The 247,163-nt window shown below is 43.5% G+C and overlaps 2 protein-coding genes, 1 long non-coding RNA gene and 1 other non-coding gene across 9 annotated transcripts; 3 read left to right on the top strand and 1 right to left on the bottom strand.

The window, feature by feature from the left end:
- The first annotated feature begins 21,616 nt into the window (after positions 1-21,616).
- ABCC2 (ATP binding cassette subfamily C member 2) lies at positions 21,617-81,570 on the top strand. The gene is made up of 33 exons (XM_055252099.2): positions 21,617-21,623; positions 21,841-21,889; positions 23,934-24,107; positions 31,654-31,779; positions 32,975-33,109; positions 33,315-33,422; positions 33,836-33,891; positions 36,424-36,658; positions 38,526-38,689; positions 39,706-39,883; positions 44,073-44,327; positions 45,436-45,501; positions 47,454-47,591; positions 48,154-48,300; positions 50,195-50,279; positions 51,607-51,673; positions 53,087-53,213; positions 56,637-56,813; positions 58,410-58,577; positions 58,709-58,889; positions 62,750-62,876; positions 63,159-63,294; positions 64,054-64,273; positions 64,420-64,574; positions 66,824-66,979; positions 68,539-68,738; positions 70,901-71,027; positions 72,754-72,855; positions 73,277-73,420; positions 74,578-74,736; positions 75,925-76,091; positions 79,598-79,792; positions 80,498-81,570. Exons 2-33 carry the CDS (start codon positions 21,857-21,859, stop codon positions 80,625-80,627), a joined length of 4,638 nt encoding a protein of 1,545 aa, XP_055108074.2. The 5' UTR covers positions 21,617-21,623; positions 21,841-21,856; the 3' UTR covers positions 80,628-81,570.
- Positions 81,571-104,880: 23,310 nt separating this feature from the next.
- Positions 104,881-236,094, bottom strand: DNMBP (dynamin binding protein). 6 transcript variants are annotated; one of them, XM_063627119.1, is made up of 19 exons: positions 235,915-236,036; positions 235,303-235,532; positions 233,608-233,697; positions 197,157-197,311; positions 194,274-194,396; positions 180,423-182,414; positions 132,699-132,892; positions 131,745-131,844; positions 126,506-126,653; positions 125,735-125,752; positions 125,087-125,286; positions 123,280-123,410; positions 121,967-122,071; positions 118,038-118,166; positions 115,563-115,895; positions 114,992-115,171; positions 113,313-113,511; positions 109,126-109,676; positions 104,881-106,658 (listed from the first exon to the last, which is right to left on the bottom strand). In XM_063627119.1, the coding sequence occupies exons 4-19, from the start codon at positions 197,299-197,301 to the stop codon at positions 106,473-106,475; spliced, it is 4,734 nt and encodes a 1,577-aa protein (XP_063483189.1). In that variant the 5' UTR covers positions 197,302-197,311; positions 233,608-233,697; positions 235,303-235,532; positions 235,915-236,036; the 3' UTR covers positions 104,881-106,472. The 6 variants fall into 6 exon arrangements, with proteins under 6 accessions (XP_063483189.1, XP_063483179.1, XP_055108053.2 ...); XM_063627109.1 differs by having other exon boundaries at positions 235,339-235,532; XM_055252078.2 differs by lacking the exons at positions 233,608-233,697; positions 235,303-235,532 and adding an exon at positions 229,019-229,100 and having other exon boundaries at positions 235,915-236,061.
- Positions 161,773-240,187, top strand: LOC129467698 (uncharacterized). The gene is made up of 4 exons (XR_008652435.2): positions 161,773-162,016; positions 223,396-223,629; positions 225,217-225,364; positions 240,133-240,187. It is a non-coding gene; the product is annotated as an uncharacterized lncRNA (long non-coding RNA).
- A 5,553-nt stretch (positions 240,188-245,740) lies between these two features.
- Positions 245,741-245,846, top strand: LOC129478192 (small nucleolar RNA U13). Its single transcript, XR_008656345.1, has one exon. It is a non-coding gene; the product is annotated as a small nucleolar RNA U13 (small nucleolar RNA).
- Positions 245,847-247,163: the final 1,317 nt, after the last annotated feature.

Raw genomic sequence — 247,163 nt, 5'->3', positions numbered from 1 at the left:
ACTTTGACTTCACGTCCTACAACCTGAACATACTGGTATAAGGAGTGGGCTCCCAAAGCCTTGTGTAGTTCTGTCCCCGCAGCTTTTCTGGGCACGGCTCAAGTGAGCTGCTTTCATGGGTTGGAGTTGAACGCCTGTGACTTTTCCAGGCTGAGTGCATGCTGTTGATGGTTCTACCATCCAAGGTCTGGAGGGCAGTGGCCATGTTCCCACAACTCCATTAGGAAGTTCCCCAGTGGGGACTCTGCAGGGGTTCCAACCCCACATTTCTGCTTTGCATTGCCTTAGTAGAGTCTCAGTGGGGACTGCCCCTGTGGCAGGATTTTACCTGGGCACTCAGGCTTTCGAATACTCCTCTGAAATCTAATGGAAGCTGGCAAGCCATGACTTGCATTCTGTGTGCCTGCAGACTTAACACGGAAGTCACCAAGGCTTATAGCTTACATCCTCCAGACAGGCTGGAGCCAGAGCAGCTGGGATGCAGGGAGCAGCATCCTGAGGCGGGAGCAACACAGCAGCAGCACCTGGGCTTGTCCCCTCAAACTATTCCATCCTCCTAGGCCTCTGGGCCTTTGATAAGAGGGATAGCCTTGAAGATTTCTGAAATGGCTTCATAGCCTTTTTCTCATTGTTCTGACACCTGGCTCCCTTTTATCATTGCTAATCTCTCTCACAAGTGATTGTTCCTCTTGGCCATATTCTTGGATTCCTCTCCTGAAAATGCCCTTTCCTTCTCTACCACATGGTCAGGCTTCAAATTCTCTAAATTTTTATTCTCTGCTTTTAAGTTCTGACTTTAGGTCATTCGTTTGTTCGCATATTTGATTGTAGGTTGTTAGAAGCAGCCACACTTTTTTTTTTTTTTTTTTTTTTTTGAGACAGGATCTTGCTCTGTCACCCCGGCTGGAGCAGTGGCAGGATTATGACTCACTGCAGCCTTGATCTCCTGGGATGAAATGATCCTCCCACCTCAGCCACCCAATAACTGGAACTACAGGCACATACCACCACACCCAGCTAATTAAAGAAAAAAAAAATGTAGAGTTGGAGGTCTCACTGTGTTGCCTAGGCTGGTCTCAAACTACTGGGCTCAAGTGATCCTCCTGCCTCAGCCTCCGAAAGTTCTGGGATTACAGGCATGAGCCACCATGCCTGGCCTCACCACTTATTGAACGCTTTGCTGCTTAGAAAAGCATGGCCTTTACTGTCTGTATTTCTGTCAGCACTTTGGCCACAACCACTCACACAGTCTAATAAATCCCAAACTTTCCCTTATCTTCCTGTTTTCTTCTGAGCCTTCTAAACTCTTCCAACTTTTGCCCATTACCCAGTTCCAAAGCCACTTCCACATTTTCAAGTATCTTTATAGCAACCACCCTCTCCTTGGTACCAGTTGTCTTTCTTAGTTCATTTTTGTTGTTATAAATGCCTGAGGCTTTGTAACTTGAAAAGAAATTTTATTTGGCTCACAGTTCTGCAGCCTGTACAAGAAGCCTGGTGCCAGTATATCCTAACCACAACATCATTGATTGGACCAATCCAGAAAAAGGGTTCTGATTGTTCAGGCCCTCTTGTACAGTCAGAAGACTGGCAGCTGGTGTTTATCTTTTCCTTTCAAGGCTCAGGGGTTAGCTGCTATATAGATAAAGGCTGTCCTGATAATAAACCTGACTGCATTTGCACAAAACAGTAGAGTTAGCTTTTCCCTTTCTGCCTTAAATCTTGATGCTCGATTCTCTTCCTTACTAATGTGTTTTGTGGCATTTTTTCCTTACTAATAAATGTGCTTTGTGGCATTTTTTTGTGGCAAACTGATGCAGACACAGAAAACCAAATACCACATGTTCTCACTTATAAGTGGGAGCGAAACATTGGCTATATATAGACATAAAGACAGGAGCAATAGACACTGAGGACTACTAGAGTGGGGAGAGAAGGAAAGAGGGAAGGGCTGAAAACCTACCTATTGGGTACTATGCTAACTACCTGGATGATGGGTTTAGTCATACTCCAAACCTCAGCATCTTGCAATATATCTTTGTAACAAACTTGTACATGTATCCCCTGATTCTAAAGTACAAGTTGAAAAGAAAAAAAAGCCCTTGTAGGCTGGGCATGGTGGATCATGCCTGCAATCCCAGCACTTTAGGAGGCCAAGGCGGATGGATCACTTGAGATCAGGAGTTCAAGACCAGCCTGGCTAACATGGCAAAACCCTGTCTCTAGTAAAAATAAAATTAAAAAAAATTAGCCAAGTGTGGTGGCGCGCACCTATAATCGCAGCCACTCAGGAGGCTGAGACAGAATAGTTTGAACCTGGGAGGTGGAGGTCGCAGAGAGCTGAGATTGCGCCACTGCACTCCAGCCTGTGTGGCAGAGTGACTGTCTCAAAAAAAAAAAACCTATAATAAACATGTTTATTATATTAAACATGTTTCCCTGAGTTCTGTTAGCTACTCCAACAAATCAATCAAACCTGAGGAGGGGGTTGTGGGAATTCAGATTTATAGTTGGTCGGTGAGAAGCACAGGCAAAATAATCTGGGGCTTGCAATTGATGTTGGAAGTTGGCTGGTGGGGAGTGGGAAGTTGGGGGACAGTCTTGGGGACTGAGCCCTCAACCTGTGGGATCTGATGCTATCTTCAGGTAGATAATGTTGAGACTGAATTAGAGTACACCGAGCTGATGTCTGCTGCAGAAGTGATTGTTTGCTTGGTGTGTGTCATGGAGACCCCTCACTCCCCACATTTGGTCATAAAAGTCCTCTGTGTTGATTGTTGTGAGAATAGAAAAAACACTTTGAGTTTTCCTACTCTCGGAAAGATTAGTATACGAAATAAATTATATTGCTTTACACTAGCAACAAACAATCCTAAAATGCAGTTAATAAAAATTCAGTTTATAATAGCATCAAAAAGAATAAAATGCTTAGGAATAAATGTAATCAAAGAAGTGTAAGACAGGCCAGATGCAGTGGCTCACACCTGTAACCCTAGCACTCTGGGAGGCCGAGGCGGGTGGATCATGTGAGGTCAGGAGTTCCAGACCAGCCTGGCCAACATGGTGAAACTCTGTCTGTATTAAAAATACAAAAATTAGCCAGGTATGGTGGTGGGCACCTGTAATCCCAGCTACTCGGGAGGCTAAGACAAGAGAATCACTTGAACCTGGGAGGCGGAGGTTGCAGTGAGCCAAGATCGCACCACTGCACTCCAGCCCAGGCAACAGAGCAAGGCTCAGTCTCAAAAAAAAAAAAAAAAAAGTGTAAGACAGTATACTGAAAACTACAAAACATTGTTGAAATAAATTTTAAAAGACTTAACAATGAAGAAATAAATGGAAAGACATCCCATGTTCATAGATTGGTAAACTTACTACTTTTAAGATTCCAACACTCTTCAATTGATCTACAGAGTCAATGTAATTGCTAGCAGAATTCCAACTGCCTTTTTGTGTAAAAGTTGACAAATTGATCCTAAAACCCATCTGGAAACACAAATGCCCCAGGATAGCCAAACAATCTTGAAAAAGAAGAACAAAATTTAATGACATACTTCCTGATTTCAAAACTTACTACAAAGCTATGGTAATCAAGGCAATGTGGTACTGGCATAAAGATAATTATATAGCTCAATAGAATACAATTGAGAGTCCAGAAATAAGCACTTACATTATAGTCCATTGATTTTTGACTAGGATTCCAAGACAATTCAGTGGGGGAAAGAATGGTCTTTTTAACAAGTGATGCTAGGACAACTGAATATCCACATTCAAAAGAATAAAGTTGGACCCTTACCTTACACCAAATGCAAAAATTAACTCAAAGGGTCATAACCTAAATTTAAGAACTAAAAAACCTTTTAGAAGAAAACAGGAGTAAATCTTTGTGACCTTTGGGTTAGGCAAAGCCTTCTTAGACATAACATCAAAAGCATGAGTGACAAAAGAAAAAAATTGGATAAATTGGATTTTATCAAAGTTGGAAACTTTTATGCTTCAAAGTGGCATCAATAAAGTGAAAAGACAACCCTCAGAATGGAAGAAAATCTGCAAATCATATATACAATAGGGGTCTTGTATCTAGAATATGTAAAGAACACTTACAACTCAACAATAAACGATAACCATTTCCCATCCTGGCTAACATGGTGAAACCCCGTCTCTACTAAAAATACAAAAAATTAGCCGGGCGTTGTGGCGGGCGCCTGTAGTCCCAGCTACTCCGGAGGCTGAGGCAGGAGAATGGCGTGAACGCGGGAGGCGGACCTTGCAGTGAGCCAAGATCGTGCCACTGCACTCTAGCCCGGGCGACAGAGCGAGACTCCGTCTCAAAAAAAATAAAATAAAAATAACCTTTTCTCCAAAGAAGGTATACAATTGACCAACAAGTACGTGAAAAAATGCACATCATTCGGGAGGCGGAGCTTGCAGTGAGCCGAGATTGCGCCACTGCACTCCAGCCTAGGCGACAGAGCGAGACTCCGTCTCAAAAAAAAAAAAAAAAAAAAAAAAAATATGCACATCATTAGTCATTAGGGAAATGCAAATCAAAACCACAATGAGATACCGCTTCATACCCGCTAGGATTACTGTAACCCAAAAGTCTGACCATATCAAGTGTTGGATAGAATGTGAAGGAACTTTAACCTTCATATGCCACTGATGGGAATGTAAAATGGTGCCACTCCTTGGTAAAACAGTCTGGGAATTACTCAAAATGTTAAACACAGAGTTGCCATATGACCCAGCAATTCCACTCCTAGGTATATACTCCCAAAGAATTGAAAACATATGTCCTCACAAAAACTTGGTACATGAATGTTCATAGCAACATTATTTATGCCTTAGAATTAGAAAACAGTTTTGTAACTAACTCCAAATGAAATAAATCAGTCAAAGATTACCGATGCTAAAACCATTTGGTAAATGTTGAATGGGAGCTGAATATCCACAGTGCCAAAATATCACCCTATAGGTTACTTGCTAGTCATAAAAATAGAAAATGTCATAATTGACTATCTGGATGTTTTCACCTTAACCCAGTAATCAAACTTAACATTACTAGTGGGAAATTATACTGCTGAAGGACAGAATTCAGGTTGGACCACTTGGAAAGCAGCTGAAATATTGAAAACTTTTTTTTTCCAAGACGGAGTCTTGCTCGGTCACCCAGGCTGGAGTGCAGTGGCGTGATCTCAGCTCACTGCAACCTCTGCCTCCCGGGTTTAAATGATTCTCTTGCCTCAGTCTCCAGAGTAGCTGGGATTACAGGCGCACACCACCACGCCCAGCTAATTTTTGTATTTTTAGTAGAGACGGGGTTTCACCGTGTTGGCCAGGCTGGTCTCAAACTCCGGACTTCGTGATCCACCCGCCTCAGCCTCCCAAAGTGCTAGGATTACAGGCATGAGCCACAGCACTTGGCCCGTTGAAAACGTTTATGGTTAGCCTTTGATCAAGCAAGAGTGAATTACAAACAGCACCAGTTCATAAGGTGGCCAGCCATCCTCATTTGCTTGGAACTTTTCCAGTTTTTGCAATGGCAGTCCCACATACTGAAAAATTCATCAGTGGTCCCTGAGCCAGCAAAATTACTTTTGTACCCCTTCTCCAGGTTCTCACCTCCCTGCTCGAATCCTAGAATTAGGGAAGGAGGAATTGAATAACAAGGAAAAATGATAAAAAGGAATGAGACTTTGTTCCCCAGAAGTAACTGGTCCCTGAGCCAATAAAGGAGAGAAGCTTTTTTTTTTTTTTTGAAGGAGGGATATTTTTACTTAATGAAAGCACATGTCATGAAATTTTAAAAGGCAAAAGCATCGCAAGTCATAATGAAAATTCTCATTTCCTCCTTCCAAGCTTATTTATTTTCTAGCAAAATATATTGTTTCAACCCCCAGGCTTAAGGGAAATAATCTTTGATATAAGAAGTTATTGTGGAAAGTCATTAAGCTGTCATGCTCAAACCAAATGTTCATACCCCACTCCTTATCAAAGAGCACCAGAAAATGCACCCACATAAGATCCCCTGCAAGCAGAGACCATATGCTTTGTTGAAATGGTTGAGCTAAGAGCTCAAAGAAGCTTTAATAGAAAACCAAAGCCATGCTCAAACCATCCTGCAGCTAAAACAGAATCTCAGCATGTCAAAGCAGAAAGGAAACATCAGCATGAAAAGATATTTTATTTAACACTCACAGGCTGCTGCCTAGGAACCAGGCACTATTCCAGGCACCGTCCAAGTGTTCACTCATCGAATCCCCGCTGCAAACTGTTAGGTAGGTAGTATTAGCTCAGTCATCCCCATTTCACAGATGGGGAAACTGAGGGACGGAGCAGTTAAGTCCTGTGCACCCAGGTAGCTAGATCCAGAGTCCACGACATGCGTGTGACCACTCTACTACACAGCCATGTGGTTGTGGTCTAGAGGTGTTAACTAACTTGCCAGTGGTTAGCACGGAATGATTGTGTGGATTTCATACGGGACTACAACCCATCTTTTTAAAAAGTTCTTGCTAAGAATTACCACAAAAATAAACATGTGTGTGGCATCTAAAAACTAAAACAGTGCTAGGCATGGTGGCACGAGCCTGCAGTCCCAGTGACTTAGGAGGCTAAGGTGGGAGGATCTCCTGAGCCCAGGACTTCCAGACCAGCCTGAGAAACATAGCCTGGTGCGACTGTTATTCACATAGCTTTAATTCCCCTGCCCATGGGAGGGGAATTGGCTAGCCAGTCAGAATGCCTCATTCCTTTGTCCATATTCATTGGTCCAGAGCTGGGAACACAACACAAATAGGGCTGTTCAGAATCCTACGAAAGACTTTTCCTGGAGCTGTCCAGAAAGAGACACTCTTTTTGCTAGGATTACTGGTCATAAGGACCATGTAAGTCTAGAGCTTTTGTGGCCATTTTTACCACCAAGTGGGAAGAGCCTGCTTGAGAACGAAACCAACACAGTTGCAAACGTCCTGAGGATGTTGTTTGAGACTCTGGACCCATCTGCGCCTAAAGCTAGACCATTCTATTAAATTAGCCAATACATTTTCTTTTTCATTTTTTTGTTTATACCAGTTTGATTTGGATCTCTGTCCCTTGCAACCAAAAGAAGCCTCACTGGTATAGTCTCTGATTAAGTTTCCCTCCTTTCATTGGTAGATAGGAAGGAAGCTCAGAGCCAAAATTGCAGCCCACATGTAGCAAGTGGACAGGATCTTACTGAATGAATTTTGTATAATGGGCTTGTCCCTCGTTTTATCTTCTTTTTTCTATTCTTTTTTTCTTCACTCACATTGTATCTTGTTATATTTTACATGTTTTTCTAAGCCACTACAAATTCTTTTTACAATATGACAATAAATAGTAGAGATTGTTTCCCACGTTGTCCTGAATCTGGACTACAATAAAACTAAAGGTTTAATTCTAACGGACATCATTGGTTTCCTGTCCAGACTTCATCTCTCCCTTCTTTTCCAACCCTGGTTTTGTCCTAGAAATCACTCTTCTTCCATGTAGCCCATGTGCTTTAGGGAAGGCTGACCTTACCACAGCTTCAGGATGGGCCTGATTAATCCAAGAATATCCTCATCCTTGTAAGGAATTGATTCAGGAATATACACCACTGAGATACCAGGAGAAGTTTGCTGGTGGATTCTACTTCTGGGAAACCTACTGAAAATGACCTTTTCTGTCTTTTACTGTATGTTATGGTGTGTGGGCGTGAGTCCTGAATCTGTTGCAGCCATCTCACCCACCTATTTGAGGATTACGCTGATGGCGAAAGAGAACAAAACAAAGAATGAGAGGAAGATGGAGCAGAGCCACTGGGGTAAGTCAAGCCTGAGAACTGGTCTATCTGTGGGTTCTGGTTATTTGAACCAATAAGTATTTTCATTCAAGCCACTTTGAGTTGGTTATATCCTTTTTTTTTTTTATTTTTTATTTTTCGAGACAAAGCCTAGCTCTGCCACCCGGGCTGGAGTACGGTGGCATGACCTCAGCTCACTGCTGTCTTCACCTCCTGGGTTCAAGTGATTCTTCTTCCTCAGTCTCCTGAGTAGCTGGGATTACAGGCACATGCCACCACACCCCGCTAATTTTTTTTTTTTTTTTTTTTTCTTAATTAGAGCCAGAGTTTCACCATGTTGGCCAGGCTGGTCTCAAACTCCTGACCTCTAGTGATCTGCCTGCCTCAGCCTTCCAAAGTGCTGGGATTACAGGTGTGAGCCACCATGCCCAGCCGAAGTTGGGTATACCCTTTAGAAGAATTTTAATATAATTGGAGAATAAGTTCATTTTCCTTCTAGCAGTTGCTAGCAACCTTTGTTAGTAGGGTTAAGAAGCTTCCAAAGCTCTGTTACAGTATGACAGTCATTTGAGAGAGATATCCCATGTTTAGGGAAACTATCTTTTTAGAAAAACTATCTTACTAGTTAAGTCATTTGCGCTGGCTGAGTTCAATGGCTTTTAAACCACCATACAGCTTACATAAGCCACTCAGAGTTCAGTCGACTTCATAAAGTACTTTGTACCTTGAAATTGTTTAGAAGTCAATTATAGTTTCTGTGAAGATAAGGCACCTGTAAATAAGTGATCCTATTTGGAGATCTTTCAACTCATTCACAAGGGTCCACTTACAAGATACCGAAGTAATGGCCCTTACCTTCTTTATGGGTCAAAAGAAACAGAATCTCCTTCTCCTGGATACATGATACAACACAGTTGTCTCTCATGTCAGAAGTCATGATTATGAGAATAGCACACTTTAGCCCATATCCTTGTACCCAGCACTGTACTTGATGCTCTGTGGATGCAACCTCAATGGTAAAATAATTTAAGCTCAAAGTAAGATATCCTTTAAATAAGATGTAGACCTCTTACTGCAAACTCCTTTTGCAAATTACCACTTGGTAATCTCTCTCAAATATGTCCAAAAACAACAAGTTAAAAAAAAAACTAGCTGAAAAGCTAAGTGCTAATAAAAGCACTCTCAAAATTTCTACTTATATGTCTGAACATATATAAACACACAGAGAAATACATATTTTACAGTGCTAATATTTTAAGTGCTAATAAAAGCACTCTGAAAATTTCTACTTGTATGTCTGAACATATATAAACACACAGAGAAACACATATTTTACAGTCTTGGCAGTAGACTTAAAGACATTTGTTCAGCAAATTTTCTTGGGCCCACTAATTGGCCATTCTCATGTTCTCAATTCACAAAACTATCTATAATAATAGTCCAAGTATAAATTATAAGAATGAATTTGTTATTATGCACTTAGACAAGTTCATAGTAAAAAGACCAACGTATGTCAAGGTAGTGTTTTTCCTTACCATGATAAAAATAAACACCGTTTTGTGTTATCAACAGATTGTTTTGATCAACAGATTGTCTTGGTGATGCTTTCAGGGAACTAATATGCTAATACCCCACAACATTCAACATCTTATATTTCTCTTTCTTTCTTTCTTTTGAGAGAGAGAGAGAGAGATCGAGAGACAAGGTGTCTTGTAAGGTCTGGGCTTTCTGAAAAGAAATTAAAAAAAATAGAGACAGGATCTCATTTTGTCACCCAGGCTGCAGTGCAGTGGCACAATCAGCTCACTGCCGTCTTAAACTCCTGGGCTCAAGCAATCCTCTGCCTTTAGCCTACCAAGTAGCTGAGACTACAGGAATGCACCACCACAACCGGCTAATTTTTATTTTTTTATTTTTTTTTGGTAGATTTGGGGTCTTGCTATGTTGCCAAGGCTGGTCTCAAGTGATCCTCCTGCTCTGGCCTTCCAAAGTGTTGAGATTACATAAGCGTGAGACATTGCATCCAGCCCTTATATGTGTGTATTTTTTTTAACTTATTTTTTTCAGCCTTCTAGCTCTTCTGCAATTAACCACTATTAACAGTTTCTTTCAGAAATGTTTGATAATTTACTTGTATTTAATTGCTTGTAAAGCTATATGTTTTTCCATGTGATAATTTACTGTTTATATTGCCCCCCATGTTATTTATATCAGATATATTTTCAGTTTGGCTGCTTTCAATATTAATATTTGTTTTATAACATTCTCTTTAAAAATTATGTATACATATTTCTCCTTTATAATATCCTTTGTTTTCAGTACTCTGAAGAGTATTTTTTTGTCTAGTGCATCTTTTTATGTTAGTTCATTTTTTTCTGGTATTTTATGACCTATCAAGGATATACTGTATGGGATGATATGAAGACCTAAATTAATCTTTCTTTCTTTCTTTCTTTTTCTTTCTTTCTTTTTTTTTTTAATTTGACAGAGTCTCGTTCTGTCACCCAGGCTGGAGTGCAATGGCACAATTTCGGCTCACAGCAAACTCTGTCTCCTAGGTTCAAGCGATTCTCCTGCCTCAGCCTCCTGAGTAGCTGGGATTACAGGAGCTCACCACCACGCCCGGCTAATTTTTGTATTTTTTAGTAGAGACACGGTTTTGCCATGTTGTCCAGGCTGGTCTGGAACTCCTGACCGCAAGTGATCCACCCGCCTCAGCCTCCCAAAGTGCTGCGTTTACAGGTGAGAGCCACCGCGCTCGGCCTAATCATTTATTTTCTATGTTGATATCCTGCTACCCAAAAAATACGGAACAATTCAGCCCATTTGCGGTCGTTTGTCACAAGTTAAAAGTTTATCCTTTGAATATACAAGGAACATTATTCTGTACCGTTGATAACTTTCATTATTTGTAAAAGTATATACTCTTTGTAAAAATTATCTAAAACTTTGAATAGTTAACTCTTTTTTATAGAACCTAAGTCTAATTCAATGAGTTCATTCATTATTTAACATATTCTTTGCAATTTGTTCAAAATAATTTCACTGTATTTCAATTTTTAAAAATTACAGGAAGAATAGTTTTACAATAGAAGAAAGTTTTTTTTAGAATTCATGTTAATTCAATTATTTGTATGTCTTTTTTGGTCCCTGGATATTCTAAAACTATATATATATATATATATTTTTTTTTTTTTTTTTTGAGACAGAGTTTTGCTCTTGTTGCCCAGACTGGAGTGCAATGGCATGATCTCAGCTCACCACAACCTCCATCTCCCAGATTCAAGCCATTGTCCTGCCTCAGCCTCCCGAGTAGCTGGGATTGCAGGCATGTGCCACCACGCCTAGCTAATTTTGTATTTTTAGTAGAAATGGGGTTTCTCCATGTTGGTCAGGCTGGTCTCGAACTCCCAACCTCAGGCGATCCATCTGCCACGGCCTCCCAAAGGACTGGGATTACAGGCATGAGCCACTGCGCCCGGCCTCTAAAAAGATTTTTGTTTGTTTTGGAAGTATAAAAATGTTAATATTATTCTTGGGGGGAGAATTTGGGAGTAATTATTTTATTATTTCCTAGTTACAGTTTTTAATTTTTTATAAGAACATGAATTACTAGGCTCAATTTAAAAAATACGAAGGGAAAACAATGTTTTTACTGTTCCCACTTAAATTTGGATATGTATTCCAAGATACTACACAAGAATGAAAATCCTTATTAAATCTATCTCCAATGATTAACCAAAAGTGTACCACTCTGTGCTTATCTTGAACATTGAACTTTTGTAGATTTTTCAAAGTTATTGAAGTTCAAAACTTAATTAGTTAACATTTGCTTGCTAGATAGAAATGATACAGCATATTTTCTCCTGAATCATGTAGATGAGTCATTCTTTTCTATTGAATTATCTCTGTGTAATCAATGATTTACACTACAGCACACCCACACTGAGTCATTAAGAAGAGATGTTTTGAGACCATTAAGAGATTTGGGATCAATCTTTTTACATAGGACCAGCAGAGCTAAGTTTAGAATTCAGGTTTCCTGACTCCTTTATTTATGTTTTGCAGTGTTTCATTGTACAGCCTTCCTATCCCTATTAAAAACATCAAGGCATTCGTCCCATCTTTTGATGCTTTTATGATTCTCAGTGATTCTAGAAGATTACAGATCATGGTTCTGCAATGCTTCTGTCGGTCCTTTTAGAACACATTTTGGGCTGCAGGAACTTTCATATTCATTGATTTCATTTTTTACATTCATTAATGTAATAAAGAAAGGCTCAGAAGCCCCTGCCTTCCCCCACCCCAAGAATAACCACTATGAACAGTTCATTTGAATCAACATTTATATTGTTTGAATCTGTTAAGTGTAAATACATAATTTTTTAAATCAAAATGGAATCACACTATTCTACCGCTTGCTTTTTTAAAACAGACTTTATTTTTTAGAGCAGTTATAGGTTCACAGCAAAATTGAACAGAAAGTATAGAGACTTCACATAATGCCCTGCCCCCATTTTGTATAGCCTGCCTCATCATCAATTTATCAGCAGCCCCCACCAGAGTGGTACATTTGTGTCAACTGATGAACCTACATTGACATAACACTATCACACAAAGCCCATAGTTTACACTAAGGTTCACTATTGGTTTTCTATATTCTATGAGTTTGGACAAATTTATAATGACATCTATTCACAACTATAGTATCATACAGAATAATTTCACTGCCCTAAAAATGCTCTGTGCTCCACCTATTCATTCCTCCCTCCCTGCTAACCCCTGGCAACCTCTGATCTTTTTACTGTCTCCCTAGTTTTGACTTTTCCAGAATGCTGTCTAGTTGGAATCATACAGTATGTAGCCTTTTCAGGTTGACTTCTTTCACTTAGTAATATGCATGTAAGTTTCCTACACATCTTTTCATGGCTCAATAGTTCATTTCTTTTTAGCACTGAATAATATTCCATTGTCTGGTATATTATGACTATTGATGTTTAATATGATGATTGATACAGTTGGATTATTATCTACCATGTTTGTGGTGACTATTTCTCTTTGTTGTCTTTGTTCTCTGTTCCTATTTTTTCTTCCACTCTTTTTTTCACTTTTGTGGTTTAGTTGACTGTTTTATATGATTACGTTTTCTCTTCTTTCTTAGCATATCAGTTACAGTTCCTCTTTTTCTTTTTTACATTTTTAGCAGTTGCCCTAGAGGTTTTTTGTTTGTTTTTGGTTTTTTTTTTTTTTTTGAGACAGAGTCTAGCTCTGTCGCCAGGCTGGAGTGCAGTGGCACCGTCTCGGCTCACTGCAACCTCCACCTTCTGGGTTCAAGTGATTCCCCTGCCTCAGCCTCCTGAGTAGATGGGATTATAGGCATGTGCCGCCACGCCCAGGTAATTTTTGTATTTTTAGTAGAGACGGGGTTTCACCATGTCGGCCAGGATTGTCCCTAACTCCTGACCTTGTGATTTGCCCACCTCAGCCTCCCAAAATGCCCAGGATCCCAGCCATAGAGTTTTAAATACACATTTACAATGAATCCAAGTCCGCTTTCAAAGAACACTATGCTGCTTTACAGGTAGTGAGAGTACCTTATAGTAACAAAATAATCCTAATTCTCCCTCCCATCCCTTATGTCTTTGCTGTCATTCATTTCTGTTATACATAAGCATTTAAAAATATACACAGAAATATGCATGATTGAATACATTGTTGCTATTATTATTTTGAGTGAACTGCTATTTTTTAGGTCAATTAGAATGAAATAATTTATTTTACCTTATTTCTTCTCCAGTGCTCTTCCTTTCTTTATGTAAATCCAAATTTCTGACCTATATCATTTTCCTTCTCTCTTAAGCAGGGGTCCCCAGCACCTGGGCCGCAAACTGGTACTGGTACTGGTACAAGGCCTGTTAGGGCTGCACAGCAGGTGGTGAGCAGCAGGCTTCTGAGCTCCACCTCCTGTCAGATCAGCAGAGGCATTTGATTCTCACAGGAGTGTGAGCCCTATTGTGAAGTGTGCATGAGAGGGATCTAGGTTGCACACCCTTATGAGATCTAATGCCTGATGATCTGAGGTGGAACAGTTTCATCCTGAAACCATTCCCCACAAAATTGGTCTCTGGTGCCAAAAAGGTTGGGGACCACTCCTCTATAGGAATTCTTTTAACATTTCTTGCAAGGCAGGTCTACTGGCAACAAATTCCCTCAGTCTTTGTTTGTGTGAGAATGTATTTATATATTTATTATTATTTTATATATATATATATATATATATATATATATATAGAGAGAGAGAGAGAGAGAGAGAGAGAGTGTCTCACTATGCTGCCCAGGCTGGACTCAAACTCTTGGCTCAAGCAATCCCTCTACCTCAGCCTCCTGAATAGCTGGGACTTTAGGCATGCACCACTGTGCCTGGCTTCTCTTTACTTTTAAAGTATAATTTTGTGGGTACAGAATGCTGTTGGTGGCTTTTTTCTCTCACCACTGTAAATATTTCATTCCATTCTCTTCTTGCTTGCATGCCTGCTGAGGAAAAGTTGGATATAATTTTCATCTTTTCTCCCCTACAAGTAAGGTCTTTTTCCCCGGGCTTCATTCAGAATTTTTTATCTTTGATTTCCTGCAACTTATATATGCATGCCTGGTTGTAGGGCTTTTGTGTGTTTGTTTGGCATTTGTTCTACTTGGTGTTCTCTCAACTTCTGTGATCTGTGATTTGGTGTCTGAAATTAATATGAGGGAAATTCTCTTTCATTATTGCTTCAAATATTTATTCTGTTCCTTTCTCTGGTTATTCTCTTCCTGCTATTTCCATTACACATATGTTATACCCTTCGTAGTTGTCCCATAGTTCTTGGAGATTCTGTTTATATGGTCTTACTTATTTTTGCAGTTTTGGCAGTTATTTCCAAGCTCAAATATTCTGTTTTCAGCTTTGTTCAGTCTACCAAAAAGCCCATCAAAGGCATTCTTTATTTCTATTACAGTGTTTTTGATCTCTAGTATTTATTTCTTTTTAGTTCTTTCTTAGAATTTAAACTCTCTGCTTACATTGGCCCATTTGTTCTTGTATGCTGTCTACTTTATCCATGAGAGCCCTTGGCATTGTCATCATAGTTGTTTTAAGTTTCTGGTCTGATAATTCCAACATCCCAGTCATATCTGAGTTTGGTTCTGATGCTTGCTCTCTGTCTCTTTAAAGCCTTTTTTTTTTTGCCTTTTAGTATGCCTGGCAATGTTTTCTTCATAGCTGGACAGGATATACGGGGTAAAAGGAAGTGCTGTAACTAGACCTTTAGTAATGTGGTATACAGTGGGGGAGGGGGAGAGGAAGAGTTCTATAGTTCTGTGAAGAGGTCTCAGTCTTTTAGTAAACCTGTGTCTCTAGACTGAATTTCACAGGTGCTTCTCAGTTCCTATCTGCCCCGATCCCTGTTAGGTGGGACGTGATGGCTAGAGTGGGCTGCAGCTGGGTATTTTCAGTTTTCATGTGGAAGGCTAGAGGAGACTGGAGTTCTTACTTCCCTTCTCCTGCATCATTTAGGCTCCTATAAATCACGAGCATTAGGCTCTATTTAAACAGTTTTTCCCAAGGGCAGACTTTGTTTAGAAGAGAAGAATAGGGTGTCCAAGTATATTTCAAATGGTTACTTTTCCTGTCCCCTCTGCCAGGGACATGGAAGCAGGAGGAGATTTTTCTCTAATAAAAGGAGAACAATATTTGAGAACCTCTTTGAATTCCTATAGGTAAACTCATGGAAGTGTGGAGATCATCCCCTCCTTATGGCTGAGTCACTCTGCAATTTTTCTCTCTCAAACTTGTCTACACTGAGCCTCCGGCAATTCAATTACAGTTCAGGTTTTCCTGCCTCCGAACTGGTTCCTGCTGAGATTTCTTTTTTTTTTTTTTTTTGAGACAGAGTCTCTGTCCCCCAGGCTGGAGTGCAGTGGCGCAATCTCGGCTCACTGCAAGCTCCGCCTCCCGGGTTCACGCCATTCTCCTGCCTCAGCCTCTCTGAGTAGCTGGGACTACAGGCGCCCGCCACCACGCCCGGCCAATTTTTTGTATTTTTAGTAGAGACGGTTTCACCGTGGTCTCGATCTCCTGACCTCGTGATCCGCCCGCCTCGGCCTCCCAAAGTGCTGAGGTTACAAGCGTGAGCCACCGCGCCCGGCCCCTGCTGAGATTTCTGCGCCGGTAAATTGTGATTTTTGATATTCACTTGTTTATCTCTTCAGTTTGCCCTGTAACCTTATCTCTCTACAGATCTAAGAAGAGTTACTGATTTTTCTATTTGTTCAGATTTTTACTTATTATTAGGAAAGATTCATGACTTCCTGGCTCCTTACTTGCTTTTCTCATTCAGTATTCCATATGAGTACATATTTTATAATTTAAGCAACTTGTTTTGATGAACATTTAGATTCTCCATACTGTCTTTTATTGATTACTTAGAACCTTTAGGCCAGACACGATGGCTCATGCCTGTAACCCCAGCACTTTGGGAGGCCGAGGCGAATGGATCGCTTGAGCCCAGGAGTTTGAGGCTCTACAAAAAAATTTAAAAAGGAAAATTAGGTGGGCATGGTGGTGTGTGCCTGTAGTCCCAGATACTCAGGAGGCTGAAGTGGGAGGATCCCTTGAGCCCAGGAGGGTGAGGCTGCAGTGAGCCGTGATTGTGCCACTGCACTCCATCAAGCCTGGGCAACAGAGAGAGAGATCTGTCTCAAAATAAATAAATACATAAATAGAAAAATAAAAAGAATGTTTTAAGCACAAAAAGTAAAAATCTTGCTTGGTTTAAAATGATTTCAATTTCTTTTTTATTGTATACATTAAATGATTTAAATTTCTAACACAGATTTTAATTCACTTTATTAACTTCCTCCTGAGATAGATGCTCAGAAAACATTACATATTCACAAAATGAAAAAAAAGTGTTAAAGTAAATAACAATTTTAAAAAAACTTCTCAAACAATAATTTTATATCCAGTGAAAATACCCTTCAAAAATAAAAGTGAAATAAAGATATTCTCATGCAGACAAAACCTAAAAGAATATGTCTCCAGTAGACCCTCACTATAAGAAATTCTCTTTTTTTTTTTTTTTGAGACGGAGTCTCACTCTGTTGCCCAGGCTGGAGTGCAATGGCACGATCTCAGGTCACTGCAACCTCTGCCTCCTGGGTTCAAACAATTTTCCTGCCTCAGCCTCCCGAGTAGCTGGGATTACAGGCGCCCATCAGCACACTCCGCTAATTTTTGTATTTTTAGTAGAGACAGCGTTTCGTCATGTTGGCTAGGCTGGTCTTGAACTCCTGACCTTGTGATCTGCCTGCCTCTGCCTCCCAAAATGCGGGGGTTACAGGTGTGAGCCACTGTGCCCAGCCCCAAGAAATTCTTAAACAAGTTGTTCAGGCCAAAGGCAGGAAGAAATGAAGAGTACCAGAAAGGGTAAATATCTGGCACATATAAAAGACCTATTTTAAGTACTTTTGTTATATATGTATTCTATATTTAATAAATTATGTTTGTGTGCATATATATGTCTTTTAAATATAATTAACCATTGAAAGCAAAAATAATAACAATGTTGTGTAGGATTTATGATATATGCAGAAGTAAAACATAAGAAAACAAAAGTACAAAAGTTAGAAGGAATAAATGAAATTATACTATTGTACTGTTGGTTGAGATTATTATTATATATTGTTACATTGTTCCTGAAATAGTTTAATGTATCTTGCTTGGGATACAATTTGCTTGAGTACATACAATTGTCAAAACTCTTTGAATAGAACACCTAAGATCTATGCATTTGTTTGTATGTTAATTATACCTCCAACATTGTTCTTCAACAGTGTGATTGAGATTGAATTTACAGGGATGTAGGCTGTATCATATTTCAGGAGTCACTGCTGTTTTGAACAGATAATCTCATGGGTTACCTTTCTAAGGAAGTAGTTCCACAAGACTTTCATTGAAAACAGGAGAGCTGGAAAACAGGTATTCAGTATTCCTGGAGTAAATTCTTCAGATTTAGATTCCTACAAAAAGTCTTCAAGAAAGAATATCGGGGATCCTAAGTTTTATTTTATCTGTCTTTCAACAAAGATTATATAAGATCACAATGATTTTTAAAATGTAGTTGAAAAGATTTTTCTACTACACATTACTTTCTTACTATCTGTTGTGATCACCCTGCAGAGGCGGGATGGTCCCTATCATCCAAAATTTGGTTCAGATGTCAAGACTGATGATGCACACACACCAGAAGAGTATGAAAAGACTTATTATCCACAGAATGAAGATTTCGGGTGCGGTGGCTCATGCCTGTAATCCCAGTTCTTTGGGAGGCCGAGGCAGGTGGATCACTTGAGGTTAGGAGTGTGAGACCAGATTGGCCAACGTGGCGAAACCCCATCTCTACTAAAAATACAAAGATTAGCTGGATGTGGTGGCATGTGCCTGTAGTCCCAGCTACTTGGGAGGCTGAGGCAGAAGCATCACTTGAACTAGGGAGGTGGAGGTTGCAGTGAGCTGAGATTGTGCCACCACACTCCAGCCTGGGTGACAGAGCAAGACTCCATCTAAAATAAAAAAGCAAAAAAAAGAAAAGAAGAGAAAAGATTTCTGGAAAGAGCAGGGCAGGCTCCCGAGCAGAGCTTAAAATGACTTGGGGGAACAGGAAGGGTGACAGGCTTCAGTCTTTATGGTGGTTAGGGGTGGGCTGGAGTGCAGCGTCCTCCATGTGCAGGCAGGGTGCATGGTCTGAACTTCCCACTGGTGCTAAAGAAGGGAGCACCCATGCTGTCTCATCAGCTTGTCTGGATGTGGGACAGAGTAAGAAAGAGATGTGGCGAGGCTAGAAGGCTGTCAGTCTTTCCTTTGTCAAAACTTAGGGAACTATACTCTTAGAAAGGATGAATCTATACTCTATGTAAACTATACCTCAGCCAGGTGTGGTGGCTCACGCCTCTTAATTTCAGCACTTTAGGAAGGCTAAGGCAGGCAGATTGCTTGAGCTCAGGAGTTTGAGACCAGTTTATGCAACATGGCAAAACCCCGTCTCTACAAAAAGTACAAAAAAAATTAGCCAAGCATGGCGGCACAAGCCTGTGGTCCCAGCTACTCAGGCAGCTGAAGTGGGAGGATCGCTTGAGCTCAGGAGTTCAAGGCTGCAGTGAGCCATGACCGTGCCACTACACTCTAGCCCTTTTCTTTTGAGCCATATACCCTGTCTCAGAAGAAAAACAATTTTACCTCAGTAAACCCGACTTTAAAAGGAGAGAGAGAGAGATTGATTGTAAAGAGCTTATGATAGTGCCTGGCACATAGTGAGTGCTCAGTGTTTACTGCTGTCATTTTAATTATTATTATTACTACTGCTACCACCTCTACTGCTCCTTCTATGACCTTTGAATTGAGAATAGTACTGTGAAGAGAAATAGGACACATTGTGTCCACCCAGTCTCATGATACAATGTGTGATGTAAACTCCCAGTCTTCTTCATCTTATATATAAGGAAACTGAGGCCCAAAGACTGATCCCATTTCACCCCTTCCCCCTCAGACTTGTGCCTCTTCCCACCCTTCTTACCCCACCCCAACCCTGCCTACACTGATCAAGGTAAATAACGCAGTTCACTAAGGTGGATGGACCAATAGAAAGACGTTGGAGGACATTACACAAAGACAACCTTTCTGCACGCTCTACAGCTCAAACCTCAAGGCTTTTTAGGGTCCAGAAATAACGAAATTTTTCCCCTGATGACCCAACTAGGCTTCAAGGGCAGAGATCTCAGACTGGCTTCTGTGATGGCCTCCAGTTGATCATTCTACCCAGGAGAAGAAATTTAAAACTCACTGTTCCAAGATTGATTTTGTATTTTTCCTTCTCCCTGTCCTCTACAAACCCTCTTTTGATCCTTATTCGTGTAAGTCAATCTGATGATTGTCTTCCTCATATACAAGTAAATTTACTTGCAGATACCTAACTAGAAATTTCAGAGTTAATCCTTGACCTTATATTTCTCAAAGTTTTACCAAGAGTTCCACCTGTACCCCAAATCCTACCACTTATGCCAAGAGAAGTATGCAGCCTAAAGGTGCACTCTGCCCCAACTGAGATCTCTTAGTTCCACAGCTGACCTCTCCTGGCTCTTCTGGCGAGTGGTATGGAAAATGATGGAGAAACTGCCGTATGTTTTCATAATGGTCAGACCAATTTACATTTCCATCAACAGTATACTAGGGTTCCCTTTTCTCCACACCCTTGCCAGCACTTACCTTGTTTTTTTCATAATAGTCATCCTGATAAGTATGAGGTGGTATCTCACTGTGGTTTTGATTTGCGTTTTCCAGATGACTTGTGAAGTTGATTCATTTGTCATATACCAGTTGGCCATTTATATGTCTTCTTTGGAGAAGTGTCTGTTCAAGTCCTTTGCCCATTTTTTAATTTGTTAGTGTATGTTTGCTATTGAGTTGTATGAGTTCCTTATAGTATATCATGGATATTAACTCTTCATCAGTTATATGGTCTGCAAATATTTTCTCCCACTCTGAATGCTGCCTTTTCATTTTTTTTATGTGTATACTTCACTTCTAAAATCAGTAACAAGGTCCATACAATCCACATTTGGCTGATATGCCTCTTGATTCTCTTGTAATTTGTAAGTTCCTTTGACTCCTTTCCTTCTTTTAATTTATTTGTTAAGAAATGGAGTCATTTGCACTATAGAATCTCCCACATTCTCTATTTGACAATTGCATTCCCATGGAGTCCTTTAGCATGTTCCTGTGTTTCTTATAATCTGGTAGTTAGATCTAGAATTTGACCAGATTTAAGGCCAATTTTTTTAGCTAGGATACTGCGTGGGTGGTTATGTGTACTTTTTTCATGATATCATGAAAAAAGCAAGTTCTTAAAGCAATTTAAGTGACAGTACAAAAGGTTGGGTCGGGTGGGGCATGGTAGCTCATGCCTGTAATCCCAGCACTTTGGGAGGCCAAGGCAGGAGTATTGTTGAAGCCCGGAGTTTGAGACCAGCCCGGACAACATAGCGAGACCCCGTCCCTACAGAAAACATTTTTTTTAATTAGCTGGGCGTGTTGGCATGTGCCTGTAGTCCCAGCTACTCAGGAAGCTGAGGCAGGAAGATCGCTTGAACCCATGAGGTCAAGGCTGCAATGAGTCATGATGGCACCACTGCACACTAGCTCAGGCAACAGACCAAGACCCTGTCTCGAAAAACAAAAAACAATAACAAAAAAAGAAAAGGTTGGGTCAATGACAGTTTCTAGCGACTGATGCCACCACTCTGTTTACAGAATCATCTCTCTCCCCTGGCCCTGATGTTTTATTATGACATCATATTTACAATGCCTGGCAAAGGCTTCATTCCCATTTGGCATACTACCTATCAGGCAAATAGACCTTTTGAAAGCCTGTATTATGTATATAACATATGGGCTCACACTGGATAAGCTGTTTTATAACCTGACTTCTTCAAAGAAAGTTTACATCATGTTTAAACCATGTTTTAGGTTCTATATTTTTAATTAAAAATCTAAGGAAGAAGGATATTTCACATTTCTGTAAACTCTAAGATCTTGCAGCAGAAGTGAAACTGCACATTTAGGGGTGCCTGCCCCTCTACTGATGCTGCCCTTTGTGGGGCATATGTCCTTAGGAAAATGAAAGACTGTGCACTGCTGATTTGTTAGCCAGCTCTGGTGACATCTTTCAGTGGTTCCTTTTATGTACGGCCACTCTTACAGAGGCTTCTTGTACTTTGGGAACTGGTGAGTCTCCCTGTCCCTAGGGCTTTTTAGTCACATGTCCATCCACTGTTTCAATGTAACATGCACCTAGGCAAGGTTAACGATTAAATGGTTGGGATGAAAGGTCGTCCTTTACTCAGAACATCAGAATGGTAGATAATTCCTGTTCCACTTTCTTTGACGAAACAAGTAAAGAAGAAACAACACAGTCATATTAATAGAAGAGTCTTCGTTCCAGGCGCAGTCCAGGAATCATGCTGGAGAAGTTCTGCAACTCTACTTTTTGGGTGAGAAATTACATTTATCTTCATATTGACTCTTCTCAGACTCAGAACAAGTGGTAGTTAGTTAACTTAGGGTGGTCACCAACAAGAACCAGAAATGTTAGATGTGCAATTGGTCTAAAGCTCAGGCTTTTTAGAAAGCATAATTCATAATATCTCCAGAGGATATAAGGGATATAAGATCTGGGAAAGGTAATGCAAATTATTCTCTGTCATATTTTTCTTATATCAGACTCTTGTACTAGCTAGTTGCAAAATTGCCTTCTCTAAAGAGAAACAGGTAAAAACCTTCCAATTTAATCAGTGTGAGGAAGGAGAATTGTTATTGCATACTTTGCTAGTAGAAGGAAGAGAAGGTCCGTGACTGAGTCTTGCTGAGACATGTTGATGTTGAAATGATAATGATAAGTTCTAGAAGAACTGGCAACTAATGATATGGACTAGAAGTTGGGTCTAGGGATGCAACTTTGGGCATCATGAGCACTGAAATAATTTTTGAATAACTAGAGTTGGGTAATACTGTTTTTAAGGAAAAGAAGAGACACCACTTAGAGAGTGAACAAGAACAGTGTAACATTATGGAGTCATAGATAGCAAAAAATTTTGAGATAGAGGCCAATCAACAGTATCAAAGGTCTAGTGGAATAGAAAACAAAAAAGGACCTGAGATTTAGTGATTTTAGTAAGGGTTTAGTGAGAAAGTGTCATCTGCAAACTCCTAGCCTCAGCGTCAGAATCACCTGGGGCAATAAATGTAGTTTAAGTATCTTAAGTGATTCTTCTGAATTCTAACATTTGATAACCTTATATAGAGGTGAGAGGGGCAGGGATGAGATAGCAGAGCACCTGGGCAGCACCTCGTGTCTTAGAAAGGATGTGGGTCCCAAGACCCTCAAGGCCAGGGGTGTATACCACGGCAAGGTGGGTCTTCATGGGCTGTAGTATCTAGACAGGCCATCTCTTGAGAATTCTTTCTGAGAACTACCTGACAAACTTTCTTGGTCAGGGTATCACAGCAATTCTTTAAAGAGTCTGTACGAATAACCATATAAAACATTTTTTAACTATAGGAAGAGAAAAATCTACACTCACGTGACTCAGATACAAGAATTGGTACCCACCCCCCACCCCCCAACTTCCACTTCAAAAGACACTTCCATTTATCGCAGAATGCAAGGACTGCACAAAACTTGCTGGTTGGGCTGGGTGTGGTGGCTCACGCCTGTAATCCCAGCACTTTGGGAGGCCGAGGTGGGCAGATCACGAGGTCAGGAGATCGAGACCATCCTGGCTAACACAGTGAAACCCTGTCTCTACTAAAAATACAAAAAATTAGCCGGGCGAGGTGGCGGGCGCCTGTAGTCCCAGCTACTCGGGAGGCTGAGGCAAGAGAATGACGTGAACCCTGGGGGGCGGAGCCTGCAGTGAGCCAAGATCGCGCCACTGCACTCCAGCCTGGGCGACAGCGAGACTCTGTCTCAAAACAAACAAACAAACTTGCTAGTTGGAAGCCTTCTGTCCAACAATGCTGTTGTCACTGCTGTGGTGAAACTGGCCAGGTTTTTAATGTAAGCACTCTGGGCCATCAGAGAGCAAAAGTTACAGTATGACTAAGCATTCTCCCTGCATGGCGCCTGCATGTTTGAATATCTGCCAGTGAGTTCAGTTAGTGCTAGAAACTTGAATAATTTTTTATATCCCAGGGAACTATTCTCTCCTTTAAACCGGGGAACAGTCCTTCTTCATCCTATAATTTGGCAAATGCAGTGGTGAGGTTTACTCAGAATAGCTGGTACAGAAATTCATTTAGACTCACAAGAAGACAGGTTTTTAGAGGGTGGGTTGGCCAGAAAGTAACTACATTTGTCATTAAATGGTAAATTTGTATCAATGTGCACAAATAGGAAAATAGGTATAGTTAAAGGGTAAGGCTGGATATGGATATGGAGTTGAGTTTAAATTGTCTGAAAGCAGTGGGATGTGCTGCAGGGTGGTTTTCTGTCTTCACAATGCATGTATGCAACAATCCTTCCCTTTTGGTCTCCAGAATTCCTCATTCCTGGACAGTCCAGAGGCAGACCTGCCACTTTGTTTTGAGCAAACTGTTCTGGTGTGGATTCCCTTGGGCTTCCTATGGCTCCTGGCCCCCTGGCAGCTTCTCCACGTGTATAAATCCAGGACCAAGAGATCCGCTACCACCAAACTCTACCTTGCTAAGCAGGTAAAATTAACACCACTGTTTCTGGACTCTAATTCCTTGGTGCACGGTACAGACATTTTCTTGGTGGTTGGTGTCCTCTTCCTTGTCTTTAAGCAGCTGTCCCAGGTGCCGTTGTCTCAGGTAGAGCCAGGCTCTAGGTTTCCCTCTCTCCATCTACCCTAATTCTCACGAGTCCCTTGCTGCATTTCTTAAATCAAAGTGGCTTTGATTTTTGCATAAGAATGGTGACTCTTAATTCTTGTGGATATTGGGTTCCCTAAACACAAAGGGCATATAATCAATCAAATTATCTTTATAGCATTTGAGAAATGAACACTGGATCACCTGTCTTTAAACAGCTCTAATAAATCAGTGGACTGTAATTCGGTTGGCATCTACCTCGTGAAAATGAGCTAGATAATGGATCTCCTGCCCCACTGAGGCAATCCAACTATCACTCATCTTCAAAAACTTGGGTCTGAAATAAGGTTTCCATTTTCTCCACGTATTCGATGAGTCAGGATGATCACTCACAGTAGAAGGAGAAAGGGTAAGTGTGCACAGTGACAAGCACGAGTAGGGAAATAATGCAAAGGACAGGTCTGCAGGAGAGGCCCAGGAGGGGCCAGGAGGGGAGGAGCCCTCAGCCAGCTGCACCAACTCACTCAGGGAGGGGTCTTGTGGGAACCCAAGACCCTCATTCGAGATTGTAAAATTATCTCATAAAATCTTCCATCTGCTTCCTTTCACTACTTTTGTTTTTTTTTCTATCTGTCCTTATTATCATTATTACTACCATTTTAAATGGAGTCTCACTGTGTTGCCCAGGCTGGAGTGCAATGGCACGATCTCGGCTCACTGCAACCTCCGCCTCCTGGGTTCAAGCAATTCTTATGCCTCAACCCCTCCCGAGTAGCTGGGATTACAGGAGCACGCCACCATGCCCAGCTAATTTTTGTATTTTTAGTAGGGTCGGGGTTTCGCCATGTTGGCCAGACTGGTCTCGAACTCCTGACTTCAAGTGATCCCTCCTGCCTCAGCCTCTCAAAGTGCTGGTATTACAAGCCTGAGCCACCGCACCCAGCCTCTATCAGTCCTTATCTTTCAACAGGATTTTAAAACTTAAAATGAGGAAAAAAAAAAAAAAAAGAAAGGCAAACTAGATTCCATTGTTCTACTAGCATACCTAACAATGACTCGGGTTACCTGGAACCTTAAAAGGAGGAAACAGCTTGGCCAAAGGAAGTGGATTTCACTTTGACACTTTGAGGTCGGGGTTGGTTGTGGGTGTTATTAGATTCTGATTCAAAAAAGAACAGTCTCAGAGCTTGGGGCGGTGTCACTGTGTCCCTTGTTGACCTGAGTGCCCATCACAGGACCTAGCATGTTTCAAACACTCAGATGGAATTCAACATTTGTTGAATGTTGGTGTTAAATGCATTCTAGGAATAGTGGTTGATTCAAGAGTATGTTAGAGCTGACCTCAGTGATACATACCTGTAATCCCAGTTCCTCTGGAAGCTGGAAGTGGTAGGATCACTAGAGGCCAGCCTGGCAACATAGCGAGTCCCCATCTCTTAAAAAAATAAAATAAAATAAAAATAAAAAGGAAAGAAACATATGTTAGACTTTGAACATTCTGAACATTAAACAACTCTGAACATTTAATTACATTCTCAGTACCCTTGGAATTGAGTCATTGTTCCAGGTGAGAAGCAATCAAGTTGGGAGGCTTCTTCCACTTTCTGGAGCTTCCAAGAAGCAGCTGGTTAATTAGCAAACCAATATCCCATCCTAATAAAAGCTATTAGTTAACTCTTTTACAAAATACTTTATTGAGATATAATTTACATACCATACAGTTCTCTCATTTAATACAATTCAGGCTGGACGCTGTGGCTCACACCTGTAATCTCAACACTTTGGGAGGCCGAGGTAGGTGGATCACTTGAGGTCAGGAGTTTGAGACCAGCTTGGCCAACACAGTGAAACCCCATCTCTACTAAAAATACAAAAAAATTCGGCTGGGCGTGGTGGCTCATACTTGTAATCCCAGCACTTTGGGAAGCCGAGGTGGGTGGATCACGAGGTCAGGAATTCAAGACCAGCCTGGCCAATATGGTGAAACCCCGTCTCTACTAAAAATACAAAAATTATCCGGGCATGATGGCGGATGCCTGTAATCCCAGCTACTCAGGAGACTGAGGCAGAGAATCACTTGAACCTGGGAGGTGGATGTTGCAGTGAACTGAGATCATGCCACTGCACTCCAGTCTGGGTGACAGAGCAAGACTCAGTCTCAAAAAAAAAAAAAAAAAAAAAAAAAATTAGCCTGGTGCAGTGGCACACACCTGTAACCCCAGCTACTCAGGTGGCTGAGGCATGAGGATCACTTGAACCCTGGAGGTGGAGGTTACAGTGAGCCAAGATTGTGCCACTGCGCTCCAGCTTCAGACTCTGTCTCAAAAAAAAAAAAATACAATTCAGTTTTTTTCAGTATCTTAACACATATGTGCAACCATCACCACAGTCAATTTTAGAACATTTCATTCTGTTTAACCCTGTCTCCTCATTCCCCTTATCCTTAGCAACTGCTAAATCTCCTTTCTGTCTTTATAGATTTCCCTGGTCTAGACATTTCATATGAATGGAATTATATATGTGGTCTTTTTTGATTGGCTTCTTTCACTTAGCACAATGTTTTCAAGGTTTATCCATGCTGTACCATTGCTGTACCATGTATCCATGTATCGATATTTTACTCCCCCCCTTTTTTTATTTGAGACGGAGTCTCGTTTTGTCGCCCAGGCAGGCTGCCAACCTAGATTCCTGCCAACAGTGTGTTAAAGTGCATGTCCCTGCACCATTGTCAGCATTGAGTTACTTTCAACTTTTATGTGTAAACATGACATCTCACTGAGTTACTTTGCATTTTTATGAATACTAACGCAATTTTTTAAAATTTGTTAAGTGTATTTCATTTGCGAATTGTCTGTTCATATCACTTCTTTATTTTTTTAATGGGGGTGTGAGTGTATTTAACTTATCTTTTGAACAGATAATTCTCAGAGGATCACAAAATTCAAAAAGTACAAAAGGAGCTGGGCATAGTAGCTCACGCCTGTAATCCCAACACTTCGGGAAGCTGAGGTGGGAGAATTGCTTGAGCCCAGCAGTTCGAGACCAGCCTGGCCAACTTGGTGAGACCTATCTCTACAAAAAATAAAAAAAAATTCACCAGGCATGGTGGCATGTGTCTGTGGTGCCAGCTACTCGGGAGGCTAAGGTGGGAAGATCACTTGACAAGTTCAAGGAGGTCAAGGCTGCAGTGAGCCACGTTCACACCACTGCACTTCAGCCTGGGCGACAGAGCTAGACCCTGTCTCAAAAAAAAAAAAAAAGAAAAAAAAAGGACAAAAGGGTACCCAGTACTCTAGTCACTCATTCTTGTCTTAGTTGGCAACCATTGATAGCAGTTCCTTATATCTCCTTCCAGAAATAGCCTGTGCTTTTACAAACAGCTACGCACATATATTTTTTCACACAAATGCTAGTGTCCCTTATGTGCTTTTCTGTATCTTAGAGCTCCTCCATTTTAGCACATAAAAATCTGCCTGTTTCTCTTTTTTTGTGAATATTTTATTCATTTGTACCTAAGCAGCCAAACTCGTACTGATATCACCATGCAGCCAAGGTTACTGAAACATCTTTGATTAGACTTCAGCCATATCCCACCCCCCAAATCGACCCAATAGGTACAATGAAAACCAGTATATCAAGGCAGAATACAGAGCTGTAAAACAAGAAAAATCCTATGAGGGAGGGAGGGAAAAAGGAAGAATTCCGCCACTACCCAGACTGAAATTGAGTTAATATATTCATCTCCACACATTTTCAGGCTGCATGTTCATGGAGTAATTTAGGAATAAATCTATGATTTGCGAAGCACTGAAATACTTAGTGGTTTGCTGTATTACATCACAGCTTTCCCCAGCAGTTTCCAAGACAGGTTCCAAAAACTGGCAGGAGAATCTCACTGGAGCTGCATGCAGGACTACCAAGATTCCTCCCCACATTTATGAAACTGATTGTTCCGGGACTGGTTGTTCTAGTCTTCTGTGTGCCAGGTCTGACTTTTCTGGGAATGGTTGATCCACACTGGAAGGCTTCCAGATGTGTTCCCCAGGCATCCCTGGCGGTAGGAAGAGTAGAGGCCTGGGTATTCTGTAGATGCTGAGCCCTGAGTCATACTGTTGCTTATTCTTTGGTCAGTTGGCTTTCTACCACCTCTTAGATTTCATTCTCTGTAACTAGCTTGTATGCTGTTTGTAGCTAAGACTCAGGGTATTGGAAAGTTCTTGCAGCTCCTGGAGGCTGCGGTGTTTCTGTCTCTGAAATCTGTCATTAATTACACACAGCTGGGCCGGAGAGAACATGATTCTGGTCTTCTGTTTCTTCTCCTGGATCTTCATTCTTCACTGTGCTCTTCTCTGCAGAAGTGTGTAGTTTTACTTTGGGACTAGTGGAAGAATTAGGGCTTTCCTGAATAAATAGATCCACAGAGGAAGGAAGATGAGAGAGCCTCTGAGTGGGACACCTCCTCATATGTCATTTGCAAGGATGGATAACTTTCATCAGGGCCACGAGTCACAGGCATTGGTGAAAGAGTCCCTAGAATTGGATGCTTTAGAGTAAGGCAGGCTTTGGAGACGAGCTAGACTCACACTCATGTTGTTGAAAAGGAGAGGCGAGGGGCGGGTGCGGTGGCTCACGCCTGTAATCCCAGCACTTTGGGAGGCTGAGGTGGGTGGATCACCTGAGGTCAGAAGTTCAAGATCAGCCTGGGCAACATGGTGAAACCCCGTCTCTACTAAAAATACAAAAATTAGCCAGGCATAGTGATTCACACCTGTAATCCCATCTACTTGGGAGGCTGAGGCAGGAGAATCACTTGAACCTGAGAGGCGGAGGTTGCAGTGAGATAGCACCACTACACTCCAGCCTGGGTGACAGAGTGAAACTCCGTCTCAAGAAAAAAGAAAGAAAAAGAAAAAGAAAAAGAAAAAGAAAAAGAAAAAGAAAGAAAAGAAAAGGTGGAGGAAAATTTAAGAGCTGGACTGTAAAAATGGCTAAGGCTTTAAGATTTAAGTATCTAGGTAGAAGATCTTATAGAAATATGTACAATTTCTCCAAATGTAAAAATATCAAAAAGCCAGGATGAAGTCAGTCCCCTCCACATTACCGGGAGACAACCAGCTCAATCCCACAAAAGGTCTGCTTCTTTCTTGGTAATGATTCCTTGAGATGCTGTTATTGAATGTACCATAATTTATGTGTCCTATATGACATGAATTTCTTGGTTTCTAATATTTTGCATCATGAGCAATGCTGTAATACACAGCTTTGTATATACCTGTGTATACAAGTGTGTCTATAGGATAAATTCCCAAAACTGAAATGACTGAGTTAAGGATATGTGAACTCAGAATTTTTATGCACAGTGCAAACTGCCCTCAAAGAGGCTTTCCTTGGTCTCATCAACTTTGTATCACATTTTTTGATGTTTGCTAATTGGTTAGGCAAAAATGTTATGTTTCAAATTGTATATACTTTCAAATTGTATTCTCATATTAATGAGGTTAAGCATGTGTTCATACGTTTAAAAGTCTTTTGTGTTTTTCTAATCCATTTATATTATATACTCATTTTTTTACATTGAGTTATTAGGGTATTTTAAAAAATTACTTTGTAGAAGTTCTTTATAAAGTTAACTGGTGTTTTTTGATATGAATTGCTCAGTGTATTTCAAATCCATTGTACGAGTTTAATATATATAAGCCTATGGCAAGGCCCCCTCCTTTTCCCTGGCCTGGGGAGTAGGCTGCTGGTTAGTATCCTCTAGTCATCTCCAAGGGCATGTGCCTTAGCTCTAGCTTGCTCTATTTTACCTCCTAATTTACCTAAAGGCAACCGTAGCTTACCGCCTATAAAGCTATTTTTTTTCCCCGAAACCTCATAGTCTCTTGTGAGGAAAACACCCTATAGTGTATTACATACTTGAAAAAATGCATTTCAGTTATTAACATGTCTTTGACTCAACTCCTTACTAAATAATAGCAGTGATCCCATTAGTTAAAGTAAAGGTGGATTCATCTCCTTCCTTGGCTGGTTTTCATTACAAAGGACCCATTATCTCTGCCTGTGCCATTCTGGATAAATGAGACTTAAAAGAATGAATAAGGGTAGATGAATAGGAGCATAAAAGGATGAGGGGAGGGGAGATGGTGCCACATGAATATCTTCGTTTTGATGGCTAAGATGCTGGTATACTCAGTGGAGGCAGTAATTTTTCCCCCCGATAGGTGGGGATGTGGGCCTTTAGAACAGTGTAACGTGTATCATGTCTTCTGAGCTCACAGGACAAATATTGATTGGCATTATCTGGAATCAAGACTGGGGCTGGGTGTGGTGGCTCATGCTTGTAATCCCAGCACTTTGGGAGGCCGAGGCGGGCAGATCACCTGAGATCAGGAGCTTGAGACCAGCCTGGCCAACATGGTAAAATCCCGTCTCTACTAAAAATACAAAAATTAGCCAGGTGTGGTGGCACACGCTTGTAATCCCAGCTACTCGGGAGGATGAGGCAGGAGAATCACTTGAACTCAGGAGGTGGAGGTTGCAGTGAGCCGAGATTGCGCCTCTGCACCACTCCAGCCTGGGCGGTAGAGTGAGACTCCGTCTCAAAACAAAAACAAAAAACCTATGGCCTAAGAAAGGGAATAGTGCCTTTTAAACCTAGGGCTTTCTGTTGCTCTATAACAAAATACCCCAAAACTTAGCAGCTAAAAAAGAATTCTTTAAATCTTAACAGTTTCTATGGATCAAGAATTTGGGAGCAGCTTACCCAGGTTCTGCTTCAAGGTCTCTCAGGAGGTTGAAGTTAATATGTGCTATCTGGGGCTACTGGCATGTGAAGGCTTGAGTGGGGCTAAAAGATCTGCTTCTAAGATGACTGTCACATGGCTGGTGGCAGGAAGCCTCAGTTTCTCACTGGCTGTTGGCAGAAGGTCTCAGTTCCTTACCAAGTGGACTTATCCAAAGAGCTATTGGAGTGTCCTCGTGACTGGACTGGTAGCTTTCTCCAGAATGAGCAATTGGAGACAGAGAACAAGGAGAAAGAATCCACATTGCTTTTTATGCCCTAGCCTTGGAAGTCACACACTGTCACTTCTGCCATTTTCTATTCACCAGAAGTACATCCCTAAGTCCCCAGCCCACACTCAAGGGAGGGGGAATTAAGCTCTGCTCTTTGAAGAGAGGAATATCAAAAAATCTGCGGACGTATTTTAAAACTTAACACTCAGCATTCCTCAAAAACAATGATCATGGCATACTTTGAACATTATTCTATCACTTGAACTGTATGTATCCATTCTTTCCAGAAATATTTATTGTGTTATCTGAATCGCTGCATACCATTTTTCTTATCCATCACTGGAAACCATTCTGTTCTAAGAGCCTTATAAAGAATGATATCCTCCTAACAGTGATCTTTTTCCCTTCTCAGGTATTCGTTGGTTTTCTTCTTATTCTAGCAGCCATAGAGCTGGCCCTTGTACTCACAGAAGACTCTGGACAAGCCACAGTCCCTGCCGTTCGATATACCAATCCAAGCCTCTACCTAGGCACGTGGGTAAGACCTATCACCACTTCTGCCCTGTTTACCTTTTCATTACCCATAGGCATCTAGCTGAAATGTACTCTTTGGGGATGAAATTAATTCCAAGGTCATCTGTCTTTTTCACGGGATCCATAGTGAGGCAAAGTTTGGTTGGAATGGGGTGAAACAAATTTTAGCTTTTCATCTTCATTTGAGCATTAATGTATAGAGCCTTCTCCCTAGGTTAAGTATTAGCTTTCATGACTAAGATGTATATCTTACGTCCACATATCTTGCCATCTAAGGGTCACAGAAGAGAGCTAACTTTCTTGATGTAAAAGAATATTTTAAATGCTGTAAATATTATTTTTAAATTGATTGATGACTCTAAACAATGGATCAGTGAGCTTAGAGTTTATATAAACTTGATATCAAAAAACTAATGTGTCTCTTACAGGCAATTTTTCGGGGGGTGGGGCCTAGACAGTGTTTCAATGACAATTGAATTAGTTGCCATCAATTCAGTGGCAACTAATGACACATAATTATTTGAACTTTCAAACTTTATTGAAAAATCAGAGTGTCTGGCAATCACAAACCTATGTTCAGGCAGAGCAATGTCAGCTAGGCCTCAGTAGCAGTGGCTCCTTTAGACCATGCACTCGGCACAATCCTCCCTGGGCAAATGTTATAAATCATGGATCTTTCCCCACCAGAATGCTGTTTTAGGAGCACAGCACTAGGTCTAGGAAATCAACATTTAATTTATTATATCTAAAGTGAGATGATACAAGGCAAGATTTTTTAAAAAAATTAATTGCTTAATCTTATATTAGAAAATCAAGCTACAGACACCTTGCACCTAATTAATTAGAACCTGCCTTCCACCCTTACTACTGCAATGTCTGAAATTAATTTTCGTGGGTCTTGGAAGGGTTTTTCTAGCTTTCAGAGTAACTCCACTAAAATGCAGACAGTGACCTTCTACATTCTTGGCTAGCATCCCACTCAAGTGTGGTCCATGGAGATGAGGCACTAAAAGAAAAAGCTGGATGGCATGGGGGGGACATGTTCAACCTGGCATCTGTGTGCTCTCTACCTGGCCAGATTAGTCACGACAGTCTCCTCCCTCAGCCCTCCTTTCTTCCCATGTTCTCTGACATCCTTCTCCCCTCAGTCCTCGGTTAGTGGCAGTATTCTTCAGAACATCATGTGAATTTCTCTCCAGCTCCTGGTTTTGCTGATCCAATACAGCAGACAATGGTGTGTACAGAAAAACTCCTGGTTCCTGTCCCTATTCTGGATTCTCTCAATACTCTGTGGCACTTTCCAATTTCAGACTCTGATCCGGACACTCTTACAGGTAAGGAAAAAAGAGTGGATGACACGAGGAGGTACCACGGGGCAACCTCTAACCCAGAGTAAGTGGCATCAAGTTGAGCTCCAGGATTGAATTGTATTAGAGGGATTTGATCATGGGCTTTAATCACAAGCATTGATATATATGGGCCATGTAGACTTCATTTGGACAAAAGGCTCATTTTTTCTCTTTGTTTTTTTCTTCATAGGGTGACAATTCTAATCTAGCCTACTCCTGCCTGTTCTTCATCTCCTACGGATTCCAGATCCTGATCCTGATCTTTTCAGCATTTTCAGAAAATAATGGGTCATCAAATGTGAGATTCTAAATATGCCCATCTCATATATTACTTAATTGGATGATATTTTAACGAATATAACTTTAAGATGTCTGGGTCTCACGGAGGCCCCACAAGCCCAGAATAAGGTAGTACAGACAATTTTATGACAAGGAAACAGATAGTGATGAGAGTATTAAAATACTGACTTACTTTCACCTACCCATTGTTAGCATAGTTAATTCATTCATATATCTATGCCAGAAAATCTGATTATCCTTCTACTAGTGGCTTAGGGTCTCCAAATAAACACATGTTGATAAGCTGACTTTAACATCATATCTAGTTTCTAGCACAACATTATATCATTAAAAAATCAGTTTCTGATTTTAGAGTCCCATGCAGTTCCTGTCTCCAATTGGTTTACTTTTCGATTTTTTTGTGTCTTTCAGAATCCATCATCCACAGCTTCATTTCTGAGTAGCATTACCTACAGCTGGTATGACAGGTAGGAAAGCCTGGAGTATGGGTTGTCTGTACCCTTATTCTCTCACTCCTCTGAAAGTGTCAGAAAGATTTTTTATTTTATTATTATTATTTTTTTTGAGATGGAGTTTCACTCTTATCACTCAGGCTGGAGTGCAATGGTGCAATCTTGGCTCACTGCAACCTCCACCTCCTGGGTTCCAGCGATTATCCTGCCTCAGCCCCCCGAGTAGCTGGGATTACAGGTGTGAGCCACCACGCCCAGCTAATTTTTGTATTTTTAGTAGAGATGGAGTTTCACCATGTTGGCCAAGCTGGTCTCGAACTCAAGCTCGTGATCTGCCTGCCTTGGCCTCTCTAAGTGCTGGGATCACAGGCATGAGCCACCGTGCGCAGCCTAAAGATTAATTTTTAAAAAATGCCTCCTGCGACCTCCATTTCTCTTCTACTTAGAGTCAGAGAGTGTTAAAACTTACAGACCAACTTAATCCAAGCCCTCCATTGGGTAGGTTTGGATGCTGAGGAGAAGATGGAGGGGGATTTGTTTTCGGTAGCCTGCGGGTCCCACAGGAGAAGAGGAAGGAGGCAGTAGGACAGGAAAGGCAAAATTTGGAGGCAGGTTTGGAGGGTAAGGGGTGAAATAGCTGGCCTGGACTACCAGAGGATCTGGAGCAGGCACCCTTGGCCTTTATAGTTGCAGGGACCCATTTGGCAGGCTGGTGAAGTCTATGAATCCCTTCTCAGGAAGTGTTTTAAATGCATAAAATAAAATGAAAGATTGGATTCTAAAGAAAACCAAATATACTGAAATACAGTTACCAAAATATTTAAAAAACAAATGTGTGATTTAGTAATACATGTACTTCTTTATTAATGCATTAAATAACAAGATCTAGTGATGAGTCTAATAATGACCATAATTTTAAAGTAGTGTTGAGCATAAGTGAGCTATGAGAACAGGTGGGATTTCTCAACCTGGTGTGGTGGCTCATGCCTGTAATCCCAGCACTTTGAGAGGCTGAGGCAGGTGGGTCACCTGAGGTCAGAAGTTTGAAACCAGCATGGCCAACATGGTGAAACCCTGTCTCCACTAAAAATACAAAAATTAGCCTGGCATGGTGGCACATGCCTGTAATCCCAGCTCCTCGGGAGGCTGAAACAGAAGAATCGCTGGAACCTGGGAGGCAGAGGTTGCTGTGAGCCAAAATCGCACCATTGCGCTCCAGTCTGGGCGACAAGAGCAAAATTCCATAGGAAGGAAAGGATTTCTAAATGCTAGATTTCAGTTAGATGCTATTACAAATAACAATATAATTTAGGCCGGGTGTGGTGGTTTACAACTGTAATCCTAGCGCTTTGGGAAGCCAAGACAGGCAAATCACTTGAGCCCAGAAGTCTGAGGCTGCAGTCAGCTATGGTTGTGTCACTGCACTCCAGCCTGGGCAGAGAAAGACCATGTCTCTAAACATATATACAATTTATTTTCCATCCATATTCTCAAACTCCTGGCTAAGAGCCCTGATCAAGAGAGATGGCACAGTGGCTGGACATAGTGGCTCACACCTGTAATCCTAGCACCTTGGGAGGCTGAGATATGCGGATCACTTGAGGTCAGGAGTTGGAGAACAGCCTGGCTAACGTGGTGAAACCCCGTCTCTACTAAAAATACAAAAATTAGCTGGGGGCCTGGTGCAGTGGTTCACGCCTGTAATCTCAGCACTTTGGGAGGCAGAGGCAGGTGGATCACCTGAGGTCAGGAGTTTGAGACCAGCCTGGCCAACATGGTGAAACCCTGTCTCTACTACAAATACAAAATTAGCCAGGTGTGGTGGCCTGTGCCTGTAATTCCAGCTACTTGGGAGGCTGAGGCAGGAGAATCGCTTGAACCTGGGAGGCGGATCTTGCAGTAAGCTGAGGTTGCGCCACTGCACTCCAGCCTAGTGACAAGATCGAAACTCTGTCTCAACAGAAACAAAAAAAAAAGAAGAAGAAGCAGCCATGTGCAGTGGTGCACACCTGTAATCCCAGCTACTTGGGAAGCTTAGGCAGGAGAATCACTGTGAAGCCGGAAGACGGAGGTTGCAGTGAGCCAAGATTGCGCTACTGCACTCCAGCCTGGGCAACAGAGTGAGACTCTGTCTCAAAAAAAAAACCACAAAAAACAAACAATAACAACAAAACCACACACACAAAAAAACAAAGATGCCACAGGGGCTGCTTTATTTCTTGAGGGCATCAAGGAGGCCCCCAAGGAGATGCCAGAGTGGCAGAGAGGCAGCCAGTGTTTGAGGAGGAAGGAGCAAGAGCAGGGTAAGGTGATGCTCTTTTAGCTCTCTACCCCTTCTCTTGTCTTCTAACACATTCTTTTGCCCCCACCCATTCCTTTTGCTGCTCTCCCCACTCCTCTGTCAAGTTCAAAGGGCCAGGAGATGGGGATAGTCCCATTCTTCTGTCCCTCTATCCCAGAACCTGGAGGGAGGTTCTGATAGAAGTGGTGGAGATAGCCTCTGACCCAGCCTCGGGGGTCTCAGCCTGTGGTTCGCTCTTATTCCAGCATCATTCTGAAAGGCTACAAGCATCCTCTGACACTCGAAGATGTCTGGGAAGTTGATGAAGAGATGAAAACCAAGACATTAGTGAGCAAATTTGAAACGCACATGAAGAGAGAGCTGCAGAAAGCCAGGCGGGCACTCCAGAGACGGCAGCAGAAGAGCTCCCAGCAGAACTCTGGAGCCAGGCTGCCTGGCTTGAACAAGAATCAGAGTCAAAGCCAAGATGTCCTTGTCCTGGTAACTTTCCCTTGAGTGTCTGTGTGAGCACGCTGCATGTTTCAGGCAAGAGTACATCAGCATCATGGCGATTCTGTCCTTACATTTTTATAGCACTTCATACTTCTCAGTGCACTTCATATTATTAATGGTATTTACAATACTGATACTACCTTAGTGATGGATACATGGGGTGTAATGTACTATTCTCTTTCCTTTGGGGTACTTTTGAAATCTTCCATAATGAAACGTGGTTTTGAAAAAAATAATACCTTAGCATTTCTAGATTTTGCACCTTGTTACAAATTAGCATAAGCAGCCAATTTGTTGATTCATTCACTTGAAAATATTTATTGAGCACAACTGTGTGTCAGTGACCATTCTGGGCACTAAAAGAGTGCTCATCTTTTGAGAGCTAGAAAATATATAGTAAGCCCACACATAGGTTACTCTTTGAAAGTAATAATAGCTATTAAGAAAATAAAACAATAGTGTATTTGGAGTGAAGTGCGACTTGAGACAGGGTGACAGGGGAAGCTTCTCAGAGGAGATGACATCTGAACAGACACTCAAATGATGAGATCAGGCCCTCTGAGGGACAGTCAGAGGGAAGTGTGTTCCAGTCAGAAGGAGCAGGCATGCGAGGCTGAGAGGGGAACACGTTTGGCTTGCTCAGGGAATGGCAAGAAGATCCAGGAGAGGGTGCGCATGGGGTGAGATGGCCTCAAGGAAGTGGACGGGGATTAAGCTATGTGGACCCCCTGTGGGCCACAGTAAGGAATCTGGACTTTGTCTGAAGCGGAAGGTTTTGAGCAGAGGAGTAATGAGATTGGATTCGTGTTGTGAAAAGCTTACTTGGGCAGCTCCCCAGAGGATGGATAATTGGGGGCAAAAGTGGAAGGTGGAAGGGAGGCCAGGGCAGTTGTCCCAGCAAGGGAGACCCATCAGATGGGACCTCGGTGAAAGGCATTGTGAGACAGTAGCACTGGTAGGCTGACAAGCTGGAATCTGGGGCAAGATGAGACTCAGGAGGATGTAATGAGGAGGCCAAAGCATGGACAAAGAGGCTGGTGACTGAATCGTAATGCCCCATGTATTCGTTTCCTAGGGCTGCCATGATAGAGTACCACAACTGGATAGCTTAAAACAGAAATGTACTGTCCCCAGCTTAGGAGGCCAGAAGGCTGAAGTCAAGATATCAGACTCGCTCCCGCTGAAACCTGGAGGGTAGCATCCTCTCTTCCACCTTCTAGTGTTTGCCAGCAATCCTTGGCATTCCTTAACTTCTGGATGCATCACTCTGACCTCTGCCTTGACCATCACACGACCATCTTCTCCCTGTGTCTGTCTCTTCTCTTCTTGTACAGATACCAGTCATACCGCATTAGGGCCCCAGTTACCTCATCTTAATTTGGTTACATCTGCAAAGACCCTATTTCCAAATAAGGGCACATTTTAAGGTATTGGGGCTTAGGGCTTCAACATAGCTTTTAGGGGTGGGGATACAATTCAACCCATAACATCTCACAGCAACCATGAAAAGAACAAGCATGAAAAGAACAGAAAGGGCCTCTCAGCATCAAGCCCAGGCCCTTCACTCTCAGGACTGCCTCTCAGGCGCCCACGCAGATGGGTCTCTGTTTTTACGTGGGACTCTTACCAGCTTAGTTGCCCAGTTTTCTAATCTAAAATAGATTACAAGTATCAGTTAGGAGCAGGACCGTGGAACGGTGAAGGCAGCTAGAAGGGCAGAAGCAACTAAGCCAGGGAGAGACGATCAAAACCTGTACAGAGAAGGCCACAGGGCTCACAGGCTGACCACCCTGGAGCTGCTCAGGCCAGGAACAGACATAACTCTGTGGACACTGTCGTTTGGTTTTGTACCTAGGAAGATGTTAAAAAGAAAAAAAAGAAGTCTGGGACCAAAAAAGATGCTCCAAAATCCTGGTTGATCAAGGCCCTGTTCAAAACTTTCTACATGGTGCTCCTGAAATCGTTCCTACTGAAGCTAGTGAATGACATCTTCACGTTTGTGAGTCCTCAGCTGCTGAAGTGAGTCTCCAGGCCTCAGATGGTCCTTTCAGGGCCTCCTCTGCCACCCTCCTTTTTGCCCCTGTGTATGCAAGCAGGGGCTTTTCTTAAATTCCCATTTTTTAAAAATGCTCATAATTTTCTTCTACCTTAACCTTACAGCATTGTGTTCATGAAGACCGCAGGCAGTTTTCAAGATGTATGATTATATATACTTCAGCCTCTCTCTTTTCCATGTCTGTCTCCTCACAGGGGGCCGGGTAATTGTTAGGGGTTCTTTCTTGTTAAACTGCTAAGGGCTGAGCCAGGTCTAAGTGGTAGGTAGGATACCTCTGGAGAGTAACTGACTTCATCTCTCCATCACAGCCTTCCACGGGAGGTTCAGGTTAATCTTGACAAGACTTCACAATCTGCCATGATCTATGGAGTGAACCACCTGCAGGGAAAGACAGGGCCAAAGCATTGCAGTGGCAGCTAGGTGGAGCATTTCTGTCATTATCCATTCTCACAGCCATGGGTTATCAACCCTAAGCTCTTGCTGCTCATCTCCAAGTAAAAGCAAGAACGCCAGGCTAGGTATGGTGGCTCATGACTGTAATCTCAGCAGTTTGGGAGATTGAGGCAGGAAGATTGTTTGAGGCCAGGAGTTAGAAACCAGGCTGGTCAACATAACGAGACCCCATCTCTACAAGAGAAAATAATTAGCCGGATGCGATGGCATATGCCTGTAGACCCAGCTATTCAGGAGGGTGAGGTGGGAAGATCACCTAAGCCCAGGAGTTCGAGGCTTAATGAACTATGATCCTGCCACTGCACTCCAGCCTGGGCAACAGAGTGAGGCTCTGTATCAAAAACAAAACAAAACAGAAAGGACACTGGTAAAACTGTAGAGATTAGGTCTTTCAAAGTCTTTGGACAATTCTGGTCACTTTTGTTACCTACAGTATAAAGGTAGCATAGTCTAGCTGGCTGTGCATGAGGAGAGAGGCGTCCTTGGAGGCCTTATGGGTATAACTAACTTGGCTTTTCTCTGGCAGATTGCTGATCTCCTTTGCAAGTGACCGTGACACATATTTGTGGATTGGATATTTCTGTGCAATCCTCTTATTCGCTGCGGCTCTCGTTCAGTCTTTCTGCCTTCAGTGTTATTTCCAACTGTGCTTCAAGCTGGGTGTAAAAGTACGGACAGCTATCATGGCTTCTGTATATAAGAAGGTAAGCAGAATATGGCAGGTATCGCCAAAGAAAATCCCCTCAGTAAATATGAGCATTGATTCCAAGGTTGAGGAAAATGTGATAGAAATAACTGATCTCAACACTTAATTTTGACTGGCCATACAGCCTCCTTTAGATGTATCTTTTGAAATTAGATTATGAGAAGTGTGTTCACAGACAATGGGTGGAGAGGCCGGGAGGGAAAAGATACTTCCCAGGGAGAAGCTTGCAAGCTGTTCTGGTGCTCAGGATCCACCTTGCAGCCCTGAAGGCTTGGCTACCCATCCATCTCTTCCTGCCTCTCTTGACAAGGTGAAATGCCTTGGAAAGGAATATAAGGTCAGAAAAGAAGCTAGTGAAGGGTCAAACTCTTAAAACCACCAACATTTAACTCAAATACTTAATGAAACCCAGCTCAGAGACCTGGTGTATCCATCTCAAGTTGCAATCTTACCAGAGCTCCATCTCCCCAGACCAAATTTCACCTAGCAACTTCTTTTTCTAACCTTTAGCACTAACCCAGCCCTCCTCTGTCTGACTTCTTTTTTCAATTTGTAAATACATTTGTGCTGACTACTGAATTCTGCAGACCTGAAAGCTTTTTCATTTCCTTAAGATGATTTTGCTCATCTTCCCTCAGATACATTGTTGCTCTTGTTGTTGTTGTTGTTTTGTTTTGTTTTGTTTTGTTTTGTTTTGTTTTGTTTTGTTTGAGACGGAGTGTCGCTCTATCGCCAAGGCTGGAGTGCAGTGGTGCAATCTTGGCTCACTGCAACCTCCACCTCCTGGGTTCAAGCGATTCTCCTGCCTCAGCCTCCCGAGCAGCTGAGACTACAGGCGCGTGCCACCACGCCCAGCTAATTTTTTGTATTTTTAGTAGAGACGGGGTTTCACCATGTTAGCCAGGATGGTCTCGATCTCCTGACCTCATGATCCGCCCACCTCGGCCTCCCAAAGTGCTGGGATTATAGGCATGAGCCACCGCGTCTGGCCCATACATTGTTTTTAAGGGTTAACTTTCTCAAGGAAACTGTATGTTCCTCACATCCTCCATACCAAGATGAAGTCCCATTTTGTTCCTTAAGAAATGAAAATACTTCGATCATTAAAAAGTCAGGAAACAGCAGGTGCTGGAGAGGATGTGGAGAAATAGGAACTTCTACACTGTTGGTGGGACTGTAAACTAGTTCAACCATTGTGGAAGTCAGTGTGGTGATTCCTCAGGGATCTAGAACTAGAAATACCATTTGACTCAGCCATCCCATTACTGGGTATATACCCAAAGGATTATAAATCATGCCGCTATAAAGACACATGCACACGTATGTTTACTGTGGCACTATTCACAATAGCAAAGACTTGGAACCAACCCAAATGTCCAACAACAATAGACTGGATTAAGAAAATGTGGCACATATACACCATGGAATACTATGCAGCCATAAAAAATGATGAGTTCATGTCCTTTGTAGGGACATGGATGAAACTGGAAACCATCATTCTCAGCAAACTATCACAAGGACAAAAAACCAAACACCGCATGTTCTCACTCATAGGTGGGAATTGAACAATGAAAACACATGGACACAGGAAGGGGAACATCACACGCTGGGGACTGTTGTGGGGTGGGGGGAGGGGGGAGGGATAGCATTAGGAGATATACCTAATGCTAAATGATGAGTTAATGGGTGCAGCACACCAACATGGCACATGTATACATATGTAACAGACCTGCACATTGTGCACACGTACCCTAAAACTTAAAGTATAATAATAATAAAATTTTAAAAGAGAAATGAAAATACAGTAGTTATGATCAGTGACTACATGCTTGCTGAGAAAATTCATCCAGGAGGAGATAGGTTCCAATCTTTTTATAAGTTGGAACACTAGTTGACATTATTCCTTTTTTTTCCAACACTGGAAAGTTCCATCATAGTAACTTCTCTATTACAGTTCCTACTTTTCTCCTTTGCTTTCCTCTCTAGAAACACCACTGTGTCTTTGTCTTCCCTGAGTAGATGTTGGTTCGTTGAGAAACAGTGGCAGATAATCCAAGCGTCTTGAGATCAGAAGTCTGGTCAAGTCCTTTGAACTCCCAGATACCTCCCCACTGGAATTTGCCTTCCTCCAGTTGATTTTTAAAATCTTCTTATTCCTTGTGGAGATACTGAGTTTCTGCTGGTTTACAGGTTATAAGGTCACTAACCAGCCTGTCTCAGCCATTGCTAGTAAAGTACACTTCTACGATTTTTTCATAATTGTGATTATTCATTCACACTATTTTGATTCTTAATATTCCAGGTTTTGCAACTGTTACAATCAATAAAGAGATTTATAAAATAGAACCCTCAATGATACTTTTATTCAAATAAATATCGCTATTAGAAGAGTGGGAAGAAAATTACTAATTTATATGTTTAGACAATGCTTCACTACTTATGAAAAATTTTTTACGTTCACTATCAATTCACAGGGCTATTGCCCTGTGAAATAAGTACATTATACCTATTTTACAAAGAAAAATCAGGCTTGGATAATTTCAATGCCTGCAATCACATAGCCAGGAGTTGTCCCCACAGAAGGGCTACTGGGACTACATTTATTGAAAATAGAAATGTATAGTGATTACCTTGAAGGGCAATTAAATGTTGTTAGTTTTTGTTTTTTTTTTTCCCCTCTTCCATACCAAAGGGAAGGCATAGCAGTGGGCTGATTCCTCTGGAACCTTGGTGGTCTAACATTTTAGAAAACTTTCTTCTTTTTACTGTACAGCCAAGAATCCCGATATGTTCCAAAGAATGTATTGGTGGATTAAGATGACAGTAATGCTTCTAGGAGGAGATGGAAGTAGTATGGGCCACTTGTAGCCTGTATACTATCTTTGTGGGAATTACAATGTGGCTCTCCTTCTTCTAGAAAGATGCAGCCTACTCCAGATGGTGCCTTGGTGGCATAGTGCAAGTTGGTTTCAGTGCTGTGGTACATTTGTGCAAGGCATTATTGTAAGTGACAGACCTGTGGGTATCAGCCTCCTGACCTCTCTAACATGAGAACAGGAAGCCCGTATTACAAGACCAGGCATCTAGATAGTGCCTGAAAAATCCTGACAATACAAAAGTCTTTTATTTTGCTTGATTTTATTTATTTATTTTTCAAGATGGAGTCTCGCTCTGTAGCCCAGGCTGGAGTGCAGTGGCACGATCTCGGCTCACTGCAGCCCCCGCCTTCCAGGTTCCAGCAGTTCTCCTGCCTTAGCCTCCCGAGCAGCTGGGATTATAGGCACCCGCCACCATGCCCATCTAATTTTTGTATTTTAAGTACAGATGGGATTTCGCCATATTAGCCAGGCTGGTCTTGAACTCCTGACCTCAGGTGATCTGCCTGCCTCATTCTCCCAAAGTGCTAGGATTACAGGCGTGAGCCACTGCACCCAGCCTACAAAAGTTATTTTACTTCAAAGTATGAAGTCTGAAGTTTTCCTCTTCATTCTAAATTCTCCGTCCTTCTTGGGAATGATTGCAACCTCTTCATAAGAGTATGACTCCAAATAACATTGCCACATCAAAAGCCTCTGAGGTCAAAATCAATACATGCTGGTTCCCTCCTTCCCTTCTCCCTTTCCTCCTTCCCTTCCTCCCTCTCTCCTTCCATCCATCCATCCCTCCTTTTCTTCCATCCTTCAGTATTTGATTCTCTACTATGAGCCACATAATATAGTAGTGAAATAGACAGGTGTTGCCCTCATCCTCACAGAGTTTACATCTAGTGGAGAAACAGAAAAAAACAAAGTAATTATGGCTCATTGTGATGAATGTAATGACAAAGATAAGCTCAGGATATTATGAGAGTACACAGGATGAGTATCTAACCCCAACTTGGTAGTCAGGGTGGTTTTCTTACAAGAAGTTACATCTCAGCTGACACCAAAGGATAAATAGGAGTTTTCTGGGCGAAGAAGTGTGTGGATGGGTAGAGTTGGAGGAAGGTGGGGATAAGAGGAAAGAGTGGTCAAGAATGAGAGAACACCATGTGTAAGATTTGGAGGCAAGAAGTCACAGTGCCTTGGAGAAGCTGTGTCCATATGGAGCACATCCTTCCATTGTAATCTCACTTCCTGAGCTTCCTCTTCGACTCCCTAGTATCCTTGGCTTTGTCCATGGGTCCCAATTTCAATCTTTATCTTTAGGCATTGACCCTATCCAACTTGGCCAGGAAGGAGTACACCGTTGGAGAAACAGTGAACCTGATGTCTGTGGATGCCCAGAAGCTCATGGATGTGACCAACTTCATGCACATGCTGTGGTCAAGTGTTCTACAGATTGTCTTGTCTATCTTCTTCCTATGGAGAGAGTTGGGACCCTCAGTCTTAGCAGGTGTTGGGGTGATGGTGCTTGTAATCCCAATTAATGCGATCCTGTCCACCAAGAGTAAGACCATTCAGGTAAAGAAAAAGTCACCCAGAAGAATATAAGCTTTCTTTAAAGTGTAAACCCTTTTTCTTACTCTACTCTAATTCTTAATGGGAGTTTGGGCGAGGCAAAGCTGGTGGAAGACTTTCTACCATCTCAAGTGTACTTAGCTGTCTCTGAGTTCCCTTTTCATCTTCTGACGACTCTTAGGGTTTATATAAACTCCTCTGCATTCATGTTAGAGGGAAGAGCCTGACTGGGGAAGGAAGGGCTGCCCCAGAGATGCTGCACATAATTCTTCCATCTTGCTCTGCTGGGCTGCCCTAAGAACAGGGATTTGGGGCCCTGCTTCTCCATTATAGCAATCTAAACCAACCACAGAGAGCAGTCGCATGAGTGATCCAAATTTCAGCCTGAGCCTTGGCAATCACCCCGCTACCACCAGGTGGGAGGGCTCCGTGCAGACAGTGTCCTCAGTCCTGCCAGAAGTCACAGGTTGGGTGGGTGGACTTGACAGTGTATATGATATATTCACTCATTTGTTTTGCATTCAAGTTACAAATAATTGTTTTGAAAATATTTCTTGCATATCTTACTTCTCTGAGAACACAGCAGTGAGTTAGGACTCCTGTTCTCATGGATCTTATATTCTACCTGGTGGGGTGGTAGAGAGACAGGCAATACACAAAGAAGAAAAATATCAGATCATGATAAGTATTATACGGAGAATTCAACAGGGTGATGAGATAGTGAGTGAGTGGGTGGTTATTTTCAATGAGTTCAGGGAAGGCCTCTTGGGGAGTGAACATTTAAGTTAAACTCTGAATGACAGAAGCCTGACTGTAAAGGAGAAAGCCTTGGGAAGGGCAGGGGAAGAACAGCCTGGGAGGTGGGTACCGTCAGGCAAGGGCTATGGAGCAGAAACAAGCTTGGCACAAGCAAGGATCAGAAAGAAGATGGGTGTGACAGAAGCAGAGTGGGCAAAGAGGAGAGTGGAGGGAGGTGAATCCCATCACTGGGCACCTCAAGTTCTTACTAAGCGACAGCCACAAAGTAGCAGTGAAGCCTGATGTCTGCAGCAAACCTGAGCCCTGTCTCACGGAAGCGTATATTGTTTTTCTTTTGCTTTTTTCCTGGCAGGTCAAAAATATGAAGAATAAAGACAAACGTTTAAAGATCATGAATGAGATTCTTAGTGGAATCAAGGTGAGAATCTGAGCGTAGGTGGCTCTCTGTGGGTAAGGACAGAAGCAGCGGCTCTCTTGGCCTTTGCAAACCCTGGTAGAGGCGATGGATTCCTGCTTCTGGGCCAGTTGTGTCACATGACTTTTGTTTCATGTCCTCCTGTCCCTCTCAGGTCCTCCGTTGAACCCCGATTTCTATTTATTCACCCTAAATAGCTTGTTTTGTTTTGACACTTTACTGTAGAAGTTTTTAAACATATAGAAAGGTAAAGACTATCATGAACCCCTATGAACTTTTCACCTAGCTCCAGGAATTATCAGCATGACCTAACTAGTTTCATCTATAAACCCACACCCCTCACACTTGCTGGATTATTTTAAAGCAAATCTCAGAGATCTTGTCATTTCATTCATAAATACTGTGTATGTATCTCTAAAAGAAGGACTTACTTTTAAAATATAGCCACAATACCATTATCATACCTACAAAAAAAATTAACATTCTTTGATACCATCAAAGTTCCCAAGTTGCCTCATATGTGCCTTTTGTTTGTTTTGCTGTTGGTTAGATTGAATAAGGACTCAAAAAATGTCCATGCGTGGTATTTAATTGATAGTGATTTTAATCTACAACAGTCTCTCTCTCTCTCCCTCTCTCTCTCTCTCTGTCTGTCTCTGTGTGTGTGTGTGTGTGTGTGTGTGTCTTGGTCATTCCAAAAAAACTAGGTTATTTGTCCTATTTCCTGTATTTCCTGTAAATTGATAGTTAGATCTAAAAGTTTGATTTATTTAGATTTGATTTGGGGGTGGGAGTACAAGGTTGCTTTCAAGTGGTGCTGTGTGCTTCCAAACTGCAGCGATGGTGACTTGAGTGGGCCCAGGCGGTGTCAGCCTGATCCATCCCTTACAAGGTTTCCTGCTAGTCTTTCACTAGAGCAGTGGTTTGTGATGCTGGCAGTACATTAGAATCACCTGAGAAATTTGAAGTTTGTAAAACCCACTGAGGCTGGGGGCCTACTTCAAACCATTTAAATTGGACTCTGGGAGTGAGGCCCAGACATGTATATTTTTTAAGTTCCCTAGATGATTCTAATATGCCACCAAGGTGAAAAACACTATTGTAAGAATTTTATGATCATTGCCTAGGTCTGTTATTTCATTAGGAATTGCAAAAGAGTGAAATTTTTAAATTCTGTTATTCCCTTGACATTGATTAGCTGGAATTTTATGAAGAAGAATTATCTTTCATCAACTTGTTGGTTACCCTAAAATGAAGTTTGTATGGGATAGACAGAATAAATGCTTGCTTCTTTCCCTCTATTTACCAGCTTTCATGATAATGTATTTCATCCTCCAGAGGTGACCAATAAGTTCTTTTAACTAAATATTGTTTTGAATTAATGCATCTTAACATTATCCTAAACTTTTTAAAAATGAAACAGAGCCCCTTTTTAACTCCTTATTAATTCTCCACACAGAGCTCTGATATGTCCTTCTATGAATGTGGCAAAACTAAAAGAGAGAGCTGGTTTTGAATCTCAGCTCTACCACTGGGTAGCTTAACTTGCCAAAAGTTTGGCAAGGTTCCCTTGCCTCTCTCAACTTGTTTCCTTACAGTTTAAATGAAGATAATAACTCTACAAATGTAAGGTGACTAACTCACCTCAATTTGCCCAGAACTTTTTAAGTCTTAACACTGGAAGGCCTGTGTCCTGGGCAGCCCTTTAGTCCCAGGCAAACTGGAACAGTTAGTCATACTAAGGTTGTTATAAAGTGAGATAATGTATTTAAAATGCTTTGTACATAGTAGGTTGTCAACAAATACAAGCTACCTTTCTGTAATCATACTTTATAATCTGGATTTCTATTCCCCACATTTTGGGGACTATATCTTAAAACATGGGTGGGTCAGGTATACCTGGTGCCCTTTCAGGGGCAATCATGTGAGCTGTATTTTTTTCTTCAACTTATTAGATCCTGAAATATTTTGCCTGGGAACCTTCATTCAGAGACCAAGTCCAAAACCTCCGGAAGAAAGAGCTCAAGAACCTGCTGGCCTTTACTCAACTACAGTGTGTAGTAATATTCGTCTTCCAGTTAACTCCAGTCCTGGTGAGTAGCAGAGGGATCCATGGGCTGGGTATTCACCTGGACCTGCATCAGCTTCCTGAAGAGGAAGTTCACTTTTGATAGACTAGCTGGCACCGCTAGGCCTGACCGCAAGATCCAGGGGACTTGTCCCTCTCACCGCCCCATGCTGCTTTTCCTCCTTTGTACCATACCCCCAGCTCTAGTTTCACCTTTGTGTACTGTACGGTGGTCTGGCAGCCCAGAACAATTTTTCAGGATGCACAGCAAGAATGTGGTATCAGGAAGGATTGGCTTAGGAGGCTTTCTTGTCTTCTTTGGGAGGTGGTGTAGGTCTATAGTGGAAGGAACACTGATATAGGATCCAGGAGACCTGAGCTCTGGTCCTAGTAATCCATTAATTGACTTTGTGACCTTGGGGAAGATATTTCCTCCTCTCCTGGGCTCAGTTTTCTCATCTGTAACATGGGGAGGCTGGATGATCTTTAAGGCGTCTTCAACTCTGATATACGGTGTTCCTGAAACTTAGCACAATGCTGCTTGGTCCCTTTTAGGAATAAATTGCTCATGACCTTGCCCTTTCCAGGTATCTGTGGTCACATTTTCTGTTTATGTCCTGGTGGATAGCAACAATATTTTGGATGCACAAAAGGCCTTCACCTCCATTACCCTCTTCAATATCCTGCGCTTTCCCCTGAGCATGCTTCCCATGATGATCTCCTCCATGCTCCAGGTAGGTCGGCACTCTCACTGCTAACTGCCTATCTCTGGTTAAAAGCCTTGAAGTCCAGAATGACAGGATATCACATCCCATGTCTAACTTTTGCTGGTAAACTTTCAAGAGAGAGATCTGTTTGGTCTCTGGAGACCAATGGTTTGACCTTACTGAAATCATGAGTTTTCTGAGCCCCAGTTTATCTAACTATAAAATGAGGATAATCATACCAATCTCATCTACCTCACAGGGAGACAATCTTGTGAAAGCATTTCATGAGATTATTATGTTTAGTCCTAGTACTGGGAACATTTCCCAGCCCAATTTCTCTCATATTTTTCCAAGGCTCTTGAGGTATTGAGATATCATTAGGCAAATATGGCCTAAAGGGAGAAGAGAGACCCTCCCTTTGCATAAACCCATGTGTTGGTCAAACCAAATGCAAATTGAGAGCCTCAAGCTATCAGAAAATGAGACTGGAGTTCAGGAAACCTTGGATGGACCAGAGGGAATACCTGGGTTCTGAAAACTGAGCATAGTCACTGATATGCGACAAGTACCAGATCTGCAGAGGAAGGTCACCGGACAGGCAGCAGACTGATGAGAAGGCCTGAATGACAGGAGTGTGGTGACTTGCATTTATCCCCGAAGTGGCTGGCTTCAGAGAGCTCAGACCATGGGAAAGAGAAGGCCTCCCTGTCCCGGAGGGTGTAAAGAAAAGCTGGCAGATTTGGCAGGTAAAGAAGCAACAGGATCTTTTTAGATACAATTTATTGCATAAATAGCAAAAGCAAGATCAGCAAAGGTATCAGCTCCCTGCATTCCTGGTCCTCAGGATAACACTAAATCAAAAAGGGTCAGATGGTGGCTGGGCCCACACCTGTAATCCCAACACTTTGGAAGGCTGAGGCAGGCAGATCACCTGAGGTCAGGAGTTTGAGACCAGCCTGGCCAACATGGTGAAACCCCATCTCTACTAAAAAAAACAAAAATTAGCCAGGCGTGGTGGCACGCACCTGTAGTCCCAGCTACTCGAGAGGCTGAGGCACGAGAATCACTTGAACCTGGGAGGTGGAGGTTGCAGTGAGCCAAGATTGCACCCTTGCACTCCAGCCTGGGCAACAGAGTGAGACTCCATCTCAAAACAAAACAAAACGAAAGGGTCAGATGGCCATGCAATGTGAGCAGTGGGGTACTCTGTTTTTGAGGAGCTGATCCATGCAGCAGTTAAGTGGTTCTGTAGCCTGCTTCTGTACCCTAAGGAGGGAACAGGCAGAAAGCCTAAGACCTCATCAGAGCCTAGGTGGCAATGAAAAACCGTCTCATGACAGCCTCCTTGGAAGAGAGGGAAGTAGGTGAGAAGCATCCTTGTAGAAGTGCCTCAAAATTTTCCCAAGTTCTCAAGTTCCAGGGACTGCAGGGTATTCTGCCAACACTTACCTCACCTGCAATTTAAGCTTTGGCTATCTGGCCTATGTGGAAGTGTGCAGGGTCCCCCTGATGCCACAGCCATTTCCTCTTTAGAGGCTCCCAGGAGTGGCTTAGTTAGGATGCTGGATGGGCATCAGGGCATAGACTCAGTTAAATAAGAGAAAGCCAGGGGCCTAGTTACCAGAACCGGACAGAAGTTAAGTTTTTGTCTTAGAAGGCAGGAGGTAGTTTCTGGAATTAGGGCCAAAGACTGGAGAGAGACAGCAGGAGAGTTGAACTCCATGAGTTTGCTCAAGAACTGAAATAGAGCATCCACTTCCGTCTGTCTATGGTGGGATAGCTTCCAGGGCTGAGTTCGGTGGAGATTAGGAGATGCCAGTTGTGGCAAATAGAAAATCATTGGCTAATGACAAAGTCAAAATCTCTCTGCTTGTGCTTGTTACTGACTTTAATTCTTGAGATCCTTTGTGTCCTTCTCTAGGCCAGTGTTTCCACAAAGCGGCTAGAGAAGTACTTGGGAGGGGATGACTTGGACACATCTGCCATTCGACATGACTGCAATTTTGGTAAATAAATTTGGAAGTTGCTTCCCAAACTTATTCGCAGTGCTGGTGCCAGAATTTTGATAATACAAGAGCTTAGTAGCAGCAAACTGAGAGAGAGCGTGGAGATTTGTCTTGAGCCTATGCTTGCATAAGATACATACTGTTCTTATTTGAATTATGTTTACACTTAGAGCAGATTGCTCAACTAGATTGCTAAGTAAAGCTGGGGCAGCTCTTCCAAGGATAAGCAGGGAATCCTGCAAAAGATCCAGAAAGCAGAAGTCAGGATAGAGCCAAGTGTGTGGGATTGGGAAGGTAGCCTAGAGTGAAAGAATACTCAGATTCTGAAGGTTTAAAGATTGGGGGCCAGCCATGGCCAGACTGGGCATAGGACTGGAATCCATAGTGGGGAGGATTTAGATATGGAGGTGGAATTCATACAAGGGGACTGGGCAACAGAGGGCCTGAGAGTATACCCAGAGTATCCATAGGTCAGGAATCTGGGCTACCAGTAGGCTTGGGAGTTCTGAATCAAAAAGGACTTTAGCCAGGTGCAGTGGCTCACATCTGTAATCCCAGCACTTTGGGAGGCCGAGGAGGGTGGATCACCTGAGGTCAGGAGTTCGAGACAAGCCAGACCAACATGGAGAAACCCCGTCTCTACTAAAAATACAAAATTAGCTGAGTATGGTGGTGCATGCCTGTAATCCCAGCTACTCGGGAGGCTGAGGCAGGAGAATCACTTGAACCTGGGAGGCGGAGGTTGCGGTGAGCTGAGATTGCGCCATTGCACTCCAGCCTGGGCAACAAGAGTGAAACTCCATCTCAAAAAAAACAAAAAACAAAAGGGACTTTAGGCTGGACGCAGTGGCTCATACCTATAATCCCGTCCCTTTGGGAGGCTGAGATGGTCAGATTGCTTGAGTTCCAAGAGTTCAAGACTAGCCTGGGTGACATGGTGAAACCCTGTCTGTACTAAAAACACAAAAATTAGTGGGGCATGGTGGTGGATTCCTGTAGTCCCAGCTACCTGGAGGCTGAGGTAGGAGAATCTCTTGAGCCCGGAAGGTCAAGGCGGCAGTCAGCCAAGATTGCACCACTGCACTCCAGCCTAGGTGACAAAGTGAGACCATGACTCAAAAAAAAAAAAAAAAAGGACTTCATATGCAGGCCACTTCTGGTCTCATGGTCTCATTCTAGGAGATTTCATTTGCCTCCTGTTAGCGTAGAAGCCAGCACTTAGCAGAAACAATCCTGGGAGCTGATGGAGAAAGCGGAGAGAGACACGTGAAGGCAGACAGTCACATGAGGACCTACACTGGACTAAAAGAGGGCTTTTTCTCAACAGACAAAGCCGTGCAGTTTTCTGAGGCCTCCTTTACCTGGGAACATGATTCGGAAGCCACAATCCACGAGTGAGTTGCCTTCTTTCCATCCTAACGTTCTTTAGCATTCTCGCTGCCTGGCCTATTCTCAGAAAATTCCATGTAATAGAATACTTGGGGAAATGAGCTATGTGCATGTCTTCAGTTAGACACTAGTGCAGGATAAACCCCTGGAGAGATGAGATAAAAGCAAAGGTTCTCAGCCCTTTCCCCTGATAACTGCATTTGCCATCCTGCTTTCCTACTATGGGACCATGAATATCCAGCTGTGATCCCGTGAGGACATTTGTGTGTGCAGATTGTGGATGGAGGTAGTGCAGCGTTGGCAAGTGGCCGGCATCTCTGGGTATGGTAGAAGACAAACACAAGAACCTGAATTCAGTATAAGTTCATTCATTCAAGAATAGCAATCAGGAACATTGGAATCTGGCTTCTTAGTGTGTATCTTCTGCACATAGTGTGTCTCTTAAGCACCATGTGTAATAGCACACCCAATTCATCCACTGAGCACAGCACACAGAGTACACCAGGAGGCTGAATTGGCCATACCTTTCTTTCTTCACAACTGAGCACATCTTACTGTCTCCTTACTATACTCCTGACTTCCCACTCCTCTATCTTGTTCCTATAGCCTTTAACATGGACTCCAGAGCTAGCCGCAGGATGAGTTGGGGCAGGAGCACCTGCTCTGAACCCTCCTAACCCAGCAGGTTCCATTTCCAGAGAGGAAACTGGGCAGGGCTTCCACTGCACTGTTATAGGTCTGGAAGAAATTCACCTCAATGGGCAGATTCAGAAAGACTGAACAAGTTCCTAATGTTCCTAATGTTCTAAAACTCAAATAACAGGGTTAGCACCCAGAGTTTCCGGGAACCTATCCCATTGTGGGCCCCTACTCAGCCAGATACAGTCAAATATTCAGGAGAAGGGCCAGGCAATCTACTTTCAGCAAATGTTCCAGGTTACACATTTAGTAGCTAAATTTGGGAAATGTTAATCTAGTCCAATCCCATTAGTAAGAAAGGAGGGGTCCTTAGTCCAAAAGAAGTGACCTTCCAAGATAACATAGCCCAGCAGTGTCAGGGTTGGGACTTGAACCAAGCCAGATCTCCAGGCCCCCACTAGGGTCTTGTTCAATGGGTAACCATGTTAGTTCTAGGAGAATTTTATCATTGGCAATGCACAGTTGACACAAACAGCTTATAGATGAGTTGGATAAATTAGGGCTCATCAGGGCTCATTCTCTAGCCTTTTAGAGCTAAGAAAAGAAAAAGGAAAAGTATTAAAGAAGCACTTTGGGGTCTTGTATATCCAAGGCAAATTTTCCAATCTTGAGGGGAAATCTCCTAATACCAGACTTCATGGAAACTCAGAGAAGTGTCTTGAACTACTCTCCAATACCCAACCCCTGCTATCTCCTTCAAAGACATTCCTCTCTTTCAGTGTGAACCTGGACATTATGCCAGGCCAACTTGTGGCTGTGATGGGCCCTGTCGGCTCTGGGAAATCCTCCTTGATATCAGCCATGCTGGGAGAAATGGAAAATGTCCGTGGGCACATCACCATCAAGGTGAGAGGGAACGTCAATGCAAAAGCCTCTGACTCCCGAATGTCAGCAGCTTCGTGCTTTTGCCTCACTGGGGAGAAGGCACTGAGGGCTAGTAGGTGAGGCCTTGGAGACATCAGACTGTGATTCTCTGTCCCATTTCAGCTTTATATAATCAGTTGCTGAGGGTAAGACTTGGGAATCTGCATTTTTAATGAGCTCTAAAGGTGATTCTCATATGCATACTGCAGTGTGAAAACTGCTGATTAGAGATGTCTTCCTTCAAAATATAGGCAGTTCTGGCCAGGCACGGTGGCTCATGCCTGTAATCCCAGCACTTTCAGAGGCCGAGGCAGGCAGATCACCTGAGGTCAGGAGTTCGAGACTAACCTGGTCAACATGGTGAAACCCTGTCTCTACTAAAAATACAAAATTAGCCGGGCATGGTGGCATGTGCCTATAATCCCAGCTACTTGGGAGGCTGAGGCAGGAGAATCACTTGAGCCCAGGAGGGCTGCAGTGAGCCAAGATGATGCCACTGCACTCCAGCATGAGTGACAGAGTGAGACTCTGTCTCAAAAAAATATATATATATATAGGCATTTCTGCTTTAGCTATGTATTTGTTTCTGAAAAATCACACATCCTGCAAAACTGTACAGTAAAAATAACAGGACCTAGGGGAAAATAATTGTAATAGATCACTAAAAACTTATATAACTTTGTAACCAAACTACCAAAAAAAATAATACCAACCATAACAATAACATCAAGAGCAATAAAAACAGTGGCATTGTAAAATCAACACTGGCATTTGCACCCAACATTACAATTACTCTTGGGCCTCTCTCTTCCTCCTTTGGGAGCTAAATCTTTGATGGCATTTGCTACCAAAATAAAAATCTGGTGTACGGTGTTGTCTTCTTCATCAATTATATATATATATATATATAGAGAGAGAGAGAGAGAGAGTCTCGCTCTGTCACTCAGGCTGGAGTGCAATAGCACAATCTCAGCTCACTGCAACCTCCACCTCCTGGGTTCGAGCAGTTCTCCTGCCTCAGCCTCCCAAATAGCTGGGATTACAGGTGTGTGCCACCATGCCCCACTAACTTTTTTTTTTTTGCTTTAAGTTCCAGGAAACATTTGCAGAACGTGTAGGTTTGTTACATAGGTATACGTGTGCTGTGGTGGTTTGCTGCACCTATTGACCTGTCATCTAGGTTCCCTCCCCTCGCCCCTCACTCCCCAACAGGCCCTGGTGTGTGTTGTTCCCTTCCCTGTATCCATGTGTTCTCACTGTTCAACTCCCACTTATGAGTGAGAACATGCAGTGTTTGGTTTTCTGTTCCTGTGTTAGTTTGCTGAGGATGATGCTTTTAGCTTCATCCACGTCCCTACAAAGGACATGATCTCATTCCTTTTTATGGCTGCATAGTATTCCATGGTATATATGTACCACATTTTCTTTATCCAGTCTATCATTGATGATGCCTGGCTAATTTTTGTACTTTTAGTAGAGGCGGGGTTTCGCCATGTTGGCCAGGCTGGTCTCAAACTCCTGGCCTCAAGTGATCCATCTGCCTCAGTCTCCCAAAGTGCTGGGATTATATGGGTAAGCCAGTGGGCCTGGCTAATTATGATTTTTTTTTTAACACAGAGGAAAATGTTTTCATGGCATCTTCATCAGTACTCTGAACTTTTCCAGAGAGCTAAATTTAGGGAAAATTATAGTTATTTTTGAATTGTTACCACTACTTGTACCAAAGAGAGGCATATCTATAGATTTTCAGCTTTTTTTCTTAAGATCCTCATATATTGCTAAGGGTTTCTTTTTAAGTATGAGAATGCTTTCTCCAATTGATTTATATTGACCTGCTTGGAAAAGAAATGTAAGAACCAGCTGTTCTTCTCCAATATACTGACATCATTTCCTGATTTAGTAACCACTAATGAACTAATCTGCAATTTTAAGAACATGCACTGTAGCAGAGCAGACTACAGATTTAAGTCTGTCTTCTAACTCCTTTTGGGAACCTTTTTGTTGCTAACTCATAACTGGGTTCTTCCTCAAACACTGGCCTTTGTTGGTCTCCATTTCTGGTTGGTTTTTTTTTTTTTTTTTTTGAGACCAAGTCTCAGTCTGTCACCCAGGCTGGAGTGCAGTGGCGCGATGTCGGCTCACTGCAACCTCCACCTCCTGGGTTCAAGCAATTCTCTGCCTCAGCCTCCCAAGTAGCTGGGATTACAGGCACGTGCCACCATGCCCAGCTAATTTTTGTATTTTTAGTAGAAACAGGGTTTCGCCATCTTGGCCAGGCTGGTCTTAAACTCTGGGCTTCAAGTGATCCACCTGCCTCAGCCTCCCAAAGTGCTGGAATTACAGGCGTGAGCCACCGCGCCTGGCCTCCATCTCTGTTTTTTGTTTGTTTGTTTGTTTGTTTGAGATGGAGCCTCACTCTGTCTCCCAGGCTGGAGTGCAGTGTCCCGATCTCAGCTCACTGCAGCCTCTGACTCCTGGGTTCAAGCGATTCTCCTGCCTCAGCCTCCCGAGTAGCTGGGATTACAGACTTGTGCCACCACGCCCAGCTACTTTTTGTGTTTTTAGCAGAGATGGGGTTTCACCATGTTGGCCAGGTTGGTCACTCCCGATCTCAGGTGATCCGCCCACTTCAGCCTCCCAAAGGGCTGAGATTACAAACATGAGCCACCACCCCCAGCTTCCATCTCTCTTTGGATAGAATCTTGCTTCCTAAGATGTCATCTATACGGGGGTCCTCAACCCCCTGTGCCTCAGACTGGTACTGTTCTATGGCCTGTTGGGAACTGGGCTACACAGGAGAAGGTGAGCGGTGAGCGAGAATTATCACCTGAGCTCCACCTCCTGTCAGATCAGCAGCAGCATTAGATTCTCATAGGACCACGAACCCTATTATGAACTGCACATGCCAGGGATCTAGGTTGCATCTACTGCCTGATGATCTGAGGTGGAACAGTTTCATCCCGAAACCATCTCCCACTACCACCCCATCCATGGAAAAATTGTCTTCCATAAAATCGGTCCCTGGTGCCAAAAAGGTTGGGGACTGCTGATCTATACCATTCCCTTGTCAGTGTTAGCCCTTTGTTGGTCCTAGTAAACTCAATTGGGTTTGACTAAAACCCTCTTGTAGAAGCAACACACACATTTATCATCTAATTTTCAGGATCATGGCTGGAAAACCATAGTCCAACAAAAGGGGGTGGGGCTTTTAATGGTGAAGAGGATATTGAGTCCTGAGAGTGGAATAACTACAAGCACGTGAATAAATATCAGATCCTCAGTCATCCTGATGCAGTTATCCCCATTTAAGCTCCATTTGTTTCTTCCCCTCACCAGCCACCCCGTCCTTCAACCCTGCGTTTCTGGAGGTGCAGCTGTAACATGATCTGATCCTTTTTCATCTAGGGCACCACTGCCTATGTCCCACAGCAGTCCTGGATTCAGAATGGCACCATAAAGGATAACATCCTTTTTGGAGCAGAGTTTAATGAAAAGAGGTACCAGCAAGTACTGGAGGCCTGTGCTCTCCTCCCAGACTTGGAGATGCTGCCTGGAGGAGATTTGGCTGAGATTGGAGAGAAGGTACTTAGGATAACAAGGGATCTTCAAGGGTGAAGGCATATTGAAGAGAAAAAGTGAGGACGGTGGTGAAGAAATACACGGGGGTAATCTGGTTGATCAATTTAGGTAGTCGTATTTGGAATAAACACCAGAAATCATGTGTTTGTACTAAGTGGCCACATTATTCCATGTAAATAACTCAGAATTTTAAACTTTCTGCTTGGAAGGAGATACAGGAATTATGTAATTTAAATCAAAGATGATGAGGCAAAGGCCATGAGAAGTTAATAGTGACTGGCCCAAGGTTGATCTCACAGGTGGTGGGGCAGAAGTGGGACCAGAGCCTAGGTGTCCTGATTCTACTTCTGTATCAGCGAGGCCAGAGGAAGATTCTACTAATCTGCTTTGAACACTTAGATGTTTATTGTGACTTATCTTCTGATGTTATTAAAGGCCTTTCCTAAAAATAGACTTTTAGGGCTGGGCGCAGTGGCTCACGCCTGTAATCCTAGCACTTTGCGAGGCCGAGGCGGGTGGATGACCTGAGGTCAGGAGTTCAAGACCAGCTGACTAACAAAGTGAAACCCCATCTCTACTAAAAATACAAAAATTAGCCGGGCGTGGTAGCAGGCGCCTGTAGTCCCAGCTATTCAGGAGGCTGAGACAGGAAAATTGCTTGAACCAGGGAGATTGTGCCACTGCACTCCAGCCTAGGAGATGGAGCAAGACTCCATCTCAAAAAAAAAAAATTTTTTTAATGACTGTATAGTATTTATTATATAGATCTAGCATAATTTATTTTGAAACCTCTAAATAAAGACCCTGCATATTTAGGATGTTTTCATCCTCCCTCCTCATTACTAGAAATAAATGTAGCAATCTTGAGGAACAAAAATCTTGAGATGTTAGATTAATGAAGATACAGCTCTAGGTAATTTTGTTCATTAATTAGCATACACTTATTGAGCACCTACTATGTGCCAAACAGTGTTTTAAGTTCTGGAGTTAAATCCATGAACAAAATAGAAAAAACCTCTGCTCCGGCCAGGCGCAGTGGCTCACGCCTGTAATCCCAGCACTTTCGGAGGCCGAGGCAGGTGGATCACGAGGTCAGCAGATCGAGACCATCCTGGCTAGCACGGTGAAACCCCGTCTCTACTAAAAATACAAAAAATTAGCTGGGCACGGTGGCGGGCGCCTGTAGTCCCAGCTACTCGAGAGGCTGCGGCAGGAGAATGGCATGAACCTGGGAGGCGGAGCTTGCAGTGAGCAGAGATGGTGCCACTGCACTCCAGCCTGAGCAACAGAGCGAGACTCTGTCTCAAAAAAAAAAAAAAAAGAAAAAACCTCTGCTCTACATTCTCACAGGGTGACAAGCAACAAAACTATTAAATAAGTAAATTATCTGATAAAAAGTGGTAAGTTGGCCATATCTTTAATTATTAGGGCTAAAGTTATTCATTTGAATCAGTTCTTTATTTGTATAAAGGAACTTGTAAGATTTTTAACCCCTTGACACCTTATTGAGAAAAATTTCTTCCTTTTACCCCTCCCTATTAGATTCTGTGAAGGTGGGTCTAGAGAGTAGTGCTTAATATAAATTATTTTCTTCTTCAGGGTATAAATCTCAGTGGGGGTCAGAAGCAGCGGATCAGCCTGGCCAGAGCTACCTACCAAAATTTAGACATCTATCTTCTAGATGACCCCCTGTCTGCGGTGGATGCTCATGTAGGAAAACATATTTTTAATAAGGTCTTGGGCCCCAATGGCCTGTTGAAAGGCAAGGTGAGAAATCATTGAACATGATGAAGATATAAAGGTGGGTTGGGAGGGAGAGGGGAGGACACATCTGGCAAGTAAGACCGGGAAGATGGTGGACATATGGTAATCAACACAACTTCATACTATTTTTATAGACTCGACTCTTGGTTACACATAGCATGCACTTTCTTCCTCAAGTGGATGAGATTGTAGTTCTGGGGAATGGCACAATTGTAGAGAAAGGATCCTACAGTGCTCTCCTGGCCAAAAAAGGAGAGTTTGCTAAGAATCTGAAGACATTTCTAAGACATACAGGCCCTGAAGAGGAAGCCACAGGTATGTAAGAAGGATTGGGACAAGATAGAACTTGGGCCATGGGGGGAATGGTAAACCAGTATCTACTTCCTGAAATGTTCAGTATCAGAACTAGACTTGGAAGCGAACTACCCAGAGATTCAAACTCTGCTTTCTGCGTTCGGAGTCTCTTTAGGGAAACACAGAAATTGAAACTCTATGCCTGGGCAAAGTGGTGGCTTATCCTGCTCATCTGATGTCTGACATGCAATCAAAGGACAGTCTTTAGAAGGGTACAACTGAAAGTCTGAGTGAGTAACCCTTGTGGAAGAAACACCAGTGGCACAACGGTCCCTCTTTTAGGGATGCCATGTTCCTATTGACTTTAGTCACACATGTCACCCCATCTACCCCAAATCCATTAAAACCACTTCCTCGACAGCTTCATGGGCTGGCACTATTAGTGTACTGCTAAATTCTTGGTAAATCCTAACAAAGGGATTTTGATTAATGTACCAAAACCACTGGGTGTTTGAACCAGAAAAAAATTATGGCAGTTGCATAGTCTCAGAGTATACCATAGCAACAGCCTCTAATATCACCACCATTGGGTTCACCAGTTAGCCCCAGTCAGCAGTGGAGCTCTGTTTACTGTGACCCTTCCCAAGGACCTGCCAACAGCAGTCCTGTGCATTGGTCTGGTTATCACTCTCAGGTGGTTGTCACCAGCAGGAGTTCAGGTCCGAGAAAGCCAGGGCAGAAGGCTGTAGAGGCATTCCAGAAATCAGTCAGATGAGGGAGTAGCTGCACAGCCTACAAGTGACAGCATGTTCTGACCATGAGGTGAGGACAAGTGATGGTTTAAAACCACCCTGGGAGGGCCAGGCACGGTGGCCCACGCCTGTAATCCCAGCACTTTGGGAGGCTGAGGCGGGTGGATCACCTGAGGTCAGGAGTTCGAGACCAGCCTGACCAACATGGAGAAACCCCGTCTCTACTAAAAATACAAAATTAGCTGGGCATGGTGGCACATGCCTGTAATCCCAGCTACTTGGGAGGCTGAGGCAGGAGAATTGCTTAAACCCGGGAGGCACAGGTTGCGGTGAGCTGAGATCGTGCCATTGCACTCCAGCCTGGGCAACAAGAGTGAAACTCCATCTCACACACACACACACACACACAAAACACAACAACAACAAGAAAACCACCCTGAGAAGCCCAAGAGTTTGAAAGAAAAATCTAAGCCAGGGCTGGATGTGGTGGTTCACACCTGTAATCCCAGCCCTTTGGAGGCCAAGGCAGAAGGATCACTCGAGCCCAGGAGTTTGAGACCACGCTGGGCTATATAGTGAAACCCCATCTCTGCTCAAAACAGACAGAAGAAAAATCTAAATCAGGAAGTCTGTAAGCTTTGGAAAGAGAAGGTGGGAACAAATAACAGTATGGTGTAGGTGACAGGAATTGGGAGCCAGGTCAGGAGAGTGGGGCAGGAGTATCAGGGACCAGCAGAAAGGGGCGACTGAAAGCTTTGCATCAGCCTTTATGTGCTCCAGGTAGTAGCGTGGAGAAAGCAAAAAGCATCTGCCTGGAATGGAGAGTGAAGTTGCCAAGGAAAGAACAGTGTCTAATGCCAGAGTTCCCTGAGTTATTGCTCAGTCAACAACATCACCATGGTTACTATAAGAAAATTGGGCAGTTTTCCCATGCTAATGGTAAACATTTTTTTCTGATTAGCCTGGATCTGAGTTTCTGGATTCTGTTATAAACCCCTTCTCCTTTGAAGAATCCTGTCTTTAATGTACAAAGAACAGTTTGCAAAACATCCCCGTAAGCCCTTTTTCTGGTGAACACTGAAAGAACATTTCTGGGCAGTTTTGTAAGCTCCAGAGCCTAGGATGCTGCTGTGTTGGCCCTAGGATCTGGGACTTGGTGGAATGAAGAGAAGGGCAGGAGGGCAAGGTGAGCTGCACTGAGATTGGTTCTGTGTATGAGTTTCCTAATTAGCTGCCTTAACAACACATCACAAACTGAATGGCCACACATTTCTGGAGGCTAGAAGGGTGTCAGCAGGTGTCAGCAGGATTAGTTCTTTCTTAAGGTGTTAGGCAATAATCTGTTCAAGGCCTCTCGCCTAGTTTCCAGTGGTTTGGCGATGTCTGTTGTTGCTGTTTGTTGTGGTTGTTCTTCCTATTTGTTTGTTTCATTTCCTGAACTAATTCTGTTAAGTCTGTATTCTTTGTCATTGTCATGTGTGACCACTGAAGTCTGTTTGGTTGGCTTAGAGGTCAGCTAGTGATTAGACAGACACTTCCTTAAATGCTTGGAAACAATAAGAGTCTCAGCCTTTGCTGAGAGGCTGTGTGTGTGTGTTGTGGGTGGTGAGGAGCATGTCTTCAGCACTCCAGCAATTTACATCTCTGCCTTGGCCTTCACTTCCTGCTTATACAGAGCCACATGGTCAGCCGGAAGTGAAAGATTAGAGCCCTCTTCCATCTTTCCTGGACACGTGCACAGCTCTGCATGTGTACATGGTATTCTAGATTGCTGGGAATAAATATATCAGAGAGATCAAAGCCCCTGTGAGCATCTTATTCCCCAGCTTTTCCTTTTAAGTTTTTGGTCAGCTTCTTATTTGCCCCAAGTGTCATCACCACCTCAGGCAGCTGCCGTGATGTTAAATAATTGCTGCTGGTTTTTTGAGCTAGCTCAGTGTTAGGTCAAATAGGCCCTATAAATGGGGTTTTTCAGAGAATTCCAGATAGGTGAGATAATGTCAGTTCTCCAGGGATGGGGCTTTTGGGAGCATTCTGAACCCACTGTGCCCCCTCCACTGGCTGCTAGGCTGCTGGTTTTCATGGCTACTATGATTGTATGGCTGTTAGTTTTTTAGGCTATAGCAGCCAAGGAGAGGGGGGACAGAAATAGGGTAAGTTAAACTGCCACAAAACTTACTGTTCTTACTAAGTTTCAGCTCTTCAAAAACACAAATGCTTCTGGGATTGTTGCAAGCCTTTGGTTAATTTCAGACCTCTGAAAAAGTTGACTTTGGCCATTTTTTTGGTCATTATTCTCATTGCTTTTATGGAGGAGTAGATATCTGGGGGTTCCTATTCTACCATCCCCACTGATGCCCACACTGTGTCTTATATTTTATTTTATTTTCATGGTATGTCTTTTAAGTGATTTAAATTAATATAAGTTTGTTAAATTATTTGAATTTCAAGATGAGCATTTTTTTTTCTTTTTTGAGAGAGTCTCACTCTGTTGCCCAGGCTGGAGTACATTGGCACAATCATGGCTCACCTTCAACCTCCTGTGTTCAAGTGATCCTCCCACCTCAGCCTCCCAAGTAGCTGGGACCACAGGTGTGCACCACCACACCCTGCTAATTTTTAAATTTTTGTAGACATAGAGTTTGCCTATGTTGCCCAAGGTGGTCTCAAACTCCTGGGCTGAAGTGATCCTCCCACCTTGGCCTCCCAAAGGGCTGGGATTACAGGTGTGAGCCACCACGCCCGGCCAAGATGAGCATTTTCAATTTACAATCACTTCTTTAGTCAATTCTGAGAATGTGACTCTTCTATTTGTCTACCATAATCCTTAAAAGCTCTTTCCTCCTCCAAAGGAACCTGGGCATTTCTAGGAATTTTCTTCTCCATTTTGACCATTTTCTCTTCCAGTGGAATATTAATTCATCTCTTCTTTATCCTGATATTTCTTAATAACAAGATGTACTAATAACTATTTATGGAGTATTTATGGAGTAAAGTATTCCATCCTGTACGTACATCTGGGATCCCTTGCTGAAACCAGCAAGATCAGAGGAGGCTTCTCTCTCCTTGTTCACAGGACTGACAGGGATCTATGCAGCTCTTTCCCTAACCTCTAGTGTGTCTCCCTAGTCCATGATGGCAGTGAAGAAGAAGACGACGACTATGGGCTGATATCCAGTGTGGAAGAGATCCCCGAAGATGCAGCCTCCATAACCATGAGAAGAGAGAACAGCTTTCGTCGAACGCTTAGCCGCAGGTTGGCCATCTGTTCAGCTGGCAGCCCTCGTCAGCTCCATATTTCCACTTGATCTTTTTCTTTTTCTTCCTGGGCTTTTCCTGTGAGGGTTAACACCATGGACACTCCAAGCTCTCCCTTTGTTTCTTTGTTGCGGGGATGGGGAAAGATCTGGGTCGCGTCAGTTTCCCCTGGTCATCTGCCCTGAAATGCGCTTTGATGCCAGCTGAGTGACTGTGACATCTGCTTGCAAGAAGACCCTTGGGAATCGCCTGCATGCTCAGGGAAGCTTCCCTCTCTCAGTTCTAGGTCCAATGGCAGGCATCTGAAGTCCCTGAAAAACTCCTTGAAAACTCGGAATGTGAATAGCCTGAAGGAAGACGAAGAACTAGTGAAAGGACAAAAACTAATTAAGAAGGAATTCATAGAAACTGGAAAGGTGAACACCACATAAAAAAGTAGCATTTGAGGTGTTGTAAGGTTTAGAACTCAAAATTTTTAACGTTCAGTGAAAATTGAACACACACTTACAGAAGCAATATGTCCTCTGTCCTTTGCAAATCTTCAGACTCATTATTAACCTGTTAGCAGAGGCTGTGGGCTTTCTACCAAGTCATATTTCCATAAAGAATGCTATGTTTCCTGTGAATGTCCTCATCCTACAATTCATGAGTGTTTGATTCCATTCTGATGTGTGGAGGAACAGGAAAACTCAGACCTAGAGCACATAATTCAAATTAATGAAATTTAACCACAAATTTCAAGGTCGGTAGTAGAACCCCATCATCAGTTCCACTCTGATTTTTTGTTTGTGTGTTTATTTTAGAGACAGGGCCTCACTATGTTGCCCAGGCTGGACTAAAACCTCAGGGCTCAAGAGATCCTTCCACGCCAGCCTTCTGAGTAGCTGGGACTACAAGGGCATGCTACCATGTCTGGCTTGTTCCGATCTGTTTTCATATCTTCTGCTCTTAAATGCCTTTGGCTTTGATGATTATTTACCCTGCATTGTATTTCAGCATTGTTCTATTATCCTTCCTGGCACAGTGCAGAAATGGTGACCACAGACTACCAAATTTTGCTACCTGCTACCCATGCTCCCAGGGGACTCCACTTCTCCTTGTGGTTGGCATTCTAGGTGATTCTTTATCAAAAGCCATTAGGGAGTTCTACTAATATTGAGGTGGGGACTTTGCAGGTGAAGTTCTCCATCTACCTGGAGTACCTACAAGCAATAGGATTGTTTTCGATATTCTTCATCATCCTTGCGTTTGTGATGAATTCTGTGGCTTTTGTTGGATCCAACCTCTGGCTCAGTGCTTGGACCAGTGACTCTAAAATCTTCAATAGCACCGACTATCCAGCATCTCAGAGGGACATGAGAGTTGGAGTCTATGGAGCTCTGGGATTAGCCCAAGGTATGTCTGATGGCTGTGACATCTCACAGAATCTGTCTGGACCCTGTACATTTCCTGGACTCAGGAATGCATTTGCCATTATGTCCTGGGCACAAGTCTTCAGGGATTCCTGTGCATGGTGCTGACAAAACTGCTTCCATCTCTAGGTATATTTGTGTTCATAGCACATTTCTGGAGTGCCTTTGGTTTCGTCCATGCATCAAATATCTTGCACAAGCAACTGCTGAACAATATCCTTCGAGCACCCATGAGATTTTTTGACACAACACCCACAGGCCGGATTGTGAACAGGTTTGCCGGCGTAAGTATCTCAAGAACTGCCACGTGGTATGTTTATATACTGAGGATCTTTCTGACAGGGAGGAATTATTGTGTCCCCCTAGACAATACTGTTCAGTTCCAGTTCTTTTGTCACTCAACATGCAAGTGTTTCTTGAGTACCTGCTGTGAGCTCCCAAGAATCCTGGAGATTGAGGGATGAACATCTCTGACCCTTCAAGTAGCTCAGCATCTAGTGAAGAAGACAACCAAGGAAGTGAAGGATTATAGTAGAATATAGTAAAACCAGTAAGAGCAGTGTGTAGAAAGGTGGTCTGGGAGTACAAAGGAAAAAAAGGCACTAGCCCAGCCTGAGTGATAAAGGTGGGAAATGTCAGAAAAGGTGAAACTTAAGTCATAGAAGCAAGTCAGGGAGATGGCAAGGGTGGGGGGCAGGGATGGCAGTAGAGCAGGGTGAGAAGGATTATTCTGCAGAGGAAGGAACATAAATAAAAGCACTGTCACTGCCTGGGACAGGAAATACAAGAGATAGTAGGTTAACCCTTTGCTTGGCCTCTGCCTCCATTCCTGAAACTTCTATCTTGAATGCTTTAAGAATGAGTAAATTTGGTCTGGACTATGGAATAGAGCCATCAGTGATTTTAAGAAGTTCTCAAATATTGTTTCCATCTACCACGGATCCTGGAACCCTTGGCATTCATTCACTCATTCATTCAACAACCTTTATTGAGCACTTTCTATGAGCCAACTACTGTACTAGGCACTGGGGCACTCAATGAATGTGAAGATCATAGATGTCTCTCTTCCATGGGCCAGACCCAACTCATTGATTTTTTAGTGTATCTGAGATGGGAATTCAGGAACAGAGGCAGAGATCAGGCAATTCTGAATGACCAGTAACTATCACCAGCACAGTTTTTAGCCCTCTGCTTATGGAGCAGCTCTGGACTCTTGTTTGTTGGTCCTGGGGAAGACATAGAAAGTATAGCTCACAGTCCATAGCCAGGTTCTGGGGACACAGTAACCGCTTCAAAAGTGGGCCGTTAACTGGTCCCCCTGTGTCATCTTCCTCTGGGGCATAAACAGTGGGCATGATGTCACTAGAGACAACTTCAATGGCCTTTCTGCTCTTTACTAGAACCTAAAAGAACATCAATTTTGGATGAGAAATTTCTCATAGTAATTTTGCAAAAATCGCAGTTTTTCCCATGTTGTAATATGTATAATCTTCTGGGAAAGAGAACACAGAGGTTTTCTGTAAGTTACTTAGGCAACAGTCATAGTTTGAAGACTGCTTTTGCATGAAAAAGGAAGCTGTCATTAATTATATAGTATGTTTCGTTGGGGAGGTGGCTCAGACCTATTAAGGGGAGTTTGATCAAGGGGCCTCTGGGGTCAATGGCTGAGTTAAGAGGAGATGGAGTGGAGGAAGGAAAGATGGAGACTGTGCCAGGTAAGGATCAAAAGTAATCTGCATAGAACTGATAATTGGCAGGGATTTCTTTTATCTGCCAACTGTGGGTATAGTTATTTGCATTCTGATAGGACTTTGGGAAAGGTAGGTTAGACTCAGGAGTCATCCATGATTCAGAGCTTTCCTGGAAGACCATTATCCCTGATCCAGTTTGAGAAATTCCAGAGATAACTTAAACTCACTTTGGTACTCACATATTACCAATCACAGAATCAATATAATCCTCAGAAATTTAGGCAAGGGCAACCCAAAATATAAACCAAGCTTCTTGAGTGTTCTCCAAACCATCCATCCATTCATTCATTTTCTCATTTGTTCATTTATTTCACATGACACGAAGGCAACATGGCATTAAGACACATCTGTTCCCACTGGGTTCCTTGGTTAGAACACTGTCCAGGCAGGCTCACGTTCAACCCCAGCTCCCTTCCCCTTGGTCCTCTATGCTTGGCAGAGGAAGCAACTTCCTGAGTATTTTTAGTAGAGACAGGATTTCACCATGTTTTTCAGGCCGGTCTTGAACTCCCAATCTCAGGTGATCCACCCGCCTTGGCCTTGCAAAGTGCTGGGATTACAGGTGTGACCACCGCGCCAGTCCTAAATGAAGAAATTATGGAAATGAAATTGGTTATTGGGGCGAGCAATGCAGCCTGTTGCAAATGAACACAATGAAATGATTACATGAAGGAGTACTGGGAACACACAGAATCCAACAGATTCCTTGCTAGAACTAGGAAGATGTAAACTATCTTAGGAAGACCTCAGTGATGGTGTATCTCTCCTAATCGTTTTCCTAGGATATTTCCACGGTGGATGACACCCTGCCTCAGTCCTTGCGCAGCTGGATTACATGCTTCCTGGGGATAATCAGCACCCTTGTCATGATCTGCATGGCCACCCCTGTCTTCACCGTCATCGTCATTCCTCTTGGCATTATTTATGTATCTGTTCAGGTAGGTTTGGAAATGGCTAAGTCATCCTTCCTTCCTCTCTATCTATAAAAGCCCAGCCTCTTTCCTGAGAATCTTCTCTCTGATTCATTGCTAGTCACTCATTCCTCCCCTCAGCATCTTTGCCATTTAGTTATACGTTGACATACCCAGGAGCCCACAGGCCACTCTCTGAAGCTGAAGTGAGAGCATCAATGGGTGCACCATTCATGGCAAATGTCACCCTAACTGCTGCCCACCCTTCACTCCCTGGAAGCTTAGATGGGACAGATTTACGTTTGGATCCAAGACTGCTTTGAGGTTGGCTCTGGACACAGTCTTGCAGCTCCATAAGAACCCCCATGACGATTAGGTCGGTTCCAGAAGAGCCATGCTATGGTGCTTCCTTGGTTGACTTTGGACAGGCATAGCTGCTCGGAGATGTCGCTCAGCAGCAGCTGGGTCTATCTTTTTACTTCAGCAAAGTTCTAGTTTCACTGGGGTGTCTGTGGGTAGTTTAGGCTCAATTCCAGTGTATTCTTCGAGGGAATGTGCAGCTTGAAAGCAAAACAGGGAAACTGAAACGAGTGGAAGGAACCCTATTCCCACAATAAAATGGATGAGGGAAGGGGAGGCTGTGGAGGAACTCTGGTTCCACCAGCTGCTTTTGTGGTGAATTGTTTGCCTGGGGAAACAATTCTGAAGACACTGTGGTCAGGGGCTCGTGGCCCTTGTGGCCTGTGATTGGCGGCTCGCCCCTGTGTCCGTGTACAGTTCCTCAGGCACATTGCCACCATAGCGGCCTTTTAACTATTAATAACAAACCAACAAACAAGAAGCAGGGTTATTGGAGGGAACACCCGTACGTCCATGAATAACATTTTACATCCCGACTCTCCAACGCCCCACTCTTCCCAGGTTTCAACAAATCCTCACAGAATCTAGTAGCAGCACGGACCCATTCCATTCCCCCTTGCCCTCAGGCCACAGGGTTCTTCCTGAACTGGATTCCACCCTATTCCAGTTCTTACCCCCTCAGCACTCTGCATACCTCCAGAATTCTCTGTACCTTCACACACCACCGAGGCACAGTTTTGGTCACTTAACTGAACAGATTCTTCCATTTTTACCCAAACCTAGGCATGCCTTTTTCTGGCCATTTCCTGCCCATCCCCACTTTACACACCCCACGGGCCCCGCTGCCTTTACAAAATCCTTTTGGGGACCTTTTCTCTAATGAGTACAGAAACTGTCACATGGACGATAGCCGTAGATCTGGGGGATATGGGTTAGTCTGACGAAACTCCTCAGGAGGTTTGGAGACTCAAAGCTCTGAGGCTGTGGTGTGGTCTCCTCACGTTCACCCCACTCTGTTCCCCACCAACCCCAATCTTCTCATTGGTCTCCTCCTCGGAGCCTCTGTCATCATTCTGCTCCCAGACATGGCACTGCAGGCTCTTGTCTTGTTCAGAAGTAAGCTGTGGTCATCAAGGGGAAGAATGGTGGGTTGTGGCCAGAAAGGGGGAAGATGGTGGATGCCTCATGACTGCGGGACTGGCTGATTCTCTACTTTTTGTGTCCAGATGTTTTATGTGGCTACCTCCCGCCAGCTGAGGCGTCTGGACTCTGTCACCAGGTCCCCAATCTACACTCACTTCAGTGAGACCGTATCAGGTTTGCCGGTTATCCGTGCCTTTGAGCACCAGCAGCGATTTCTGAAACACAATGAGGTGAGGATTGACACCAACCAGAAATGTGTCTTTTCCTGGATCACCTCCAACAGGTGAGGCTTCCCCTGGGTATTTACCCATGTGTGTGCTTTGGGGTGCTATATGTTTGACAGTAGCTGTGGGAGGGCAGGCATGGCTAGTGGTGTGAAATTCACTCTGGCCACACACACCATCATGCTATGTAAGTGGAGAGAAGAAAGCATGAGCTTTGGAGTCAGAGACTGGGTCCCCATGCCAGCTCTGCCGTTTACCAAGCTGGGTGAATTGCCTTGACTTCTCTAAGGAAAATCTCCATTTCTTTGTTTTTGTAATGGCCAGAGCACACCCTATCTCACAGGGTTCCACCTGTCTCATGGTGGAAGTCAAATGACATTTGTGAGCATTTTGTAACCCAGTACCAAACAAGTGCTGGGTGAACTGAACATCCTCTGTTTACTTTTCTGAAAATGGATGTGAGATTCTCCATAGTCATGACACTCTTTCTGGGTAGTGAAAGCAGTGGAGGTTGGAGAGAGGAGAGTTGGGAATTTTTAGGTAAGACCATTGATGACAGAAAGGGAAGCTTCCATCCTGTGAACAGAGTGAGCATTATTCTCCAGTGTCTTAAGCCCTGGCAAGCAGTATGTCCTGGAAAGAGGAAGATCTTTTTTAGGGAGAAAAATTCTTGAGCGGCTTCCAAAGTGTCTTGAGGCGCTAAAGATGCTCAGTATTATTTGGAATGTGGACAGGTCAGGAGTTTGATTGTAAAGATATTTCATTTCTTAGAGACTTTCCAAGAAGGAAAAGGCATATAAGTAAATCTTATTAGACCTTCACTGTAAAGGATATATCATATTTATTCATACACATGCTGGAATTATTGGTGCAGACATTTAAATACATTTTCTTTGAGAAAGTCCTTTTTTTTTTTTTGGTGGAGTTTCCCTCTTGTTGCCCAGGCTGGAGTGCAATGGTGCAATCTCAGCTCACCACAACATCTGCCTCCTGGGTTCAAGCAATTCTCCTGCCTCAGCCTCCCAAGTAGTTGGGATTACAGGCATGCACCACCACGCCCAGCTAAATTTTTTTATTTTTAGTAGAGACGGGGTTTCTCCATGTTGGTCAGGCTGGTCTTGAACTCCTGACCTCAGGTGATCTGCCCGCCTTGGCCTGCCAGAGTGCTGGGATTACAGGCGTGAGCCACCACGCCCAGCCTGGGAAAGTCCATTTTTATAAACTGTGTCTATACACATGTACTCTTCAGTTCTCTATGAAACCCCAGTATATCTCCCTGTGGCCAACTCGCACCTAACTTCCTTTCACCCTCAGCTTCTTCTTCCCCTTTTACAAATACTGAAATCAATCGCTTCTCGGCCTTTTGGCTAAGATCAAGTGTACAAATACTGAAATCAAACAGGGCACGTTGACCCTTCCTATGGTGCTTACTTTTTAATCTTACACATGGATTCACTATGGCATTGCTTCCCCAGCCTGATCAAAAGAAGTCATTTGGAGTGTTCATTTAAAATGCAGATTTTTGGCCAGGAGCAATGGCTCATGCCTGTAATTCCAGCACTTTGGGAGACTGAGACAAGCAGAGCATGAGAGCCCAGGAGTTCAAGACCAGCTTGGGCAACATGATGAAATCCTGGCTCTACAAAAAATACCAAAAAAATTAGCTGGGTGTAGTGGTGTGCACCCATATTTCCAGCTACTTGGGAGGGTGAGGTGGGAGGATGGCTTGAGCCCAGGAGGTCGAGGCTGCAGTGAGCCATGATCACGCTACTGCACTCTAGCCTTGGTGACAGAGCAAGACCTTGTCTCATAAAACAAAAACAAAAACAAAATGCAGATTCTTGAATCCCATCCCAGGCCCCCTGAAATCAGAATCTTAAAGGAAAGGGTCCAGGAATTTTCCACATGAATTTGTAACATTGTATATTAACAGTTGCCCTAGGTGATTCTTATGATTTGGCGAGTTTGGTAGACGTTGCACTGTAGGATTCCCTTAGTTCAGCAAAGACCTCTAGGATCTTTAAAATGCAATTTATTTTCTTAAAAAATACATCAATAGGCTTTTAGGAATACATGGTGTTTCTAAGTCAAATTGAGGCATTGCCTAAGAGTGCGGCCCGATCAAGTCAAACCCTCTGAGAATGTTCTGTGAACGCCAAGGTTGCTGTTAAGATGAGGACATGATCAGTGACACCCACTCTCTGGTTCTGTTGCCCCACAGGTGGCTTGCAATTCGCCTGGAGCTGGTTGGGAACCTGATTGTCTTCTTTTCAGCCTTGATGATGGTTATTTACAGAGATACCCTAAGTGGGGACACTGTTGGCTTTGTTCTGTCCAATGCACTCAATGTGAGTTTGAAGGTTGGGAGTTTGGTTTCATTAGTGCGCTTATTCTTAGATTAAGCCTGATGTATACTGTGGAATCTGTGCTCTTGATTCCTTCTTAAACCCAGAGGGACTAAAGGAGACTGAGGTTCAAACCCTGGCTCCATCTTTTACCCATGGACACATTCCTTACTCTTCCTAAGTAGACATGAATGCCATCTAGAAAACTGGACATAAATATTGACCTTAAGGCTTAAGAAGGCAATTTCATATATTTCAATCTAATTATTCCCTGTCTGCCTCTTTGCTTGGTTCCAGTGAGAGAATAAATAACTTTCTTCTCTAGAATGTAGCAGTAATCAGAAAGGCTTTTTGAACAAATAATTCCTCCTGTGTTTATTTTTCTTAGATCGTAGAATAATTGGAGGTAATTCTAATAAAGAACATAGAGTCTGATAAAACTATAGAATATGTCTCACTGCAGCATCCCCAGCATGACTAGAGGATACATGGCAGGCATGATTCTTTTCTAGCACCTAAGACAGTGGCTGGCACTACCGTAATTATTCAATCAATATTTGTTATAAATGAGTCATTTGACCATCTTTTTGAACTAATTTTTTTAGTTCAAAGAGATTTGCATAGTTATATGTGGGCTTTATATAATAGTGCTGTCTTCATTAAAAGTTAATAAGGCCGGTGGAGCACAGTGGCTCACACCTGTAATCCCAGCACTTTGGGAGGCCGAGGCAGGTGGATCACCTGAGGTCAGGAGTTTGAGACCAGCCTGGCCAACATGGTGAAACCCCGTCTCTACTAAAAATACAAAAAATTAGCCAGGCGTGGTGGCGAGTGCCTGTAATCCCAGCTACTGGGGAGGCTGAGGCAGGAGAATCACGTGAACCCAGGAGGCAGAGGCTGTAGTGAGCCAAGATTGCACCATTGCACTCCAGCCTGGGCAACAGAGCAGGATTCCATCTCAAACAAACAAACAAACAAACAAACAAACAAACAAAAAAGGAGTTAATAAGGCCCAATGTGTTCCTGCCAGGGCACCTAAAAGGCCTTTGTTATTCACTAGAGTCACTTAGTTCCTCGTGTCACTGCCCTTTCATCCCCCTATTTCTAGGCTTTTTAGCCCAGGACAGACAAGGCAAATAGTCAGGAAACCATTAGATTGAACCAAAACAAAATGACTCAAATACCAGCAATTACATATGTTTCAGTCTACACAAAGTGGATACTCTGAGTCCCCATGATTCTGTCCTCTGCTCTCTATGGCTCCCTTTCTACAACCACCATTTGCTCAACAAGAACTCTCTGTGCATATATGCAAACTCCTGGGTCTTTTCCTGAGAGAAGTTTGCATCTGAGTAATCTACAGATTCCCTGGCCTAGATCATGCCTTTCCCTGATCCACAAAGAACACTAGGCATACAGGCAGGAGGCCTCAGCTCTGCTCCCACTCCACCCATTGCCAGACTCTCCAATTCCAGCTTTAGTCCCAAACCACTAGACACTCACGTTGCCCTTCGCGTGAGCACCTAATTGTTCTGCAGCCATTCAATGCACTGCTCTTAATTCCTTCCCCAAGGAGGCAAGGATTGTCTTTCTTACACTTTTCCTTACTCCCTTGTAGAGCCCAGCACAGTGCTGGGTTCAAAATTGGCACTGGATTGTCCTCGTGGTTTGAGTGGTTGAGTTGGTTTCTGTGCCTATGACGATTTTCAGTCTTCTGGTTTTTCTATAGATCACACAAACCCTGAACTGGCTGGTGAGGATGACATCAGAAATAGAGACCAACATTGTGGCTGTTGAGCGAATAACTGAGTACACAAAAGTGGAAAATGAGGTAAGGAGGAACTGGAAAAATCCAGGAACAAGGCAAAAACAACATGCAACTCCTTCGAGAGTGCATCTTTATAATTTCTCCATATTTCACATGGGCCCATAATGGGTCCCTAAAGTTTCCTTTCCTCTAACTCAAAGGACCTAATTTCTTCAAATTTGGAATAGGAAATGGTTTAGGGGATGTCAGGTCTTGGAACATACCGAGGAGATCTACAGCACAAGCTCATGGTATATTTTTCTTTAACTGAATAAGGTAGGAACTTTCCAAAAGTGCAAGTCTAGTTCAGTCTATTAAATTCAGAGGCCATTAGGTAGCTGGGACACTGCTACCCTTCTCCTGTTCTATGACATGAGTCCTGGGCAGACTGTTAGGCTGAGTTGCCACCTTATAAAACTTACTTCTCATCTTGTCTCCTTGCCAGGCACCCTGGGTGACTGATAAGAGGCCTCCGCCAGATTGGCCCAGCAAAGGCAAGATCCAATTTAACAACTACCAAGTGCGGTACCGACCTGAGCTGGATCTGGTCCTCAGAGGGATCACTTGTGACATCGGTAGCATGGAGAAGGTAGGTGGAGTGAAGGAAGGCCTGGATGGGAGGCCTTGTGATCAAACAACAATTGGGCAGAGTGGAGAACAGCTGAGCCCTAAGCCTTCATCATTTGGATGGAGGGAGAGGGTCAGGGCACTTCCTCTGCCCTGGGGAGGTGTGGGGACACAGTATCAGAGGGAAGGATAGCAGTCAGGGATCACACAGACTTACTGCAGCTGTCAGGGCCTTCTGCTCAGCTCCTCCCTGCCTCCTAGCCAGCTGACCAGGGCCCCTTTCCTATAAGGTTCACAGTATGCAGAGAGGAAGTCAGGAAGGAAACAAGGGGGCGGCCAGGCCTGGTGAAGGAACTGTTGAGAATAGCAGTGTGGAGGGTTGTTCCTGAAGGAAGAAGGGCCCAGTTCTCCTCCCAGTCTTCAAAGTCAGGCACCCTCCTTAGGTGCCGTTGTTCTCCGAGGACTTGGGGTCTGATGAACAAGGACGCTGAGGTCCAGATCAAAGTCTGGCTCTCAGCTGGTGGCAGACCTAATCTTTCCCTTCTTCACTTCTAAACAAGCATTTTTCTTTTTTCCTTATTTTTATTTATTTATTTATTTTGAGATGGAGTCTCACTCTGTCACCCAGGCTGGAGTGCAGTGGCACAATCTTGGCTCACTGCAACCTCTGCTTCCCAGGTTCAAGTGATTTTTCTGACTCAGACTCCCAAGTAGCTGGGACTACAGGTGCACACCACCATGTCTGGCTAATTTTTTTTTCTTATTTTTAGTAGAGACGGGGCTTTGCCATATTGACCAGGCTGGTCTTGAACTCCTGGCCTCAGGTGATCTGCCTGCCTTGGCCTCCTAAAGTGCTGGGATTACAGGCATGAGCCACCATGCTTGGCCTAAACAAGGATTTTGTTTTTATCTATAATTTCCAATAATAATTATAACAACAGCTGCCAAGAGAGTCCATTTCAAACAGTGACTATAGTTCTCAGCAAACAATTATTTTTGACATCTTTTTCTGACATCTGGGTACTTTTTTCCTCACCAAAACCAAAATCAGTTTAATATCTTAGAGACGGAGTAGCCAGTCACTGCCTCTTACCTCCTGTGACTGTGAATGCCCAGGCTAAATAACTTTTCCCCAAGAATTATTTGTGGAACTAATGTGTAAGGGAACTATATTCACAGATTGGTGTGGTGGGCAGGACAGGAGCTGGAAAGTCATCCCTCACAAACTGCCTCTTCAGAATCTTAGAGGCTGCCGGTGGTCAGATCATCATTGATGGAGTAGATATTGCTTCCATTGGGCTCCACGACCTCCGAGAGAAGCTGACCATCATCCCCCAGGTGAGCTCTAGAACTTACTCGGGCACATGCCGTGGGGAGCAGCTTGTTTTACAGGAAACATATGCAGCTTCTTCTTGATATCTGTTCAGTCAGCACTGTCAATTCCACAGTCTGCTCGGGATACCTGAGCTAGTTCCCTAGGATGGACATGTCGTTTCCAGAACTTAAGTTTTGAAATGTTTGGTAATATGCATTTGTGGCTGCCTGTATCTGACCACTAGGTGGCAGCAACACAACAGAAGTCAAGTACAGCAGATGATTATGTAGCGTTGCTATAGCCCATCACGGTTTGCAAGACTTGCAATCAGCATTAGCAGTTTTGCCGCTGAAGCTTGAAGCCATTAAGGTTTATACTCCCCATTTGCTATGGTTAAAAGATAGAGGAGGGAATTTGCTGCAGGTTTCTGCCAGCAAGCGGAACGCTTCGTGCATCAGCAAGAAAGATTTCCCCTCGGCCTCCCCTCTGGATCCTGCTAGATAAGGATTGCTGCGGGGCCTCTCCGTTCCCCGCAGCGGCTCCTCAGGAGAACCTTTCCTCCTCCGCCCACTGCAGCCCAGTTCCTCAGGGAGTAGTTTTGGTCTGTCTGGTGTTTGCTCAGTTCGATAGTCTTTTCTCCAGCCTCTTCAAAAGCGTGACACCTTCTTCTCATGCAGCTGTACTACTCTTTCCTCTACCCTCCTCTGATCCCTCTACCCTCCTCTGATCCCTCTACCTTGAAACCACGAGTTTGGGTTTGGGAGGCCGAGGCAGGTGAATTACTGGAGCCCAGGAGTTCAAGATCAGCCTAGGCAACATGGCAAGAACCCAACTCTATAAAAAATTTAAAAAATCAGCCAGGCATGGTAGTGCGTGTCTCTGGTCCCAGCTACTCGGGAGGCTGAGGTGGGAGGATCACTTGAGCTACGGACGTCAAGGCTGCAGTGAGCGGTGTTCGTGCCACTGCACTCCAGTCTGGGCAACAGAGTGAAACTCGGTCTCAGAAACAAAAAATAAACCGAGGACTTCTCCTAACCGGGTGCCTAGCCCCTGGCTGGTAGCCACTCCGAGCCTTAGGAGGGAAAACCTTGCGAAAGCTCAACCACAAACCAGCTTCCTGCCTCAGGAATCCACCATCTCCCAGTCCTGAGGAACTCCGAGGTCCTTTTCTGGCATGATGCCCAACATCCCCCTTGTCCTTTCACTTGCAGGACCCCATCCTGTTCTCTGGAAGCCTGAGGATGAATCTCGACCCTTTCAACAACTACTCAGATGAGGAGATTTGGAAGGCCCTGGAGCTGGCTCACCTCAAGTCTTTCGTGGCCAGCCTGCAACTTGGGTTATCCCACGAAGTGACAGAGGCCGGTGGCAACCTGAGGTAATGTTCCATAGCCTGCTGCCCCTGCAGGCAGGCAGTGAGAGGATGTGAGGGGGCCACTCCTCGTGTTTCTCATGTTAGGTGATGCCTGGCATAGAATTTTCATCCAGGTCTGATTCCTAAAGTGTAAAATGAACCTGTTGTAAAGTTCACAAGATAAAATAGATGTGAAAGTGCTTCAAAACTCTCGAAAACTGGTCGAGCACTGTGGCTCACGCCTGTAATCCCAGCACACTGGGAGCGTGAGGCAGGTAGATCACCTGAGGTCAGGAGTTCATGACCAGCCTGGTCAACGTGGTGAAACCCTGTCTCTACTAAAAATACAAAAAGTAGCCGAGCATGGTTGTGGGCACCTGTAGTCCCAAGCTACTCAGGAGGCTGAGGCAGGAGAATCACTTAAACCCAGGAGGCGGAGGTTGCAGTGAGCCGAGATTGCACCACTGCACTCCAGCCTGGGCGACAGAGCAAGACTCCATCTAAAAATAAATAAATAAATAACAACTCTTGAAAACCTTTGTTACTGGCCGGGCGCAGTTGGCTCATGCCTGTAATCCCAGCACTTTGGGAGGCTGAGGCCAGTGGATCACGAGGTCAGGAGTTCAAGACCAGCCTGGCCAAGATGGTGAAACCCCGTCTCTACTAAAAATACAAAAAATTAACGGTGTGGTTGCAGGCGTCTGTAATCTCAGCTACTCAGGAGGCTGAGGCAGAGAATTGCTTGAACCTGGGACGCAGAGGTTGTAGTGAGCCGAGATCGCACCACTGCCCTCCAGCCTGGGAGACAGAGCGAGACTCCATCTCAAAAAAAAAAAAAAGAAAAGAAAAAAAAACCTTTGTAATTAAATGTACCCCTCATATGACATTACACAGTGTGAGCTTACACATCCCACAGAAAGCAGAGGCTCCCAGCTGTGCACAATCAGGATGAAAATAGTCTGGCTGCCTGGTCCAATCCTAGAGTCTGATTTAATTGTATGAGGCTAGACTGGACATGGGGAGTTTTAAAGGATCCCCACGAGGCTGTTAAGGGCATCCCAGTTTAAGAACCACTGATCTAAAGAGCATGCGGATGACAGGGAACATGACATCTGTAAAATCCTTGGGCACTGTTGAAACACCTGAAATCAACAAAAGACTCTCTTGGCTTTCACAGTTATTTTTACCTTTCCAAAACATTTTTATATAGTTGACAGATCACTTCTGGCCTTCACTGTATGTTTGCCTGTCCATTAACAAGTTGACCTGGCATTTTTCCTGTAACATTTTTGTTTTTCCTTCCACACACTGAAGTTCTGCCCTCAGCCAAAGCCCACTACTCATGGACAGGTCTTGCTCCTGCCCCAGGTACCTCAGTGGTGGTAGGCAGGGAATAGAGCATTTGCAAGTTGAAGCTCAGGAAGGAAGGGAGGGCTCAGTAACTGATTCATGGACCAGCCGCTCTGGCTTCACCTGGGAGCTTGTTACACATGCAGAAACTCAGGGTGTAAACCTATTCATCAGAATCCGCATTTTAGCAAGATTCCAAGGTGATTTGTGTGCACATTACACTTGAGAAGCACTGCCTAGAGTGTTGTGATTAATCAGGCTGCAAGCTAAAATCACCCAGGAAGCTTTAAAGCTCCCAATGCCTAAACTGTAGCCCAGACCAACTGAATCGGGGACGCAGGTGATTTCAGTGTGTAGCCCCAGGGAACAAGCCCTGGTAGAGAATATCGTCAGTTTACTTTTCCTCCACAACAGATCTAGCAACTAGCAGGACTCAAGTAGGTCTTTAGGCCAGTGTAAAAGATCGTTCAAACATTCAGTCAGCAAAAATGTAATAACACCGGCCGGGCGCAGTGGCTCATGCCTGTAATCCCAGCACTTTGGGAGGCCAAGGCAGGTGGATCACCTGAGGTTGGGAGTTCGAGACCAGCCTGACCAACATGGAGACACCCCCATCTCTACTAAACATACAAAATTAGCCGGGCGTGGTGTCGCAGGCCTGAAATCCCAGCAGTAATCCCTCGGGAGGCTGAGGCAGGAGAATCGCTTGAACCCGGGAGGCAGAGGTTGTGGTGAGCTGAGGTTGCACTCCAGCCTGGGAGACAAGAGTGAAACTCCATCTCCCCAAAAAAAAAACCAACAAATATATATATATATATATAAAATAACACCGACTATGTGCCAGGTACTGAAAATACAGAGGCAAACAGAGACACAACCTTGACTTCCTAGCACTTACAGCATAATGAAGACAGACCTCTGTCAGTAAATGCCAGTACAGTCTGTGCTACAGAGGGGACATGTGGGACAGTATGGTAGGGTGCAATGGGAGGCCTTGACATTTCTGGTTTGTAAAAACAAAAATCATGCCATCTTTCTCCTGTCCAAACTGAGAGATGCTTAAATGGTATTACCAATGCCTTGATTTCAGACCCGAGTTTCAAATCTGGACTGGGGGACTAAAACTTACATTTCTCTGTTGAATGATGGATAAGTTCAGCTTGGAGAGAGCAGGTGAAAGACAAAGTGGTGCCTCAGCAACAGTCTGTTAAAGTCCAAAGTATACATTACACTTTGGGCCAGGTGGGAGTTTGGTACAAGCTAAGTAAATAGTTTTTCAGTGTCTCTGATCTTACATTATAGGGGAAAACTGGAAGTTCATCTTGGGTGACTTCTCATCTCCCGCAGAAATTTTCTTACAGAGAATTACAGAACTTTGGCCACCCCCTGTTTAATATGTTCCCTAATGGCCACAGCAGGAAAGAGCAATTAGCAAATTCCTGAATATTTCCTTCACATCATTTCCCAAAGCTTCTTTATGTAAGTAAGAGGTCCAGCCTTCATTACAGGCTTTTAGCAAATTAAAGCTATTTGCATTTTACAAGCATATTTGAATTCCACATACATTGCATCTCACACCAAGACATCACATTCATTAGATAGCTTCATCTCTAATCAAGGCAGAAGGCCTTGAACAAATAATTAGCCTTGAGACTAGAATTACACATTAAAATAATAAATGGATTTGCTAAGGCCACAAAGAAATGCCACTGGGGCATTCTAGTGTTGTTCCACCCTATATTAATGGTTTCAGGTCAAATACTGCTAAAGTAAACTTGGTGACATTCATGTTGTTTTGGAAATGTTGGTATCACGGCAACCAAATACAAAGCATTGTTCCCGGGCCATTGTTATCCAAACTTGTTTAAGCATAAAAATGGCCTGGGGTGCTTAGTAAAAAGGCACGTTCCTAGGCTCCTGCCCACTCTGCTTGAGCAAAGCAAGGGCCCAGAAATATGACTTTTTAATTAAGTACTTGGGGTGGGTCTTCAATAGGGAAAGTTTGAAAAACGATGCTCACAGCAGCAAGGTACAGCTAGTTGAAGAGGCCCAAACATTCCAGGTGAATTTTGGAGGGGGGGGTTTTGAAAGTCTGATCTGGAACGTGAAAATGGTCCCCCTGCCCTGCGTCTTTCCTTGGTCTTTAGGAGCTAACGCATGGTTGTTTCTATTGGCTGCAGCATAGGCCAGAGGCAGCTGCTGTGTCTGGGCAGGGCTCTGCTTCGGAAATCCAAGATCCTGGTCCTGGATGAGGCCACTGCTGCAGTGGATCTAGAGACAGACAACCTCATTCAGACAACCATCCAAAACGAGTTCGCCCACTGCACAGTGATCACCATCGCCCACAGGCTGCACACCATCATGGACAGTGACAAGTGAGTGTAGGGGGACAGGGCTTGACACTGATGGCTTAACCCTTGCTCAACAGTAACAGTGTCAGCCGGGAAACACCTGACGGCAGAAGGTTTAACCACCACCATATTACTGATGAAGAAACTGAGACTTAGAGATGTCAAGTAATCTGGCCAAAATTTTACATCAAGTGAATGAAAACGAACAAGGTTAAGGGAACTATTCATATCTTGAGGGTAAAATAGGAAACTGTGTGTTGTAACAATTAACTGGGTACGGGGAGGTGGAAGCTCAAGCCGTGAGAGGCAGATGTTGACCGTAGACCTTCCTAACTGTCCTGAGCCTCAGCTGCTGCTCTGTAAAACAGCTAGAAGCTTTCTATTCCTTCCAGCTGTGTCATATTACAATCAAAAGTCAGTAATCTTAGAAAGCTGTTTGGAGATGATAGGCATCCTTCGTAAACCAATCTATCCTTAAACAATGTGCACTTCTTTTAAAAACTCTTGTAAATTGACTCATACTGCCTGTATTCTTCTATTACTTGATTCTTTTGTTCAGTATTATTTGCAGAATTCATCCATGTTGATGTGAGTAGCTGTGGCTCATTGATTTTCACTGCTTTGTAGCCTTGTCTGACTATACCACAACTTAGTCCTGGTTATTCTTATAAATGTCTAGACTTGAGATGCTGCTTTCTAAGACTTTTATTTCTTTCTTCCTTTTTTCAGGGTAATGGTCCTAGACAACGGGAAGATTATAGAGTACGGCAGCCCCGAAGAACTGCTACAAACCCCTGGACCCTTTTACTTTATGGCTAAGGAAGCTGGCATTGAGAACATGAACAGCACAAAATTCTAGCAGAAGGCCCCACAGGTTAGAAAAGGACTATAAGAATAATTTCTTATTTAATTTTGTTTTTTATAAAATACAGAATACATACAGACGTGTGTATAAAATGTACATTTTCAAAAAGGATAAGTGGACACCCATGAACCTACTACCCAGGTTAAGAAAATAAATGTCACCAGGTGCTTGAGAGACTCCTCGATTGTCTACCTCGATCGTGCTTCCTTGCCACCCACCCCTCCCAGGGACAACCACTGTCCTGAATTTCACGAGAATTATTCCTTTGCCTTTCATTTCCATTTTATCACCTTTGTATGTTGTATCTTTAAACAACGTATACCCTTTTTTACTTATGTAAATGGACTGACTCATACTGCATACATCTTCTGTGACTTGATTCTTTTGTTCAATATTATATCTGAGATTCATGGTGATGCAAATAGGTGCATTATTTTTTTCACTGCTCTGTAGTCTGGCATTGTATGAATACAGCACAATGTGTCAGTTTCAATATTGGGGATCGTTAGCATTAGTCTCAGGTTTTTCAAAATTATAAACAGTACTGCTGTGGACATTCTGGTCTACATCTCCTGGCACATATGTAAGAGTTTCTCTAGCGTATAACCTAGGAATGGAGGGTATGCACATGTTTACATGCACAAACTAGCTGATGCCAAACTGGTAATGCCAACTGAAAACATTGCTGTCAATGTGATGAATATGAATTGATGTATCATTGAGAATTTCATTTGCATTTCCCTAGTATCTATTGGGGATGAATATATTTTCATGTTTCTGGGGCATTTGTATTTCCAATCGTTTTTTAAATATTGTGTCTGATAATTCCAATGTCTGGATTCTTTGTTTACCTGTTGTTTCTGTTGGTTTTTACTCATGGTATTTTATTTCCTTGTATGTCTTGTGGATTTTTATTATAAGCTCATTCTCCTTAAAACTTTTTCTGTGGACATTCTTTGAGGCCTAAATTGACTGTGAATTCTTCCTAAGGGAATTGGGAATGCTTTAGCCTGTTGCCTGGGGCATTACCCAGAACCTCTTTGAATGAAATTCTTCACTAAGGGGTTTCAAACCACAGTGCAACTTCAGACCACAATCTTGTACAAGAGCCAGCTTGTGATTTACAAATTCTCGAGGGAGAGTGACAGGTTGGAGATGTGGTGGGGTTTTGTGGTTGTTCTTGTTGACTCCTGCATTCCGCATGGCAGGACCTAGGCCCCTTTTCCTATACATTGCAGGTATAACCCTTTCATGACACAAGTTCATCAGAGGGTTTTAGTCTGCACCGTGGCAGACCTTGGCTTTATCTCTTGCCTTGGCATCCTACATTATCAACAAAGTGAGAGTTTAAGATCTCCTGGGTAGGAGATTTCAGAAGCCAGCCTAAGTTTTGGGCCTTCCTCACCTCCTAGGCCCTTTGTGTCAGGTTCTTTTGGGTTCTTCATATTCCTAACCTCCCTTTCAGTGATGTAATGATAAAGATTTTGATTTATTCAGCATTTCACCATCTGTTTAGTGAGGTGCTTAGCATTAAACTTCTGAAATGAAGGGCATATAGCTAGTGTAAGCGTACCTCTGGTTTGCCCTGAATAGTTATGGGTTACATCTGTTTTCCCAAAACAATAATAGCTCCCCCTTTCACACACACACAAAAATTGTCTCATTTGTATGATAAACTTGTGTGCCTCCTACACATAGCCCTGTGAATTAGATTTTGAATCACAGCATGGATGGTGATCAACAAAGTTGTATAAATATTGAAGTGTTGGCTGGGGGGGCGCTATTCATGGAGAATCCCCTCCTTAATTCTGCAAACTAGATCTAGTACATTGTGAATATTCTATAATCATTGGCTATTTTTTACAGCTAGCTTTTCAGATCTATACCTGCTTGTGTACATGAAATGTAGTTCCTGTAAATTGCAGATTAGTGTATATTAATCTAAGATGCCATCAATTGTAAAATACCTGTTATTTTCTATACCATGAAGAAAGGATACTGCCAATTAAACTTTGGCATGCATTGTTGGTAAAATGCATCCTACTTGTGGAAAAAAAATTAGCATTTTAAAATTAACACAATAAAATACCTGTAAAGCTCTATAAGAGCTAAGTCATGTCCTTTTTTTCTGCTATTGATCTTTGTTCTTTTTTCCTGATTGTTCCAGTCTCTATTGCTCTTTTAATCCAGTATCATCATCATCATCATCATCATCACTTCCCTTATCTCTTTTTCTCAACTATTGCACTGCTAGGTAGCTAACTACTGTTTTCACCTTCTTTCTAATCATTAGAATTTCAAAAAACTGCTTTTTAATTTTTTTTAGTGGTGTTTTAAAAATTTTTTTATTTTTTATTTTTTTTTTAGTGTTTATTTTAAAGCACATTCCATACACGCAAACTTTCCAACTTGCTTCTTTTTTTTTTTTTTTTTTTCCAACTTGCTTCTTAAATGAGTTTTTAGACATAGAGCATTTAGGGGGACAGGAGGAACTTTGGAAAACAAAGGAACTATTTATGCTGACTGCAGAAGCCAGAGAAACGCAAGCTAGGTAAAGCACCAACGGTAAAAGTGAAACTAAAGGAGAAGCCTGACACTTTCTCAATTTGTTTCTCAAACAAAATGGTCCAGGTTGATGTCGATATAGTTATCACCGGAGAATTTTGAAGATTATCAACCATCACTTATTTATTTAGCTTCCAGTAAATGTCTCACACTGTGCCAAAAAGCTGTCTAGGGCAGGCGCTGTGGCTCACACCTGTAATCCCAGCACTTTGGGATGCTGAGGTGGGCTGATCACCTGAGGTCAGGAGTTCGAGACCAGCCTGGCCAGCATGATGAAACCCCATCTCTACTAAAAATACAAAAATTAGCCAAGCATGGTGGCACATTCCTGTAATCACAGCTACTCAGGAGGCTGAGGCAGGAGAATCGCTTGAACCCGGGAGGCGGAAGTTGTAGCGAGCCGGGATCGCGCCATTGCACTCCAGCCTGGGCAACAGAGCAAGACTCCATCTCAAAAAAAAAAAAAAAAAAAAAAGCTATCTAATATAAACTAAATTAAGATTACTTTCCATTGTGGCCTAATTAATAACCCTTTCACAAGCTTTATTTCACTTACCGATTTCAGAGACAATTTTAGATAACTACCTAAAACCATACATTCCCAAATTCCACCGTATCTTCACTGTTTTTCACTGATGTTTCGGGCACTTTCTGTGCCCTTCCCAATTCTTCTGGGTGCATGGAATCATAGTGTTTCAGAAGTAAAGGAGCCTATGCCCATTGTTAAGCTACTATCTCTCAGTTTCAAACCTACCCTTTTAGATTTTGCTCTGTGATGCTGGGACTTACAAGTCTCATTTCTGCTTTGCCAACTATTCCTATTAAGTTCTGACAATAGGAGGTGCTGGAGGGACACTGGACGCAGGCTGGATGAGGAAGAAAACGTGCTCCTTCTCCTTGGCTCTGTTGCCATTAGTGCCACTCAGTTTCTCTGCAGCAGCAGTTCTCACAAGTAGCCACATTGATTTTAGTTTGCAGTTTTTCAACATTCACAGAAACAGTGTCGTCAGGCCCAACACCAACACCAGCTGAGCAGCGTCCCCTTTTTCAGAAGCAATAAACAGACTGAAAGAAAACAAACTAATTTTACATTGATACATTGGCACAAACAGGAAGAATAAGTCTATAAAAATATAAAGAATAAACCTATAAGAATAAACCATCAGGCCTACATTTCTGGCAGAATAATTTTGCATAAGCACTTTTGGAAACATCCTTAGAATAAATTTGTTCTGTTTATATAATAGAATGAGAATACATCTAACCACAAATGCATACTGATCATGAATTTATTTTAGAATTAGCAAACAATATTGTACAAACATTGATATTTAAATCTCTAAGTTCCTGCAACTCAGATTTAGTTAGCAAAGACTATAGTCTACTCTGAATTTGGTCTTCCACATGGACTAGACACTAGACTGGTTTTTTGAAAGGTTTCATATTGTTAGAAAATACCATAAGTAGGCCAGGCACAGTGACTCACACCTGCAATCCCAGCACTTTGGGAGGCCTAGGCAGGCTGGAACACTCAAGCGCAGGAGTTCGAGACCAGCCTGAGCAACAAGGTAAGACCCGTTTCTACAAAAAAAAAAATGCAGAAAGTTAGCCAGGTGTAGTGGTGCATGCCTGTAGTCCCAGCTACTCAGGAGGCTGAAGTGGAAGGATCGCTTGAGCCCAGGAAGTCGAGGCTGCAGTGAGCTGAGATCACACCACTCCATTCCAGCCTGGGTGACAGAGTGGAACTCCATCTCCAAAAAAAAAAAGAAAATATCATAAGTAAAAGATTGTAAAAATGCATAAAACAATTGGCTGTAAAAAGCACTCCATTGTCATAGCCCTCCTTTTAATTTCATATGCAAGTAGTTATGCTGTAGAATTTAACTGTTACAATATAAAAAGCAACTATTTATGGAAAAAGTAGAAAAAAGGAGAAAATGGCCAAGTGCAGTGGCTCACACCTGTAATCCCAACACTTTGGGAGGCTAGGCAAGAGGATCATTTGAGCTCAGGAGTTCAAGACCAGACTGGGAATATATGTATGGCAGTGTTTCTTTAAGGTAAATGAACATAAAAATAGAGTTTTAGGAAGAAAAGAAAAACTAGGCTAGTTTGGTTCTTACTGAATTTTGAAAATGGACTACAATAGAGCTCCTTTTTCAATTCTAACAATCAAGGCCTTGGTCACCATATTGCTAATCTCTTGATTAATCCTCTTGGTTCTCACTTGATTTCCATCTGGGGATTATGCCTGACAAACACTATCACAGATTTCAGATCCATCTGCCCTGTTCCTTGGCATCCATCTTTGGGACAATTACTTAATGCTCAAGCCTGGAGACCAGGGGTGTCCAATCTTTTGGCCTCTCTGGGCCACACTGGAAGAAGAATTGTCTTGGGCCACATATAAAATACACTAACACTAATGATAGCTGATAAGCTAAAAAAAAAAAATCGCAAAAAAAAACTGATTATGTTTTAGAAAAGTTTACAAATTTGTGGTGGGCCACATTGAAAGCCATGGGCCACATGCGGCCCATAGGCCATGGGCTGGACAAGCCTGCTATAGACACTCGTTCTTCCCTGGGAAACAGCTTGGTTGTCAGGAGATTGTGGATAGCACTGGTTGTACTCTTAGCTCTGGTCACAGGTATTGCTCTTGATACCTGGTGCTAAACAATATCTTTGCCTGGCTGGCTTCTTTTTTAGTGCTCCTCTGCAGGAAACTTGTGGTCTGGTTTGTCAGGGTTTGCATTCTGGTAACATAAAGGTACCTTTTGGTATAATAAGTATTTGCCTGATTGACACGATTATTAGGTCCAATCTGTAAACCAGTTACTCTTTGGCCAGCTTTTCATTGTCCTTAATCCAACAGTCTAATTTCTCTGCATACTTGACTCCAGTGTTAATGGTTGAACAGAATTCTTTTATTTCAGTTGGACCTAGAGTAGGGGTATGGCTCTGGGGCCAAATTTGCCCTGCTACCTGTTTTTGCAAATGGAGTTGTACTGGAACACATCCATGCTCCTTTGTTTCTTTGCCATCTATGCCTGCTTTCATGTTACAGAGTTGAGGAATTGGCCCACAAAGCCTAAAATATTTACTATCTGGCCCTTTAAGAACAGGTTTGCTGACCACTGCTCTAGAGCCACCGATGGAGTCTGGCCTGGGTCATGAGTCCATGCTCAAAAAGACTATTTGCTGGCTGGGGGAGGTGGCTGATGCCTGTAATCCCAGACTGTGGGAGGCTGAGGTGGGCGGATCACCTGAGGTCAGGAGTTCGAGATCAGCCTGACCAACATGGAGAAACCCCGTCTCTACTAAAAATACAACAAATTAGCCGGGCATGGTGGTGCATACCTATAATTCCAGCTACTCGGGAGACTGAGGCAGGAGAATCAATTGAACCCGGGAGGCGGAGGTTGCCGTGAGCCGAGATTGTGCCATTGCGCTCCAGCCTGGGCAACAAGAGCAAAACTCTGTCTCAAAAAAAACAAAAACAAAAACTATTTGCCTTTAAAATGTCATGTGGCTTCATACCTGTGATAGAATAATGGTCCTCAAAGATGTCCACATCCTAATCCTCAAAGCCTGTGAATATGCCACCTTCCTGGGGAAAAAAGGACTTTAACTGATGTGATTAAGTTAAAGGTCTTCAGATGGGGAGAGCACCGTGGATCTGCCAGGTGGGCTCAATGTAAACACAGCGTTCTTATAAAAGAGGCAGGACAGTCAGCGTGAGAGTGTGCTGTGATGATGGGTGGAGAGAGACAGTTGGAGGTGCCATGCTGCTGGCTTTGGAGATGGAGGGAGTGGCTACAAGCCAGGGTATGCAGACCTTAGGAGTCGGAAAAGGTAAGGGAATGAATTCTCCCCTGGAGCCTCCATGAGGAACCAGCCCTGCCAACACCTTGACTTTAGCCCGGTGAGACTAATTTTGAACTTCTGACCTCCAGAATGCTGAGATAAATTTGTTTTAAGCCACTAAATTTATAGTAACTTGTTATAGCAATAGGAAACTAATAAACGTAAGTCCAAGTAGCTCTGATAAAACTGCCACAGTTCTTCAGCTAAAGTCAGTTTAATAACAATTCATGGATCTTCTTCATTAAATCCCACCGTAGTTTGAATATGTAGAGGGTCATGCTGCCTTTTAAGCCCAGCTAAAAGCTGGTTGCAATACTCATGCCTGGCATCCCTTCTATCAAACTGCAAAAATCTTATTCAGTTTGAACAGAGTTGCAGGTATTTTCTTGATCTCAACTGAAGGCTGTAGTGAGGGCTCTTGTCAAAGTGAGTCCTGTTGATTTTGACGACGGCAGATTGAGAATTTCTCACCCTCAGCTTCCCTAACTCTGGACCTCTGGGGTGGTTGCTGTGAGAAATGCTTGGGTGAGACGCCGAGGCGTGGTGGTCCACAGGCATTGCTCTGTGCCGTGGTCCTGCTCCGTCTAAGGACCTGTCAGGGTTGCTGCAGGGTCTCACCCAGCTGCCTGCTCCCCAGAAATGTTTCCTGAATGAATACATTGCTGAGACTCTAACCAGAGGCTTGCTCCCTTCCACCACCATCCCACAGCCTATCGCTGGGAGGGCACTAATTCTGCCCCTCTCTCCTTGAGGGTCATCTCTTGAGTGTTAAGCCATAGGTATCCCTATGTAGCTTGCAAAATCTGCAACTTGTGGAAAACTCCCTTCTTGACATATGTAAAATACTAATGCTGACCATCACCAACAATTGCAGCAAAGTTCTAGCAGAGGCTGTGGGACATAAGCCAGGGGCTCAGACAGATCAGAGTCCACTGCCCCTGCTCTGCAGCACTGGGTGATCTGCCACACATGGCAAAGGTAAAACCGTGAAGACTTCAGCAGTATCATGTACCAACAGGCGGGAGAGTTTAACGCCCCGTGAGTTATGTGGTGACCAGAGAGGGGATTTAGCATGAAGTATTTAAAGCTGGAGGTTTCTTGGTCCTCAAGCATAAGGTTCTGCAAATGAAACACAGTTCAGAGCGCAACTGTTTTCTTCTAAGGCCCGTTTGTACTAACCCTGAACTAACACCCTCATCAACAGAATCCAAGCTTCACAGTTAATTAAAATGGGGTGACACAAAATTCAATCCTTATTGAAACTGAGCTCCTCTGGAGCTCACATTTCATGAAAGTTTGTGGACATCATCTCATTGGATTCTCACATCTCATTGGATCTGTTCCTGAGAGGAAGATATATCTATATACAACAATCAGAGAGGAGGCCCCATATCTATGTTTACACGTGATAGGTTGCCACCATCAGTCCCTGTCGTGGGACTCGTGGATGAAAGCACAGCTGAAGAGCTACTTCCAGACGGAAGGGGAGAAAAATCAGGAGGTAAGTCAGCAAGCTGGATTTAAGAATTTTCTTTGACATTTCCTTCTAGAGTGTCTGAAACATCTGACACCCTCTCCTTCCTTGGTTTTTGTAAGTCCTACTTTTCTGACAGTAAAAAGTCCTACTTTAAAAAGTTGTCTAAACAGGTGCTTCTCAAACTTTAATGTGCACACAAGTCACCTGAGGATCTTGTTAAAATAGACTTTGATTCAGTAATGCTGTGGAGGTGGGCCCCTTGCAGTTCCAGCGAGCTCACAGGTGGGGCGATGGCAATGCTGCCGGCCTGGAGACCACTTTTTTTTTTTTTTTTTTTTTTTTTTTTTTTTTTAAAGAGGCGGGTTCAGGTAGGGCCGGGCACGGTGGCTCACGCCTATAATCCCAGCGCTTTGGGAGGCTAAGGCAGGCAGATCACCTAAGGTCAGTAGTTAGAGACCAGCCTAACCAACATGGGGAAACCCTGTCTCTACTAAAAATACAAAATTAGCCAGGCGTGGTGGTGCATGCCTGTAATCCCAGCTACTCGGGAGGCTGAAACAGGAGAATTGCTTGAACCCAAGAGGTGGAGGTTGCAGTGAGCTGAGATCACACCGTTGCACTCCAGTCTGGGCACCAAGAGCAAAACTCTGTCTCAAAAAAAAAAAAGTGGGTTCTTGCTGTTGCCCAGGCTGGGATGCAGTAGTGCCATCAGAGCTCACTGCAGCCTCGAACTCCTGGGCTGAAGGGAATACTCCTGCCTCAGCCTCCCAAGCAGGTGGGATTAAGGGCTTGAGCCACTGTGCCTGGCTCTGCAGATCACATTTTAAGGAAGAAGAGCCTAGAAGATATCTGGTATTTAAAACAAAACTCATCTTTTTTTTTTTTTTAATTATCAAAAATGATTTCTTTGAGATGAAGTAACTACATAGATTTTGCAGTACTATGGAATACTTATATTTAAAGTTACAAACACAGACTCATCTTATAAACTTGCTCCCATCCCGATTATCTCCCTTGTGCCTCTGCTTCCATTATTCAATTTCATATTTTTGATAGATGCTGATTTTTTTCCATTCTCAATCTTATGCCCGAATCAGTTGATTTCTTTTCATTGGCTTTTCCTGCCCTTGGTCTGCTCTCCCTCCACAGCAGCCTGTTGCTATTTAGCTTTTTTTTTTTTTTTTTGAGATGGAGTCTTACTCTGTTGCCCAGGCTGGAGTGCAGTGGCACGATCTTGGCTCACTGCAAGCTCCGCTGCCACTATGCCCAAATAATTTTTTGTATTTTTAATAGAGACAGGGTTTCACCATGTTAGCCAGGCTGGTCTTGATCTCCTGACCCCATGACCCCCCCACCTCAGCCTCCCAAAGTGCTGGGATTACAGGTGTAAGCCACCGTGCCCGGCTGCTATTTAGCTTTCTTAAAACAGGCCATCCCCTTAAAAACCTACAGGAGTTTATTACCTGACTCCTCAAATTGAAATTCCTTGATTTGGACCTCAAACCTCTCCAATGTATTGTTTGTGTCAGACAATGTTGTAGCATTCTTTTTTTAATTGACCCAAAAAATGTACATATTTGTGTACATGTTTTAAAATATGTATGCTGTAAAATGGCTAAATTTTTTTTTTTTTTTTTTTTTTGAGACGGAGTCTCGCTCTCTCACCCAGGCTGGAGTGCAGTGGCGCGATCTCGGCTCACTGCAAGCTCCGCCTCCCGGGTTCACACCATTCTCCTGCCTCAGCCTCTCCGAGTAGCTGGGACTACAGGCGCCCACCACCACGCCTAGCTAATTTTTTTGTACTTTTAGTAGAGACGGGGTTTCACCGTGGTCTCGATCTCCTGACCTCGTGATCCGCCCGCCTCGGCCTCCCAAAGTGCTGGGATTACAAGCGTGAGCCACCGCACCCGGCCTAAAATGGCTAAATTGAGCTAATTAACATAGGCACACCCCATATGCTTTTCATTTTTTTTGTAGTGAGAACACTTAAAAATCTCAATGATTTTTAGGCCGGGCACGGTGGTTGACACTTGTAATCCCAGCACTTTGGGAGGCCGAGGCGTGTGGATCACTTGAAGTCAGTAGTTCGAGACCAGCCTGGTCAATGTGGTGAAACCCCGTCTCTACTAAAAATACAAAAAAATTAGCCAGGCATGGTGGAGCATGCCTGTAGTCCCAGCTATTCCGGATGCTGAGGCAGGAGAATCGCTTGAACCCGGAGGGCGGAGGTTGCAGTGAGGCGAGATTGTACCATTGTACTCCAGTCTGGGCCACAGAGTGAACCTATATCTTAAAAAAAAAAAAAAAAAAAAAAACTCAGTGATTATTCAGTGTAATACATTAGCTATAGTTGCCATATTGTTTGATAAGTGTCTTGAACTTACTCCTGTCTAACTGAAATTTTAAATTCTTTGACCAGCATCTACCAACCCCTACCTCACTCACCCAGTGCATCGTAACCACCATTCTATTCTCTGCTTCTGTGAGTTCATTTTTAGATTCCGCATATATATGACATCACATGTTTGTCTTTCTGTGCCTCGCTTTTTTTTTTTTTTTTTTCTTGAGATAGGGTCTCACTCCATCACCCAAGACTAGAGTGCAGTGGCACAATCACGGCTCCCTGCAGCCTCAGCCCCTGGGGCTTAGGTGATCCTCCCACCTCAGCTTCCCAAGCAGCTGGGACTATAGGCATACACCAGTATGCCCAGCTAATTTTTGTGGGTTTTGTTGTTGTTGTTGTTGTTGGTACTTTTTTGTAGAGACGGGGTTTTACCATATCGTCCAGGCTGGTCGAACTCCTGGGCTCAAGCCATCCCAAAGTGCTAAGATTACAGGCATAAGCCACCCTGCCCAGCCCTGCCTGGCTTATTTTAATTAACAAAATGTCCTCCAGGTTCATCTAAGTTGTTGCAAATGATAAGACTTCTTCCTTTTTAAGTCTGAATAGTATCCCACTGTGTGTATGAACCACAATGTCTTTGTCCATTCATCTGTTGAAGGAGATAGATTGATTCCGTATCTTGGCTCTTGCGAATAATGTTGCTATGAACATAGGAGCGCAGATACCTTAACATAGAGCTCATTTCCTCTGGAATCCCAGTAGTGGGATTGCTGGATCATGTGGTAGTCTTATTTTTAATTTTTTGAGGAACCTACATATTGTTTTCTATAGTGGCTGCACTAATTTACATTCTCACTGATGGAGTGTACAAGGGTTCCCTTTTCTCCACATTCTTTGAGCTATTTTGAAATATAGAATAGACTATTGTAAACCATAGTCACCCTCCCAATCTATCAAACCCTAGAGCTTATTTCTTCTATCAAACTGTATATTCATACCCATGAATCAAGCTCTCACCTCCCTTTCCTCTACCCCTCCCAGCCTCTGGTAACCATTAATCTACTCTCTATCTTCATGAGATCTGCTGTCTCGGCTCCTACATATGAGTGAGAACATGCAATATTTGTCTTCCTGTACTTGCCTCGTTTCATTTAATGATTCTAGTGCCATCATGTTGCTGCACATGAGTGCCATACTTTTTATGGCTGAATATTCCATTGTGTATATATCTCCCCCAGTTTTTTTTTTTTTTTTTTTTTTTTTGAGACAATCTTGCTCTGTTGCCCAGGCTGCCGTACAGTGGTGCTATCATGGTTCACGGTAGCCTCTGCCTCCCAGTTTCAAGCAATTCTCCTGCCTCACCCTTCCAAGGAGCTGGGACTACAAGTGCACACTACCATGGCTGGCTAATTTTTTATTTTTTAGTAGAGATGGGGTTTCATTATATTGCCCAGGCTGGTCTCGAGCTCCTGATCTCAGGTGATCCACCTGCCTCGGCCTCCCAAAGTGCTGGGATTACAGGTGTGAGCCACCACGCCTGGCCTGGACCACATTTTTTTGTATCCATTCATCCATTGATGGGCGCTTAGGTTGATTCCATATTTCAGCTGTTGTGAATAGTGCTGCAATAAACATGGGAGTGCAGGTATCTCTTTGATATATTGATTTCCTTTCTATTGGATATATACCCAGTAGTGGAATTGCTAGATAATATGGTAGTTCTATTTTTTGAGGAATTTCCATATAGTTTTCTATAGTGGCTGTACTAATTTACGTCTCATCAACTGTGTACAAGGAATTCCCTTTCCCCACAATTTTGCCAGCATCTGTTACTTCTTGTCTTTGTGTGTGTGTGTGTGTGTGTGTGTGTGTGTATGTGTGTCCTTTTTTTAAATTTTACTTTAAATTCTGGGATACATGCGTAGAACATGCAGATTTGTTACACAGGTATACATTTGCCATGGTGGTTTGCTGCAACTATCAACTCGTTATCTACGTTTTAAGCCCCGCATGCATTAGGTATTTGTCCTAATGCTCTCCCTCCCCTTGTCCCCCACCCCGCAACAGGCCCCAGTATGTGGTGTTCCTCTCCCTGTGTCTGTGTGTTCTCATTGTTCAACTCCCACTTATAAGTGAGAACATGTGGTGTTTGGTTTTCTGTTCCTGTGTTAGTTTGCTGAGAATGATGGTTTCCAGCTTCATCCATGTCCCTGCAAAGGACATGAACTCATTCTTTTTTATGGCTACATAGTATTCCATGGTATATATGTGCCACATTTTCTTTATCCAGTCTATCATTGATGGGCATTTGAGTTGGTTCCAAGTTTTTGCTGTTGTAAATAGTGCTGCAACAAACATACGTGTGCATGTGTCTTTATAGTAGAATGATTGATAATCCTTTGTGTATATACCCAGTAATGGGATTGGTGAGTCAAATGGTATTTCCGGCTCTAGATCCTTGAGGAATTTACCACGTCGTCTTCCACAGTGGTTGAACTAATTTATGCTCCCACCAACAGTGTAAAAGCATTCCTATTTCACCGCGGCCTTGCCAGCATCTGTTTCCTGACTTTTTAATAATGGCCATTCTAACTGGCATGAGATGGTATTTCATTGTGGTTTTGATTTTCATTTCTCTAATGACCAGTGGTGATTTTTTCATGTTTGTTGGATGCATAAATGTTGTCTTTTGAGAAGTGTCTGTTCATATCCTTTGCCTATCTTTTTATGGGTTTTTTTTTTCTTGTAAATTTGTTGAAGTTCCTTGTAGATTCTGGATATTAGACTTTTGTCAGATGGATAGGTTGCAAAAATTTTCTCCTATTCTGTAGGTTACCTGTTAACTCTGATGATGATTTCTTTTGCTGTGCAGAAGCTCTTTCGTTTAATTCGATTCCATTTGTCTATTTTGGCTTTTGTTGCAATTGATTTTGGTGTTTTAGTCATGAAGTCTTTACCCATGCGTATGTCCTGAATGGTATTGCCTAGGTTTTCTTCTAGGGGTTTTATGGTTTTGGGTTTTACATTTAAGTCTTTAATCCATCTGGAGTTAATTTTTGTATAAGGTGTAAGGAAGGGGCCCAGTTTCTGTTTTCTGCATATGGCTAGCCAGTTTTCCCAGCACCATTTATTTATTTTATTTTGAGATGGAGTTTTGTTCTTGTTGCCCAGGCTGGAGTGCAATGGCATGATCTCGGCTCACTGCAGCCTCTGGCTCCCAGGTTCAAGCAATTCTCCTGCCTCAGCCTCCTGAGTAGCTGGGATTACAGGCATGAGCCACCATGCCCAGCTAATTTTTTTTTTTTTTTTTTTTGGTATTTTTAGTAGACATGGGGTTTCTCCATGTTGGTCAGGCTGGTCTCGAACTCCCGACCTCAGGTGATCCGCCTGCCTTGGCCTCCCAAAGTGCTGGGATTACAGGCGTGAGCCACTGTGCCCGGCCTTCCCGGCACCATTTATTAAATTAGGGAATCCTTTCCCCATTGCATGTTTTTGCGGGGTTTATCGAAGATCAGATGGTTGTAGATGTGTGGTGTTATCTCTAAGGTTCCATTGGTCTATGTGTCTATTTTGGTACCAATACCATGCTGTTTTGGTTACTGTAGCCTTGTAGTATAATTCGAAGTCAGGTAGTGTGATGCCTCCAGCTTCGTTCTTTTTGCTTAGGATTGTCTTGGCTTGTCTTGGCTATACAGGCTCTTTTTTGGTTCCATATGAAATTTCAAGTAGTTTTTTCTAATTCTGAAGAAAGTCAATGGTAGCTTGATGGGAATAGCATTGAATCTATAAATTACTTTGGGCAGTATGGCCATTTTCATGATATTGATTCTGCCTATCCATGAGCATGGAATGTTTTTCCATTTGTGTCCTCTTATTTCCTTGAGCATTGGTTTGTAGTTCTCCTTGAAGAGGTCCTTCACATCCCATGTAAGTTGGATTCTTAGGTATTTTATTCTTTGTAGCAATTGTGTGTGGGGGTTCACTTGTGATTTGGCTCTCTGCTTGTCTATTGTTGGTGTATAGGAATGCTTGTGATTTTTGCACATTGATTTTGTATCCTGAGACTTTGCTGAAGTTGCTTATCAGTTTAAGGAGTTTTGGGGCTGAGACGATGAGATTTTCTAAATGTTCAATCATATCATCTGCAACCAGAGACAATTTGACTTCCTCTATTCCTATTTGAATACCTTTATTTCTCTTGCCTGATTGCCCTGGCCAGAACTTCCAATATTACATTGAATAGGAGTGGTGAGAGAGGGCATCCTTGTCTTGTGCTGGTTTTCAAAGGGAATGCTTCCAGCTTTTGCCCATTGGCTATGGGGTTGTCAAAAATAGCTCTTATTATTTTGAGATGTTCCATAAATATCTAGTTTCTTGAGAGTTTTTAGCATGAAGGGATGTTGAGTTTTATTGAGTATCTTGAACCAGCTTTGCATCCCAGGGATGAAGCCGACTTGGTCATGGTGGATAAGCTTTTCGATGTGCTGCTGGATTCAGTTTGCCAGTATTTTATTGAGGATTTTTGCATTGATGTTCATCAGGGATATCAGCCTGAAATTTTCTTTTTTTGTTGTGTCTCTGACAGGTTTTGGTATCAGGATGATACTGGCCTCATAAAATGGGTTAGGGAGGAGTCCCTCTTTTTCTATTGTTTGGAATAGTTTCAGAAGGAATGGTACTAGCTCTTTTTTGTACCTCTGGTGGAATTCCATCTAGTCCTGGGCTTTTTCTGGTTAGTAGGCTATTCTTGCCTCAATTTCAGAACTTGTTATTAGTCTATTCAGGGATTTGACTTCTTCCTGGTTTAGTTTTGGGAGGGTGTATGTGTCCAGGAATTTATCCATTTCTTCTAGATTTTCTAGTTTATTTGTGGAGAGGTGTTTATAGTATTCTCTGATGATAGTATGTGTTTCTGCGGGATCAGTGGTGATACCCCCGTTATCATTTTTTACTGTATCTATTTGATTCTTCTCTTTTCTTCTTGATTAGTCTAGCTAGCAGTCTATTTTGTTAATCTTATCAAAAAAGCAGCTCCTGGATTCAGTGATTTTTTTTTTTTAAGGGCTTTTTTTTGTCTCTATTTCCTTCAGTTCTGCTCTGATCTTAGTTATTTCTTGTCTTCTGCTAGCTTTTGAATTTGTTTGCTCTTGCTTCTCTAATTCTTTTCATTGTGATGTTAGGGTGTCAATTTTTGATCTTTCCAGCTTCCTGATGGGGGCATTTTAGTGCTATAAATTTCCCTCTTAACACTACTTTAGCTGTGTCCCAGAGATTCTGGTACGTTGTCTTTGTTCTCATTGGTTTCACAGAACTTCTTTATTTCTGACTTAATTTCATTATTTACCTAGGAGTAATTCAGGAGCAGGTTGTTCAATTTCCACATAGTTGTGCGGTTTTGAGTGAGTTTCTTAATCCTGAGTTCTAATTTGATTGCACTATGGTCTGAGAGAGAGTTTGTTATGATTTCTGTTCTTTTGCATTTGCCAAGGAGTGTTTTACTTCCAATTATGTGGTCGATTTTAGAGTAAGTGCTATGTGGTGCTGAGAAGAATGCATATTCTGTTGATTTGGGGTGGAGAGTTCTGTAGATGTCTAATAGGTCCACTTGGTCCAGAGCTGAGTTCAAGTCCTGAATATCCTTGTTAATTTTCTGTCTCATTGTTCTAATATTGACAATGGGGTGTTAAAAGTCTCCCACTATTATTGTGTGGGAGTTTAGTCTCTTTGTAAGTCTCTAAGAACTTGCTTTATGAGTCTGGGTGCTTCTGTATTGGGTGCATATATATTTAGGATAGTTAGCTCTTCTTGTTGCATTGATCCCTTTACCATTACGTAATGCCTTTGTCTTTTTTGATCTTTGTTGGTTTAAAGTCTGTTTTTTTCAGAGACTAGGATTGCAACTCCTGCATTTTTTTTCTTTCCATTTGCTTTGTTAATATTCCTCCATCCCTTTATTTTGAGCCTATGTGTGTCTTTGCACATGAGATGGGCCTCCTGAATACAGCACACTGAGGGGTCTTGACTCTTAACTAGCTAGCATCATGATGTCAGGATCAAATTCACACATAATAATATTAACCTTAAATGTAAATGGACTAAATGCCCAAATTAAAAGACACAGACTGGCAAATTGGATTATTTTGCACATTAGTTGATGCAGTTTCTTCATACTGTTGTTGGTCTTTATATTTTGTTGTTTTTTTGCAGTGGCTGGTACTGGTTTTTCCTTTCCATATTTAGTACTTCCTTCAGGAGCTCTTGTAAGGCAGGCCTGGTGGTGACAAAAATCCCTCAGCACATGCTTGTCTGTAAAGGATTTTATTTATCCTTTGCTTATGAAGCTTAGTTTGGCTGGATATGAAATTCTGCGTTGAAAATTCTTTTCTTTAAGAATGTCAAGGCTGGGCTCACGCCTGTAATCCCAGCACTTTGGCAGGCCGAGGTGGGTGGATCACCTGAGATCAGGAGTTTGAGACCAGCCTGGCCAACATGGTGAAACCCCATCTCTCCTAAAAAATACAAGATTAGCCAGGTGTGGTGGTGGGTGCCTGTAATACCAGCTACTGGGGAGGCTGAGGCAACAGAATTGCTTGAATCCGGGAGGCAGAGGTTGCAGTGAGCTGAGATCATGCTATTGCACCCCAGCCTGGGCAACAAGAGTGAAACTCCATCTCAAGAAAATAAATGTTGAATATTGCCCCCCACTCTCTTATGGCTTGTGGGGTTTCTGCAGAGAGATCTGCTGTTAGTTGATGAGTTTCCCTTTGTAGGTAACCTGACCTTTCTCTCTGGCTGCCCTTAACATTTTTTCCTTCATTTCAACCTTAGAGAATCTGACAATTATGTGTCTTGGGGTTGCTCTTCTCGAGAAGTATCTTAGTGGTGTTCTCTGCATTTCCTGAATTTGAATGTTGGCCTGTCTTGCTAGGTTGGGGAAGTTCTGGAAAATATCCTGAAGTATGTTCTACAACTTGGTTCCATTCTCCCCATCACTTTCAGGTGTACCAATCAATTGTAGGTTTGGTCTTTTCACATAGTCCCATATTTCTTGGAGGCTTTGTTCGTTCCTTTTTATTCTTTTTTCTCTAATCTTGTCTTCATGCCTTATTTCAGTAAGTTGATCTTCAGTCTCTGATATCCTTTCTTCTGCTTGATCGACTTGGCTATTGATGTTTGCGTGTGCTTCATGAAGTTCTCCTGCTGTGTTTTTCAGCTCCATCAGGTAATTTATGTTCCTCTCAAAACTGGTTATTCTAGTTAGCAGTTCCTATAATATTTTATCAAAATTCTTAGCTTCCTTGCATTGGGTTAGAATTTGCTCCTTTAGCTCAGAGCTAAAGTTTGTTATTACCCACCTTCTGAAGCCTACTTCTGTCAATTCATCAATCTCATTCTCCGTCCAGTTTTGTGCCCTTGCTGGAGAGGAGTTGCAATCATTTGGAGGAGGGGAGGCGTTCTGGTCTTTGGAATTTTCAGCATTTTTGCGCTGGTTTTTCCTCACCTTCATGGATTTACCTACCTTTGATCTTTGAAGCTGATGACCTTTGGTTGGATGGGGTTTCTGTGTGGGGGTCCTTTTTGTTGATGTTGATGTTTTTGCTTTGTTTTCCTTCTAACAGTCAGGCCCCTCTGCTGCAGTTCTGCTGCAATTTGCTGGAGGTCCACTCCAGACCCTGTTTGCCTGGGTATCACCAGTGGAGGCTAAGATAGCTTCCTGCTCCTTCCTCTGGAAGCTTCGTCCCGGGGGGCACCGGCCTGATGCCAGCTGGAGCTCTCCTGTATGAGGTGTCTGTCGACCCCTTCTGGGAGGGGTCTCCCAGTCAGTAGGCACAGGGATCAGGGACCCACTTGAGAAGGCAGTCTGTCCCTTAGCAGAGCTGGTGCGCTGTGCTGGGAGAATCCTTCTTGTCAGGATCAGCTGCTCTCTTCAGAGCTGGCAGGCAGGAACAATTAAATCAGCTGAAGCTGCACCCACAGCCGCCCCTTCCCCCAGGTGCTCTGTCCCAGAGAGGTGGGAATTTTATCTGTATGCCCCTGACTGGGGCTGTTACCTTTCCTTCAAAGTATGCCCTGCCCAGTGAGGAGGAATCTAAAGAAGCAGTCTGGCCATGGCTGCTTAGCCATGCCATGGTGAATTCCGCCCAGTCTAAACCTCCTATCTCCTTAGCACTGTTGGGAAAACTGCCTACTAAAGCCTCAGTAATGGCGGACGCCCTTCCCTGCACCAAGCTTGGTCATCCCAGGTTGACTTGAGACTGCTGTGCTGGCAGTGAGAATTTTAAGCCAGTGGATCTTAGCTTGCTGGGCTCCGTAGGAGCGGGACCTGCTGAGCGAGACCACGTGGCTCTCTGGCTTCAGCCCCCTTTCCATTTCCAGAGGAGTGAACCGTGAACGGTTCTGTCTCACTGGGGTTCCAGGCACCACTGGGGTATGAAAAAAAACTCTTGCAGCTAGTTCAATGTCTGCCCAAACAGCTGCCCAGTTTTGCGCTTGAAACCCAGGGCCCTGATGGTGTAGGCACATGAGGGAATCTCCTGATCTGCAGATTACAAAAACCGAGGGAAAAGGGTAGTATCTGGGCTGGGTAGCACAGTCCCTCACAGCTTCCCTTGGCTGGGGGAGGGAAGTCCCCTGGTTCCTTGATTTTCTGGGGTGAAGCGACGCCCCACTCTGTTTCTGCTCACCCTCCATGGGTTGTACCCACAGCCTAACCCCCATGAGATGAACTGGGTACCTCAGTTGTAAATGCAGGAATCGCCCGCCTTCTGCATTGGTCTCACTGGGAGCTGCAGACCGGAGCTCTTCCTAGTCTATCTTGGCCCCGCCCCCCTTTCTTGTCTTTTTTTATAAAAGCCATTTTAACTGTGGTGAGATGATATCTCATTGTGGTTTCCATTTGCATTTATCTGGTTAGTGATGTTGAGCTTTTTTTTTTTTTTTTTTCTTTAAGACAAGGTCTCACTCTGTTACTCAGACTGGAGTACAGTAGCTCAATTATAGCTCACTGCAGCCTCAGCCTCCCGGGCTCAAGCCAGAAGCCTCCCACCTTAGCCTCCCAAGTAGCTGGGACCACAGGCAGGCACCACCACTCCCAGCTAATTATTATTATTATTATTATTATTATTGGCAGAGGTGGGGTCTCTGTGTGTTGCCCAGGCTGGTCTTGAACTCCTGGGCTAAAGCAGTCCTCCCACCTCAGCCTCATGCAGTGCTGGGATTATAGGTGTGAGCCAACAAGCCTGGTCCCTTTGCCCAATTTTAAATTGGGTGTTTATTTTCTTATCAATGAGTTATAAGACTTCTTTATATATTCTGGATACAATTCCCTTATCAGATGTATGAGTTGCAATATATTTTTCTTATTCTGTGGGTTGTCTTTTCACTTTGATAGTATGTTTCTTGTTGTGTTTGGTTGTTTTTAGATGAGGTCTTGCTCTGTCACCCAGGCTGGAATGCAGTGGCACAATCATGGCTCACTGCAGTTGCTACGTCCTGGGCTCAAACAATCCTCCCACCTTAGCCTCCCAAGTAGCTGGGACTACACCACCATGCCTGGCTCATTTAAAAAATTTTTTTGTAGAGACGAATTCTCCGTGTGTTGCTCAGGCTGGTCTCAGATTCCTGGGCTCAAGAAATCCTCCTGCCTTGGCCTCCCAAGGTGCTGCGGTTATAGGTGTGAGCCATCATGCCTGGCCAATGGCATTATAAGCACAAAAGTTTTCCATTTTGATGAGGTCTAATTTATCTGGGTGTTTTTTGTTTTTGTTTTTTTTGGTCACTTTTGTTGTCATTTGAAGAAACAAAAGCTCAACTCAAGGTTGTGAGAACTTATTCCCGTTTTAAGACTTGTGTAGTTCTAACTCTTACATTTAGGTCTATGCTCCATTTGGAGTGAATTTTCGTGTGTGGTTTAGGAAGCGGTCTAACTTCATTCTCCTGCATGTGGATATCCAGTTGTCCCGGCACCATCTGTGTAAAAGATGGTTGTTTCCCCATTAAGTTGTTCTGACACCTTTGTCAAATATGAATTGACCATATATGTAAAGGTTTATTTTTATGTTTTTTGAGACGAGGTTTCATGCTGTCACCAGGCTGGAGTGCAGTAGCATGATCACTGCTCACTGCAGCCCCAACCTCCCAGGCTCAAATAATCTTCCTACTTTACCTCTCAAGTAGCTGGAATTACAGGCGTGAACCACCATGCCCAACTAAGTTTTGTATTTTTTGTAGAAATGGAATTTCACCATGTTGCCTAGGTTGGTCTCGAATTCCTGGGCTCAAGCGATCCTTCTACCTCAGCCTCACAAAGTGTTGGGGTTATAGGTGTGACCCACTGTGCCCGGCCAGAGTTTTAGACCCTCAATCTATGTCTATCTTATGTCAGTCTCACATAGTCTTACTTATTGTAGTTTTATATCTTGTTCCTTCTTTCAAGATTGTTTTGGCTACTCTGGGTCCCTTGCGTTTCCGTATGAATTTTAGGATCAGTGTGCGGATCTTCTTAACTTGGAGCAGATGCTATAGAAGACTCCCAACAGTGAACTGAGGACCAAAATTATCTAGAAGCCTCTATATGGTGAAGGAAAGATTAGGGAACCAGGCAGATCATTTACTGGTACTAGGTGTATTTTGGAAATTTCCTAAAGAGTTGTTACCTCTGGGGGTGAGGGTACTCCCTACTGGCATGCAGGCCTCAATCTCCAAATGGTTCAGTCAAAAGATTGGATTTAAAGGATTAGAATTCCAAGAAATCCAAAGGTTCAGGAATAGAGGCAGCAGGGGCAGGGCTCCGGACAGCTCTGTGGAGGCCAGGCCCTGGAGGAGAGTTGAAGGTTATGTGTTGTTTCCACATTGACCTAAAGCAATGGAGACTGGCTTAGACTCTTACTGCTATTCAATCCTTCCTTTAAAGAGCCAGTGTCCTCTTTCGATGAAGGCTCCCACAGAACTGACCAGGGAGGGCCATTCAGTGGCTTAGAGCCAAAGTCCTTTTGGTTGTACACATGAGCTGGTGTGTTCTCAAGTGGGTATACAGCAAAGGGTTAAATACATGAGCTTTGCTGTCAGGGCTGGGATTGAAATCTGAGTCTTACTATTTCTATCTGGGTAAACCTGGTTGAGTTTCTTATCCTCTGAGCATCAGTCTTCCTGTTTTTGAGATGGTCTCACTCTGCTGTCCAGGCTGGAGTGCAGTGGTGCGATCACGGCTTCCTGCAGCCTCGACCGCTGGGCTCTGAGCATCAGTTTTGTTACTTCTATGTACCTTGTAGTGTTCTTTTGTGGGGGGGGGGGGGGGTAGGGGGTGACATAGGATAATGCAGGGTAAGCCTTGGCACAGTGCCTGGCTCAGTGAGTGGAAGATGCTATTTTGGACAGACCCCTGAGCTTCCTAGAAAGCTTTCAGACTCTCTTGAGGACATTGTGTGCCATGGGATATTCCTTGGAACCCAGGCACTCATATTAGCATCATATATAATACAAAACAACTAAGTAGAAACGTCTGGCCATCCCCTCATATTCTGAGAGTCTTCTGTTTGTTTGCACTGTGTGGCTATGAGGCCTTTGTTCTGGTGTGATGATGTTGGTACTTTGGGTAGATGCCAATGCAAGAACTCAAGTCATTTGACTTAAAAAGGGGAGCAGGGGACAGGGAGGAAGAGGGGAAAGCTCGGCAGTAGGAAAATGGGTGGAGAGGAATATTGAGGGAGAGTTGGACTGATGCCGGAAAAAGTAGAAGTCTTGTGTGGATGTTGAAAAGCAGTATTTCCAGAAAGTTCTGCCTTGTCATAGGTGGGGTTGTCATCTTTCATACCCACAAGAAATCTTCTGTAAAGGTCTATACTACTCTTCACGGCTTTGTTGAAGTAGGTTTTGTGCTTTAAGAAAGTGTTCTGGATGCATAGAGATGTTGAGATAGGACAGTAAGGCAAGAGGAGAGTGGCTGAATCTTTTTCTTACCTAGATCTGATGTGATTCCTTCACACTAACCTCCTGCCAGATCTGCAGAGCTGGAAGGGGAATTTGATGGTGGGTGCTTTGGGTGGAGAGGGTGCTGTGGGAGCAGTGGGTACAAGCTGGTAACAACCAGCTCCTACAAGACACAAACTCCATCCAGGACTGTATTTCTGGGTTCTTCTTCCTCATGGCTTGAATCAAGAGGGGAACATAAGGAAACAGGTCAATGATTTGACCCACAGTGAACTTGGTAGTAAGCACCAAGCCCGTTGAAATGCTTTGCATGTATTTCTTTCCCCTTTCCAGCTGGATGGTCCATTGGCACCCATCATTTCTCTGCTGTCTCCTAAGCTAGAAACCTGGGATCCATATATCCTAGATACATAGATAGGTTATCTAGAATAGTAAGGGCTTGTAATCCTAGGCCCTTACTACTCCTCTATCAAGAATGGGCAGGTGTGTGGTCTTGAGCAAATGTGAGTCACATGAGTGTCCATAGTGGTCTCAGGCATTCCCCTGTGAAGCTTCTATGCTACAGGCAGGCCTGGGGGCAAGTGTGCAGCCACCAGCCTGGAGTCTGGGGATGTGAGGGCCTGCTGGGCACTGGGTTTTACTGGGGTACTGCTGAGGTCCAAGGTTGAATCTGGGACTTGATTCCCTCTCTTCCCCCCATGCAGAGGGTGTTCCGATGTGTGCTGTGCTGCCTGCAGCTGAGAGAGAGGGGTTGGCAAAGGTCCTGTGAACATGTCCTCCCTGCCCTCTCCAATGCATCTTTTCTTAATATTTGCATGCGACACCCAGGTGCTGTCATCTCTCAAGTGGTTTTCTTAGCGCTTAGGGTATTTTCATGCATGGATAGTTTAAGATGTTTCCATGGGGGGACAAGCACTGAAAGTCCTACTCCAGTATCTCGCAGCTGTCCTGTTGCAGCATGCTGCATGTATTAACTCACGGAATCCTCCTATCAACTCTACAAGGTGGATGCTATTACTATCTCTACCTCAACCAGGGAACTGAGACAGAGGTGGGTAAGTTGCCAAGGTCACAAAGCTGCTAAGTGTCAGAAGCCAGACAGTCTGGCTCCAGAACAAGGTATACAGACTCAGCCTGAGCCTGCAGGCCCGTTTCAATTCACAACCCCTCAAAAACTTGATATATGACTTGGGTGAGTACGAATGTCTCTGGACCCCATTTTCCTAGTCTATCACGTGAGAGTAGCATAGGTGAATTGTCAGGTGCTTTCCTGCAGCCTACCCAATTCAACTGTGATTTCTATTCCTTAACACTGGGTGATCGCTTTACTGTCACTGTCACCCACCATACTGTCCTCAATCCCACCTCTGCCACTAGCCCTGCCACTTCCTTCCCTGCCCCCAACTGCCTGAGCTGCTGCTCCGTGACCTTGTTAGATAACCTTGTGTATCAGTATCCACATCTGCAGTATCAGAGAAATACTTATCCCCTAGAGATCCCAGCTCTTCTGTTCTGTTAGAATTTCACAGGACAAGATGAAAATAGAGGCAGTCACCTGCAGCATGGACATCTTTTGAGTATACAGATTGTTTTTTTTGAGACAGGGTCTTGCTATCGCCCAGGCTGGAGTATAGTGGTTTGATCTTGGCTCACTACAACCTCTGCCACCCAGGTTCAAGCAATTCTCAGCCACTTGATTAGCCAGGACTATTGGCATGCAGCACCATGCCCGGCTAATTTTTGTATTTTCAGTACAGATGGTGTTTCACCATGTTGGCCAGGCTGGTCTCAAACTCTTGGCCTCAACTGATCCGCCCACCTTGGCCTCCCAAAGTGCTGGTGGGATTACAGGTGTGAACCACCACACTCAGCCTGAGTATATAGAGATTCTGTTGGAATCTCTGACAAAATGACTTTGGGCCTGCATTTCTTCAGTTAGCCTCTCCCATTCTCCCAGATCTGGACATCACTCATTGTCAAGAAGGCATCCACAGAAGCCCAGGAAAAACATTCAGCTTAAAAAAAACCCGTTCAGCTTAAACATGGAAATCAAGAAAACATCCATGGCCATTAGAAATGCTTTTATTTATAAAAGAACTACTTAAATATAAACATCTCTACATAGAAACACTCTTCACAAAAGGACTCTTGCATTACTGCCTTCTGACCACGACCAGCAGAGACACTGTGGATGTAAGGACTCCATGGTGTCTCCCCAGACTCCCAGGATTTTAAGGCTAAATGTGCACTTGGAGGAACAGGGGCTGTAAGGCTATTTCTTCCCTTTCTCTTAAAAGACAAATCTCATGGTTTCCCATTCCAAGATAGGCTTCATAGCTGGGGAAGATCTTAAGATTCTTGGTCTAAGGGGTAAGCAAATATCTTCCTGAGACTGGGAGGTATGATCAGGCACTTGGGAATCTGGCTTTGAATGTCATCTCTAAAGCATGGAAGTTAGTGGCGAAAAAATCTTATTTCCAAGTCTAGGATAAGCTACTTCTGGAATGGCTTATCCCAATTCAAGTAAGTCACAGGTATGTTGTCTGCATCTATGGATGTAACTAAACAGTCATTAGGGTGCTTGGATGAAGAAGAAAGACATCCAGTCTTCCATTAGGCTCAACTGGTTTCAGCTCAAAGCAGAACTAATACTTTTAATGGAATGGCTGGAGCTCTCATACTGTTATTCTAGGAAAATCTATCAATTATTGAGTCCAGGGCAGGGGGCCACCAGACATCATAGACTGTGTAAAGACCATCAGAAAGGTGTCATTGAGGTTGGCGTATGGTGGCTCACACCTGTAATCCCAGTAGGGAGGTGGGAAGGTTGCTTGAGCCCAGGCGTTTAAGACCAGCCTGGGCAACACAGCAAGACCCCACCTCAAAAAAAAAAAAAAAGGGGGGGGGGGCGGTGGGCGGGGGGCAGTGATTGTACCTAACAAGGGAAGAGAATCTTTCAGATGAAGGGTCAACAGAAAATAAAGACCCTAAACACTTCTAAAAGTAGAAAGCAGTTGAATTTTGCATAACTAATCTGGGAATAGAGTAAAAGAAACAAGGTTACAGAAGGTAGTGCTTTAGGGACTTTAGAAATTAGGGGCAGTATGTATGAGAATGTGTGCTGGACACTGGAGGTGTCCCAGGAGCTTTGAAGCACTAGGTTTGGTTCAATCCCAACAAACTCCCGGCCACGTGCAAGCACTGCCTCACGGGGTGCCCAGAGCCATTAATTCTTTTCATCTGAGTTGGCATCTGGTCAGCTGAGCATGGAACATGGGGCCACCCCAAACGCAGTATAGCACAACCAATACCAACACTGTCTATTGCTAGAGCACAGCTTCCTGCATACATAGGACACTGGGCTTCTGACTGCAAGTTTCTCCTTTCCAAAAGCCAGCTCCAAGACTTGTCTCTCTTCTCATGGTCACTAAGTCATTTGCAAAGCCCCAGGGTCCATTTCAAATTCTAGAGATTCTAGTGAGCATCAAGGTTTACAACCCAATCGAGGAGAACAAGATCTGTGGTGTGCTCCACCATGCCATGGTTAAGCAACGCAGATGGCCTGTGTCTCAGGAGCAGGCGCCCTCTCGGTGGGCCACCAGAACCCTCGGCGGACTGAAAGCAAAGGCAGCAAGGCTGGGTGGCGGGCAACATGGGCTCAGGTGTACTCGGTTTTGCGGATATAATTGGAGGGAACGTAGCCCTTCTTCCCGTTAACCTCAGCTAACCACCACTCTGTATTTCCTGTAACATCTTTAAACTCGAGGATCTTGAGTTTCTGATTGGCTGACACGCTCAGCTCATTTGGGTTTCGTGCCTTGAAGGTGTAGACAGCAAAATAGACCTGTGAGGGAGAGAGAGAAAATGGGAAATTGCTGGGAGCAATGCCATCCAACAGCTTCGTGCGGTGATGGGGAGGGTTCCACATCCACATGCCCACATGTGGCTACTGAGCCCCTGAAATATGGCTAGTGAGACAGAGGAACTGAATTTTTAATCTTATTTAATTTTAACTAAAATAAATTTAAATAGGTACATATGGATGATGGCTACCATGATAGGGATGATTAAAAGAAAACACCAATATGGCCGGGCACGGTGGCTCGTGCCTGTAATCTCAGCACTCTGGGAGGCTGAGGTGGGTGGATCACCTGAAGTCGGGAGTTTAAGACCAGCCTGGCCAACGTGGTGAAACCCCACCTCTACTAAAAATACAAAAATTAGCTGGGCGTGGTGGCGCACACTTCTAATCCCAGCTACTCAGGAGGCCAAGGCAGGAGAATTGCTCCAACCCAGGATGCAGAGGTTGCAGTGAGCCAAGATCGCGCCACTGGACTCCAGACCCTGGGCGACAGAGTGAGACTCTGTCTGGAAACAAACACCAATTTGGGAGGCTGAGGGTGGATCACTAGAGGTCAGGAGTTTCAGACCAGCTGGTCAACATGGTGTGAAACCCCATTTCTACCACAAATATGAAAAATAAGCATGATGGTGAACACCTGTGATCCCAGCTACTCCGGAGGCTGTGGCAGGAGAATTGCCTGAACCCAGGAGGCAGAGGTTGCACCATTGCACTCCAGCCTGGGCAACAGAGCAAGACTCCATTTAAAAAAAAACTACCTTTTCAGTCTTTCAGAATTGCTTTAAAGGGTAGAAGATGAGCATACTCTTCCATACCTCAAACACAAATTCTGAAAAAGAAAAACCAGAAAACCACAACCAACTTCAAAGAAAAGTTGATCTTTAGATGCCACAGACAAAGATCTCATGATCTAATGCCCATGGAAGGGAGGGGCTCAGGGAGGAGAAGCAGCCATGAGGCCCATGGGGGCCAGAGGGAGGGACACGTGCCTAGGGCTGGAGCTTTAGGACCTGGTTAGGGACTGGAGCTGAGACTACAACTACATTCCCTGCTCAAACTCAATCTAAGAAAGGTTCTTCTTTTCCCCTTGATGTGTCTATAATAACTGTCTGCTTGGTAGGCCCAGAATGGGGATGTTTGACTCGGGAAGTAGGTGGTAAGAGAAATTACCAGAAAAACGAGCATGCACAAAGCTCGGCTGTGGCACTGAGGAATGTGCTATGGGAAGCCTGAACTGAGAAAGTGGGTAAAAACAGGACTCTTAGAATCCAGACAGTGGCAGAGGCAGCACCTCTACAACCCAGGACACGACCGGGCCTTCCCATGAGGTTAAATCCTGCTGGAGATGAGCTCGCAGACAAACCTGACAGTCAGCACAGGAAGATGCTCCGCTGAAGAGCGAGCAAAGGCAACAAAGGGTGAAGCAAAGATTCTGCAGCTGTGAATCTGAAAGTGGCTTTAAAGCATACAGGTTAGTTCAAGATATGGCCAGGTGTAGTGGCTCACGCCTGTAATCCCAGCAAGTTGGGAGGCCAAGGCAGGCAGCGAGGTCAGGAGATCGAGACCATCCTGGCCAACATAGTGAAACACTGTCTCTAATAAAGTAGTCCCAGCTACTCAGGAAGCTGAGGCAGGAGAATTGCTTGAACCTGGGAGGCGGAGGTTGCAGTGAGCTGAGATTGTGCCACTGCACTCCAGCCTGGGCGACAGAGCGACTCTGTCTCCAAAAAAAAAAACACCCCCAAACGTTTGAGATACAAAGCCTACAATCAAACTCATAAACAGGAACAGGCCATTACAAAGAGAATAGGAAAAACTGGGGCTGGGCACGATGGCTCACGCCTGTAATCCCAGTACTTTGGGAGGCCGAGGCAGGCGGATCACTTGAGGCCAGCAGTTCCAGACCAGCCTGGTCAACATGGTGAAGCCCGTCTCTACTGAAAATACAAAAATTAGCTGGGTGTGTTGGTGTACATCTGTAATCCCAGCTACTCAGGAGGCTGAGGCATGAGAATTGCTTGAACTTGAGAGGTGGAGGTTGCAGTGAGCTGAGATCATGCTACTGTGTTCCATCCTGGGTGACAAACTCCTCAAAAAAAAAAAAAAAAAATTATGGTTACTTGAATCAAAAACCAAACAAGTGGATTAAATGGATGTTATACAACTGAAGAATTAGTGAACTGGAAGAGTAATGAAGTTGTCATTATGGCACCTTTTAAACACCCAGTGACACAGAGGGGTCCAGGAATAGCCTGTGAAGTATCAGGAAGGGAAGGTGCTCAGAAGGCTCTGATGGCAGAGATTCCTTGTGTGCTTGAAAGATGTGTCTGCGAGCTCATCTCAGATCACCCCTAGGCCTCAGGCAAGCCGCTTCTGCCTCACCCCCGCCGGTACCCACAACACATCTGCTGCCACCTGTGTCACAGTGGCAGGCCGCTTATGCACTCACCTGGTTGCCTTCTGCCTCACTGCTGTCTGGCTCTGCACTTCTGTCTTCTGGAGCCTGGGCTGTTCTTATACATCCTTTGACAAGGTCTTGACTTTGCCCATTTCGTCCTGGTACGGAGTAGCCAACTATTTCTGGATGCCTGAAGTTCCGGTAGCTCCTCGGGGTGGCAGTGGGTTGGTTTACATCTCTAGCTACATCTGCAGAGTCCCCTGACCTTGGCTGGGAGGTAGAGTCTGGGTCTGAAGGGCATCTGGAAGGACTACTCTCTGAATTACTCGGATTTAGGGATGCACTGAGAGTTCCTTGGTCACATTCCTTGGGCAGAGGAGATGCATCTTGAGGCTGCTTCTGGCAAGACCCCGAGGTAAAGGATACAGCCATGCTGCTGGGGTTGAAGGTCAGGGTGCTGCCGCTGTTCTGGCGTGGGAACCTGGGGGAGGAGCTGCCGTGCTCAGACTCTGTGGAGGAGTGGCTGCCCACAGAGGCATCGGAGTGGCTGCGGCGAGGATTGTAGGGCTTTAGGAAGGAGCTGTACACGAAGCCTTTGGTGACTACAAAGGAAACAGGAAATATAAACAAGAACTCTTAGCAGAAGGCTGGACAGACAGAGGGCACATTGAAAGAAAAAAAACGGATCTAAAAGCTAGGTTATTCATCTGTAAGATGAAGAGTAAAACAAAAACTCAAAAGCCAGGCCAATAGCGAGAGACACAAAATAAAATGCCTAGTGACAAAGCAACTTGGAACACTCAGTCCCAGGATGTGATGTGTGTAGGTAGAGATGAAGAGCCGCAGCTGCCTGCCGGTTCATTCATGTCACAACCTCACAACAGATGCGTGCCCAGGAGGCCCATGGCCAACCGAGAAGACAGCAATGAAAACAATCCATGTCTGGGAACCGGCCTGGGAAGAGAATGTCACAGGACACTGAGATCATGCTTAAGAGGAAGGCTTGATTGAGCCTACGTTCAAATACAGCAAGTGTGGAAAAGACCGAGTTAAGAACCAGCCTCGCCTGCGCACCGGGGCTCACGCTTGTAATCCCAGCTCTTTGGGAAGCTGAGATGAGAGGATTGCTTGAGCCCAGTTCCCTGGTCAACACAGCGAGACTTCATCTCTATTAAAAAAAAAAAAAAAAAAAAAAAAAAAAGCTGGGTACAGTGGCTCATACCCGTAATCCAGGCACTTTGGGTGGCTGAGGCGGGCAGATCACCAGAGGTCAGGAGTTCACAACCAGCCTGGCCAACACGGTGAAGCCCCGTCTCTATTAAAAATACGAAAATATTAGCCGGGTGTGGTGGTGCGTGCCTGTAATCCCAGCTACTCAGGAGGCTGAGGCAGGAGAATTGCTTGAACCCAGGAGCCAGACGTTGCAGTGGGCCAAGACCACGCCATTGCACTCCAACCTGGGCAACAAGAACGAAACTCCGTCTCAAAAAGCCTCGGCTCAAGAAGCCCCTCCATAGACCTCCCTGCCCTCTTTCCCTCTAGGACATGTGAATCCTTTGCTCTGGGAGTCTGGATATACTGGAAGGATGTTCTAATGTAGGAAACTGTTTGTTAGAATATACACATGACGTGTACTGCACATGGTTCACTTTAATAAATTGCCCAAGATGATGACCAAAGGAGCTTTCAGCTAAAACTCAAGTATAAATTAGGGATTGCGTGAGCATCCACATGACAATTTTTCATAACACTGTCAAGGCACAGACCCAGAGTATGTAGCCTCCATGAGAACAGTGGCCATCACTCTACTGATCTTTGATGCATTTCCTGTACCTGACAGCTGATCTGAATATTGTGGCTTCTTACTACCACTTCTCAAGTTTGAGTTGATAAAAACCGAAGGATGGAGCAGTTTCTTAAACAGCTTGGGACTTTAGGTCGATCTGTCTCTGACCCCAGCAGTAGCTGTCACCTGATGTCACCCTAACAGGCTCTATCATCCTCTGTCCTTCCTGTCCCACTTTTAATCTCTCATTCTGGGTAAGCAGAAGTGGGGAGAAAAAAAATCCACAAGATGCTTTTAAAGAAACCAAGAAAGTGGTGAATATATAGATGTCTGTCTAGACAGGGACCACAATCCCTACCTAAAATGCTTAGGGCCAGATATGTTTTGGAATTCAGATTCTTTTAATTCTGGGAAGGTAGTCAAGTACCTATACTACATATTTTGTAAAATCCCCCAGCAGGGTCAGCACCCCATAATCAATTCTGTTAATGAATATTCAGAATGAGATCCTGTCATTTGCAGCCACATGGTTGAACCTGGAGGACATGTTAAATGAAATGAGCCAGGCACATAAAGACAAATACCATATAATCTCATTCACGTGGAATCTAGACAAGTTGATCTCACAGAGGTTGAGAGTAGAATGCTAGATACCAGAGGCTGGGGGTGGTGGAAGGGGAGGTGTGGCTATAGGGGGAGGTGAGTCTGGGGAGAGGTTGCTCAACAGATACAAAGTTAGGAGAAATAAGCTCTGGTATTCTATTGCACAGGAAGGTTACTATAGTTAATAATAATGTATATTTCAAGATGGCTAGAAGCCAAGGATTCTGAATATCTCTGCAAAGAAATGACAAGTTTATAGCCTGGGCAACACAGGGAGACTGTCTCTACTAAAATTAACTGGGCATGGTCACACGTGCCCCTGGTCCCAGCTACTCAGGAGGCCGAGACAGGAGGATTGCTTGAGCCTGGGAGGTGGAGGCTGCAGTGAGCCAAGATTATGCCACTACAATCCAGCCTGGGTGACAAAGCTAGACCCTATCTCAAAATTATTGCACCGTACCCCATAGATATGAACAAGTATGTGTCAGTTATAAACTAAAACTTAAAGTATCTCATATAATTGCAAATAGGAAAGTTCTGATGTTTCTGTGTCATTCATGTTGGAGCTGTATTCATCCATCCATGATGTGAGCAACCTCTTGGCTGAATCAGACTGCAATCAAGCATTTCAAAAAAATAAGGCCAGGTGCCGTGGCTCATGTTTGTAATCCTGGCACTTTGGGAGGTCAAGGCGGGTGGATCACCTGAGGTTCGGAGTTGGAGACCAGCCTGGTCAACATGGTGAAACCCCGTCTCTACAAAAAATACAAAAAGTTAGCCAGGTGTGGTGGTGCATGCTACTTGTGAGGCTGAGGCAGGAGAATCGCTTGAAGGCAGAGGTTGCAGTGAGCTGAGATCGTGCCAGTGCACTCTAGCCTGGGTGACAGAGCTAGACCCTGTCTCAAAAAATAATAAAAATGAAAAATATATACACATGACTATTCACACCAAAAGGGATAAGTTACAATTATAAATAGTCTCACATCACCTTCATTCAGGTTTTGGCAAAAGTGTTCTGAAAAAAATCCTTGTTTTTTTAGAGCTTTTTGGATTTTGGAAACAGGGATTACAGATCAGTATTATCCCCTGTACACTTTAACTTAAATTCTGTAAATCACTCTCCCTCCAAAAAAGTTGTAAGCTGTTTTTAAAGTAATTCCCTAGTCATGAGGTAAAACTGTTATGGAGATAAGAAAGCAAATGAAATCCTACAGGTTTTTAATTTCCACAAGACAAATTCATGGAAACTGGAAGAGGTGCTGGGTGTGGTGGCTCACACCTATAATCCCAGCATTTTAGGAGGTCCAGGCAGGAGGATGGCTTGAGCCTAGAAGTTGGAGACCAACCTGGACAACATGGCAAGACGTCATATCTATAAAATAAAAAAATTAGCTGGGCATGATGGCATACCTGTAGTCCCAGCTAAGGCAGGAGGATCCCTTGAACCCAGGAGTAATAAGCTATGATTGTGCCACTGCACTCCAGCCTGGGCAACAGAGCAAGACTGCCGCACACACACAAATTGAAAGGAGGGCAGCTTATTTTGTGGCACACTGGGAACAGGCTAAGAAGGAACAGGATTCCATGAGGCAGGACTTCCTGCCTGTAAGTGCTGTAGGATATGGCAAGTGCTTGCATGATAAGCAACGGTGTCTCCTCTGGAATTTGTCAAAACAAAAAGAGGTCTTGTTTCAGTAATGATCTTCACTCTCTAGAGCAGGTTAAGGTTATTTTTCCCCTTAATTAAAGAAACTTTTTTTTTTCCTGGCCTAGTCCGGATTTGGGTGCAGCCAAAACTACTATTTTTTTTTTTTTCCAGTTACAATCCCCTGCTGCTTAAAATTCTTACCTCCATTGTCAATCAGCCAGCGGTTCTGACTGCCCATGGGGTCTTTTTTCTTAATCACACCCACCAGGTCACCTTCCAAAAGTGAGACATCCAAGTCTTGAGCAGCATTGAAGTTCCGTTCTGCCTGGAAGAGTTTTTCAGGGGCATACCTGGCCAGGAGGGAGGCCCGGAGTTCCTCTGACTGTAGCATGTAACTTGGCTGAAAGGTAAGATGTCAACAAAAATCTCTCAGTGGCCACTACCCAAGCAGCCATATTTCATCCCAACATGTGGCCAGTCTCAGAAATGAGGCAGGGACAGTCAATCACTGCCCATCTCACTCCTATCAGATGTTTTTGTGATGAAGCCAGCCCATGTGGCTAGGTAAAAATCAAGAGCCCTTAGGCAATGTTTGATGCTTTTATAGTTAAGAAAATTTAATACACACCTATTCTTACATTTGTTTTCTTGTGACAAACGTGATTAAAATGCCACTTAAAAAAAAATCAAAATATCTAAGTGATATTAGTAGGTCTTCTTGTATTTTGTTAGATATTTCCCTATCTTGACTTCCCCAGCTGTGAAAGCAAGGAAGTCATAGGAAAAAAGGTAATAATAAATTCAGGCTGGGCATGGTGGCTCACACCTGTAATCCCAGCACTTTGGGAGGTCACGGTGGGCAGATCACTTGAGGCCAGGAGTTGGAGACCAGTCTGGTCAACATAGCGAAACTCTGTCTCTACTAAAAATACAAAAACTAGCCAGGCATGGTAATGCATGCCTGTAATCCCAGCTACTCAAGAGGCTGAGGCAGGAGAATCACTTGAACCTGGGAGGGTGGAGGGGATGCAGTGAGCCAAGATCAGACCACTGCACTCCAGCCTGGGTGACAGAGCAAGGCTCTGTCTCAAAAAATCTTAATTCTCCCTTTTAAGGTAATATAAATTAATGTCTATGGGATCATATGGGGCAAAAATATTGTAAGCAAAGATGTATCAGCAGTCCTCTAGCTGGTGTGCCTTATGCTAATTTTTAAAATATGGAAGAACTGAGTTAAAAGACTAACTCCAGGTAAAAAAGGCAGCCAACCATTAACTGTTTAGCTGTATTACTTTTATGAATACATGATTAAAAAATAGGCCTGGCAGAATTAATATACCCTTAAATCAGTTTCCTGAATTAATGAACCAATGAATTAATACTGGGTGAATGCCCCCATCCTCCGCCAAAAAGCCTGGGCATGGTGGCTCATGCCTGTAATCCCAGCACTTTGGGAGGCCGAGGTGGACAGATCACAAGGTCAAGAGATCGAGGACCACCCTGGCCAACATGGTAAAACCCCATCTCTACTAAAAAATACAAAAATTAGCTGGGCATAATGGTGTGTGCCTGTAGTCCCAGCTACTTGGGAGGCTGAAGCAGGAGAATTCACTTGAACCCAGAAGGCGGAGGTTGTAGTGAGCCGAGATCACACCACTGCACTCCAGCCTGGCAACAGAATGAGACTCTGTCTCAAAAAAAATAAAAAATAAAAAAAATGGCGAATGCATGAGCCCATGATGGGTGAGAATGCAACCACTATTCTCCATTTATTATGAAATACAGAAACTCCAATAGTGGGATCTGGGCCTAGGGGCCTGGCTGCAGGGTTCCCACTCTTTACCCCAAGGCAGGGCTGCTGCTCTCAGTTCCCTACTCACCAGGCCCAGGAGTGGCTTTCGAGCAGACTGGCGGTCAATGGTTTTCCTCTCAAATGGCTTCTTGGTAGCTGGAAGAGACTCCGGGAAGAAGGTGAAAACCTGGAGTTGCTGCAGAACTCTGCTGTGCTCTTCGTGGAAGACAGCAATAAGGTTTCCCTCTCTGCCGGCCACTTTGAGTAACTGGAGTCCATGGGAAGAGCAGAGATAGAGAAAAGAAGAAAACACAATGAAAAATCCCAGACTGACAGAGTCTCCTTAGAACCACTGGAAGCTAAAGTTCAGCTGCATCTCACTCTCTGAGCTACCGACACAGCAGCCTGATGCAAGGCACAAGTTCTCCAGGACACTGCCTGCGGGCCAGGTTGGCTGGCTCTTCTGGGAACTGCTCAAGAGGGAAAAGGATGTTTCAGAAGCCACAGGCTTCATGACACCATCTAAGGGATCAAGAATTCCTGAGGGCTGAACTAGCGACACGTTCAGATAATTTTTCAAACCATGCTACCATTTTTCCCAGGAAAATACCAGGCAAAGGCCATAGATGACCATCCCACTGAAGGGATAAGAAACTCACCGAAAGCAGTGGCTTTAATTGCTCCAGAGCCTGGTGCACGAAGTCACAGTGGGCTTCAGCGTAGCCATGGACACAGTTAGCGAAGAGGCCCTGGGCGTACTGGTGGAACTTGGGCAGCTCATCCAGCAGCTGCGCATTCAGGGCCTCATAGTTGTTCCGGGCCGACTGCAGCTCCTCCAGAGTCTTCTTGTCCTTTAGCTTCTCTGCCCGTTCTGTACAGTTATAGAAGTCCAGGAGCTTGTCAAAGCGTTTCTGTACCAGCTTATGGGGCCCTGTAAACATGCTCAGTAACTGATTTAAGGGGGAGATGACAAGCCGCTCTGTCCTCTCCTTCTGTAGGGACGAGAAAGGCACATTGCTCAGCTGGACAGCATCCCACATTTGTGATTATCCAAGTCACTCTTAAGGCTGATTTTTTTGTGTCCTGAACCACCTACTTTGTTTCTAGTACACAAGCTAAACCCATACAGATCTACAACAGTATTCTACTAACCCATCACTAGACTCTACTTAAATACTCCACAAGACTTCTCACTAGATACTTCAATTCCCACATCAAAGAGTATGTAAAATATGCTAATCTCACTTGAGCTCCTTGAGGTGATAAATGCTAAGCTGACACTGATATGATGTGTGCATTGGAAACCAGGTGTGAAGTTTACACATTTATTATGTGTACATGTCTACACAGCTTGAATTTAACTCCAGAGTTAGTTGTTACATAAATCTGAGGTGGAATAACTTTCAAACACTCATAAACCTTTAATCAGAACCAGGTAATAAATACCCATTTTTTTTTTTTTTTTTGAGACAGAGTCTTGCTCTGTCACCCAGGCTGGAGTGCAGTGGCACAATCTCGACTCACTGCAGCCTCAGCCTCCCAAGTAGTTGGGATTACAGGGGTGAGCCACCGCACACAGCCTCCATTTTTATCTTCCAAAGAATTTTTCTCTTGGTTGGGAACAGTGGCTCACGCCCGTAATCCCAACACTTTGGGAGGCCGAGGTGGGCAGATCACTTGAGGTCAGAAGTTTGAGACCAACCTGGCAAAACCCCGTCTCTACTAAAAATACAAAAATTAGGCAGGTGTGGTGGTGTGCGCCTGTAGTCCCAGCTCCTCGGGAGGCTGAGGCAGGAGAATCGCTTGAACCTGGGAGGCAAAGGTTGCGGTGAGCCGAGATTGTGCCACTGCACTCCAGCCTGGGTGACAGAGTGAGACTCCGTCTCAAAACAAAAATAATAAATTTTTCTCTTTAATTCTTTCTAACACACAGACATTAAGGGTAAGGCAATGAATACATAAAGAACATAAACAGGTACTTAGTGGTACTTAGTAGCATCTTATTAAAAATAATGTACAATTAGAACGCCTGTCAGCTCCCCAGGTGGGCATGTCTTTTTCACCCTCAGGCCACTTATAGATCCCTACAAAACTATCAAACCCCATCCAGTTTTTTCTACAAGGGATTAAAAAATCCCATATATATGGATTTAGAATTTCTCAAGAAATTTGGTCTTCAGTACTTCAAGTAATTTTTTTTTGAGACAGAGTTTCGCTCTTGTTGCCCAGGCTGGAGTACAATGGCATGATCTCAGCTCACCATGACCTCCACCTTCCAGGTTCAAGCGATCCTCCTGCCTCAGCCTCCTGAGTAGCTGGGATTACAGGTGTGCGCCACTACATCTGGCTAATTTTGTATTTTTAGTAGAGACGGGGTTTCTCCATGTTGGTCAGGCTGGTCTCAACTCCCACCTCGGCCTCCCACAGTGCAGTGAGCCACTGTGCCCGGCCTTAAAGTAGTTTTTACCATCTCAAATCTCTTTGGTAACATATTAACTATATTCCTAAATATTTGTCTTCAAGGTTTTTTTTTTTTTCGAGGCAGAGTCTTGCTCTGTTGCCCAGGCTGGAGTACAGTGGTGCTATCTTGGTTCACTGCAACCTCCTCCTCCTGGGTTCAAGCTATTCTCTGGCCTTGGCCTCCTGAGAACCTGGGATTACAGGTGCCCGCCACCATGCCCTGCTAATTTTTGTACTTTTAGTAGCGGCAGGGTTTCACCACCTTGGCCAGGCTGGTCTTGAACTCCTGACCTTAAGTGATCTGCCTGCCTCTGCCTCTCAAAGTGCTAGGATTACAGGCATGAGCCACTGTGCCCGGACCCTCTTCAAGTATTATTCCTATAGTTGCTTTTATTTGATCAGAGTTCATTGCCTAGTTTTCCTTTGTCCTCTGAAACTAAATTAATCATAAGCTATTTTTTTTAAAAACCTGTTTGTACAGACACAGGTCCTACATTTCCCTTTAACTAATTGAAAGTCATGTTGTGAATATCAAACCCCAATATGAATATAGCTAAAGGATGACTAATATGCCTGGTGCCCAGGGCCTGTGTCCATGGAACTGACTTGTATGAGCTGATGTATTTGAGATGACCCTGGGAAGGGGGCCAACTTTTGAAGAAAAAGTTACTTACAAAGTTTGTGAAGAGCTGGTCACTGATGTAGCGATGCACCCTCTCGAACTGCTCCAGGTCCCGGTGTCCTCTCTCCATGCACACATCCCACATGCTCACAGCAGCCACCACTTTCACACATGCGGACTCCTAGAGCCAGTTAGGACAGACACAAGTCAGAACAGACAGAGCTTTCCAGCCTTTGTCATACATCATCCTGAATAGCAGTCTGGGAAAAATGAGTTCCATAATTTGAAATTTTCTCACTAGTCTGGTATTTTAGCTTTGAAATAAGCATATTTCATAAACTATGACTTATGGGGCACAGAGAATAGTCTAAGACTTTTAATTCTTAAAAAATTGTTGAGGGCTTTTATCATCTCTTTAGCATTCCCCTGTGTCCCTAATAGGGTTTCTTAATTTACCAAAAAGTAAATTATCAAATTAGAACCAAGATGATTCCTATAGGATTAGGATAATCACCATTCACCTCTCCTTCCTCAAGTCTTGGTTCATGCTGTCACCATCTCAAAGACAACTGCCCTGCCACGCTACTGATCATCACAACCTGGTTTCCCATTCCTAAGCAAAGTCCCTAAGCAAAACCATCAGTGCCTCATACATTGGTTTGATGCTTTATTTTTATAACATTTTTAGACCTTTTGTCTTTAATATTTATATCTGTACATACAAAGCCAGGGCTTCATCGGTAAGATAACCCAGGGAATGTTGCTAATTCCTCTTGAGTGGGAGATCTAATGTGAAACGTGATGTCCTCTTGTTTTCTTTTAAAGGAATGCTATAAAGTCCCCAAATATCAGCCCATATGCCAATGTAGATACCAAATTATCCAGCCAATGGCCCTCAGCTTATGTTCTCGCTGGTTTTCTCGCTGTTAGTCAATCTAATTTTATTATCGGGCATGCTTTTCATTTTGTGGCATGACAAAACTGTTCAACATTTTCTCTCAATTTCTGTCAGCAGTCAGAACCAAACTGATACTTCCATCAGATGGTTTTCAACGTTACATATATCCCAAACCAAAATGTATCAGTCACTGCTATGGAGGTGAGCCTTTTAAGGGCTGAGGGCTCAGGTATATAGTGTTACACTTTAGAAAACCTGGGGAGAAAATGGCCAACAGAGGGATATCAGCATGAGAGGGATATTAGGGGAAAGTTTTATGAAGCAGCAAGACAAAGAAACATACTCAGTAGCTGCCCCAATATTGTATGTGTTTTATTTTTCTTGAGATGGAGTCTCACTCTCACCCAGGCTGGAGTGCAATGGCATGATCTCGGCTCACTGCAACCTCCACCTCCCAGCTTCAAGCAATTCTCCTGCCTCAGCCTCCCGAGTAGCTGGGATTACAGGCGCCTACCACCACGCCCAGCTAATTTTTGTAGTTTTAGTACAGACGGGGTTTCACCATGTTGGCCAGGTTGGTCTCAAACTCCTGACCTCAGGTGATCCGCCCACCTTGGCCTCCCAAAGTGCTGGGATTACAGGCATAAGCCACTGCGCCCGGCCCTACTTACATTTTTAAAACACAAGGGTGGAAGTTGGCTATTTAAACTTAGGGGGCATCTCAAATCAGTGGGGATTACTCAATATATGATAGGCCACTGGGTAACCAGCTGGAAAAATAAATTTGAATCCCTGCTTCAAACCTGATTTACTAAAGTCCAGACAGAGCAATGTTTTAATCTTAAAACTTAAAGATTTAATTTTAAAATCTTAAAAAATGGAACGATAAAAGTACTAAAACACGAGAATTTTTAAATGCTGGAATAGCAAAGGCCTTTCTACATATGACACAAAACTAAGAAGCCATAAAATGCAAGTTTAAACTCTTATGTGGAGAAAACACTTTAAGCAAACTCAGAAGTCAACAAACTGAGGTGGGGGGAGGATATGTGCAAACCATCTCAGACAAAGGACTATTTCCTCCAATAGATACAGAGATCAACAAACTGATAAAGATGCCAGAATATAGGTAAGTCACAGAAAAATATGATATAGGCATATGAGAATATCCTCAACTCCATTCCCAATATAAGAAATGACAATTTAAACTATATTGAAATATTTTTTACCTCTCTTGCAGGCAAAGATAAAACCCACTGGTTTTGATAACACTGAGTTAGCAAGGGATATTGCTTGTGGAACTTTTCACCTTTACAACATCTCTGACATTTAACGGTAGTTGTCAAAATTTATACTGCCACATGATTTGGCTCAGAAGTACACTGGCCTTCAGACAGACTCACTCACATAGATCAGAAAATGATGTGTCCACAAGGATATTCCTTGTATGACTAGTTCTAATCTTTTGTAATTACAAGCGATTTAAATATCTGCCAACAGGGGACTAGTTAAATATATTATGACATGTCCACAGTGATACACTATGCAGTTGTAAAGAATAATGGACCAAGGCCAGGCGCGGTGGCTCATGCCTGTAATTCCAACACTTTGGGAGGCCAAGGTGGGCGGATCATGAAGTCAAGAGATCGAGACCATCCTGGCCAACATGGTGACACCCCATCTCTATTAAAAATACAAAAATTAGCTGGGTGTGGTGGCGTACGCCTCAGCTACTTGGGAGGCTGAGGCAAGAGAATCGCTTGAACCCAGGAGGCGGAGGTTGCAGTGAGCTGAGATTCTGCCACTGCACTCTAGCCTGGCAAGAGTGAGACTCTGTCTCAAAGTAAAAAAGAACAATGAGCCTCTGTGTGTATGGCTACAACATCACTTCTGAAATATGATTAAGTGTGAAACCCAAGATGCTAGTGTATCTCCCACCTACATACACACACACAAAATCTCTGATAGGAGGGAAGAACTTAGTGGGTGGTGACTGTCTCTATAGAAGGTGACAAGGTAGGAGGAATAATTATTTTTACTTAGCCCTTTGGTACCTTTAAATTTTATACCATTTTATTTAGTTTAAAAACTTTTTTTAAAAAAGTCAAGGATCCCCTTTTAAGGAAATTATTTTATATGATCAGATGTTCAGGCTGGACACGGTGGCTCATACCTGTAATCCCAGCACTTTGGGAGGCCAGTTTAAGACCAGCCTGGGCAACATAGTATAGTAAGACCTCATCTCTGCTTAAAAAAATTAGCCAGGTGCGGTGGTGTGCACCTGTGGTCCTAGCTACTGAGAAGGCTGAAGTGGGAGGATCGCTTCAACCCAGGACTTGGAGACTGCACTGAGCTATGATGGCACTATTGCACTCTGGTCTGGGTGAGAGAGAGAGACCCTGTCTCTAAAAGATCAGAGGGACAGGATTATCGAGTACACTCACAGCATCCTATATTAAATCAATAGAGAAATTAGAGACAAGAACAGAAAGGATGCTGGTCCTGGTTCTGACCTCAGGGAGGAAGCATTGCTTGAGGCAAGGAAAGACCTAGGCTCACCTGATCTCCTTGGCTTCTCTAAATCTCAAAGCTGTTTATGGCTCTAATACCTTTAGAGGCCTTATTATAGCAACTGAATATTAATAAATTGGGAGCTGAAGTGATCAGAAAGCATACCACATAGGAACATTCTCTTACTCATATTCACTGCTTGTTCTTTCTCTTGTCTACGTTTCCTGTTTACAGCTTCCTAGCTTTTGCATACAATATTTGATTTTCAAACTGGTTTTGACAAAATGAACTGTAATAAGTAAAAGAAAAATAAGGTTTGTGTGGGATGAAGGGTGATGAAGACCAAAAAGAGGGTGGAAAAGTTGGGCTGCTTTGAAATGAATATGACAACATTGATCTAAATGCTATTACTATTAAATAACCTATTGGCATCTCAACAAAAAGTATGAAGGGGCATAATAGTGATTTGAGTCCAGATTACTCAGCATTCATTAAACAATATTATTGATGAACAGGAAAAGGGACAGAATTACATTGTATGTTAGTCTAACTAGAGTGATGTTGACGCTCACCCGGATGTGCTGGAGGTAGAGAGACAGGTCTCGGATAAAAGACTTAATCAATCTTTCTTGCATTCGGAAGTTTTTTTCTGTTTCTTCAAATACTTCATCTTTTATCTGTTCAAAAATAAACAAGTGCTGTTAGCAAATGTGGACACTCCTTTAATCTTACTGGCAAAAGTAGCTTTTTTTTTTTTTTTTTTTTGTGGAGACAGTTTTGCACTTGTCGCCCAGGTTGGAGTGCAATGGCGTGATCTTGGCTCACTGCAACCTCCGCCTCCCAGATTCAAACAATTCTCCTGCCTCAGCCTCTCGCATTGCTGAGATTACAGGCTTGCACCACCATGCCCAGCTCATTTTTGTATTATTAGTAAAGACGAGGTTTCACCATGTTGGCCAGACTAGTCTCGAACTCCTGATCTCAGGTGATCCACCCCACCTTGGCCTCCCAAAGTGCTGGGATTATAGGTGTGAGCCACCACGCCTGGTCAAAAGTAGCTTTCTTAAAAACATCTTTTGTTCAAATTTTAAACCTTTAATGTTTTCCTGAATCATAGTGAATTGATTTAAACACCTGCATGTGGTTTCAAAAGACCTCCAAAATACACACAGGCCCTCCTTTAAACCTTCTTTGCAAGCCCTCTGCTCTGGCCAGGCTGCCCTCTTCACCCCAGCACTGCCATGTCTGCTGATCCTAGGACTGTTCCTCATGAGGTTCCCCTCCCTGGCAGTTCTCCCTCCCTGTGGCATGCCTGCCCCCTTCCTATAAGGCTCAGGTCAACATGACTCTTGCTCTCACTGAACTCCTGTTTTTCTAAAATACTACAGCATTTGGAGAACAAAGTACAAAACCTAGCAATGGACTATTTTCTGGCTTATATTTTCCATGAATTGTACCTTGTATATATAGTATAGCAGAATGATGTCTGGAGACTTCAGGTCAACTTTCAGCATTGCCAATAAACTTTTTCAACCCATTCAATCTCTTACACTTAACGTTTCCTTCTTTGTAACATCATGTATCCAACTAGGTGATCTCTTAAATTCCTGCTAGCTTAGTAAGTCTACAACTATAGTTTTGTCCCACTGAATCAATTATCAGCTCCTTAGAGGTGGTGAAAACTACCATAGTTATTACATGTCAACTGATCTGACCCTCTAATTTGCCTTTGTAACCAGCAGCTGGAGGGCCCCGTCTCCACCAGCTTGCAAAACCAGAGGACGTCCGAGAAAGGGAACCACGCCAATTGACACCAGGCAGGCTGTCTCATGGAGCCCTGAAAAGCTTCAAAGATGCACTAAGCCTTCCAGGATGGGGATCTCACCTGAGGAGCAAAGCCAGTGAGATGCTTCAGGTGACTGCTAACTCGGTTGGATTTCTTGATGATGGAGTGGATGTTCAGTTTGGAAATTTTCTCCATAAGGCTATCTTCATCACCCTTACGGTACTTGAGGACTAGGGAGTAAGTCAGAAAAGCACTTTCCTCAGCATGGACATACTACAAAATGAGCCATAAAATGAGATGAACACCCGAATGGGAGCTAGTGCTTGTCTTCAATGAGCTTATAACAAAATATTAATCCAAATAAATGGTTTATGGACAGACATAATATCTGAAGCACAGCAGAGAGACAATGGGCAGCCGGGAGAGGGGTCAGAGACCAGGAGGAAAACAGCAGAGGGTGTTAAGGGAAAGAACTTAAGGAAATCTGAAGTCAATGCCTGGGTCTGCCACTTAAGGTATGGTGTTAAATCAGTCATTTTACCTTGAGTCTCATTTTGCTCTTCAATAAAATGCAGAAAGCAATACTTGTAAGGCCATCTTAAATGGTGCCATACACAAATGAGATATTGATATCCAATCGTCTCCCATAGTAAAATGTTATAGAGCAGTAATTTAATTACCATGTTAAACATTAGCCACAACCTATAGAAAAGTGTAGAGATAAAAGTAGAAGGGTGGCAAGGGGAAGACTGGGAGGCAGCAAAAAGGTACACCTGGTTGTAGAAGTTGGAGACTACATCGCATTAGGAGATTTGAACCAAGGGAAAGGGCTGGATGACCAGAGAGCTTTAGAAGCCACAGTCAACATCCCATCCTAATGAGGGTGACACAGTTGAAGGCAGAGAAATGATTTTAGATAACTTTAAAGTGTGGAGAAGAATGGAAAGACAAAAAGGTTACACTGTATTACAGATATCTTGAGGATATGAATAATAAATGAGCTCAGCACAGTCACTGTGCTATATATACTCACTGAATGCTCAAGTTAGGGCCTCAAGAGACCTGATGGGTGATTCAGTGTTATGAAGGAGTGGGTGGGTGGGCAACCGACTGTTTTAGGAGGGGAAGTGAGGGACTCAACCCAGAGAGGTCACTGGGCATGGGCAGTGAAGACAGGACAAGAAAGGTGAGCAGATTAGGGTTTTCTAAAAGACAAGAAGTCCTAACTTTAGTAGAGGCAGTAAGACATCCAATTAGACACTTAGAAAAAACAAGTCTATGCATAGACTCCAGAGGAGCTCCATAAATGAGGTGAGGAGGAAACTGCCCATGCTTGAATAAAACTTCCCATCACCCAGTCTCCACTGTCTTCATATCTCTTGAGAAAGGCTCTTATTGCTATATATTTTATTACAGATGCCTTATTTCCAATATACCATACTTGTGCTTTTATCGTTACTTCTGCCTGGGCCGGGTGCAGTGGCTCACGCCTGTAATCACAGCACTTTGGGAGGCTGAGAGTTCCAGACCAGCTTGGCCAACATGGTGAAACCCTATCTTTACTAAAAATACAAAAATTAGCTGGGCATGGTGCCACATGCCTGTAATTCCAGCAACTTGGGAGGCTGAAGCAGGAGAATTGCTTGAACATGGGAGGTGGAGGTTGCAGTGAGCTGAGACAGCGCCACTGCACTCCAGCTTGGGGGACAGAGCAAGACTCTGTCTCAAAAAAAAAAAAAAAAAAAAAAAAATCGTATTTCCACCAAATTCTACCACCATTTCTTCATCACAGCCCTATTATACCTATCACCTGCCTTGTCCAACTCTAGTGAAGTAATGAATTGTTTTGAGAAGAAAAGCATTCTCAAAGGGCATACCTCCTTTTTAGCAATTATGCTGTTCTTACCCAGGTCCTTTCGCCGTTTATATTCATTAATGTTGACGTTGATTTCCTTGACCGCAAGGACTGCATTGGTTAAAGGCACTTTATCTGGGTGGGATTCTGGGGTGGAATTCAGCAACTCCATTAGCAACAGCGGGTAACGCATTACTCTCTGTACTGGTTTGATGAGGAAGGAGCCCAGGTTAATATAATTTGTGCACCCCCTGTAAGAGAAGGAAAAAAGACTTTAGCAAGCTATCAATAATATAGCGCCCAGCCTGGGCAACATCATGAGACCCCATCTTAAAAAAAATTTTTTTAACATAATAATAATGTATGCCTATGGGCAGGATTTGTTCCTAAATATTGCTCTCTGTTCTTTTACCCTACTTTCCAATTTCAGTCATTCAACATGTATTCATCTAATAAACACCAGGTACTGTTCTAGGTGCTGGGGATTTAATAGTGACCCCAAAAGTCCCCGCCCTGGTAGGAGAAGATAGGCGATAAACAGATAAGTGTTCCCTTGGGGATAAGTGCTAGGAAAGAAAACCCAGCAAAGTGAGTCTACTTCTAGGTTTGTCTATAAAGGAAGAAAATACAGTTGTTTGAAGAGTTAGGAAAAATCCACGGAAGAAATGAGCACATACATCAAGCAGCAATGGAACTTACCATTCGTTGTATAGGCTCCTACAAGGCAGTGGGCACAAAAAGAAAAGAGACAGCTTATTAGAGAATCTTGAGTTTCACATTCTTCTCAGAACATAAATCACGTGGGACAAAAAATTATGAACGTCTATGGTAACATATTTAGTCTACTAAAAAATGTTAGCCCCGGCCAGGCATGGTGGCTCACGCCTGTAATCCCAGCACTTTGGGAGGCCGAGGCAGGCGGATCACGAGGCAGGTCAGGAGTTTGAGACCAGGCTGGCCAACATGGTGAAACCCCATCTCCACTAAAAATACAAAAATTAGCCAGGTATGGTGGTGTGCGCCTGTAATTCCAGCTACTTGGGAGCCTAAGGCGGGAGAATCGCCTGAACCCAAGAGGCAGAGGTTGCAGTGAGCTAAGATTGTGCCACTGTATGCTGACCTGGGCAATGAGCTGAGACTACACCACTGCACTCTGGCCTGGGTGAGAGTGAGACTCTGTCTCAAAAAAAACCCCTGTATTTAGTCTTCTCACCTATGCTCTTGTTTATCTGGACCAAACCATCCTCTCCTGGCTGCTTTTTAACCTGATAATGCTAACCTAATACTCCATACAGATAAAACTTATTAACATGGACAAAAATACAATCAGGAAACCACTTAAGTGATATATATCATGGATATCTTATGTTTAAAATAAGATAGATGTCATCATTAAGTCCAGGCATATACACAGGTATAACTTAGAGAACTAAAGAGCTGTAATGGAAGTTAAGTGGTCAAAACTCCTACTTCAAATCTGCCAAGGAGTCTTGAAGATGCTTCTGGATCTTCTCATCCTTCTCGTAGATTTCAAGCAGCGCAATGGCCTCATCATGATTCTGGCAATAAACCTTGTATGTTCCCTCAAGCTCATCCCGGTGACCAAGAAACACAGGTCCTTTGGAATACACACAAACATACAGTGTTTTTAGTAAACTTTCTTCTCAGTATACTAAACATAAGGTACACAGCCAAACTTTAGTACCAGCTAAATCCTACCTATTACAAGAAATGATAGTAAGACTATCCATCAAATAGTAAGAAACTTCCATCTAACAGCTTAAAGTTGTAATCATTTAAAGGAAAATTTAGAAAGCCATGTCATCCATGTATGTATGTATTTATTTTATTTTATTTTTTTTCGAGACAGGGTCTCTCACTCTGTCACCCAGGCTGGAGTGCAGTGGCACAATCTCAGCCCATTGCAGACTTGACCTCCCAGACTCGGGTCGGTCCCTAGTAGCTGGGACCACGTGTGCATGCCACCATGCCCAGCTAATTTTTCGTATTTTTGGTAGAGAGGGGGTTTTGCCATGTTGCCCAGGCTCATGTATTTGTTTTAGAACACACACACACACACACACACACACACACACACGCAACTGGCCTCTGAAACAGAGCCTCCAGTCCCTTTGCAGTCGAGCCAAGTCAGGCATCTGAGAGCGTTCTCCATGTAGGGATGTAATGAGAACCCCATAAGGACCCCCTCACTTTCTTATTTTTTTTTTTTCCTGAGACGGAGTCTCTTGTTGCCCGGGCTGGAGTGCAATGGCACATCTCAGCTCACTGCAACATCCGCCTCCCTGGTTCAAGTGAGTCTTCTGCCTCAACCTCCCAAGTAGCTGGGATTACAGGCACACACCACCATACCCAGCTAATTTTTGTATTTTTGTAGAGACGGAGTTCTTCTACAGCAGCAGTTTCTAACATTTTTGTGCATAAATAAGACTGGATAAAGTCTATTACATTAAAATACCTATAATGATAAATCCCCAACTTATGATATAGTAACCTATATACTTCTTTATTATTTTTGAGGCAGGGTTTCACTCTGTTGCCCAGGCTTTACTGCAGTGGTACGATCTTGGCTCACTGCAACCTCTACTTCCCAGGCTCAAGTGATCCTCCAACCTCTGCCTCGTGAGCAGCTGGGACTACAGATGTGTGCTGCCATACCGGTTAATTTATGTAATTTTAGTAGCGACAGGGTTTTGCCATGTTGGCCAGGCTGGTCTCAAACACCTGGGCTCAAGCAATCCACCTGCCTGGGCCTCCCAAAGTGCTGGGATTACAGGTGTGAGCCCCAGCCATATGTACTTCTTTATAAGGTATTAAATAACCAAATGTAGCACTGAGTCTAACAATCCCCATACTGTCACAGCTTGAGGAGTGACACACTGGTAACATTGGCTGCCTCTGGTTGAGGGTTACTGAAATTTCAAGACATTTGTAACAACCTAATGTGACAGAAACATGTGACTTCTGTTGGTGACAAAGTCACAGCTACTACTATGTGGTTTATTCCCTACATTCATACTTTAAATAAATGCTATATTTCAGTTAAAAATTAGTAAAAAAAAAAGGAAGATGTCATTTTTTTTCCCTATCCCCAGACCCCTCTTCTAGAGCCAGTTAGGCACAGGAACAGTTCCTAAGCAAATTTCCACAGAACAATTGCCTTCAGAGCTGTGGCCTGAATGTGCAGGTCCCTGGCTTACTACGATGACTCCTCCTCTTGCCCTTCTTTCCTCCTCTCAGTGTATTTGGTGCTCCCTTCTTCAGCTCCGTGTTCCACAAAAAAGTGCTCTCATCCTTGTTCTCCTCCCTCCAATATGATACTATTTACTGCTTCCCTACAACCAACCACCCCTACCAGTTGTCCAGGCACGACCCCTCCCTCTGGGAGCCTATCATTGCTTCTGTGGAGTCACCTCTGTTCTCTCACTGTTGTGTCCCATGGAAGTCCCTGTTCTTGTGCAGAACTTTTTTTTTTTCTTTTTTTAAGACAGGGTCTCCTGGGTTGCCCAGGCTGGAGTGCGGTGGTACAATCTTGGCTCACTGCACCCTCCACCTCCTGGGCTCAAGTGATCCTCCCACCTCAGCCTCCTGAGTAGCTGGGACACCACCACGCCTGCTAATTTTTGCATTTTTTGGTAGACAGGGTTTCAGCACGTTGGTCAGGCTGGTCACAAACTCTTGGGCTCAAGTGATCCACCTGCCTCGGCCCTTCCAAAGCGCTGGGATAACGGGCGTTGAGTCACCACGCCTGGCCTAAAAAGTTTCTACTTAAATTATTTTCCTTAATGTATAACTCCTTTCTGTAAGAGAAACTTAATTTTTTTCATATCACCTCACACTGCCCTTTCTCACTGGAAGCCTTCCTTTTTTCTTTTTTCTTTCTTTTTTTTTTTTTAGACGGAGTCTCGCTGTGTCGCCCAGGCTGGAGTGCAGTGGCATGATCTCAGCTCACTGCAACCTCTGCCTCCTGAGTTCAAGCGATTCTCCTGCCTCAGTCTCCTGAGTAGCTGGCATCACAGGCATGCGCCACCACGCCTGGCTCATTTTTGTATTTTTAGTAGAGACAGGGTTACACCATGTTGGCCAGGATGGTCTCAAACTCCTGATCTCAGGTGATCTGCCCGTCTCAGCCTCCCAAAGTGCTGGGATTACTGGTGTGAACCACCGCACCTGGCTGCCTCCCTTTAAAAAAAAAAAAATTGTTGGCTGGACGTGGTGGCTCAAGCCTGTAATCCCAGCACTTTGGGAGGCCAAGGTGGGTGGATCCCCTGAGGTCAGGAGTTTGAGACCAGCCTGGCCAACAGGGCAAAATCCCGTCTCTACTAAAAATACAAAAATGAGCCGGGCATGGTGGCAGGTGCCTGTAATCCCAGCTACTCGGGAGACTGAGGCAGGAGAATCGTTTGAACCCAGGAGGCAGAGGTTGTAGTGAGCAGAGGTCGTGCCACTGCACTCCAGCCTGGGCACAGAGCGAGATTCTGTCTAAAAAAAAATTGTTTTGAGACAAGGTCTCACTCCATATCCTAGACTGGAGTGCAGTGTCATGACCATTGCCCACTGCAGCCTTCAACACCTGGGCTCAAGCAATCCTCCTGCCTCAGTCTCTCAAGTACCTGGGACTACAGGTATGTGCTACCACACCTGGGTAATTTTTGTTTGTTTTTTGTAGAAACGAGGTCTCACTATGTTGCCCAGGCTGGGCCTGAACTCCTGGCCTCAAGCAATCCTCCTGCCTTGGCCTCCCAAACTACTGAAATTACAGGCATGAGCCACTGCACCTGGCCAGAAACATGAACCACGAACCATGCTACAACATCCCAGAGCTGTTTCCTCCTCCCTTCAGGGGGCAGAACCCTGATTTTGTTCCTGTGTCCGTTTTTCTCCCAGGTGAGTCAGGTAAATTCCATCTAGTGTAAGCCAGCGTCATGACCCATTCCCCTTTCTAGCCATCAGTTTAGCTGCATGCATGTCACCCACTTCTGGCCAACGAGAAATAAGGTATCTGATCAGGGAGCTCTGGAAAAGGTTTGCAAACTCTTAAAATGACACAGGGGTCACTCCTTCCTTCTGCTGGATGCTGTTGTGTATAGTGTCATGGCTGGAACTGGGGTAGCCTCTTGTAATTAGGATTCCAATAAAGCAGCAAAATGATAGGATGTCCCCTCCCACACTGTGCCAGGGCTGGTCTGTATGACCCACAGAATATGACAGAAGTGATGCTGTGTCATGTTCAAGATCAGGTTATTAGAAGACTCTGTGGCTCCTGTCTCAGGCGTGCTTGCTCCTGCATGCTCTCTCTCCTTCTGTCTCTCGCTCTCTCACAGGTCACTCTAGGTGACTCATGATTCATGCCACGTCATGAGGAAAGCCCAGGGAGAGGCTCGTGTGGCAAGAAACTGAGGCCTGAAGAGCTGAGTGAGCTTTCCTGGAAGCAGATCCCTGAGCCCCAGATGACGGCAGTCCAGGCCAACAACTGACTCCAACCTCATGAGACCCTGGGCCAGAACCACCCAGCGGAGCCACCTCCAGACTCCTGACCTACAGAAGCAGCGAGGTAATACATGTTTAATGTTTTCAGCTGCGAAGTTTCGGTGCAATTGTTAAATAGCAATGGATAACCAATAAGTTCCCTTGTTTATAAGAACTAGATGAATGTTTTAAAAACATTTTGACAATGTCCTACATAAATGTATTTTAAATTATGACTCAGTACACATATATGTGAAATGAAAATAAAAGTTTCAGCCAGATGTGGTGGCTCACACCTGTAAACCCAGCACTGTGGGAGGCCGAGGTGGGTGGATCGCTTGAGCCCAGGAGTTTGAAACCAGCCTGGGCAACATGGCAAAACTCCATCTCTACAAAAAAAAATTACAAAAATTAGCTGGGCATGATGGCACATGCCTGTATTCCCAGCTACATGGGGGACCAAGGTAGGGAGGATGACTTGAGGCTGGGAGGTTGAGGCTGCAGTGAGCTGAATTCACACCACTGCACTCCAACCTGGGCGACAGTGTAAAAATCCTGTGTCAAAGAAACAGGTAAGTTTCAAAAATTGTTAGTTAAACTTACAGTGCCTTCTGATATATATATATATATTTTTTTCCTTGAGACCAAGTCTTGCTCTGTATCCCAGGCGGTGGTGTAGTGGCTCGTGGCACGATTTCAGCTCACTGCAGCCTCAACCTCCTAGACTCAAGCAATCCTCTCACCTTGGTCTCCCAAGTAGCTGGGATTACAGGAGCCCATGACCACGCCCAGCTCTATTTTCAGTAGAGACAGGGTTTCACCATGTTGGCCAGGCTGATCTCAAACTCCTGACCTCAGGTGATCCTCTTGCCATGGCCTCCCAAAGTGCTGGGATTACAGGTGTGAGCCACTGTGCCTGGCCGCATTCTGATATTTTATTGAAAAGTAAGTTGATCTCATGACCCAGTAATGGGCTGCAACCGTTAGTGTGGAAAAAACGTTGTACTGTATGACATCCAAAACTACTTCTATTGCTAACATCCTATATTACCCCAAAGTAGGCTGAGACAGAAGGAAAGCAGAGGACAAGTAACCTCTGGACTAAGTACCTACACCTGTATCTTCCCGGCAGCATAGTTACTCAGTATCAGGAAGGCCCCTTCCTCCTGCCCATGAAGTTTTTTTTAAAAAGCTGCTTCTGAAACAACACAGGAGCTCATACCTACAGCATCGCTGATTTCCAGAGCAGCCAATAATTGCTTCGAGACCTTAATCACCATCTGCATATTTCCAAAAAGTCCCTCAAAATCAAAGTTTGGTACCTGAGAAAAGGAAACAAAACATAAAGATGCACAGAAATGAGCTTAATGGCATTTCAATCATCTTAGGAACAGCTCTTCAAGAATTGTAGAAAAATTGCTCAAGGTCACTTTCTTCACTCACTTTCACGAAGTTTCCAGACTAGAAATACCCAACATTATCTTTAGTGTCATCCTTTGTCCTTGATCCAACTATTCTCTGCCACCCCCACCAGCACTTTAGTAATAATGGAACCAATTTGGTCTACAAATCCACTGGGATACAAATTCTCACCCACAACCAACATCCCGTAGCACTGCCTACCTGCTGCAGAAGTACTTGGGAGTGAATGCTCCAAGGGTGTAAACCCAAGCCCAGCCCAGCTAGTCAAGTTACAAGCAATAAGGACTATAAATACTGGGACATTGTTACCCTTTTCTTACTACCTCCAGCATCTAGAAAAGTTCCTAGCTTACTCACATGTTAGTAAGGGTTTCCTGGATAAACTCTATATGAACAGGTACTAGAGTCATGTAACTGCTCACCCCCAGGCTTTGTTACATCATCACTCAGCCTTCCAGCAGGGCCATGATTCAGACTCCCTGGAACTGTTTTCAGGAGCCACAGAAACAGGAAGTGTCCTGGGAGTGACTGCAGTGTCTGGTAGGTTAACAGTAGACTTGACAAGTGAAAGGATGCTGAAGGCTTAGCTGATGACACACGTTATGTTGAGGCCCTTGATTAAGAGCAGCAGCACTCACAGTCACAGTTTCTATTTCAAATCCAATAAATCTGTGGTGAAAGCTCCTATATCCTAATGCTTCTGGCCTGGAGGACCATATTCAAGGTCAAACTAACTCTGTCTCCCAGTCCCCACCTGTGCCTGCTGCAGGGGTACCATGATCCGCTCAATACACATTTCCAGATCCCGAATGTAGTCTCTTTCTGTCTGAAGAAGTTCTTCTATGACCTTGGCTCTCTTCTCTAGCATCCTCTGCTCTGGATTTTCGGTGGACACAGACCCAGAAGGGGCCACCAGTGATGAAGACTGGGAGGAGAGGAGCGTCATTTCTAGAAGGGAAAAGGGAACTGGTTAGCAGCTCTGGGTGTAAAAGCAGCACCCTTCCACAGTTTGAGGCAAACAGAACCCCTTCCTTGAGAACCAAAGGTCTCACTACTGTCAATCCTCAGGAAATCAGATCGCACATGTCAGTTGTAAATAGGGACAGCTGAAGTGCTTAGAAAGCCATCACTGCAGAGAGAACTCCAACCTGTGCAATACCATTTTGAGAATGTGTCCTGAAAAGAAGTAGCTAGCCCACTTCGAGTGAACAAAGCATGTCTACAAGCTCCTTGCAAAAGAGGTTAGAGGGGTCTGACCTTATAAAGACTTGCTTTCACTTAATCAGATATAAAACATGGTCTATGATCAAAGCACCAGAAATAACAAGCTGGAAGTTCAAAATACAGATGTAGCACATTAAACAGAATATTATGGGGAACACAGAACAATGCCAACTAAGGGTAAAATAAAAAATAAATTATCAATCTGAGATCTGGATAATTACAGGACCTATCATTTTCTAGTCACTGTAATGGTAGGTCAACATTAGCATATAATGAAATAGGTAAAAAAAAATTATTTAGATTTTCCCTATGAAAAGCTTAACCAAAACTCACAAGCAGGTTTTGTTACCTCAAATGTCCTAGTAGATACAAACTTACTATAAACATGAAGCTTATCAATAGTATTTTCAAGTATAAGAATCTCTACGAACTAAACTGCATTATTCTAAAAAACAAATATGTATCCTGTCATTAGCTTTTACAATTATCTGACTATTACTTAGATACTTAGGATGAGAGAGTTATTTATAAACATGGAACAGCATTTGTTCACCTGAAATGAGCATTAAACATGGTAATAAACAATGGAAAAGAACAGCAGTGAAACAATCAGCCTCTGCTTAGTCTATCAAATTCTTTACGATCCAATTAAACAACTACAAATTTCGTATGTAAATATACTAGTAAGTCTGAGTACAATTACAGGAATATTTTAACCCAGATTTAAGAAGCAAAAACACAAGTGTTCAAACTACTTATGGAAAGTCGGCCTTCACAGCAGATTTTATTCTCCAAAAAATTTTCTACACTGCTTTCTCTCAGAAGTTAGGAATTCTGGGACTGGTGCAGTGGCTCACGCCCATGATCCCAGCACTTTGGGAGGCCAAGGCTGGTGGATCACTTGAGGTCAGGAGTTCGAGACCAGCCTGGCCAACATGGCGAGCTCTCATCTCTACTAAATAAAAATACAAAAATGCTAAGCATAGTGGCACACACCTGTGATCCCAGCTACTTGGGAGGCTGAGGCATGAGAATCACTTGAACCCAGGAGGCAGAGGTTGCAGCGACACGAGATAGTGCCATTATTGCACTCCAGACTGGGTGACAGAGAAAGACCCTGTCTCAAAAAAAAAGTAATTTCAGTGTTTTAGAATACAACCCAAATTCTGGTTTCTAGATGCCATTCTCCACTAAAAGGAGGCAGGGTTCTTTGGAGAAATGGCTAATTCCAGGGCTGGGGCAGAGAAGGTATAGCTGAGCCTGAAATGTGGCAGAAAGTGAAGAAGTACTCAACAACATGGTAGGGATAGGTCAAAGGGCACAGAGGCCAGCTTGAAGGGGCTGCCACTGGCCAATCTGGCACAATTTGAGTATAAATGAAAAAGCACAACAATGGATTATTCCACTGAATAAAATAAGAATCTGCAAGTTCATATTGATAATATATAAGTACATAAATAAATGGGGGAGAAGAGAAAGCTCTTTGTTGTGGTAGAATGTCAGCTGATAAAAGAATAATGGAGTCAGCAAATCACCATTTTAGGCCAAGTGTGGTAGCTCATGCCTATAATCTCAGCACTTTGGGAGGCCGAGGTGGGTAGATCACTTGAGCTTGGAGTTCAAGACCAGCCTGGGTAACATGGTGAAACCTCATCTCTACAAAAAATACAAAAATTAGCAGGGCATGGACTGGCACACACCTATAGTCCCAGCTACTCAGGAGGCTGAGGTGGGAGGATGGCTTGAGCCTGGGTGGCAGAGGTTGCAGTAAGCTGAGATTATGTCACTGCACTCCAGCCTGAGTAAAAAAAAAAAATCCGGCCAGGTGCAGTGGCTCACATCTGTAATCCCCGCACTTTGGGAGGCTGAGGCTGAGGCTGAGGCGGACAGATCACCTGAGGTCAGAAGTTCGAGACCAGCCTGACCAACATGGTGAAACCCCATCTCTACTAAAAATACAAAAATTTGTATTTTGCCTGTAATTCCAGCTATTCAGGAGGCTAAGGCAGAGGTTGCAGTGAGCCGAGATTGCACCACTGCACTCCAGCCTGGGAGAACAGAGCAAGACTCCATCTCAAAAAAAAAATCCATGTTCATACAAAATACACACTGAAGCTTACTAAGGGGCACAATATATACAATGTACTCTTAGTTCATTAAAAAAAAACTGCCTGTGGAGAGTGGGGATTGAGAGAATGAGCTAAAAACAGCAAAATGTTAAATATGTGTGAATTTGTATAAAATGTATACAGGAGTTTCATTGTACTATTGCAATTTTCTGTATATTTGATATTATTCAAAATAAAACTTAAGACATAACAGAAAAAGCTCTTTCTTGAATTTTTTGGTAGAATGAATGGCAAAACTTGAAGCATAACCCTCATTTCATCAGTGTTTGATTATGATTCTAAATTCATTGTGTTACATGTAAAATTTATTTCTAATAGCCTTGTTTTAAATTTTCTTTGTGATCTCAAAGCAACAGACTTTCAATCCCAAATATGGTCTCATTAGTGCCAAGTTGAGAATAGAAACTCATTTTAAATACAAGACTAAAAAGCTCTGGAGAGGGAGAACATTTACTGAATTCCTATCACATGCCAGTTACTTTACAGATTATATCCCTGAACTCATTTAATACTCCCATCAGAATTTTTAAGTAGGTATTATTACTCCCGTTTAATAGGTAAGAAAATCCAGGCTTGGAGAGGCTGACAAACTTGTCTGAGGTTATATAGTGAGTAAATGGCAGTTGTGGATTTAGAACCTAAATATATTTAAATCCAAATCCTGTGCAATTAATCCTGCACCATTTGGTTTCCCTGGCCTGGAATCTCAATGAGAAAAGATCAGGGGCTTATTTGCTTCAAATCTTAAAAACTCCCTGGAAACCACTGTGTACTCTCCTGAGAATCAAAATTCTACTAATTATAGTAGTTGAAAACACAAAGTACCAGCAAGCACTTACTCATCAATCAGAAGCCAGCCAGCCTATGTATTAGATTTTTATTTCTTTAAAATGGAGAAAAACAGTAACAATTCTTTTAAACTACCAGCATGCCTTCCCCCGCACCCCCACCCCCCGAAAATGGGGTTTATAAACTCTTGAGCAGCCTTTAAAACCGCAAACATTTTGGTGTGATTAAAAACCCATGTGGGATGTTTTCACTAAATTGCAGTTTCCTGGACACCATCCCTGGGATTCAGATTCAGCAAATCTGGGTGGGACCGGGGTATCCGCAATTTTAATAAAACCCTAGGTGTTTCTTTCCCTCCTCTTTCTCTTCCTCTCTCTTTAAAGGAGGGGGCTATTACCCAGACTGGTTTCAAACTCCTGGGGCTCTCAAGCGATCCTCCCACCTCAGCCTCCCAAGTAGCTGGGACTACAGGCATGTGTCACTGCTCCCTGGCAACCCAAGGTATTTCTGAAGACACAGGTGACCTTCAGGTGCCACAAACATTTATTAACACTCAGAGTTTTCAAAGATTAAGTCAAATTTTAAAGTCTGGCTTGAAATGACTAAGTATAAAAACTTTTTCCTTTATGCCACATATATTCTAATAAAAATATCTGCTCTAAAATTTTAGTATCTGGGCCACGCATGGTGGCTCATGCCTGTAATCCTAGCGCTTTGGGAGTCTGAGGTGGGAGGACTGCTGGAGCCCAGGAGTTCAAGACCAGCCTGGGCAATATAGTGGGACACCCGTCTCTAAAAAAATTAAATTTTTAGTATCCCGGACAACAAAGCGGGAGAAGGCGGCCTTCACCCTCAGCCAGCTGTGGTGGAAAAAGAAGCTTTGAATCTTGCACTTCCCCACTATGTAGCTGGGGAGCCCTGGAAATGTCCACTTTTATCTCCTGGCCTCAATTTCCCAATCTATAAAATGAGGATAATAATACTTGCTTTGCAGAGTAGTTGAGGGAGTTAAACAAGGTAATAACGCAACAAACGTTAGTCCTTTTCCCACAATGGGCCCGAATATGTCATCTGCACCTGATAGATGGTAAATGCACTTGGTAAAATGTACCAAGCAGAGAAGTGCCCTGTGCAGACTCTAAAATTCCACTTTTCTATGAGAACAATAAAATGTGCAGACGAGCTCTTATTTTCTTCCTAGGATAGCCCTGCAGGTGTTAAAGGAGCTGGGACTGTTGCACAAATTTACTTCCTGTGATAAAACAATTAGTTGTGGGGTTCCTTCAGTGATTGCGGCTTACCCCCAACTCCAAGTCCTGACTCCATTCCTTCTCAAGACACCCCCAACGCTTTCTGGTTAGTACATTATCACCAGGCTCACTTCCTAAAGTTCGAAGGAAGGGAGGCATTAGCCCACGGCTTCCCACAACTCCATCACACACACTTCAGAGTTAAAGAGCAGAGCCATGCACACTTCCCTTGCCTCAGAAAGCTGGCTCTATCTTTAATGGGGAAATTTTTGAGCTCCCGGTCAGATCCCAGGTGCCCTTGAGCAGGGACGAAGAGGCTGCCTGTTCCACTTCCTTCTGTGCTGGCTCCCATACCCCAGGACCTACCTGCAGTGCCCAGAGTTGGCTGTGTGTGGAGGTGTGGGCCTGAGGGTAAGCAGGCAGGGCAGAATCTTCCCAGAGCTCTGGAATGCTCCACAACCCCCTAAACTCCTTTGAATAGGGTAGGCATTTCCCCCAGGCTCCCCACATTTACATATGAATCGCACAAGTCACCCGGGCTATCACAGCAGGGCTCGTCCTAAAGGATGGAGCTGGAACCCTAAGCGTACTGGACTGAGAAGTGCACCAGCGGGCCCAGCAGTACCTGGATCAACACTTTCCTTTCTATTTGGTTTCCTTTCCTAGTCCTAAAACCCTCGAAATTCCACCTCTGGAGTTTGAATCTAAGATTATTACCTCTTCCTTTTCTTCCCCATGCTAAGCCTTTTTGTTGTTGCTTTGCGTGGGAAATGGGGAATGCCCTTTTGAGGAAAGAATTCCAAAGGCCCAGCCGTCTCTTGTGATGAGACAAAACTGTAAAGTGGGCAGCAGTTGCCTGTTTAGTCTGCCCCTGGGCCTCCTTCTGCAGTCTTTCACCCAGAGCTTAGCCAAGGGACCCCAAACCTCCCCCTCCTTTAGGCAATGAACCCTAAAGCCATCACAGAGCAGATTTCAGCTGGGTGGTCCCAGGACAGCAAGAACAGGGATGGCAGGAGTGATTCACAGGAACTGGGAGTCCCGCTCACATCTTCCAAACATTTACACTTAAATGAACCAGGGAGAAGAAAGGCACACAACAATATGCCACAATTTTTTAAGAAAATGCACAATTTTGTAAGAAAATGGAGAACAGGGAAAAGAGACGAAAGAAAGGAAAATCTGCAAAAACCCATACATATTTCTATATAAACATATAGGCTGGGCGCGGTGGCTCACGTGAGGCCTGTAATCCCAGTACCTTGGGAGGCCGAGACGGGCGGATCACCTGAGGTCAGGAGTTTAAGACCAGCCTGTCAACATGGTGAAACCCCATCTCTACTAATGATACAAAAAAATTAGCCTGGTGTGGTGGCACACGCTTGTAATCCCAGCTACTTGGGAGGCTGAGGCAGGAAAATTGCTTGAACCCGGGAGGTAGAGGCTGCAGTGAGCCGAGATCACGCCATTGCACTCCAGCCTGGGCAACAAGTGTGAAACTCTGTCTCAAAAAAGAAAAAAAAATATATATATATATATACACACACACACATATATATACATATATATACACATATATACATATATACACATATATACACACATATATACATATATATGTATATATATATATATATATATATATATATATATATATAAAATTATGTAAGTGTACAGAAAAAGGTCTGGAAGGAAAACACATGAAATTCATCCCAGAGTTTGTCTCAGGAAAGGACCTAGGATTTGGGGTAGAAGTTGAGATCAATGGGGACTCAAGCTTAACTGATACTTTTTAACCTCACAGGAACAAAATAATTAAAAAAAAACCAAAAGTCATACTGGCTGAGCACAGTGGCTCATGACTGTAATTCCAGCATTTTGGGAGACAGAGGCAGGAGGATCACTTGAAACCAGGAGTTCGAGACCAGCCTGGGCAACATAGTGAGACCCTCAGTCTCTACAAAACAAACAACAAACAAAATTAGCTGGGCGTGGTAGCACCTGCCTGTAGTTCCAGGTACTCCAAAGGCTGAAGTGGGAGGATCACCTGAGCCTGCGAGGTTGAGGTTGCAGTGAGCTGTGATAGCTCCACTGCACACCAGCCTGGACAACAGAGTGAGACCCTGTGTCAAAAAGAAAAGAAAACAAATATTTATATGGCACTACGTGTGTCATGCACTGTTCTAGGTATTTTACAAATATTAATTTAGCTTCATAACTCCCTATTATTGTCCCCAATTTACTGATGAGGAAGGAAGAAAAATTAAGTAACTGCCCCAGTAAGTAGAAGAGCTGAGATCTGAACCTACCTTGGCTCCAGAGTCTATGCTCTTGACCAATAGCTATTCTGTCTCCAGTTTTTTCCCAGGCAGGCAAACCATATGCATTCTAACCTGGAATTCCACTTTTGGGTTTTGGTAGCCATCTGGTAGCTAATAACAAAGTGGCGCAATTCTAGAGCACAATTTAACCTGATATTTAGAGCCACAATTTGCCCGCAATAAGACTGTGAACAATGATACATTTAAGCATATTTGCACATATTAATATGATTGCATTTATAAAACGCCACCCAATATAACATAAATTATAAATCCCTTAGACAGGCTGGGCGCAGTGGCTCATGCCTGTAATCCTAGCACTTTGGGAAGCCAAGGCAGGTGGATCACCTGAGGTGAGGAGTTCGAGACCAGCCTGGCCAACATGGTGAAACTCTGCCTCTACTAACATTACAAAGATTAGTTGGGCATGGTGGCGTGTGCCTGTAATCCCAGCTACCCAGGAGGCTGAGGCAGGAGAATCGCTGGAACCTGGGAGGCGGAGGCTGCACCTCCAGCCTGGGCAACAGAGCGAGACTCTGTCTCAAAATAAAAGAATAAATAAGTAAATCCCTCAGACAGAATCTAACCTAGTTGTGTCATACACAGCAAATATGCAACAGTATTCCAGGTAATTTATGGCAGAAATTATGTGAAATGAAGGGAAAGGCCAATTTTATCAAGTCCTTTCATTTTAAAAGTTAAAATCGAGGGCAAAGAGGGATAGGGGAGTAAATTAAAACTTTAATACTTTTTCTATTTAAAAAAAAAAAAAAATCAAACCTCAATACTTTATCTACTTTAAAAAAAATCAAACCTTATAGCCCAGAAGCCCACTTTTAGGAATTTATTCTACTAAATAATTGGACAAGGGCACAAATATGTTCATACAGGGATGGTCAATGTTTTAAAAAGCTTAGAAGCAACCTAAACAGAAAAAACTAAAATTTCCTCAAAAGGGTCTGGGTAGAGAGCAGTGGAGTGTGCCTGTAGTCCCAGCTACTCAGGAGGCTGAGGCAGAAGAATTGCTTAAATCCAGGAGGCCAAGGCTGCAGTGAGCGAGATCACGCCACTGTACTCCAGCCTTGGCAACAGAGTGAGACTCTGTCTCAATAAAAAACCAAAAAAGCAAAAGGGCCCAGGTAAATAAACTATGGCATGTCCATTTAATAAAATACTCTTATAAGGCCGGGTGCAGTGGCTCACACCTATAATTTCAGAACTTTGGGAGGCCAAGGCAGTGGATCACCTGAGGTCAGGAGTTCAAGACCAGCCTGGCTAACATGGCAAAAACCCATCTCTACTAAAAATACAAAAATTAGTTGGTTGTGGTGGCACACGCCTATAATCCCAGCTACTCCAGAGGCTGAGACAGGAGAATCACCTGAACCTGGGAGATGGAGGTTGCAGTGAGCTGAGATTATGTCAATGTACTCCGGCCTGGGTGACATCTAACGTGAATTGCTGAAAAAGTTTATGAAAGAATTGTAGTTTTGTTAAAAAGGGAAAAATATTTTAAATGCACATATTTGAAAAAAGTGTTAAAGGTGACAGAAACCGAGTTTTTCCTTTCTTTTCACTTACTCCCATTTCTAGTATTTTTTTTTTTTTTTTGAGACAGAGTCTCGCTCTGTTGCCCAGGCTGGAGTGCAGTGGCACAATCTCGGCTCACTGCAAGCTCCGCCCCCCGGGTTCACGCCATTCTCCTGCCTCAGCCTCTCCGAGTAGCTGGGACTACAGGCGCCTGCCACCACACCCGGCTGATTTTTTTGTATTTTTAGTAGAGACAGCGTTTCACCGTGGTCTCGATCTCCTGACCTCGTGATCCGCCCGCCTCGGCCTCCCAAAGTGCTGGGATTACAAGCGTGAGCCACCACACCCGGCCCCATTTCTAGTATTTCTATGATGAATATATAATATTGCTATGACAAAGAATAATAAAGTAGAAAAAAGAACATTTGCTGTAAAACGAGAATATTCTAACAGTCAGCCCCCAATTACCATTAGTCCATTTCACACGTTCTTCACCTTTTAATAATCTGAGGTTTCTTTCCTGACCTATCAATCCCTTTAAATGGATGAAGAAAATAGGGGCCGGGCGCGGTGGCTCACACTTGCAATCCCAGCACTTTGGGAGGCCGAGGCGGGTGGATCACGAGGTCAGGAGTTCGAGACCAGCCTGGCCAACATGGTGAAACCCCATCTCTAAAAAAAATACAAAAATTAGCTGGGCGCAGTGGTGCCCACCTGTAGTGTAGTCCCAGCTACTCGGGAGGCTGAGGCAGGAGAATCCCTTAAACCCAGGAAGCGGAGGTTGCACTGAGCCAAGATGGCACCACTGCACTCCAGCCTGAGCGATGGAGTAAGACTCTGTCTCAAAAAAAAAAAAAAAAAAAAAAAGAAAGGAAAACATTGTTGAAATAATATGCAAAAAAGAAAGCAAAAACACAACTGCCTGCCTAGCAATGCATCTAGAAGCAGTCTTTCTGCAGCAAACCCTGAGAGGAGGCGATTTGTCTGTACACGTGCTCATACCCTCCCCAGCCCTGCCTGGAGGAATCACAAACCCTGGTTTTCCGTGTTACCACAACACTCTGGCCAGCCCACCCAACCCCCATTGCTTTTCCTCTAGCACCTACTTTACTTCTATTTGGAGAAATTTTATCCTGCTCTGTGTAAAACTTCCAGAGCTGCACGGCTCATAGCAGACTTCCTGGATCACCAAACTTCAGAGGTAAATCTATTACAGTTAGGTCCTAAATCTCAACAGCAAGAGGAAAAACGTTCCTGGTGGCTTTCGCTCTGTAATGCCGGTCTATTTTGGCAAGTAGTCTGAAGTAAAATCCCCGCTGGGAGAAACTCCACCTCGGAGACCTAGCTCAAAGCCTCCCTTTCCCCTTTTCATATCCAGGTCCCAGTCTAGGCAAACAGGACAACAAATGAGGATCAAGTGCCCAAATTACAGGAGTCTGCAACTTCTTTTTCTTTTTTTGAAAAGGAGTCTCACTGTCGCCCAGGCTAGAGTGCAGTGGCACAATCTGGGCTCACTGCAACCTCCGCCTCCCAGGTTCAAACAATTCTCCTGCCTTAGCCTCCGGAGTAGCTGGGATTACGGGCATCCGCCACCACGCCCAGCTAATTTTTGTTCTTTTAGTAGAGACAAGGTTTCACCATGGTCTGCAACTTCTTATGCTGCAGGACAGTGAGTTTAATACTAGGAGTAACTCAAACACCATTTCTGAACACTCACCAAATACACATAAATCCTAGCATGGTATGCTGATAAGCTTAAAACTGTGGGATTATTATTATTTAATCTTTAGGCAGCATAAGTAAAATAATCAACAGGGCAAAGATAATTTTTGTAAAATTAAAGTTGTCACTGTTTAATAAGCACATTTTTATAATGTCAGTCAATAAAACTTTACGTGAAAAGCTCTATTTTCTACACACATACACACACAATCCGATTTCTATTTTACCAAGGCTCTTGAGGCAAGGTAATACTGCTCACGTTTTACAAATGAGGAAACAGGCAAAGAGGAATGAAATGACTTAAGACCAAACAGCTCATAAAGCAGCATATTCAAAACTAGCCTCCCAAGCCAGTGCTCTCCATTAAACGTCAAGGCCTGTTCTGGATTTTGTGTCTTATCCATAAAAGCATGGCCATTTCCTGCATTATATTTCCATTAACACTACAGTGATGGTTCAAAATTTGCTCAACTACATAACCCTCTATTTTTCTATCCTACTCTATAAAATCACTTTCTTCAGTTTATATTAGGCAGTTTACTTTTATTCCTTCCACTTGCTCTCATAACATTTTATATATCTTTTACAACTATCCCACCTTCCCCCCCAAAAATCAGTTGATCTAAATTATAATCGTTTAAAGTTTTAATTATAGGCTGGGTGCTGTGACTCACGCCTGTAATCCCAGCACTTTGGGAGGCCAAGGCAGGTTGATCACCTGAGGTAAGGAGTTTGAGACCAGCCTGGCCAACATGGTAAAACCCCGTCTTTACTAAAAATACAAGAATTAGCCGGGTGTGGTGGCACGTGCCACCAGCTACTTGGGAGGCTGAGGCAGGAGAATCACTTGAACCCGGGAAGCGGAGGCTACAGTGAGCCACGATGGTGCCACGGCACTATGGCTTGGGTGACAGAGGGAGACTCCATCTGGGAGCTGGGGCAAGGATATGGAAAGCTGAAATGTCCTCTAAAGCATTCTGTAGTTTCAGTCAGGAAGTTTCATCTGTTGGAACTTCAGGATTAGCAAAACAAGTGGAATTAAACTAGATGGTCTTTAAAGTTAGTTCCATTTGAGTGAATGAATCTAGTCTAACACGCAAGATATAAATTCATGAAACAAAAGAATAAGACAAAATAGAATAAACTAAGGTAGTAAGTGTTTAGGTTTTATTTATTTAAAAGGGTGAACCTAATCTCTCAAAATAAGGATTACTATATTTCCTTTTTTTTTTTTTTTTTTTGACACAGAGTTTTGCTCTTATTGCCCAGGCTGGAGTGCAATGGTGTGATCTCGCCTCACCGCAACCTCCGCCTCCTGGGTTCAAGCAATTCTCCTGCCTCAGCCTCCCGAGTAGCTGGGATTACAGGCATGTGCCACCACGCCTGGCTGATTTTGTATTTTTAGTAGAGAGGGGTTTCTCCATGTTGGTCACAATGGTGGCCTTGAAATCCTAACCTCAGGTGATCCACTCGCCTCGGCCTCCCAAAGTGCTGGGATTACAGGTGTGAGCCACTGCGCCCGGCCCTATATTTCCAATATTTTGATGGTAAAATCTGATTAAACCTAGGATATGGGTGGGGTAAAGTCACTTCATTCCCCTATCTCTTCCTGGGCTTCGACTTTTGGGGATATATGTGGAGCTGCTCCTAGATCTTGGGAGAGCAGCAGGTGTGGTGAATAAAGCACCCAGAGAATAATTCAGAAGGCCTCACCCTGCCTTCCTCCTACCTGTGTGACCTTGGACATGTTATACAACCTTTCTGGGCTGTTGCTTCTGTGTGTGTAACAAAGGGGTTGGGCCTCTTTGTCACTTTCAGCTCTGAACTCTGACTTGACTTCTCAGTCTTTTTTGTTTTGTTTTTGAGACAGAGTCTCGCTGTTGCCCAGGCTAGAATGCAGCGGCACACTCAAAGCTCACTGCAGACTCAACCTCCTGGGCTCACGCAATCCTCCCAAGTAGCTGGAACCACAGGCGCAAGCCACTACACCCAGTTATTTTTTTTATCTTTTGTAGAGATGGGGTCTCATTATGTTGCTCAGGCTGGGCTCCAACTCGTGAGCTCCAGGAATCTTCCTGCTTCAGCCTCCCAAAGTGCTAGGATTACAGGTGTGAGCCACTGTGCCCAGCTGACTTCCCACTCTTTTACTTCATTTACTCCTCTCAGTTGGGTATGAGCACACTAACCTCTAACCAGTTCCGCAAGGAACATCACTTACTATGGGAGGCCTCTGTCTAATCATCCAGTTAGTCATTTCCTCTCAGTGAGCCCAGAGAACTGGGCACCTGCCACTATTATGAAACCTGTAACAACAAAGTTTAATGGTCTGTTTCCTTATTATTCCTTGAACAAGACAAGCTAGGCTTTTCCATCCTTTCTGCTCACCTGCTGTCATTTAAAACTCAAGTCCCAGCTTCTCCATGACACTTTCTCTAGTCCTTGGATTGCTCTTTCCTCGAAATTCACCTCTTCGGCAACAGGTAATAACCCTTGCTATTTAACTTCTGATATACACATTCTGGGACCCAAAGTAGAATATTTATTGAGCATCTATTATATGCCAAGTACTATGTCAGATTCTGGAAACACCATCTTCATCCACTGCTATCATGGAGCTTAGACTCTACTGGACTGATCTGTGTACTCTGTATGCACTCAACCTACAGTACTTAGCATAGCAACTGGCGTTTAATAAATGGCAGCAATTGAGACCAGGCGTGGTGGCCCATGCCTGTAGTCTCAGCACTTTGGGAGGCCGAGGCAGGTGGATCACTTGAGGCCAGGAGATTGAGATCAGCCTGGCCAACATGGCAAAACTCTGTCTCTACTGAAAAAAAAAAAAAAAAATACAAAAACGTAGCTGGGTGTGGTGGTACATGCCTATAGTCCCAGCTACTCAGGTGGCTGAAGCATGAGAATCGCTTGAACCTGGGAGGTGGGGGCTGCAGTGAGCCAAGATCACGCCATTGCACTCCAGCCTGGGCAACAGAGCGAGATTCCATCAAAAAAAAAAAAAAAAAGCAGCAACTAGTATTACTTAGCAGAGTGCCCTAAGCATCACTCTGCTATGATTGTGATGTTTTAGATTCAATGAAATGCAATGTATTTCATTGATTTGTTTCCTTTCAGTTTATGATGAGAAGAAAGGGGTGTCTTGACACTGTGGAACCAGGTCTGCTGTGCAGCTATGAATACAAACATGGATCTTCTTCCCAAATATGACTACCAGCACTGTCACACCCCTGTAGCCTGTTGGCCTGGTATTTATGTACAGCCACGGGCACTTCCTGGTTTCTCAGGAAATATCAAATTGGAAAACTGTGGTATCAGGGCGAGTGAGTCAGAGATCTGAGGTCCCACCTGAGCATGCCATGGTATTGTAAGTTAGTTGCTTTGATTCACTCCCCCTTCCCACTGTACCCCTTAACACCCTCAGGTCCATATGAAAGAAGATACCCTAGAAGAGTGTATCTTCCCATCCTAACTCAATATCTTGCCTTTCCTTGATACCTCTTGCTTTTACAGAGGCCTGGGGTCTCCCCAGACCAACATTCCTTCATTGTTGATGGAATGTTATGTAAAAATAATATAGGTAACGGCTTGGGAAGAAAACACATAACCTAGCTGCTGCTTTTTTTTGTTTTTTGGTTTTTTTTTCTTAAAAAAAAAAAAAGGTCTCCCTCTCTTGCCCAGGCTGGAGTGCAGTGGTGCAATCATAGCTCACTGCAGCCTCAACTTCCTGGGTTCAAGCAATCTTAACCACCTCAGCCTCCTGAACTGCTGGTACCACAGGCACGCACCACCACGCCCTGCTAATTTTGTTTGTCTAGCTTCTTGAGAACACAACTCAAGATTCCAAGAAGCAAGGCTGGATGAGAGTTGGCCAAATTGGAGCATTCTAATCTTGGAAGAGGAGTGCCTAACTCACTTGAAAGCTTCAGTTATCTCCCAACTCTTGAAGAAATATGGCCCTGCATTCATTTCCTCTTGCCTCCACGTATTTATTTTTTCCCTCTCCTTTGCCTCCTAACTACCCCATTTATCTTCAGACATTTTTTTCCTTTTCTTTTTCTTGACACTTTGAGGATCTTGTTGCATACCAAACAGCTTCAGACATTGACATCTCCTGTAATTCCAGCACTTTGGGAGGCTGAGTCGGGCAGATCACCTGAGGTCAGGAGTTCAGCACCAGCCTGGCCAACTTGGCAAAACCCTGTCTCTACTAAAAATACAAAAATTAGGGCCAGGTGCGGTGGCTCACACCTGTAATCCCAGCACTTTGGGAGGCCGAGGTGGGCGGATCACGAGGTTGGCGGATTATGAGGTCAGGAGTTTGAGTCCAGCCTAGACAACATGGTGAAATCCCGTCTCTACTAAAAATACAAAAATTAGCCAGGTGTGGTGGCACATGCCTGTAATCCCAGCTGCTCAGGAGGCTGAGGCAGAATAACTTGAACACCAGAGTTGGAGGCTGCAGTGTGCTGAGATCACACCACTGCACTGCAGCCTGGTCAAAAGAGTGAGAGTCCGTCTCCAAAAAAAAATAATAATAATAAAATTCTGATGTCTTCCTGACCTCCTCCAATATTCTTGCCCCATCTCTCTTACTGCCTCCCTCCTCCTGCACTATAACTGTGGGCATCTCTGAGGCTCAGTTATCAGGCACCTGCTCCTCTCCCCAGCTGTTCCTTCCCTCTGTACCTGAGCTGTATCTCAGTGATACATCTATGGAGGTGGCTCACCTCCATACAGGCCCAGCTCTGATTTCTTCCTCGAGCTCCAATCCAAACTCCTACTGGCGTCTAAGATTTCAGTACTCTAGTTCTTTCCTCCACCGTGTTCCTCACCACCTTCCCCATGTCTTTGTCACCACAACCCTGTGTCTTTCTCATAGTTTCCCCAACCAGAACTGTTCTCCTTGCTTCTCTCTGCCTATCCCAACTCCATTATTTCTTTAAGTTTCAGCCAAGTTCAAACATTTCCCTACAGTCTTTCCTAATAGCTCAAGCAAAAACTGGTCTTTCGGCTGGGCGTGGTGGCTCACGCCTGTAATCTCAGCACTTTGGGGGGCCGAGGTGGGTGGATCACCTGAAGCCAGGAGTTTGAAACCAGCCTGGCCAACATGGTGAAACCCCATCCCTACAAAAAAATACAAAAATTAGCCAGGCGTGGTGGTGCATACCTGTAATCCCAGCTACTCGGGAGGCTGAGACAGGAGACTCACTTGAACCTGGGAGGCAGAGGTTGCAGTGAGCTGAGATCATGCCACTGCACTCCAGCCTGGGCAACAGAGTAAGACTCCAGGCTGGGCACGGTGGCGGTGGCTCACGTCTGTAATCCCAGTACTTTAGGAGGCCGAGGCGGGTGGATCACGAGGTCAGGAGATCGAGACCATCCTGGCTAACACGGTGAAACCCCGTCTCTACTAAAAATACAAAAAAAAAATTAGCCGGCCGTGGTGGCGGGCACCTGTAGTCCCAGCTACTCGGGAGGCTAAGGCAGGAGAATGGCGTGGACCCAGGAAGCAGAGCTTGAAGTGAACTGAGATCATACCACTGCACTCCAGCCCAGGTGACAGAGCGAGACTCCGTCTCAAAAAAAAAAACAAAAAAAAAACAAAAAAAAACGAAACAAAAAACCTGGTCTACCTTCCAACTGTCCATAGCATTTACTGTCTATGCTATATACTTCTTTTGTATTTTGTCTCTTCAACTGATCTGCAAGCTCCTGCATGGCAGGTGTTTAAGAATAGAGTTGCCTTCTCTGAATACCTCCAATGCTTGGTACAATGCCAAGTACAGACATTAGTTAATAAACACCTGGTGGACTGCAATTAAAGGAGATATGGGATCTATGTGCTGGTATATTAATAATAAGCTTGAATACAGACTGTTGGAACAGATATCATGTTCACATGTTTGCAATGAAAAGAAATCTTGAATACCAGAGTCCTAAAAACTTTGAGCTGTCTGCGTACTACTTGGCAAAAATGCCTTCAAATCAATGCAGGTTTTTCTTATCTTGGGAGAAAAACAAAACAGAAGATTTTCCTGCTCCACAGCAATTATTGTCCCAACTTTTAAGGGACTGCTTTCACATCCTTATCACCACTGCCCTCCTAAACTCCCTGTCATATGCTCTGTGCCCCTGCTCCTACCCTCTACCAACCTACCAAATGCAAAGGTCTTTCCCGAGTCCATATCCTCTCTTGCACCTTTGCACCTCTGCTGTCTATAATATAGTTGCACCCTCTGTTGGCAGCCTCCCTCTGACTTTCCTAACACTTTTTTTTCTGTGAACTCTGCAGAGAATACCTAACACTTTTCTGATCTTCTAAATTCATCTTTGCAGACTCAATCTACGGCTGTGCTTCTGCCTTCAAGGGTGGTAATGTTGGAAAAGCAGTGGTCTAGGTGTTAAGAGAGCCAGATTCTATTCCTGCCCTAATCCTTGACCCAGTTACCTTGAAAACACATTTCAATTTCTCTGAGCTCTATCTCTTCATTTATAAAATAAATGGGTTGTATTTAAGTGTTTTTCAAACATTTTTTACTGTGACCCACACTTTATTTTTTATTTTATTTTTTTGAGACACAGTTTCACTCTGTCGCCCAGGCTGGAGTGCAGTGGCACAATCTCAGCTCACTGCAACCTCCACCTCCTGGGTTCAGGCGATTCTCCTGCCTCAGCCTCCGGAGTAGCTGGGACTACAGGCACCCACCACCACGCCCAGGTAATTTTTGTGTTTTTGTACACAGGGGGTTTCACCATGTTGGCAAGGCTGGTCTCAAACTCCTGACCTCAAGTGATCTGCCCACCTCGGTCTCCCAAAGTGCTGGTATTTCAGGTGTGAGCCACCACGCCCGGCCTGACCCACACTTTAGGCTGTGACTCACGTTTACATAATACATTTATGTCTATACACATACACATACACAAAGTATTACATGCTTACTTTTACAACACAGAATGTAGTATGAAAGTTTTTTCTATTTACTTTTATTTTTCAGAACTGCTGGTTGCAACCCCCAAATAGACTTCAAGACCCATTCATGAGTGGCTACCCATTATTTAGAAAGAACATGGGACTTGTGGCTATACAAGCTTCCTTCTAGTAATAACACAAGAAGCTCCTATGTTGTAGCCTTCCAACCCTGAACCTTTAGCCCTCTCTAGTTTTGTTTAGAGCCCTCTCTAGTTTCATAGTTTTCTCTGTAAGAGCTCTTCATTTAGATATCCTAATATTACTTACATTCAAAACAGGTAATGTGGAATTTGAAACACCAGGTCCCCTTCTCATCATAACCACGTATGTTATTAGCAAGTGTAAAACCTTAGTGCCCACACTTGGTCTAGTAATGGTTGAGTAGCTCACATTGTACTAATCTCCCTACTTATAACTACCAAAAACACTTTACAAGATTTATTTTCTTAACTTCTATGTATCTACTTTTATTTTTCTAGAGACGTGGTCTCACTCTGTCACCCAGGCTGGAGTACAGTGGCATCATCATAGCTCACTATAGCCTCTACCTCCCAGGCTCAAGTGATCCTCCCACCTCAGCCTTCTGACAGATATTTAAAAAAATAACTATATGCAGGCATTGAAAAGCAATCAAAAGCAGGCAGAATCTGGAGGGGATATGACTCAAAACAAGGGAAGCAAACTAGGTAAGATGCACCTGTCTCCAGTCCTCCCCTCAGGGCACTCCCTAGTCTTTTAGCACGCCGGGAAATAAAGCAAAAGAAGAAAGCCCACATGGGGCAATCTTACTGGGCTCAGCAGCCAAAGGTTCCAGTCTGGGGGCTCTGAAGACATTAGCTATTAAGGGGGAAATCCTGGAAAACAGTAAGCCACAGAGAGGAGAGCCCCAAAATCTGTGCAGAAATGCCTCTCAATCCTTCAACTGTGCATGCAGGTGATGAGACTCCAAGGAACCCCGTGGAAAGCTGGAGGCCAGAAGAGCCCAGCAGATAGATCTTCACCAACTGTCTGGCTCTGGGAAGACAGAGTTTGAAATCTGAGTCTCTCCAAATTAGGAGGTTCAATAAACACTTCCAATTTTCTGTTGAAACCTCAGAAGGGCCACACCTTAGGAATAAGGCCCACCTCTCAGAACTAGAGGGCCACACCCTAGGACTAAGAGCAAACCCCTAGCAGACCTGCCCTAAAAAACCTCAGATGGAGGCCTCAGGAGAATGACTGATCAGGCAGGTGAGAAAGGAAAGCCTAGGGAAAAACTTGGCTTCCTGCCTGGGGGAGAGGCTGGGGAGCAGCCACTGAACAGAGCTCTGTCTCAGATGGAGGAGGGGTGGCAAGGGGAAGACGGGAGAAGAGGAAGGGACAGGGCATTCCACTTAGACAATCAAACTTGGAAGTGTTTATGGTCTGGGGTAGATGTCCAACAGGGAGCAGGGACTATCAATCTGGAACTCAGAGACGAAACCATGGAGTGACAGGTGGGTGGGGCAACTTATAAAGGGGAAGGGAGGTGGGCGGATAAAACACAAAGAAATGGCCATTTATGAGCACCTACTATGTTCCGGATATGTGACTGTTTTATTTTTCTATCTCATTATGAGAGAGGTATTATCTTCACTTTAAAAATTGAGAATCCGAAACTCCAAGAGGTTAAGTAATTTTTGTCAAGTTAAGGCCATTTAGTAAATGGTGGAGCTGAGATTTGAACTCAAGGCAGACCAACTCTGATGCTTGTTCCTTTGTGTAATTACACAGTACTCCCTTGTAATATTCAGGAAGGGCGATGGCGTGAGAGAGCTAACAAAGAACGTTAGAATGCTGAAAGATTTCTAGTAAAGACAGAATTTGTTATAGGTCAAGAAGGATATTAGGGGTACAAAAAGGGGTGAACTAAATATGAATATACTTTCAAAAGTTAAGTCCTCAAAGATAAAGAGAGTTGTAGAAATGGAAATGATATTGGGTGGAACCGAGCTGGTTTCAGAGAGATCAGAGGGCACATTACAACACTGCAGAGAGAAGGGTTTCACTCCTGTTAAGTCAAACAGAATAAACACACTTTGATTACAGTTGGGAGGCTTAATACAATAAGGAACTAAAGATAGGAAACAAAGTTCACCGAAGGAACAGATGTGGGGGGAAGGGAAGAGGAACAATACAAAAACCAATATAAAGAATCACAGAATCAGACTTTTTTCTTTTTTAGCTGGAAGGAATTTAGAAGTTATCCAGTCCCTATCATTTCAGAGAGAAAATGCACCTAGGAAAAAATGACTAGCTGCTAAAAACCTCAGCCTCCCAACTAAAGCTGGGTTTGGTTTCATTTTTGTTTTTATAGGTGCAGGTTAAGAGCCTGTTAGGTCCAAAATGGTGCTCCAGAAATTCAGTTAAGTCAAGCCCATTTGGAAGACCACCAGGTTAACCACCGGCCATCCCAGGACCACAGCAGGCTTATCTTTTTCAGTCTGTGGTGGCCCCCAGTACAAATCTAACCAGCCAGCCCATTCTGAAGGAGACCTAGACGAGAAACTTTCCACTTAGGGGGAGAGTATGAGATGGATTTTTCAGATCATTCACATTCTCTGACTAACCTTTATCCTCTGGTCACAGCCTGGATCCCAAAATTGGCCAGAACCGGAAAGGCTGTTTGGCATGAAGACAACATACAGCATACACACACGAAAGGTTTAACAGAGAGTCCGGTAATTATAAAAATAACACAGTAGAAATAAAGCTCACTTATGAGAATTGAAGAAAAGATATAATGGCAAGAAAGAAAGCATCTCTACATGATAAAAGACTCCTAATATTCTCATTTCAGAGACAACGTAGTTAAGGCTCAGTGAGATGAAGTGATTTGAAAGCTAGAAATAATCTTCTGGAATCCACAAGAGTGTCAGTACTCATCATTCACTTAAGATTCCTGAATGTCAAGGAGTGAACAATCTATAAAACAAATCAGGGCTACTCTGGGCACACTGCCTATGGGGTAGCCCTGCTCTGAAAGGAGCAGTAAAAAAAAAAATCAAAATGAAGGCCTGGCAATGGTGGCTTACACTTGTAATCCCAGTACTTTGGGAAGCACAGGTGGGTGGTTTGCTCGAGCCCAGGAGTTCAAGATCAGCCTGGGCAACATGGTGAAACCCTGCCCCTACAAAAAAATAAAAAAAGTAGCCAGGCATGGTGGCATGTGCCCACAGTCCCAGCTACTCAGGAGGCTGAAGTGGGAGGATCTCTTGAGCTCAGGAGTTTGAGGCTGCAGTGAGCCATGACCATGCCACTGTTCTCCAGCCGGGGGGACAGAATGAGATCTTGTTTCAAAAAAATAACAAAAATAAAGTCAAGTCTTCTTTTCCATTACTGTCCAAAGAAGTGTAGGGACTGAGAGAAAAAAAAAAACATGCCAGGAAAATGAATTTTAGCTTGATGCCCTGATAATAAACTTGCTGCCCCGACAAGATGAACAAAAACATGAAAGTAAGAAAGGAAAGATACTTGAGATTAGAGACATCTGAAAAAACCAGGAAGAGTAAATAAAAGTTCCCATGAGAGCGCTGTCCGAATGTTGCATATTTTTAGCACTGTATATACTCTTGCTCTGTACAATGCCTTCCAAAGTAATTAAATCTCTAAGGTTGTTCTCACTCAAGGTGCACTTGATAAGAAGTTCAGGGCCCGGGTTCCTTAAGAACACAAGTGTTCCTAGTACCTGGTATAACTACCCTTTAAATCTATTTTTATGCTTTATCTTAAGAAGGCTGGCTGAGTTCATACCTTGGGTTTTCTTCCTGTTTTGCACGAACTCTGAGCGCCTCAGGGCGCTGGGTGCCGTGCGGCGGAGGCAACTATTCCTTCTCCAAGTCTCTGGGCCATTTAATTTTCTCTCTTCCTCTAAATGCCAGATGTTCTTCTCTAATGACAAGCTCTGAGGAATCCCCAAATGACGTCCTCCTTGTTCTCCCCTGGTACACTGAGTCTGCAGACCATCCAGAAGGATCCCGCTGCCCCCATGTGCCTTCGTTCTTGGTATGCCAATGCCATTATACTCTAAATTCTCCATTTGATGGAGAGAATCTGTTCCTCTGGAATTATGAGATTTATATGCACAGTTTGCAAATAAAGCATCATAGCCTTTATTTTCTGTATCAAAATCTCCCTGATCCATGATATGAGTCTTTGCTTTGGGATACATTTTGTCATTTTGATGAACATTCCTGTCCCCTTCATGGTATTTGATAAATTCCTTATCTTCATTGACACCATTCGAATCTGAAAAGCTCACAGGCTGACCATCAGGATAACTCCCAGGAACATGATATAAATTGCTGTGTTCTCTACAATAAAAATTAGTTGCCCGACAATCCTCAAGATTATAGTTAACATTCTCATGGTCTATATACCACAACTGAGGTTGACCTAAATTCGCTGAAGAATCATCCAAACCCCTACAGTCAGTCAATTGTTCAGCTTTTTTAGAGTCCTCAGGATTATAATTCAGATTCTTACAGTCTGAGTAGCCATTTGCCTCCCTGTATCCACCAGCTTTTGAGGTCACATCTGGGCTTCTCGTAGGTGAATTATCCTTCATCCCAGGGCTGGGACTCTCATAATCTACATTTTCTGGACTCCTATAACCATCATGACCTCCGTGGTACACACAGCCCTTTCCACTTTTACATGCTTCCCCACAGTCCATATAGCTTGGTTCACTCTGTTCAAAATCCCAGTATCCACAATCCCTTTTTCTGTAGGGCCGATGCTGCCCCTTGGCCCAGTACCTGGGATCCAAGTCATTTTCTCTGTAGAGTCCATCCAGCACCGTAAGGTTCCTTTTCCGTAGACTCCCGTAGTCTTCATACTCCCAGCTGGAGTCCCAGTGCCTTTTCTCCTCCACTTCCCTTTCTTTTCTAGCCTTCTGGGTTTCACACATATTCTATGTGCTTAAAGACAAAGGTTTTACTTTTCTTTTCCATGGACCTGGGCTGGGCTGTGGACAGGTGCAGTCTAGCCTAAGGCTGGATTTGTCCTGCTTAAAATGTCTCCCAAGCATTCCAGACACTCTTCTTTTTGCTGTGGTCGGAGCACAGAGAGATGTGGAGTTATTTCAACCTCAGGATCCAATCAGCGAGCTACTCTATCTTTCTCCAGAGGCCAGAAGATAATGAGTAACTAGTATGCATGTGATTGGAGTTGCCAGCTTTGTTTGGTGTTTCCCTCAAGCTGGTCAAACTGGCTTGGCTGCTTTACTGCTGAAGATAGAGGCATTCTGCTGCTCGAAAGGTTTTGCAGGAAAAGTCGTGTGAAAGAGAAACAGCCCCCCTTTAGAAGTCCAGGTCAGGTCATATATCAGTCTCCCCTGCCTCTTTAATCCTTTAGTAAGCCACCAGGGGTATAAACAAGTGCTTTCCTTCTCGTGCAGCTCAAGCTGCACCTCCATTCCCCATCCTCCAAGTCCACCTTTCTAATCCTTGAACATCTGAAACCTTTCAGGACTTCAACCCTTAACTTAGAGGCAGGACTCTTCTGAGTGCTTTGCTTTTCTGGAATTCAAGTCACCAGTTAGTGTACACTCCAATTGCAAGCTGCTGAAGCACCCACCTGCAGACAGTTAGTCATACAACTGAAGGAAGAAAAAGTACTTCCTTTTACTTTGATCTGGTGAGTAGGTGATTTTATAGTGTAAATACTCTTCCCAGAATGGAGTTAGGTATGTGTTCACATTTTCCCAGATACTTGTCATGCCAGGGAAGCATCAAAAACATTCACTTCTTAAACCTCTTTTCTAGTTAATTCATACACATATTTAAGAAGTCGAAAATGAGGCCAGAAATCAAAAAGGCAGGTAAATGGCTATTTAAATCAACAAATATTAGATCATTACCTATCATAGAGGAGGCATTGTGGAAGAGAAAAAGACAAACAAGTTAGTCTCTGCCTCTTACAATGCAGAAGCAACACGCTTAAAGAAAGATCTAATGTGATAAGTGCTATGGAGCAAAGACAAACAGCAACAGCACCAAAGCAAAGTCCCTGGCATGGCAAGTGGAGGCTTCAGGGAAGCAGTTGGATGTGAACAGTGACTTCAAGGAGAAGCAGGATCTCGGCAGACTTCACATATGGAGCACTAAGAAACGGGGAATCATCTGAAGGATATAATACGTGGAAAATAACAGAGGAGGCTGAAGAGATAGGTTGGGGTGGAACCCAGAGGATGTCAATGACATTTATTTTATTCAATGGAAAGCAAAGAGTCATGCGGTTTTTAAGCGCGGGAAACACATGCTAAGAGACAGGCCTTAATAAGATTACTCTTTTAGCTGTCTGGTCATTTCTTGGATGTCTAGGAATGATTCCTCGAACTTTAATCCTTATTTGTGAAATAATATCCAGAACCCTGAGGAAAACTGCCTTATATGCTTTGCTAATAATTAGATGTTTACTCTTGGGTAACTACTAATTCTCTCTGGGACTCAATCTACCCATCAATAAAATAAGGCGGTTGGCCACAATGACTCCTCGGATTCCCCCAGCATGTTTCTAGATCACCTGCCCCCTCAAACAAAAGGCCAATAAAAAATAAATTGACCAGTAGTATTTATCAGTCAAAGCACATGTGTTGTAAATTTGTGATGCCATGAATGTGAGCTCTCAGGAAAGAAGTTCTGACATGGCTAGTATGGAAACCTGAATAAAACACTGTACGTGGTCAGGCTGCATAAAGCATATAGTTCCCCTGGCATTTAGAGAGAGCCCAAAAGCAGTCCGTGAGGAACCCAGGACTGCAGTCAGACTGCTCATATCCAATTCTAAGAAGACCTGCACTCCTTCTTACCATTTTATTCCTAATGCATTTCCCATTCAAATAAAAAATCCAACCAGAGGAAACAAGCAGTGTGGCTGGGATTAATTGTGCATGAGTCAAAGGCTTGGGCTGACCCTAAGGGTCACCATACTTCCTATTTTTCTGTTCCCAAAATCTGGTCTTGCTAGTCCAGGAGTTCCTTATATTGGTATTTCAGAAGTCTGGGAATGACCACTAGTTATTCTGGAGATACCGATCTAATGGAAAAAGTGATCCGTTCCTAAGGAATCACCTAGGATCCCAGGGGAATAGCTTGTATGACTCTTTCTGATGAAAAACAGAGACTCATGCTTCAGTAAGAGGGCTATAAAATAGGGGCATTGAGGCAGAATATGGTGACCCACACCTTTAATCTCAGCAGTTTAGGAGGCCTAGGTGGGAGGATCACTTGAGCCCAGGAGTTTGAGGCCAGCTTGGGCAACAAATGAGACCCCATCTCCACAATACAAAAAAAAAAAAAAAATTAGCTGGGCACAGTGGCACACACCTGTAGTCCCAGCTACTCGGGAGGCTGAGGCAGGAGGATCGCTTGAGCCTGGGAGGTCAAGCCTACAATGAGCAGTGATTGAGCCACTGCCCTCCAGCCTGGGTAACAGACTGAGACTCTGCCTCAAAAAGTAATAATAATCAAATGAATTTTAAAATAAAAAGGGTATTGAACTAAATAATCTCTAAAGTACTTTCCATGTTCTAAGTTGTGTATGTTTTTGAAGATTCACCTTTACTATGTAGAAATAACCAACAAAACAGCAGTCCATCAGGTAATAAAGCTTATCAAAACAGTTACCCTGCTGAAAATAGACAGGAAAACAAGCCTTATTATATGAGTTCATGGGGATCTGGCAAAACAAGGAAAATAGCATAATTCTACAGCTTTAAGAAAGTCAGTTGATTTCAAAGCCAGCAGAGCGAGAGTTATGGCACGCTTTTATTCACCTTCACCAAGAGGCCCATTGTGTCTGAACAGCAGTCAGTCACCAGTGCATTCCCTCTGTGTTCCCAATGGATGGCCTTACGGCCAGAGGGGGAAAAATTACTTGTTGATGCTTTTTTTTTTTTGAGACAGAGTCTCGCTCTATCGCCCAGGCTGGAGTGCAGTGGCGTGATCTTGGCTCACTGCAAGCTCCGCCTCCCGGGTTCACACCATTCTCCTGTTCAGCCTCCGCAGTAGCTGGGACTACGGGCGCCCACCACCATGCCCGGCTAAAGTTTTGTAATTTTAGTAGAGACGGGGTTTCACCGTGTTAGCCAGGATGGTCTCGATCTCCTGACCTCGTGATCCCCCTGCTTGGCGTCCCAAAGTGCTGGGATTACAGGCGTGAGCCACCGCGCCCAGCCTTGTGGTTTTTTAGGACCCCAACTTCTGACCAAGGGATAGGGAATCATAAGTTAAAGGAATGTAGAAATACAGGACCAAGACCCTATTTTTGGGGAACATTGAAACCAAATAATATCAAATTGAGAAAATTTGGGCATCTCTAAGTCTAAAATCTTATGTTAGGTGTTATATAGTATATAAAAATACAAGTGTCAGAATTCATGATATAGACAATAATTTCTTTTCTAGGCTATAGACAGCCAAGATGAATGTGAGCTTCTAAGGTTTTTTAGAGAAGCAAGCCAAGGTTTCAGATGGAGAGATAGTGTAACATGAGTAAGGCTTTGGGATTAATAATGATGTGGCTTCATAACAATGAAAGCCTCCTTGTGTGGAATAGGGTCTCCTATCATAGGTGAGATAATATTGGATAGTTGGAGAAAGGGAAGGTTATAACTGGATAATCATGAATGTAAGTTTGCTTTGGAGTGGAAGCAGAAGTCTTTTGGTAGCTCAGTAAACCTCTAGAGAGAGTGTCCAGAGCAAATTTATTTTTTATATATTTTGGGTAATAAGAATAGGATTATTGAGGAAGAAGCCATTAGCAGTAGGCTCCTTGTGCTTCATGGTAAAAGTTTGGCCCAGGGAGGGAGATGATAAAACTGGTACATTTGTAATCTTGATTTGTCATGAATCATTTGGTAGACTTGAAGAAATAATGCCTGGGGGCAAGATTTAAAAGGGTGAGATGGTGGGAATTGGACCAGGGTTGTAGCATAGAGCAATTAGTAGAAGGAAGAGGCTGGGCACAGTGGCTCACACCTGAAATCCCAGCACTGTGGGAGACTGAGGCGGGTGGATCACTTGAGTCCAGGAGTTCGAGACCAGCCTAGGCAACATAGTGAGACTCTGTCAAAATAAAAATTAGGTATGGTGGCACATGCCTGTAGTCTCAGCTGCTTAGGAGGCTGAGGTGGGACAATCAGTTGAGCCCGGGTGGTCAAGGCTGCAGTAAGCCGTGATTGCACCACTGCACTCGGCCTTGGTGATAGAGTGAGACCCTGTCTCCACAAAAAAAAAAAAAAAAAAAAAAAAAGGAAAGAAAAAAGGAAGAAATATTTTGAAAGAAGGAATTAGAAGAAAAAAGGAAATTAGCAGCAAAAGTCAGTTTGGAAAGCAGAATGTAATGAATTTATTTGGGAGTTGGAGTTGAAGAACAATCATCATTAGCAAATGAACATCAAGTGCTTGCCATGCAAAAGGCATCATACCAGACTCTTGAGATACCAAAGAGAAGGTGGTACCTATCATTAAGGAACCTGTAACCCACTTGTGAAGATAAGACAGATTAAGTTTTTTTTTTCTTATTTATTTTATTTTTTAGAGACAGGGCCTCTCTTTGTCACCCAGGCTGGAGTTCAGTGGTCTGATCATAGTTCACTGTAGCCTTGAACTCTTGGGCTCAAGCAGTCTTCCCACCTCAGCCTCACGAGTAGCTGAGACTACAGGCAATAGCTACCTTGCCTGAGTAGACTTAAATTTTTTGTTGTTGTTGTTGAGATGGAGTTTCGCTCTCGTCACACAGGCTGGAGTGCAATGGTGCAACCTCAGCTCACTGCAACCTCTGCCTCCCAGGTTCAAGCCATTTTTCTTCCTCAGCCTCTCGAGTAGCTGGGGTTATAGGCATGCACCCCCCTGCCCGGCTAATTTTGTATTTTTAGTAGAGACAGGGTTTCACCATGTTGGCCAGGCTAGTCTTGAACTCCTGACCTGAGGTGATCCACCCACCTCGGTCTCCCGAAGTGCTGGGATTACAGGCGTGAGCCACCGCACCTGGCCTAATTTTTTTTTTTTAATCAAGAGCACATAAAAATCAAGAACATAAAAGATAACCCAGTTTTCCAATGTGCTTGACTATAAAATGACTCATAGGATTTTGCCAGGTGCTTTGCTACCCAGATCTTATTTTACCTAAGCCAGGTGCATTCCTTGAGCACCTCTGACTTGGGTACTGAGTGAGAAGGAAATTTTAACTATAAAAGTATAGGTAAGATTAACTTTAATCTTAACTGTAAGATTAAAATAGATAATCTACAAATGAACAGCTTATAATCAGATAATTAAGAGTTTGTTATAAAACAATTGATTATAAAATTAGAGTAATTTTTTCAAAATTAAATCATAAATCATATAGAACTGAATTTTAATTTCATTTTTCCAGAAACATATACTGTGCTCTTATCCTTTCTTTACCTCAACTTCTTCTACACTAAGACAGATGCTAACTGTTCAGCTTACATTTTGTGAGGATAACCTGAAAATTGGTTATTTTCAAAAACAAAAGTGGTGATTATTGGTACCTTCTTTTAAGATCTCATTATAATATATTTTCAGGATAGGGACAGTTCAAGAAGGCCTCTGGAGAACATTATTGAACATTCATTGCCCATACCCTCCAACAAAGAACCCTTTACTGAAGATTTCTTTTTTTTTTTGAGACACGGTCTCACTCTGCTGCCCAGGCCAGAGTGCAGTGGTGCCATCATAGCTCACTGCAGGCTCAAACAATCCATGTTTCTATTTTCCGTCACAACTTATTTTTCCTTTCCTCAAATACTTAATGTGCTATTAGGCGCCTTTTGGATTCTTTACTGACTTACTGAATAAGCCTTTATTATTTACTGGAGTTAGGGTCTCGCTCTGTTGCCCAGGCTGAAGTGAAGTGGTACGATCTAAGCTCACTGCAGCTTTGAACTCCTGGGCTCAAGGGATTCTCCTGCCTCAGCCTCCCTAGTAGCTGGGACTACAGGCATTTGTCACCGTGCCCAGCCCAAATTAAACTCTAGATTGTCAAACCTTCTTTTATTTCTTATTCTTTGAGACAGAGTCTTACTCTGTCACCCAGGCTGGAGTGCAGTGGCATGATCTTGGCTCACTGCAACCTCCATCTCCGGGGTTCAAGAGATTCTCCTGCCTCAGCCTCCCAAGTAGCTGAGATTACAGGTGCCTGCCACCACGCCCAGCTAATTTTTATATTTCTCAGTAGAGACAGTGTTTCACCATGTTGGCCAGGCTGGTCTTGAACTGCTGTACTCCTGACCTGATCACTCCTCAAGTGATCCGCCCACCTTGGCCTCCCAAAGTGCTAGGACTACAGGTGCACCGGGCCCGAATGAACCTCTATATTGTCAAGCCTTCTGATGTCCACTTGTTTTGGTCCCTTGTACCTCCTCAACCAACAGCAGCAGCAGCAACAGCCCTGGCAGCTACCATGTTTTCAGTGTGTACTACGGGCTATGATCAGCACTAGGAAGTTGGTAGAGGTTTTCCATTTTTACTACCCTCCAAGGAGGGCATTTATTATACTTGTTTTACCACAGATAAAGAAACAATCTGCGAGTGTGAATAACCCGTCCAAGATCACACAAACTAGTACATGGCAGGGCCACGGTTTGAACCCAGATCTGTTTGATTTCATGGCACTAGACTAAGAAGAATATCTCAAAACACAGTAAATCTTAATTTCCCTCAAACCAAGTGAACAAACAAATAGACACTATCCTGGCCTAATTCAAAAGTGGACCACTACTGAGGCAAACCATATACACCCCAACACCGTCATTCCCTCTTTGTTTCCAGTCCTGGCCGACCAACCCTGCCCTCAGCTGGGCCTCACCAACCAACCACTATGAGCACACAGAATGGCAGTGACACACAAGACAAGATAGCCCAGCCTGAGTGACTCAGTCATTACAACCAATCACCTAAACCCAATAAAGATTGCGACTTGGTTCACCAAACCAACAGGAAGTCAACATTATTCGGGAGGATAGCTTTCACCACAAGTTAAAACAGAGCAACAGTGTAACAGAGAGAGCACTGGAGACCAGATGAGGAAATGACACCTGCCTTCTAGAAGTTCAATTTCTGCTAATAACCAGTTTTCAGGTATGATTACCCTCTTTGGCTGTCACTTTCCTATGTAGGAAATGTGGACATTAATGATTTCTCTGCCACTTTAAGTCTACAATTCTATGATCTTGTTTATTTCTAATCCAATTAAAAGATTAAATTTTCTCTGTTATGGAAAACAAAGTTCTCTTGCAACTTGGTATCTTTGATAAAGCTAGCAAGATAAGAAAAACACACCCAATAAATCAACCAAGAGAAGAGATAAAAAGAGAGGACTAAATTATAGGTAAGGATCCTAGTTATAAAAAGAAATTATTGGCCAGGTGTGGTGGCTCAGGCCTGTAATCCTAGCACTTTGGGAGGCCAAGGTGGGCGGATCACTTGAGGTCAGAAGTTCCAGACCAGCCTGGCCAATATGGTGTAACCCCATCTCTACTAAAAATATAAAAAATTAGCTGAGTGTGGTGGCAGGAGCCTGCAATCCCAGCTACTCAGGAGGCTGAGGCAGAAGAATCGCTTGAGCCTGCGAGGCAGAGGCTGCAGTGAGCCAAGATAGGCGCCACTGCATTCCAGCCCGGGTGACACAGCGAGACTCCATCTCAAAAAATAAAAAAAAGAAATTATAGTTGGGCAAGTGGAGACTGAACAGTTGGTTACAAAAGGGGGCTTCCCCCTCCTTTTCTAAGTCCAATTGCCTTTAGGACATTAAAGATAAGCAGTTTGCATAAAGAGGTAAACTCCCTCAGCTTTACCTCCACACTACTATGACTCAGATCTAAACAAAAGCTGTGAATGGGTTGCCATTTTTGAGTAATAAATCTGTGTACAGAGAAAGTGGCCAAAGAAAAAGGGAGAATGACTTTTCTACTTTTCTCAATGATGGGACTGCTGGTGAAATAGAACCTTGTAGACAGCCATCCCTCCTTCAGCACCCCCTCTCACTTTACACAATAGTCACACTCCACTGGCTCTTTTCAGCAGTCCTGAAGCACCACCTCACCATGATGTTTGCTGTTTGCTCCTAGTGGGTGGGCTATCATGACTATCTGTGTGATGCCCAGAGTGGACAGACTGCCACCTATTCTAGAAGTGAAGATGGGGAAGTAGGATTTGGAAGGAGAGAGAAGAGAGGGAGAAGGTAGAAGAAGGGTAAAGGAAAAAAAGGGAGAAAAGTGTGCCAAAAAAAAAAGAGCAAGAATATGTAACTCCCTAAACTTCTGTGGATTCCTCTGTGACTGCCCATGTTGTTGCTCCTGTTGACCCTTCTGACTCTGAGGGTCAACAACTCCTCACTCTCCAGGACTCTGCCCAGTGACATTCTGATTCCTATAGTTCTTGCTATTTTCCAGAGCACCTTGCAAATATCTCTCTTGGCTAACCTATGTTGTTACTTCATTAGACTTGCTTATCTCCTTTTATTATACTGAAGGTTCCTTGAGGGCAAGGATGGTCTAGCTTGTCTTCCTATCTCTAGCATAGCTCTGTAGATGGTAAAACCTCTTTGCAAAAATTATAACACTGAGAAAATTATAACAGTGAGAAAATTACAACAATGAAAGAGATTGGATCTAACCAACCCTCATCTTGTTTTTAACCTCCAAACCGTCCTTGATCACTCCTGGGCTTGGCCTAAGCCAACTGTGGGAGAAATTTAGTTTACAGTTGAAATGGAAATAGCCCTTCCACAAAACTAAACCACTTTTGTAAAACTAATGAAAGATCACCAAGTCGGAAGGATGAGAGGAGCCTAATTCTGCTAAGATATAGACATAAAGGATTACTAGCTGTTATTTAGAAGGCAACAAGATTCGCAACTTCCGCAATTACCCCTGCAGATAACACCATCATTGTAGAACCTAAGATTAATCTTTTGAGATGTCCTTTCAGGCTTTTGCATTTCTGAGGTCTGATGGCTCCACCTGGACCTGCCAACCAGTCCTGTGGTCCCACCCAGAAAGGGACTTGGTACAGGAGGACCATTGTCCACACCCCTATGGTTGCATCCCCAACCAATCAGCAGCACCCATTCCCCTAGCCCCTAGCCACTAAACCACCCTGGAAAAACCTCTGCATTTTTTTAGACTGATTTGAGTAGTAACTCCATCTCCCACATGGAGTGGCCAGCTGCATGTCAATCACTCTTTCTTCATACAACGGCCTCAGTGAATTGGTTTTGTTTGTGCAGTGGGCAGGAAGAACCCATTGGATGATTTCAATGGGGTACACAGTAGGTATTTAAATGTTTAATGAATCAATGCATGTAGCATTTATTTGGCACATGCTAGATGCTAGGTAGAAGGTAATCTAGCTTAGAGGTTAAGTGCACGGGCTTTGATAGCCCTGGACTTAAATCCTGACTTTGCCACTTACTAGCTATATAATCTTGGGGAGGTTATTTAATCTCTCTAGGCTTGTTTCTTCACCTTTTCACCATCAAACCTACCCTGCTACCTGCCTGTGCACCCAAACGCTCTGCCTCCCTCCTTTAACAATGGAGGAAGTGTCCCTGCTCTGATCCCAGGCCAATCTCTCTGTTGGCTTGCCGGACCCCTCCCCTCCTGATCACTCACTATCTAACAGCAGTGAGGCCCCCTCTCCCTGCTTCTTCAATGTGCCCATTCTAGTGGATCAGTCCCGTGAGCTTATGAACGCGTGCTGTTTCTCATCTTACAAACAACTTCCGCTGGCACCTCAATCCAATGTCCCCTGCTGCCACTACTGTTTTTTTGCTTTCTTTTATAGCAAAACTCTTCGAAAGACTTTTGAACACACAAAATGCCCAATGCCTCTCTTCCTTACCTCTCATTTTCTCTTGAATCCATTCCAATGGGGCTTGCATTCCAACATCATCCCTTCAGTGAAACTGTTCTTGACAAGGTCACTAAATCCCACGGTCATTTTGGAGACTTCACCCTACTTGGCCTTTCGGCAGCTTCTGATCCTGTAACTTGCCCTTTCTTTTTTTGAGACAGAGTCTAACTTTTTCACCCAGGCTGGAGTACGGTGGCGTGATCTTGGCTCATTGCAACCTCTACCTCCCATGTTCAAGTGATTCTCTTGCCTCAGCCTTCCAAGTGGCTGGGATTACAGGCACCCGCCACCAAGCCTGGCTAATTTTTGTGTTTTTAGTAGTGACAGAGTTTCACCATGTTGGTCAGGATGGTCGCAAACTCCTGACCTCAAGTGCTCCGCCCGCCTCGGCTTCCCAAAGTGCTGGATTACAGGCGTGAGCCACCGTGCCTGGCATCACTTGCCCCTACGTGAAACCGTTTTTCCATTTGGCTTTCCTTCTCCTTGGCTGGTTGCCCCTTCTTTGCTGGCCCATCTCCCTTGCCTTCCATATTCCTAAAGATTGGAATGCCCCAGGGCTAAGTTCTAGATCTTATTCTCCTATACGCCCAATTACCTGGCACACAGCAGGAATTCAAGAAGTATTGATATGACCAGAAATGTGGTTGCTACTTGCAACTCTAATTCTTCCAGTTGCCTAACCTCAGGGTTACCCCTCAGGGTTACCCTTGACTCTTCTCAATTTTTTTTTTTTTTTTTTTTGAGATGAAGTTTCACTCTTGTTGCCCAGGCTGGAGTGCAATGGCACAATCTCAGCTCACCGTAACCTCCTCCTCCCAGATTCAAGCGATTCTCCTGCCTCAGCCTCCCTAGTAGCTGGGATTACAGGCATGTGTCACCACGCCCAGCTAATTTTGTATTTTTAGTAGAGATGGGGTTTCTCCATGTTGGTCAGGCTGGTCTCGAACTCCTGACCTCAGGTGATCCGCCCACCTCGGCCTCCCAAAGTGCTGGGATTACAGGCATGAGCCACCACGCCTGGCCTCTTCTCAATCTTTTTTTTTTTTTTTTTTTTTTTGAGACAGAGTCTCGCTCTGTCACCCAGGCTGGAGTGCAGTGGCGCAATCTCGGCTCACTGCAAGCTCCACCTCCCGGGTTCACGCCATTCTCCTGCCTCAGCTTCTCCGAGTAGCTGGGACTACAGGCGCCCGCCACCACGCCCGGCTAATTTTTTGTATTTTTAGTAGAGACGGGGTTTCACCGTGGTCTCGATCTCCTGACCTCGTGATCCGCCCGCCTCAGCCTCCCGAAGTGCTGGGATTACAAGCGTGAGCCACCGCGCCCGGCCTTCTCAATCTCTTATACCTCACATCTAATCCACCAGCAAGTCCTACTGGCTCTAATTCAAAATATGCTGAGAGCTGAGCACCTCTCATCATCCCCACTGCTGCCATCCTGGTCCAAGCTGCTGGCATCCATCCCTTGCCTGGGTCACTGCAGTAGCCTCCTAACTGGTCTCTCAGCCTCTGCCCTGTGTCTCTTCTGTCTATTCTGTTAAATTGTAGGTCAGGTCATATTATTCCCCTGCTCAAAACCTTCCAGTAACTTCTCTTCTTACCCTAAATGATGAACTACAACTGTGCCGTTGCTCTAGCTGAACCGGTCTCCTTGCTTTTCCTCAAACACCTAACACACTCTAGTGCTTGCTGTCTTATCTGTCTGTAACGATGCATCCCACCCCCAGAAATGGTTTGGCTGGCCCCCAACAATCTTACTCAAACATTATTTTTCAGAAGGTTTTCTCTGATTTCTTTTCTCCATAGATTGTTTTCCCTTCTGACAAAAAGGCAAAAAAATATACTTAGACTTTTACTTACTTATTGCTTGTCTCTTCCCATGAGGGCAGAGATTGCTACTGTGACTCAAGAGCACTGCCTGGAATACAGTGGGAGCTCAATCATACTGGTTGACTGATGACTGCCCTGTCTTTTGGGTCTTATTACATCTCGTAAAGTGAACAGTAAAAGAAGGCAGCAAGCAGCTCAGGTAGGGGTGTGATGGTGGGAACGCTCACAACTCAGGGTCTCAGGCTATCTGAAGGTGAATTATTTTCCTGTACCGTGCTGCAAAGCCTCAGTGAAATCTGAAACCGATACTTAAGTACCTCGATGCATTCCAGCTTCTCCACCCTGTGCCTGGAGCTGAGAGTGCGGAAATGTTCACAAGGCCATCCTACAAACTGTTAAGAACAGTGACTCACAGGTCAATTATACCTCAGTTCACCATTCTAAGCTACATTTCTTGACATACATTCAACCATCCATCCTAAAATGAGAAACTAGTTTCTCTCCTGACTTAACATAGCCTATTAATGGGTTCTGATGATGGCTGCTGTCTTATACTAGGATAAAATCCTTTAGAAGTAACTCTGAGCTCATTTTTACTGAGTCAACACCCTCAACCAGATGTTATACAAGTTGAAGATACTTGCTTTTTTCCTAGGTACTGAAAACCTGGAAAGAAAGATTATTATTTCCTTTACATAAACTTTCATTATCTTGAAAGACCACAGAATGGGTCGGGTGTGGTGGCTTACGCCTGTAATCCCAGCACTTTGGGAGGCTGAGGCGGGTGGATCACCTGAGGTCAGGTGTTCGAGACTAGCCTGGTCAACATGGCAAAGCCCCATCTCTACTAAAAATACAAAAATTAGCTGGGCATGGTGGCGGGCACCTGTAATCTCAGTTACTTAGGAGGCTGAGGCAGAAGAATCGCTTGAACCTGGGAGGCAGAGGTTGCAGTTAGCCGAGATTGCACCACTACACTCCAGCCTGGGTGACAAGAGCGAGACTCTGTCTCAAAAAAAAAAAAACCAACAAAAAAAACACAGAATGATTTGGCTATTTAATTCTATTATCTCTTACTAGTTTGAGAAGGAATTCTTGTGTGTGTGTGGTTTTTTTGTTTGTTTTTCTTTTGTGAGACAGTTTCACTCTGTCACCCAGGCTGGAGTGTGGAGTGCAATGACATGATGACAGCTCACTGCAGCCTCGGCCCCCTGGGCTCACCCAATCCTCCCATCTTAGTCTCCCTAGTAGCTGGAACTACAGGTGTACACCACCACATCCAGCTATTTTTGTATTTTTTTTAGGAACGGGGTCTCACCATGTTGCCTGGGCTGGTCTTGAAGCAATCCTCCCACCTTGGCCTCCCAAAGTGCTGGGAGGCATGAACCACCACACATAGGTATGAGCCACCATGCCTGGCTGAGAAATAATTCTTATACCTAAGGGATTCCAAGGAGGCTGCAGAATGACAAATTGCTTCTGCATATAAAACAGTTACACTTTAAAATTTTAAAAATCTGTCTAGAATATTATGTATCACTTTAGTATAAAGATGTTATTGTTCCATATCAGTCATTCTCCAGCTTGTTAATCTACTGGCTGTCTTTAGTGCATCTTAGATGCTACCCAGTAGACTGGGGAAATATTATTTTCCTGAAAAACATGTTCTGATTTAATTTCCAACAGACATCAGCTGAAAATTACTTTTAGAGTCTCTGGTCAACGTTCCTTTGACATTACCTTAAAGGCCAGAAAGAGGAAAGTTTAGGAGCAAGGTTCCTGACTCGCTCTGTAGTTTGGCATCCACTGCACCGATTTAGAACAATGGGGTTCCAGAACTGACCCACACAGAAAGTGGCCATTGGTCATGATTCCAAGGCAGCAGGAAAGAGCATAATTAGCTATAGAGGTCAATATCAATATGATCACTGGGGTTTCAAACACACATAAATATGAATGATAATATGACTATGTTTTTTAAAATTCATCAACGTGTAGCCAGTGCCTGGCTCATCGTGTGTGCTCAAGAAATATACACTGAATAAAGAAATGAATGCACACCCTCTTTTCAAATTCAGGTGTGTGAACCTCACCTAGAGATAGGGTAGCACTAGGTAGTCCTGATCAGAGCTTCTAAAAATAATATGTACTGGGAAACCTGAAAGTCTGAGAACTAACTCTTAATGTTTCTACTGCTTTGCAAGTCAACCTGTTCAGACTTTAAGGTAATGTGCTTGAGATCTAAACCTTAACTTGTTAATTAGCAACTCATTTGACTGGAAGCTCCTTGAGACCAGCGAGCACATCTATAATGTTCATCGCTATGTACCCAGCCCTCAGCACAGTGCCTGGCCCATGGTAAAAATAAATGAGTATTTCCTGGATGAATGAGTGATTGACCTGAATACCACATGGAAGCCCACAAAATGATGTTTCATTCCCCAACACACAGCAATCACAAATACTGTCTAGTATTCTACCCTGACTCTAGACAATAATTCCAAATTTAAAACTCCTAATTCTCAGTTACAGCCAAAGACTGGCTTATCTAAAACTAATACTGGACTTTTTATTTCCAATAATTGAAGTCTACGTTATTTGGATCAGTCTCTCATAGAAAAAAAAAATCTTTAAAATAGAAATCTAAAAGGAGACCTTTTCTGTAATAAGCTAAGATCCTAAAGAACTCCCGAGGGTAAATCAGAACTGGGCCAGCCCTCTTGCTAAATTACAGCTGAGTTCCAACACCTTGGTCATCCAAGGTACAAGGTACACTGAGCCTTGAAATTGGTTTAAGTTGGATCTGGGCTGAGAATGACTAGTGTTTGTTTCCATGTGGAAATTCCTTCTCAGCATTTCTTAGGACATTTATATGTCTTTCTAAATAAAAAAAAAAAATCATCTGAGAACTCTAGAAAATGAAAGAAGGTACTAGGATTCTCCTGGGAGAATAAAGCCTAACAATAAAGGCAGAGACATTAAGAGTTTAAAGAAATCCACCAATGTCAAGTTGATGCAAGAGCATACTGGCATGCAGAGTAAAATGTTAAAGGTGACATTTCTGGGAATGAGGACAAGAGTGGGTAGGAGGGCCAGGGTCTAATCAGTTAGCTTTGCTCATAGTTGTTGCTGTGTAATACGTGTGTTTAGAAGAGTTGTGCTCATGGCCCTGTGTGTTGCCAACAGTGAGTCATTCTTGCAAATAAAATAAAGATTAATAAGCTTACTTGTATAGTATGCTTTATACAGATCTTATAAGGGTAGTCTAAGAAATAAAGTTTTGCAAACAAAGTAAGTCCTTAAATTAGCAATTCTGACACATGATTCTGTATAGTGCTAAATCTTGCTCAGAGAGGCAAATGTTCCATTATTTGAATACCACCCAGTAATGTTTGTCCAGTGTTTTCCACTGCATCATATTTGCTAAATAGTTCTTTATAAATGTTTTAACAGAAGAAAGGCAAAAGAAAGGATGTGAATATTGTTGTGAAATATCCCTACACAAAATCAGGAACATATCTAAAATCTGAATTAGCACAAGCAATATCAATTTCAATGGCAAAGCCAAAATCAGAACAAGCAGACAAAATGTTTTCAACATTAAAAAAGAAAATGAGCTTTCATGAGACAACACGCACCCGAACAGCCCTACCCAGAAATGCTTTTTTTTCTTTCTTTTTTTTTTAATTGAGACAGAGTCTCACTCTGTCGTCCAGGCTGTAGTGCAGTGGCGCAATCTTGGCTCATTGCAACCCCCACCTACTGGGTTCGAGCCATTCTCCTGCCCCAGTCTCCCAAGTAGCTGAGATTACAGGTGGACACCACTATGCCCTGCTAATTTTTTGTATTTTTCGTAGAGATGGGGTTTCACCATGTTGGCCAAGCTGGTCTCAAACTCCTGACCTCAAGTCATCCACCCGCCTCGGCCTCCCAGAGTGCTGGGATTATAGGCATGAGCCACTGAGCCCAGCTCCGGAAATGCTTTTGAATACACACTTAACAATTCCACCAACATCAACATAAAATGAAAACCTCTTTTTGATGCATGAAATATTAGTCACAAAACAAAGATCAACACTATCAGATAGAGCAACTAATGCTCTGTGTATTTATAATACTATTTAAAGGCATGTAAACCGATGGAACAGAATAGAAAATCCAGAAATAGAGCTGCACACCTACAACCCAGTAATCTTCAACAAAGTTGACCAAAATAAGCAATGGGGAAAGAATTCTCTATACAATAAATGGTACTGGAAAAACTAACCATACGCAGAAGAATGAAATTGGACTTCCATCTCTCACCATATACAAAAATTAACTCAAGATGGATTAAAGACTTAAATGTAAGGCCTCAAACTACACAAATCCTTGAATAAAACCTAGTTAACACTCTTCTAGACATTGGCTTAGGCAACCTGCAACAAAAGCAAAAATTGACAACGGAACCCAATTAAACTAAAGAGCTTCTGTACAGTAAAACAAACTATCAACAGAGTAAACAGAAAACCTACAGACTGGGAAAAACTATGTGTAAACTATGCATCCAACAAAGGCCTAACATCTAGAATTTATAAGGAACTTAACAAGAAAAATCAACCCCATTAAACACTGGGCACAGGACATGAACTGACACTTCTCAAAAGAAGACATACAAGTGGCCAACAAATATATGAAAAAAATGCTTAACATCACTAATCATCAGAGAAGTGCAAATCAAAACCACAATGAGAAACCATCTTACACCAGTCAGAATGGGTATTAAAGTTAAAAAATAACAGATATGTTGGCATGGTTGTAGAGAAAAGGGAACACTTATACACTGTTAGTGGGAATGTAAATTAGTTCAGCCCCTGTGGAAAGCAGTTTGGAGATTTCTTTTTTTTTTTTTTTTTTTTGAGACGGAGTCTCGCTCTGTTGCCCAGGCTGGAGTGCAGTGGCGCAATCTCGGCTCACTGCAAGCTCCGCCTCCCGGGTTCACGCCATTCTCCTGCCTCAGCCTCTCCGAGTAGCTGGGACTACAGGCGCCCGCCACCATGCCTGGCTAATTTTTTTTGTATTTTTAGTAGAGACGGGGTTTCACCGTGGTCTCGATCTCCTGACCTCGTGATCCACCTGCCTCGGCCTCCCAAAGTGCTGGGATTACAAGGAGATGTCTTAAGGGTCTAAAAGTAGAACTACCATTCGACCTAGCAATCCCAGTATTGCGTATATGCCCAAAGGAAAATTCTTCTACCAAAAACACACCTGCACTCAGTTGACTCCAGCACTATTCACTATAGCAAAGACATGAAATCAACTTAGGTGCCTATCAACAGTGGACTGGATAAAGAAATCCTGGTGGCCGGGCGCAGTGGCTCACGCTTGTAATCCCAGCACTTTGGGAGGCCGAGGCGGGCGGATCACGAGGTCAGGAGATCGAGACCACGGTGAAACCCCGTCTCTACTAAAAATACAAAAAAATTAGCCGGGCGTGGTGGCGAGTGCCTGTAGTCCCAGCTGCTCGGAGAGGCTGAGGCAGGAGAATGGCGTGAACCCGGGAGGCGGAGCTTGCAGTGAGCCGAGATCGCGCCACTGCACTCCAGCCTGGGCAACAGAGCGAGACTCCGTCTCAAAAAAAACTGGTATATATACACCATGAAATAGTATGTAGCCACAAAATAGAATGAAATCATGTCCTTTGCAGCAACATGGATGCAGCTGGAGGCCTGCATCCTAAGAAAATTAAGGCTGAAGCAGAAAACCAAATATCGCGTGTTTTCACTTACAAGTGGGAGCTACATACTGGGTACACATGGACATAAAGATAGGAACAACAGACACTGAGGACTACAGGACAATGGAGGGAGGGAGGGAGAGAGGGAGGCAAAGGTTGAAAAACTGCCTATTAGGTACTATGCTCTCTTACACAGGTGATGGGATCAATTGAAGCCCAAATCTCAGCATTATGCAATATACCCTTGTAACAAATCTGCACATGTACTCCCTGAATCTAACATTTAAAAGTTAAAATAAAATTCTATTTTAAGAGTAATTTAAAATACTAAATATTTGTGGTCTTTCAATTTTTAAATGGTTTTTGACATTTATCTTGTACTAATGTTCTTCTTTTAATGTTTTATATTATCACATTAATTTTCTGATTTTATAAATCTTCTATAGGTGTGTAAGATATTAAGGTTAGGAGAAGCTGAGCGAAGTATATGGAAGCTCTTATTTTTGCAGCTTTCTATAAATCTAAAATTATTTAAAAATGAAATTTAAGAATGTTTTTACAATGTTGATGATGGGGAAGCTATGTATGTGTGGGGGCACGGGATATGGGAAATCTCTGTACCTTCCTTTCAATGTTGCTGTTAATCTAAAACAGCTCTTACAAAAAACGAGTCCTTTAAAAAAGTCTATTATCAGGTAGAGAATATTTTTACGTTATTAAAATATACAATCATATCAAAACATTGTGGCTCACAACAATAAACCGTGCATTTATCATACACAAATATAAAACCTCTGAAAATGTTAGTGTAATACTAACACAGGAAAACTTGTCACCTTTGATTATGATCTCTACTACTATTCAAGAATGTGTAGTAAGTAAAAGTTTTTTAAAATACAAAGCTATAATTTAGGAATTCCAACTTCTTACTCCTGAATCTCAAATATTACTATCCTTCAGGAATTTGAAAACATTAGTTGACTACAAACAACTGACAGAAACAAATGCAAGTTCCTTCTAGAGTTCAGGTGTCTTCACCTCAAGTCTTAAGATTTTCCAAATACTATGATCAGCACACAGTAAGATAACCAGACACACAAAGAGCCTAGACCACAAGAATGAGAACCCACGTGACATCAAAAACAGTCCCACTATGACTGAATATCTTGGAATCATACATAGACTATAAAACAGCTATGCTTATCATATGGAAAGAAAATAAAAACCAAGGCCAGGCATGATGGCTCACATCTGTAATCCCAGCACTTTGGGAGGCCAAGGCAGGCGGATCACTTGAGGCCAGGAGTTCAAGACCAGGCTGGCCAACATGGTGAAACCCCATCTCTACTAAAAATACAAAAATTAGCCAGGCGTGGTGGTGGGCACCTGTAATCCCAGCTACTCGGGAGGCTGAGGCAGAAGAATCACTTGAACCTGGGAGGCGGAAATTGCAGTGAGCCGAGATCGTGCCATTGCACTGCAGTCTGGGCAACGAGAGTGAGACTCCATCTCAAAAATAAATAAATAGATAAATAAATAATAAACAAATAAATAAATGCAGAGTTTTCAGAAGAGGCAGTAGCTACACTAAAAACCTCACTGTGGGTCTGGCACAGCACTGGTCTGACAAGGGGCCTGGCATCTCTGCACTGACAGTTACCAGGTCCCAAGTAGACCAGTTCAAAGTAACAACAGAAGTAGGAGATCTCTGAAAGCTCTGGGAGGTAGAGCAGGCAATTCAATTCAAATCCATTCAGTTAAACTCAACTCCCTTCATTAGGTAGTTGAGTCCCTACTATGTATAGAACATTATACCAGGTGTGTGGGAAATGACACACTGAATAATAGATAAAACCTGTCTTCTCAGTAAGCATATTAACAACTAAATATAATATTGATCAGAATTAGATAAATGCTGTATTGAAAGTTCTTTAAATCTTAGGCCTTAAATTTTAAAATTATAACTTATACAGAACCAGATTAGAGGAGTAATGCCTGGTGCTCAAACTGGTTAATTTCCACCTCTTGAGGGATAGCTTATATTGTTGGATACACCTTTTATGAAGACAGAAAAAAAATGACCTTATGAGAAATTGGCTGTTACTGCAAGGAATAAGTAATTTTATCATATTAGCAATAGATATTATCAAAATACCTTTTGAGAAATCAATCAAATCAACATTAACATACCCAATACTGTATTTGGTGGATTCAAATTTTACAAAGTCTTCCTGAAATAGACTACACCCACATTAAGTCTTTCACAGTACTAAACTGCAATTTGTTAAAAAAGTCAGAACACTTGCTGAATAAACTAATTCTGAAAATGAAGGTCTGGGTGAATAAAAAAGAACACCAGTTTTATGTAGTACCGGTCCATTTACCCATTTAAAAACACTGCACACACAAAAAATAAAAATAAAAACACTGCAGTGTTCTTAAGCACAGAAGACATAACATTTTCCATGAACACTATTAATTCTAAAAAGCACCATTATTGGGAAATTCCTGCTACCTGAAATTTGGGAGTCTTTTATTCTCCCACCTATATATCTGATATGGTTTAGCTGTGTCCCCACCCAAATCCCATCTTGAATTCCTACATGTTGTGGGAGGGACCTGGTAGGAGGTAATTGAATCATGGGGCGCAGGTCTTTCCTGTGCTGTTCTCGTGACTGAATCAGTCTCACAAGAGATGTTTTGAAAAACGGGAGTCTTCCCGCACAAGCTCTCTCTTTGCCAGCTGCCATCCACGTAAGATGTGACTTGCTCCTCCTTGCCTTCCACCATGATTGTGAGGCCTCCCCAGCATATGGAACTATAAGTCCATTAAACCTCTTTATTTTGTAAATTGCCCAGTCTTGGGTATGTCTTTATCAGCAGTGTGAAAATGGACTAATACAGTAAAATGGTACCAGTAAAGTGGGGCACTGCTGAAAAGATACCCGGAAATGTGGAACTGACTTTGGAACTGGGTAACAGGTGGAGGCTGGAACAATTTGGAGGGCTCAGAAGAAGACAGGAAAATGTGGAAAAGTTTGGAACTCCCTAGAGACTTGTTGAATGGCTTTGACCAAAATGCTGATAAAGATATGGACAATAAAATCCAGGCTGAGGTGGTCTCAGAAGGAGATGAGGAACTTGTTGGGAACTGGACCAAAAGTGACTCTTGTTATATTTTAGCAAAGAGACTGGTAGCATTTTGCCCCTTCCCTAGAGATTTGTGGAAATTTGAACTTGAGAGAGATGATTTAGGGTATCTGGCAGAAAAAATTTCTAAGCAGCAAAGCATGCAAGAGGTGACTTGGGTGCTGTTAAAGGCATTCAGTTTTATAAGGGATGCAGAGCACAAAAGTTCCAAAAATCTGCAGCCTGACAATGTGATAGAAAAGAAAATCCCATTTCCTGAAAAGAAAAACCGGCTGCAGAAACTTGCATAAGTAAGAGCAGCCAAATGTTAATCCCCAAGACAATGGGGAAAATGTCTCCAGGGCATGTCAGAGGTCTTCATGGCAACTGCACCCATCACAGGCCCGGAGGCCTAGGAGGAAAGAGTGGTTTCCTGGGCTGTGCCTAGGGAGTTGGTGCCCTGTGTTCCAGCTGCTCCAGCCATGGCTGAAAGGGGCCAATGTAGAACTCAGGCCATGGCTTCAGAGGGTGCAAGCCCCAAGCCTTGGCAGCTTCCACGTGGTGTTGAGCCTGCGGGTGCACAGAAGTCAAGAATTGAGGTTCGGGAACCTCTGCCTCGATTTCAAAGGATGTATGGAAATGCCTGGATGTCCAGGCAGAAATTTGCTGCAGGGGCAGGGCTCTCATGGAGAACCTCTGCTGGGGCAGTGCAGAAGGAAAATGTGGGGTCAGAGCCTCCACACAGAGTCCCTACTGGGGCACCACCTAGTGGAGCTGTGAGAAGTGGGCCAAAATCCTCCAGACCCCAGAATGGTAGATCCACCAACAGCTTGCACCATGTGCCTGGAAAAGCCGCAGACACTCAACATCAGCCCGTGAAGGCAGCCAGGAGGGAGGCTGTACCCTGCAGAGCCACAGGGGCAGAGCTGCCCAACACCATGAGAACCCACCTCTTGCATCGGTGTGACCTAGTTGTGAGACATGGAGTCAAAGGAGACCATTCTGGAGCTTTAAGATTTGACTGCCCCACTGGATTTCAGACTTCCATGGGGCCTGTAGCCCCTTTGTTTTGGCCAATTTCTCCCATTTGTAATGGCTGTATTTACCCAATGCCTGTATCCCCATTGTTTCTACGAAGTAACTAACTTGCTTTTGATTTTACAAGCTCATAGGCAGAAGGGACTTGCCTTGTCTCAGATGAGACATTGAACTGTGGACTTTTGAGTTAATGCTGAAATGAGTTAAGACTTTGGGGGACTGTTGGGAAGGCATGATTAATTTTTAAATGTGAGGACATGAGATTTGGGAGGGTCCAGGCAGAATGATATGGTTTGGCTGTGTCCCCACTCCAATCTCATCTTGAATTCTTATGTGCTGTGGGAGGGAGCCGGTGGGAGATAATTGAATCATGGGGGCAGGTCTTTCCTGTGCTGCTCTCATAAGGGTAAGTCTCACGAGATCTGATGGTTTTGAAAAATGGGAGTCTCCCTGCACAAACTCGCTCTTTGCCTGCTACCATCCATGTAAGACGTGACTTGCTCCTCCTTGCCTTCCACCATGATTGTGAGGCCTCCACAACCATGTGGAATTCTAAGTCCATTAAACCTCTTCATTTTATAAATTGCCCAGTCTCTGGTATGTCTTTATCAGCAGTGTGAAAATGGACTAATACAGTATCTAATGCAAGAATTGTTTACAGGTTAATCTTGAAACTTGTAGGTATAGAAAGTGATGGAGAATCTGGAGTTTGCTAGGGCTTTGGGAATGTAACACCCAGCCAAGGTTCCCTCAGAATTCTTTTTCAGGGACTCTGAAATCAAGGTATCTGGCATTCCCCTGAGAGCTCAGGTACTCATATTAAATGAACACCTTTTTGAGGACTTGTCTAAGCATCTACTTCATGCTGTAGCTTGAGGGTAAATGCTCCTGCTGTTCAGTACAAGCAACCCAGCGACCTGGCTCCCTAGCTATCCCCTAATCAATTACACTGAATGTGCTCTAGGACCCCTTCTACCACAGCATCTCTTAGTCTGCAGTTCCCTTAGAACTCTGCCCACATGCATAATAGTCCTTTCCTGAGAATATTTTGAATAGAGGTTTCCCTCTCTTTCTGCTATACCATCTTTCAGAAGATTACTTGATTTCCAATAATACTTTTTTATTGGAATTTTTTTATTATATTATTTCCATTCACTTTTATAGACCTAAAGTAGAAAGAGAGGGAGGTAGCTATGTGTGCTCAGTCTGCCATCTTGATCCAGGATCTCTGGATCACCATTCTGCTTTTATCTCTTATTAGTATCCTGCTATTCCTAGACCCCCTGGGTTGCTTTCTATTATTGACTTTCCTGATGACACGTAAGTTCAAAGGTCTCTGGTACACAAGCCAAAAGTGACATACATTCACGTTCTTGGGCCCTAGACCAATTGCTGTTGGTTGCCTCCCTCTCGTACTCTTCCTATTTATAAATTTTTTCTCCTGTGAGTCTGGTGAATATGAATGAAGTCTCCAGAGGCTTATCACTCCCAAATTGAGGGAAATAATTTGAATTTTTCAATGTGCCAGGTAGGAAGCGGTGAACTATAGTTGTTAGAAACATAAGCTTAAATCCCAACTCCCTTGGCAAATCACTTAATCTCTTTTCAAATTTAATTTAAATTTTTTTTTTTTTTTTTTTTTTTTTTTAGAGACAGGGTCTATGTTGCCCAGGCTGCTCTTGAACTCCTGGGCTCTAGCGATCCTCCTATCTCAGCCTCCCAAAGTGCTGGTATTACAGGCTTGAGCCTACTCAATATCTATGTCTTAGTTTCCTCATCTATAGAGTAGCCATATGAATTATCACTGTACCTTTAGGGTAGCTGTGAACATTCTTCCTGTAGGCAAATTCTAATACATGCTTACTAATATGGTAATAAGTGTTAGCTATTACTATTATTAAAATCTACTCCCTTGGCCAGACATGGTATCCCAGCACTTTGGGAGGCCAAGGTGGGTGGATCACTTGAGGTCAGGAGTTCGAGACCAGCCTGGGCAACGTGGCAAAACCCCATCTCTGCTAAAAATAGAAAAATTAGCCAGGTGTGGTGGCATGCATCTGTAATCCCAGCTATTTGGGAGGCTGAGGCATAAGATCACTTGAACCTGGGAGGCACAGGTTGCAGTGAGCCAAGGTCTCATCACTACACTCCTGCCTGGGTGACAGAGTAAGATTCTGTCTCAAAAAAAAAAAAAAAAAAAAAAAAAAGGAAAAAAAGAAATCTACTCTCTGGACAGCAAAGATACAAGATGGAGTTTTCTCATGAGTCTTAACCTGGAAGTCTTTAGTGCTTAGTGGAGCCCGATTAAAGGAAGTTCTACTTAGGGACTTCCCATCTGCACCACTGCTATGGATGCCATAGCAGAATAAGAGACATAAATGTTCCGGAGGGATACGTGTCTCCGAGGTGTGAGGTTTTTTTTTTTTTTTTTGGAGACAGGGTCTCACTCTGTTGCCCAAGCTGGAGAGCAGTGGCATGATCATTGCTCACAGCAACCTCTGTCTCCCAGGTGCAAGCAATCCTCCCACCTCAGCCTCCCGAGTAGCTGGGACTACCGGGATATACCACCATGCCTGGCTAATTATTTTTTGTATTTTTTTGTAGAAGCAGGGTTTGGCCCTGTTGCCCAGGCTGGTCTCAAACTCCTGGGCTCAAGCAATTCACCTACTGCAGCCTTCCAAAGTGCTGGGATCACAGGTGTGAGCCACCACACCCGGCAAGGTTAGTTCATGTCCTTTGTAGGGACATGGATGAAACTGGAAAACATCATTCTCAGTAAACTATCGCAAGGACAAAAAACCAAACACCGCATGTTCTCACTCATAGGTGGGAATTGAACAATGAGAACTCATGGACACAAGAAGGGGAACATCACACTCCGGGGACTGTTGTGGGGTGGGGGGAGGGGGGAGGGACAGCATTAGGAGATACACCTAATGCTAAATGACGAGTTAATGGGTGCAGGAAATCAACATGGCACACGGATACATATGTAACAAACCTGCACATTGTGCACATGTACCCTAAAACCCTAAAGTATAATTAAAAAAAAAAAAAAAAAAAAAAGATTCTTTATCTGAGAAGCAAATGAAGTCAGGAGGCTGCAGCAGTCATAGGCTCAAAGCAGAGTCAGAGGCTCAAGACAGCCTATCTAGGGTGATGAAATAAGAAATTAGGTAGTGAGGCTGGGTGCGGTGGCTCACGCCTGTAATCCCAGCACTTTGGGAGGTTGAGGCGGGCGGATCACCTGAGGTCAGGAGTTCGAGACCAGCCTGACCAACATGGAGAATTCCCATCTCCAGTAAAAATACAAAATTAGCCGGGCATGGTGGCGCATGCCTGTAATCCCAGCTACTCAGGAGGCTGAGGCAGGAGAATCGCTTGAACCTGGGAGGCAGATGTTGTGGTGAGCCAAGATCACGTCATTGCACTCCAGCCTGGGCAACAAGAGCGAAGTTCTGTCTCAAAAAAAAAAAAGAAGCCAGGCGTGGTGGCTCATGCCTGTAATCCCAGCACTTTGGGAGGCCAAGGCAGGTGGATCACCGGAGGTCAGGAGTTCAAGACCAGCCTGGCAACATGGCAAAACCCTGTCTCTACTAAAAATACAAAAATTAGCCAGGTGTGGTGATGGCGCATGTCTGTAATCCCAGCCATTTGGGAGGCTGAGGCAGGAGAATCACTTGAGCCCAGGAGGCGGAGGCAGCGGTGAGCCAAGTTCATGCCACTGCACTCCAGCCTGGGCAACAGAGCAAGACTCTGTCTCAAAAAAAGAAAAAAAAAAAGAAAAGAAATTAGGTAATGAAAATGTAAATCATTTTTTGTCCATCGAGGATGGTAACATATCCTTAAAAAGCCTGGGTAGGCTGTTTCTGGGACTTGTGAGTGTCAAGAAACAGGTATATATTATTTCCTCGTCACTTACCTCTTAGTTGCTGGAGTTCCATATTCAAACTTTCAATGTTACTTTCACAGAACTTGAGATCCTCGAGGGTCTCTGCCCTTGATGATTCATCCTGCTTCTCCTCCAGCATGAGGTTTAGCTCTTCTTGAGCTCTACTGTACATATCCAAGTCCTGCTCCATTTCCTCAATCCTCACCAGCACTAAGGGGCATGGGGAGGTCTGGTCCAGACTCTTTCCCATATGTCCGGGGCCCTCCTTTTCTAAGGTCTCACAGGTAGGACGGTGTCGAGATAGGAGCTTGGGGGATACCGCATTTGTTCTCTGCTGTGCTGAGGGAGGCAGGGGAGCTGGGCGAGAGGGTCGCACCACCAAGGGTGGTGCAGGTTTTAGGTTCTGGTCAACCAGCAAATGGGGAGAAGTGGATACTGGAGTATAGGGACGAGGTGGCGGTGGCCTTAGGGCCTTTCTCCTTTCCGGCAGCTCCTGCTCGGTGATTAACTTTGAGGAACCTCGGACAATATCCTTCTCAGAGTTAAAGTCCATGATTGAAAAGTGGCGTAAAATTTTATCTGGCTCTGTGCCGGGCGCTGCCAAGCTCTTCTCAAACTCGATTAGCTGTTGTGTCAGCTTCGAGTCCAGGTCAGTGCTGCCGTCTCCCTGTGAATGTGTTGCTGCTTCTGTAACAAGCCCTTGGGCTTGCGGACCAGGCTTCATCTCCAATCTCTCTGAGACGGAGTAAACGCTGGACATGTGGTGCTTTTTAGCATAACTTGCTAGGTCGTGGAGCTGAGGACTCGATTGGCTGGGTTTGACTACTCTTGAAGCTGAAACAGAAGAGCCCCTGTAAAGAGGGAGCACTGGCTTCTGAAGAGTTTTTAGCTGGGAATACATTCTTTTGGGAGGTAGGCTGGCATAGTCTCTAGTCCTTGCTTCTAGGGGAAGAAGGTCAGGGTACTGTTCTGAGTGCAGGTGGCTTCCTCCCGCTGTAGAATAATACTGGCTTTTCTGCAAGTTGGGATGAAAAGGGACCTGAGGTTGGGAGGAAGTACCATTGACTACCTCTGAAGGGTCAGAGGTGGGAGAGTCTGTGGCAAGAGGCATTTCCCACTCCATGCCTGGGCTTCTTGGGGGCCCTCCTGTGGTGTCCTCGTCATGATAAGAGTTTCTGTCTGCATCATACTCTGAAGTCAGATGACCGAGGGGAGAAGTGGGTGCTTCAGAAATAATGCAGTCAGGCTCCTCGGTCTCATGGTCACTGGTTTCGTGTCTTTGTTCCTCTACTCCTAAGGAGTTCTCCAAACAATCCAAAGAAGTTTCCGGGATCCTGGCAAGGCTGCCTTCCTGGGGCAGAGCCATGGTTTCCTCCACCCGTGTGTCAGGACATAATTTCACAAACCGGTAAGGAAAGATGCCTGTCCTGCCCTTCAGGGATCCTTCCAGCCAGCCATCTTCCAAGGTCGCCAGAATTCGGATTTTATCCCCGACCTCGAAATCCAGCTCATTTGGCTCCAGGGCTTGGAATCTGTACAGGGCGACCCCGTAGGTCCCTGGCTCCTCCTCATCCTCATCTGGCCCTATCTCTTCTTCTCCTACAGGGGTATCTACTTCACCATTAACAATGCAGTCATCTTGATTTCCAGAACTTACCGACTCATCCACAGTCCTCAAGGGCCCCAACAGCTCTACAAAACCTTCTGGAAAAATGCCTCTTCGGCCCTCTAACTCCCCTTCAAACCAGCCTGGTTCAGGAACTCCAATAATGGTGATCACATCCCCTTCCCTGAAGTCCAGCTCTTCATCCAGCTGAGCAGAAAGCCCCATCAGGGCCCGGGCTTGTCCCATGGAATATGCCGGAATCTGAAACAGGGCGCTCTGGGAGTGCCACTGCCGGCTCTGTGAGGAGAGGCAGAGCTCGCGGACACACGAAGATGGGAAGAAGCCCCGTGCGCCCCAGCAGCTTCGGCCCTGCAGCCAGCCTGCAGTGGGAATGCCATCGAGAATCACCAGGTCACCTAAAGAAAAGAGGAGCAGAGATGGTGACCTCAGTCATCACCCAGCAGAACATTATCACGACTAATAGTGCAACCTCTCATTTTAAACAGCTACCAAATTCAAGGAAATACACCTAGAGCTTTAGGAGCATGAACAATTTTGACAATTTATTGAACTGGAGCAGTTCTATGAAACTGTAGTTTTCAGAGTGATCCATGGAACCATAGGGGTGGGTCTCTGAGATCCTAGCAGAGAATCTGTGAGGTCAAAACCATTCTCATAATAACACTAAGACTTTATCTACATATTTTACTCTGCTGACTTTTGTAATCTCTGTGAAAAAGCAATGATGATTAAAACTGCTGGCCAGCTCGGTGTGGTGGCTTATACCAGAAATCCGAGCACTTTGGGGGAGGCCAAGGCAGGAGGATCGCTTGAGACCAGGAGTTCAAAACCAGCCTGGGCAACATGTTAAGACCTTGTCTCTACAATAAATTTAAAAATTAGCTGTGCATTGTGGCTCATGCCTGTAGTCCCAGCTATTCGGGAGGCTGAGGTGGGAGGATAGCTTGAACCCAGGAGGTCAAGGCTGCAGTAAGCTGTGATTTCACCACTACGCTCCAGTCTGGGTGACAGAGCAACACTTGTTTCAAAAATAAAAATAAAATGGCTGGGCGCGATGGCTCATGCCTGTAATCCGAGCACTTTGGGAGGCCAAGGCAGGCGGATCACTTGAGGTCAGGAGTTCGAGAGCAGCCTGGTCAACATGGTGAAACCCCGTCTCTATTAAAAATACAAAAATTGGCCGAGCATGGTGGCACGTGCCTGTAGTCCCAGCTATTCGGGAGGCTGAGGCAGAAATTAAACTCAGAAGGCAGAGGTCGCAGTGAGCTGAGATCACACCACTGCACTCCAGCTTGGGCAACAGAGCAAGTCAAAAAAATAATTAATTAATTAAAAATTGCTGGCAATTCATAAGCAAAGGCAGTAGCCACAAATTACACGAATAGTCACTGTATGGTCATCGTATTCTTCATAACCATGTACTCACAGTTTTTAAAAAAAGCCATTTTCAGTTAAGAAGCAATACAAATTATGCATTGTGTTAAATCTCAACCCTTAAGAACAATTCTCTTGTAATATTCTGTGTGACAATACAGGAATTACACATAAAGCACTTTTACTGGCTGAGGAGAAGCATGAGTAACTGAGTTATATGCCTGAACCATCTGTTTATTTTCACATAACACCATTTTATGTGCAAGAATGAATAACAGACAACTATGTTTATTCAGACTTAGATATCTGGCAGATGTTTCCTCCAAAATGAAAGTGAGTCTGAAACATCAAGGAGAACAAATGACAGTATTTGTTGCCAATGATAAAATTCCAACTTCCAAGAGAAAATCAGAATTTTGAAAAACTTGTATCTACTACCACAGGCTTGGCAGCTTTCTCATACTTAAAGATTCTTCTGATGAGATAGTAACAAATATGATTTTTTCATATTGTATGTTGAAATGGTCAACATTTGGAATAACTGAGTAGCTAATTAAATCAATATTTCCCAAATGACAAATGCATGCCGGTATAAAATCATTCATGGCTAAAAGATTCACACTCCAAAAGCAAGGCAGATTAATGAATTTTAGTGTAATATTATGAAAGTTCACCAACATAGTTTCAGATCCCACACTGCAATTAACTCATAAGAAATTACCAATCGTTGAATTTTGGTGCAGTGTCAACGATGAATATTTGCAATTATTTGAAAAGACTATTAAAATACCTTTTCCCGTCTCCCATTGCATATTTGTGTAAGGCTGGATTTTCTTCACATAATTCCATGAAAACAACACATTGCAACAGATTGAATACAGATGCAAATAGAATCTGGTTTGCTTTTAGTAAGTCAAACATTAAAAATATTTACAAACATGTAAAGCAATGTCATTCCTCATTAATTTTTTTTGTTTGGAAAGCTATACTTATTTTTCATAAAAATATGTTATTTATGTTAATATGTAATGGGTTTTTAATAGATTGATAAACAAGTTTTAAAAATTCCCAGTTGTAATAGCTAATATGATAAATATCAACAGACACAGCCCACATAAACAGAAGCTCTTTGGGAAAAATACAATAATTAGCCAGGTGTGGTGGTGCCCACCTGTGGTTCCAGATACTTGGAAGGCTGAGGCGGGAGAGTCACTTGAACCTGGGAAGTCAAGGCTGCAGTGAGCCATGGCTGTGCTACTGCACTCCAGCCTGGGCGACAGAGAAAGACACTGTCTCAAAAACAAAAACAAAACAAAAAACCCCCAAAAAACCAAAAAAGCTCTTTGGGGTCTCAATAACTTTTAAGAGTATACAGGGAGGCCAGGTACAGTGGCTCACATCTGTAATTCCAGCACTTTGGGAGACTGAGGTAGAAGGATTGCTTGAGCAGAAGAGTTCAAGATCAGCCTGGGCAACATAGCGAGACCTCATCTCTATTTAAAATTAAAAAAAAAAATTAGCCGGGTGTGGTGGTGAGCGCTGTAGTCCCAGCTACTTGAGAACCTGAGGCAGAAGGATGGATTGCTTCAGCCCAGGAGTTTGAGCCTGCAGTGAGCTATGGTGGCACCACTGCACTCCGGCCTGGGCAACAGAGCAAGACCATGTCTCAAAAAAAAAAAAAAGGGTTCTTTGTTGGAGATGAAGGATATGGGCAGTGAATGTTCGATCATGTTCTCCAGAGGCCTTCTTGAACTGTCCCTATCCTGAAAATATATTAAAATGAGATCTTAAAAGAAGGTACCAATAATCACCACTTTTGTTTTTGAAAATAACCAATTTTCAGGTTATCCTCACAAAATGAAAGCTGAACAGTTAGCATCTATCTTATTGTAGAAGAAGTTGAGTAAAGAAAGGATAAGAGCACAGTATATGTTTCTGGAAAAATGAAATTAAAATTCAGTTCTATATGATTTATGATTTAATTTTGAAAAAATTACTCTAATTTTATAATAAATTGTTTTATAACAAACTCTTAATTATCTGATAAGCTGTTCATTTGTAGATTATCTATTTTAATCTTACAGTTAAGATTAAAGTTAATCTTACCTATACTTTTATAGTTAAAATTTCCTTCTCACTCAGTACCCAAGTCAGAGGTGCTCAAGGAATGCACCTGGCCTAGGTAAAAGAAGATCTGGGTAGCAAAGCACCTGGCAAAATCCTATGAGTCATTTTATAGTCAAGCACATTGGAAAACCAGTTGTCTTTTATGCTCTTGATTTTTATATGCTCTTGATTAAAAAAAATTTAGGCCAGGTGCGGTGGCTCACACCTGTAATCCCAGCACTTCGGGAGACCGAGGTGGGTGGATCACCTCAGGTCAGGAGTTCAAGACTAGCCTGGCCAACATGGTGAAACCCTGTCTCTACTAAAAATACAAAATTAGCTGGGCGGGGGGGTGGCGGGGGGGTGCACGCCTATAACCCCAGCTACTTGAGAGGCTGAGGAAGAAAAATGGCTTGAACGTGGGAGACAGGTTGCAGTGAGCTGAGGCTGCACCATTGCACTCCAGCCTGTGTGACAAGAGCGAAACTCCATCTCAACAACAACAAAAAATTAAGTCTACTCAGGCAAGGTAGCTATTGCCTGTAGTCTCAGCTACTCGTGAGGCTGAGGTGGGAAGACTGCTTGAGCCCAAGAGTTCAAGGCTACAGTGAACTATGATCAGACCACTGAACTCCAGCCTGGGTGACAAAGAGAGGCCCTGTCTCTAAAAAATAAAATAAAATAAACAAATAAGAAAAAAAAACTAAGTCTGTCTTATATTCCCAAGTAGGTTACAGGTTCCTTAATGATAGGTACCACCTTCTCTTTGGTATCTCAAGAGTCTGGTATGATGCCTTTTGCATGGCAAGCACTTGATGTTCATTTGCTAATGATGATTATTCTTCAACTCCAACTCCCAAATAAATTCATTACATTCTGCTTTCCAAACTGACTTTTGCTGCTAATTTCCTTTTTTCTTCTAATTCCTTCTTTCAAAATATTTCTTCCTTTTTTCTTTCCTTTTTTTTTTTTTTTTTTTTTTTTTTTGTGGAGACAGGGTCTCACTCTATCACCAAGGCCGAGTGCAGTGGTGCAATCACGGCTTACTGCAGCCTTGACCACCCGGGCTGAACTGATTGTCCCACCTCAGCCTCCTAAGCAGCTGAGACTACAGGCATGTGCCACTATACCTAGTTTTTATTTTGACAAGGTCTCACTATGTTGCCTAGGCTGGTCTCGAACTCCTGGACTCAAGTGATCCACCCGCCTCAGTCTCCCACAGTGCTGGGATTTCAGGTGTGAGCCACTGTGCCCAGCCTCTTCCTTCTACTAATTGCTCTATGCTACAACCATGGTCCAATTCCCACCATCTCACCCTTTTAAATCTTGTCCCCAGGCATTATTTCTTCAAGTCTACCAAATGATTCATGACAAATCAAGATTACAAATGTACCAGTTTTATCATCTCCCTCCCCGGGCCAAACTTTTACCATGAAGCACAAGGAGCCTACTGCTAATGGCTTCTTCCTCAATAATCCTATTCTTATTACCCAAAATATATAAAAAGTAAATTTGCTCTGGACACTCTCTCTAGAGGTTTACTGAGCTACCAAAAGACTTCTGCTTCCACTCCAAAGCAAACTTACATTCATGATTATCCAGTTATAACCTTCCCTTTCTCCAACTATCCAATATTATCTCACCTATGATAGGAGACCCTATTCCACACAAGGAGGCTTTCATTGTTATGAAGCCACATCATTATTAATCCCAAAGCCTTACTCATGTTACACTATCTCTCCATCTGAAACCTTGGCTTGCTTCTCTAAAAAACCTTAGAAGCTCACATTCATCTTGGCTGTCTATAGCCTAGAAAAGAAATTATTGCCTATATCATGAATTCTGACACTTGTATTTTTATATACTATACAGCACCTAACATAAGATTTTAGACTGAGAGAGAGATGCCCAACATATTTTCACAAATTTGATATTATTTGGTTTCAATGTTCCCCAAAAATAGGGTCTTGGTCCTGTATTTCTACATTCTTTTAACTTATGATTCCCTATCCCTTGGTCAGAAGTTGGGGTCCTAAAAAATCACAAGGCTGGGCACGGTGGCTCACGCCTGTAATCCCAGCACTTTGGGATGCCGAGGCAGGGGGATCACGAGGTCAGGAGATCGAGACCATCCTGGCTAACACGGTGAAACCCCGTCTCTACTAAAATTACAAAACATTAGCTGGGTGTGGTGGTGGGCGCTTGTAGTCCCAGCTACCAGGGAGGCTGAGGCAGGAGAATGGTGTCAACCAGGAGGCGGAGCTTGCAGTGAGCCGAGATTGCGCCACTGCACTCCAGCCTGGGTGACAGAGCGAGACTGTCTAAAAAAAAAAAAACAACAAAAATCCACAAGTAATTTTTCCCCCTCTGGCCGTAAGGCCATCCATCGGGAACACAGAGGGAATGCACTGGTGACTGACTGCTGTTCAGACACAATGGGCCTCTTGGTGAAGGGGAAGAATAAAAGCGTGCCATAACTCCCACTCTGCTGGCTTTGAAATCAACTGGCTTTCTTAAAGCTGTAGAATTATGCTATTTTCCTTGTTTTGCCAGATCCCCATGAACTCATATAATAAGGCTTGTTTTCCTGTCTATTTTCAGCAGGGTAACTGTTTTGATAAGCTTTATTACCTGATGGACTGCTATTTTATTGGTTATTTCTACATAGTAAAGGTGAATCTTCAAAAACATACACAACTTAGAACCTGGAAAGTACTTTAGAGATTATTTAGTTCAATACCCTTTTTATTTTAAAATTCATTTGATTATTATTACTTTTTGAGGCAGGGTCTCAGTCTGTTACCCAGGCTGGAGGGCAGTGGCTCAATCACTGCTCATTGTAGGCTTGACCTCCCAGGCTCAAGCGATCCTCCTGCCTCAGCCTCCTGAGTAGCTAGGACTACAGGTGTGTGCCACTGTGCCCAGCTAATTTTTTTTTTTTATTGTGGAGATAGGGTCTCATTTGTTGCCCAAGCTGGCCTCAAACTCCTGGGCTCAAGTGATCCTCCCACCTAGGCCTCCTAAACTGCTGAGATTAAAGGTGTGGGTCACCATATTCTGCCCCAATGCCCCTATTTTATAGCCCTCTTACTGAAGCATGAGTCTCTGTTTTTCATCAGAAAGAGTCATACAAGCTATTCCCCTGGGATCCTAGGTGATTCCTTAGGAACGGATCACTTTTTCCATTAGATCGGTATCTCCAGAATAACTAGTGGTCATTCCCAGACTTCTGAAATACCAATATGAGGAACTCCTGGACTAGCAAGACCAGATTTTGAGAACAGAAAAATAGGAAGTGTGGTGACCCTTAGGGTCAGCCCAAGCCTTTGACTCATGCACAATTAATCCCAGCCACACTGCTTGTTTCCTCTGTTTGGATTTTTTATTTGAACGGGAAATGCATTAGGAATAAAATGGTAAAAAGGAGTGCAGGTCTTCTTAGAATCGGATATGAGCAGTCTGACTGCAGTCCTGGGTTCCTCACGGACTGCTTTTGGGCTCTCTCTAAATGCCAGGGGAACTATGTGCTTTATGCAGCCTGACCACGTACAGTGTTTTATTCAGGTTTCCATACTAGCCATGTCAAAACTTCTTTCCTGAGAGCTCACATTCATGGCATCACAAATTTACAACACATGTGCTTTGACTGATAAATACCACTGGTCAATTTACTTTTTATTGGCCTTTTGTTTGAAGGGGCAGGTGATCTAGAAACATGTGGTTATAGGCAAGGGATGAGGATTCTGTGTTATGTGAGGCAATTATTAGTAATATTCTATTACTTGTCATAATATGCACTAACTTTTTTCTCTCCTCTGTGTCTTTTCCTTGTCCTAGTTTCTCTTTTTTTTTTTGAGACAGAGACTTGCTCTGTCGCCCAGGCTGCAGTGCAGTGGTGCGATCTCGGCTCGCTGCAACCTCTGCTTTCCGGGTTTGAGCAATTCTCCTGCCTCAGCCTCCCGAGGAGCTGGGATTACAGGTGCCTGCCACCGTGCTGGTGGAGACGGGGTTTCACCATATTGGCCAGGTTGATCTCAAACTCCTGACCTCGTGATCCACGCACCTCAGCCTCCCAAAGTGCTGGGATTACAGGCATGAGCCACTGCGCCCAGCCTCCTTGCACTGATCTCTTATTTTGCTTTTGTTCTTTACTCCCCTCCACCCCCCACCTTTCTTTTCTCCTCTCTGTTTTTTTTTTAGGATAGTCAGGGGCACTGGCCACCTGTTTTGATTCTTCTTCTAAGAGACAGACTTGTTTCTCAGTTTAAATAGAACTCGAGGCCAGGCGTGGTGGCTCATGCCTGTAATCCCAGCACTTTGGCAGGTCCAGGCAGGTGAATCGCTTGAAGTCAGGAGTTCCAGACCAGCTTGGCCAAAATGGTGAAACCCCGTCTCTACTAAAAATACAAAAATTAGTTGGGTGTGGTGGCACACACCTGTAATCCCAGCTACTCGGGAGGCTAAGGCATGATTATCACTTGAACCAACGAGGCGGAAGTGGCAGTGAGCAGAAATTGCGCCACTGCACTCCCACCTGGGCGACAGTGTGAGACTCCGTCCCAAGAAAAATATATATATAGGTATATATATATATATTTTAACTCAAAACAGTAGGAATAGTCCAAAACAATTACATAGCTTCAGGAAAAGGAAGAAGGGTGACACCTGCTGGAACAAAGATCAGAGGTTCTGATTTCACATAGAATCTCTCTGAGAACAGACACACAAAACTTCACAGAATTATCCCAGAAACAAGATACCCAAAGCACATCAACGAAGCCCAGGCGCCCAGGTTAAGACTAATAAGAACAGCTAGCATTTACTGAGCGCTTACCTACTACCATATGTTTTCCATGTACAACCTCATCTAATCCTCACAATCACCCTGAGGTAGGTATTATATTATTATCCTCATTCTGTAGATAAGAAAACTGAGCCTGAGAGACTTAACTAGTCCAAGGTCACAGCTATTACGTGGTGGACTTGGATTTAAACTTAGGCCTGTCAGAATTCTTATCCCCTAAGCCATACTGCCCGCTCTAAATACATATAGACATCTATAAATTACATATATATTTTTCTCTTATTAATCCTAATGATACTTCTTAAAGGTAACTAAATAACAATGAACTAAAAAGGCACGTGGTAAAACACAACAGATCCCAAACATTATCCCACATACTTTTTTTTTTTTTTTGAGATGGAGTTTCGCTCTTGTTGCCCAGGCTGGACTGCAGTGGCACAATCTTGGCTCTCTGCAACCTCCACCTCCCGGGTTCAAGCAATTCTCCTGCCTCAGCCTCCCAAGTAGCTGGGATTACAGGTATGCACCATCATGCCCAGTTAATTTTGTATTTTTAGTAAAGATGGGGTTTCACCATGTTGGCCAGGCTGGTCTCGAACTCCTGACCTCAGGTGATCCACCTGCCTAGGCCTCCCAGAGTGCTGGGATTACAGGCGTGAGCTACCATGCCTGGCCCCGCATACTCTCAAGGTTTCCAAATCCCCTCCTGACATATTCCATCATCAACATTTCATTTACAGACACACTGATCTGATGGAAAAAGTGATTTTCAGTCTAGGAAGTTGAGGCACCATCCCAAGCACTAGACTTAAAAAACAGGAAGCCTAGATGCAAGTCTGATAAACTATATCTGGCATGAAACAATACTTTCATTTTTTAGTGATTTTGTTTCCCACCAGTAAAATTAATACCTGTTGATGTGACTTATCATGTATAGAAAAAGAGAAATTAAAATCACTTGTGTGACAAGCTAAGTTTCCTAGAAAAAGGCAAGTTGCATAGGTATAACTAACTTCTCCATCTTCAAAGTCTTGTGTTTCCAAATTAAAAGACAGAGCTAAAAAAAAACGTGAAAGGCATAGAAGGAAAGCTGACTGTGTGTTTACTGAGTAGATTATCACAGAGAGGAGAACAAGATAAAACCATGGATAATTAGTACATCTCGTTCTAGTCTCTCTTTCCCAGTGTATCCCCCTGCCAGCATCCTCTTCCTTTGGATTCCACTTAACATCTTTAAGCTTATTAGGCTTAAGTGGTTAAAAGGTAGTCAAGATAAAATTACAGATTCCAGGTCCTGGCCTGACCTTGAGTCAGTCTTCGGACAGGTGACTCACGATGCCAGGTTCTGAGAATCTCTCGGATGGCCATGCTTCCTAAGAAAAGTCCATGCTACCCACATCCTCTGAACAGCTCAGTGGAAGCCACTGCACTCTTGTCCTTTCTCCATTCCATCAGATATGGACTACAGACTCCACTAGGAGAGCTATGACTAAGGACAGATAAGGTCCTTGCTATAATCTCTTAATCTATTTCTGTCTACCTTCCCAACACTGATTAACAAGAAAGCATACAGAGCTGAAGAGGAGACTGAGTATAAAGTGAAGTGTAAGAAACTCTCAAAACAACAGAGTGTGGTGGCGTTTTCTCTCATTAATAGCGTTTTTTTTTTTTTTGAAACAAGGTCTTGCTCTGTTGCCCAAGCTGGAGTGTAGTGGCGTAAACACAGCTCACTGCAGCCTCAACCTCCTCGGCTCAGGCTCCTGCCTCAGTCTCCTGAGTAGCTGGGACCACAGGCATATACCACTGGTATGCACCACCATGCTTGGTTAATTTAATTTTTTTTTGTAGAGACAAGGTCCTGCCATGTTGCCCAGGCTGATCTCAAACTCCTGGGCTCAAGGGATACTCTTGCCTTTGGCCTCCCAAAATGCTAGGATTACAGGCATGAGCCACTATACCCAGCCTCTTATCAATCCTAATGATACTTCTTAAAGTTAAGTAAGGTCTGTAATCCCAGCTACCCGGGAGACTGAGGTGGTAGCATCACTTGAGACTAGGAGTTTCAGACCAGCCTGGGCAACAACGTGAGACCCTGTGTCTTAAAAAATAAAACAAAATTTGTATAATAAAAAATAAATAATCCCAGCACTTTGGGAGGCCAAGGTGGGCAGATCACAAGATCAGGAGTCTGAGACCAGCCTGACCAATATGGTGAAACCCCATCTCTACTAAAAATACAAAAATTAGCCGGGTGTGGTGGCAGGCGCCTGTAGTCCCAGCTACTCGGGAGGCTGAGGAAGGAGAATCGCTTGAACCTGGGAGGCGGAGGTTGTAGTGAGCCAAGATCACGCCACTGCACTCCAGCCTCGACAGAATGAGACTCCGTCTCAAAAAACAAACAAACAAATAAATAAACAAAATAAAACAAAATCTAAAAATAAAGAAATTCTCAAAATAGATTTTGAGGATTAAGGTCAAAATCCATTATTCCATTCTTATCACTAAGGGTTAGAGAAGTTTGCTAGGTTTTTCTGGGTGTGTGTGTGTGTGTGTGTGTGTGTGTGTGTGTGTGTACATGATTTAAGAAATCAAGCCTGTCCCTTTTGTGCCATATGCCAAAGAGCAAGTAATGATATTAATAACACACCTAATAAGTTCTACTGTTTTGATGACTGAGTCATCACAAAATTGGATTGATCAGAAGCTTCTGTCTTTTAGACACTACTGGTTTCTCTGTTTATGCAGAATGGACTTAAGAATACTTGTTGAAATGGTTTATAGTTTATAGTTTGTTCATCTAATCAGAGTGCAAGAAAGGAGAAATACTTGGAAAATCACTGAGAGATGGCTATGACTACCTGTTTTAATTTATATTTATTTATTTATTTATTTGAGACAGGGTCTCGCTCTGTCACTCAGGCTGGAGTACAGTGATGTGATCATAGCTCAATGACACTTCCAACTCAAGCAATCCTCTTGCCGCAGCCTCCTGAGTTGTTAGGACTATAGGTGCATATCACCATGCCTGGCTAAGTATGACTATCTGTTTTAAATCACTTCCTTTTAAACTGGCTCTGATGAGACAGCAGTAAAATAGGGATGTTTTGCACCTGTCTCTTAATTTCCACATCAAAATTCCTGCTCTACTATTGTGCATTAATAAATGGTAATACTGTTAGCAAAGCCGTATACAGTTATTTTTTTTCTCCCTCCCCCCACGCCCCATATCACTTTTTAAAAGAGAAATAAAGCCTGAAGTTGGTCAGGCGCAGTGGCTCATGCCTGTAATCCCGGCACTTTGGGGGGCCGAGGCAGGCAGATTGTTTGAGCCTAGGAGTTCGAGACCAGCCTGGGCAATATGGCAAAACTCCATCTCTACCAAAAATACTAAAAATTAGCCCAGCATGGTAGCATGTGCCTGCGGTCCCAGCTACTCATGAAGCTGAGGTGGAAGGACTGCTTGAGCCTGGGAGGCAGAGGTTGCAGTGAGCTGAGATCACACCACTGCACTCCAGCCTGGGCAACAGAGTGAGAGTACTGTCTCAAAAAAAAAAAAAAAAGAGAGAGAGAGCGTGCGCCTGAAGTGTGGCTATGGCATGGGGGCAGTGGAAAGATAATCCTGGACTTAGAATATGATGAGTTCATATTCTGAGGCCAAGACTTCCCACCTCCAGCCAACAGTCTTTGAATTTTGCTCTCATTAGTTATAAAATACCGTTAATAATCCCCACTTTCCTACCTCCCAGGTCTGTGCTGAAGATCAAATGAGAATATATTTGTGAGAAAATACCATGGAAATTGTAAAATGGTACTAAACTATAAGGCATCATTACGTCCACGCTACTTTGGTATTGCCGAGGACTCTCTAGAGGTTAAGCCACTTCACAAATTCAAAAAGGATCTGGCTGTCGAAACGGGCAGACTCCAAAAATCTAATTTCAAATAGTCTACTATTTGATGAGCAGCTTACCTCGATGGAGGGGAAGATTATCCAATTCTTGGGATGTGAATTCACAAATGCACACAAACAGCCTCTCTCCCTCTTTTAGACTGGGAATGGTCACAATTTCCACAAAACTGCTGGGGAACTGTCCTGAAAATAAAAGCAAACATATTAAATTTTAATGCTGAGATTTCTTTTCCCGTCTGTGTACAAGGACAAAAACTTTTCTTCTGAGTCCATGTATAGACCCTAACTTGAAAACTCAGTGAATACTCATAATTGGAGAATCTGTTGGAGAAGAAGTATAGTGCACAAAACTGGATGCATGCAGAACAGAGAGAATGCAATTCAATTCGGTACACATTTACTGGGGGCTGCTATACGCAAAGCACGCTGCAGAGGAAAACCTAAGTAAGACAGTTTTGGTTTTCAAAGAGCTAAAAACCTAGTTCAGATAAAAAGTCAAATTCAGACATAAATAATAATTCAATCCTGAAATCTGGTATCACAACCTAAGCACACAAATTGTTATGGAAGCTCAGAGAAGACAGGTAATCGGTCAGGAAGAACATAAAAAACTTTATGAAAACAATAGCATTTGAATCTGAAGGTGGACAAGGTTTTAATAGGTGGTGGTAGAAAGACAGGGCCTGCCAGTTGGAAAGTATCAGAAAGTCTGACTGATTCTACCTTCTATCTCTGGGTCTATTTATCTCCAGACCCACCACCTTGATCCATGCCATCACCATCTCTCACCTGGATTACTGCAGCGACCTTCCAAATGCTTCCCTGCCTTCAGTGTTGTCCCTATTATTCTTAAGTCTGGAGCAGTGAGTTTTCTAAAATTCAAATCTGATCATGTTCAAAGCACTTTCAGAGTTTCCCATTTCCTTCACTCTTTACCATGGCATACTCTGCCTCCCATGATCCAGCTTTTGCTCATCTCTCCAGCCCACCTTTCTCCCTCAACCACTCACACCTCGTGTCCTACTAAACTTCTCTAAGTCGCCAGTGTTCTCACACTCCAGGGACCTTCAACAAGCAATCCTCTCTGCCTACCATCTTTGCCTTGCTAACTCCTTCTCATCATTTGTCTCAGCTGAGATATCTTTTCTACTGGGAAATAATTTATCTCCCAAATGTGGGTTAAGTGTCAACGGAGTGTGCTCGAAGGACTCCAACCCAGACTTACATAAATATGAATATATGCAAGTTAAGGACTGGATTAACACAGATGCATGTGGTGTGGGAAAAGCTTCCACCCTTCCCTAGGCTAATTAATGAAAGAAATCGATGTGAACATATATTTTACAGAATCGAAGACAGCTAACCAGGTGTGTGGAATGTGGGAGGTAGGTAGCATGTAGGGTAAAGGATAACTTTAATAAATTTGGGCCAGCCATGGATCCAGGAAGGAGTGAACAGCATGAATCATGCTCCTTTGAAGAAAATGAAAGAAAGATCACTTCTCGGCCTTTTGCCTAAGATCAAGTGAAGAATGAAAGAAAGGGTAGAAAATGTTTAAAGAAGACAGCCAGAGGAAAGAAGGTGGAGAGCACCTTGTGTTCCACAAATCATAAAGCTGGTTATGAAAAACAGTAGTGCCGGGTGTGGTGGCTCATGCCTGTAATCCCAACACTTTGGGAGGCCGAGGCGGGCGGATCATGACGTCAGGAGATTGAGACCATCCCAGCTAACATGGTGAAACCCCGTCTCTACTAAAAACACAAAAAATTAGCCAGGTGTGGCGGCATGCGCCTGTAGTCCCAGCTACTCGGGAGGCTGAGGCAGGAGAATGGCATGAACCTGGGAGGTGGAGCTTGCAGTGAGCTGAGATCCTGCCACTGCATTCCAGCCTGGGCGACAGAACAAGACTCCGTCTCAAAAAAAAAAAAAAAAAAAAAAAAAAAGCAGTAGTAAACAACAGGGTTATGAAGAAAGGAATAACACAAGTTTTGAGAAGAGAAATAATAGCACCGAACACAAAGGATAAAGACCTGGGAAGCGAAAGGGAGTGAAAGGGAAAGACTTGGATAGAAACCTGGGCTGGGGCAGCTGGTGTCTAGTGGTGCAATCTCTTGAAGGAATCAACAAAGAGACATGAAATGGTAACAGAAATCTTCCCCTAACTGGTAAAGACTACATATGAATACAGAAGGAAAACACAAAAGGATTCTGAAACTTATTGACTTGGGCTTCCCATTTAGCTAGCTTTCTTTTCTTTCTTTTCTTTCTCTCTTTCTCTCTCTCTCTCTCTTCCTCCCTCCCTACCTCCCTTCCTACTTCCCGTCCTTTCTTATTGATTGATTGATTGATTGAGATGGTATCTTGCTATGCTGACCAGGCTGGTCTCGAACTCTTGGCCTCTAGCAATCCTCCCATCTCAGCCTCCCAAAGTGCTGGGATTATAGGCAAGAGCCACCGTGCCCAGCCTTTATTTTTATTTTTATTATTTATTAATTTATTTAGAGACAGAGTTTCGCTCTTGTCGCCCAGGCTGGAATGCAATGGCACAATCTCAGCTCACTGCAACCTTTACCTCCTGGGTTCAAGCAATTCTCCAGCCTTGCCTCCTGAGTAGCTGGGATTACAGGCACATGCCACCACACCCAGCAAATTTTGTATTTTTAGTAGAGACAGGGTCTCACCATCTCACCATGCTGGCCAGGCTGGTCTTGAACTCCTGACCTCAGGTGATCCACCCACCTCAGCCTCCCAAAGTGCTGGGATTATAGGCATGAGCCACTGTGCCCAGCTAGGACTAATTTTCTTTTTTTTTCTTTCTTTTTTTTTTTTTTTTTTTTGAGATAGGGTCTCACTCTGTTGCCCAGGCTGGAGTGCAGTGCCGGCCTTTATTTTTAATATGGAAAGAAGTCAGGGCCTGTGGTCCACTATGAGTCTCTTACTTACCCGTAACATCCTCCTTCTTTCCTAGAAGCCAAAATTCATCCACCACTGCCAGCACCTCAATAACATCTCCAACAAAGAGCGGCAGTTCTTCTGATACACTAGGGCAGAAGTCAAAAATGGCTCGAACCACTGAGCCAGCCTCCATGTTTTATAACCTGGAAAGATAGATCAAGAGAAACAGAAAACATCAATATTTAAGACACTGCAATATAGATCTATTTCTTGGGAATGATAAAGCTTAAGATACAAATATACTTAAAATGAAGCCAAAGCTAAGCAAATAAGTTAGCACTTCCTATTTTATTTTTGAGATAGGGTCTCACTCCCATCGCCCAGGCTGGAGTGCAGTGGAGCAATCACGGCTCACTGCAGCCTCGACTTCCTGGGCTCAGGTGATCCTCCCAGCTCAGTCTCCCAAGAAGATTGGGCTACAGGCATGTGCCACCATGTCCAGCTAATTTTTTGTATTTTTACTAGAGGCAGGGTTTCACCATGTTGCCCAGGCTGGTCTCAAACTCCTGGGCTGAAGCAATCTGCCCACCTTGGCCTCCCAAAATGCTGGGATTACAGGCATGCTCCACCGTAGCTGGTCTCATATTTTAAAATATCAAAGTTACTTCTCATTTCTTTTTCCTTTTTTGGGCATGAGGGGCGGGGAACACGGTCTTGCTTTATCACCCAGGCTGGAGTGCAGTAGTGTGATCATAGCTCACTGCAGTCTCCAGCTCCCAGGCTCAAGTGATCCTCCTACCTCAGCTTTCTGAGTAGCTGGAACTACAGGCGCACACCACTGTGCCTGACTTTTTATTTTTATTTTTAGATGAAACCTCGCTGTGCTTTCCACGCTGGAGTGCAGTGGCACAATCTCGGCTCACTGCCACCTCCGCCTCCTAGCTCAGTCTCCCAAGTGATTCTCGAGGCTCAGCCTCCCAAGTAGGTGGGACTACAGGCATGCGCCACCATGCCCAACTAATTTTTGTATTTTTAGTAGAGACGGGTTTTGCCACATTGGCCAGGCTCATCTCAAACTCCTGGCCTCAAGTGATCTGCCCACCTCAGCCTCCCAAAGTGCTGGGATTACAGGCGTGAGCCACTGCCCCAGCCTTTTTTTTTTTTTTTTTTTTTTTTTTTGTAGAGATGAGCTCTCACTTTGTTACCCAGGCTAGTGTTGAACTCCTGGCTTCAGTGATCCTCCTGCTTCGGCCTCCCAAAGTCTTGGGATTCCAGGTATGAGCCACCACACCTGGTCTAATTTAAAAATAATAATTTCCTCATATATTTTTCATTTGGCCCGCAAAGGAATTCAGGAACAAAACAAAACAAAACAAAAACCCTAGACCTCTCAGTGACAGAAAAGATTCAAGTGTCAGCAAATGTAGGCTTTTCAGAATGCCTGAAGAGGGCAGTAAGGAAATTAACATTTTTAAAGCACCAGACAACATGGTAATTTTAAAATACAATACTTTAAAAAGTAGAGATTTTAAATATGGCATTTTATTCCCCACAGAGTTTAAAGATTAGGATACTAAGGCTTAGTATAGTTAGAAAACATTATTAGTCCAAGATCACAGTGCTCACAGCAGCAGGGCCAGGACTCAAACTGAGGGCATTCTGATTCCTACCTACTGAGACTATCTGCAAATAAATGTACCACAACCTGAAGAACAGCAGCAGAACCATGCCTCAAAGGCCTAGATGGAAAACCTATTGGGGGCTGGCGCAGTGGCTCGCACCTGTAATCCCAGCACTTTGGGAGGCCAAGGCAGGTGGATCACCTGAGGTGAGGAGTTTTGAGGCCAGCCTGGGCAACGTGGTGAAACCCCGTCTCTACTAAAAATACAAAAATCAGTCAGGCACGGTGGCGGGTGCCTGTAATCCCAGCTACTTGGGAGGCTGAGGCAGGAGAATCACTTGAACCCAGGAGGCCGAGGTTGCAGTGAGCCGAGGTCGTGCCATTGCATTCCAGCCTGGGTGACGGAGTGAGACTCAGAAAAGCGAAAAGGAAAAGGAAAGGGAAAACCTATTGAATGACTCATGCCTGTAATCCTAGCACTTCGGGAGACTGAGGCTAGAGGATCAATTGCAGTCAGGAGTTCAAGACCAACCTGGGCAACAGAGCAAGACTTCACCTCTACTTTACAAAAAAAAAAGTTAGAAAAGTAAAAATCTGTAAGAAAGGAAGAAAGGACTATGTAGATGGCACCTCCAGACAAGATTTAGCATCCTATGCCAGATCAAGTATATGTTTTTGGTTCACAGAAGTCAGTGGCCCAACCCCGGAGAGTATCCTTGTACTGTTAACGGTGTCTGTGCTGTAATAAGACGATGTGTCCATTACCTTGATGCATGTGGCTGGGGAAACTACATATGTATTGACGCAGCAGAAAGAGAGGACATAAGTAGTGGACATCCATCCATCTGTAGACAATCGGCCTTGATGACAGCTACATTTCTCCCTATGTCTCTTAAAGGAGCAGCTGAAGATGACCAGAGTATCCAGGCCTGAAATCTATTTTTCTTTTCTTTTCTTTTTAGAGATGGGTCTTGCTCTGTTGCCCAGGCTGGAGTGCAATAATAGCTCACTGCAGCCTTGAACTCCTGGGCTCAAGTGATCCTCCTGCCTCAGCCTCCCAAGTACAAGTCTATTTTTCTTTAACCATCTCAAGTACTTATTTGGTCTTGGTAGAGATGAATGAGGACTCTACCTTCCATCTCACATACAACCATCATCACATCAAAAAGCATGAAGTGCCTAACTACAAAAAAAGAAAAGGTAGTGGTAGCTCTGTTAATTTTATTTATTTATGAGACAGGGTCTATTCTGAGGCCCAGGCCCAGGCTGGAGTGCAGTGGCTCACTGTAGCCTCGATATCCAGGGCTCAAGCAATCTTCCCACCTCAGCCTCCTGGGTACATATGGCTACAGGTATGCATAACCATGCCCAGCTAATTTTTTTTTGTACTTTTTTGTAGAGACAGGGTTTTACTATGTTGCCCAGGTTGGTCTCAAACTCCTGGGCCACCCGCCTTGGCCTCCCAAAGTGCCAGGGGGTTACAGGCAGAAGCCACCATACCTGACCTCTGTTAATTTATAATCCAGTCAGGCACGGTGGCTCACGCCTGTAATCCCAGCACTTTGGGAGGCCGAGGCGGGTGGATCACCTGAGGTCAGGGAGTTCGAGACCAGCCTGACCAACATGGAGAAACCCCGTCTCTACTAAAAATACAAAATTAGCCGGGGGTGGTGGTGCATGCCTGTAATCCCAGCTACTCGGGAGGCTGAGGCAGGAGAATCGCTTCAACCCAGGAGGTGGAGTTGCGGTGAGCCAAAATCGCACCATTGCACTCCAGCCTGGGCAACAAGAGCAAAACTATGTCTCAAAAAAAAAAAAATTATATCCAAGAAAACACTGATGTGGATAAACATATTAGGCATATAATAAATCATTTAGTATATTAATATGGAGTACCTAGATGTTAATAAATCATACTACACAAACATTACCTATTTAATTTGTACTGTCAAGCAAAAGTAGGTTATCTTTGTGTTACTTATTATAGACTTTTTGTCTATAATAAGATGACTTGAGTCCACAGTGGAAAAGAGAAGTGGTAAGTGGGTATTTCCCACAGATGCTACTAACACATTTTCTCCAAGTATTACCAAAAAAAATCTAATTATAATTACATGCTGAGGAGGCAGCATATATGAATGTAAAGCACTAGGCTTCTGTAGTCAGAGAGACCCAGGTCCACAGCCCAGCTCCACTATTTATTAGCATTTTCACCTTGGACATCTTAAACTCTCTGGGCTTCAGTTTCCTCATCCAGATAAGTGGAGATAATCATACTTTCATAATAACCATCAAGACTATTATAGTTATAACAGTGCCTAACATCCATTGAGTACTTCCTAGGTACATGCATTTACCATGTACTTCCCCGAGTCCTCGCAAGGACCTTATCATATGTTATTGGTTCCCATTTGGCAGGTGGGGACACGGGATCAGAGAGATGATAGCTGTCCAAGGTCACATAATAAGTCAGAGGTGTAATGGGAAGCCAAATCTGTCTGTCTCCAAAGCCTTAACCAGTATGCTAACTGTGAAGGCACCTAGGTCAGGGCTGGTATAGTAGCTGCTCAATAAACATTAGTCATTATTACAAAGCATCATTTCCATAATCAACTGCAAGCTCAAATTTGTGTCACTGATATAGCATCACCAGAGAATGTGCTATTTCAAACACATAAACACTACAGAGCTTACCATTTCAACATGTCAAAACCTGGTTAACTTTGATTGTTTAAAAATAGACACATTCCAGACTTCCCTGACTTCTTTATTAAAAAACCTTGAACATGATTTACTCTTTGGCTGATGGGTCCAAGTTCATTATTAAGACTACACATTACTGTATTAAGCTGTGATACACAATACCAGCACTGTCTACCTTTTAGGCCTTTCTCTTTCAATGCCAGCCTACCCTCTGCTCTCCTCTGTCAACTTTTCCACCCCCTTGCTATATTGCTGTTTATGATCTGCTATGGAGGGGAGACCACACGCATACTACCAAAATTATGTAAAGTTCCCAGATAAATAAAAGTAAACAAGCTCTAAATGCGAGGCTAACAAACTCTACTGTGGTGGGAAAGGACACATGTTCGTGGTAGAGTTTTTCAACAGTTATTTTTATGTGCACTGAGGCCCCTTTCTTACTTTCTGGCTGTCTTCCAGAGGACTTAAGTTGCCAGATGTCAGATTTCCACATAAGGGTGGTGTCCTAAGTATTTTCTTAAAAAAAAAAAAAAAAAAAAAAAACCACACACACATAATGTCGTGCAAACTTCTTAGCCATCTAGATGTTTATGTTATTAAAACAATTCCTTAACCTTGGGCCAAAGTAGATACTGTTTTTCTTCTTATACTACATTTTCTCAAATTTCATCTCACTATCAGACTAGATATATCTAATTATCTAAAATATCAAGTAAAGAATTAGCATAAACCCCATATGATTACTTAGAGAACTACCCCATTACACAAAGAGAGTAATGCTTGTAATCTGAAAGAGTTAAAGCTTCTCCCAGAGAATCTTTTCGCTCTACCAGAAAATGACTCAGAAGCAGAGGAGAATCTGGCTCAATAAATACTTTTACTGACTGACCTCCTACTCCATTGGAATGAGTGTGTAAACACTGAGGAGCACACACCCTAGAAGGGTACTGAAGTCACGGCCTCGCTAAATTACATGATTCGTGTGTGAGACCCAAAAGTATGTATAATATGATGAATCTCATCTGTCTTCTCTGCCCTGTATACACTATGAAAAGCAGCTACTCTTATTCATGCCAGGGCCATTTTAGAAGCCTGAGCATATATTTTGAAACAATCATAAATGGCTTCTATAAGCTGTCCACCAACTCCAGATAGAAGTAAAAAGAACTGCAGAGGAAATCAGAACACAGATGGGCTGGAGAGAACGCCGAGGAAATTACTGCTTATATGGCATGATTTCAGGGACAGCAGAAAAATTTGCTATGAAAACACCACCTTCTTCCCTTGCTGGTGAACGCCTGTCTTTCCACCTTTAGAGAGTCATTCTGCATTTGAAATATAGATATCTTTGGAAAGAAAATTCTTCAAACCCTTTTAGAATGTAAACTCTGTGAAGGAAGAGATTTATTTCATTCACTGGTCTACAGCAGTGCCTGGCACATAAAATATTTTCAGATTTTTGGTGAACAAATGATTTGTTGAAGTTTGGGAAAATATATGAAACTCTTTTTTTATTCTTATCTTTTAAAAATTTTTTTCCAATAATCCAACCTGTCACAATATATGAAACTATTCAGATCAAAATCTCAAGTTCTACTTATCTAAAACTAAATTAACCATCTCTTCCCCAAAAATAGTTTTACCTTCCAGCTTGTCTATGTATGGCACTGGCAACAGTGCCATAGAAATGTCATAGAAATCTTCCAGGTCAAGCATTAATATCTTGGACTTCCTCATCCTCTATGGCAGATGGTACACTAAGAACAACAGCTACTGTATGATTATCTACCAAGTGTCAGACACTGATCTAGGAGCTTAAATCCTCATGACTCTGCAAGGTAGACAGCAAGTCTCCAAAGCCAGGGTGCCTGCATTCCAATCCCAGCACCACCACTGAGCAATTTACTCAATCTCTTTAGCTGACAAATAGCCAAACCAGAACCCGAAGTCAGGCCTGTTTGATTCCCATGCCCACCTTCTTTTTACGGCAAACATCACTTTTCTTAAACTTCATTGGTTCTTCCTTCAACATCCTCTAGACTTCCATTTTTCTGTTTCTCCAACATTTAACTATGAAAATTTTCAAACAGTGAGGTTGAAAGAATTTTACACCCACCACCTAGATTCTAGCATTAACATCTTACTGCAGTTACTTTATCACAGATTATCTATCCCTTTATTCGTTTATCAATTTGTGTTATTTTTTGGATACATTTCAAATATATGTATTTTTAATTTTGATGCACTTCAAAATAAACCATAAATATTTCCCACCAAACTTTGACATATATATCTTAACTAGAGTCCAATATTTGTTTACAGTTTTTGTTGTTGTTTTTTTCTTTTTTGAGACAGGGTCTCTGTCACCTAGGCTAGAGTGCAGTGGTGTGATCTTGGCTTACTCTAACCTCTGCCTCCCAGGCTCAGGTGATCCTCCCACCTCAGCCTCCTGAATATCTGGGATCACAGGCGTGTATCACCACACCTGGCTAACTTCTTTACAGAGGTGAGGTTTTGCCATGTTGCCCAGGCTGGTCTCTCGGCCTCCCAAATTGCTGGGATTACAGGCGTGAGCCACCACGCCTGGCCAGCAGTTTTTTTTTGTTTTTGTTTTTTTAAAGTACCTTTTTCCTCTCCCTACTGGCCAAGGAATTACAAATTCTAAATTTTAACAGAATTGCAGCTCTGTTCTCCCCACTAAAATGGCAGTAAATCTGATTAATCTTTCTAAAATGTCAATTTTTATATATAACACAGTTGGATAAGAATTTACAGGTCCTCCTATTTTCTATAATTCATACATTCAACGAATATTTATCAAGCCAAATGGCATCAACCAAAGCCCTATGCAAACTAAAAATCTGGCTTGACTGGGTAAGCTAATCATTTGATGATCCTTCACCCAACATTCTAAGTATTTATTCTCTCATCCTGTTGGTGGCGGACAGTAGCATTTAGAGTCTCCTTTATTGTCCTAAGCAATTCAACTCCTATCACCAAGTATCTACCCAACTGGGAAAAAAATAAAGCCTGAGCACTAATCTCAAAAGAAGACACTCACTCAGTCTTACCCATTCAATGCGGGGGTCAGTGAAGGACTCAAATCTGCAGTGATTTCTTTTGTGCCTCAAGGATATTTTAATACTTTCTATGGACTAAAGCCTTTGGCAGTTACCTATTAATCCAGCTTTGCTCCAATGATGTGTCCAGGAACCTTCCAGGTGTTGTGTGGGAGATAAGTTACAGTCCCTGCACCCAAGAAGCTTAGTTTAGTCCCCACCAATTCCCAAAACATGTTCTGAGGACACTAATCTTTGTGCTCAAGATACAAGAGCTCCATGATCATGAGAAACTCCAGGAAGGCTATAAACCATATTTCCTTCTTAGAGGAGCATAAACAAATTAGTATATTAAAGACTGAGAAAATTTGGCAAGAATCCTTTTCAATTCGGCATTTCTAAACTTGTCTGGCCACAGCATGCCGTTTTCAGGCCCTTGAGTAACCTTATCCCACTCTACTTGTCATTCATAAATAATATTCAGGGCAGCCCCATCCAAACGAAATGTCTCAGCTCCCATAAGGCACTTTCCGCTCAGAACTTGTTTTTTGGTTTACTGCTGTTTATTTCCTCCATGGTCAGTCCCACATATTTAAACACTTTCCACACCTGGAGTACTTCCCCCAAATGATGCCACCTCTCCTGCTCAGGTCCACTCATTTGCCATGTCTTAAGTCCTGCAGCCCGTGCTCTTATATCATCCATCTTGCAGATTTGTGAGACATTGGACTGGACATGTAAAAGTTAAAAGCCATGAGAGTAAATGTATCAGAGAAAACATATTCAGAAATAAAATAAAATTTACAATGTAGGGCCGGGTGCGGTGGCTCAGGCCTGTAATCTCAGCACTTGGGGAGGCCGAGGCAGGCGGATCATCTGAGGTCAGGAGTTCAAGACAAGCCTGGCCAACGTGGCGAAACTCCATCTCTACTAAAAATACAAAAAAATCAGCCAAGTGTGGTGATGCATGCCTACAATCCTAGCTACTCAAGAGGCTGAGGCAGGAGAATCTTTTGAACCCAGAAGGCAGAGGTTGCAGTGAGCCAAGATTGGGCCACTGCACTCCAGCCTGGGCAACAGAGTAAGACTCCGTCTCAAAAAAAAAAAAAAGTTACAATATATATCACTGTAAAGTGCTACAACACAGATGAACTTTGAAGACATTAAGCTAAGGCTGGCCTCAGTGGCTAATGCCTGTAATCTCAGCACTCTGGGAGACCAAGAGGAGAGGATCATTTGAGCCCAGAAGGGCAACATAGTGAGACCCCAACTCTACAAAAAATTAGAATTAAAAAAAAAAAATTAGCTGGGTGCGATGGCAGATGCCTATAGTCTCAGCTATTCAGGAAGCTGAGGTGGGAGGGTTGCTTGAGCCCACGAGATTGAGGCTGCCATGAACAGTGATTGTGCCACTGCATTCCAGCCTGAGCCACAGAGTGAGACCCTGTCTTAAAAAAAAAGATATTAAGCTAAGTGAAATCTGCCAGACACAAGAGGACAAATACTGCATGAATAAGGTACGCAGAGGGGTCAAATTCATAAGATATTAAAAGCTGAATGGTGGTTGCCAGGGAGTAGGGGCGAGAAGAGGAGATAGGGAGTTAGTATTTAATGGGTAAAGCATTTCAGTTTAGAAAGATAAAAAAAGTTCTGGAGATGAATGGTAGTAATGGTTGAAAAGCAATGTGAATTACTTAATGCCACAAAACTGTACACTTAAAAATGGTTAAAATGGTAAATTTTATGTTATGTACACTTAACCACAATAAAAAAAATTTTTAAGGTATGTCATAAAATGTGAATGTGAAAGAAGGCCTGGAGGACCCAGTAATGTTTATTTTACTTTTTGAGACGGAGTCTAGCTCTGTTGGCCAGACTGGAATGCAGTGGCTCGATCTCAGCTCACTGCAACCTCCACCTCCTGGGCTCAAGCAACTCTCGTGCCTCAGCCTCCTGAGTGCTGGGATTACAGGTATGCACCACCACACCCAGCTAATTTTTGTATTTCTAGTAGAGATGGGGTTTCACCTTGTTGGCCAGGCTTGTCTCGAACTCCTGGCCTCAAGTGATCTGCCCACCTTGGCCTCTCAAAGAGCTGGGATTACAGGTGTGAGCCACTGTGCCTGGCCAGTAATTTTTATTAAGCAACATATCTTCAAGTCTGGACATACTTCATTAAAAAATCTCCTGAGATCACAAACTATAAACTTTTACCCTGATAGACACTGATATGAAACAGTTTAATAAGTAATTTCTAATGTGGCCTTTGGAATCAAAGTCTGAACTTGGCACAGATTGAGGATACTGAAAATCTGCCCTTTCAGGTCTGCCCCAGCCTGCCCTCTGTTCCCGGAGGCTGCCCCACCAGAACTGAACAAGGCCTCCCCCATCTCTGGCTTTCAGTTGGGTTCAGCCAATGGGTGGCACTGGCAGGAGGTCTGAAGGCAGAGGGACAGTGAGATTGTGATATTTACTCCCCTGGCTCTCTCCCTGCTAGGTTGTGAGTTGGCTGTATTGTTCTATTAAACGCCACAGCTACCATATGAAGACCTCCTCAAAACAGCTTTCTCTTGCATCAGGTAACCATCTCATCCCCCACCCCTTCAGGAGCAGGGTGGCTCTCCAGCTAGCCTTGACATATGGTACAATGCTTTGTTATTTTCCCTAAACTTCTCCATTTTGCTTTAAGTTGGACCTCTTCCAATTACCCAATTTGAGTGTGCCTTCTGTTTTCTGCTGGGCCCCTGAGTGATACATGCCCAAAAGGATGACTTGGATTTATGAGAACAACACATGAAAAGAATGGGGATGACTACGCGCAGTCGCTCACACCTATAATCCCAGCACTTTGGGAGGCAGAGGAGGGTGGATTGCTTGAGCCCAGGAGCTCGAGACCAGCCTGGGCAACATGGTAAAATCCTGTCTCTATAAAAACACAAAAATTAGCTGGGCGTGGTAGTGCATGCCTGTAGTCCCAGCTACTGGGGAGGCTGAGGTGGGAGGATAACTTGAGCCCAGGAAGTTGAGGCTGCAGTGAGCCTAGATCGTGCTACTGCAACCCAGCCTGGGCAACAGAGCGAGACCCTGTCTCAAAAAAAAAAAAAAATAAATAAATAATGAAATAAAATAAAATAAAGAATTGAGCAAAGTGTATAGAAAACTATAAAAATAGTTCCCTAAATCCACCATTCTAAATCCAAGTGAGAGATAAGCACTGGAGGCATACATTTTGAAGGCTTAAAAAAAATTTAGAAAAATATTAATGCCTGGGTTCCCTGTACTCCCCTAAATGAGTCAGTATATTCTTTCAAAAAGCACTGGTGAGGCGGGGCACGGTGGCTCACGCCTGTAATCCCAGCACTTTGGGAGGCCAAGACAGGCAGATCCCTTGGGCCCAGAAGTTCGAGTCCAGACTGGGCAACATGGCAAAACCCTGTCTCTACAAAAATATAAAAATTAGTTGGACGTGGTGGTGAACACCTGTGGTTCCAGCTACTCAGGGCGGGGGTATGGGGGAGCAGCTCTGAGGTGGCATTGCTTGAACCTGGGAAGTGGAGGTTGCAGCAAGCTGAGATCACACTACTGCACTCCATCCTGGGCGACAGAGCGAGACCCTGCCATAAAGAAAAAAAAATTCAAATTCTGGGGTCCCAGAACAAAACTTCTGAAGGGGTTTCCTTAACTGAAAGACAAAAGACAGCTGTCTCTCCTTTCTTGCTTACTGTACCAGGGGAGACTGCCTGGGAAAGAGATTCCCTTTCTGTAGGGGCTGTCCAGCAGAGGTTCCTTCAAAAGAATATGCTTCCGTGAGTATCCTTATGTTTTGGAACTGCTTTCCAGAAGACATTACCTTTTGGGAACGAGAATCCATTTAAAAAATCTCAGGTCCCAGCAATGAGAAGGAATATCTAACCTTAAAAGCAACTGCACATTTCTCTTGTCCTTGACAATACAAGAGCTCATACAAGACAACACGAAGGCTAAATGAGTAATTTTCTCCCTTCGCATGAAAGGATGAGAGGTGCCAGAAAATGAAGTCTAAATGCGCTTCAGGAAGGAAGGAAATGAGAGAAGCTAGGAAAACAGCACCTCCTCCTATGGTTTATGTCGCTGGAGTTCACTCCGGACAGAAGGTCAGCAGTCACAGCCAGGTTCCTCAGAGATTCCTCAGATAACTAGCAACAGATGAGGGAAAAGCAGGACCCCTATTGGCCGCGGCATCCCCAGATGGCTGAGAAGCACGGCCTGGGCCATCTGCTCTTCAACAGCGGCCTCCTACCCTGCATGCCCCCAGGACTGCAGCACTGACTCATCACACGGACTCTGGTTCCACAGGGTACAGAATGTCGAACTGGAAGAACAAATGAAAACCCTGCACTGGCTTAGGTGAGCTGACCAGAGAAACTATGGTAGGAAAGTAAAGGAATCTGCTGTCCTATACTGTCCGAAACTATTTATATTGCAACACTTTGCTGATTTCAAACTTGGCCCAAGTTGGAAGGCAACAACTCCAGATGGAACAGGATACATGTCAGTTTCCACCAATCGTGGAAGGCCACCTCAGTCCTTCTCAGGATTTACACTGAGCAACCCTTGTCTAAACCACCTAAACACTTCTATAAATTGTTTTTGTTTTACGAAAGACAGAATTTAAAATAAGAAAGCTTCAGGATTGACTCTCACAGTACAGTAGTTTTAACTAATTTACAGCTTCTACACCACCCATATTAAACTGCTGTTTTCCTTCTATTTTTAGCTCTTTTTTAAAAAAATTACTTCTATATCTCCACATCAGTTTTGTCTTTTAATGAAACTGCACTGGTGGAGGGAGGTCCCAAGATTAACATTTCAGGACCTACAAAGTTTGAGGAAATTTACGTTCAAGAAATATTTTCAAATGGGTTAACCTAGGAGTTCCTAAGTATCGTCTCTGATTTACATTTCTTAAATAATGCATGAATCTCAATTATGGGTGGAAATTTAAGAACCACTGACTCATAACTAAATAAATTGGACATGTCAGAGCTAAGTAGCTGAGCAACATATTAAAATTAACAGCTCCACTATGTTGCAGATGTAATACCCATGATAGCAGTTGCAGACGTGCAGATTAAGGTGAAACTATAAAGTGAAACTTTAGGGTGCGGCTCTAGATAACAAAGAACACAATAAACGTGTAAAAACAGGCAGTTTTTAAGACAGTTTCCAGAAGACACTAAGAAAATTTATTAACCCAGTGTTCCAAGTTGTGAGGACAAATGTTAGTGAGATCTGCAAGGCAGGCATTGTTTCTTTTTCTTATCTGTTTCAAGCACAAACTTGTGTTTCTGCTACAGAAGATTTAAAAAGACATGAGGAATTTCTCTACCTTTCAACCTGTTTTTTTTGACATAGGGTCTCACTCTGTTGCCCAGGCTAGAGTGCAATGATGATCACGGCTCACTGCAGCTTTGACCTCCCAGGCTAAAGTGATCCTCCCACCTTAGCCTTACAAGTAGTTGGAACTACAGGCATGTGCCCCCACACCCAGATAATTAATTTACAAATTTTTTTCTTTTTTTGTACAGACAGGATTTCGCCATGTTGCCCAGGCTGGTCTTGAACTCGTGAGTTCAAGCAATCCTCCAGCCTTAGCTTCTCAAAGTGCTGGGATTACAAGCATGAGCCACTGTGCCTGGCCTCAACCTATTTTAAGGTATAAAATATTCTTGATATTTTGGAAGAAAAATCAGGAAAGGAATTCAGAAAACTGAAGATTTTGAGGAAGAAAAATTGGGAGGAAACAAACTGTCCAACTGGAGTTAAAAATAGCTAAGATCATTAGCAGGGTAGGTGATTTTAGATCATTTTAAGGAGTACCAACGTTTGAGCACCATGGAAAACCAGGGATGAGCAGCTTTACATAAACAACAACAAAAACTTCAGTATTGCTTGCTTTTTATAGAAACTACAGCCACTATACTTGAAAATAAAATGTATATATAATTTCAAGATGAAGCAGAGAATATGCCACAACACGGCAAACCCAGTGAATGGTTGATTCTTTTTTTTTTTTTTTTTGAGACGGAGTCTCGCTCTGTCGCCCAGGCTGGAGTGCAGTGGCGCGATCTCGGCTCACTGCAAGCTCCTCCTTCCGGGTTCACGCCATTCTCCTGCCTCAGCCTCTCCGAGTAGCTGGGACTACAGGCGCCCGCCACCACGCCCGGCTAATTTTTTGTATTTTTAGTAGAGACGGGGTTTCACCATGGTCTCGATTTCCTGACCTCGTGATCCGCCCGCCTCGGCCTCCCAAAGTGCTGGGATTACAGGCTTGAGCCACCGCGCCTGGCACGAATGGTTGATTCTTTAGATGGTGTCAAAAGAATTCAACATCCTTCTTTTTTTGAGTCAGGGTCTCGCTCAGCCACCCAGGGGAGAGTGCCTACCTGGGAAAAGCTGGGAAAGGGGTTCCCTTTTTGTAGGGGCTGTCAGGCGGAGGTTCCTTCAAAAGAATATGCTTCCACGAGCATCCTTATGTCTTGGAACTTAACTCTCCAGTCAACATTACCTTTTGGGAATGAGAATCCATTTAAAAAATCTCAAGTCCCAGCAATGAGAAGGAATATCTAACCTTAAAAGCAACTGCACATTTCTCTTGTCCTTGACAATACAAGAGCTCATACAAGACAATGTGAAGGCTAAATGAGTAATTTCTTCTCTTTGCGTGAAAGGATGAGAGGTGTCAGAAAGTGAAGTTTGGAGTGCAGTGACGCAATCTCGGCTCACTGCAACCTCTGCCTCCTGCGTTCAAGTGATCCTCCTGCCTCAGCCTCCCATGTAGCTGGGACCACAGGCATGCACCACTATGCCTGGCTAATTTTTTATATTTTTTGTAGAGACGGGTTTCATCATGTTGGCCAGGCTGGTCTCAAACTCCTGAGCTCAAGCAATCCGCCTGCCTTGGCCGCTCGAAGTGCTGGAATTACAGATGTGAGCCACGGTGCCTGGCCTCTCAATGTCCTAGATGTTCAAGTCTTTTTTCCCTCTCTAAGACACAGAGGATATACATGTTTCTTATCCATTCAAGAAAGCAAATGGGAATGTTCATGAGTAAAGTTAATGCTATTTCATGGAAAATCTTGACCCACATTAATTTATTAAAGTTCTGATTTAAAATGTTAGTTCTTAGCCAGGCGTGGTGGCGTGTGCCTATAATTCCAGTTCTTTGGGAGGCCAAGGTGGGAGGATTGCTTGAGGCCTGGAGTTCATATCCAGCCTGGGCAACATAGTGAGACCCCATCTCTGAAAAAAAATTTAGTTCAGAGACTAACAATATTTCCATGATATGTTCTGGTAAAGGACAGCTGCCCTTCACAGAAGCAAGGGAGAATTTATTTGGTGGGAAATGTGCCAAAATGATTCCAATTATTTTAAGCTGAATTTTGAAAAAGAGAAAAGAAAAAGTACAAAGCCCCAGATATAAAACTGCAAGGCGTGAGCCAACATCGTGCCACTGTACTCCAGCCTGGGAGACAGAGCGAGAGTCCATCTCAAAAAAAAAAAAAAAAAAAAAAAAACCTGCAAGGCAGGATAATATGCAGGATAATATTTAATGAAGAAAAAGGAAAACAAACACAAGTCAGCTTGAAACAATACTCAGGGGTTAGGATATCCATACAGTATATCAAGGCCCAGAGTATGAGCAACAAAGTGAGGCTGAAATTATAATACAACAAAGTAAAAACAGTCTATGACTCTTGAGGTATGTTAGAACTCATCCCAAAATTCAACAGTGGGAAGGTTCACTTCATGTAAAAGAAATCTCTAAGGCTGGGCACGTGGCTCACACCTATAATCCCAGCACTTTGGGAGGCCGAGGTGGGCGGATCACGAGGTCAGGAGATCGAGACCATCCTGGCTAACACGGTGAAACCCCGTCTCTACTAAAAATACAAAAAAATTAGCCGGGTTTGGTGGTGGGCACCTGTAGTCCCAGCTAGTCGGGAGGCTGAGGTGGGAGAATGGCATGAACCCGGGAGGCGGAGCTTTCAGTGAGCTGAGATCGCGCCACTGCACTCCAGCCTGGGCGACAGAGCAAGACTCCGTCTCAAAAAAAAAAAAAAAAGAAATCTCTAACAGGAGATGAGGGCAATAATATGATATGTAAAGAAAATAAGACCAGGCAGGGTGGCTCATGCTTGTAATCCCAGCATTCTGGGAGGCCGAGGCTAGAGGATCACTTGAGGCTAGGAGCTAGAAACCAGCCTGGGCAACATAGTGAGATCTCATCTCCACAATAAATAAATAAGAAAAAGAAAATAATATATCCACATGAAAACCCATGAATCTGGGGATAAAACATTACGAAGAGTAGCTGGGATAAGATAAGAGTAGCTGGGATAAGGGAGGGGCTGGGTGCAGTGATTCATGCTTCTAATCCTAGCACTTTGGGAGTCCAAGGCAGGTGGATCACCTGAGGTCAGGAGTTTGAGACCAACATGGCCAACATGGCGAAACCCTGTCTCTACTAAACATATAAAAATTAGCTGGGCAGGATGGTGCACACCTGTAGTCCCAGCTACTTGGGAGGCTGAGGCAGGAGGATCACTTGAACCCGGGGAGGTGGAGGTTGCAGTGAGCTGAGATCATGCCACTGCACTCCTACCTTGGCAACAGAGTAAGACCCCATGTCAAAAAAAAAAAAGATGAAAGGAGAAAGAAACAGGTGGGAGATTTATATTACAGACTGCTATGAGAGAGAACAAAAAGGATATTTTAATCATATTACAAAATTGATACAGAAACTAACAGTAGCATGTGGTAGTTGATATAAACTGGACTACTAACTTCCTAACAATTAGCAAATGCACATGATCACAGGTCGATTAATTAACTACATCCTAGAGACTCCACAGACTTTTGCGGGGCCATCTAGGCAGCTAGCATGTCTGATCATTGGGATTCCTGCTCAGAGGTGGGCAGGGGAAATAGTTCACAACTTCACTCCAGTTCTGCAGTGTTTCGTTTTGCTTAAAAAAAAAATCATGACTAGTTGTTGAATTTTATCAAATGCTTTTCCTGCATCCAATGAGATGAACATTTTCCCCCTTTATTCTGATGTCATAAGTTTAAATGTTAAATCAACCTTGCATTCCTGGGATAAATTCTACTTGCTTATGATGTATTATCCTCTTTAGAGACTTCAATTTTCAATTTAGTAGTTTTTTGATACAGATTTTTACACCCGTGCTCTCAAGGGTTATTAGTCTATAACTCCCTTTTCTTTAAATGTCCTTGTCAGATTTGCATATAAGGGTTAGTCTTGCTCTGTTCATGCCTGGCCCACTGGGTACAGGAAAGGAAGAAGGGCTCCAATGATGCCTAAAATTAAGTTTTCCAATAGCCAGGTAGAGGGGAGCTTAGAATAGGTAAAATGAGATTTAGATAAGTAAATATCTAATGTCTTTATACCATAGTGTTATGAATTAGAATTCATACTAGCAACACTGAAACAAGACAAAGATCAGTGCATCATTTAACTACCATAATTCACAATTTGTCCCCACTCCTCTAGCAATATCCTGACATGCCTGACAAATTTTTTTTTTTTCGAGACGGAGTCTTGCTCTGTCACTCAGGCTGGAGTGCAGTGGTTCAATCTCGGCTCACTGCAACCTCTGCCTCCTGGGTTCAAGTGACTCTCCTGCCTCAGCCTCCCGAGGAGCTGGGACTACAGGCATAAGCCACCACACCCGGCTAATTTTTATATTTTTAGTAGAAATGGGGTTTTACCATGTTGGCCAGGCTGGTCTCAAACTCCTGATCTCAAGTGATTTGTCTGCCTCAGCCTCCCAAACGTGCTGAGATTATAGGCGTGAGCCACCGCACCCAGCCAACTTTTAGCCCTTTCTATACCCATGTCCATTCACCTCTATGTTCAAACTTTTTCAGCTACTTTTTCTTATTATTATACTCTAGTAGACAGAACTGCTATTCAATAATCTTCACTCTCTTGTAGGAATTATATCTCCTTACAAGATGTGTAATTATATGTGTATAATAATGTATATCATTATGTATATTATTAATAGTATACAAATATAGAATTACATATCCACACCCTTTACGGTGTAATTGTGCAGTGCCTCCCACTACAGGCAGAGTATGTTTCCCTGTCACATTTTGGTAGGACTTGGAGTGGAGTGGAGATGGCATAAGCATAGGCTTTCAGCCATTATTTTATGGTTTGGCCTGTCCTGTAGTGCTCCTGTAATCTGCCATTAGAAGAGCATGCCCCGAAAGCCCCTGGCTCTTTAGCCTGGGCCCCAGAATGAAGACAAGAAAAAATAGACTTGAGGCCAGGCGCAGTGGCTCATGCCTGTAATCCCAGCACTTTGGGAGGCTGAGACAGGTGGATCACCTGAGGTCAGGAATTCAAGACAAGCCTGGCCAACAAGGTGAAGCCCCATCTCTACTAAAAATACAAAAATTAGCCGGGTGTGGTGGTGGGCACCTGTGATCCCAGCTATTTGGGACACTGAGGCAGGAGAATCACTTGAACCTGGGAGGCGGAGGTTGCAGTGAGCCGAGATCGCGCCACTGCACTCCAGCCTGGGCAACAAGAGCGAAACTCTGTCTCAAAAAAAAGAAAAAACAGACTTGAACCCAAATGGAAGACTATAGGATTCAACCTAGTCTAGCTCAGATCAGCTAAACTGCTATGTACCCCCTCTTCTATTAAACTGCTATGTGCCCCCCTTCTATTAAACTGCTATGTGCCCCCTCTTCTATTAAACTGCTATGTACCCCCTCTTCTATTAAACTGCTATGTACCCCCTCTTCTATTAAACTGCTATGTACCCCCTCTTCTATTAAACTGCTATGTGCCCCCTCTTCTATTAAACTGCTATGTGCCCCCTCTTCTATTAAACTGCTATGTACCCCCTCTTCTATTAAACTGCTATGTACCCCCTCTTCTATTAAACTGCTATGTACCCCCTCTTCTATTAAACTGCTATGTACCCCCTCTTCTATTAAACTGCTATGTGCCCCCTCTTCTATTAAACTGCTATGTGCCCCCTCTTCTATTAAACTGCTATGTGCCCCCTCTTCTATTAAACTGCTATGTACCCCCTCTTCTATTAAACTGCTATGTACCCCCTCTTCTATTAAACTGCTATGTACCCCCTCTTCTATTAAACTGCTATGTACCCCCTCTTCTATTAAACTGCTATGTACCCCCTCTTCTATTAAACTGCTATGTACCCCCTCTTCTATTAAACTGCTATGTACCCCCTCTTCTATTAAACTGCTATGTGCCCCCTCTTCTATTAAACTGCTATGTGCCCCCTCTTCTATTAAACTGCTATGTGCCCCCTCTTCTATTAAACTGCTATGTACCCCCTCTTCTATTAAACTGCTATGTACCCCCTCTTCTATTAAACTGCTATGTACCCCCTCTTCTATTAAACTGCTATGTACCCCCTCTTCTATTAAACTGCTATGTGCCCCCTCTTCTATTAAACTGCTATGTGCCCCCTCTTCTATTAAACTGCTATGTACCCCCTCTTCTATTAAACTGCTATGTACCCCCTCTTCTATTAAACTGCTATGTACCCCCTCTTCTATTAAACTGCTATGTACCCCCTCTTCTATTAAACTGCTATGTGCCCCCTCTTCTATTAAACCCACACATAACTCTTATCATTTGAGTTAACTATTATCTTTTGGATCCATCCCTGTTTCCTGTATGTCCTATAGGGCAGGGATTCTTTTTGTCTATCTTATTCACTGATGTCAATCAGGCACCTAGAGTTCTGCCTGATACACAGTAAGCCCTCCATAAATATTTACATGGTGAATAGTTTAACATACTGAGCTATCTTAATTTATACATCAAAACGTACATTCACATTCCCAGTGATCACACTATTCTTTCCCACAGAGGTACATGAGGTTTCACAGGACTTATTTCCAGGTTAGGAAGGTTGGGTTTTGTTTTTTGGGCAATTAGCAGCACCTGAAGATTTTTTAGTAGGCAGATACAATGGTTAAAATTAGGATTGGCCGGCTAGGCGTGGTGGCTCATGCCTGTAATCCCAGCACTTTGGGAGGCTAAGGTGGGCAGATGGCTTGAGCTCAGGAGTTTGAGACCAGTCTGGGCAACATGGTGAAACTCATCTCTACTGAAAATACAAAAATTAGCTGGGCATGGTGGCGTGCAACTGTAGTCCCAGCTACTCGGGAGGCTGAGGTGGGAGGACAGCTTCTGCCCAGGAGGCAGAGGTTGCAGTGAGCTGAGATACACCACCGCACTCCAGCCTGGGTGACAAAGCCAGACCCTGTCTCAAAAAAAAAAAATAGGATTGGTTGCAAATGACTAAACACCCCAAATTAATGAACAAAAAAAAAGGAAAAGAGAGACAGTGTGTGTATAAGTGTGTGTATATATATATATATATACACACACACACTTATACATATATATACATATAAATATATATATCTTTTTCCAGGTGAAGGCAAAGATATTTTAACCAACATCATTATTCCGGTTGTTTCTCTTCATATCATTTTTTAAAAACAGGTTTATTGAGACATAATTCACATACTATACAATTCACCCATTTAAAGTGTACAATGAGTTTTTAGCATATTCAGAGTTGTGTGACCATTATCACTATCAGTTTTAGAACTTCATCACCTCATAAAGAATTTTTTTTTTTTTTTGAGATGAAGTCTTACTCTGTTGCCCAAGCTAGAGTGCAGTGGCGCAATCTTGGCTCACTGCAACCTCTGCCTCCTGAGTTCAAGCGATTCTCCTGCCTCAGCCTCCTGAGTAGCTGGGACTACAGGCACGTGCCACCATGCTCGGCTGATTTTTGTATTCTTAGTAGAGACAGAGTTTCACTATGTTGGCCAGGGTGGTCTCAAACTCCTGACCTCATGATCCGCCTGCCTCAGCCTCCCAAAGTGCTGGGATTACAGGCGTGAGGCACCGCGGCTGGTCTGAGAAATTTTATACTCACTAGCAGTCACTTCCCATTTCTCCACGACATCCCCTCTCCTCTCCAGCCCTAGGCTAACACTAATCTACTTTCTCTATATATAGATTTGCCTATTTGGGACATTTCATATAAATGAAATCATGTAATATGGGGTCTTTTGTGATTGGCTTCTTAGCACAATGTTTTCAAGGTCTTCATATCATTTTAAAATAGAAATATGATCAGCTTCATCATGAAGACCTTGAAAACATTGTGCTAAGAAGCCAATCACAAAAGACCCCATATACTTTGGGAGGCCGAGGCGGGCGGATCACAAGGTCAGGAGATCAAGACCATCCTGGCTAACATGGTGAAACCCCATCTCTACTAAAAATACAAAAAGTTAGCCAGGCGTGGTGGCAGGCTCCTGTAGTCCCAGCTACTCGGGAGGCTGAGGCAGTAGAATGGCATGAACCCAGGAGGCGGAGTTTGCAGTGAGCCAAGATTGCGCCACTGCACTCCAGCCTGGGTGACAGAGCGAGACTCTGCCTCAAAAAAAAAAAAAAAAAAAGAAATATGATCAGCTTAAAGCGTACGTAAGTTAAGCTGGGAGCAGTAGCACATGCCTGTAATCTCACCACTTTGGGAGGCTAAGAGGGGCAGATGGCTTGAGCTCAGGAGTTCAAGACCAGCCTGGGCAACATAGTGAGACCCCATCTCTAAAACAAAAAATCCAAAAATTGGGGGGGTGAGGTGGCATGTGCCTATTGCCCCAGCTACTTGGGAGGCTAAAGTGGGAGGACTGCTTGAGTCCAGGATGTTGAGGCTGCAGTGAGCTGAGATCACACCACTGCACTCCAGCCTGGGTGACAGAGCAAGATCCTGTCTCAAAAACAAAACAAAACAAAACAAAATGTAATAGTTAAGAGTACAGACCATAGAGCCAGACTGCCTAGATCTATATGCCAGCTCCATCCCTTATTACAGCAATTACTTTTTATTAAAACAATTACTTACTTGCTTCTTTGGAGCAAGTTAATTCTCTGTGTCTTAACTTTCTTAACTGTAAAATGAGTTTAATAATAGAAACTGGTTGGGTCAAGTGGCTCACGCCTGTAATCCCAGCACTCTGGGAGGCTGAGGCAGGTAGATTGCTTGAGTCTAGGAGTTTTGTTTTTTTGGTTTTTTTTTTTTTTTTTTGAGATGGAGTCTGGCTCTGTCTCCCAGGCTGGAGTGCAGTGGCGTGATCTCAGCTCACTGCAAGCTCCGCCTCCTGGGTTCACACCATTCCCCTGCCTCAGCCTCCCGAGTAGCTGGGACTACAGGCGCCCGCCACTACGCCCGGCTAATTTTTTGTGTTTTTAGTAGAGACGGGGTTTCACCGTGTTAGCCAGGATGGTCTCGATCTCCTGACCTCGTGATCCGCTCGCCTGGGCCTCCCAAAGTGCTGGGATTACAGGTGTGAGCCACCGCGCCCGGCCGAGTCTAGGAGTTTTAAGACCAGACTGGGCAACACAGTGAAATCTGGTCTCTACAAAAAATGCAAAAAATTAGCTGGGCATGGTGGTGTGCAACTGTAGCCCCAGCTAGTCAGGAGGCTGAGGTGGGAGGATCACTTGAGCCCAGGAGATCAAGGCTGCAGTGAGTGGTGTTGCACCCTCTAATCTGGGCTACAGAGCAAGACCCTGACTCAACATAAAAATAAAAATAAAGACTCAACATAAAAATAAAAATAAAACCTGCTCATGGGGTTGTAATGAAATTAATATATGTAAAGCACTAAAAATAGTACCTCACAAATAGTAAGCATTACACCAGTGTCAGCTATTATCATTATCTGCATTAAAGAGACAGGAATTGTGGATAGACACTCCCAAAATCTTTTTCATAGCATTGGGATGTATTTTGGTATTTAATATGTTTGAAAATGAATGTCTCAGGAATGGAAAATGAGCACTGACTGCTACTGGGTATGAAGTTTCTTTTGGGGGTAATGAAAATGCTCTGGAATTAGTAGTGAATGGGTGTACAACTTTGTGGATATACTAAAAACCAATTATATACTTCAAAAATGTGAATTTTGTGGTATGTGAATTGTATCTCGATTTTTAAAAGTAAGTGTCCCTCCTCTTTCTGAAATCTCTATACTTCACAAAATAGTGAAGGCAGGCCAGGCATGGTGGCTCATGCCTATAATCCCAGCATTTTGGGAGGCCAAGGGGGTTGGATCACTTGAGGCCAGGAGTTCAAGACCAGTCTAGGCAACATAGTGAGACTGTCTCTACGAAAATTTATTAAAAATTAGCTGGGCATGGTGGTGTGCACCTGTAGTCCTAGCTACTTGGGAGGCTAAGGTGGAAGGGGATTGCTTAAGCCTGGGAGATTTGAGGCTGCAGTGAGCTGTGATCATGCCACTGCATTCCAGCCTGGGCAACAGAGCAAGACCCTGTCTTTAAAAAAACTGTGAAGGTAGAAAAAAAATACAGAAGGCATGCATGAATACTCTGCCTTGAAAAAAGCTAGAAATTTAAATAGCTTCCCTATTCTGCCACCCACATCCACCTCCCCTCCCCTACAAAGTTTTTCCTACACTTCATGTTTTAATAGATATTTTAAACTTGTGTTTTATGCCTGTTATAGGATGGGCATGGAGGGTAGGTAACAAACACAGTGTTTGATTAAGTGAGCTTTCACTGGGTGGATGATGCTACATAAAAGAGCAAATTTAAAAAGAGAAGTCATATTTGCTACTAAACTGTATTAAGTAATAACTACATAACAGTTAGGAGCCCAGACTCCAGTCAGACAGAATTTAGTTTCAATTTCTGGCTCTGCCATTTATCAAGCTATGTGACCTTGGGCAAGTTACTTAAACCCCTCTGAACTTTAGTTTCCTCATGTGTAATGGAAGATAATAACAGTAATTTATTTCATAGGGTGTATAAGGATTAAATTTGATAATGTAGGTAAAACATTTAATATATTTCCTGGCAAATGGTACATACAGTACTCAGTAAATGTCAGCAATGAGAACACTGATGACAATGGCGGGTGATGATGATGATGACCATCATCACCCAGGCGGAGGGGAACATAAATAATAGGGATGAGGCAGCAGGCTCTAAGCGGGGCCAACTTCTCAAAACTGCTGCTGTCTTCTTGAGAGGAAGGGGGAGTCATGTGACTCTGTGGTTACTGGTCACCAGGACAACGCAATTGACGTGCCCCTCTACTCTAAGCTCTAAAATGAGCTGTGTCTTCACAGCAGACCCACAAGGATTTGGCAGAAGTTTATAAATGAGATCCCTGCATATGGGTCCAGGAAAGCCTTTGCCAAATGCCTTCCAGGAATAGAAGAGGGATATGAAATCAATTTACTGACTCTTCTAAAACATATCCTGTACTTCTAGGAAAAACATTGGCATTACTGTTAAATCCTTTAAACACATCAAACTATGATTCTCATCATCTTTTCTTTGGGGCTCCTGCAATAGCTTCCTAAATGGCTACCTATCAATCTTATCTGCCTTTGTCCTATTTTCCACACCCAACTAGGATTATCTTCTTAAAAATGGTTTTGTTTGTTTGTTTAAAGAGAAGGGTCTTGCTATGTTGCCCAGGCTAGACTCAAACTCCTACTCAAGTGATCCTCCAGCTTCAGCCTCCCAAGTAGCTGGGCATGTGCCACTGTGCCTGGCCTGAAAACAATTTTTTTTTTTTTTTTTTTTGGAGACAGTCTCACTCGGTTGCCCAGGCTGGAGTGCAGTGATGCGATGACAGCTCACTGCAGCCTTGACCTCCCAGTCTCAAGCAATCCTCCCATCTCAGCCTCCCAAGTAGCTGGGACGACAGACGTGCGCCACCATGCTCAGCTAATTTTTGTATTTTTTGTAGAGATGGATTTCCCCATGTTGCCCAGGTTGGTCTCTTCCTGGGCTCAAGCCATCCACCCACCTTAGCCTCCTGAAGTGCTGGGATTACAGTCATGATCATGGCACCTGGCAAAAACCGAAATCGTATACATCTTCACTGCCTGAAGTTCCTGTAAGGCTCCCCCATCCATCACTTGTAGGAAGTGTCTAAAACTTGTTTGCAGATCATACAAAGCTTGTCATGAGCTAGTCCCTGCATACAAGTTTGACCTCATTTCTTGACACCCTCTACCTACCACATACACTAAGCTCTAGCCTCACCAAAATACTAGCAGGGGAATCTAGGAAAAAGACATCCAATCTTGTTTAAGTCATGACCAAACAGGCTTGTTGGGGGCATTTCATGGGGTGAGCTTTGAAGTGCTGGTGGGCCAGAGCAGTTGCAGATATGTGACTTGGAGCACCTGTGTCTTATGATGGACAGAAATAAAAGTGAACACACAGAGAGACAGACTATTCTATAAGAATGTGACAAACTTAATCTAGAAGAGCAACTATATAAACACTGTCTGATTATCTTTGCCTTTTGGGGCCAGTGGCTGTTGCCAAAATAATAAGCACGTCTGTCTTCAAGAAGGGACAGTGGAGTCACCCAGGTGCTACCACATCAGGCACAGTGGGCATTGATCTACAATGGGCAGTTCTCTGCAAGGCCACATGGACACATTATTACAGTACAATTACATTTACAAGACTGCTTTTCAAATACATTATCTCCTGTATGTATTATTGCTACCTGTGAACAGTTGTGAACATGAAGTGCTATTTTTATTGTTAGCTGATCACTGCAGGGAAAACAATCAGTAAACTAGCAAATCACCTCTGATCAACACTGTGAATAATAATTATATTTTAATTTTTAAACATTTGGAATCACAAGAAGAGAATATTCACCAAGCTTGAATCCCACCTATGGGATACAAGAATAAAGTTTGAACATATTGGTAAAATTCAACCCAAAGGCTGGGGGCGGTGGTTCACGCCTGTAATCCCAGAACTTTGGGAGGCCAAGGCAGGTGGATCACCTGAGGTCAGAAGTTTGAGACCAGCCTGGCCAAAATGGTGAAAGCCCGTCTTTACTAAAAATAAAAAATTGGCCAGGCATGGTGGCACCCGCCTGTAATCCCAGCTACTTGGGAGGCTGAGACACGAGGATCACTTGAAACCAGGAGGCAGAGGTTGCAGTGAGCCGAAATCGCACCACTGCAATCCAGCCTGGGTGACAAAGCGAGACTCCAACTAAATTAAAAAAATAAAATTCAACCCAAAAGATTTTCATAACTGTTTTCAACGTCTTTAATCAAAGCAAAATTCTTACTTAAAATAACCAGCTAGTAAAATACTAATACAAGTATTAAGTAGAGTTATAATAAATTTATTGAATGTCTTTCTTTTTCTAGTTTAGATTTTTAGTCTTGACTTATTAACCATTTGACTTTAAATGAAAATATTGAGATACTTTATTCTTATCCCCGTCAAATCACTAAATAAATCCAAACACAGCTGCATACTTCAACAATTTTCATTCTTTTCACTTTAATACTGGCTCACTACCCCACAGAACTATCACAGCTGACTAGCAGGTCAACGCAGCAAAACTAAAAGAAAAATACAACGAAACGGATTTCTTCGTGTCTACAGCAGTCCAGGTATTATAATTATTGAACAACATCTAGACAGTGGTAGCAAAAAGAACAAGTAATTAAAACTATGGGTTTGAAAAACATATGGATGAGTGTTATGTTCCACAGCCCATATAGCTGCTCAAAAATACGGGACTCTAACAGGCACTAACAAAGTCTGGTTTTAATGTAAACTCATTCTCCTCTTCCCTGACCCTCTAGGGATTCTCAGACGTTTCCTGATAAGCAGATCTAAACTGTAAGACAATAATATCCCAAGGAGTTTCTGGCACTGAGCCCCAGAAATCCTTAAAGCAACAAGCACTGTCTAAAAGAAGAAAACCAGGGTACTTATTCTCTTAACGATTTTCTCCCCTAACTCTAGGGAACACGAAAATGCCTTTCCACATGGCAGTTGTAAAATTCCTTCTGAGGCAGAATGTTTTCAATTAGAGATGGCCTGCTGTTGATAATGTCATTCCCTGACACCTGGAACATTTTGAAAGACTCCTCAGCAATGACCTTGGGGCCAGACCAAACTACAAGGGCCAGTGAATCCCTTCTATTTATGGAGACCTGAATAACTTGGAACCTCCTGCAGTGACCAACAGATTAAAGGGTAAGTTAACTCACTACAGAGACAACAGCAAAGTTACATTAGATATCCTTAAAAAATCCAGAATGTGGGAAACTCTAGAGAATAAACGACCAGTTTCTTCAACAAATAAATTGCAAGCAAAAAATTTAAATTTAAAAAAGGAGGCCAGGTGCGATGGCTTAGCCTGTAATCCCAGCACTTTGGAAGGCTGAGGCAGGTGGATCACTTTAGCTCAGGAGTTCGAGACCAGCCTAGGCAACATGGCAAAACCATCTCTATTCCAGGCATGGTGGCTCACACCCATAATTCAAGCTACTTGGGAGGGTGGGGCACAAGAATCGCTTGAATCCAGGAGGCAATGGCTGCAGTGAGCTGAGATCATGCCACTGCACTCTAGCCTGGGCGACAGAATGAGACTCCGTCTCAAAAAAAAAAAAAAAAAAAAAGCCAACGCGGTGGCTCACATCTGTAATCCCTGCACTTTGGGAGGCCAAGGTGGGCAGATCACGAGGTCAGGAGATCGAGACTATCCTGGCTAACACAGTGAAACCCCATCTCTACTAAAAATACAAAAAATCAGCCAGGCGTGGTGGCACGCGCCTGTATTCCCAGCTTCTCAGGAGGCTGAGGCAGGAGAATCGCTTGAACCCGGGAGGTGGAGGTTGCAATGAGCCGTGATTGTGCCACTGCACTCCAGTCTGGTGACAGAGCAAGACTCCGTCTCATAAAAAAAAAAAAAAGGAAAACCATAAATTCATAAATTAAAAGCCACTTAAGAAACACATTAACGGCTGGGTGCAGTGGCTCACGCCTGTAATCCCAACACTTTGGGAGGCCGAGGTGAGCGGATTGCCTGAGCTCAGGAGTTTGAAACCACCCTGGACAACATGGCGAAACCCCGTCTCTACTAAACTACAAAAAAAATTAGCCGGGTATAGTGGCACACGCCTGTAATGCCAGCTACTTAGGAGGCTGAGGCGGGAGAATCGCTAGCGCCCGGGAGGCGAAGCTTGCAGTGAGCCAAGATCACACCACTGCACTCCAGTTTGGGTGACAGAGTGAGACTCCGTCTCAAAAAAAAAAAAAAAAAAAAAAAAAAAGAAAGAAACACTAAATACAATATATGTACTTTTCTTGAACCCTGATTCAAACAAATCAATTGTTTAAGGAAAAATGAGGTAAGTGGGAAACTGTGAACATTGACTAGACTGTCGATTATATTAAGGAATTACTGCTGTTTTGGGGAGTGATAATAATGGTATTGTTGTCATACGTAAATAAAAGGGAATCCTATTTTTTTTAAGTCATTAGAACCAAAAGGTCTATAAAACAGCAAAGGGAGGTGGAATACAGAAACCAAGTCAGCTTTTTAGATTTTAAATTGAGTGTTGGATACATGGACGTCAGATGTATTATTCATTTTTGTACATTTTAAATACTTTATTATGAAAAGGATTGAAAAGTCAAATAATGCTACCTGGATGATTTCAGAGCTTTCTCCTTTCGGAAGTGCCACGTGGTTTCTGTCTGCAGCTGTCAGTGCAGAATCCAGAGAGGGGCTCCCTGAGCAGTTCCAGCTCCAGACAGAATCCTCCCTTCCCTCCACAGCTAACCGAGTGCTGGTGAGTTAGTCTCGCACACTCTGAAAGAGGACCACGTCAGTAACTGCTGGACTGTACAAGTCACTCACTGTCTTCAGGCACTCATTTACCTGGGGCCCACTATGGCAAGATGGTTAAGAGCACAGGCTTTGGAGGTAAACAAACACGAGTTTGAATTCTAATTCTATCACTCAACAGTGGTATAACTTTAGGGCAAGTTTCTTACAATCTGTACCTTAGTTTCTCCATCTATAAAATGAAGATTCTAACAGTACCTTCCTCATAAAATCATTTTACAATTAAATGACAATGCATGTAGTATGGTAGCTAAAATATGAGCTGCTGTTTTTACATTATTGTTGTTACACACAGTAGTCCCCACCTTATCCACGGTTTCACTTTCCACAGTTTCAGTTACCTATGGTCAACTGCGGTCCAAAACTAGGTGAGTACACTGCTAAGACATTTTGATAGCAAGAGAGCCCATATTCACATAGCTTTTATTACAATATATTGTTATAAGTATTCTATTTTGTTATTAGTGTTGTTAATCTCTTACTGCGCCTAATTTATAAATTAAACTTGATCGCAGGTATGTATGTATAGGAAAATGCAGAGTATATATAGGGTTGGTGCTACCCACAGTTTCAGGTATTTACTGGAGGTCTTGGAACGTATCCCCTGTGGATAAGCAGGGACTACTTTATATAAGTGGATTTGGGGCAGACTTGAGGGCCAGGCAGGCAGCAGAGTTTAAAATTTACTGGGAGAGGTGGTAGGCACTGGTAAGTGTCAGGCAGTAGAATAATAAACAAAAGCGGTATTTCAGGAATATGAGCCAAGCAATGGCCTCTACAGGATAGACTGGGTGTGTGACACTGGCCTCAAGAACACCATTATGGTGTATTTGTGGCAGCTTTTTTATTTTTTCAGCATTTTATATAGTGCTATTAATATAATTTGAAGCCTTGCTTTAGAAAACAGTGACCAGGTATGCAAGGCATAACTGTTCATCATAACAATTCTGAACCAGATTAGAATGCTTACTATTCAAATACTTATTGTTCAGAAATGACAGAAAGGCTGAAAAGTTTCCACATTGCAAGGGAGGGGAGGGAAGAACCAACTAGAAAGCAGGAGGACCTGGGGTGCGAGGCTGGGGAGGTAAGCATAACTCGGCACATCCATTGCAACATTTTCTGCTGATGGGGCAGGCTCATTTATCCTACGAGAATCACCTCATGAAAACAATGCAGAATGCACGCTGGGCCCAGACCCACGGCTAGAATGTCAGTGCTGATTATTCTCTCCCAGTCCATGTGTTTGTCAGCAACACAAACATTCACATGCTACTTTCGGGAAAATGCAGCCTCCGCAGGAGGGGCTAGAACAGATGCAGAGAGCTAATTTCTCTGTGGGTGGATGGTTTCATTTGCAATGTCAAAGACAAAAATGGGGATTCTACTAGCCTGCTGAACCTATGCATTGAAAGGAAGCTAAGAGAGCTTTCTTCTCTCACCCCTCCCTTAGATGACCCTTCTCTGGATCACAGTGTGGCTTCTTTACAGGTTGATTCATCTTACAGATTCATCTGTTGAGGGCACATCAGGTACCAGACGCTGTTCGAGGTGGGCTTGGGTTATGAACAGGGAACAAAACAAAGATTCCTGCCCTTGAAGAATTTTCTCCTTGAGGAATTGGGAAGGCAGACGATCGTGTTTTAGAAAGTGACATCTGTTATGGCCAAACAAAAACAAAAACAAAAAAAAACACACAGTAGGGTACAGGAATGGGGAATTTCAGTTCCAACACCAAAGGACACTGGGAAAAAAAAAAGGGCTGGGCACAGTGGCTCACGCCTGTAATCCCAGCACTTTGGAAGGCTGAGGCAGGCAGATCACGAGGGAGGAGTTCAAGACCTGCCTGGCCAACATGGGGAAACTCCGTCACTACTAAAAATACAAAAATTAGCCAAGTGTGGTGGTGCGTGACTGTAATCCCAGCTACTCGGGAGGCTGAGGCAGGAGAATTGCTTGAACCCAGGAGGCGGAGGTTGCAGTGAGCCGAGATGGCACCACTGCACTCCAGCCTGGAGGACACAGCAAGACTCCGTCTCATTTAAAAAAAAAAAAAAAAAAAAAAAAGGATAGAGAGTGAGAAAGGAAGGCAGGTAGACATTGAATCTCCTCACCATAGGGATGTTCACCTATGAATTCTGTCACTTCCACACTGGCAAAAAGTGATTAGGGAAACAAAACAATTGTGATGGGGTTTTGTTGTCTTTTTTTTTTTTTTTTTTTTTTTGAGACAGGGTCTCACTCTATTGCCCAGGCTGACATGCAGTGTTGCCAGCACAACTCACTGCAACCTCCACCTCCCAGGTTCAAGCAATTCTCTCACCTTGCCATCCCGAGTCGCTAGGACTACAGGCACATGCCACCATGCCCAGCTAGTTTTTGTATTTTTTGGTAGTGACGGGGTTTGGCCATGTTGTCCAGGCTGGTCTTGAACTCTTGAGCTCAAGTGATCCGCCCGCCTTGGCCTCCTAAATTGCCGGGATTACAGGTGTGAGCCACCGCACGCGGCCAGTGCTAGGTTTTCAGAGTCAAAAGAAAATAAATGACTATTTCCTCCATTCTGTTTATTTTCCGAAAGATTAAAACAATGTGGTCTAGATAAGGAAGGTGACAACCTGGGGGGACTGAACTGAAGCAAAGAGACCTCAAAAGTACTTCTCCCCTCCACACCCTTAAGCTAGTTTTGGGTCTGTTGGGCTTAGGGCTAGGATTGCTCCAAGTTCTGACAATGACTCTGGGCTGTTGGTACACGGAGGCTCCCTCAGGCATAAACCGTTCCAAGAGAGGAGCAAGTTATCACCCCACTGCTACAAGTTAATTATAAGTTTTCTATTGATTTTTCCCCCAGAGGGCCAATCGAAGCAAAATGAACATGAGTTAATGATCTAGCCCTGGAAAAGGAGGGGTGATAGAAAATTATATAGTGCAATGTTAAGTGCCCTCTCCTCCTCAACATGCTCCCCCACCCCAATAAAAAACAGAGACAGAGAAATAACCAACATTTTAACAGGGGTTGGTGCTAAAAGGCAGGATTATAGATTTGCTTTTCTATATTTTACAAATGTTCTATAATAAAGAGGTATAATTTCTACAATTAGGAAAAAAAAATGGCTAGTCTAAAAAGAAAGAGAAAGAGAAGAGCTGGCCATGAGAATTCACTGCCCAACACCCTAGCAGTTAGTGCTGCTAAACAGCTATCTGTGGCTCTACTGACGAGCCACCTCAATATTTCTTGAGATATAATTTAGTAAGATTTATGCCTGGAGTAAAGACTGATCCACAGAGTTAGGAAACTATAATTTTACATATCTTATATTTACAATCATGCTGACAACAAAAGTTATCATCCTGAGTATGGTTCTTTCTCTCATTTTTCACATCAGCTATTTAAATTCTGACTCTTAATGCCAGGAGGAAAACGCTGACCTCATGGTGAAATAAACTTGTACTGGAATCTTGGGATGCCTTCCATAAATTATATATGTAGGGTTAATAAATATCTTCTGCTTGAAACAAAGTCAGCATAGGGTTAGGATTTTGGTACACAGCCTTCCTGATGCCATCTTATTTCCTCAAGGACAGATCCTGAAAAGTACTTGGTAAGGCTTAATACCTATTTATGATGAAAACTCGCAGTAAACTAGGATTGAGGGTAATACCTTAAAATTTGATAAAGGTTACATACAAAACCTAAAACAAATATTATATGCAATAGGAAATCTTTAGACTCACTCTTTTTAAGACTGAGAACAAGACAAAGATGCCCATTAGTGTAGCAGCTGTTTTGACACAGTTCTAGAAGTCCTGGCCAATGCTGTAAGGAAAGAAAAATAAATAAGAAGTATAAGAACGGGAAAGGGCTGGGCATGGTGGCTCAGGCCTGTAATCCCAGCACTCTGGGAGGCCAAGGCACATGGATCATGAGGTCAGATCGAGACCATCCTGGCTAACATGATAAAACCCCATCTTTACCAAAAATACAAAAAAAATTAGCCAGGTGTGGTGGCACAAACCGGTAACCTCAGCTACTCAGGAGGCTGAGGCAGGAGAATTGCTTGAACCCGGGAGGCAGAGGTTGCAGTGAGCAGAGATCGAGCCACTGCACTTCAGCCTAGGCGACAGAGCAAGACTCCGTCCCGCCCCCCCCCAAAAAAAAAAAGAACTGATGAAGCATGTATTTAGAGATTCAAGGGACATGATGTCTACAATTAAAGGGGTCAAGGGAAAAAGCATACAAAGAAAACATACTCTTAGGACTCTTCTGTTAGTTTTAAATTATTTCCAAAATTATAAAAATGTCAAAAATGAGCTGAATAAACGGAAAGACACATTATATGCTCTCGGATGGAATGAGTTACTATTTCAGTGGCTCACACTTGTAATCCCAGCACACTTTGAGGTGGGAAGACCATTTGAGGCCAGGAGTTAAAGACCAGCCAGGGCAACAGAGTGAGACCTCATCTCTATTAAAACAACAACAACAACAACAAAAAACTTATAAAAATATTTAGCTGGGTGTGGTGGCTGCAGTGAGCTATGATCGCACCACTGTACTCCAGCCTGGGCAACAGAGGGAGACCCTGTCTTAAAAATAAAAAATAAAAAAAAAAGCAACATGGCACACACAAAAAATAAATAAATAAAATAAAAAAAGATGTTAACCCTCCTCAAATAATTTATAAACTCAATAAACTCCAATAAAAATTCCTCAAAAATATAATTTTCTGGCCAGGCACAGTGGCTCGTGCCTGTAATCCAAGCACTTTGGCAGGCCAAGGCAGGAGGATTGCTGGAGCCCAGGAGTTCAAGACCGGCCTGGACAAAAAAGGGCGACCCTATCTCTAAAAAAAATTACCAAAAAAAAAAAAAAAATTAGCCAGGGATGGTGGCACATGCCTGTGGTCTCAGCTACTTGGGAGGCTGGGATGGAAGGATCACTTGAGCCTGGGAGGTTGAGGCTGCAGTGAGCCATGATGGTGCCACTGCACTCCAGCCTGGGTAACAGAGTGACACAAGGTCTCAAAAGAAAAAATATATATATATAAATATATATGTATGTATGTATATATAATGTTTGGGTAGCCTGGTAAACTTATCCCAAATTTTATATGAAAAAAATAAATTTTGGTCCAGGAAGAGCTAAATAAACTTTAAGATGAATGGCTTGCTGTGCCAGTCATTAGGACATACTACAAAGTCACTGTAATAAAATTAGAGCAATAAAAAAAAATGAAGTAAGAACTGACAGACTAATGGAACAAAATAAAGGCTTAGGGACAGACAAGTGTATCCATGGAAACCATAAATGAGAAAGAGATACCATAATTTCACAGAGGAAAGCATGGATTTTGTTGACATGTTGTTAGAAAAACTGGGTCATTAAATGGAGAAAAATACGGCTGGATTCCTATCTAACACATGAAAATGTGGGCCCTAGAGGGATTAAAGTCACAGATGTGACCTAGGGTTCAGGAAGAGTTCCTTAAACAAAACTCCAAAAACATAAACCACAAGTCAAAGAATTTATCTATTTGATTACATCAAAATTAAAAATATTTCTTGATCAAAGGATGGCAAAGACAAAATGAGAACTAAATGAGAAGATTTGATCACCAAATGACAAAATGCCCAAATGAGAAGACATCTGCAAAGTCTAAACATAACAGGGAATAAATACCTATATTATAAAATCATTTCTGCAAGTCAACAGCAACAAAATAGATATCAACTCCAACAGAAAATGCCAAAGACATGAATAAGCAATTTACAGAGGAAGCTACCTGTATAAGAGATACTCAAAATCACTAGACATCAAAGAAATATAAATTAAACGACAAGATATCACTTTGTGCTTATGAGATTGAAAAACATGGAGAGCTGGAAAGAGGTGAGTGCTGGTGGAACATGAGGATATAGGAGTCCTCAAATATTAATACTTCCAGAGGCACAGAGACTGGGGCAGCCACTGTGGAAAGGCATCTGGCACTATTTAATCGAATTCAGTCTCTGCAAGCCTATAATCCAGCAATTCCACAGAAATATTATATAGCTTTGTAAGTAGACATGTAGGAAGATGTTCACTGCAGCAATATTTATGGTGTTAGGGAGTAGGAACAACTTGAGTATCCACAGAGAGCAGATAAAGCAAAACCAATGGATGCATACAGCATGGGGTATAACGCAGCATTCCAAAGCAGAGAACCAGACACATAACAATATGGATGGATCTTAAAAACACTACTCAGAGTCCTGGCATCGTGGTTCACACCTGTAATCCCAGTACTTTGGGAGGCCAAGGCAGGTGGATCACCTGAGGTCAGGAGTTCGAGACCAGCCTGGCCAACATGGTGAAACCCCGTCTCTACTAAAATACAAAAAAATTAGCTGGGCATGGTGGCGCATGACTGTAATCCCAGCTATTCAAGAGGCTGAGGCAGGAAATGGCTTGAACCCGGGAGGCGGAGGCTGCAGTGAGCCGAGATCTCGCCACTGTACTCCAGCCTGGGCAACAGAGTGAGACTCTTGTCTCAAAAGTCTCCAAAAACAAAAAACAAAAAAACACTACATAAAGGAAAATGAATTACAGCATTATAAATCAAGATACATACACATAAAACATTCCCAATTTGCAAGCTCCTACGTAAACAAAGGAAACACATGCAATGCATTAAGAATGAACACCTGTGAGGCGTCAGATGAATGGGACAAGGGAATTCTACAACAAAACCAATCTTTTAGACTCCTTGCGTGTTATAAAAGAAAAACTCTTATGACCTACGATAAACACAGAATTGTTTCCTTCCCCAAAGTTCCCTATTTTCCAAACAACAAAAGCTACTCTGGTTGCCAGTTCTGTTGATGAGTAACAGCTTTTCATCCTTTTTCAATCAGGAAGGGAAAATTCAGGGATCAGCAAAGTACAAAAGGGATGAGCAGAGAATATTTACGAAACAGTGTTTTTGTTCTCATGACCTGACAACCTGACTGAAAAAGACCTGATTACCTCTTGATTTGGGATGATTCAGCTACAGGCAGGTTGGTGTCAAGTTTTCAGGTCATCTGAAGCAATTTACTTTCAGAACCTATTCCCACACAATCCTCTTGCCTCCCTGTAGAAATAATACCCTGCACTACTTGAAAACTTAAAATTCTTGAGCTTAGAGAGGGCCCAGTTATTTTACAGATGAGGAAACGAAGACTCAGGGAAGAATTATGATGTGAGTCACACAGCTCTAGCTTGAAAAGGTCTCCCTGACTCAGCCCTTGTCCTCCTGCTGTCTATTCTCAACCCAGCAGCCAGAGTTATCCTTTTAAAACATAAGTCATCATCAACTTCACTGTTCAAAGCTCTCCAATGGCTTCCCCCTCACTCAGTGTAAAGGCCAAAATCCTTACAATGACCTACACTGATGTGCCCTCCCCACTCCCACCCTCTCTCATCTGCTGCCACCTCCCCCCAACCCACATCCACACTGACCAGCCACCATGACCTTGCTGCCCCTAACATGCCAAGCATGCTCCTGCACCAGGGTCTGGAACATGCTCATCCCACTGCCTCCTGCTCACTTCATTTCCTTCCAGTCTCCCATCATGAGTTAGGCCAGGTATGGTGGCTCATGCCTGTAATCCCAGCACTTTGGGAGGCCAAGGTGGGTGGCTCACTAGAGGCCAAGAGTTCCAGACCAGCCTGGGCAACATAGTGAAACCCCGCATCTACTAAAAATACAAACAGTGGCCCGGCATGGTGATACAAGCCTGTAGTCCCAGCTTACTCAGGAGGCTGAGATGGGAGGATCGCTTGAGCCCAGGAGGTTGAGGCTACAGTGAGCTGTGATCACGCCACTGCACTCCAGCCTGGGTGACAGAGGAAGACTCTGTCTCCAAAAAAAAAAAAAAAAGTTATCTCAGTAGAGGCTTTATTTGACCCCTCTGTATAAAAAGTAAATCCCCTACCACACATATATACATACACACACACACACACACACACACACACACACACTCTTACCCTTTCCTGACTCTAAAGTTCTCCATAGCATTATGATCCTTTGACCTATACATTCACATATTTGTCTGTCTCCACCCGATTAGAATGTGTCTGTTCCACGGGGGCTTAGTCTGTTTTGTTCAAACTGGTTCCCCCTCCCAGCACGCACAGCATACACAAGTGCTCCCCCGACCCCGGCACACACAGGTGCCCCCCACAAGCACATACAGCTGTTCCCCCTCCCGGCACACACAGGTGCCCACCCTCTCAGCACACACAGGTGCTCAGTGAGAATGTGTTCAGTGAATAAACAAGTAAGGACCAAAAGCCATGCCTTCAGACTCCTCACACAATGCCCTATGTGCCTGCCCTCAAGTGCTTGTTCAGTTCTTGGTGGTCACATCCTTCAGTCCGAAGAAAAGATCTAGAAATCCAAAAATGAAATAATACATTTTAGCTACTCTATTTCACCTCCCACAGCTGCCTTTCATAGCAGGGAGGATAAAATACACAACTAAAAGTTAACACCTTGGTTTGTTTAACGGCTCTTTCATTAAAGAGCTCATTTCACTGCTGCTACTTAAGAACTTTCTGCCTTTCCAGGCAAGAAACTAATATCTCATAATTAACTCCTGACCAACAAGACTAAGTTAACCAATCTTGAAAATTAGCTTATTCAGATGTTTTCCAGAGTGGGTATAATAAGAAACTATTTCATATTAATTGAACTGGTGTTGCAAAACTTTCCAGAAGTATTCTGAATGAATTCTAAGGATGCTTTGGCAGATGATCAAGCACATTCGAGAATTTCACAGGAGATAATCTCGTAATAATACCATGTTGTAGGTAATCCATTAGTTGACTCTAGAAACGACAGAATACTAAACCTAGAAAACAAGCCAAAAGCCAGGCTCAGTGGCTCACGCCTGTAATCCCAGCATTTTGGGAGGCTGAGGCAGGCAAATCACCTGAAGTCAGGAGCCAGAAAAGAGGCAGAGATTGATGGAACGTAGAGGGAAATGCCCTGCCTTGGGGCTGCAAGACAAATAAATAACTGGTGCATATTTAAACAGGTCGTTTATGAAGATTATTATCTCAGCCAAAAAAATACACAATATGAACACTGTATAAAAGTCAACTTATCACATTCTCTGAGTCAGACTGTTCTTGGCTTATTGCAAAAGTTATCAGTGGCACTGCACGAATCCCGTTCCCAAGCCAGACTTGAGTTACTCTCCACCCTCCAGAAATCACTCCATGGCAGCCTCTGAATTTAAGTGAATTTAACACGTAAGTATCTGCAATTTGAAAAGTCACTTTTCACTTATTTTAGCCCAACCCTGATAAAGTGACTGAGAGAACTGAGAATAATAATGAATTTGAAGATTCGCTATGCCCCATTATGCAGAATTCTAAAAAACTTTTCTTCTTAAAACATTTTTGTTGTCACAATAAGTGACGTGTTTCAAGTTAACATGTAAAATTGGAGAACTCTGGAGACAGAAGAGGACCTTAGAGATCCTTTAATTCAATATTTTAGAGAAAAATGGGTAAAGGATAAACTAACTTGCTGATCACCGTGACGGTATTCATGCTGTGAAAGTAATAAACGCAACACCAACTGAGAAATGATCCCCGAATGCTGTCAGGTACTTCAGTCTTGCAAAAACTACTACAGAATAATCAGTCCTGCTCATCCCTTTAACTCAGCTATGTAAACAAGCAGAGCTAGACTATGCTCAAACCCTAAATATTAGCGTTAACACTCGCCTGCCACATACTACAGCATCATTAGTTATGAAAGTGTTTTAATACAAGATCTTCATATTTGTGTAAAAGAATTACTATAAAACAGACCTAAAGGCAAGTTACCCATATTCCAGAATAAGTGAGTGCCAAAAATATTCACCCTTCATTACAGTACAAATGAGATAGGCAGTAATAATGAGACTGCATTTAAAGTTGTTATTGCACTTAAAATTTAAGTCTATACTCCTCATTTGCATCAGGCCCCGGCCTGTTTGGTAACCTCAATATTCCTTTACTAAAGTGACAGCATCACCACCCTTTGAGACACTGATGCCCGGTGGACATCTGTGCCTGCAGCAGGAACGCGCGTGTCCACGGGTTTCTGCAAAACTCCACCATCACCAAAGCTGCATCTCCAGCTGAACAGGTCTAAACCTTGCTTCGGAAGCCATCTGTCCTTGTTTCCCTGACACAGAATCACGGCCTCCTATGCCGTAAGGCTCCGAGCATCTGTAAAATAAGGGGGGTGGACTAATGCTGAATTCTTTTTCCAGCTCTCAAAATTCCGCCTCATTGCTGGAGTGGCAGGGCGGTGCAGAGAAGGAGCCCTGGGCTTGACACCGCTTGAAAAGCCCACGTTCGCATCGCTCTGACCACCCCTCCAACTCCCGGGGACTACAGGAGTGCAAGGGGGCCCGCGGCGCCCCACTGTCCCTCGCGGGCTCCTGGCCCACCGAGCGCAGCGCCGCCGCGGGGAAGGGGCCGATACAGGCCTAGCCGCGAGGCGCGGCGCGTCTCTCGGGGTGCGGGTCCCCTCCGCCCGCGGCCCCGGACCGCGACCCCCGCTCCCCGCCCGGCCCCCGCCCGGCTCCGGCCTGGCCCGGCCTCTGACCTGCTTTCCGCCGCCCGGCGGTCCCTCGGCGCGGCAGGCAGTTGCAGCCGCCCGTCCCCGGCCCGCTGTCACCTCCGCCCCTGGAAGCGGCGGGCGGGTCGATCCCGTGTGAGTCAGCGCGCCGCCCCGCCTCCCGCTCAGGCTTCCGCCTCTGCAGGCGCGGTCCGCGCGGCCCCGGGGGCGCCAAGCTCCGCTGCCCGCGCGCCCACCTCCTCGGCGCCCGCCCCGCGCTCGCGCCCCCTGGCGGCCGGCCCGGCCCTGCTCGCCTCGCGACGCCAGAGGGGCGACGCTCCCAGAACGGCCACCGGGGAAACTGAGGCACGGGGGCTCCCCCCCCCCGCCCGCCCGCCGCAGCACGCCGACACGGCTCGACCGGCCTCGGCCTCACGCAGTCCTACGTGCAGCCCCGGCTGCGGACAAGTTCCTCCCCTCTTGCTGTTCCCCCACTCCCGACACCACCCTCCAACCTAGAAAAAAGTCAAAATTCCATTCAGAGAAGTCCAACTCGATTCCTGTCTGCGTGTGATGCTGTCCTCTTTGCTACCCCGAGGCAGTTTCCCTTATTATGCCACACAATACTCGCTGGGGTTCGCCTCTATCTGTCCCATTTTTTTCTGAGGAAAGTCTCTCAGGACATCTTTGAGAATTTGAGAGCAAGAAATGACAGAAAGCAAGAACTGGGCAGGGCTGAGAGAACTCCTCCAACTCAGTTTCTGAATCCCCGCAGTATTCCCGTTGTTTGTTAAAGATCACGAAGTTACACAGCTTGGCTATGTTGCTGGAATTGCTGCGCCTCAAGTTTCTGGAATCTACCTAGGTGATTCTGAAGAAGGCGGCGAGTCTATCACTGTGCATGCACAACAGAAATAAATAGTTCACAAATCTCATCCCATACTGTATATGCTTCTCCTTTCCTTTGCTTTTTAAAAACTTGTTAAATATACATCACATGAAATTTACCATTTTAATCCTTGTTAAGTGTACAGTTCAGTGGCATTAAGTACATTGACATTGTTCTGCAACCATCACCACCATCCAGCTCCAGAACTTTTTCATCTTCCCAAACTGAAACTGTACCCGTTAAACACTAACTTCTCATTCTCCAGCCTCTGGTAACCATCATTCTACTTTCTGTCTCTATGATTACTCTGGATACCTCATATAAGTGGGATTATACAATATTGTCCTTTTGTGAGTGGCTTATTTCACCTAGCATAATGTCTTCAAAGTTCACCCATGTTGTAGCATGCATTAGAATATCCTTCCTTTTGAAGGCTGAATAATACTCAATTGTACGTATATAACATCTTTGGTTTATCCCATCTTTCCGTGGACATTTGGGTTGTTTGTACCTTTTGGCTGTGGTGAATAATGCTGCAATGAACATGGGGGTACAAATATCTGAGTCCCTACTTTCAATTCTTCTGGGTATATATCCAGAAGAATTGCTGGATCATGTGGTAATTCTATGTTTAATTTTTTGAGAAACCACCATACTATTTTTTTCCTTTGCTTTTTGAAGCATGTTAACACTGTAAAGAGAACATTTTGTAGTAAAATATCAACGTTCTGAGAGTCATTAAAATTCTTAGCAAATGCTTCATTTGCCTGTAAAACTGACTTTTCGGCAGATTACGAGGTCAAGAGAACGAGACCATCCTGGTCAACATGGTGAAACCCCGTCTCTACTAAAAATAAAAAATTAGCTGGGCATGGTGGCGGGTGCCTGTAGTCCCAGCTACTCAGGAGGCTGAGGCAGGAGAATCACTTGAACCCGGGAGGTAGAGGTTGCAGTGAGTTGAGATCGCGCCACTGCACTCCAGCATGGTGACAGAGCGAGACTCCATCTCAAATAAATAAATAAATAAATAAATATTTTAAAACAAGTGACTTTTCTTTCCTCAAGAAAGTAATTAACATTGCAAATCTATTGTCTTTGTTTTTGGATAATGTTATTAGCCAAAATAACAATAACTTATTATTCAGTTACCTACAATTTTGTTTTCTATGGATGTAGCTTTCTAATGTTGTTTGGAGTCAAGTATGCCATATGAAATTCAGATGAAAAATCAAGCATTTCATTTTATTTATTTATTTTTTTCGCCACGTTGGTCAGGCTGGGCTTGAATTCCTGACCTCAGGTGATCCACCCTCCTCGGCCTCCCAAAGTACTGGGATTACAGGCATGAACCACCGTGCCCAGCCTGGGGATCAGAGTTTTTTGTTTTTTGTTTTTTGAGACAGTCTTGCTCCGTCTCCCAGGCTTGAGTGCAGCAGCGTGATCTTGGCTCACTGCAAGCTCCGCCTCCCGGGTTCCCGCCATTCCCCTGCCTCAGCCTCCCGAGTAGCTTGTACTACAGGCGCCCGCCACCACACCTGGCTAATTTTTTTTGTATTTTTGTAGTAGAGACGGACTATCACCGTGTTAGCCAGGATTGTCTCCATCTCCTGACCTTGTGGAGTTTTTAAAGATAATTTGGCTGGTAGGGTCTTGAGAAGTGGGGAGTGCTGATTGGTCAGGTTGGAGATGGAAACATAGGGGGTCAAAATGAGGTTTTCTTGCTGCTTTCTGCTCCTGGGTGCAATGCAGAACTGGTGGAGCCAGATTACCGGTCTGGGTGGTGTCAGCAGATCCATCAAGTGCAGGGCCTGCAAAATATCTCAAACACCGATCTTAGGTTTTGCAATAGTGATGTTATCCCAGGAGCAATTTGGGAGGTTCAGGCTCTTGGAGTCAGAGGCTGCATGACCCCTAAACTGTAATTTCTTTTTCTTTTTCTTTTTTTTTTTTTTGAGACGGAGTCTCAGTCTACTGCCCAGGCTGGAGTGCAGTGGTGCAATCTTGGCTCACTGCAACCTCCACCTCCTGAGTTGAAGCGATTCTCATGCCTCAGCCTCCCTAGTGGCTGAAATTACAAGCATGCACCACCATGTCCAGCTAATTTTTGTATTTTTAGTAGAGATGAGGTTTCACATTGTTGGCCAGGCTGATCTCAAACTCCTGGCCTCAAGTGATCCATCCACCTCAGTCTCCCAAAGTGCTGGGATTACAGGTGTGAGCCACCGCTCCCGGCCTTAAACTGTAATTTCTAATCTTGTAGCTAATGTGTTAGTCCTGCAAAGGCAGACTGGTCCCCAGGCAAGAAGCGGGTCTTTTTGGGAAAGGGCTATTATCAATTTGTTTCAGAGTCATGAACTGAATTCTTTCCCAAAGTTAGTTCAGCCTATGTCCAGGAATGAACAAGGACAACTTAAAGGTTAGAAGCAAGATGGGGTCAGTCAGGTCTGCTTTCTTTCACTTCATAAGTTCCTCAGTTGTCATTTTGCAAAGGTGGTTTTATAGTTTTCATTTATCAATGAATTCTTACTGTACATTCGTGATGTAACAGGCATTGTGCTAGGTGTTTGGCATTCAGGCTGACCAACACAGACAAGATCCTTGCCTTCATGGAGCTCACATTCTAGAGTAGGGTAACAGACAATAAAGAAATAAACAAATGATAATCCAGACAATCATGGGGTGTAGTTGAGTGCTATGAAGGAAACAAACCAACTGATGCGATAGATTAGATCATAGAGAATTAAAGCCTAGTGCCCTAGGCATTTGTTGTATGTAATGAGTTAACTTCTCTCCCATGCAATGTTGGGGCTTAGAAACCAATACCCTAAAATAGGTTGCTTTGTACATGTTGAGCTGAAAAAGCAGCCTCAAGGTCTCTCTCAATCTCCCCCCACCTGCCCCTCTTCACTATCTCTCCCAAAGCATAGTATTCTCTGAAGTTTCCTTATCTGTCCAAAGTCCTGACCTACCAAAGAAAAACAATTATCTCTGGTCTCTTTCCTGAGTTTTAATTAACTGAACCCACATTGCAAGAAGGAAGACCAAAGTCTGTCAATAAACCTGGACAGACTTTTGTCACAAACCATTGTCTGGTCTGCAGGCCCAACAGACTTTGTCCCAGACCATTGGAAGTTCCTCAAGTTCATTGAATTCTCCCTAGAAATCATTTATTGCCCTCAATAGAATTCCTCTTCTTCGCCCTCCCATAACCTGTTTTGCCAGCATCCAAGCCACCATTTTTTCTGTAGCCTCAAGATGGTACATAAGCTTCTGCACCCCATTGGGGGGTTGGTCTTCCGTGTCACATAAAACTATTGTCAAACAGATGCGTATGCCTTTTCTCCAATTAATCTGCCTTTTGTGACTTGATTTTTCAGCAAAACTTCAGAGGGCGAAGAGGAAGTTCACCTGACCCCAACAGCAACCAGAACGGTACAAGTTATACTCAGTCCTTGAAAGAACTAAGAAGACAATTCACTCCACACAGCTTCTATGTCATGTGGTTTAGATAAGGAATCTAGGCTGATAAAGGCCAAAGTGAGCGATGGGAACCTTCTCTGAATATAGAGATAGTTGGGGAAATCCCCTCTGGGGATGTAACATTTACCTGAAACTTGAATAATGAGAAAGAATCAAGCTGGATGTGGTGGCTCAAGCCTGTAGTCCCACGATCTGCAGTAAGCCGTGATGGCACCACTGCACTCCAGCCTGTGTGACAGAGTGAAACCCCATCTCAAAAAAAGAAAGAATCAGCCATGTAAAGAGCTCTTCAGGCAGGAGAAACTGCAGGTGCAAAATCTTGAAGTAGAAAACCATCTAGTGAGTTTCAGAAACACAAAATAAGCCATGTGAACAAGGGAGGCAGTTTTATGAGATGAGATTAGAAAACAAACAGGGACAGATGTAGCGTCACGCATCTGTAATCCCAGCTACTTTGGAGGGTGAGGTGAGAGGCTCGCTTGAGCCCAGGATTTCAAGATTGCAGCACATTATGATTGTGCCTGTGAATAGCCACTGCACTCCAGCCTGGGCAACATAGCAAGACCCTGTCTCTTAATAATAAGAAGAGTATCTTTTTTTTTCTTTTTTTTTGAGATGGAGTCTCGCTCTGTCACCCAGGCTGGAGTGCAGTAGTGCGTGCAATCTTGGTTCACTGCAACCTCTGCCTCCCGGGTTCAAGTGATTCTCCTGCCTCAGCCTCCCAAGTAGCTGGGATTACAGGCATGCGCCACCACACCCAGTTAATTTTTGTATTTTTAGTAGAGATGGGGTTTCATCATGTTGGCCAGACTGGTCTTGAACTCCTGACCTCAGGTGATTCACCCTCCTCAGCCTCCCAAAGTGCTGGGATTACAAGCATGAGCCACCGCACACAGCCGAATAATAACTATCTAACAAACAGTATGCAGGTCATTCCTGGTTTGGTGAGCCATGGTAAAGAGATTGATTTTTGTGATAAGTTGATGTATTGAGACATGATTAAAATATCCCCAAATGAAGGGACTGAAATGAAAATAACCAAACGAGATAAATGTGTGTGGAACTGCCTTGTTAACAATAAGGATTGTATCTGTATACGTCATATTAAAACTAAAAAGTACATTATTTTTCCCCCTTGAATAATCCTCAATAAACCAAAACACAGAATGGCTCAATTCACATTTTGATTCATCTAATTGATTAAAAATATTTGGGTGTGTCACCCTTTGAGCTCTTGTCTGAACTGAAATCCAACCTGTCAGGATATATTGTAACTGAAGTTTTATCACGGTTATGAGGGACTGCACCATGAACTAACAGTTTGGCATGGCTTGGCCCCATATCAAAGGCAACTCCCTCTGGCTTCCCCCCACAATGCACCATGTCACAGCCATAAGCTATTGTTTGCAATGGCAAGCAGATGAGAGTAGCGAGCTGCTGAAACTAATCAAAGCTGGCCTTGCTCATGCCATGTCAGCTAACCGTTCATCCTGGAATAGCCAGGGGACCAAATTCCAGGGCGGTGGGGAAGAGGGGATGTATAGATAAAATACTGTTAATATATGCTTATTTCTATTATTAAAGAAGGTGTGATCCAACAACCTAGTGATAGAACATGGAAGACATAGGTTTGCATCCTAAAATGTCAGACATCACATGGAAATACTGACAACTATTCATCAACATGTTGACACAATGCACCTTGGAGTCCCATGGCCAAGGTTCAGAACGGTGAGAATTCAAGTTGAAAAGAGATCGACAGAGGAAGATTGGTGATCAGATCTCACAGGGAAAAGGAGAAGTCAAGATGATGGTTTTCTTTTCTTTTTTTTTTTTTTTTTTTGAGACAGAGTTTCGCTCTTGTTGCCCAGGCTGGAGTGCAATGGCGCGATCTTGGCTCACTGCAACCTCCGCCTCCCGGGTTCAAGCAATTCTCTTGCCTCAGCCTCCCAAGTATCTGGGATTACAGGCGCTCACTACCACACCCGGTTAATTTTTCTATTTTTAGTAGAGATGAGGTTTCACCTCGTTGGCCAGGCTGTTCTCGAACTCCTGACCTCACCTCAGGTGATCCACCTGCCTTGGCCTCCCAAAGTGCTGGGATTATAGGCAGAGCCACCACACTCAGCCAAGTCAGGATGGTTTTCACAGAGGGCATCTGTCTGGTGGACTTGAACTAGGACAAGGCCAACCCCTAGGAGACAACAGAGGCCATTTGGTTTCATTTAGGGATAGACCCTGGTTGGCAAGAGTAAGACCAGGTCTTGTTTTGTTCTTCCTAGAAGAGAACAGACTCTATAAGAAAGCTTCTGCATTCTAAAGAAAAGACTGTATCATGTTTATCTTCAGGGCTGTTCTTAATATATTGATATACTGATGCCTAGGGACTCCTCTTCCTATCTACTTGCAGAAGCTTGAATTGGTTTATTGGAAAACAGAGAATTATTTCACACTCAGAAGTAAAAACCATGGCTGGGCGCGGTGTCTCACACCTGTAAGCCCAGCACTCTGGGAGGCTGAGGTGGGTGGATCACTTGAGGCCAAGAGTTCAAGACCAGCCTGGCCAACATGCTGAAACCCTGTCTCTACTAAAAATACAAAACTTAGCCGGGCATGGTGGCACGTGGCTGTAATCTCAGCTACTTGGAAGGCTGATGGGTGAGACATACCTCCCTCAAACCTTGCTACAACATTAGTAATGTACCAATGTCTGACATTAAAAAAAAATTATTGGTTTGTAAAATAAAAGCCTTCTATAAACTACAGTGTGTTTCAAATACTATATTTGAATATTTTTAAAAAGAACAAAATTGTGGTCACTTTATTTCTTCGTTTATTTATTCTTCATCTGATTCCAGAAAGGATTTAAGGAAACTCACTCAATTCCTTTGATCTAGTGCCCGGGATGGACTTCATCCCAAAGGGTTCACATGGGACAATCTAAAAGGAAGTCAAAGATGCCTTTTCTCCCTCCTCCTGCGGGGTGAACGTGGATCCAAGGGGTGACTTTCTTTGCCGAAGTAGGGGGATCACCTGAGGTCAGGAATTTGAGACCAGCCTGACCAACACGGTGAAATACCGTCTCTACTAAAAATACAAAATATACTTGAGCATGGTGGTGAACACCTGTAATCCCAGCTACTCAGGAGGCTGAGGCAGGAGAATCGCTTGAACCTGGGAGGCAGAGGTTGCAGTGAGCCGAGATTGTGCCACTGCACTCCAGCCTGGGCAACAGAGTAAGATTCCATCTCCAAAAAAATAAAATAAAATAAGGGCCAGGCACGGTGGGGCACGCCTGTAATCCCAGCACTTTGGAAGGCTGAGGTGGGTGGATCACCTGAGATCAGGAGATCTAGACCAGCCTGACCAATGTGGTGAAAACCTGTCTCTACTAAATACAAAAAAATTAGCCGGGTGTGGTGGCGCATGCCTGTAATCCCAGCTGCTTGGGAGGCTGAGGCAGGAGAATTGCTTGAATCCGGGAGGCAGAGGTTGCAGTGAGCTGAGATCGTGCCATTGCACTCCAGCCTGGGCAACAAGAGCAAAACTCCATTTAAAAATAAAAAATAAGAATAAATAAAAACAAATTAACTAAAAGAGAGCATTCTGAATGTTTTCACCACAAAGAAGTAATAAATATTTGAGATGATGGATTTGCTAATTACTCTGATTTGCTAATTATACAATGTATACATATATTGTACCCCATAAATATGTACAATTATTATATGTCAATGAAAGATAAATAAAACAGAAAAAAAGTCACAGTAAAATCAAAATGATGCTTAAATTCAACAAAATTATAATGCTGTTCTGTTGTTTTGTCCACAACCATCATTCCTTTTTTTTTTTTTCTTTTTGAGATGGAGTCTCGCTCTGTTGCCCAGGCTGGAGTGCAGTGGCATGATCTCCACTCACTGTAACCTCTGCCTCCCATGGTCAAGTGATTCTCCTGCCTCAGCCTCCCAAGTAGCTGGGATTACAGGCATGTGCCACCACCCCCGGCTAATTTTTCTATTTTTAGTAGAGATTGGGTTTTGTTATGTTGGCCAAGCTGGTTTCGAATTCCTCGCCTCAAGTGATCTGCCTGCCTTGATCTCCCAGGGGTTTTTTGTTTGTTTGTTTTAATGGGAAACAACTCATCTATACTCGCAACCCCCCATATTTCCATTCCAGCACCCAGAAGTGATCATATGACCCCAGACTGACCAATCAGAGTCACTGTGATAGTTTTAGAGATAGGCACATAATCCAGTTTGTGCTATTGAGATTCATGCTCAAGAATCAATAGTTTGTTGCTAAACTGTGTTAAATGATATTTATAGGAGGCCATTGGGTGGAACTGAGCTCTTGCACTAGGCTTAACAGATAAAACCAAAATGGAGTTACTCATACTGAAGTTTCCACCAAGCCAAAACTAAGCTATTTATCTGATCTTCCAAGCAATCAGGCAAGAAAAAGGTAATAGCCAAATTCCCAAACAGGCCTGTTTTGGGAAGCATGATGAGGCGGCCCCCTCTGCTTTAACCTTTATAAGGAAAGTAACTTTGTAACAACCAATCAGTTTGTGTTCTGTTTCTACATTCTTCAGCCCTTTTCTGCCTATAAAGTCAAATTTCTCTGCTCATCTGAACACTCATTCTATCTTATAGAATGAGTTGTTGCCCAATTCTAGAATTGCAAATAAAAGCCAATTCGATCTTTAATCTAAATTTGTTGTAATTTTGTCTTTTGATAGCTGAGAGAAGACAAGCTAAAAGGAGCTGTTGTTCACCTTGCCTCATGGAGAGAGACTATGTGAGAATGAAGTCACTACTGAAGACAATGAAATCAAGAAATGGAGAGAGATTCCATACCACCTAACTTAGGCACCTCAATCCAGCTATGTCTGAAATCCTTACATAAAAATTTTTAGTTATATGCCACTAAAGGTCTCATCTTTAAGCTACTGGCTCAATATGCCGGTCTAAGATGGGAGATTTACTATTCCCTAGTAAGATGAGAAAAATTTCATTTACAAGGCTTCTTTATTCTGAGATTATATCTTTCCTAATTTTTGGTGTTAGAGTATTTACGAATTGATGGTGATAGTGGATAACAATTATATTTTACCAATAGTCCTTAATAGAAAATTAGAAAGTTAGTCCAAAATAGAAAGTAGCCAGGCATGGTGGCTCCTGCCTGTAGCCCCAATACTTTGGGAGGCTGAAGGAGGAGGATCGCATGAGCTCAGGAGTTCAAGACCAGCCTGGGCAAGATGGTGAAACCCCATCTCTACAAAAAATTTAAAAATTAGCCAGGCATAGTGGTACATGCCTGTAGTCTCAGTTACTCAGGAAGCTGAGAAAGGAGGATCACTTGAGCCCAGGAGGCCAAGGCTGCTGTCAGCTGTGATTGTGACACTGCACTCCAGCCTGGGCAACAGAACAAGACCCTATCAAAAAAAAAAAAAAAAGAAAGAAAGTTGGTGGGCCTTTATCTATCCTTCCATTAAAAAAAAATTAGGTCATTTTTTAGGTCATAAGCATGATGATTGAGTTTTCATGCTCATGCGTGAGATGTACCTCCCTCAAACCTTGCTACAACATTGGTAATGTACCAATGTCTGACATTAAAAAAAAATTATTGGCTTGTAAAATAAAAGCCTTCTATAAACTACAGTGTGTTTCAAATACTATATTTGGATATTTTTAAAAAGAACAAAATTGTGGTCACTGTATTTCTTCGTTTATTTATTCTTCATCTGATTCCAGAAAGGATTTCAGGAAACTCACTCAATTCCTTTGATCTAGTGCCCAGGATGGACTTCATCCCAAAGGGCTCATATGGGACAATCTAAAAGGAAGTCAAAGATGCCTTTTCTCCCTCCTCCTGCGGGGTGAACATGGATCCAACGGGTGACTTTCTTTGCCTCCTCCCTGAGACTGCAGGGGGAGGCAGGCAGAGTAACAGCAGAAACAAGGAGTGCTTTTTCTGTTTTGCTTTTCCCCGGGCTGCTGGCCTCCTATCCCTTAATGGCTCCAGGCCCTCCTTCTTAGGTGATGCTACACCCCACCTGCAGCAGGGCCTGGTGGGGTGGGGGTGAAGGGGTGCAGGAAGTATGTGAACAGAATGAAGGTGGGAGAAAGAAAGATTCATGAGTAGCAGTGTGGGGAGGATCATCAAGTGGTGAGGGAAAGAATAAGAGACAGTAGGGGTAGGGGGAAGCCTTTATAAATAGTGATATTTAACTTCTGGGAGGAGGGAGAGAAGTGATGTTTGCTTAGGCATTTGCTCAGGGGGAATGTTTACCGTTAAACCCAGAATGCAGTTAGTGTTAAAGTAGAAATGAAGCTGCATTCCAGGCAGGAGGTGGGCATGATGGAGTGCAGGGTGTGTGCTGAGAGTGTGTGTATGAGAGAAATTGTGGTACCACATGTGTAAAGATGCTCTAGACACAGGAAGTCTAACTTCTCCAGTTCTGATGGCAGATTTGTACCAAGTCATGCTGTCCTACTTTCTACATCCTTGCTTTCGAGATGGCTGGTTGGGTTTAGGGGTGTTTTCTGTGGCCACGGAAAAAGTGAATCTTACTGGCTCACTTATTAATAGACTCAGTGTGGTTTGGCTGCTACACTGTCTTGGACCTATGCTGAGTTAGACTTCTAGCACATTGAGATCATAAATCAGGAAACTGAGCATGCACACACGCCCCCTTACATTCAAGAGATGCAGTTGCTAGAACCAGGTGGGCTCTTTCCTGCCACAGGGCTCCTGGGCTTGCTATTTGAGTGGCTGCAGCTGTGCCTGGGAGGATGGGGCTCCTGCCTGATCCCAGGCCCCAAGAGGACCGAGATGCCTGGGTCCATAGCCATGGCTTGGGCAGTTACAGCGGCACCTGGGGAGCTCCTGCCCCAACTCAGAAGGAATGGGGCTCCCGCTGGTCCCT

Source organism: Symphalangus syndactylus, chromosome 2, assembly GCF_028878055.3.
Source record: "Symphalangus syndactylus isolate Jambi chromosome 2, NHGRI_mSymSyn1-v2.1_pri, whole genome shotgun sequence".
NCBI classification, from domain to species: Eukaryota; Metazoa; Chordata; class Mammalia; order Primates; family Hylobatidae; genus Symphalangus; species Symphalangus syndactylus.
The sequence above is the reverse complement of the archived record's forward strand: the minus strand, read 5'-3'. Positions and strand labels throughout refer to the sequence as shown.

What these genes read in the sequence shown, in the direction of transcription:
- DNMBP (XM_055252069.2), bottom strand. Translation starts at nt 197,301, where the DNA reads ATGGAGGCTGGCTCAGTGGTTCGAGCCATTTTTGACTTCTGCCCTAGT. An exon ending in TACCCCTGCAGCAGGCACAG is followed by an intron (nt 131,845 to 132,698) that starts GTGGGGACTGGG and finishes TCCTTTTCTCAG; the next exon opens with GTACCAAACTTTGATTTTGA. An exon ending in GTGAGGCAGAAGGCAACCAG is followed by an intron (nt 106,659 to 109,125) that starts GTGAGTGCATAA and finishes TCTCCCTCACAG; the next exon opens with GTCTATTTTGCTGTCTACAC.
- ABCC2 (XM_055252099.2), top strand. Translation starts at nt 21,857, where the DNA reads ATGCTGGAGAAGTTCTGCAACTCTACTTTTTGG. An exon ending in TGATCTCCTCCATGCTCCAG is followed by an intron (nt 48,301 to 50,194) that starts GTAGGTCGGCAC and finishes GTCCTTCTCTAG; the next exon opens with GCCAGTGTTTCCACAAAGCG. An exon ending in TCGGAAGCCACAATCCACGA is followed by an intron (nt 51,674 to 53,086) that starts GTGAGTTGCCTT and finishes CCTCTCTTTCAG; the next exon opens with TGTGAACCTGGACATTATGC.